We start from the raw sequence: 283,119 nt of genomic DNA, 5'->3' as shown, positions 1-283,119 counted from the left end.
TTTTATTGCTAATGTAATGTGTTTAAAAAGTCCCAATACCCCTGCTTCCATGCATCGTCTAGCTTTCATCGACTGATTGTAATATTCATTTATTGAATGGGCTGCCACAACTGATTAAATTTGTTTACTCAAATATGCAAATTTACCTTGGTTACCTTGGTTACTCAGTGAATTGGCAGTGACTGAGTGGAGGTTTGTATGATGTTTTATAATGATTTTTAAATTCTTCTGCTCTCACAAGAAACACACTTTTTTAATGAATTGCTTTCTCAGTTTTTGTAAAAATTAAAATGCTAATTTTTTTTACTGTTGAAACTATTTATTTTTTTGTCTGACATGCTGTTAATTTTATCCTCCTCATTATTAGTAGATGGCTTTATAGTTAGCACTGTAGGTCTAGGTAATATGGTCCACTGCATGTGAGATTTACAACACGCCCGGGACTGGTGCTGTGTTTTGGTCCTACCAGTAGGGGTCTCAGGTGCTCAGTTTCACATGGAGGAGCTCAGGGCCAGAGGGGAGAAAAGGCTGTGTGTGTCAGAAGATCCTTAAAAGACTTCATTCACCCATGGGCCAGCTGCACTCTGTCCCTATACTCCACCCCAATGAATAAACTGTAACTCCTGTAATTTTACAGTCTTGTTACTCAAAGGAAACTTGTGTGCTTTAGGCTGACCCTACATACGTGTCCAGACTAGGTTGAACGAGGTGAAAACACTTAATTTTCCATTACCTGTGAACTGTGAATAACTTCTCTGAGTAAACGTACTGAATGCAGACATTTTACTCACCACCGCTGGGCTGGACTTTATCAAGAACACACAATGAATTATGAGTGATGTATGGAATGTTTTATTTGGCAATTTGTCATGTTTCTCCTTTTTGGTAATACATTTATTCTAACAAAAAACAAGCAGTGTTATGTCATCTGTTTCTATGCCGACGTAATCTGAAAAGATAACCGTTTCCATGGCAACATCTGTTTCACTTCATAGCCACTGCTGCTTTAATGGCTTTGTTTTCCTTCACTGAGATATGTGCAGAGTCATAATCAATGTGAAGGTGAACTCCGTAACCTTTTTTTTTTTTGCAACAGAAAGATCAATGTCCTATGCTCTTGTTGACTGAACTGGACTTCTAATATCGTCACAGTATCGTCCTCTATTGTGTGTTAGCAGTTCACTGATGATAGCATTAATGATGAAAACAAGATTACAGATTACAAAAGAGCTCCCCCATTGTTGGGGAAGAGAGGCACAGCCTCTCACTGATACTAGAGCAGACCCAACAGCCGTGTGTTTCATTAGAAAAACATTCATAAGGCACTTGATATAACTGGCAATAACCGATAAACCTGACGGGAAAAACACAAGACAGCTCTGAGGCCCTGTGAGAACAGAGAATGACAGTAAACGCTGTAAACTACTCCAGCTTTTTGCTGGTGTCACAGTACTGTGCCCTGCACAGCTCACACTGAGACAAAACATGAAAGTAAACCACCACACAAAGATTTTTTAGCTGTTTCAAACTGACAATTTGATGTCTACACTCGTACAGATAATGATCCACTATTAAACATCTTTGACTGGATGGTTCTTTAAAGAACCCAACCTTGTAAATGAAACACATGAGAATAACAATGTTCACAGAGCCTCCACATGGTGGAAAGGGTTTGTCTAGAACTGTATGTCACAGCCCAGGAACCTTAAGATAGTAACCCAGCTTTTGCGAGAAATACACTGAACAATGGAGCGCAGTTTACTCAATCCATATGTTCACATAATTTCCACATGAAATATAGAGGATGGAAAAAGTTGGTATAATAATAAATATATTATAAATACAGATTTAAGAAATATAAATAAAATATAGTCGATTTCTGTATGTTCACAAATATAATGTAGAAATTATGTAAACATTTGAATCAGGTAAATTCAATACATACATTTCTAATGCTTTATGTGATTTTCATGTCTGCACTAAAATTGATGGGAACACCAAGCAAAATTGTTAAATATGATGTTTTGAAATGTCAGTGAATACACCCAGTTTCACAATAATAATAAGTATCTTTCGTTATTTGTATAGCTACTTAAAAATAAATTAGTTGTATGTAAACCTCTGCTTTTTATGGTGATGAACAGGTCTATGTTAACATTATCTGAAAATAATACTTGGTTTAATTTTGCTTTTCTTGTATGTTGTAAGTGCTTTGAAATATTTGCAACCTGCATATCACTGTGTTAAAAATTAAAAAATAAAATAAATCAAAATAACCAAGAACCCCATTCCAGTGTCCCACTCAGAAGAAGGATTGCACACATTTGAGCCACAACAAGATGTTCTTAGTTGTTCCACAAACTCCAGACAGTCTGGATGAAAGATCCTCTTCTGGAAAGGTTTGTAAACCTCAGCAGATATTTTAAAGACAACTTGAAGAATACCTGAAGAGGTCTGGAATACACCTGTAAATCCAAGTCTCTGAAATCTTGTGAAATGTTTAGATAATCCTACCACATTAACTCATAATAATATTCCTTACATAAAGGAAGGGAATGCTTGTGTGAGGTGAAAACAAAAAAGCTCAAAACAATATATTAGAATGTGGGTAGTGACAATATATACAGGGTTGGGAGATCTGTAATACAAAAATTATACTTAAATCTGGGCCTCAGAAAATAACGTCTTTAAAAATCTTTTATTTATTTCTTCCTGTTTCATTAGAGGTGCTTGTCCAATGACGTTCTCCTGGCCGGCTGATCCTGGATAGACCTCTTTAGTAAATTGTTCTTGAATTCTGAGATAAGGGAAATAAATATATATATATATATTACATTTAAAATGTAACTGCGTACAGGGCAACACATATACACGGGTGTATCAATTTTTGTTGTTTTGTGAGTGAGAGCAACAAAAATGAACCATACTTACGGGCTACACATTCCACTTGTGGTTTCTGCCAGTGTCCATCTGCCATACAACGGATCACAGGTGGGTGGCGCTGTCTGAAGCCATCATTGCACTGATACCTGATCACAGAGTTGACCTGATAGTGCTCCTTCTTATTCCCAAACATCTTGGCATTCTTCACTTCAGGAGGCTGGCCACATGTGACTAAAGTGGAATCAGATTTGTGAATGAAGGGTTTAACTAGAATCAACAAAAGGCTCATGTTCAGAGGTAGACAGAGCAGTCTAAACCTATAATGAAACTGGAGTATTTGTGCATCAATACTATAATGACTGACAATATCAGACCTTATTTAACTGCAAACTACAGCAGCTAAAAAGTATATCTCCCACAAATGTATCTAGTGCAAGTGTGTTAGGCGCAAGGCAGGAATACACCCTGAAGTCCTTCACGGGGCAACACACACACATTCACTCACACACTCACATTTGAGTCGCCAATCCACCTACCAACGTCTGTTTTTGGACTGTGGGAGGAAACCGGAGCACCCGGAGGAAACCCACACAGACACAGGGAGAACACCACACTCCTCACAGACAGTCACCCGAAGGAAACCCACGTGAACACAGGGAGAACACACCACACACCACATAGACAGTCACCCGGAGGAAACCCACGTGAACACAGGGAGAACACACCACACTCCTCACAGACAGTCACCCGGAGGAAACCCACGCAAACACAGGGAGAACACACCACACTCCTCACAGACAGTTACCCGGAGCGGGAATCGAACCCACAACCTCCAGGCCCCTGGAGCTGTGTGAATGCGACACTACCTGCTGCCCCACCGTGCCGCCCTGAAAATGCTCATGTAAGTAGAAATTAAATACTCAATATGTTTGTAGCTCATGTTATTCATATACAGCTCATACCTGGGCCTGTTTTGCATGTGAATGGCAGATGATAGTTGCATGGCACATCGTTCCATTGCCCGTTTTCATGCCAGATCATGACCACGCAGTCTTCTCCCGAGTTGAAATAATTATCTGGCTGATTAGGCCTCCAGTTTTCATATTGCTGAGAAAGAAAGTTTCAAAACAGTCAAGCATTATATCTCAGCCAAACCAGGCTGTTTATAGCATCAAAGTCTCAGCAGGGTAAAATGAGGGGGCGACTGAACGCACTCACCAGCGGGGTTCCATCTGACCACTGGAAGTCATTCTGTAATGTCTTATCGTTTAGTCCAATCCACTGGTAGTCCTGTGCATGGGCTAGTTGGGAAAGTCAGACAGTGGATATAAGAAACGCACAACATGCATCATCACGGTATGTAATATTTCTGTCATTTGAGAACTTGAAACAATTGACACACTCAAAAAATACCATTATATACTCTTACATCCTGTTTCACAAACTCCAGTAAAGAAGTTAAACAAAGCTTATTACATTCTCTTTGCAATAAAAAATGCAGTTCGTCAAAAGTGTTTAAGTAAAGATGATATCCAATGATTATATACAATCCTTTCTGTAAATTACTCACTGTTGACAAAAAACTGTTCCTCTCTATTGATGATGCTGACCAGGTGAGCTCCAAGGCTTCGACAGTGATGCTCCGCCTCCTCCCATGTCTCTCTCTGAGAGAAGTGCAGGTAACAATTTCCCTGAAACTTAATCCAGCCTTCTGGGCAATTTTCTATATCTGCAGCAACACATGAGATTGTGGGAGTCATGCTTTATTCCAGATTCGTAGCATGGAACCTGTTTTAGGAAAAACTAGTGTAACACTTAGAGAAAGCTGTTATATTTCACACAGTACAGGGTGAAAAACTCTGTATACTTACACCATTTGTTCAGCCAAAAATAACCCACACAAAAAAATGTTATTTCTAACAAAATATTAAATTGTCACAGAAAAAAACCCATTATATGAAGGCAGAGATGTCCAGCTTTAGCCCTACAAAGCCATACATAATCTGTACATTTATCACATCATATACACTTCAAAAATAATTCAATGGGATCATATGGGGAGTGATGCACTAATTATTTAATAGGACTAAAGATCAGTAATTTAATGACAGTTTATTTTACATTCTGGTAAACCTGGTAGAACTCCGCCTTAATCAAGCAGTTTGATAATTTCCTTGCTCCAACACACATGATTCCACTCAGCAGTTACCGCATTTAGTAGTAGGCTTGTTTGAGAAGGGACAAGACCAAACTGTGCTGGACTCCAGCCCCCAAGACCAGGATTAGACAACCCTCTATGTAGTCTTGTACGCAGTGGATGAGGAATCTATGAATACACCTTCAGTAGACAAGGGTGCTTTTTTCCACAGCTCACAACTTTGGCTGAAAGTCAGCTCACCATTCACCTCTGCATGACGTCAAGAACAAACATCTCCAAGAACATAAGAAGGACCGAAAGGGTCTGCTGCTATTTCTAGATCCTGTTCAAATGGAATTTATGAAAAGAACAGTCTCAGTATGGAGACTCTTTCTCTACCGGGGTGAGTGAGTAACCGCAATGTTTCCTTTGCCTTCTCATACTAACCTGTGTGCAATGGTTTTTATTTGTTCCTTTACTGCACCTTCTCCCCTACCACACCTTTTCTCCAGCCACTCATCATTTGAAAACATGACTGGCTACTTTAACACACTTCCATGAGCATGTTCCAACAAACCAAAGCCACTAAAAAGCCAGTACTGTTTCGAGCACGGATGCTGTGTGTAATGGCATTGGTTTGGTTGAGAGATTGTTAGTAGAATTAGCTGAAGCGGACCTCATACCGATCTCACAGCGATCCCCTCCATAGCTGGGCAGGCATAAGCATTTGAAAGTGTCCTCTACTTCCACACACGTGGCTCCATTGGCACAAGGATTTGAATGGCACACATCAACCTCTGCAAATAAAGTTTCTGGCAGTTAAGACTGATGACTACAAAGAGGCCCTGTAAGTGGGTCACACTTTGGAATCATAAATCATGAGCAATCATGATTTATGAAAATCATGGACCAATGCAACATGTTGACTGAATCCATTGTGATTCAAATTAAATCCAATACGCTTTGAGGAAAACAACATTTCCCTCAGTCCTTAGATGATGAATATATTTCACAATGTTTCAATGGTGGTTCAAAGTGAATGACATAAATACATGGATCACAACTAGTTGCATCAGTTTAAGGTTAGGATTCATAACAAGAAGAGGCAGATCAAAGGGCAGGGACCAAATGTTAGTGGTCATGCAGCAGGCTGGAAATGGTCCAGATTAAAGGAATGGCGCAAAGTTAAATTTACAAAAAATCAAATTTACACAATTCCTCTTATACACTAGATGTTAACTGTCATCCAAATCTGTTATTTAATTAAATTCTCAATTTCTCTGAAAATACTTAAAGCACATCCAGGTCTTCAGAGATTGCACAGACATGTTAGCCTTGTTTAGGGCAAAGGAAAACTTACTATAAGCCAAAACTCATCTTTGTATCTGAATGCTGTGGGCAGTCAATTTATATAAACATTTTTGTACTTAATCCAACTCCTATGTAGTTCAGAGTTCAAAACCACATTTACCTGGATGTGTTTTGAGCAGGCTGAGAACAGTTTTGGACGTGTATTTGCGGAAAAGCCTTTTTAATTATTGACATTTAGCATTTGTTAGCAAAGTTAGCCTTTTAGCAGAAGCAGGATTTGGACTCCAACCATGTTGATCAGCTACATCTGGTCTGAGGGTAAATTTGTGTGAATTTGATTTTTACTACAGATGTTTACTATTTACAGCACTGGATAATAACAACATATGTGGGTAATGGAAGAAACTAACTGGAAAGTCCTGTAAATGTAAGAATCAGGTAACCACACACACATGCCAAACAACCTGAAGAGCAGATGCTTCTGTGAAAACAACAATCAGGCACAAGCAAACAGACCAACAAACAAAACACACAGTTAAAGAGAACAGTGACAGACAGATAGGAGTGTACAATTAATGACAAGGAAAATAAAAGTCAAAATTATTGCAGAATACGAAAATTATATTTGAAGTTTTGCAGATTTGAAAAGACACAATGGGCCAGAAATGCAGAGTATCTCACGCAATCTTCTCAGAATGACAAAACACATTAAAAGAATGGGAAATTTGGTTATTTTGATACAAAGCCAATATAATTTACTCACCAAACTGACACACTTCTCCAATTAGTCCAGGAGGGCAGTGACATATGCTGGCCCCATCCTGCACAGAGCATGACCCACGGCCACAGGGGTTTGGGTTACATGGGTCCACAGCGACTAGAATACAAACACACAGACAAGAGGAACTATAAAGATTCAAATAATCAGTAAAATTGGCTTTGTGTCTGGGGTTTAGAAACTATCTTTACTGTGTATTGCATAAATGATCTACATTAGCATAGCTAACTTGAACTCCTTGTCAGGGAGATAGCTGTAAGGGTCTCCTAGACTACAAAACCTCTATCTAGTTCCTATAGTGTAGTATACTACTTTATATACTCTGGTATGATGCTAATTCTTATAGTCATAAGCATTTAAAAACAATTTCTGATTATACAAGCTACAATGAAGTAGGCAGTTTGGCAAGATGGTGACTGTCAACTTTAATATAGCAATGTCTATGGAACAAAATGCAATCTAGCTGTGCCCCTAAGCTCTAAATAGAACCCCTTTAAGTTAATTTCTGGCTATGCCACTGCTCACCATTTTCCATGGCAGGCACGTCCATGCTAGCAGGGGCTTTTAGAAGGTAAGAAGGTTCTGTAGTGGCAGATGGAACAGGTGCAGGTGTTGTAGATAGAGATTTCAAGATCAATTCACTAGGTTCTGACAGAACCTCCTGCGGTCCTGCAGTGTCACTAAGCAGCCCAGATGGCACCTGACTTAATGGCATGCCTGTGGGAATTTCATTTGAAAGCACCTCTGATGGTTCCCAAATGGCAGAAGCTGAAGCATGGTGAATTCTACTTTCAACTGCAGTGTGGTGGTCTCCACTGCCTGATGATCCACTAACATTTTCACTCCCACTGATCTCTTCAGGCCCTTTCCCGAGCTCCTGGCTTTGGGTGGGTTTGACTGAAAGCTCCACAATGCTAGCATCAGTAAATAACAATGGTATATCCCCACTGGCTGATGCTCCTGATATGTCTCCAGAGCTTCCAGAGAGAAATCCGCTGCCCTCACCTGATCCATATACTAAAATCCCAGATGCCTCTTGTTCCCCACTTGGTTGGTCTGTGAGGTCTGTGAAACCTGACCCCAAGAACGTCACCCTGGGCAACCCAGAGCCAATCCCAGAGCCACTCCCAGAGCCACTGAGGTCACCACTAATGTCTCCACTCATCCCAGAGAGAGAGCCACTCAGTCCAGACCCTGATAGATCACCAGATGCACTAAAATCCACCTGTGCTCCCCCAAGCTCCTGAGCTGTAATGGTACGAGAAGTGAAGCCCTCCACCCACTCGCCACTAATCATGACGATCCCACTGCCACTGCCGCTAAGCACAGAGAAACCACTGTAGTCTCCTGAAGGATACAAGCCTGATGAAAAGCCACTGAATCCAGAGATCTCCTCACTGGAGCCCAGCCCTGAAGAGATGCCAGAACTTTCTCCACTCTCATCACTTTCTCCTGAGCTGCTGAATGAGTCTGATGTAGACCCAATCTCATCGGATCCACTTCCTGATCCAGACTCTGCAATGCTTATGAAGGCTGATCCCTGGCCTGAGAAAAAAGTGAAGAAATCTGCACTACCTTCTCCAGCTTCCTGAAGTGTTCCAGAAGCTGATCCAGCCCCAGACAATAAGGGCTCGCTCCCTGAAAAGGTGACAAGGATATCTGGGCCATCACCACTGAGGCCTGATCCAGAGATATCTTCAATAAGCCCAGATCCTCCTTCTACAACTGATGCCCCACTAGGATCCTCCCCACTTCCACTAGGCTGTTCTCCACTTCCACTAGGTAGTTCCCCAGTTCCACTAGGCAGTTCCCCACTTCCACTAGGCAGTTCCCCACTTCCACTAGGCAGTTCCCCACTTGCACTAGGCAGTTCCCCACTTGCACTAGGTAGGTCCCCACTTGCACTAGGCAGGTCCCCACTTGCACTAGGCAGTTCCCCACTTCCACTGGGCCGCTCTCCACTTCCAATTGTCTGTGCCCCACTTCCGCTGGGCTGTTCTCCACTTCCACTTGGCTGTTCTCCACTTCCATCTGGCTGTTGTCCACTTCCACTAGGTGATGCTAGATCTCCAGAGCCAGAACCAGAAGGCTCCCCTGAAACGGGAGGAGAAATGGAGGTGCTCACTGTGTAGATGGAAAGAAAGACAGTATTAGTAAAATGGACATTAATCATATGGGGGAAATTTAATTCAGTAGAGATTTGTTTTAATCTCTGCCTTCAATATATATAACATTGTCCAAGAAAGGGTTATTCTGTAAAATATAAAAGACCTTACCAGCACTATGAACGCCGTGTATGGATGTCAGGTTTAGTACTTCCTCTTCTACTATTGTCATATTCATCCCTGTCTCATTAAGATATAACTGGGGTTCAGCTGAAACACATTTGAATTCAGTGGACATTTAGTGCACTGTACCAACCGTCACCGGATGTGCATGATATTTTTGCATTTTCTGTATTTAACTACTGATACGTACCTTTAAAGCAATAAGCATCAAATTTGGAGTGCACATCAGGACTGCCTGTCCGGTTGGGGAAGGCATAGACTGTGTGGACGCCAAGTTTTCCTCCTCCACACTGGGGCCGGGGGTTATTAATGGGATAGCGAACACTGCGGTCAACGAGCCAACCCGCACGGCACTTATCAAAGCCCTGCTTCCAGGCCGCATGCAGATCGGCTGTGGAGGCCAGAGAAGAATTCTGACCCTGGCAGTGAGCCACTGCTTCTTCGTAAGTGAATCCCTGAAATGAACTCGCATGGAAAACCTCCCCTGGAACAAATGATAAGTGTGGGTGTTTCTTTGAATTATACATTTGTGTTGAAACAGAAAAGATATTCTTCATGCTTTTCATAGTGATAATCTTTATATTTTTTCTTATAACTCTTTTTATTTTTTCTTGTTACTCTTTGAAGTTTTAAATTCATTCCTGAATGTAAGTCACTGTACCTCTTGGTTTGTCCATGTAACAGTACACATCATAGCGCTCATCGGCAGGCCGCAGTCCATAGGACCTCACACCGGGCAAATCTTCCAAATCACCATTGCATTGGTCACGAGGGGATACAATAGGATACCTTTATTTCAACCAACAAAAAATATTAAACTTAATAGCAGTCTTTTTAGAAAATAAATGACAAGCAACACATGTTTTCGATCCTCTATAATACGAAGAAATCTTATAAGACGTTTGGAACTACAGAAATATTACCTGACAGTCTGGTCAAGCAACCAGCCTGCGTCACACTGGTGATATCCAGCTTCATACGCTGCATACAGTTGCTGTGGACTAGCAATTACTGCCCCTATGTTCTGGCAGGCCTGCTGAGCCTCAACAAATGTCAGAGTGTAGCGACTAGAGCCTGTTCTGTAGTGAAACACAACCCCTGGAAAAGGCAGAGTAATGAAGCATGTTTCATACTGTTAATAAAAAGTACACACAAAAGAAGCTAACATTTTTCTCAAATGATAACAAAATCAAAGCAATATAAAATAGGTTTGTAATTAGGCATACCAGTACCTAGTACATAGCCGATACCTACCAGTGAGAGACATTACTGCGTCTGTTACATTCTTATAGGGGATTTCCAGTCCAAGTTCAGGTCGAGAGGTCACCCTCTGTATGAGGTCAGTGTCCTCTGTAGCACTTGGAGGAGGAGACAAGGGCAGCAGGGTGACATTCTGCTCTGTATGTGTAAAGACAGCCGTGGTGGTGAGAGGTTTGTGGGTCACAATCTCTCCTCTCAGTTCACTCTCAGTGGAAGAAGGCTTGAGGAACTCCTGGGGGCGGTCTGTTACCATGCCCACGCTCTCTGCCCTACTACCTGCCTCTGTGGTTGTCCATATACCGGTGATTATTTCAGGTTCACCAGAGCTTTCTTCATCCTCTTCTAAATCAAAAAGGGCACGCTTGTCAGTAAATCAAGTCCAGTAAATTGGACTTTAAATATTAACCCTGTAAAAAAGTATCTATATTCTATATATGTTATCATTTTACTGTTCAGTTTAAATGATATCATGCAGTTCTTTATAAAAAGACTGCTCACACAGCAATAACATTTGACATTTGGACAAAGCTAACATAGTACACACCTGTGTAACAGATTGCATCATATCGTGACTCTGGTACAGGGTACCCTGTCTGATTGATGAAGCGGTAAACAGTGCGTACACCCAGCAGTCCTCCTCCACACTGGGACCGAGCAGTGTTGATCGGATAGCGAACACTCTGGTCTGCCAGCCAGCCTGCATTACATTCATCCATACCAGCTTTCCAGGCCACATACAGCTGACCAGTGGTGGCTAATTTAGCACCCAGTTTGGCACATTGGGCCTCAGCTTCAGCAAAGGTGAATTTCTCAGGTGACTTAGAATAGAACACTCTCCCTGTAAAAGAACATGGGAATAAGTAGGTGTCTAAATATTTAATGTAAATTCCATAATTTTATAGAAGTCACATACCCGTCATCTTTTCAGCAAAGCAGTAGACATCATAAGTCTCATTTACATCTCTAATCCCATATGTTCTGACCCCTGGAAATTCATACTTGTCACCATAGCAAGCCTCCCGGGGATCATGGATGGGATACCTTGGAACAGCAAATTAAAACAAGACAGCAGGTCACAGTTTAAACAAACCAAAAACAAAGCATCAAAAGTAAATATTCATTATTGAATAAGCATTGGGCAGCAAGGTGGCGCAGCAGGTAGGTGTCGCAGTCACACAGCTCCAGGGGGCTGGAGGTTGTGGGTTAGATTCCCGCTCCGGGTGACTGTCTGTGAGGAGTGTGGTGTGTTCTCCCTGTGTCCGCGTGGGTTTCCTCCGGGTGACTGTCTGTGAGGAGTTGGTGTGTTCTCTCTTTGTCTGTGTGAGTTTCCTCCGGGTGACTGTCTGTGAGGAGTGTGGTGTGTTCTCCCTGTGTCTGTGTGGGTTTCCTCCGGGTGACTGTCTGTGAGGAGTGTGGTGTGTTCTCCCTGTGTCTGTGTGGGTTTCCTCCGGGTGCTCGGGTTTCCTCCCACAGTCCAAAAACACACGTTGGTAGGTGGATTGACGACGCAAAAGTGTCCATAGGTGTGAGTGTGTGTGTGTGTGTGTCGCCCTGTGAAGGACTGGCGCCCCCTCCAGGGTGTATTCCAGCCTTGCGCCCAATGATTCCAGGTAGGCTCTGGACCCACCGCGACCCTGAACTGGATAAGCGCTTACAGATAATGAATGAATGAATGAATGAATAAGCATTGTCTGCTGTGCTATTTTTTGTGTAATACCATGCAGCATAGTTGGATGGCACCGTATACCAACCACTACCCAAAACTCTACATCACTGGACCACCCTGCATAGTCACCCTGAACAGCACAAAAGTACTGCCTAAAGTTTATATATTTTTAATTTATTTTACCTGACAGTCTGGTCAGAAAGCCAGCCAGCATCACACTGGTGATAGCCCTCATCATAAGCTGCCTGCAGCTGCTCTGGAGTGGCAATCACAGCACTGTTCTGAATACAGGCTGCCTTTGCCTTCTCAAATGTCAGGGTGTAGCGGCTACCGATGGCACGATAGTGGAACACAATACCTGAATAAAGAGATCAAATAGTTACAATCACTATACAAAAATTAATTGCGGAACATGAACGTAACAGATATTAGTCTGAAAATAGATAGAAAATACAAAATGAGTGACATTGGCATTACCTTGCACCTGGACTTCAATGTCATCACTGTTGTCTTCGATTCCGTGCATGACCTCACAGCGGTACACCCCAGAGTCATTAGACAGGAGTTCTGTGATTTTAATAGAGGCATCCGTAGGTGTCATGGGGTAGCCCACCATGGTCACCCTGTCCAAGTACTTATCATTCAGCATCACTACACCCTCAGAGGCCACCAGAATATCTGTGGTCTTCTCTTTTGTGATGAGACTCCATTTGATGCGATGAGAGAGAGGAGCTATGGTGGGTGCTCCCGGGTCATGGACTGTGTTATCCTGGAAGTAGCAGGGCAGAATCAGCGTGTCCCCCAATAGAGAGTGGAGAGGACGCTCTGTGGGAATGCTGACGCTCAGAATGCTTTCAGGTTCTGAGGTATAGATCGAAATAATGACTGTTAATACCAATCAATGTAATTAGAAATAAGGGAGAGCAACACAATACAATATTGTTAGTGTGATAAATTATAACATGTTTCTGAGTATATCATGTGCGCTGTACAAGTGCATGTATAAAGGTTTATTCAAAATGTAACATAAAGGCTTAGATTTAGAAATTGTGCAAAACAATGATAGCAATGGATCAACGTTAGTGTTTTAGGGCACAAATGAGTTACTAAACCGATTCATGTGCATGTCTTTTTATTTATCTGATAAAACAACATGAATGCAGGCGGCACAGTGGCACAGCAGGTAGGTGTCGCAGTCACACAGCTCCAGGGGCCTGGAAGTTGTGGGTTCAATTCCCGCTCCGGGTGACTGTCTGTGAGGAGTGTGGTGTGTTCTCTCTGTGTTTGCGTGGGTTTCCTCCGGGTGACTGTCTGTGAGGATTGTGGTGTGTTCTCCCTGTGTCTGCGTGGGTTTACTTCGGGTGGCTGTCTGTGAGGAGTGTGGTGTGTTCTCCCTGTGTCTGCGTGGGTTTCCTCCGGGTGACTGTCTGTGAGGATTGTGATGTGTTCTCCCTGTGTCTGCGTGGGTTTCCTCCGGGTGACTGTCTGTGAGGAGTGTGGTGTGTTCTCCCTGTGTCTGCGTGGGTTTCCTCCTGGTGACTGTCTGTGAGGAGTGTGGTGTGTTCTCCCTGTGTCTGCGTGGGTTTCCTCCGGGTGACTGTCTGTGAGGAGTGTGGTGTGTTCTCCCTGTGTCTGCGTGGGTTTCCTCCGGGTGACTGTCTGTGAGGAGTGTGGTGTGTTCTCCGTGTCTGCGTGGGTTTCCTTCGGGTGACTGTCTGTGAGGAGTGTGGTGTGTTCTCCCTGTGTCTGCGTGGGTTTCCTCTGGGTGACTGTCTGTGAGGAGTGTGGTGTGTTCTCCCTGTGTCTGCGTGGGTTTCCTCCGGATGCTCCGGTTTCCTCCCACAGTCCAAAAACACACTTTGGTACGTGGATTGGTGACTCAAAAGTGTCCATAGGTGTGAGTGTGTGAGTGAATGTGTGTGTGTCTGTGTTGCCCCCTACAGGGTGTATTCCTGCCTTGCGCCCAATGATTCCGGGTAGGCTCCGGACCCACCGCGACCCTGAACTGGATAAGCGCTTACAGATAATGAATGAATGAAGAACATGAATGCTAAAAATCAGAATACAATGATGAAAACTGCTTACCTGTGTATACATAGTCCTCTAAAGACCATAAAGCCAAGGTTACCCGGAGGCACAGACACAGTAACAGCAGTGACATCATGGCTTACCTAGAAAGAACATGTAGCAATTAAACTAAAGTTATCAGAAACTTTTAAATAATCAGCAAATGTACTGCAATAACCTAATATATTTAAACATTACTAAACAAATGCTTAAAGTTAGAGCACTTATATGTACTGACAATGGAATGACTGTTACAAAAGTACAATCAGAAAACCTCTATACATCTCATATGTTTGCAACATAAATAATATCAGACCAGCCTGTCTCAAGAGCTTGAAAAAGCAAGCCCAGAACAAGCAGCCTTTGTGTGTGGAGCTCATACCTCCACGAGAACCAGACCACAATGTAATTTCCACAGAAAAAGCACAGGAAACATACTTCTCTCCACACCATCACATTCCCATCAGGCAGTTTGGGAATTATTGTCTCATTAATTATCAGAAGCCAGCCAGGGATGAATAAAGAAAAGCCTACTGTTTCTGCATCTCAAAGGTTGGTTGGAAAAATTGCCTCAAATATTGGACACACAAGGAAAGCCTCAGTTTGAGGCTCAGTGTAACTGACTGTAGGCCAGCGTTGGCCAGCAATAAGAGCGAGAGTGTATTTATTTGACTTGCTTCGGAGCATTTAGTAACTCTTCCTGCACTAATCTTACTCTTACTCTTGACTTAAAATCCAAGAGTGCTTATTCATAGCTGTGTAAACCCACAGTTTTAAGGAATGCTTTTTTCTTGCTCTCGCTACCTCAGTCACTCTTGTCCCACTTCTCACTAAGCAAGCATAAGATTTTATTTAAGACCATTACAAATAAATTAATTATGTGAACCATTTGACCCGATACCAAGAACCAGATTCATTTTTATACAGAACCATGTAGACCATATACAGCATATGAAAACAGCCTATCATTCTGAAAACTCTTTTTTTGTGGCAGACTGTAATTAATCTAAGCTGTTTGGAAATGACTGATAAAGCAGTATCAGTGGCAATGCTCAGTAATATCTGGCAGAATGCCTTCTGTCCTTTTATGTGCTTTTTTAATACAAGTTCGGCTGGCTCAATATATATTGTTTGGTTTGTATTCCAATGACATTCAGACCGTTTTACCATGACAGTTTCAACCTCTTATCCTTTGACACTTGTTAACATTTGTTAATTGTTACTTCTGCCTTTTTCTAATTGGCTGCCCAGTAGCGTGCCTTATTTAAAAGTGTCTGTGATGCAACACTCTTTATAACTTTAGAGTGAATGGGCACAATGCAATAAATAAGATGCTATAAATACATTCAAACTGGGCTTTTTAACCAATATTTCTGACAAGAACTAGAAAAATTCCAGAGAAATATAAAGAAGAATAAATATAAATGAGAAATCAACGATTAGAAATGACTATTATGTTTGTAATTTTTACAAAGTAAAAAATAAATAAATAAACAAATAAAAAAAAGAAGAAGAAGAAGATCAGTGACAGCACGGATGGAAACAATCAGAGGAATCTTTCACAAACATTTAAAAAGCCTGAATATAAACATTCTGGAGAAACCCTGTCCATATGGTCCAACATGATGGGATAATGATGATGATGATAATAATAATAATGATAATAATAATAATAATAATAATAATAAGAAGAAGAAGAATACATTAAACCAAAGACAGTGACAGGATTATTAAGATTGCCCACCTTAACTTGACAGCCAATACTTCTCAGGCCATCACTTGGCTTTACTTGGCAATGAATTTGTAAGGTCCTCCAACAGAAGATCAGTTATTTTCCAGCCCACAGACAGACTGTCATGACCTTCCATTTCTCATCCTCGTGTAAAATTCCTTACCTTCTAACATTGCAGAAGCTCTTAATATTTCAAAAGTTTAAAGAGCTAATATCACATATTTCCTTGTTTTCCATTATCATGTCCTCTAATAGCATTTGTGTGGCGTATGTATCCAAAACATAGGCAAATAATTAACAGTCTTTTACTTCCTTATATATATAAATTGCTTATTTCCTGAATGGCTGCCATGTATTGTGTAGGACTTCGATATTTAACGAGGCATCCTTCAAACAACTAGTTATGTGTAGGACATTAACTATTTGAGTGCATGTATAGAATTTGTGTATGTGTTTATGTGTGTGTGTGTGTGTGTGTGTGTGTGTGTGTGTGTGTGTGTCCAGCTGTGGCTGAAGTGGGAGGGTCTGGACCCCAGATATATATATATAGCTTCAGCAGTCAGCTTTCAAACCCTACTGAAGATCAGCCCAAGACATGAAAAATTAAATATTGTAGTGAGTAAACTACAAAAATCCCCTCCATTCTCTGTATAATATTGTGCAACGTCTAATCATAAACCACACTTTTAAATGGCTATGATAGTGCCGTTTAAAATTCAATTTATTCAATTTGGCAAGAAATTTTAAATATTTAAATCATTTGAATTGAATTTACTTTAATTTAAATTATTATCACGGCCAATGAACTTGCACAGAAAACTGCAAATGACTTTATAATCAAAAATTTTGTAGTTTTAACGTTTTAGTATAAAGTAAAAAAAATATCCATGATATATTACAATTATTATGCATTCTAAATGTTCTGTAATGAAGTCTGAGGAAATTTTTCGTTATTTACCTTCACAGAAAAAAAGATACATTAGAGGTACCTTATTAGTCACTAAAGGTACAAACAGTGTAAATGTGAAGCAAACTACCTGAGGTGTTTTATGTGTTTTTCACCTTCATAAGCTTATTCTATACATACATATTCTATATTATGAGGACGGTTTACAGCAGCATCATACAACTTAATACACCACAGAGCAAACCCTGCATTACTATGAAGTCAATTTCTGAGGAAAAGTGTGAGATTACGTCTTACCTGTCTGATGGAAGGATCTCTCCAGACTGAGCCCTGAAACTGTAATCCACACACACCCTGAGGGAAAAAACCCCAGTCACCCTCTCCTCAGCTCAGCTCAGCTCACACTCTCAGGTGGGAGAGCAGAAAGAACCCACTTAACACAGAGGACACGTTTAAACTACCACTGCTGATGGAGAGAGGGAGAGAGAGAGAGAGAGAGAGAGAGAGAGAGAGAGAGAGAGAGAGAGAGAGAGAGAGAGAAAGAGAAGAGTGGTTAGACTGAGTAGGAGGAAAATAGCATAACTTTATTTTGGCTTCTAGTCTGTTTAATTAAATGATGTAATGGTGCTCTGCAGCACATGCGCACAGAGGGTTTAATTGATAAAGTATAATTTGTCATGAGTAAGGGTAACATTTGAATTCTAGTTATAACTATTTATAATATATAGCTATTTATAATATAATATAAACATAATATGAAAACTGTTGCATTTTTTCTTACTGATTACAAATAGCTTTCCTTTTTTTTTTATTAAAAATGTTTTATATGGAATGGTCCGTACATTTCCTATCTAAGTGAAGCTCATTTTTAATTCAATAATTTTGTCACCAAAACCAATGCAGTTACATATGGCTGCCTGTTCACGCCAATGCTGTGTAGCACCGTCCCTTTTACACTGAAGTTATGTGGAGTGATTCCATACCATTTTATACTGTAGCTGTCTGAAAGCTGGGGAAGTGCATTTCATTTTTAAATTTGGTTATTTTCACAGCACTAAAAAATTAAAATAAAACCTGTTTTCCTGGGATATTCCTATCTTAACTCCTGCATTTTCTTATTTTGAAAAACATGTTGTGCAAGAACATAGTGGCCATTAAGTCATCTACTGCTCTAATGCCAAATACAGAGAATGGAGGCTTCTTTTAAAAAGCAACATTTATTTTAGCACTTAATCACATAAATTGGTACAAAACAACACCTAAGAGGGCAGCAGCCGGCTAAAATAAAGGCCTTCATTCAGCAGCTTGGCCAACCCCTGTGCTTCTCCACAAACATCCAGCAGCAAAGGAAATAGCAGCACAGGCAATTAAAAAGTGCACTTTGTCTGAGCAGTGTAAAATAACATAAAGTATGCTTATTTTCATTTCCCCTCAAGATTTTTACTCGGATAATTTTGTAAGGACTTCCATTCATAGCCTGCATCTAGTTCACTATATACTTTCAACTCTACACTCAGATCTGCTAAGCCTTTACATTATGACATTTCCAATCAGAACACATTCATTTAATTTGTTCTAATTACATCAGGACCCCTTGAAACTATTTTCGTTTAAATTGACTGAATGAGCCAATAGGAGTTTTGATGTTAAGGGCGTGACTGTATGATGCAAACCTAAGGAAAATCTATATCCTGACCTGCCCTATGGACTCGTCATCGTATTCCACCACCTCGTAAATGCTCTTCGATTCTATTGGTGCTTTACCTCCCCACACTTCTGGGGGTTAGGCACTAATAGCACTGATGTAGTAGAGGAAAAATGTGCTGTTTGAGTTCAAACCCTGGAACGGTTTAAAGTGGGAGGGGCTCATTCTGGCACAGATCTAAACTGAAAACCGTAACTGAACTGCTTGGAACAAACTTCAAACAGGTCCCCACAGTTTCATTGTATGACTGCTTTGTCCTCCATTCTTTAACCGTCTCTAACTTTCTCTAAACTCAATGGTCATGGCATGTAGTTGTATATAGGAATATCTAGATGTGTATCTGTCCCCTAGATGTGTATGGTAATCCCATGCAGAGGAGTATAGTGTAAACTCTGTACGGAACTATTTTGTTTACCACAGGCCACAATGGCAACAGCTTTTGAAAATCTCATTCATTTCTGCCATTCATAAAGGTGCCTAGACCTGGAGTACCTAATATAAACATGATGCAGATTATAGGGTGTCATAAAATGGCGGATAACAGATGTAGTGTCATGTGATGAAAGAATTTATTGATGTGTCCCATTGCCATTGTTTTTCATTGGCTCACTGGAAAGATCTTCATCAAGGGTGAGTGAAAATCAATAGTTTTCAGCAACTACAAACTCATCTAAGAGATTTTCCATGACAAACTTTAAACCTTAAACTAATAGGGAATGCATATTAATCTAAATATTTGCATTGGGACCCCTAACAAGATCACCATCAGTTACCTTCATTAGTGATTGACATCAATGACTCGTGGTTTCAAATGAAGCCTTTAGGGACCAGCGGGCATTTCGATCTTCTCAAGGGCTCTTTTCATTAAAAGGCCAAATGCTTGAAAGGCATCAGCCATTCTCCTTTCTGGCAGTTGTGCTTCTATAGAAGCGGAGAAGACCCAAAGCTCAGGGGAAATGAGAGAGCTTCTTCACAAACCTGTGTGAGGACGCAACGTTTCTTCAGCAAGATGTCATTCCAGCTTCTTTTCTGTTATCTGCCCATCCTGGCACCCTAGTGTGTGCTCTGCTGCCTGGCAGGTGGTTGAGGAGAAATGAAAGACATAGATTGTATTATATTATTAATATTTCTTTATTTATTATTGTTATTTTTTATTTTATTTGTTGTTTTGTGTGTTAAAAGCTAGTTGCGTTAACTGTATTATATGAATGTTTCATAACAAATGAAATAAAAGTTGGCTGTGAAAATCCACTTGAATTAAGAAGAGGCAGAAAAAGGACAGCGACGATTTTTAAAATCCAGCACGTTTTGCCCATTAGCTGCATGCCTTTCTGACCTTTTCTTTACATGGACATGATGTGTTTTCCATTTCCATTTTACCCCCTGGAAGAGTTCAGAGAAGCATGGAGGAAGTAGAATCAGCAAGCAATTGTGCCACTCGGATTGAATTTCCCAGCTTTTCACGAGAACTATAAGCTGCAGAGAGCTGTTTTGTGCTCAGTGCCTCCCTTCTGTCAAAAAATGGTCTTTCTTTTACAGGGACCTGCTGTTAAAACTTCACGTGGTGTTTTTGGAGAGAGACGAACCTATTTATTTTACTTCCTGCTGGAAGTGAACAGGGCATTGTATGCTATGGGTTACTGGAGCTACATGTAAGTCCCAGAGCAGAGGACAGAGACGCCAGTCCAATATCAATAGCCCCCATTTACATAGACACATTTACCCTACTATGCCCCTGACTGTGCCTGTTAATGCTGACTCTCTTGCATCATAACCACTCAAACTTTGGGCTGTGTTGTTAAGTTATACCAATGTTTGGCAAGTTCGTGTAATTCAGCTGACATCACTTGAAAGAATAGGTGCATCCAGTTCCTGTTTAGTCTCATTCCTTTGGAACAGGATTTACAAATATTAATGTGCACAGCAATTAATTCATGATTCATCTCTAAGACTTAAACTACATATGCAGATCCCTGTATATAACATGTATCACATAGTAATGATATGTAGCTTTCAGAACTATTTGTATAAATACAGTTGTATAAAAAGTGCATTTGTTCATAACTGATGAACCATGATAGGCGCATTCATTTACCTATTTATGTAAGTCCTCAATATAACTTCTATATTGAACAAATATTTCTTCTCCAAATCTTCTTAGCCAAAGTAAACATGGATTCCTAAAATTTCTCAGAAACGGATTCTTCTCCTCCACCTCTAACCATTCCTCTCGGCCGAGTTACGAGGGCGCCGTGTCATAGGCCGATTTAAACGTGTGTAAGATTAATTTCTCCACAGTTCACACATACTGCAGGAGAGTCGCACCACTCATGGTTTCTATGAGTGCATACGTGTGTTCTGGAGTGTGCGAATGTTTGGAGAAGAGAGCTGCAGAACACTGTTTCCTTATCCTAAGAAACAGTGCTGGCTTTCTTCTGATCCGGGCTCAACAGCTGATTAAAGCCTGCATCCACATCTGAGGTCATTGCTATTACCGTGTTTCACATACCTGCATACGTGTTTGGACGCCCTTCACAGGTCACAGTGTTTGGAAGTGGGGCGGTGGGCCCTAAAAACCTCAATGAACTCGGCTGAGATACTCAAGTACAGTTTCTCCTTGTGCTCTGACCACTACCTGGGGGGTCATTGTGCGTAATCACATGATATGCCAGCTGTCATTACACCCCCTGAGTGAATATGATGAATGACCTCCCAAGACAAGTGTACAGTTTCAGCAGGGATAGGTGATTATGAGATGTCTTAGTGGTCCCCACTTATGGGACCCCAACTGACATCTCCTTGGGAAAACTACAGAGGAAATTTCCATTGAGACATACGTCAGGTTATAAAAGGTGATTATGTGTGCTATATACATGTAAAAGTCACACATACTGTCCATTTACTGTACGTAAGTTCCAAAAATCACCCATTCTAAATTATCATATTTCTGTGATGGTTTAGTGCTTTTTCACGTGTTTAGCTCAAACCCTTCATGCTGAAGTTTTAGAGACAGCTTTTTCGATTTTAAATATGAATTTTATTGCAAAATAAACTTCTCTACATGGACTTCTAAGAGCTAAAACAAATTTAAGACAGATGTAGAATACGAAACCTTTTCTGGAATAGACTAACCAATACAATGTTGCTTTGTTCAGTTAGAGACAGAAATGAGATTTACCAGCCTTCCTCCGCAGACATGGCAGCAGAGATCTCCTAGAACATGTTACATTCAACCAGGTCTAATGCCAGATACTGCCACTGATAAGAAAATCAAGGCTATACAAGCAAAATCCAGCCCACTACCAGAATATCAAGGGGCAAATCAACCTCGGGTAGTGTCTGGCTGAGTGGACATAGGCAGTGTTCATAATGGCCCTGTTGTCCTAGCCTGACCCACTCTGCAACGTACGAGTAACACCCTTCACTAAATAGAAAACACATGTGAAAGGTGGGCTCCTCAGGGCCTATGAACAGGGGTGCTTTTGTAAGTTAAAGCCAACAGTTGCTCGATAAGTAAGGTAGATGATGGACTGTGAACTGTGCTGCTATGATACCTTATCCTTTCCTCTGCATAGGCTACTGTATCTCTCACAGCTACTGGAAATATCTGACAGACTGCAAGCCCCAGTTAAGAAAAGAGGCATTTGTATCCTGTTAAAGAATTATCTACAGAGTGTGGAGCAATAGTTTAGACATAATTTCAATTACATATGCTTGATTTTTGTTCTATAAATAAGAAAAATTTTTTTCTTTCTTTTTGTGAAGATCATCCAGATGCATCAGAACTACTGACAACAACAGGCCTTCAGACAATTTAGCAATTTAGCTAATAGCTTGTTATTTATTAGTTTGTTATTTAACTGTGTTGATATTTCAGTAGAATTTCCACATATGCTAAAATACTCATTCATTCATTGTCTGAAATCTCTTATCCGTTTCAGGTTTGCTGTGTGACCAGAGCCTACGTGGAATCACTGGGTGCAAGGTGGGAGCTCACCCTGGAGGGGGCGCCAGTCCTTCGCAGACTGACACACACTCACACACATTCACTCACACTCACACCTATGGACACTTTTGAGCAGACAATCCACCTACCAACATGTGTTTTTGGACCGTGGGCGGAAACCGGAGCACCTGGAGGAAACCCACGCGGACACAGGGAGAACACAATAAACCCCTCACAAACAGTCACCCGGAGGTTCCTGGAGCTGTGTGACTGCGCCACCTACCTGCTGCGCCAAAAACAAAATGCATATGGAAAAAACTAATAATAAATATAGGCATCTTTACAGAGAATAAGACAGAGCTGTTCTATGAATACATCCATGTATCTACTGATATTCTTTTTTTTCTGTAGCGCACATATATCACGATTTGAGTTTTGAGGTTTAGCCACAAAGCAATGCTGGAAGTTCGTTAAGGGGAAATGTCTATGTGCTTATTTATTTGAAGGCACTTATGTCTGAGCAAGGGGGCTGTGATCTGTGCGTTTGAGTGGCCTCAATGAGGAGCTTTGTTAGTGCAAATTGTTGACCTTGCTATTTAAAAAATGCTCTATTCATAAGTGTAATAGAGGCCCACTGTGACTCCACCTCTCTACATTTCAACTGTGTGAGCAGAGAGCAGATTCTGTGACAGAGAGACCAGCTCAAGTATGACATAAAAAAAAAAACAGGGAAGCCTCAGTTGAAACATGGTAAAAGCTGACATCAGTTTCATAATTTTGGCCATGATGGTTAACTCACACCCAGCCTCAATAATACACACAGTGCTGCACAGGTCCGGGAACATTCCTCTGCAGCAGTTTAACTAAATATAAAATTATGGTTTAGCCAAAAATTAAATATAATTTTCCCTTTAATACCCTGGGGAAAAAATTGAAAAATTGTAGGTTTGATTCACTTCTTTTATTATTCACTGAAGCTGTGAGGCTAATGTATTAAACTAGGGTGACCAGATCTGAGATGGTGAAAAAGAGGACACGGAGGGGGGGCTGCCGTTGTGTGCTTTGTGTGAACCTATGCGTGCTTTTAGGTCCTTTACACCTTTATTTGCTACACAAAACATGGGAATTTCTTTTTTAATTCATCCGAGAACTTACATTTACGTTTCGGCATAGCTGCTCGAGATGAGGGTGGGTACATGAGCTTTGCCTAACGTAAACAAGGACTACTGACGTGCAGACTGACCAATTAAATGTTTACAGAGAAGGTTATCGACCAATAACGGTAGCTCTACAGTCAGACCGTTCAATCAGAAGATTTTAGGCTACTTCACCACGCCCCCTTCTCACTCAAGCGAACCAATCGGAGTAGAGGAGGGCGGGACTAGTTTGTGAACGAAACTTCTCGAAGTTCTATGTAAGCTCTAGAAAAACAAAATGGACGGACGTTTGTGAAATTCTGCCCGGACATTTTTTAAGTGTGAAAAAGAGGACATGTCCGGGTAAAAGAGGACGTCTAGTCACCCTAATAAAATATTTTAAATGTGTCTGCACATGTTTTACAGACATTTCCTTTTTTTTCATAAGTTGCAGATTGTCATACTATCTCAAATTTCTTCTTTTCAAATATGGAACTGATTAATCATGCCATTCTCTTTCATAATAATTACATTATGATTTTTCATTTATTATCTGTAACCCTTATCCAGTTCAGGGTCCAGAGCTTACCTGGAATCATTGTGCGCAAGGCAGGAACACACCCTGGAGGGAGCGCCAGTCCTTCACAGGCAACACACACAAACACATATTCGGACACTTTTGAGTCGCCAATCCACCTACCAACGTGTGTTTTTGGATTGTGGGAGGAAACCACGCTACGCCACCGATTATTCGGTGATTCATGCCATTTATTTATCTATAAAACTTGAATGTCAGTTTGGGAAATAAAGCTTATATTCTTGACTAAAGTCTAAGGACACCATCTGCCCTCTAGTGTATAAAGGTATTTCTATTAGAAACCACAACTTCTGCTCTTTCTGGCCTGGGGCCATTTTCGGTTGCCCAGGTTTTTTTTTTCGTCTCCACCACGTGACACAGAGCTGGGTTGCCATATGCCTCCAATCATAGATATAAAGCATGTATTGATACTATAATGGAGTCATTTCACAGTCATGTTGTCTTTTATTTGTGGTGAAAGGGAAATGTCATTCAAACACAATATACAAGTAAATCAAAAGATAGATTTAAAGGATATTAGTGCAATTCAAAATGTATTTTATGCATTAACATAAGCATTAATTACACATCTTCTACAGATCACAAACTAATGCACATTTCAATTCACAATTACAATCACAAAATCATGATTTGAAAGTACTAACCTGAAGTCTTTTCCGAGTCTTTGTAATGGTTATTCCTGAAGTTTTGGCCTAAAATTCCCTCATATTCTGATGATGATGCCAGTACCACAGTTGTGTCTGCTGTATAACATAATAATAATAATAATAATAATAATGATATACATAAATACAAAATAGGGCGGCACGGTGGCGCAGCAGGTAGTGTCACACAGCTCCAGGTGCCTGGAGGTTGTGGGTTCGATTCCAGCTCCGGGTGACTGTCTGTGAGGAGTTGGTGTGTTCTCCCTGTGTCCGCGTGGGTTTCCTCCGGGTGCTCCGGTTTCCTCCCACAGTCCAAAAACACACGTTGCAGGTGGATTGGCGACTCGAAAGTGTCCGTAGGTGTGAGTGAATGTGTGTGTGTGTGTGTTGCCCTGTGAAGGACTGGCGCCCCCTCCAGGGTGTATTCCCGTCTTGCGCCCGATGATTCCAGGTAGGCTCTGGACCCACCGTGACCCTAAATTGGATAAGCGGTTACAGATAATGGATGGATAAATACAAAATAATAACAATTAAGTCTGAGTCATTATTGTGAGATTTAGTCATAAAATTTGAGAAAATGATTTATTTAAGAATACTATCTCTCTTTCTCTAAGGCTAAGCTTTAACCAGGTGTGTATGGGGTAACTGCCTCAGCACAGCAAATTTCTTTGATGAGGTACAGATTAAGCAAAGCCATTAAGGAGCTGCTGCCTTTACAAAACACAATTTTGAATATCCATCTTCAGTTGACAAAAAGAAAACCGAGTTGTGAACAATTCATTCTATACAGGTATCTGTAAAGTATACAGTCATAACGTCAGGAAAGAACATAAACATCAATTCAGTCTGAGCTCAACCCTACAGTGTTTAATGTATGAAAATTAAAGCAGGTTTACTTTACATTCATTAATAATCAGGTTTCCTCATTATTTCAGCTAGTGCATCAGTGGCTTTTCAGTTAGCTTAATTAAACATTGTAACAGCCATTCAGTTAATGTTTTTTCTTTATGTAAAAGACACTCAATGTGAGGAAACTCACTACACCTTCTCCCCACATACACCATGTGCATTAGGGTTGCCAACTTTCTGAAATCCAAATAAGGACGCAGAGGCCAGGTGACCAGTATGCACTTGTAAATCCTTTTTGACTGTAAAAAATTTTTTGTTGTCAGACATTTATTAAGCCAACTGCCATCAGGACTGTCCGTGCCTAGCAGTAGCCTCTGTGAACAATGACAAGCAGTATCTGTCCAAGTATTTTGCAAATACTATAAAATTCCCTTGTCTGGGGGAATCCCGACAATCTGGCAACCCGTTAGTGACGTTGGGATAGCGGAAGAGGCTACGGCTACGTTCACCAACGCAGAACTAGCGAGGTAAGCTACCGAACGTTTTAGAGTACTGCAGTAAAATTAAATTATTTACAGAGGAGATAATGAGCTAGAAAACATGTAGAGTTATTAGCATTTACAGTGTTGACACAAATAGCTCCACATACTTAGATAGGCGCTTCGGGATATTGCAGTTTTTGACTGCTCTTGACCTGAGGTAAAGCTAACTCAGCTAGCTAATAATAATTTTGTGTTCTGCTGCCGTAAGCCACTCTTTGGCTGTTTTAGCAAAGAAGTGAAAAGAAACAAAACTGGAGAGTAGCCATTGTACGTTTTTCGTTGCTAAGAACCTGTGGTTATGAAACTAAAATATATTTAAAAAGCCTAGAAGATAACTTTTTGTCCGCTGCCGGCCCCGCCCAGGAGGTATTAGCTAGTTTGTATGTGACTGTATGTACAACTTTGTAGAGGAATACATTCATTTTTTAGTGAAGTACGATATGGCAAAATAAGACATATCGCGATACTTTAAGACATTTTCAAGATACGCAATGTGTTTCACGGTATTTTGAAAAGTAGTGCACCCACGACTAATTTTAGGTGGTGCTCCCATATTTCATTACATTTAACAGCATGGTTATGTAGTTTTCTTATTGTAAAAACAGTAAAATTGCCCAGATGAGCACTGCTGTGCAACAGGTCCTTTTTATATAAAATCGTTTATTCATTCATTTTTATATTTTTGAAACCCAGTAGAACACGTTGTATTTATATTGGTCATTGAGCTAATATCTTGTATCACATTGCATTGATTATAAGTACAATATAGATTAATATTTATGGGACTATCCAATAAAAGTCACCTCTTTCTTTTTATGTCTTTCATTTCTTCTTTCGCAACTACAGATGGCGTGTAGTGACACACAAAAGTCAAGTTTTGATGATTCATATTATGATCCCCCGTGTGAGACCAGCTGTGCGGCTCTGATAGATAAAGAGAGGGAGTCTTACCTGAGCCCCACTGAGAACCCCTCCACCCTCAGTGTATCGTCATGCCTCCAGCCAGACCAGCAGGGCTATGATGTTGATTTTGATCCCCCACTGGAGAGCAAATATGAATGTCCCATCTGCTTGATGGGCCTGAGGTCAGCTGTGCAGACACCTTGTGGCCATCGATTCTGCAATAGCTGTATTAAGAAGTCCATCAGGTAAGCAACAGTGTAATGCACAGTAAACACACAGTCTTGGAATATTTCTGCTCAGTTCTGCTAAGGTCACAGTAAGAGGTGTGTATTTTACAGCCATTGTCTTTTCATATTTCATAAGTACTTAGCTTAAATTTAGGTCAGTTTAATCTGACGATGAATTTTGTTATTGTATACCATTGTGTAGTAAGATTCTGAAGTCCCTGTATCTTAAGTTTTAATGTCTTTCAAAAAGGTGAAATAGGGCCAAGCACATTTCTGTTCTTTATCTTTCTTGTTAGGGACACGGGACAGAAATGTCCAGTTGACAATGAGGTGTTGACAGAGGATCAGCTTTTTCCAGATAATTTTGCCAAGCGAGAAATCCTCTCTCTCACTGTCCGCTGCCGTAATGTTGGCTGTAATGAGAAAATGGAACTCAGGCATTTGGAGGTAAACGCTACTCATAGCAGTATACTCATCCTAACTGTTCCCAGAACTACTGATGTAATTTGTTCCGCATTAATGCCTAAATATATTCTTCATGAATAGATTCCACTGGTTACGAAGAAGTGAAACCTTTAGTGTCACTGCTGAAAAAAATAAAAAATAAATAGCTTATAGGCAACCACTAAAGTTTGTGCAACCTAGTTTGTGGCCTTACATTGTGCTGATTGTGGGTTGTGTATGTATTTGCTTCCTGCAGAACCACATGCCCCACTGCAAGTTTGCGACAGTGCCTTGCCCTCAGTGCCAGGAATCTGTATGGAAGAGTGAGCTGGAAGAGCACATTAACCAGGAGTGTTTACAGCGTCTGGTCACTTGCAGTGACTGTGCAGCCAGCATTGTCTATGCTGAAAAACAGGTGAAGAGGAATGTTAGGTTGTTTCGAATTGATCTATGGATGCTGAATTGTTTTGGGCGGGATTGCTACACTTTGGGTATTTAAACCAAGTGTATATTGCTTTGTTCTATTCATAATATTTTAAGTTCCAGGGATTATTTTTGTCTCTTTCTCCAGTTTCATGAGCAGATGTGTCCCTTTGCGAACATTGTGTGTGAATACTGTAACATGGAGCTCATTCGGGATCAGGTAGGCAAAATGTGTTTGAATTGTAAGCATGACATATTAACATATTCTACTTACTAAGCTAACCTATTTCTGTTTTTGCTTGGTTCAGTTGGCATCCCACTGTGACACGGATTGTCTGAAAGCACCTGTCGCCTGCACTTTCAGCTTGTTTGGTTGCAGAGAGAAGGTAAACCCAGATTGCACTGGGTGCAAGGTGGGAACGTACCCTGGAGGGGGCACCAGTCCTTCACAGGGTGGCGCACACTCACACATTCACTCACACCTATGGACTCTCTTTGAGTTGCCAATCCACCTACCAACGTGTCTTTTTGGACTGTGGGAGGAAACCGTAGCCCCTGGAAGAAACCCACATGGACACAGGGCCACACCAAACTCAGACAGTGACCGGTAGTAGTGCTTGAACCCACAGCTCCAGGTCCCTGGAGCTGTGTGGCAGCAACACTACCTTTTGCACCACTGTGCCGCCCTGATTCAATAACTTATATCTCAAAATTTCTGTATACTTTTCTAAGAGCCATTTGTTGTTTTTGCCTTGCCTTTATCCAGATGATGAGGAATGACCTGGCCCTTCACATGCAGGAATTTACACAGATGCACATGCGCAACATAGCAGAGTTTCTTCGTAACCAGACCATCAATGGCTTCATGCATTCATCTTCTGCATCAGCATCTCCTGTCAGAGAGGAACATGGTGCATCGGCTAGGCCAGCTGAGCAATGTCAGTGCAGCCAGGAGCTGCTTCAGCTGCGTGAGACCGTGCGGGAGCTAGAAAGTCGGCTGGTTCTTCAGGACCACCAGCTTCGGGAGCTGAGCATCAGAAATGAAACTCAGACCACTCAGATGACAGATTTGCGCAAGAAACTGGTTTCTCTGGAGGAATCCACACGTGAACTCGAGGCCCAGCAGTACCAGGGTGTTTATGTGTGGCGACTGGAGGGATTCTCAGCCCACCTTCGCAACCAAGAAGCAGGCCAACCTGTGGTTCTCCACAGCCCACCCTTCTACACTGGCCGGCCGGGCTATAAACTTTGCCTGCGACTGCACCTTCAGACCCCCAGTGCTCCACGCTGCTCCAACTACATCTCTCTGTTTGTACACACCATGCAGGGGGAGTTTGACAGCCAACTCTCCTGGCCACTGCAAGGCACCATCCGACTTGCCGTTTTGGACCAGACTGATGGGCAGCACCACGTGGAGGTGATGGAGACCAAGCCGGAACTTCAGGCCTTTCAGAGGCCCACAGTCCAGCGCAACCCCAAAGGCTTTGGCTATGTGACATTCATGCCTCTGCAATCTTTGCGACAAAGAGGCTTTGTGAGAGACGATTTGCTGCTGGTACGCTGCGAGGTCACTCCACGTTTTGACCTTAGTCTGAGGAGAGAGGGAGTGCAGCCCAGAGGCCCAGAACCATCACTTTGAGCCTAGTTGAGTCTCCCATATTTCACTTTGACCTTAGTTCTCATAGACACATCCTTTTACACAAAAATCATTGGATATTAAAGTTTTGGATTATTGTAAAGATGCCTAGAAGCCTTGTGACAAAAGATGTAAAATCATTTTACATTTCTGCACTGTTCGGTGCACCCTTTTATTACAATACTTTTTGTTCTGTACTAATACACAACTGGTAGGAGCTTTATCTGAGTGTGGGATTCCAGAAATAGGAACTGTGATATATATTTCATGGACTTAGTAATGCATAAACCAGTGCTAATACACTGATCAACCCATTTTCAAGTATGTAAAATCAATATTTTCTAAACAAATATCTGCCAAAACCAACAATAATACACAGGTACTGATATTCCCAATAATAATAATATGATTTCAGTGTCATGGCTATAATATTAAAGGGGACATATTATAATGGCAATCACTTTCTTTTGGGGGATCTTGAGCTCCTGTCAACCCAGAAAATGAAATAAACAACCAAGCTCAGTTTTTTTTGTGATGTAACTTAGGTCTGATAAAACAAGTCATTCTGGTTTTGTGTGCGTTTCAGAATTCTCTCACCTCGGTGTCTGGGTCTTTCCCATCACTGTGCTGGACATGCGTTTATGTGAGAGTGCAAATATGAGGTTAAACATAGCAAAACAAAATGAGTACTGAATAAATGTGTTGATAACCATTACAAAAAAGATAACAAAGTTAAAATAACTAAAACCTAGTGTTTCTGCCCCTCATGTCTCACTCTTGGGTGCCATGAGTAAACAGAAGCACTTTCTTAAAAGGGGCTGAAGCTGTTTCTGAACATGTTAGAGGGTAAGAAAAATGACAGGTTTGATCCTTGTAGTATTTTTGACCAAAGCATGTCCTAGAATTTTTAATATGTCCCCTTTAAGTTGACAGCGTGGTAAATTTGTTTTATCGCTTGACAGAGTTCAAGTTGCCTTTTGGACAAATTAACATCAACCTGGTGTCCTGAACATGACATGAGTTTAGCATTTAGGCATTGTGTTTTCGTTGAATGTGAACGGAGCCATGCGTTTAGTTTTAAGGTTGCTCTCAAAGATCAGTGCTTAATATATCACAAGTACCACAGGTCATAGACTGAGCCAAGAGCTTAAAAGCGCTCCCATTTCCTGCAATGAGTACCAGGAATCTCCCATTGTTTTTACCTTATAAATTTCTTTGTCTGTAATCTGAGAAGTCTTAGGTAAGTGTTACAGTGAAACAAAAATATTTACACAAATTTCCCCTAAAACTGTTCAGTTCTAGTAATTCAAAGTGACGTGACACCATTTTACTTTTGAAATTAAAAGAATAGTTAAGAGTAGTTCTTATTAAAGCTTTACAGATGTCAAAACTGCATGTTTATTACCTTCAATGAAACGATTTGTTACAAAAAGGTTTTCTTTTAAGCCCATTATTTAAAGTAACTGAGGTACCTCTCAGAAAATCAACACTAGGGTCTGTGGCTGAACCAACACATTTGTACTTAAACATCTTTTAAAGTTATGTCTTATGTTCTTTCTTAGTCAGAAGGGACATATAAACATAGCTGGAGCTTGGGCTACATGGACAAATGCTTGTAGATATATAAAATCAGTGTACACGTGCTGAGATGGCACCACGAAGATTAAATACAAGACCGTAGTGACATATACGAATTATGCATTTTGGGTTCTTGCATTCTTTTGCAGCATATATATAACGAGTGGATATTTTAATATATGAAAAAAGTTTATGAAATTAAAAAGTTTTATTTTAATGTGCTATTTTTTTGAATGGCAAATCCTTTTATCGCTTTACTTTCTGGTTTAATCATGAGTGTGGCTATATTTCAAAAGCTTTGGCTCTCAAAATGTGTGGCTGCTTTAAGAAAGATGTTCCTGTTGTGTTCCCCCCTGATTTCATCAATGGTCCCACAGCTTTCTGCAAACCCAGACTGCATCCTAGCAGTAACAGAGAGAAGTGGCACGTTGGACGTGTTTGAAAGGCCATTGACCACAGTGTGGCATCGTAGGCTGGCCCCTCGATCCAGATACACCTCTCCTTCCTGCTCCATTAAAGGTGACAAATGAGAGACCTCTGAAATGTGCTGTGTAATTCTTATCTCTGGTTGGATGAGGTGAATGTGTTCTCCAGTATCGTCTTCATGGCCTGCAGGAGTGTGAGAGTAAGTGGTAAAACGTGTTACTAGTTTATTTACCTATTTATTTATATAAAGAGGAACACTTGCTCCTTGCAGCTATAAGTACTGTCATTCTTGGTAACAATAAATGAAAGTGATAATATGGAAAATACATATAATTACTAAGATTTAAAAATAAAATTGTACTCCTACTGTATTACGAATTGTGAGGCTTTGGGGTGTATTTACCCAAAATGCACTTGTTAGGATGCATCCCATTAATTACCAGGAGATACCAGGGAAGCTACATAAACTAAAAACTGAGCTGTGGGTGGAAATATCTGCAGTACAATGTTCTAAACCATACACAAATCCAGACAAAAGTGGCCAGTGGTTAATGCCAAACAATCACCATCCCATATTCCTGAACTAATCACTCTTGAATAACTAATAAACTGGCAGCTATAAGTATGCAAATAACACACTTTACTTTTATGTTTACAGTTCCATAGGTAGGGAGAAACCACCATGTCCAACATCTTCTCAAGTCGACTATATTCCACTGATAGGCCTCTAGGGTCATGGACTCCCTAAAGGTGCACACACACAAAGAAAGAAAGAAATCAAATAAGTGGCATTAACTCTATATGCATATGGGCCAAAAATGGGTCTCACTTGCAGGATCAACAGCATTTGTGTGATGCATGTTGGAATTAATGACAAGTTGGCTGGCAGCAGATCCTCTAGTGGAAGCCTCATCAGAACCAAATCCCGAAAGGCCAAGAGGGCCATCTGTCTCACTGTCAGCTCCTGACCCTGAGAAGAGCCAGGATGACAGATTAAGAGGTGGGCTATACTGTTTTTAGCCAGTAATCATTAGACTGATTTTAATAGTCTGATATCATTTTTTTGTACATGTTTTTATTTATATTTTAAGATTTTTAAAAATTTTTAGTTAATGTATATAGATACATACAATATTTTACAATTTATTTTTGAAAATAAATTTTGGTTTAGATTATGTAAATTACTGCTGAATATAAAATTATACCTGAATCATGAATTTTCACAGTTGATCAATTATGAAATATTAAAAGGTATGTGTATTCTACTGTACCACATTCACTTCCAATTTTCCCTTTTATTTGTAATATTCCACATATATTCATCAGTAATTTACATAATCTAAACCAAAATTTATTTTCAACCATGATTCCACCTTTATTCAGACTTTTAAAAAGGAAGCTATGAGGTATAAAAGTCAACATTTAATGCATTTATTACATTTTACTGCTAAACGATTCTACATGTTTAATGGCTCATGTTTTTGAATAGCATAACTGTAATATTCACTTTAAATATTAACTAGGGTGACCAGACGTCCTCTTTTACCCGGACATGTCCTCTTTTTCACACTTAAAAAAATGTCCGGCCGGAATTTCACAAACGTCCGTCCATTTTGTTTTTCTAGAGCTTACATAGAATTTCGAGAAGTTTCGTTCACAAACTAGTCCCGCCCTCCCCTACTCTGTTTGGTTCGCTTGAGTGAGAAGGGGGCGTGGGGAAGTAGCCTAAAATCTTCTGATCGGACGGTCTGACTGTAGCGCTACCGTTATTGGTCGATAACCTTATCTGTAAACATTTAATTGGTCAGTCTGCACGTCAGTAGTCCTTGTTTACGTCAGTCAAAGCTCATGTACCCACCCTCATCTCGAGCAGCTATGCCGAAATGTAAATGTAAGTTCTCGGATGAATTAAAAAAGAAATTCCCATGTGTAGCAAATAAATTCTCATAGTATGTATTTTTTCTATTGATTTGTAATATACTGTACTCACCTGCAATGGGTAAAAAATAGCCTGCAATGTAGGTAAAATCTCAGAGAAATATCGCAGCCAAACCTCAGCCAAGACATAGAGCTGACTTTCTCCTACAAAGAAATAACATGTATTAGCATATACATGTTAGCATATGTAATTCTCAGGGGCCAGTACAGTACAGTGAATCTCTCTGTGAGAGCTCAGTTTTTACCTTCATACAGCTGCACCTCCTCCAAAATAAACCTAAGACCTTTATTCAGAAGCTGGTTCTATAACAAAATAAGAAACCCAAGAATCAACTGAACAGGAAATTCTCCTTAAAACCAGTGTCAAACACTTTTTAACAGGTCATAAAGAGATAGAACGTTTGTGCTGAAAGAAGTGAACACATTTGGAAAAACAATTTTTAGTGTGGAACCACAAACCAGGCAGTTTTTAGTCTAGTCTCATCTGTTTTAGCAGCAGAGAACTGGCACCAAGGCCTTAAAAAAGGGAGAATACCTGGAAATATTCTTTGATGAAAGGGCCCATTTCTGTTTTGAGAAGCCATCTGTCAAGGCAAGCATTATCTGTTAGTGATCGTCAGTTTCTAAGTGTTACAAAAGTTTCCGGTATATTTATTTACTTGCCCATATACATTTCATCTGATCCATAAAGCAGGATTATATTAAATTTGTCAAATATCTACCTATTTTTATTTGGGATAGAAACAATATTGATCAGAATACGGTTAGAATTATACATTCATTTATTCATTATCTGTAAGCGCTTATCCAATTCAGGGTCGCGGTGGGTCCAGAGCCTACCTGGAATCATTGGGCGCAAGGCGGGAATACACCCTGGAGGGGACGCCAGTCCTTCACAGGGCAACACACACACATTAATTCACACCTACGGACACTTTTGAGTCACCAATCCACCTACCAACGTGTGTTTTTGGACTGTAGGAGGAAACCGGAGCACCCGGAGGAAACCCACGCAGACACAGGGAGAACACACCAACTCCTCACAGACAGTCACCCGGAGTGGGAATTGAACTACCTGCTGTGCCACCGTGCCGCCCAGAATTATTCATTCTTTTTTTTTTTTTTTTACACAGATGCATCTCTTAAATCAGTAGAAAATGTTTAAAAGTCTACATTTTAATTACTCACTGAAATTATAAAATATATTAATAACATCAAAATACAAAATTATTAATGGAATATGCAATAATTCTAAGGGTTAATGCAAGGCTGATGTTGCATGTGTACCTGATGCTTTCATTTAAAGAATAGAGTTCATTCATCTGCAGCCCCTCTCCTTGGAACACCTTGATAACTGCTGAGTAGACGCTACGTTGTAAAATAAAAAATGACTTTTAATTAATTTACAGGTCGTTTAAAGAAATATCGAAATAATCTGCCTATGAGCTTAAATTCTAACTGTGGTTCAAACATTTTTAAACGTTACATTTAATCATCGAATCCAATAAAAACCCCCCAGCCATTGTTTGTGAGTTTGTCAGCATTTGTGAGTGAAACACTAATTCATATTTAAAAAGGCTCATAAATGTGTTTTACATGTGTTTACCCTAAACTACATCTCTGCGTGAAACACATTGTGGGTGCTTGATGATTGTAGCATTAGTGCTGTATGATAATAAGTTGTGTTCTGTGCCTGTTCATGTCGCTGACGGTAGAGCCCTGCAGTGTGCTGGAGCCGGTCTTCAGCTGAGGGAGCAGAGGCAGAGGCATGGAGCTCAGACTGTGGACCCTCCGATGACCAGAACTGCTCATCCTCACTCCAGATGATCCTTAATGCACAGTTATGGAGCCTGCACAGACTGCTGAGGTTACATAGAGAAGTTCCAACAGTGCAAAGTTGGTATGTGAGAAAGTTTGATTTGGACCACCATTACTTCAGAGAACACGGTTCTATTTTACACCTTTAACCCGCACTTGACGTCTGCAGTGTTAATCTGCAGTTACCAGAGCATCATGCATTTCTGTAGTTCATACAAACGTTGGACGCAGCTGGATTGAATATGAGTCAAAATATACTATATACTGTATATAGTGTCAAAAACTAAGGCATTTTGCCGCTCAATGCATCTAAGCGCATGTGCAAGTGACAATTTTTCAACCTGTTTCCCAAGTAGATTTGTGTGTGTGTGTGTGTGTGTGTGTATTTACTTATTAACTAAACAAACAACAGCACTCAGCAAAGAACATGTTTAAGAGAGACAGGGACATCTCAAGGTGATTCAGTAATGAGGGAACATAGGGTAAAGCCTACCAGGTATGAAATATTTACACATAACAAGTGACATTAAAATACCACATCATTGAAACAATGTACATTGATACTATTGTCCAATTTGGTAAAATGGAGAACAAATTTCTGTTAAAGGCATTATTGAATTCATGTGTAAATGATGCTTGAAGTAAAATGTTTATTCAAATGTCCTGACACTCATTATAAAAGACTGTAGAAACGTACTCATTTATTCATCTATTTAATTTTTATAGTCTACATTTTCAGTATAAAATGTTAATAATATAACAATATAAAATGTTATAATAGGAATTATTCAAATATTAATATTACTCTGCTTATAGAATCAGATTAAGTAAAAATAAGCTACAATCCAGTGATATTGCATTAGGAAAAGAGGTTAAACATGAATAAGTATGTGTCCATTTTAGGTATTTCATTTAAATACGCAGAATAAAAAAGTTTGCACAGGAACATGAGCACTTACCAAAGTTGTTACATGCTCTCCTTCCAATGCTATCAATCAAAGGCTTTAATTCAGAATGATCTTAACTGAGAATTGGTGCTGTGTTGATCTTTCTCAAATTGTTGTGAGCAAACCCAAGTCCCTTTCTCTAACAGTGATCCCCCCCCCCTCTGTTTTTCTCACTTCCCTCAGTTACTGATTTATTAACTTAGAGCACACTGTATTGGTCATTCCTTGATAATGAGTAATCAGTGCCTACAAGTCTGGGTGTGGATGGCCAAACTAAGAGCAGCAAATTACCCTCAAATTTCAAATCCTGTTCGGAGGTGAGGATAAATCAGAAAAATACACTTTTCAAAATCACTTGTGTCATTTACAGAGCTTGAAACAGGGAAGTTTAGAGGAGGAAGTGCAAGTCATGCTGAGTTTTGGAAAAAGAAACGTCACAATGCATGTTACTTAATCTAACCCCAATGAGGATGTTTTAAGAACCCAAACAAACAAACAAACAAACAAAAAAACATTATTAATCTATTAATTTATTGATAAAGTAGACAATAAAGCATAAGGGAAAAAACACAGAAACACAGTAGATCTACAGTGTAAAACACAGCAAATATTTAAATATGTGATACAGATAAAGTAAAAAATAAATAGGTATGAGAAGTGTTTTTAAATGGCTTTCATCTTGAGATTTTGGACGAATGGCGTTTCCCTATTACAGTATAATGTATCTGTATATAGTGTAATAACAGTAACAAACCTTGTATCTGTTCTGTCTGTACATGCAAAAAATTATATTTAGGCAACTGAAAAAACATCTTTAAAGTAGACTTTATACATTTCAGTAAGGGGTTGTATAGATTAGATTCTATCCTGAGGCATTTAAACCTAATTTTATCTGGAGTATTTTGTGGAGTATCGTATCATAATTGGCGCAGCAGGTAGTGACGCAGTCACACAGCTCCAGGGGCCTGGAGGTTGTGGGTTCGATTCCCACTCCGGGTGACTGTTTGTGAGGAGTTGGTGTGTTCTCCCTGTGTCCGTGTGGGTTTCCTCCGGGTGACTGTCTGTGAGGAGTGTGGTGTGTTCTCCCTGTGTCTGTGTTGGTTTCCTCTGGGTGAGTTTTCGTGAGGAGTGTGGTGTGTTCTCCCCATGTCTGCAAGGTTTTCTTCCTGGTGACTGTCTGTGAGGAGTGTGGTGTGTTCTCCCTGTGTCTGCTTGGGTTTCCTCCGGGTGACTGTCTGTGAGGAGTGTGGTGTGTTCTCCCTGTGTCTGTGTTGGTTTCCTCTGGGTGAGTTTCCGTGAGGAGTGTGGTGTGTTCTCCCCATGTCTGCAAGGTTTTCTTCCTGGTGACTGTCTGTGAGGAGTGTGGTGTGTTCTCCCTGTGTCTGCTTGGGTTTCCTCCGGGTGCTCCGGTTTCCTCATACAGTCCAAAAACACACGTTGGTAGGTGGATTGGCGACTCAAAAGTGTCAGTAGGTGTGAGTGAGAGAGTGTGAGTGAATGTGTGTGTATTGCCCTGTGAAGGACTGGCGCCCCCTCCAGGGTGTATTCCCGCCTTGCGCCCAATGATTCCAGGTAGGCTCTGGACCCACCGCGACCCTGAACTGGATAAGGGTTACAGATAATGAATGAATGAATATTACCTCAGTTGCCTACATTTCAGATGCTTGTAATTGCCAATATATCATTCTTTGCATTTTTGTGTGCTGATACTGTACATACTGTAAAGTATGTTTAAAAAAGCACTAAAAATATATATATTTCTTATAGCTAGTGTTCCCTTCATATTCAAAATGAGAGCAGTGCAGAGAATGTGCTGTCCTTTTCACTCATCGATGTAAGGCAGTTTCTTATTGGCTCCATAACCTGGATGTCCTTCTTCCTCTTCTTTCTTTGGTGTGCTTGGCTGAGAAAAACACACACTGCTGCCGCTGTTGCACTTAGTTCCTGTAATACACACAGACGCTGCACTGTTAACCTTGAACAAGTATCATAGTGAATCAGGAGGATACAGTGTTGTGGAATACAGAAATGAAGACTTACGTGGAGCTATGGGAGCATCTCTGTCACACTTTAAAGTGCTCTTGTCAAAGCACTCAGCAATCCAGGACAACACTTCTGCACAGTACTTAACCTGAAGGACAAGGACATGACGTATTACTTTCATGTAGTGGAGGCCTACATACATTTATGTAAATTCACGTTAAAAGGGATATTAGTGTATTTCTTCCAGCATCTTAAAAACAAAATACCAAAATATATTACCTCAGCCTCCATAACTGACAAACGCTTTTCTTGCTCTTTAAATCCACCCACAATTTTCATCAAGCTCTGCACCCTGGTATATGAAGGTTATACAGTCAGATAAATATTAGTGAATGCAGGGTAGGTATAATTAGGCCTGGCTCTGCCAATTAAATGACGTAATGCCACTTTTTTTAATGTAAACACCTCGTGTCTTTTAGTGAAAATTATTGTGATGTTTTTTTTTTACTGCCTAGAGGTACTAAATCAGAGAATAGCTCACTTAGAGGATGTGCTCTTGAGTCTCTCCTCACTGCTCTCCAAGCGATGTCTCTCCAGTCTGGCCAGATAGTTCTCCTTCTGGACAGTCTCCCAAGTCATTAGCTTCTGGTCCAAGCCGGCTGGCAGCTCTCTCTCTGACCATTAAACATATCATCAAGTTTGATTTGACTGTAAAATTCTCTCCATTATATTTGCATTTTAATTAAGTGGTGAGTAGCCAGTAGAGAGTTTTCCAAATATAAATATTCAGCATAAAACTGCTGTGATAAATGGCCATCATCATGTAAATTTGTCCAAAATATACATATATTTATATATTTATTGTTAGATTTTAATATTTTGTTGTCAGACTGGAGTGAATTCATTGTCTGTAACCACTTACCCAGGGGTAAGGGGGTGCCAGTCTTTTACAGGGCAACACCTACACACACACATTCACACCTGTGGACAGTTTTGAGTATCTACCAACATGTGCTTTTGGACCATGGGAAGAAACGCAACACCTTATTTTATTATAATATATTTACAATATCTATTTATCTATCTGTAGCTATACTTATATAGTGCCTTTCTAGAAACCCAAGGATGCTTTACATCCACACTGCTCAGAACACTTAAGCCACACACACACTGGCGAGAAGCAGCAGCCAAACACGCACAGTGTACTCTCAACCAGGAAAGACCGTCCACCTGGAGGACTACATCAGGCACTAGGATTTCACCCAGGACAGAGCGCCAATCCATATCTGGGCACACATACATTCACTCACACACTCAGACATTCATTCACATACACAATCATTCACTCTCACTCTCACACCCGGACATTTATTAGAGAAGCCAATTCACCTACCCTCCATGTGTTTTTGGACTGTGGGAGGAAACCGGAGACCCCGGAGGAAACCCATGCAGACACAGGGAGAACACACCACACTCCTCACAGACAGTCACCCGGAGGAAACCCATGCAGACACAGAGAGAACATGGAAACTCCACCCAGATGGGACTTGAACCCAAGCGCAACCCTTGATCCCAGCGCTGAGAGGCGAACGTGCTAACCACTAAGCCACCGTGCCGCCCCAATACAATTAGTAATAAGTAATAAGCAGACACAGGGAGAACACACCAAACTCCTCACAGTCACCTGGAGTGGGACTCGAACCCACAGCCCCAGGACCCTTGGAGCTGTGTAACAGCAACGCTACATGTTGTGTCACTGTGCCGCCCAAAAAGTGAATCAACTGTGTTCATATCTTGGGACATGACTTAATGTATGCATTTAGAGTTTAAGCTATAGCTATGTATAATTTCATAGAGATTAATATAGAACTACGTCATATCCAAAATCTATACTAAGTCAAACTATAAAACAAATGATCTCAAATGAAGTTAAAGTGTGGGTTGAATGTGACTGACCCAGGTGCTCTATCTTGGACTCTCCCTTCTTGAAGAGGCTGAGGAAGAGTTGAGAGAGGTGGCTGATGATGATGAAGGGAGGGGCCAGGGCAGGACGGCTGTGGTACTCCACTATCAGATTGTAGCGTTGAAACTTCCAGAATATATCCGTGTTCCCTTGCACCACCTGGAATGTGTAGCTGTCGAAGGGATAAAAACGTGATAAAGGCTGAAAAAATAAAATAATAAAACGAATCCTAACTTTTGTGCAGACCACACTTTCAAAGGCTAAATTAACAAAATAAGCAGTGTTTGTATAAAAATGTGCTTAAGTATTTTTCTGTTTACACTCATTTACACTTACACAAATTGTGTAATTACACAAAAAAAGGTGTGAGAGGGAAACAAATGTATGGTAAAATTGTGTAATGCTGCACTAAAATAAATTGGATTAACTGGCAACAGGTGAGTGTCATGACTGGGGTTAAGAAGAGCACCACAGAGAGGCTAAGTATTTTAGAAATAAAAGATGGGGAGGGGTTCACCACACTGTGAAATCTGCACCTGCAAATATTTAAACATTTCAAGAATCACGTTTCTTAACCTAAAATATCAAAAAACCTAGGAATTTCATCTTCCACAAAACATAAAGCATTGTTAGATACAGAGAATACAGAGAAGTATCTGTGCATGGGACAAAGTCCACAAATGCTAATTGAAACTCCAAAAGAAATCCAGAAATAAAGTCACCTTCTCTGGGCCTAAGCCCAATAAAATGGACTGAGGAAGTGGAAAAATGTCTTCCATTAAAGCATCCATATGCGGGTACATTGATGCACAGGGCATGGGTGAAGGCACCATTAACAATAAAAGTTTTATAGCAACATCCTTCCTTCCAGACATTGTCTTTATTCAGGGAAGGCCTTGATTATTTTAGCAAGGCAATGCCAATCCACATTCTGCATGGAGCACTGTCCCATAGTAAAAGAGAAGTGCTAACTAGTTCAGACCATTTTAAAACATTTGGCACATTATAAAATGAACACAACAACTGTTGATCAGCTTTGATTTCGTACTAATTTACATTGTATTTCTATATCTGTTCATTTGAATTAGAAACCCCCTCTGACCTGAACATGGCAATGAGCAGGTTGAGCAGCAGGACATTAGTGACCAGTAAATAGATGACCAGTAGCAGGATGACAAGCCAGTTAGCGTAGATGTTGGGGCAGGGGGGCAGAGTGCCTGAAATGATTTCATGGAGCTCCATTGTGCAGTTATCAGCCTGCATTTTAGCAGCTGTGGAAACACATGGAAAGCAAAGACAACACGATGAATCTGCTCTGAACTGCTCTCCATCTAGTGGTGATTTTTCATATAACAGCTTTATTAAATGTACAATAAACATTCGTTTAAATCAAATTTCAGCTAGGTTTCCAACATTTAAAAATGTTTTTTTTATCTATTTCTTAGTCATTGTCATAATAGTTTACCATCTATCTCCTCCAGTGGGATCTGTCCGAATATATGCAGGTAAGGTCGGTAGAGCACTCTCCGGAAGACCCAGTCCAGACGTGGGTCATTGGGATGAAGCAGAGCCTGAGTTGCCACTCCATACGCAATCAGCCAGACACTCAGGAAAAACAGGAAGAAGAACACGTCCTTCATCTGAGAACCACACAAAAATGACACAGGTCAGGCTCGGATACTTAAACAGCAGACAACTATTACCAAATCTACGCCTTTAATATGTTCACCCTCCTAAACTGCAGGCTTGTTATTCTGTTTATATTCACACTAACTATGAATTACTATTATTACTCAGTAAATATACTATAATAATATAAAATCTGCATTAAAACTTGTTTAAACTGCTGTATACAGTTAAAACAGGATATGAACCTACTCTAATCACATGAAAACAAAGCGCTATGAGGGTGGGACTGATATCCTCATACTGGCCCTTGTCATTTAAGGGGTTCCGTTAAGTTCAATGTGGTTTAAACCGTTCAATTCACCATTCTCTCCACGATGATTATTTTGGGCCCAAGTTGTTTGTGGATGGCAAAGATGTGGATGAGCCTCAAGGTGAAAACCATGAAGTCCAGAGCCAGCACTGTACGTCCAGCTTCATATGTGCTGTTCTTCATCCTACACAAACGATAGAGGGAGGTTGAGCTCAAGGGGAGGTTTACATATAGTGAAAGACCTTTAAATCTAACCTCAGTACAACTGCTCACCTGCATGAGACCCCAACAACAAAGAGAGAGATGGCCACCATGTCACACTTGTTCCAGTTGTCCTCCACATAGAGCTTAAACTTCTTCAGAATGTTCATGTCTTCATCCGTGAAGAAGCTCTGAGACACATGGAGCAGGACATAATTTAATTTGGCCAGACATTTCATTCTTCAGCTGAATATGGGTCTTTACCGGAAAAAAACTAAAAGGAATAATGTGATTTAGTTCCATTGTTTTCCATTTGAATTCAACTCACACTCAAGCCAATCGCACAAATGAAATTCTAAATGTGGCTGCAAACTTGAATGTGTTACAAGAACATTACAAGTGTGCCCTTAAAGTCCAAACCCTTCTTCACACCTGTCTTATCTCCTCCAACACCAGTGTGAAGACCCAGAAGTACAGAATTAGCTCCGCCAGAGAAGGACCGCTGGGTGGAGGAGGTTGGAAGTCCAGTAGGAGGACATATGTGAAGAGAACCAGGAAGGCAAAGTACATGATGACATTTCCCAAGAACACAGTGACTGGAGCGCTCCAGAAGCGTTTCCATCGCCGCAGGAGGAAGTGACTCCAGGCTTGACCACAGCTCTGTTCAGCAGGGCCACCAGCTGCCTCTGTGTCACTTAAAATGACACAACAGAGCAGAGAAAGCCAGTTAGTTAAACACATTTCAGTTAATAACACTGATCCTACCCGAGATCGTTTCATACTATGCACATTACTCAGAGAAAATGAATCAACATCTGGAATTAGAGCTTCCTGTTTTGTAACGTTACATTATTTATTACTATTTAAAAGAAGATCCAACTGATGTTGTCATTGCATTCGCCTTAAACAGAAATGATAAAATCAGTTTAAATGCCCACTGCTGAAGAAGTTTAAGAGACTTACGCTGGGTCCTCATCACTAAGTAGTAGGGCTTTCTCTGTGTCTAAACTGTCCAACTCTGCAAATTGTTCCCCTCCTCCATGGCTCTGGGGAACCTCATCACTACACAACACACGTATATCATCAATCAATGCTATTCAAATCAATCCTCCAACAATTCAATCAAAAATAATCTTTGCAGAATCTGTAAAACACAAAGTGTTAAGGTTTCATAGGCGCTTGTACTTGAACTTGATCAGATTGGTCCATATTAAAGGTGGAAAGAAGAAAGATGGGACCAGTCTAGAAATGGCTGTATCTGTGGTCATGGCTCCCCACCAGATTTTAGTCAACAGAGCCTGGCCAAAAACACAGCAGATCAGCATTAATACAAATAAATACAGACAGAAACCACATATTTCATCACTGAAAATAAACGAATAAAGGGTGAGCTGTTACCTGGACTCCATCATGGGCGAAAAAACACTTGGCATCTGCCTCTGTTGCCAGGTTCAAGACAGTAGATCTGGTCCAGCAATGGGTTTTCCTCACCAGCAGGGCATAGGCTCTGTCCTCACTGTTAGAGTAGCACTCACCAAATAGATCTAAATCCATCACAAGCAGAACAATGCTGTCACATTTATTATTACTCAAAATTGTATATTTTCCAGCTGTTTTTTGTTGCTATAAATGACACCTCAGAACAGATTAAGTAATAGCATTTACAATTAATGAATTATATTAATAGAACATATTTAATATGGGTTTTTAAACCACTGATCTGGAGTAACCTGTTGATTCTCACCCAGAGCAAACTGCTCATATTTGGCTTCTTTCATGGATCGGGCAGACTCCGCCTCAGACTCTAAATGAGCCATCTCCTTCAGAATCTTACAGCCAGCAAGAGCTGCAGCCACAGCCTCAGGGCCCTATGACACACACACACACACACACACACACAAACACAGAGCCAAAATACACACTGGGGTAAGGCTTGAAATAGTCCTTACCGTTTGATGCACTATACACATCACAGAACAGTTATTGGATCTTGAAACAATAAGCATATAGTACAACATATGATTAAAACAGATGCAAACTGTAACCCCTCAGAGACTGGATGTTTACTACATTTTGAGTCTAACAGAAAGAGGGAAAAGAGAGAGAGAGCAAGTTATCCTTCATCCTTCAGCAGTACAATCGTCACTAATAGCCCTGGAGCCATAAATGCATGAAAGCCTCAGGCAGTCTCTTAACCTATTTGCTTCGGAAAACAAAGTGACAGACAAGATGGACCTTCAAAGTATAAAATCATAACGATGCAAATAGAGTTGGTCTATGAAAATGAGCTTGTCACTCCAAAGGCCTGCGGGCCCTCACCATGGCCCAGAAGTAGTTTGCCATTTTCTGTCTGTTCTGCAGGACGGCCCAGAGAAAGAGGTCTCTCCATGGGTTCTCACAGAGCTGATCCAGGTCTGGCAGGTCCTTCTGGTTGTGGAAGCGCCGACCCTTGCAGACCTTTTCCTTAGAGGAATACAAGCAATGCCATGGAGTTAGAGACCCTGAAACCCTAAGGGCTGCTTGCATACCAAAGTTTTAGTTTAAAAAACATACCGCTGGATGTTTCAGATAGAAGCCTTTGCAGGAGTCATGTAGAAAGTCCTTCAGGACCTTGGAGACTTCGTGAAGAGTGAAGTGAGGCCGTCTGTCTCCTGGTTCCATGTAGGGTGGTCCAGGGGTGCGAGCTGAAGCCAGCAGCAGCTGTTTCTCCTGGTGTTTCTTCAGCAGCAAGTCAAAAAGAAGACTCTTCTCAGACACAGAGCAGTACAGCTCCTGAAGACGGCCATAGGTTAGGAACTCACCCAGATTCACACCATTGTCCACAAACAGACGCACAAAATCTGGCTTGTCGTTGACCAGAGCATCCATCATGACCTCCTCAAGGTCTTGTGCCTAAGAGAAAAATATATTTATCAACTGATACGAACATGAAATAAAACACTAAATAACTCTGAAATAACAATAAACATATAACAGACCAAATATCCTTTTGTTACTAAAATCTATAAAAGATTATTTATTTTAAAACATGATTGTCTTACACTCCACTCCACATCGCCATTGAAGATCTCACTCTTTGCAATGTCCACTCTGTTCCAGGCCACAGCCAGTTTGAGCTCATCCAGGAAGTCCTGAGCTACCTGACTCTGACTTTTACAGGCTGAAAATCGAAGAAAGGAATGAAATGTTGAATACATTAATAAGGTGAGAAATCTGAGGCCTGCTGAATAATGATGTTATGTACTGTTGTTAGACCTATAACACATTTCACACTTCAATATTTATATACTGTTGTATATAAATAGGACTGATTAATGTTAGGAACCAGGAATAATTGGGTGCAAGGTAGGAACATACACACACAGGGAGAACACACCACACTCCTCACAGACAGTCACCCGGAGGAAACCCATGCAGACACAGGGAGAACACACCCCACTCCTCACAGACAGTCACCCGGAGGAAACCCACACAGACACAGGGAGAACACACCACACTCCTCACAGACAGTCACCCAGAGGAAACCCACACAGACACAGGGGGAACACACTACACTCCTCACAGACAGTCACCCGGAGGAAACCCACACAGACACGGAGAACAAACCAAACTCCTCACAGACAGTCACACAGAGGAAACCCACACAGACACAGAGAGAACACAGCACACTCCTCACAGACAGTCACCCGGGGGAAACTCACACAGACACAGAGAGAACACACCACACTCCTCACAGACAGTCACCCGGAGCGGGACTTGAACCCACAACCTCCAGGTCCCTGGAGCTGTGTGACTGCGACACCTACCTGCTGCACCACCATGCCCCCCTGATTAATGTTTATGGCTTCAATTTCAAAATAAATGTGAAATATTTACAAGTTTTTGTACATTGTCAGTAGCTGTAGCATTATACTTACCTTTAACTAGTGCTTTGAGTATAACAGTGTCTAGCTCAGAAGTCTCCTGCTGTGGGTCATGTACTGTCAACAGGTGACCGTTATCCAGAATCCTCTGAATCTAGGGGAAAAAAGTGAGAAATTCTCCACAAATGTAAGTCTTATTGTACATGTGCTACATAACATAAATCATGTGAAGAGTCAAAATAAAAGGCCATTCTTTGCCTATACTCCTCACCACTTTGACCCAGGACGTAATGTCAGTGCTGTGGAGACCACTGAAGGTGCCCACCAGCAACTTCTGAACCATCTCTGCCTCCCAGCATCCTCTGTAGATCAGCGTAACTAAAATATCTGCCACTCCTCCTGAGCCGGCCAAGATCAGCCATGGAGTTGCATTCTGAATGGTCTTATACATCCTCTACGTGGAGTTCAGAAATAGCAGCAAACACAATGAGCAGTAGTAAATGTATTAATAATTTACATGGTATTAAACATGTGCTTAAAAATAAAGCCACTTTGATTTTGCTTGACTTGCTTGTACATCTTAACTTGGTCTCAAACTTACATTTAAAAAACCTTGCAAAATCAGGGGTGTTTAACCTTTAACCCTGTCATCTCACTTCTTAAAAATGGCTCTGCTCAGGTATCAATTGAAAAGTTGATGACACAAACCAAAAGTGGACCTTGAATATAAGCTTAAATATAAAATTTCAGTGGTTTAGTGTTTGATTATATGTGAAAATGATATGCTAGTTGAAACCTTTAGTATCTTAGGCTCCCCGTGGACAAGCAGACACAGGACTGGGATTTCAAAGCTGCCAGGCCCTAAGAGAATATACAACAAGGAACGAAATGAACTTTAAATGGATCTACACTGTGAATAAGATGAAATGAATGAAAACTTAAGTGGTTCTGACCTCCGTAGCCAGTGCGCTGGAGGGAAATGTGCTTGAGCAGTTTGACTTTCATGTCACTGGTGGTCCCAGGTCTCTGGGGATCTTCCTCCATGAGGATGAAATGTGAATGGTTGCTGTCCAGAGAGTACACAGAGCCGTGAGGGAAGTCCTCTGTGGGGTATGCTGCGGGCTGATCAGGCTGTAAATATATAGCATAATATTAAACCTAAACTTTATATATTATATTATGCAGTAAAAATGGCTGCAATTATCATTAGCATGAGGACTTTTATTTTGCCTGTGGACTACATAAAATAAATAACATTAATAACAACCTGGTCAAAGACACTGGCACATTAATTAATACCTCTATACCTGTTATTATACAATTTATGTATAATTATTTAATCCCATAAACATATTATATCACTGCAACCCTGAACTGGATAAGCTGGATAAATACACTGCCTGGCCAAAAAAAAAACTGGATTTAGCTAAGCAAAGTGGAGAGACACATCCTGTGTTCATGGAAAAAATAATATGTGAAAAAGTTGTGGAAAAGTTAATATGTTTCAGAAGGGTCAGTCTACTGGCATGAATCAAGCAGAGAAAACATCTAAGGAGATATGTTTATTAGCAAAAGTAAGAGCATTTCCACACCCACAATGCCAAGGGAACTCAAGAGATTGGGCCTAAACAGCCGTGTATCCTTAAGAAAACCACTGTCAGCGAGGGTAACCAGCCAAAACACCTTCAGTTAGCTAGGGAGCATAAAGATTGGACTCTGTAGCAATGGAAGAAGGTCATGTGGTCTGATGAGTCCAGATTCACCCTGTTCCAGAGGGATGGGTGCATCAGAGTTAAAAGTGAGGCAGCTGAAGTGATGCACCCGTCATGCCTAAGGCCTACTGTACAATCCTGTGGGGGAAGTGCTATAATCTGGGGTTGCTGCAGTTGGTCAGGTCTAGGTTCAGCAACATTATCTGCCCAATGAATGAGGTCAGCTGACTACCTGAATATACTGAACGACCATGTTATTCCATCAATGGGTTTTTGGAAGATGACAATGCCTGGATTCATTGGGCTCAAATTGTGAAAGAGTGGTTCAGGGACCTTGAGACATTATTTTCACACATGGACTGGCCACAGCAGATTCCAGACCTGAACCCCACTAAGATCTTTTGGATGAGCTGGAGAAGACCTTGCACAGTGGTCCAAATCTCCCATCATCAATACAAGATCTTGGGGAAAAATATATCAACTCTGGACAGAAATAAAAGTTGTGACATTGCAGAAGATTGTGAAAGCTATGCCACAGTGAATGAGTGTCGTAATAAAAGCTAAATGCGATAAAATATTAGCGTGTGACCATTTTTTTTTTTGGCCAGGCGGTGTATTTTTTAACTAATGAAGAAATGTTGTCTTGTGATGGTGTGGGTCATGACCTTTGTGGAGAGCAGCAGGTCCCTGTTGTGGATCATACTCCAGGGTGCTATTCCAATGGCCACAACATGGACCTTGGAGGAGGTGCTTGCCAGAGAGTGGTCCCTCACAGCCTGGCCGAGATGTTTAGTGATACCAAATCGTAGACCACTGGTCAGTATCCAGGCTCCTGAGGACATTATTAAAGTAAGAACTATTTTCTTGCTGTAGACATATTCATTGCTGAATGTATCTACAGTGCTGTATCTAGAACGCTGACAGAGCATTGTAATTATATTCAATAAATACACAAGTATAATTAATCATTAACATTTTGGTACTAGTTACTGATTGAGAAGTGATGATATTATTTTGTGAGGTGAAAAGACTGAATTTTTTAAATAAGAAAAAGTTTTTCTTTAACATTGACAAAAAAAATGTTTCATAGTGCCCCATTCATTTTGGACTTACTCATGTGCACCCTTTAGTATCTAATTCTCTCTAGGAATTGTTTGGCCACTTGATAAATCATTCATCCATTCATTCATTGGCTGTAAACACTTATCCAGTTCAGGGTCGCGGTGTGTCTGGAGCCTACCCAGAATCATTGGGCGCAAGACAGGAATACACCCTGGAGGGGGCGCCAGTCCTTCACAGGGCGACACACACTCACACTTATGGATACGTTTGAGTTGCCAATCCACCTATCAACGTGTGTTTTTGGACTGTGGGAGGAAACCGGAGCACCCGGAGGAAACCCACACAGACACAGGGAGAACACACCAAACTCCTCACAGACAGTCACCCGGAGGAAACCCACACAGACACAGGGAGAACACACCACACTCCTCACAGACAGTCACCCGGAGGAAACCCACACAGACACAGAGAGAACACACCACACTCCTCACAGACAGTCACCCGAAGGAAACCCACTCAGACACAGGGAGAACACACCAAACTCCTCACAGACAGTCATCTGGAGAGGGACTCGAACCCTCAACCTACAGGTCCCTGGAGCTGTGTGACTGCGACACTGCCTGCTGCACCACGTGCCGCCCCTTGATAAATCATTAATCTGTTAATTCTCTATTAAGCGTCAGGGTTTTTCTGAATGAGTAAGTGCCCTCACCTGTAGTTTGTGTAGCTTTCACTAAACCTTTCCTCACGGTGTCTCTGAGCCAGGGCTTCATCTGTGCCAGTTCATCTCCACCTACTAATGCCACCACCAGGTGAGGAGGAGCCAGACCCCATTGCTCCGTCAGCAGCTCATAGATCACAACTGGGTCAACTGAACTGGACACCCTAGCAAACTGGAACACAAGAAAACCCCAAACTTTTGCCCTAGTGTTATCATTATATATATATATATATATCGTTTTATGACTATCTTTATATAGACAAAACACCTGGTGACACTGGATATATCTGCAATAGTATACCTTGCCCCGGGTTCTGCTGGATCCAATGAAGTCAATATCCCCCAGCTGGCCTGCTGTCCAGTGTGGTTTATCATGGCCTTCACTAACAGACTGATCCACAGTTCCAAGAGCTAATGCTTCATCCTCCATTGTGTAGCACTGACACCCGACAAGAGAACTGCATATAAAACACAAATACACGCACACAAACACACACACACCACTACATTAGGTACTGGAACATTGCTGTGAGGACTGTTGCATGTTGGATGATTAGTTCTGGGTTCTCACCCTTGCTCTTGAGACTCCAGCACTGCTTTGCCACATTTCACACACCTCCTGCTCTGATGTATTGCTACCTATTTACACACACATGCACACACACATGTGCATACACAAACATATACACACACAAACACACACACACATAGACACATACAGTTTATCTTAGTTCATATAAACAGTGTCAGTCAATTCAGGAGGGAATAGTCCAGCCTCTTTATGTAAAGCAGTTTGAATTTCCATTTTCTTTCTTTGTACATGCAAACACTGCCTTTTCACCACAGCCACGGGACACTTGTCTCAGCACATGTGTGTTTCCACGTTAAAAACTCACAAGTCTCATAAGGAGATTAGTATGAAATAAATGGGAAAGTCTGAACTGAACACACAGATTATGGATCTATCTTTCACACTCACACCAGTGGTTAAACAGTCAGAATGATTATTGATATAAACTAGGTCCAGTTCAAATGATTTGAATATGCAAATATAAATACAAATGATACGTATCTTTTTGGCATTGTGAATTATTGCACAGTAAAATGAAAGACAAGCACTTAAACAAATGACCATTATGGGGCTATTCACCACTGTTTATCTGTTACTACAGTAGATACACGTACAATACCATCCTGTGCAGCTCTGTGCAAAAGCCAATGTTTCAGTGACATTTACTGTCAATTTCCAATCAACGTGGCCATAAAAACAACCGCACCAAAGCCTCAGCATCTGGTTTTTAAGCCTTGCTCTCATGTTTTCACACAGATACATTTGCACCCCTCCAAAGTACTTTGGAGTTGGCTGTATATATTTCTTCTTACAGTAAAAGTAACTCTACCCACTTTCAGTGATACAGATGTCTGTGTACATAAGGAAGGCCTGAAACACATGTAGACCTTTTCATTCTAGCATATCTTTCTTGGCTGTTTGAAGTCCCATTTTACTCTGAATTGTCTTTCAAATTTATCTTGGGATTTGTATTAAATTTGTATCTGGGAAATGGAACATTTGTGTTAAGATTTGATTAGATTTGATGTAACTTGTGGCTTTTAACCTTTAGTAAGGCCCATGCAAATTATATGCAGGTTTTAGTGTGTGTGTGTGTGTGCGTGTGTGTGTGTGTGTGTGTGTAAAAGGAGGAGGATGCCATGATCTGACTAGAGAAAGTGAGATGTGCGCATGGGTGAGTAAGAGAGAGAGAGAGAGAGAGAGAGAGAGAGAGAGAGAGAGGGAGGGAGGGAGAGAGAGCAAGAGAGAGAGAGAGAGAGAGAGAGAGAGAGAGAGAGAGAGAGAGAGAGAGAGAGACTTCATACACCTTATAGCATCATTTGCATTAAAGAAGGTAGATAGGAATTACGTTAGAGAGCACAGACTATCTGTATAGTGTCTGGCTGTATTCTAACTGCAGTTTAAGGTCATGAAATACCCAAATATATACATATTGTTCATAATAATACTTCAGGTGACATTACACTATACAATAGAACCATAGACATAAAACTATGTAGCAATTCAATGTTCTGAAAATGTAAAAAAATCACAGGCTGATTTCACAACATTAAAAAACACTGAACTGTTTAAAGTATAAGATCAGAACAAGTGAGAAATGTATCGAACTGCAGCACAGTTTACAGACAGCTACCCCATCATGCTCTAGCTTAATTAAATTATTGCATGTGTTTCTGCAAAGTTTCAGTACTGTAACCTTACCAGAGGAGTGTCCTGAAGTCCATGCATGTTACTGACCCCTCGTCCTGTCTGTCCTGCTCCTGCTGTGTCTCAGCACAGACCTCAACTCTCCACTGGTCAGATATACACTCAGAGCAGGAAATGAAGCTCAGGTGTTTTCAGGTGTGCTTTTAGTAAAGTCGCCACTCACCAACGTCCAACCTCTCCCTCTCTCTCTCTCTCACACACACACACACACACACACACACAGTAGCTGCAGCTAGAAAACTTACATGTTCATGGGACTCTTATTATGCATAAATATATATATAATATTCAGAAATCCAGAGTTAAATGAAGGGAATTGATCTGTTTAAAGTAATATGTGTCCTATATATTTCTGGCTGGAGTTAATAGCTCTCTGTATGTAATGGACTGTATGTAATGTGTCAAATGGACTTCTGTTTGTATCTGTTGTGTGTGACTGATTAATTTAACTCATCTGTTCTCGGTCAACAAGCATCCTTTAAAGCCAATGTAGAATTTTAAATGTAAAGATTTAAAAAATGCTAGATTAAGGTCTAACACACTGTGATTTAGAGGCGCTTTTGTAGAAACTGGGCTGAGTTACTGACCTTATTTATCCACAAACATCTCCTGTATTGACACCTGCTCTTCAAACAGGTCTGGATTCAAAAATAATTCAGGTTAATTTTAGATTCATTTACATTCATTAGCATGATATTTGATTAAAGCAGAAGAAAATACGGAATGTATGAATGAATTAATTAATTGATTTTAATATAATTATTGTGAAAGCAAATATATTTATCTGTAATTATTTAGCTTCAGGTCCAGACTCAGACAAAGCCTACAAAGAATTAAATGTTTTCCAAAAAGTTTGAAATAGTGAGGGTTTATTGGTGAAGGACTAAATTCTTTCAAATGAATGAATGAAAAGTCTTTGCTTTCATCGAATCGCTGTCAAACTGCTTGTATTAACAGGGCAATATTCATTCATTCATTGTCTGTAAGCGCTTATCCAGTTCAGGCTGGAATACACCCTGGAGGGGGCGCCAGTCCTTCACAGGGCAACACACACACACACACTCGCACACTGACTCACACACTCACACCTATGGACACTTTTGAATCACCAATCCACCTACCAATCTGTTTTTTGTGGGAGGAAACCGGAGCACCCGGAGGAAACCCACGCAGACACGGAGAACACACCACACTCCTCACAGACAGTCACCCGGAGGAAACCCACGCAGACACGGAGAACACACCACACTCCTCACAGACAGTCACCCGGAGGAAACCCACGCAGACACAGGGAGAACACACCACACTCCTCACAGACAGTCACCCGGAGGAAACCCAGTCAGACACAGGGAGAACACACCACACTCCTCACAGACAGTCACCTGGAGGAAACCCACGCAGACACACGGAGAACACACCACACTCCTCACAGACAGTTACCCGGAGGAAACCCACGCAGACACAGGGAGAACACACCACACTCCTCACAGACAGTCACCTGGAGGAAACCCACACAGACACAGGGAGAACACACCACACTCCTCACAGACAGTCACCTGGAGAAACCCACACAGACACAGGGAGAACACACCACACTCCTCACAGACAGTCACCCGGAGGAAACCCACACAGACACAGGGAGAACACACCACACTCCTCACAGACAGTCACCTGGAGGAAACCCACACAGACACACGGAGAACACACCACACTCCTCACAGACAGTTACCCGGAGGAAACCCACGCAGACACAGGGAGAACACACCACACTCCTCACAGACAGTCACCTGGAGGAAACCCACACAGACACAGGGAGAACACACCACACTCCTCACAGACAGTCACCTGGAGAAACCCACACAGACACAGGGAGAACACACCACACTCCTCACAGACAGTCACCTGGAGGAAACCCACGCAGACACACGGAGAACACACCACACTCCTCACAGACAGTCACCCGGAGGAAACCCACGCAGACACACGGAGAACACACCACACTCCTCACAGACAGTTACCCGGAGGAAACCCACGCAGACACAGGGAGAACACACCACACTCCTCACAGACAGTCACCTGGAGGAAACCCACACAGACACAGGGAGAACACACCACACTCCTCACAGACAGTCACCTGGAGAAACCCACACAGACACAGGGAGAACACACCACACTCCTCACAGACAGTCACCTGGAGTAAACCCACACAGACACAGGGAGAACACACCACACTCCTCACAGACAGTCACCCGGAGGAAACCCACGCAGACACAGGGAGAACACACCACTCTCCTCACAGACAGTCACCCGGAGGAAACCCACACAGACACAGGGAGAACACCACCATGCCGCCCAACAGGGCAATAATTTGTCATTAAAAAATTATTATTGATGTGTACAATGTGAAGGTCAAATGATTTGAATATGCAAATACAAATATAAATGCAAATGATGCATATCTTTTTTTCCATTGTGAATTATTGCACAGTAAAATAAGGGGCCAGCATTTTAACAAAAGACCATTATGGGGACATTCACCATTGTTTATCTTATTGTTTTTCCTCTCAGTTTTCAGTCAACATGACCTTAAATACAAATGAACTGAAGCCTCAACATCTGAATCTAACATCAGCAGTGTCAGTACTGAGTGTGTTCAGCCTCTGTCTTTATAACTTCCATTTTATCTGAGTAATTCTAGACACTGTAAGTGATGTAGAGGTCTGGGCTCCAGGGCAGTCAGCTATTTAGTCTGAAAATACCAACATAACATTAGCTTCTATTTGTATATGTTCTTCTTTTGTGTACATTTATTTTTTTTTCCATAAGGGTTTCCTGACAGCTCCACATCTTTCCAGAAACCAAAGTGTTCATTTATATTTACAATGGAACAATGGACTGAAATGCTTGCAGATATTTTTTGGTCAAGCAAGGCTGCACATGAGTCCCATTGTTCCCAAAAGCCCTCCTCTCAGGGCAGTGGAGGTCACAGTTTGACTAGAGAATACAGGATGGGTGTGTGTGTGTGTATATATATGTATGTGTGTTTGCATTTCTAATAGAGGGACTTACACCTTACAGCATGCAAATATACCTCTGTGTTAAAGATGGCCGATAGGAGTTATTGTATATTTCTTTAAAGAAGCAGAGAATAACAATAAATAAATGAATAACACTGTGATTATTATTGATTTGTACTAATTGATCTGTATTTATTTAGCATCTGGTCCAGACCCAGTCAAAGTGTGAATAGTTAATGCATACTTTCTTCAAAACGTTTGGGAAAGGATCATTTTTGGAGAGGCTGGTAAATACTTTCTGGATTTCATTAATTAATTAATAAAAGAACGAACAAAGGAACGAACGAATTAATTAATGATGTCCTTGATCTCACTGAATCAGTGTCAAACTGCCTGATCCAACAGGTCAATAATTTGCTTTATAATTTGGCATTTGAAAATAAAATAAATACATCACCTCTTGATTATTGAGTTAAAAAATATGTTAAATCTTAAAAAGCTTGTCGTGTTTAATGTCAACGCAATGGATGAGTGAGTGGGTGTATAACAAAATATATTTATTATATATGATGTAATAAAAGCTATAAAATCAAAGTATACAGCTTTGCAGTTACAAGACGAGGCCACGAGAGGGCGGTGCAGGACAAAACAATACCACGAGCACCGTGTGAAAGGGGAAATGCTGTCGTTCTGACCGTGGGGAGAAAGAGTGAATATCAGAAACACTTTCCACTAAATAATAAACATTACATGCACATTCCAGAATAAAGTATAATAACAATAATAATAATAATAAAAGTATTACTATTGTTACATTTATGTATTTATAATAAAAGCCACCAGTGCTATTGCCTCAGACACGTGTTCATCATGGATTTATTAATGTAGAAGTTGTTCTCTGTGTACATCATAACATTATTAAATGTGTAGGATTTTGTGTAAGGTTTAGGGTAAAGTTTAGAGTGAGGTTTAGGGTTAAGGTAAGGTTCAGAGTCAGATGTAGGACTGAGATTAACTGTGGGGTTAGTTTCAGGCTAAAAGTAGTTATGGCAAATGTTACAGTACGGCTCCAGTGAATGTATGTGTCTCTAGGTAATGTCCTCTAAAACCATGGAAACTATACTGTATGTGTGTTTGTGTGTGTGTTTGCAGAGGTGGGGAAAAGAGAGAGAGAGAGAGAGAGAGGGTGTGGGTGTGAATGTCTGAAGTACTCAGCCTGTTGTTAATGGTGATGTGATCATTTTGGAAAATGATTTAATTGGCTTAGTAGAGGATAAAAAGAAACTTTTATTGTTTCTCCAGAATCTTAGGTGTGACTATTCTCCCCAAGAAGTCTGTTGTGCCCAAAATCTGTTTATATCAAGGGAACAAACAAGACCGCAGTGTGTTTCAAAACCTTTAAATATTATATACATCTGGGGAAATATAAATTACTATATATTTTTTGTTGTTGTTGAGAGCTGTATTAATGTAATTGAAAGCTCTGTTATTTGTTGAGAGGTGTATTATTTTCACTGAAAGCTCTGTTATTGTTGAAAGGTGTATTATTGTAATTAAAAGCTCTGTTATTGTTGAGATTTATATAATTGTTGAGAGTTAGACTATTGTGCATTAAACCACAATAATACAGGGCTGAAATAGAAACAATAGGTTTGTTAAAGTAAACGTAGTGTGACCTTACGGTGAATCTCTCACAGATGTTTAACTCTTTAAAGCCCATAACTGCCAGACAGTGGATTGCTCCGAGCGTGTGTCCAGTTCACTGCAATAAAGTGATCAACTCTGTTTTTGCTTCGTGGTGGTCGCCTGCCAGACCCCTGCTGAGGCCTTTTCTGCGGCGCTGCTCCGAATCCAGACTCCTCTGCTGGTGAAGACCTTCAGCTAGTTAGCATAGCTAGCCTCTTACAGGCCTAGTAGCAGAACATGTAGCATACCACCCCCATGTAGCTGAGAAAGGTGTAGAAAATGAATAAATAAATACTCGTACGTTTCTAATTTATTAAACGACAGCACTTCTAAAGTCTATTCAAAGTAAATAGTTTTATAAAGAAGGAGAATATTGTTAAAAATGTAAATCTTTACTGAAGTTTAAGTGTTCGTTGAGTTTTTGCTGAATTTGACGAAAGCATTTCAGCCGTTAGCTTCACACAGTGAGTACGTGTCAAAGAATATTTATTTAATTTTTATTTAATTACAGTATAATTAATATATAATAAACAATTTCATTCTTTTAAAAATAAACCTATTTAATTCTCAGTTGAATTTAGAAATGTTTTGGTTTAATAAAAGTCTTTTAAATTGATTTTTTCCCCCCATAATTATTGAGGTACTCATTTTCCTTGATATAATTAAGTTAATAAAAGATATATATCAGAAGATTGTAGAGAATATTCAGGGGTTTTAATTGATTTTAGAGAAATATTATTTTATAAAGTATTCAGGAAAAAAAAGACATTTTCATTTGAAATGTTTGCAGATCGTACAGTATTTATATATGACTTCGTTCTTTGTTTTGCAGAACTTTCAGACGTTGTATAAGCCACGGACGTCTGGTTCTTATCAGCAGCACTGTGAGTAATTCGGTGTACACTGATGATCCGGTTTAACGCTCTCGGTTGGCACAGCGCTGCGAGTAGTAAACGTCTATTGGAGCGCATTCACCGGTTCATTAGGCTCCTGCGGCCAATAGCAGCGCGGGGGGTGGGGAGCTCTCACTGTCCAATCACGAGCCGCTTCTGTGCCTACGTAAGCGAACAGCTGCCCGAAAGCGACAGAGTCCGAGTATAAAAAGGACCACAAAGACACTGCGGCGCATACACAACAAATCCCCCACCGGCGTCCCGCACTGTGTCTTTACGTGTCATGGCTAACGTGGATGTACAGAGCGTTCTGGAGAGGCACGCGGCGCGAAGGACCTTCCCGCTTCTCGCGAGGACCAAGGTGTGTCGGAACTTATTCGGACCGATGGACCACGACGAGCTGCAGCGCGAGATGACGCAGAAACTGCGGGAGATCTCCGAGGCGGAGCGCACCCGCTGGAACTTCAACTTTGAGCAGGATTCGCCGCTGCCGGGGAATTACGCGTGGGAAGAGGTGTGCGCGCGCAGCGTGCCGGCCTTCTACAGAGACAGCAGGGCGCCCGAGCGGGAGGAGGTTAACGAGGGGAACGGCGCGGAGCGGGAACCTGAGAGCAAAACCGCGGAACACGAGCGCGAAAGCGATCGCAAAAACGCAGGGGAGGCGCGCGTAGAGCTGAACCAGGAGAACCAATCCGGAGCTCTGAACGGGACACCAGCGTGCACGCGCAAACAAAAGAGGAGGAGGACGGTCCCGGAGTATAATAGCACTCATATTACAGGTAAACACATCTAAATAAATAAATAAATAAAGGGTTTCAGTGATAACATTAATATCGTTACTAAGATTGCGACTGCTATTATTTTAAATAGGAACATTGGCAGTAGTAGTTACGTTGTTGTTATCATTGTTAATAGTAGTAACATTGTTATTAACACAAATCTCCCTCGTGTTTCCAGACTTCTTCCCGAGGAGGAAGAGACCCGCGGAGGTGAAGCAGCCTGAGAACGCATTGTCTGTGGAAATCACTCCGCGGAAGAGAATCAGATGGTGAGGAGCTCAGTGACTTTTCAACTGGAACTACATGACATACCCCTGTTATCTATAAACCGCTCTCTAATGTAATGTCTGGGCTCTGTTTTTATGGAAGTGCCTTCATTCCAGCGCCCTTTATTTCAGCCTGTCGCGAGCCTGTTTACGTGCACGCGCTTGTTGTAGCTTCTAATTTGTTTTTCATTTGGATAAAGCTGAACGTTCCCGGCATTAACCTCGGCTCTGTGCTTTTTTATTCTCAGATGTGTGTGAAGAGCGGCTCCTGTGTTCATCCGCTGAGCGGAGGGAGACACAGCGAAGATCAAACTATCAACGGCCTTCTGACTGCTGTCCTTTTGTCCTTTTGGATTAGTCACTATTTTTATATTTTTATACTCCACTCTCTCTCTCACTCTCTCTCTATCTCTCTCTCTCTCTCTCTCTGATGCATGTAGCAATACTGGCTCTGCCAAAATGGACTCTGTTGCAGTGTTACAACTTCAGTGCAATTCCATGTTGTTGTTGTTGTTGTTGTGATTTTGAGCGGTAGAATAGACGTAGCAGCAGTTCTACTTTTGAAAATTATTCTAATTTATGCTAATGTTTTGTTGTTTTGTTATTATTTATGATCCGTTTGTTCACTTTTTATTTTATTTTATTTTATTTTATTTACAGCCATTGTTTATTTACTGCAATATCGTTGAAAATTTGTGTTATGATTTATTTAATTTTTCTGGGTGGTGTCGTGCAGATGAATGTGTCTGAGCCGATTGTTTTAATATATAAATATATATTGGAGGAGCTTTGTTTTAAAATGCAGAGAAATAAATTATATTTTTGTTAAGATTGTCTTTGTTTTGAAGTGTTTTTTTCTGGGGGGGGGGGGGGTTCTCGCGGTGGGGATTAAAGGTTTTTTTTTGTTGTGGCACTAAATAGTTTGATGCCGTGTGTGGTGTAGTTTGGGCGGCTTTGTTTTGTTTTTATACTTTTTATTCTAGAGAACACACTTCTGTACGTTTTACTGCACGGTTGGTGTTTGCTGAATGTTTGTCCGAAACGTGGGGCAGACGTTGCTCGTTGGTTTTTATAGTTTCCCAGTGTTTTCCACTCAGTAAACAAACAGAAACCCTCTAACAGAGCTCTAAGTATAAAACGTCATATTTAATGGACGTTCAAACCGATTTAGACAACGAAAATCAACGGAACACCGGCAAAATGTGTGATCTGAGCAGGATGCGAGTGTGTGTTGGCGAAGAGGAGTTCTGCTCGTGCTCAGCTGTTGTGATAGGGAGGAGGGCAGCTGCGCTGTGGTCAGGATTTAAAGGGTCTTTTCTCTCAATAATGAAGGAGGCAGGTGCCCTCGGAGCCCCGCTTTGTCCCCGTAAGACCTTCATTCTCATCCCCCTCTCAGAGAGTCCGCTAATGAAACACTTACTAAAGGCATAGGGACAAAACACACACACACACACACACTCGTGCTACACGGCAGCCACCTGCCTCCCCTCCCCCCACGCCCATACACACACACACACACACTTTCTTTCTTCCTCACACACACTCCCACAAACAAAAATACCCCTATCAACACCCACACACACAACCCCCCAAACACACACAAAACACTCAGTGTCCCATACACAGAAATAATTTAATCAACACACACACACACACCTATTTCACATGAAAGTCTGTTCAAATAGTTTCGTTGGTTTCCGAAACGAAAACACAGCAGCGCGATTTTTAATTGTTTTTTTATTTTATTTTAAATAAAATGATATATTTATTTTAATTAAACCTACTATTCACGCCCCAAACTAATCCTTAAAACTTAAACACACGGCCCCCAGTGAAAAAGCAGAACATTTTACACAGGCTGCATTTTATGTTCAAATAAACAACGGAACGGTGCCTTAAAAAAGCAGAAGTGTGTTCATGTGGTCACTGATTGTCTCAAGAGTAGCCCATTGGTGTACAATCAATAAATCAACAAGTTTTATATATACACATCGTTTCTATGGTATTTCTTCTTGTCAAATAGTTGCTCCCAAACAATACCACAATGGATCGTGCGAGATCACTGAGCACAGACGTAAAAAAACGCTCTAAAATACGAAACAAAATAATAAAAACTATTAAGTTTGGCAAAAACACTCAAGCGTGATATACTCCACAGATACATTTTAGTAAGGTTTTGTTTCTCCTCCGTGAATCAAACTAGGTTTCGATCACTTGTGCCTGAAGCGTACAATTTTGTATTGTATTTTATAGATGAAAAAAAACAAACAAAAAAAACGCGTCTTTTACGGCGATAAGATAAAACAATAAAACACTTTACAAAACAATATTTGTAGAAACACATACTTTCAAGTGTTTATAAGTTAGAAGCTAATGCCTGCTTTATAACCCGTGTTTAATTTTGATTATTACAAAGTTACAAGCTTCAGAATTGAATATTGAATTAAAAATTTAATACACATTCCTACTTTACGTAGTGTTCTTATTCTAAACAAAGATTTATGATGCGTTTCTTTTTCCTTCGTCTTTCTCTTTTGTTTTTCAGATGATGATAGTGTTTCAGTGTTTTTTGGAGTAAACGGGACGTTAGTGATTTGTCAGATAACTGAAAATAAGAGTCAAACCCCACTGCTTTGCAGCTCTTTAATATTAACGTCTGTGGGCGGAGACTCTGGTGCGCTAAAGGCGTTTTTTTTTTTTGCATTTCTTTGACCATCTGGCACCAAAAACAAGGCGCAGCGGAACAAAGGAGGCCAAAAGCGAAGCGAGTGCCATCATTCACCTGCAAATGAGCTCGTGGCTCTTAATGCACGCTCCTACTGCTCCCATTAACGCTCCCCACTGCTTCTCCCACTTCTGCCATTGAAGCTTCTTCTAATGCTGATGTTCCTGGAGCTCCAGAAATTCTTCTTTAGCTTCGAGTCGCGTGCTGGAGAAACCAAAGATCTGCCCCCAAATGACATGCCCTTTAAAAAATCTGCATCCAAAAACGCAGTCTTGTGTTTTGAGGCGTCTGGAAACCCTCCAGAGTTTAGAGAGAAAACACTGTCAACGGGGGGAATGTCTTAAGTGTGAAACGTAGCGCACTGTTACGTCATAAACAGTTATGAACAGTTGTTCATACTCCCATCAGCATCAGTCCCAAGCATCTTTTTATAAAACCTGACTGGGCGCTTTGATTTTTGAAAAGTGCAGATATAACAACAACAACAACAATACTATTTTTAATGTTATTTGTAATAATAATGATGATGATGATGATGATGATGATGAACATGGCCTACACATGATTTAATGTGAAGAGTTTAGTTTTAAATCCTTTATCTCACTGAAAATTCAACACAACTATCTTTTGGACTGCAAGCCCCCAGGGCTTTTAGTGGGACTTCATTATTTGATCTTTTACACTAAAATCATTGTGTCCAGATTGTTAGGATTGTTAGTATGCTTTGCTATTATCTGTGTGGAGCAGATGGATGATTTCCCCAGGCTCTTGGGACCACCAATTTGACCAGCAGAAATCCCAAAGAGCCATAATTGTTCAACCCCTAAGCAATCTGTGTGTCCCTCAATGAAGTCAGCCCTCATTTGTACATTTCACCCTTTTTTTTCAGATTTCAAAAGACACTATAAAAATGACTGTGGTCATTTTCTTACACAGAGACAGTTTGAGATTTTACTCCACCACAGTTGAGTTTCTAATGGCACTATTAAATAATCTGGTCAGGGATTTCCATTCAGGGTTTAACCTCTTTGCCACTTTTATTTTTATCCACGGAAATCACTTTCTCCGCACTGTTAACCTGATTAAGGCTCGACCATTCTGCCAAATCACCGCCGAGCCATCAACCCATCCATCTTCTCAGTATTTCTGCCTTCTTCCATTTTTAGTTTTTTGTTCCCCTCCCCTCTCTGAATCATTTGGCCCATAAAACTAACCGAGGCACTGGCAAGCTGTGTCTTCAAGGCTGGATACACCTCTATGGGTTCACTAGCTTGGATTAATGGCATTTGGTCCCAAAGTTTGCTCAGCAGTCTCAGAGAAAGTGGCAGCAGTGCGTCCTTTTAAACGCATAACAAAGGCCCATCATTTATGTGGCGGCATATGGCCCAGACCCCCACTGTAGCAAGCCGGCTCTCTATGGTGCCTGCCAAGACTGCTGTCTTGAAGTCGGCACTGTTGACATAGTTGTCTTGACATGGGGTAGCAAACTGCAAAGGACAGCTAACACCACCACTACACCTCGCTCTTGTCACTCATCCCCTCTGCTCCATTTTCAAGGGTTTAAATCCTTCTGTGTTAGGGTCTATTAGGCCTACACGACGGATAAACTCAACAGAGCTTTTGTAAAACAGCTATAGCTGGTCTTCTTCTTGACGGGATAAATGTATACATCTTTAGTGGGTGAGTCAACCTTTAAAAGCAGTTAGCAGATTTATAACGCCTTGATTTGGACAACTCTTAGGACACAGTGCGAGGAAGAAACGTCAGACTTTAGCCGGAATCAGGAACTAGTTACGTGGGAGTTTTTTAATGATGTAATTGTTGGTTTCTACAGAACAGTAGTTCATCTTTTGTGATATGATTCTCTGTTAAAACTAAACAAAATAAGAAGGACTAGAACCAGAAGCGAGGTTTCTTTAGAAAAGGCAGTGAATGTAGATGCAGAACTATGACAACAAAAAAAAAAAAAACGCCTAAATACAGAAATAAAAGGAAAACTGTGGGTGTAAATTACATTAAAGGATCTTTACAATGGTTGTATACAATGGGAAAATGGTTTCAAAGAAAGTGGTTTCAGATTCCAGCTCATATATACCTCACTCTTCTTATATGCAGCTGTGAAAAAAATCTCTTTAGAAAATAGTTTTACAAACTCTACTTTGTATCTCTAAATGGTGACTTTAAATGTAATATATCCATCATCCAATTTTATTAAAATGTGTATTTGTAAACAACAAAATGTACGATTTATAAAAAACACTCTTTTCAAATGGTCTACTACATTGTTCACAGTTTCCTATCCAGTAGAAAAGAATGAAATCTGTGTATTCTTGTGTTCTGCTTGTATTCTCTAAATTTTTGCTAATTTCAGGTCGTCTTCTATAACAACAGCAGTCCACATGATCTACAGTGAAAGAAAGAAGCAGGAGAACAGGCATGTTCCTTCACAAGAGAGGGTCATGGAGTGCACATCGAGTCATCCCCATGGCAACCAGCCCCCTAACCCAAAAGACCAAAGGTATTGTATTAAGGTCATAGGTCACAGTGCTACCCATATGGTCGTGTGCTGCATAAGTCATTGATCTGTCAGGGCGCACTAAAGGAATTCAAGCATCACTGACAGACTTTTTGAAAAAGACTACAACTATTCCTGAATGCCATAAATGCCTCCACACCACAACCTCTGCCACCAAACCACCAAAGGCCTGTGGTCAGGAAAAAGAGCGGGAAACCCTGGACATCTGTCTAGGATCTGAATGGAGATGAGGTTTGAGCTGATAATACAAGCCCAATAAAAACTAACACAAACAAAGGTATTGTGTCGGGTAATATTTATTAATGAGAACAAAAGCCCTCATTGAGGATTAAACCATGAAAAAAAGTATAAAAATCAGAGGCATAAGATGGTCCGAAGCGCTGATTCAGTAGAGCAGATTCAAGAACAAACAAGCAATGACATCTGGCTCATATTAATCTAATTTAAAAAATCTCTAGCTTCAGAACAGTAAGGAATAAGAGAGAATCAGAACATGTATGCATCTGTGAATCAATGTATACATGTCTTAATAAATAAATGTGCTTTAAAATGTACAAAGTTCCCAACTATTTCACTGAACTGATCAATTACTGATGATTCTGTACGGCTGTGAATAGCGTGTAAGTGATTTAAAAAACCTCTATAAAATTACTTATAAAATAAAGATTAAAAAAAAGGCTTTTTCTGAAATGTGCGACATTAAAAGAGAGTTTGATTAGTTCTGGATTACAAACGTGACAACAACGGACCCCCAGGTACTGGATGGAGCTCCATAACAACAACAACAAAAACAACAAAAAAGAAAGAACACAGTTCCACTGCCCCACAGCATAATGGCAGCGGGATTTACGCACCTCTAGCTGACACTTGGCATTGAGCATTTTGACCTTAGCTTCTTGTGCAGCTGTTTCAGAGCATCCCATCTAGCTTTTAAACTTTTATGGAGATAACAGAAACTGTTTGTGCAAAACTGAACATCTGTTTCCACTAGGCTCGGGCGATTATGTATATTTTCACAAGTGATTATCATCTGCAGAATTACTGCGATAAACAATATTGTCCTGACTTCTGAGCACTAGACAGCCTTATGCTGCCGCTCGTTATAGTGTCAGAGTTTGATTCAGGTTGATGGAAAAATCAATGCCAACAATGAAAACACACTGCTGGTGTCAAATTCACTTTGCTATTTTTACAGCAGCTTAAAATATGCCCGAGTTTCAACATAGAAACCTGCAGCATTTCTGAAGCAAGGTTAAAACTGAGGGCATTCATCCTTTCCTTTTGTTTCAACACAATGAATAATGTTCAGTGGTGATTATCAAACACCAGATCAGTGTAATCATGCTTCGACACGTATGTGATCAAATGTAGTTTATGTAGACGTCAGCTGAGATTTTAAGTTACTGGTTTGTACGTATACGTAGAGGCCAACTGCTGGTTTAACTGGTGTTTACGTGCAATATCTTTTTACTAGGTGTCATGGAAATGTCGAAATTCCCAGTCAATTTTCCCGGTAAATGGTTTGTTTGGCTGAACACGGCTAAAATACATACACACATACACACCATTATGTCCTAAAGACACAATGATTTTTTTGGCCAGTAAAAGGTTGACCATAAAATAGAATTAATGAATAATTATTTATAAAACATCCCCAATTCTCAACATTTTTAAAGACATCCATTAATATTGTATATCAGCCAAAGGCTACTGTCCACAATGTGCTCACTGGAGCTACCCATATAACTAAAGCATTGACTTTATAGGAGTATTATGATTGGTCCCACTGAATGGGGTCACTAATTCATCTAAACGTATCTGATCAAACACCCTCACCTTAAAACACTTAAAAACAAATTGTAAATAAGATTTCGTCTAGTCCAAATCCGACTTTACATCTTCAAGACACATGTAAGTGAAGACCAGGCACATTGTGGTGTGGTAAAGGCCGCTTCAGGTCAGGAGCTTTCCTCCACGGTAGATGGACAGGTTGGGGTGGAGAGCTGGTCGTAGCTGGGCAGGCTGTCGGACCCAGGCAGTGTATTTCCAGGCCTTGCTGCTTCATTCCCTTCACTCTCTCTCATCAGCAGGGTCAAGGATTCTAAAATGCTTTTCAGAGTCTTGTCCATGTGTGTCATCTGAGTGAGGGACAGAACAGTGCATTATTCGGAGTCCATGGAAAAGTTATACAGCACTTTCTTTCTCACCGTTTACCACCACAAAAAACTATAGTACACTTGTTTAATTTATTTAATTTCCAGCCAAAACTTGTAATGGCTAAGAAGCCATTACTGAGAAAAGGGAATGGGTAAAAAAGAAGAGAACCGACAGTGAGTGGCTGCACCAGAGCTCAGACCTCAACATCACTGAATGACTGGAATGACAAGGCCTTTCAAACTAAGATCAAACAAGAACAATCAAAGCTCTCCTTTTTATTAACCACATGCCGTTAAACCCAGCTGATGAATTAGTGTGTGATGAATGGTTGCAACATTCTTCAAGAATATTAATAACATTATCAAAAGGCTGTTCTGATTATACACATTAACTGAAGTCGATCTGAATGCAAAACACAGTCTGTGTTATCAGCTTTTTAAACGAGCTATTTCGGGACTTCCAGTAAATGATTTTGTTGACATTCCAAGCTGAGACAATACTGTAGTTAAACAAAACCAGACATTTAATTCTTTTAGGAATTTCTAACATGATTAAAGCCACAAACGTAGCTTCTATCAAACGCATGAACACATACCTGGCACAAGCTGTTTATGAGTAAGATGTATTACATATGAGTACAGTTGTTTCTTATCCGCCGTTTAAATGATCAAATCCAGGCACGAGGCTGCCATATGTTTATAATATATGTTTAGATGCATATGGAGACACAGTGCTCTGGGGTTAAAGGTCCAATCCATGTTAAGTGGTGTTTGGAGCCAACTCTGTCTACACTCCATTACAAATCAACAGACGAGCTGTCTCCGAGTAACAGCATCGTTTATAGCGAGATAGCGTTAACACACACACTCACAAACACACACCCGAACACACATGGCCATACAGCGCATGGCATGAGGCTCAGCATGTAAACACACACAGGCTCTCCCACGTAGACGCACATATACAAATATACACCCTGCTGACCGCAGAGAGACAAGAGACAGCTCAAATGAAGTGGAAAGAGACACGGAGCTGTCTGCCATGACTGGGAACATCTGAAAGCGCTTATTCTGGATAACTGACATGTTTCAATGTAACGACATTGCATGCTAATACTGTAGCTTGTACTGTGGTCACCAAAGTTTCATGCAAAGCTGCTTAGACCAGAAAGTTAAAGAACTGTTTCCTTTGTACACAGACCAATGCACCTAATTCAGTTGTGTTGAGGAGGGAATAGAAAAACAGGTGAAAAGAAATCCCACTCATAACTGGACTTTCTGAAAGGATGTGACGTTACTGTGAAGCCTCTACTGAGAAGAGGATATATACAGATGTAAAAAATGTAACCACATTCTAAGACTGAGCTTTGAAGGTTTTAAAAAGTCCTGTGATCATAAACACATCAGTAAAACGAAATCTTACGTAATCTACTTGTACCTACTCCGTGTGATGCACATGTATCAAAATCTCACATTTTTGGCTTACTATTAAATACATATTTCAAATTAAATACATCTGTCTCACGAATATTCCCACAGGACACCGCAGTTGGAGTCACGGTGGGTGGCAGAGAAGAATAAAGTGAACAGGTCAGCGAGAAGCTCCAGGCGCTTGTTTGCTCCAGCTATTTGTTCCTGTTTATCTCAGACACTGTCTGCTTCCTGTTTACCACAGAATTATGGGAAGAAGCACAGCAGCTCATGGGGCAGGGCATCCTGTCATCTCTGGATGCTGTCATCACTTTCTCCCTTGCAAATAAAACTGTTCCACTAGCCAAAGAGGACACAGAAAAGACAAACGGACTCTTGTTTTTTGCAGCCTTTAGAGTTTTCACAAGGGAAAAAAACAAAAACGTATTTAAAATAAAATTACATGGAAGTCTTAACAACAAAATGATATCATTGCGATCTAAAATTGTAATTTTAAAGCAGAAAACGCAATATTCTTAAATTTAAACGTTAATGTAAAGGTGTATATATTTAAGATGTACGTACTCTAGTTATTTTATGTCCTACAACATTAAAACTTAAATAATTGTTGCAGGAAATTCTTCTGTTACTCCTCTGCCTCTGGCATGACATATACACTACCTGATTATTTGGGAGGTTCTTTTAAGAAAATGTTTGTTGCTTTGATCCCATAATAATCTGCATTGAACCGGTTAGACTGTGATAGATTTACCTAGTAACATAGCTACACTGAGACACTGAGAGAGAGACGGAGAGTGAGAGACGGCAAGAAAGAGAAGGGGCGGAGGGAGAGAGGGAGGGAGCGTGTAAGCGTGTGTGTGTTCCCCAGAGTTCATGTCTGGGATGAAAAAGTGTTTGTAAAGGGATTTAGAGCCAGAGTGGCAAATGAACAGGAGCAGAGTGAGTGTTTGTAAAGCTCCTGAGTCGCTGTCTGTCAGTCAGACTAAGAGCCTTCTCATTACACACACACACACACACACACTTAGAGACTAAATTCACTTATCAGCAGACATCACTCAGAGAAATACTTTTGGGAAAAAGTTAAAAAGTGACATTTCTCACTGAGCTGCTGAGTGAACAATGAGATCTCTATCTGTGGCTTTTTCAACCAAAAATTATCCATCAATCCATAACCTCACTAGGAATATTTGAGACTGGGAATTATGTAGTGGGCAAAAGTCACAGACACTTCATACAGTGAATTATCTTAGCGGTAAACCTGTTTAAGCATGTGCTAATTGGTTCTTTTTAATACAACAACACAGAAGTACATTAAAAACAGTAGTAAGTATATCTTATCTTCCCCAAAAAAGTTTATATCTTTTGGAAAACACACAATGAAACATATGGAAACACATATGGACACACCAAACGTTTTCAAATCAAAGATACTGCTCAGATCACTACATTTTTTATCATTTTCTCAAGTGCCTACAACCTCTGGCCAGTCCCGTCCTAATGCTGGCTCTGTGAATCCTCATCATACAGTGTACACCTCGTAATACTGTCTGAGGTCATTCAGAAAGAGGCAGCTGAGGAATTCAGAGTATCTGGAATTAAGAGTCTCCAACAAATCATTTTTTTTCCCGCTCTGAAGCACAACAAATGCTAAAAATCTCATTCATGCTAAGTTTAGCTCAACACAAATATGAAAAACATTACCTTCTCCTCCAGCCTGTTGAGTCTGGAGCCAATAGTATTTGAACCCTTGTCCTTGGCACGGTCTGTTGAAAACATCACCAAAATAATGAGGACACGACAACAACAATGCAAACAAAATTCTACAAAATACCAACCAGACGTGTGTAGAGAAAAATGATTAATTTAAAGAGATAAATGACAAAGTAAATGGTAGACTGTTTACTGAACCTGAACTTGTCTGGAACAGAGTAATTTTTCCCAAGGACTGATCCAGTCTATAAATCCCAGACATAAAGAATGTGAGATATATTCATCCCTCATTATATGAACAAACAAAAACACATTTTATGATGTAAAATAATATTAATTTACACCTTATGACATTTGTTTAAATAAATAAACATTGATACGTTGAGATGCAAAGGAATGTTTAATAGTCCTTTAAAATGTGTCTAATAATGAGGTAAGTGTGAGTCCAAAGGTGCATAGAAACTCAACCAAATTACACTTAAATGAATAACAAGTTTAAACAAATAAATCATAATCAGATATATCATTAAATTATTTGAAGTAATAATAACTTCAAACAAACTAGCACTAAACTCAACTGTTACACCTTTAAAGGGGAAAGTACATTAGACAGAATACATTCTGACCTCCTTTGAAGCTCTTTGATACGGACCATGAGATTGAGATGGCCTTGAGAATACTGCTCAATCACATCCCTCACATCATAGGGTTTTCGTGCTTGCTGCAAATTACACAGACACACACACAGCGCTGTTTCTGCTTGTTTGGATAGTGACAGACACTACTGCTTGACATGGGCACAGCTTTGACAAAGAAGTCTGAGAGAATGCTGTGAATTCATTGCTGAAGAATTTAAAATAATGAATATCTTGTGAAACATTCACAAAGCCACAAATTCATCAGCACCAGCCCTAGATCAAAGGTTAGCTGAGTGCTAAGATCTCCTAGGGCTTTGAAGTAAAGAAGTCACTTCGGCCGACGCCAAACCTTCATACTGATCAAGCGCTGGTTCCTCACTTTTGAACCTGATTAGACCTGGGCTCTGTCAATCTTAGCTGTTTGGCTTCATTTGAAGTCACTGAGTAATGTGTGTAGAATGAGGGAAGTCACATGTTTGTTATGAGCTTTTGAGTCGCTTAAGCAAGAAAAAAAATGCAAACATTCACACGTCCGTGATGGGAAGTAGCCGATTCAAATGAGAGCAAATCTGTTCGAGGAAGAGCAAACATCAGCAAGAGTTTGGACACAGAGGAACTGGCCGACAGTCCCACACACAGTCACTGGGGGAGGGGGGGGAGGAGGGGATTTCAAAGATACGCAAGTGTGGTAAGCAAAGGCAACTAAAGGGGCACTAACAGGGAGGAAGTACAATGGGAGAAAAACAACAGAAAACTGTGACCAGTGTCGAGTGTCTAATGCAAGAAGAGGGGGACGGTGTGTATAATAGTGGGGCTGGGTGATGTAATCAGATATCACTAACGGCTCACAAGTAACTTGATGCTCGCACTTGAAAGTCAATACTCACTTTTGCTGAGAACAAGAATGGGTGGAGGGCGGGGTGCAAATTTTACGTAATTGTTAACATTTTGAAAAAAAAACAAAAACAAACCAAAAACTTATTTTTCTTCAATATCCGTCTGTAATGATCATGACAACTTAGTGGACAGGTGATCTGCACCTAAAACTGTGTTTTCAAAAACTTTCAAAAGTTAAAAAAGGTCTACAAGCTTGTATTAGTATTTAATCAAACAGAAAAAACTGTAAAAAACAGTAAAAAGCAGTAAAAAAAAAAGATCTCTCAGTTGTAACACTGCAAAATAATGATATTAAAATTTTAATTGGAATTTACGGAATGTCACTTACCTGAAACTTCTTCTTAGCCACGAAGTAGCGCATTCTCTGGATCACTCGGATGGCAGCACGGTGAGAATCCCGCAACCTGGGTGTTTATAGATAAAGTTACCGAAGCGGTCATGATTGAAATGTAAATGAAAGGCAGAAAGATGTATGACACTGAGAAAGCATTCATAAAGTATCTATTTAAAGCATGGGAGAGTGTTTCCTAAAGCATAAAAAATGAAAAGAATAGGAAATGACACCCATTCCAGTTATTTTCATGGGTCGCAGGGTGTGTCTGAATACATGCCTGGCCAATGTATATATTATGTCATTACAGCTCCCAGTAAAGGAAAATAAAGCTGCCTGCAGGATCGTCAAGTCAATAGTTTCAAAACACTGAGTGCACTTCAGACGCAAGCATTTGCAAATCAATCCTATCATTGGGAAGGGCCCTCAGGTGAGGCTTGAAGCTGACTCTGCAGATGGCATGGACCAAGGCAAAGAGATACAGGAAGGGGTATTAACCAGGACATGGAGTGTAGAGAGTCTTTGTTAAAGACTGTGTGAAAGAACACATTTTATTTTCATTCATTTCCATGTCTTAGAAAAACCACAGAACAGTTGATAGCATCAGATCCAACAAAATGCTCCCAAATTTGCCTTTTAGAAAAGATCTGCGTTTAATTTTCTCTTTAAAGTATGAATTACAGTCTGTAACTGCGTAAATAAAAAGTGTACTTGCTGTATATGGCCGGAGGAACTGACCATATGGACAATGCATGTAGAAACAAGGAGGTCACTTTAATTTCATGGCATCAGATCATTTGAACCCAGCAGCTGTCTTTGACATTAGGTAAAAAATTTCATGAATTGACCAATAGAATTGCTCCAAACTGACTTGGAATGAAATAATTTTACATTGACGTCTGCTGTAAAGTCACTAAGACAACACTGATACGAGACACTATTATTCATTCATTCATTCATTATCTGTAAGCGCTTATCCAATTCAGGGTCGCGGTGGGTCCAGAGCCTACCTGGAATCATTGGGCGCAAGGCAGGAATACACCCTGGAGGGGGCGCCAGTCCTTCACAGGGCAACACAGACACACACTCATATTCACTCACACCTACGGACACTTTTGAGTCGCCAATCCACCTACCAACGTGTGTTTTTGGACTGTGGGAGGAAACTGGAGCACCCGGAGGAAACCCACGCGGACACAGGGAGAACACACCACACTCCTCACAGACAGTCACCCGGAGGAAACCCACGCAGACACAGGAAGAACACACCACACTCCTCACAGACAGTCACCCAGAGGAAACCCACGCAGACACAGGAAGAACACACCACACTCCTCACAGACAGTCACCCGGAGGAAACCCACGCAGACACAGGAAGAACACACCACACTCCTCACAGACAGTCACCCAGGGCCGGAATAGAACCCACAACCTCCAGGTTCCTGGAGCTGTGCGACTCTTTTCCATAAATGCCATACAGACTCTAACTACCAAACTACCTGTTGCGCCACCGTGCCGCCCACCCTATTATTTTATTATATAATATTTCATAGCCATTTTTAGAAATGCCTGTAAGCCATGTCAGTCTTTTCATTAAATATGTGGCATAGATATTGGACACATGCAGGGGCTTTATTTTAGAAACTGCTGGGGATTTTTATGCATAATACTCTCTACAGCAGGAGTCATCCATCATATCCAAAATGGCGCAAGTTTTCATTCCAACTAAACACGAGCACACCCAGTATAACAGTTTGGAAACAGACTAGTTGATTAAACAAGTAGAATCAGGTGTACTCCTGCCTAATTGGAATGAAAGCCTGCAGCCACACCGGCCCTTTGTGGATAAGACTGGTGACCCCTGCTCTAGAGTATGGTGCCAACAGGGTGGCAGTTCAGTTGGTAGAAATACCTTGTTGATGACCGAGGTTAGAAGAGAATGTCTAGACTTGTCCGAACTGACAGGAAAGCCACAGAAACACAAATAACCACTCCCTACAACACTTATGATCAGAAAACCATCTCTGAATATATAGCCTGTTTAACCTTAAGGTGGATGGGCTACAACAGTGGAAGACCACATGAAGTTTCATCCCTGTCAAACAAAAAGAATTACCTGTGTCAACAGTGGGCATAGGTTCACTAAAACCGGACAGTTAGAGCTCCTGTGAGGTGGTTTGATTACTGCTGATATTGTAGCCATCTGAGTCCAAGAGTGCAAAAATGGCTTCACATTCCCCTTCATCACAGTGTGCACAGTACTAGCTGGTGTAGGCGTCTATCAGCTGATGTGCTGATGTGCAGATCTAGGTGGCATTCTCCTCTGGGTTGGAGGCACAGTGTGTCTGGAGGACTCCTAGCTAACGGTGGAATGTTTGCGGAGAATATTTGCTAAAAATTTGGGGTCTAAAAACAAAACGTTCCTATTTTAACAGCTTACGATCGGAAAAGTGTCACATAGGCGAATCTCTGCTGCCACATCGTGAAACAAAGATCTGGCACAATCAACAGAAATCCATAGACTCCACTTGCCTTGTGTTGACAAGCAGGTGGTGGTGTTATCGTGTGGGAAAATTTTTTCTTGGCACAAATCGAACCTCCTGAAACCGCCCAAGCACCACTTGAATGCCTCTGCCCATTGAACTATTATTGTTGACCATGTGCATCCCTTTATTTACTGGTCTTTTAATGGCTACATCCAGCATGATAATGCACCTTGTCACAAATCAAAGTTCAACTTCAACTTGTTTCAGAAACAAAACAATGCCTTCAGTATATAAAACATATGGGACATATGTAAGACCCCCACATTCAGACACCACTAATAAACAAAAGTGTGTGTCTGAGGGGACATTTCCTTCTTATTATACACAAAAGAATCACTTAGTGTAATTGGAAATTAGCATTTTGTTTCTTTATTGTGTGGAATGTATGTATGTATGTGTCAATCCATGTGACTTAGTCTTCATGTAGTATGTATCTGTGCTGTATTCCCATAATAATGCTACCATCTGGTGTGTGTCACACAAACTCCAGTCACAAGAGCCCCTCAAAGAAAGGCATTAGCATTAGACAGCCTGCAGGCTACCAGGCCTGGTTGAGTTCATGGACATGGCTGCCTGAGGGAGTCTAGACCTTCCTTGGCAAGGAAATGGAGGATGATACATATATGCATGGCTCCAGGCAACTGCCAATATACGGCTCCCTAGTGAGCCATTTAGGAATTCAACCAGCATCCCTTCAGAAACATTTCCAGCATTAAGTGCTAATATTCCTTACTTATAGCTCCCATGATTCATGCTATTAAAGAAAACGGCTCTGTAAATTAAAATTAGCGCATAAAAACTAACTAGATATAAAAATTACTATGCAAAACCAAAGATAATGGGCTTTTTTAATATCAATCTTATTATGATTCACCAAAGCAGCTGAGAACAGGAAAAACCCCTGGATGATAAAGATGGATAACATACTGTCATAAAAGCGTGAACACATATTCAAAACGTCATCCTTGACCCATGTCTTACATTCCAGTGAAAGGTAAGACATTCATTACATGACTAAAGGAACTATCATTTGGCTATTTAGACTTCAGTGTGAGCCATAAAATGCTGCACCACAGCAGAAAAATACAAACCGTGGGACAAGGTTCTTACAGTGTTTCTCCCAGACTTTTTTTTTCCTGAAGTAAATCTATCCAGTAAAACTGACCTATCCTTGCTCTGGATGCTAATTTGTTCTTTCATAGCAACTTTAATGAGGTTGGACATATTTTTCAGTACATTTTTTGAGGCCAAACAATGTTTCATCTTGTAAAAGTAACTCTAAGCTAAAATTACCATATTTATCACTGCCATTTCCAATCCTTTTTTTAAAATTTACATTTTAAAATGGAAGCTCACATGAAAGGGTTTTTTTGCTAGCTTGTTCAACTTCATAATGTTTGCTATGAAAGTGTGAATGCAGTAGAATAGATTAGAAGGGTACTCCAGTGCAGGACCAAGACTGGGAAACACCGTCATGTGAAGACTCAAGTCCTTTAAGGAGTGGCTCTATAATCCAGGCACTGTGCCTAGGAGAGATAACTAAGAACACAGTGTTCTGGAATTAGACCATAACTAACAATCATTCCAGTGAACCAGTAGATTGTGGACAGTGTATATATGTGTGTGTGTGTGTGTGTGTGTGTGTGAGAGAGAGAGAGAGAGAGAGAGCGTGAGTGAGCGAAAGAGAGAGAGAGAGAGAGAGAGGGCTGGAACATGGGAACCAACCCATCTGTCCACGAGGCAGCGCCACTTCCTCTCCTCAGCCCTGGTTACCAGCATAGCAACGCTGGTCTCATGACCTCAACAGGGTCACCATCTGCCTCTGGTGCTGGCACAAAGCCTGGCTAATGGCAAACACTGGCAAAAACCTCGGCAAAGGGGAGAAAGGGTTCCCTTGGGACCAGTGGGGCAAGCAAGAGACACATACATAGAGACAGATAGAAAGTGAAAGAGAGAGAGAACAACAGAAAGGAGGAGACCAACAGAGGAAGGCGAATCTCTTGTCCATTCCCAATCCAATTTCACACTGGTTGATAGCAGCCAGATGTGAATAAAGTAGAACATCCACAATAAAAAGGGGAGTTTGTCTGAAAAAGAAGATAGAATCAAGTAGAAACTGAGATATTCTGATTTCCAATGTACTGCTGTAGACCACAGTACACAACAAAAGCATGGGCATCTTAGCATCAGTCAATCCATAACAGAGTGAGGGTTTTCACCAGTTTTACCCGTGCTTAAATACTTTCAGTTTAAGTCATCCCCATGCCCACACAGATGCTACACATACCAACTAAAAGCTAAACTACAATATGAGTAGATATATTACAACCTAGTGTAGCTCATGCTGCACCACAGAGAAACATAATGACTGCTTTGTTGTCCTTTTATTGTTGCACTTTGAAAGAGCTTAAGAAGCATGTGATTAAGAAAATGTACAGGTAGTCAGTGTTCGGTACAGGGATGGACAAGGTTTGGACTACTTTCCTTTCATTGGAAAACCATTTTCAAAATCTTGTGTTGTCCAGGATTATGCCTAATCTTTTCACCTCCAGGATTTATGTTTTTTATTTGATTTTATGTTGTTTATTTCACACATTTCTATAATGAAAGATGACAAATATTCACCTCACCTCAAATGATGTAGATTATTTGTACGGTATTACGCATCTGTGTACATCAGGGGATACGAACACAAGACTAAAAGTCAGGGCAACATCAAGTTTAGTGGTTGACAAAACGCAATACATCAAACCAAAACCATCCGTCTGTATTTTACCGATGACCAGAACAGTACGAAGGTCATAATGTGCGTGTATGTGCATGTAGACCCAAACGGATGTTGTGCTTGTGTCAATGACAGTGACAAGAACACCAAATAAAGATCAAAGTCTTGCAGCGTGGGACAGGAAACAGCCACGCCATAACTGACATCAACACGGTGCTCCAAAAATCCTGCCCACGCTCGCTTTAAATGAACTGAGCTCTGTCTCACAGGGCGTGTTCAACAAACAAGGCCCTGCTCTTTAATTACTGACCTCAGCTCAGGATGGGCTGGCCGTGGTGAATGGTCATCAACGGGGGGGAAAATAAATGATGGCTGATCCTGGAGCACTAGCTGCAGGCAACTCCTCTTAAGCACAGAGCACAAAGGCTTTGTTGGGTGCATCTCTAGGCTTTGATTGGAGCTAAACTGATAGTGACGCTATAGAGTTAAGCAGTGTGGTAAACAGTCCTAAAACTTCAGAGTGGAGTCATTAACAGGGAAATGGAGAAGTAAACAATGTGAGAGGACAGAGGAGGATTTTCTGCCTGGCTAACACAGACCAAAATGATAACTTCAGAACGATATGGACATTTAGAGACATCTTTGCTTTCTAAAATCATGAAGAGATTTCATTTTGAAATATTTTGAGAAGGCAAACTATGTATGAACATTTAAATGTTCATTAATCAGCGATAAATTAAACACCCAGTGTTTTTGAAGATTCAATGCCTACGTTCATCAATTATTTCAAATATTATCCTACATGCTCTTCTAATTTCTCGTCTACAGGTTTGAATGTGTTTTTAGGTTGCCTGAGGCCAGCACTGCAGGATCAGCTCAACTGGCTCAAACTGTAAAGAAGAGTATTGAATTGTGCTTTGCATCAATTTACAACACTTTCAAGTAACTGTGGCACCAAGCCCCTCCATCTGTTGCAATTAATCCCACCAATGGGGTTAACTGTAATGCTTGCACTCATGGCACTGTCCGCTAAATTGTTCCTGAATGGTATGGTCTGGAAACAAATATATATTCTATGAATTGAACTAGAGGGGTATTTAGGTTTTTTTTTAAGAACATTGAAATTGTTGCAAAGTGAGCAGAGGCCAAAACCATCAGCATTAACAGAGTTAGAATTGATAAAGGGAACATCAACGTTTGTGGTGAAACGCAGTTCTCTCTCGCCTTTAAGAATATACTTGTCACTGTTGGAACAAAACCTTGTATCTCCAGAATGTTGTTTTATAGGATGGTAAAACAGGATATTCAATAAAGCCTTGTGTCTTCAAAATGGGAACCATATTATGAAGCTTTGTTTTGGCCTTGTGTTAATGTAGGAACAGCAGTAGGATTTTTTTACAGTTCTGGATTACATTTTTTACAGCTGACATTTACTGTAAAAAAAACAACACTTTTTATAAAATTCAGATGTTGTTTCCTTTCCATCATGTGCTGATCTCAAGCCTGTTTGCGTGCTCGAAACTGGTCAAATGTGTTTTCGAAGCTCCAGTGTCAGTAAGTGTGTACATAAACAAACTGGATTAATCCGACATGCTAAACTCTCTCTCTCTCTGTTCATGGCTGAGGCATCTGAATTGTTTTAGACGACAGAGAGAAGTCTAAAAATTGAAAAGAATGAACCGAGATGAGGCCCTATTCCTGTTCCACAGGTGGGTAATATTGACTTATTTTTGCTGTTTCAGATCACTAGGGTGGAATTGTTTCAGACAGCTAACTGCAGACAGCTAGCCGCAGAAAGCTAACCGCAAAACCAAAAGTGCTACAAAATGAAACAACAAAAGTTATGAATGAGTTTCAGTGGTTATTTGAACAGTGAATAAAAATGTACATACAAGCCAAACTGCAGCCACATACAAACAACAGTGATTTTTTTCCCCCTCAGACACACTGTTCCACCTTAAAAGACGCTGACCTTCTGAATGTAAACGAACAGAGAGAACTGCATTTTCCCACAATTGTAGACATGCCCTTTAATGACAAACGGAGAGAACCGTGTACACAATAAGGCTAAAATTGCTAACATTATTGGCTCTTTAGTGAGCACCGAAATGGTTAAGTTTCATGAGCAAGTATTTCTTCAAGCATCGTTTTACTGACCTCTCCCCAGCGGGGCACAGCTAATCTCAATGTAATCAGGACTAGACAAACAGGAAGAAAAACAATCAGCTTCTGCAGTTTCTCTCTAATCTTATCATCAAGAGAGAGAAACCTTAAGCCAGTGCAAGTGCAGGGCAACTGAAACAAACAACACTCACTCATTTATTCACACACACACACACACACACACACACACACAAATACTCACATGCAAACACACAAGTTTTATATATATTTAATCCCATGAGCAGATACTTTTCACTTTAGTCACATACACTCAAACATGGTCTGCAGTGTGTAGCCTTGTCCTAGTGTTTTTTTCTTATGTCATCGTTTCGAAACTCAAAATACAGACTGAACGCAGACAAAAATCCCCATGACTAAACCGGTGAAAGATGACTAATAAAGCCTCTCCTGAATCTGAGTCTGTTACTATAGCAACCCTCTCTCTCTCTCTCACACACACACACACACACACACACAGCCCCACCCCACACCCAGCCGAGTCAGAGTGCACTCTTGTCCTCGTCTCTACAGAGTCAAAAGTTGAAGTTCTTTTGTGTGGCTGTGTTGCGCTATGGGCTCTGAGAGCACAGGGCTGGGCACTAAAAGGCTGGAGGGGCCCCGACTGTGGCTCTAAGAATAGCCCCCTGCAGAAGGAGGGGAACAACACACTGATTAGCCTCAGTCTGTAGGGAGACTTCTGCGCAATAAAAGCTCGCTAATCCAAACACCGGCCCTCTCCTCCACTTTCAGCTCAAATGCCTCAATGACGTTTTTATAAGTGGTCAGCGGTGATAAGCGCATGTGAGGCTCCAGTCACTGATAATCATTGACCAGGAGCAGGAAACTGGAGGATCGTCAGTCAGACTGTCAAGCTGGGTCAGTGGCACAGGACTGGGGAAGTCGCACTCACTCACACAAACACACTCAGTTGATTTTATACCACGTCAGAACACGGGGTCACGTGTAATAACCTAATTAAAATATATAACATCAATACAAGCAGGTTATATTTTAAACATTCTCATAGACTTCCCCATATTTAAGCTTCCCCAAGCTTAGTGGATCAGAACAATAGGCAACATTATTTTTTGCTTAGTTCTGTTTATTATGATCTCCTCTTTTATTTATCACTGAATTCTTAACTGTGACATGTGACTCAGGCCTCAATAATCAACAGGAAACATGTTTCAAGAGCACAGGTCAAGACCATATTGCTGATCCTGGCATTGTAATTTACTGCTTTTCTCCAGTTTCCTTTCCAAAGGTTAGGACATTTTTGCCTTGAAAAAACACACACATACACCCACACCACACCCACACAGTGAAAAAGGGGTCCCTGTGGCTTCAGTCAGGCAAACCTCTTTCATCCTCACCATCAAAGAACCAGTCTAGTATGCGGAGTATTAAATATCCTTATTAAGGTTGAGTCAGAGTGCTGCTGGGACCACGCAAGCCTTTCTGTCTTTGCCCCATGACTGAATGGTTTATGGTTCAAATCTGCTGCCTCCCGACGCTGAGGAGCAGACAAACAAGTGCCACTCAGCAAGTCCATACACATCCCCCTATTTACACGTCTCTGCCCAGGGTAGTCACTGAGGTTAAGCTTTGTGGTTTTCTTGCTGGTGTATACTAATATTATGTTCAGAGGATATCTACAGGCATATGTCGTTGGGTTGATATGTTCACCTCTTGTGCCTTGTATAGAACTGTTGGCAATATAAACATTGTGTGCTTATTTAAGTATGGCACACTATGTAGTGCAGTTTACAAGCTGCCAAAACAGATTCCTATATGTTGTACAACATTAATGTTTCCCATTATGATTATCCAAGTTATTTTCTATAGAAACTAATATCAACATTTTATTATCAAGTTGGGCGGCAGGGTGGTGCAGCAGGTAGTGTCGCAGTAACACAGCTCCAAGGGCCTGGAGGTTGTGGGTTTGATTCCCGCTCTGGGTGACTGTCTGTGAGGAGTTGGTGTGTTCTCCCCGTGTCTGCGTGGGTTTCCTCCGGGTGCTCCGGTGTCCTCCCACCGTCCAAAAACACACGTTGGTAGGTGGATTAGCGACTCAAAAGTGTTCGTAGGTGTGAGTGAATGTGTGTGTGTGTGTGTTGCCCTGTGAAGGACTGGCGCCCCCTCCAGGGTGTATTGCCACCTTGCGCCCAATAATTGCAGGTAGGCTCTGGACCCACCACGACCCTGAACTGGATAAGCGCTTACAGATAATGAATGAATGAATGAATAAATATTATCAAGTTGCAGAGAAAGGTCACCAGAAACTACTGTAAATAAGAGGCAGTACCTGTCTGTATGGTAAAACAGTGATGTTTGAAATAGTAAAAAAAGGATTTAACACCGACATGCCCAATGTGATCACACTTTGTGTGATGATGAAAAATAAAATGTATGATGTTGTTTATAATACTTTGCGATGCCTAATCAAGAAGTTTATGACAAATTACATAAACCCATAAAACTTTATATATTGTCACTGTCAAAAAAAAAAAAAAACTATGTTTAGTTTACTACATCACTTGAACACAGCAGTTGTCCTTCACATTGTGTGAAAATATCCTGACAAATCGACCAATAGAAATGCTCCAAAATTACCTGGAATAAAATCTTTTTTACTTTGATTTCCAGTGAAAGTTAAAACATTTTTTCCTTCACCTATAAAGTAACGATTTTGGTGATGCATGTCTTCCTTTGGACAGTGATGACATCTTACCATTTAAAATCACCTTTGTTGATCTTGGCGTGCATATCACAAAAAGCTCTGGAAATGTCTTTCAGACCAAATTTGCTCCTGATTTCACTGTTGATGATTTGGAACATTGCTCTCTGCTATCATCTTTCATTGCAGTAAAATTAACACTCTCCCTAAATTTTCACTTCTTCAATGTCTACAAGTATCACTTTAAAATACCCCTTGCTCTGTCCTCCATTACAGGACCCTTCTCCTCCTTCAAAAATACACGTGTCAAAGCAGAACTCAAGTTCAGGAATCACTATAAGCTAGTTTGTTTTTCTGCTCCTGTACCTTCCAACCTGGCTTTACCGCCTATTGTTGATAATAATTATCTATTATACACAAATAAGCTCTTTACAAACCACCTTATTACATGTCATTACAGCCTTATGGGAGGAGAAACTGAAACATCTGATGACCTCTTCTATTTGCGCTTGGCAAGGTCTTGAATTCAGAGCAAAAAAGATACAAGATTATTAAAAAAATACAAGATCAGAAGTCTAATTGTATGAAATGCAACCAGACTCATTCAAACCAGGCTGCTCTGGATCAAAGCTGTTTAAAACGCAAAAATAAACCCACACTAAAACTTCTGATGAATTCTGGGCAATGTGGACCCCTTTTTCTTTTGTTAAATGATTACATTTCCCTTCAATTCTCATGTGATTTGCATTTATATGCATTTATTCTACTCTGGAGATTGAAATAAAGACACTCGGCTGATGTTAGAAGCCTGAAAATGGACACATAGGTTTTAAAATGTATTCTATTGCTTAATCTATTTTTTTTTTAAATATTATTATTATGTTTTTTTTTTCCTGATTTACACCCTGTCCTGTTTATATATATATATTTTTTATTTTGACGTGTTGTTTCTACTAATTAGAATTATGTTCTCCCAGATTAGTTACTTCATGGCAAAAGGTAAGAAAGGGTGAGGTGTGCTTAAGACAAGCAGTCGCGAAGAGTGGATGACTGGATGAAAATGAAAGATTCTCTTTCCCTTGATAGAAAATAGGTTTGGTGAGTGTGAGGCCGTTTTTCAGGACGATACTATGTCTCAACACAGAACAAATAGTGGAAAGGGATATCAACACAAAGAGCAAAGAGTCAGATCTTAATCCCACTGAAAATGTATGATGGTAATTTTAAAAACGGGCCAATAACAAGGCTACAGTCATCAAATACGATCTGTCAAATGCTCCTGCTGCAGAAAATAGAAATCACCTTGAAAATGAATATTATTTTTCATTAGTCAATGCCTCAAGGAATGTATTAATTAAAATAGTTTCGTTTAAATTGAGGCATGTTTAATGAGTCCAGAAAATACAGCTATTAAACTAAACCTGCTTTGTGTCGTATCTGTGATTTGTTCATTTGCTACAAAGTAAATATTCTGAGTGAGCATTCTCAAAGTGTAGTGATTCCATTATTTTCGTCAGGTGTGGTATTCCCTTTCTCTGTGTCTTTTCCTGTACTTTTCTGCACCCCACCTCTCTCTTTTTCTCTACTCAGCTGACTCTCGCTCCATGTCCCTTGTTAGCTCTGACAAACTGTAACGAAACGCAATTACTGTTAAAGAGGGAAGAAAGGGTGGCCGTGACGGCCCAGATAAAGAGACTTGTGCTAGCAAGCCGCGCTGAAGAGGCATTAGTGAGCCAACAATCCTGTCCTATTCAGCATGCCTCACACACTCCTACACACTCTGTTAGACACACACACACACACACACCAACCTAAACAGTACACGGAGTCAGTTCTAACAGAAATCACTTACAAATTTCATCTTCTTTTTTGAGTCCTTCAAAAGGAAATATAGTTCTTTTATGTTTTCCAGTTTTATGTTTATTAATCATATCAGCAACAAATGTGGCTTTGAATTCACTTCATTCACACGGGTGCATTTGTTTTATATGAATATTATCCATTAATATCAGTGCAATTTCTGTTTTCTGTGTGCATTATCAACCTTTTATCAGCACATAAATATAAACATATTGGTCTGTCATTTCCAATTTAAATTAACTAAATATTCAACAGCATGGTTCATTAGAAACACACAGAATAATCAAGAATAATGATTAAAAAAACTGTTTAAATCAAACCGCTCCCTTCCTATGTTTCATAGAGAGTGTATTTGAAAACAAACTTGTGAAAACCGCTGTTTTGAATGCACTGGTTTTGTGATGTCATAAAAAAAGATTTCAAATAACCCCCATTCAACATTAAATAATTTTGTTGCTCACAAATTAGTTAACATCACCAGCCAATCAAAACAGAGCTCATTTACATGTAGCAATTTTAAGGGCACAACAACAAAACACCACACTTACATTAAACATGTGGGAATCAGGACAAGATGTTACAATGAATATGAACAAAAAAAAAATGTATAAAACAGAACTTTAAAAGCAGCCAAACACTGAGGTAGACCTTTAATAAAATGCGTAAAAAAATGTAACTAATATTTCAGTTACAATTTCTGAACAGCACAAGCCAGGCCCTAAGGTGATTGATCCTTACGATAAGAGTGTTTCTAACAAAGCTGCCACTGCAGACTTAGCTCAGGAGTTCAGTTCAACTGGAGCTGCTTGTCAATCAGGCTATTGTCCGGAGTGTGTGGAGCTGCAGACAATGGCTCTTTGTCTCTGGACTGGAGTGGACAACCGGGCCCTGCCTCGGCCACAAGAAGCCCTTCTCTGTTTGCTGAGAATAAATCAATCTTTTGAGCCTTTGGTAAACCACACACCCCACTGTCACAAGGCAAGAGCAGCAAATCTGAGCAGAAGCAGACGAACACATGCTCACTCATTCATTCACTCACTTGCTCACTCTCCCACTGACTTGTTCACTCTGTGTCTCGATCACTCATACACCTGCTTCTGCTGTGACACTGCTGTGACTCTGCTGCTTTTCCCTGTGGCTAGAAGCATGATTTTTTGGATGCACAAACAATACACAGCAGTTTACAGAATAAATAAAACACTACCACTTTACAATAAGGGTACATTTATTAATGGTATCTTTTAATTAAGCACTAAGTCAGTAATAAGCATTACTTTATTAATTTAAGTCAAAATTAATGATTAAATAATGATTTTTATGCTAGTTCTTATTTCTTTTCATTACTTAATGATTAATTGTGACATGACTTGGCTTTTTACTATTTTAAGTATCATTATTTATTAATGTACCCTTATTGTAAAATGTTACCTAATTTGTTTTTGCATATTATTCCTAAATCATTTACAGTGATATTCTATGTATTTTTCAATTGTTTAAGTTTTTATTGGCACAAGGAAAAGCTTGTATTGGGTGAGAAAAAAAGGTTTGATTTAAAAGAATTTAAGGCATTCTTCGCACCCTGTGATTTTTAAACTAATTTAAATGGTATTTCCATCCATAAATCCATAAAATTGGATTGAATCATTAAGAAAATGTGCACTTGCGTTTAATCTATAAACCTTTCTGATTCTGAAAAATCCTTAGTATTTCAGGTAATTTTAGGTGAACCTGAGTAAAAACTAAAAATAATTGAAACCATAAGAAGTGTTTTAGTCCAGACTTCTTTTAAATAGGGCCCAATCTGAACAAAGGTTATTTACATATATATTACTTAAAGGGCTCTAAACAAAATGTGAAAGTGTGAAGGATTGATAAAGTTTGTAAACTGTCTTTTAAATATAAATATCAACAACATTTTTATAAATAAAATAACACTAAACTCATGAGTCAGATAAACACAATGCTAGATATTATTGAGCTTATTTTAGAGTCTAGTGCATTGGGAAAGAGTGTGTACTCATCAAAGTGTTTCCTATCACCTGAAAGTGTGTGTGTGTGTGTGTATGTGTGCGCGTGTACATAAGAGTGTGTGCACACAGTCACAGAGGCGTAGTTAAGGCATTGTTCTCTCTCCCCACCCCCAATGCAGCCGAGCTGCTTCAGCTGCAGACATGGGGAGGGCTCCGGGCCTCTCCCTCCTCTTAAGTTAACAGGCCAAGGTCAGAGGTCAGTGAAGGAGAAAGGTTGTGAGCAACACGCCCTGAGAGTAGGGAAAGAAAAGGGAAGGAATACTGTGCTACAAAGAGATATGAAGACTTTTCACTTTTTGAGTTTTGACTTATCTGCTCTGTTGGAGACAAACCAACACACATCAGACCCAACGAGAGGGAGGGAGGGAGGGAGAGAGAGAGAGAGAGAGAGAGGAGACAAACCAACAGGGATCAGACCCACAGAGAGAGAGAGAGAGAGAGAGACCAACACACATCAGACCCACCGAGAGAGAGAGAGAGAGAGAGAGAGAGACAGACACAGAGAGGAGACAAACCAACAGGCATCAGACCCACAGAGAGAGAGAGAGAGAGAGAGAGAGAGAGAGAGAGAGAGAGAGAAACCAACAGGCATCAGACACACTGAATCACAGAGAGAGAGAGAGAGAGAGAGAGAGAGAGAGAGAGAGAGAGACACACACACAGAGGAGACAAACCAACAGGGATCAGACCCACAGAGAGAGAGAGAGAGAGCGAGAGAGAGAGAGAGAGACCAACACACATCAGACCCACCGAGAGAGAGAGAGAGAGAGACAGACACAGAGAGGAGACAAACCAACAGGCATCAGACCCACAGAGAGAGAGAGAGAGAGAGAGAGAGAGAGAGAGACAAACCAACAGGAATCAGACACACTGAATCACAGAGAGAGAGAGAGAGAGAGAGAGAGAGAGAGAGAGAGAGAGAGAGAGAGAGGGAGGTGACAGAGAGACAGAGAGTCAGAGAGAGTTAGCGAGGGAGAGAGAGAAAGAGAGAGAGGTGACAGAGAGATAGAGAGAGAGACAGACACAGAGAGAGAGAGAGAGAGAGAGAGAGAGACAGAGAGAGAAATAAATGAAAGCTAGGAAAGAAAAAAGAGAGAGAGCAAGACCAAAAAGAAAAGGAGAGAAAGCCAGCTGTTACCATTGCATCTCAGTGTGAGATGAGTGAAAGCTCATTAAACTTCAAAGATCAAACAGAGGCAGGCAGTGACAAGAGAGCCTTTGTGGAGGAGATGTAATATGTGTGCTGAAAAAGGAGAGGAGAGGAGAGGTGGAACAAATCAAGTCCCCAGCTGGGAGAAAAAATGTTATACAATCCATTTAAAATTAAAATAACAAAATAAATAAATGAATATAACATTGACAGAACAAACAGCACCAGGGCTGTGTAAGCAAAATTGTAATGCTTTTCTTCAGGCTCAAAACTACCGTTCCAGTCTCAAATATAGTGTATAAATGTTGTCCTTTACGTTAATATATTTCCAATGTCAGTTTGTTGGGGATTATATCATTACAATATACACATTTTAAAACAAACCCTGTACGTTATAATGCACTAATCCTGCTATCATAGTAACCACAAGCCTTTAATCATATTTCAGGCAGGAAAATTATACACAGGGCAATCCAGTACACTTCTACACAATATATTATATTGTGTCATTATATCTCTTATATGCAAATTCTTATAACCTGCAGGTTTTAGAGTGACATAAAAAACTACACTGCTATGCTGACAGTGGTATCTCTGCTAGACCATGTTTTTTTAAGGTTAGTCACATGACCATCAGAAACAGAAGAATGAAGCAATGCAAAACCTTTGATTGTGAATCATGGGTCATGAGATGCCTTCACATTAAACCGCAGATAATAGAAACATTGCTTTGCCATTTAACCTAGAGCAGAGGGAACAATGCCAGGGCCGGTTAAAAAAAAGAAAAAGCTTCATTTCATCAGTCACTGACAGCAACACACTCAGTCAAAGGAAACATCTCCACTGCCCTCTAGTGGTCGATACTGTTTAATGCCCTAGAAAACAACAAAATGAGCCACAATGGACAAAAATGACTGGAGTCTACTGGAGTCAACAAGAGTGACAAACTGACCAAGTCCCTCAGCATTGACATTATCCTTGTCTCTGTTGGAGGTATATGATACACAGCCTCAGCTTGTGGAAAACAAACAACAAGCAGAGTGTAGAATCTGGCCTTTTCCACATGCTACACGGCTAATGGGGCGAAGAGATACAACTAATAGGCCACTTACAGGCAATCCACACCCAGGAGCTCTCTCCATGGGAATCGCAGGGCAACCGACTCCGGAAATCTGCCCCATTTCCAACAGCTTTGCTACCAAAAGCTACAAATAGTGATTTTTAAGAAGTTATAGGGTGGCCTGGTCAAGTACAACGTGTAGAGAACTGGGAGAAAGTGCCAGAGTAGTAATTGTTTGAGTAAAGAATCAGATGACTGATGCGATTAGCAGAATGCACTCATATAGCCTCAGATTTAATGAGGTACTAACTGCAGATAATCAGGTTCCGATGTGTTGATGATAACACTTTGCTATTTTAATCACACAGTGGCACATAAGAAAAGACACTGTATAACGGTCCAAAAGTCTGACTCCACAGTGAATTGGGACTGGGATTTTTTCATTTAATTTAACATTTCATGTTAAAACTTTATCTTAACTGGAATTGTGTGAAGCTGCTTTGTGACAACATCAGTTGTAAAAAGCACTATACAAATAAATATGGTATGATCTGATATGAATATATAGAACTACGAAAAAATTTAAATGAATAACAAGGAGATGCTGCACCTTTTTCAGGCCATTGCTTAAATTTAATCAAATCTGTGACATTGATCATGTTGAAAGGTTTTTTTGTTTTGTCCTAATAAGTCTCTTCCATTTAACTGACAATTATGACCTCACTTCAGTTACTATTGTATTTAATTGACTCATCAGAGACTTCTACAAAAATTATAGGGTAATTACCAAAAGGGAATAAATTAAAATAGTAATTAAATTCTGAAACGCTATAAACTGGGCAGCAGGTAGTGTCACAGTCACACTGTGGGTTCAAGTCCCGCACCGGGTGACTGTCTGTGAGGAGTTTGGTGTGTTCTCCCTGTGTCTGCGTGGGTTTCCTCCGGGTGCTCCGGTTTCTTCCCATGGTGGATTAGTAGGTGGATTGGTGACTCAAATATGTCCGTAGGTGTGAGTGTGCGAGTGAATTTGTGAGTGTGTGTCACCCTGCGAAGGATTGGCTCCTACTTTAGGGTGTGTTCCTGCCTTGCGCCCAATGATTCCAGGTAGGCTCCGGACACACCGTGACATAAACGCTTACAGACAATGAATGAATGAACTCTATGTAAATTCTAAAAATTACATTTGATATAAATAACTACTTATTAGTAACAACAGCTTTTTTGCAGATAATCAGGTACTCACGGCTGATGATAAAACAAGGCTTATAAGTATAAATCTTAAGCACATAGTAATGTTAAATAATGAAGACATAACATGAAACTGACTGTGCCAGTGCCACTCATTTATGAATACAACTTTATCTATTTCCAGTATAATACACGTGGTGGTCAAACACGCTGAACAGAAATGTTCATTCTGGGACATGGTCAATGTGGAAAAAGTCAGTAGTGAAGTTGTTTTTGTGATCTACTCACTGTGACACATGAGTGACCGGTAGGAGAAGACTGTCTCTCTCTACCTCCAACTCCAGATCATCTGCAAAGCTACTGTTCCTCTGCAGAGGGGGAGGGGACTGGACATCCAAAAGCCCTGGGCTTTTCTTCACTACACACACATACACAAACACACACACATGCTCACAGTAAAACACACATATATTCATAGTAAAGCACAAACACACCTTCAAACACAAAAGAGACAGCTGGGGGTGACATGCGATTTGTATTTATTGTCACTGTCATCAAAACCTCCACCAAACTATTGTTCAACTTTTCAAGATGGACACAAAGTGTCATTGTGAGACTCACTATGAGTGAGTGATGCGTGAGTGAGTGAGTTAAAGCCATGAGGCATTTCACATCTTACCATGTGAGCTAAACAAATGAGTTAGTAGAAATAAACCAGCATTACCTTGGATAAAACCACTCTTACGTAAATAAAATTACCGCATTATCATCCCTAGTGCATGTTTTTGGTTTTCTATAAAGTTACCACTACAATACAAGGTTTTGTTATGACAGAGACATTATGGAAATGAGCAAAGGAAATGTTCAACCATGCTTTACACACAACAATATAGATATTCCTAAGTTAACACAAGAAAGAACCATTTTTTAGCACAAAAAGAAATTGGAGGAGTGTGTCACAGCTAAGTATTTCCTCCCTCTCCCGGTACAAACTGTTATTGTAATGCTCTTTAAGTCAGGATTAAGCAGGTCTAATATCTATGTTCAAGTTACCTGGAAGAGGGGAGAACTGGAAGGAGGTTATAGAGGTCCAGGACTGTTGACGTTCTACAAGGGGAGGGAGTAATACACATTATCTCTTCTGTTTTCCCTAAACTTATTCACCACAACAATGCACAGATGCACAGCCTTCACCCTAGATGCAAATTTCAACCATTTTATCAGATCATGCTTGCAAACTGAGTAGAGCTGGAAATAATTAAAAGATAGAAATTCACCATTCACCAAAAACGAGAAGAGTGCACAGGGAAAGAGACCTTAGCAGTGGTATTACACTGCATGTATGTTTTACTATGAAAAGGCATGCAGCAGGACACTAACAGCAGCTCACCAAATCTTCTCAGAGAATTTGCTTCTGTCATGAGCAGAGACCAGAAATGGAGAAACAAGCCAGGAAACAAATCATTACACAGAAATCAGTATAACTCCCAGAGTGATTTTAAAAAGCAATTACGAATCAGAAAAAAATGACTGAGGCTCTAGAAGGAAAGTGTTATAATCTCTTTTGGTTTCAGTGAAGTATTGTTGGTACCTGACAGTTCAGTGCTGTACACTGTGTCCTGACTGGGGTCTCTCCCGTCATCAAAGTCATAAGTAATTGTTGGGATTGTGGGAGAACTTGGACCGTTATCTTTCTCACTGATCTTCATCTTTCTCCTCATCTTCACCTAAAATACATACATACATTCATACATAAACAAACAAACAAATAATATAACGATTAATGTCCAAGTGTCCTAGGCCTTTTACACCCATAATTTAAACTGCAGACATATTTATAGCACATTTACATTAAAATACACATGTTAACATTTAAGGTGCTGTAGCCCCACACTTCAGGACAGTTTGACAACCACTGCAGCTGCAGAAATTAATGCAGAACTTTAAAAATAAAACTTTAAAAAAAGCACAATGAAGACCTTTGTGTTTATAATGTTTTTATTTTATTGAATAATAAAAAAAATATTGGCAAGATTTTGGGCGGCACGGTGGTGCAGCAGGTTAGTGTCGCAATTACACAGCTCCAGGGACCTGGAGGTTGTGGGTTCGATTCCCGCTCCGGGTGACTGTCTGTGAGGAGTGTGGTGTGTTCTCCCTGTGTCCGCATGAGTTTCCTCCGGGTGCTCCGGTTTCCTTGCATAGTCCAAAAACACACGTTGGTAGGTGGACTGGCGACTCAAAAGTATCTGTAGGTGTGAGTGAATGTGTGTGTGTGTTGCCCTGTGAAGGACTGGCGCCCCCTCCAGGGTGTATTCCTGCCTTGCGCCCAATGATTCCAGGTAGGCTCTGGACCCACCGCGACCCTGAACTGGATAAGGGTTACAGATAATGAATGAATGAATGGAAATTTTAATGATATCAGTAAATACCATGTTTTCTTCACAGCAGAACAAAATGTACTTACACTTTTCTTGGCCTTAGGACTGGAAACTGCAGGGCTAGATGTCACTGGCCTTTTTCGCACAAACAGCTTATATGTGGAAGAGTCTGGGTTCTCTACGGCAAAGCACCTCCATGACGACTGATTCGCATGGAGAAATACAATGCAAGATAAATAAAAGCAGAATTTGCATAATATCACAGACACACAGACATATGCATGCAAACGCACACACACACACACACACACACACACACACATATATATATATATATATATATATATAAACGATGCAAAGTTCAAACTGACTTGTATAAGACAAGCAGCGGCAGGGATTTGCCTGTTGAAGTGTTTCTGTCTCTGCTTCTGCTGCACTTTTAGGGCAAAGCCTGAACCCAAGATGCCCTGAAGGAAAAGTTTGTGTTTATAATTTTTCAGGACATTTTGTAAGGACATTACTATTTGATTTAGGTTCTAAAATAAAGAGTCTATAACTTACAGCAGGCAGGGCAAAAAAGGAGATAGCAAAGACAGAGAAACAGGAGCCAATAGTCTTCCCTATCCAGGTTTGTGGTACTTTATCCCCGTAACCAATAGTGGTAACTGTTACCTAAAGCATGGAAAGAAAAAATGTGGACAGTTTTGACAGTAACATCCCCATCCTCACCAGAAACGTTCAAGCAAAATGAACTTGGACTTTATTTTTCCTGCAAAGGTCCCCCTAGAGACTCATTAAATCCAAATTTAACAAGATATGTCTAAACTACAAATGGTGCTTACCACTCCCCACCACAGAGCATCAGCATAACTAGCAAACTCTGTGACTCCGTCGCTGTCAACAGCATCTTTCTCTGCCAGGTACACAAAGTAGGAGGAGAAGATGAGGCCCAAGAATCCAATGTAGAGAGTGGTGATCAGCTCCTGGAAGTATGCACTCTTTATCCATATATATCTCAAAAGACACTGTTATATAGGTTTCATAGCATGTGTATATATAAAAAGACATCTTCTGTAAACAACTGATTAGCTAAATTCTTGCCTGTCTGTGGATGAAGACCACTGAGCCCAGCAGCCGCCAGGTTCCTCCTTGCCGATCCACATGCAGCATTCGCAGAATCTGAAGGAAGCGGATTCCTCTGGGTCAAAACAAGGATAAATGCAAACGTATCAGTTTAAAGAAGAAGCACACTAATAATAATAATGAAAAAATAATGCTCTTGAACAGAAGTGAATCCTAATTACCTGACAGCAGATGTAGCAAAGACTTGCCCATTAGAGCCTACTGAAAGAACAATAACTGAGGCCACCACCACAATTAAGTCTGCGGGTACAAACACAAAGAAATGACTGCGGGGAATGTAATCAGTGACAGCTAAACAAAACAGGAAAAGTCGTTACGTTACTATGGCAAATTCACATGCACAGGGACAATCACATGCAGGGCCTTTATATTTTCACTCTAAAAACAATAGTACATAACTTACACAATAGATTCATAGTAACTACTGGATAACGATTCTCTAGATTTATAACTGACTAACAAGCATTCTGTTTGAGGGTTTGAAAGATGTGAACTCACTGAACTTACCTATAATAGAGATGGGCTTTCTAGCAAAGCGAAGTCTTCCCAGTATGCCCACATATTTGCTACGGCATCCTGCTGACCACAGCCTCACCACATACTCCACTCCAAAAAACACCACTAGCACTATTTCCTGGCAGAGACAGAGAGAGAGAGAGAGAGACAGGTTTCCATCTCTACTCAGCTCAAACAAACACGGTTTTCATTGTCATGGACAATGGGTATCACTTATGGTGTTCATTTAAGGTGCATTGGATTATGGTAAAATGCAGTCACTCTTTTCAGTAACCATGGTCGCCTGCTGCAAATAAAGGTAAACAGTGCTGTTTTATTGCATGACAATACAGACTGTTTTTCACAGCAGGCATAGTTTGTGGTTTTCTATAAAAGGGATTAAAATCTGGAAAATATACATACAGTCGCATGCAAAAAGTCTTTTCGCCCCTGGGGGTATAAATAAATGTTTTGTTGATTTTCTAAGTGAACTTATCTTAACGTGTTCTTACAAAGAACACACAAACCAGTGTTGTCTAACGGTTACATATAAGTATAACTCTCTGGGAATAGAAAAAATTCAATTTACCATATGACTTAGGATATTAAAAATATTTTTATATATTTTAAATGATATTGAAATTAACTGTACTGTAAAACATAGTGTGTAACCTAATAAGGGCAGGCTGAATTTAATAGAGCCATTATGCCACGCAGGAAGCTTTGACAGGCGTCATGTGGCTGCACAGGGAGGCTCGTTCATGGTCACGGCCAACAACAGCAGTTGCCCTTGTCTTGCTCTTTAACAGAGTAACACAAAGGGAGGCTCAGGCTTTGCCCAATTCAGCCCTATTGAGAGCCGCTAGGAACCAGACAAGTATGAGTTATGAGGCTGGCTGTGGAACCCTGTGTCCTGTGAGCAGTCTGGAGAGTTGGGCAGCCTGGGAAAAGGGCAGATCCTGGCACTGGGCAGAGGGGCAACTTGTCCAAATCCCACTTTAGAACTGAATAAAACAACAGGATCAGGCCAGGCCTGCTGCATTTAGGCAGGGGGTGAGGGTAAAACAAGACTCATAGGTATAAGGCAAGGTTAACCAAGAGGCAAATTGGGATAGGACTGAGCCAGGAAAGAATTCCCATTCCAAGACAGTAAGAGCAACCTATTTTTAGGGCTGAAAAATACACAACTGCACTATACAAAAACAAGGACATATGGTGTCATTAATAAGAAATCACAAATAGCATTCCTTGTGGAACAGTTCCTAATGTAAGTAAAGCATACGAGTGCGTAACAAGCCATTTCCATGAGCTGCTTCCTATCATAAATAATACAAACACAATAGTGTATATAAATCTGACCCTAATGATTAACAAATCAGAGTTCAAGAGTTATTTTTGTTAGTGTGACACAATCTACTTCAGTACCTCGTGCATGCACTTCATGTAGTGTGTACCTCAACGCTACATACTTACTATATACAGTCTATATGTTTTTTTTTACCATAACAAGTTAACTACCATTCTATGCACAATCTGTCCTCCTTAACTGATTAAAGGGGCAGTTATGGCAGTAGTTTAATACTCATGTTACCACTGAATAACACAGAAAATAAGTTTGTAATGTGATATGCTTTTCAATATACTGAATATTTTGCCAATATGTTGCTAACATGCTCATTGGAGCCATGATGTAGTGTGAGAACAGACTTATTGTTTTTCTCATCACTCCAGACAATTTCCAACACAATTATGTACAAATATTTATTTATATCATACAGTGCTTTTTTATATAAAACATTATTCATCCCATTGGATGGTTACCCATTTTATTGCTTTTATAAATGATAAAATAATCCACAGATTTTGGCTTTGTTTTGTTAAAAGATGTCAATGTGAAAACTATAAAATAAGGTACATTAAATATGATGTAAAATAACATGCCACATAGGCCACTATCACAGGCATTGAGCGGATATGTCTCAAACAGACTTGCACATCTGGCCACTGCAATTGTACTGCATTCTTCTCTCCTTTACTTTGTAGACATCTGTTCTCACTTTGACATCAAAGTTTTTATTTTTTATTTTTTGGTAAATACTTGTCTAAAAACAAATTATATTGAGCATATCTCCAGAGTTGGTGTGTTCGCCGTTGTCTGTGTGGATTGCTTCCAGGTGCTGTGGTTTTCTCCCATAGTAGAAAAAGTGTTAATAGGCTTGACTGTGTGAAAGAATGTGTAAATGTGTGCTGCCCTGTAGTGGGCTGGCACCCCGTCCTAGGCATGTCCCCGCCTTGGGCTTCATGATTCTGTAGTCACCGCAACTCTGAACAATGAATGAATGAATGAATTAATTAATAAATGAATATTATATGCACTGTATGTTTTTATTAATTGAAGAAAAGTAATGTGCCAGCACTTGGTGAATTTCTTTCTCTGTTAATGACCATTCTGCTAACTGAAAAAAGAAAATCACATTAATTTTTCACTGACGTCCATGACACCACTCATTCATGAGGTCAAATCCATCCATAAGAAGACTGCACAATTAAAAGCAAATTAGTTTTCCACATTATTCTATTCTTGAAATGGACAGAGGTGCTCTTCTTCAGATAAAAAATGATGTGCAAACAACTGTCAAAGAACAAATTATTAAAGTGTACCTATTTAGTGGTGAGACATCTTGGCCCTTCCCTTTTGTTCCAGAGCTCAGTATCTAATTAAATCTAGGCTAGTGACCACACTGACCAGCTGTCATGTAAAAGGTCTGGGTGGACGACCAGTGGGCGCCAGGGGCCATGAGAGAAGCTCATGGGGAGACGGAGGAAATGAGACCCCAGATGCAATGCCTCTCTCTGTTACCATGGCAACGGGATTTCCCATCCAAAATGCAGCTGGAATGTGATCACCAAGGCGAGCAAAAGAAGGGTCACCGCGGCAACACTCGGAGGCTGGTAAAGGCCAGCTGAACTGTCGGCAGCATCTCGTAAAGATACATTAATGTATTCATTAAAAGAAAAAAAACTTCTATTATAAAGCTAACAAAATGTGTGTTTTATTAAAATTGACAAGTTTTACTTAAGTCTGACTCGGTCAAAAAGGACTAAAGCCCATTCTCCTCCTGTCTTAACAGCCTAGGGCAGAACAGTCAGTTAGAAAGCCTGCTCCTTTAAAAGATAATGAGCCACTTCTCACCCCAACAGTAAGCGAGCAGCAGGAGGGAAGTTGAAAACAGAAGCTTGTATTTTTCCCTGCTCTCACTGACTTTATGTGGTTTTATGTGGTTAAACCTGATCTTTCTGGTGCTGAATGTGTCGATACTCCAGCAAGGTCAGGTTAAATACCCCTTCTCATATCAGAAGGGAAGACAAATGTGGAAGGCTTGTTGAATCAAATTTGTTTATGATTTAAGCAGCCCACCAAAAATGACTGGGCTGTCTTATATCAAAGTTTGTGGGTTGGGGAAGGCACACCAGATATGCAAATGTATATGAGTACATTTACGAAAATCTACAATTCATTTATTCATTCATTATCTGTAACCACTTATCCAGTTCAGGGTCATAGCCCACCTGGAATCATTGTGCCCTGGAGGGGACGCCAGTCCTTCAAAGTGCAACACACACACACGCATTCACTCACACCTACTGACACTTTTGAGTCGCCAATCCACCTACCAACGTGTGTTTTTGGACTGTGGGAGGAAACCGGAGCACCCAGGGGAAACCCACGCAGACACAGGGAGAACACACCACACTCCTCACAGACAGTCACCCGGAGCGGGAATCGAACCCCCAACCTCCAGATCCCTGGAGCTGTGTGACTGCGACACTACCTGCTGCGCCACCGTGCCGCCCCAAAATCTACAATTATAAGCAAAAAAATATAATGAAAACATTAAAGTGCATAATTTATAGAAGCTGTAGTGAAAAAAACAAAAATGTTTAGCGTGATTCAAAATTGTTAATCTATGACAAGTGTGTGCTTGTGTGGAGGAAAAACTGTTAAAAGAAAGAAAACTCTTTACCATTTTACAGATAACAATCATGTTTTTGTTCAACGTTTTCTAAAAATAAACCTCAACTAACTTTACAAAATGTCAAAGAAATCATGTGCTGAAACAACTGTGGTGACAAATGTTAGTGGTTCACAATTTTCAAAACATACATTCAGAGATAAAATGACTACAAACAACTAAACTGCAAAACTCCAGAATAAAAGGAACTGTAGAGTAAAACTCTTATCAGTGTAAGATTTTCTCGTCACAATGGCAAACAAAAGCATAGGTCACTGACGGGAGGGGGTGGTGAGGGCTGGGTAAAGTGCCTTATCGGTGAGGTGAAATATGGTGGGGTGTTTAAGGTGATTCCTAACACTCTTGGTAACCCAGGCTTAAGAACATTCAAAACCTCCAGGGGTTAGGAAGTCCTTTCACCTCCTAATAGTTAACATGCCTTAGTCATGTAAACAGCCACTCCTTATGCCTAATTGGTGTTTTGTTCATGGGAGGACATCTTCTGGAAAAGCAAAGGCTGCTGGATAATGTTTAGCCTTCCTTCCTTTGAAGAGGTCAGTTGTATTTCTTCAGCACTTTTTTTTAAAGCAAGGAGTAAAACATTAGTGTAGAGGAGCTGAAGACTTTAACTTAGGCTTTTTGTTTATTCGTGGATGGAAGCCTTTCATCATTATTGAGGTCTTTAAATGTTTTTGGGAGGGCTCCTTGAACACAAAGCTAATGGTGACATGGCCATCTGCTTGCTGACGTATTTAAGGGTTTTTCATTGTTAAGATTCCCTTCCACTGTGAGGAGGCTAGCACCTCATCGCAAGAACCACTGGTGTTAAAGTAACTGAATGTAGTGTGATGATGTCTTGTTGCACCTTGTTAGGATGACACTTATCTGACTTCTCTCTGGGAGAGAAGGTGTTCACACGTGAGGGTTCACGTCTCTGTGGCACGTGTGAAACTGATAGGTGTTGCGCCTGCAGCCGTGTGGGATGTCCTGTGCGACTTCCTGCACCTCACGCCTTTATCCCAGATGAGCTGAGACCTCTCTTCCCCACTATAACTGCTCCATAATGGAGTCACACATGCACTTTATTCAATTGGAGGAACAGAAATGGCTTCAGTGAATGTGGTGGCAAAGCAAGCTGTGCATTACAAATGTTCAGTAGCACTGCTAACAAGAGAACAATACCATGCTATGATGGATTCACAGGGATAGTCAACAGCGCTGCATATCTGCATTTGTAGAATTAGTCCAATATACAGATTGCCACTAATAAAAAGTGTTAAGGAGCTACTGCTAGGACGTTTGTGTGATTGTGCAGTGAAGCAATGACTTAAAACATTGTCACTGTCCAAAAAACAAAAAATCTTTATTATAGAGACTTTAAGGAAAAAGACAAATACCTTCTTAAATTTTCCTTTCAGATAATATTAAGGTATCTGAGTATTTCTGTAGGACTCTTCCTACTGTTAAGGCCTTATTTAGGCATCGTTTGCATTAATTAATTTTGAGTTATTCATGATGTTTATTAGAATTTGATAAAAGCTACCATACAGACAACTTTACATTGATGTGACTGCTTCACATTGAACTGTAAACTAGTAGTAGAACTGCAGTTAATGTAGAATATGCCGGTATTTTACCTCATATTTCACATGTTTGTAACATGAAAGGGTTAAATTCAGTTATTAACTGATTAAACACAATTTAAACACATGCTTGAAACTTGCAAAACCATTCTGATCTCATCGTACAGGGCAGAGAATAGTTTGAATGACTCGACCTGCTGCAATATAGCAGTAAAGTGCATGGTTTGTGCCTTTGTTCACCCCAACAGCTGTGAGGCGAATACAGCAGGCCAGACCTCATTAAAGCAGGGCGTGTTTTGGTGGGGGTTGGGGAGATGAAAGGAGGGGTCCAGGTCTGCAAATCTACTTCCTGTGAAAAATTACCTCACGCATGATGTGTGTTCTCATGTACACTGAGTAATGAATGTTGTTAAATGTTCTCTTTGACGTTTGATGGCTGACTATTTCACACACAGAGACTGGAACACCTGTTACTAGCTTGCCCAAGTTCGGGCCTCTCCAACAACAAGGATTGCTCTAGCTAATCCATGGGGCTCTCGGCCTGCATCAAGCTTTGGAGGCCAAAGCCTTAACCTGTGATGCGAGGCGTTGCCTAATGAACGCAGCGCATAGTTTTAATCCCATTATCCAGTGGCTGTACCGACCTTTGACCTCCAGCGTCCAGTCACCATGGTATAATCTCAGTCCCTTGCTTTTCCCTTTTCCCTGCCTGCCTGGCCTGATTGATTCTCTCTTTCCCCCTTTTGTCTCTGTCCCTCGATCTGTAAATGGGAAGCTTAATATAAAAACAACAGACCTGTAATTCTGAGGCCAATTGCCACTGAAGTTAGCATATGGCACTGGACCATTCAAGCAAGCAGGTCACAGTCTTGCCTGAAGAATTGATTATTGATGTATCTGATATGGCCTCTCAAAAAAGGGCAGGGCTCATGACTTACATACTCCCTAATTACCAAAAAGGCTGTGATTGGAACATTGATCAGATTCAAAGCACTCGTTACATTAATTAAGCTGACCAAGCAATCAATTGTCTGAGGAATGACTGATCAAGAGAGGCAAGCTGCATGAGAGACTTACAACAAACAAACACCTGGAAGCTGGTCAATATACTGCAATATAATCTCCCGCTGACCATATGCTCTGAATATGACTTTCAGTTACTTATTTTGAAAGTCTGTTCATTTAGATACAAACCGTCAGATTATAACCGTGTTTTTCTGAATGTATAAAAAGCATGCCAAACTATAGAAAGTACCATTTGTTTCATTCTCAATCATCTCAGTCATTGATACATATCACCCAAAGCTCTGGATCACTTGAAATCAGTGTTAGGAAGTGTTGTGCAATGATGCCACCTGCTGGACAGGAAAACAATATTACTTCCGGTTTCTTAAAGTGCCATTGTTCTTTTTAAAACTCATACCCAAATACACACTACCACCACCACTACTACAAATACTCATAATAATAATAATAATAATATTATTATAAACTCACCACCCAGAAAAGCGTTTCTTGGGCCAGCTCCTGATATTCATGAATAGTAGACAATACACTGAGTATCAGACAAGACAGTACAATCAGAAATCTGTAAAAGAAATCAGACATAAGATATTAATGTCAGTAATGAGAAACACAGCGAGCACTGTTTGTTTTGCAGTCAACCAAACTGACTTAGCTTTTAAAATTTTGTTACTCATTACCACCATCTGCTGGGGTGAATACCCACTGTTAGCTCCCTGACAGATCTTCAATTAACCACTAAATGAAAAACTGTAAAATCATCAAATGTCTTACCAACAGAGTCTTATGTGGGAATAGAAAGTCCAGTGTACTGTATGTAGGACTTAAAATTACTCACTTAGGAATCAGCACACAGCAGATATATTCACATTAAAAGTTGCTGACAGACTAATTCTTCTGATTAATTACATACTATTTCACATAATAGCAAAATTCTTAATGTAATCTTTCTCATATTATTTGTGAATCCATTATTTGTGAACCATGGATTATCAAATAAATGTAAGCAATATGTAACTGAAACAGTTATTTAACAAAACCTTTTTTTTCTCTTCATTTGAGCAGGGACATCAGGGCCTGAGAAAAGCTATTAATAAAAGGACAAAGGCTACAGATACAAGATAATTGAAATAGTGCTCAATGAGGAAATAGCCCATTTTTAGAGATTTTTTATTGTGTTAAGTTATTAGCTCAAGAAATGCAGAAGAGTTTAGAGAATAATTATTCATTCATTCATTCATTCATTGTCTGTAACTGCTTATCTAGTTCAGGGTCACGGTGGGTCTGGAGCCTACCTAGAGCGGAAGGGGGGAACACACCCTGAAGGTGTGCCAGTCCTTTGCAGGGCATCTATGGACACTTTGAGTAGCTAATTGACCCACCATCGACTGTGCAAGGAAACCGGGGCACCCGGAGGAAACCCACACAGACACGAGGAGAACACACCACACTCCTCACAGACAGTCACCCGAAGGAAACCCACGCAGACACAGGGAGAACACACCACACTCCTCACAGACAGTCACCCGAAGGAAACCCACGCAGACACAGGGAGAACACACCACACTCCTCACAGACTGTCACCCGGAGGAAACCCACGCAGACACAGGCAGAACACACCACACTCCTCACAGACAGTCACCCGAAGGAAACCCACGCAGACACAGGGAGAACACACCACACTCCTCACAGACAGTCACCTGGAGGAAACCCATGCAGACACAGGGAGAACACACCACACTCCTCACAGTCACCTGGAGGAAACCCACACAGACACAGGGAGAACACACCACACTCCTTACAGACAGTCACCTGGAGGAAACCCATGCAGACACAGGGAGAAGACACCACACTCTTCACAGACAGTCACCCGGAGGAAACCCACACGGACACAAGGAGAACACACCACACTCCTCACAGACAGTCACCCGGAGCGGGACTCAAACCCACAACCCCCAGGACCCTGGAGCTGTGTGACAACAACACTGCCTGCTGCACCACTCTGCTGTTGGAAGATAATTAAACAAACTCAAATAAAAATTCTATTATATAAATATCCTTAAAGAGCAAAGACATCATATAGATCTTTTCCATCTTGGTTTTGAAATCCTCAGTCTAAACCAGAGCTCTGACTAAAGCTGCTTTATATTTGAAGGCATGAAGGCAAACCATTCACTAAATAGGAACTGCAGCATTTACAGATCCCAAATCCATATTCACTTGAACTGGCAGCAGCAAATAAGTTCAAACAACTCCGTGCTTTTTCAGACAATTCTAAAAAAGTGGAAGCTGCCATTGCTTAAGATTGTAGATGCAGATGAAACTGTCTCAGTGGATTTGTTGAAGTTTGCTCTACATTCTGAGCACACTTTACCCCCCCTGGAGCTTTGTGCTGGAGCTACAGTGGTAAACATGACTGAATTTATTACCTCTGAGACATATATTAAATTCACTGCAGTCACTTTCACCGTTACTAACATTGTGCTTGGAAATATTTAAATTGAGAAATGGAGGCTCTAGGTCTATGTTTATTATGGAGTTCAATGAATGAGAAGAAACACACTCACGGAACAACTGTATTGTGTGCATTCTAAGAGTCACCCTACAACAACATGATTTATCCATGCAGTCTATATGAAGAGGGGAGTATGGAGTACCATAATCTATTATAAGATGCATAACAGTTCAATTAAATACTCCACGTTGTTTCACAGTAAGACTTATAGGCCCTCATTCCCCTCCTATTGAGAAAATGTATGCATAGAGAGACATTATGAAATGAGATATTAAATAATATAATGTACGTTGGTGTCAAAAAATTAGTTCTTATGCAGTAGCATTTATTTTATTTTTATTTTCATTCTTTCGTTACCTGTAAGCGCTTATCCAGTTCAGGGTCGCGGTGGGTCCAGAGCCTACCTCACAGGGCAACACACACACACACACTTTTGAGTCACCTACCAATGTGTGTTTTTGGACTGTGGGAGGAAACCGGAGCACCCGGAGGAAACCCGCGTGGACACGGGGAGAACACACCAACTCCTCACAGACAGTCACCCGAAGGAAACCCACGCAGTCACAGGGAGAACACACCACACTCCTCACAGACAGTCACCCGAAGGAAACCCACGCAGTCACAGGGAGAACACACCACACTCCTCACAGACAGTCACCCGGAGGAAACCCACGCGGACACAGAGAGAACACACCACACTCCTCATAGACAGTCACCCGGAGGAAACCCACGCAGACACAGGGAGAACACACCACACTCCTCACAGACAGTCACCCTGAGGAAACCCACGCGGACACAGGGAGAACACACCACACTCCTTACAGACATTCACCCGGAGGAAACCCACGCGGACACAGGGAGAACACACCACACTCCTTAAAGACAGTCACCCGGAGGAAACCCACGCAGACACAGGGAGAACACACCACACTCCTCACAGACAGTCACCCAGAGCGAGAATCGAACCCACAACCTCCAGGCCCCTGGAGCTGTGTGACTGCGACACTAACCTGCTGCATAACCGTGCCGCCCTTATTTTTATTTATTTATTTATTTTTATTTTTTTAATGTAATGCTCATGGAGGTATAGAACTCTGAATTTTCTCCTGCAGGGCAACCTTATGAATACAAATATGTCTGTTATTCACAGAACAAAGAGGGCCAGTGCCCTGGTGTGTGTGTGTGCGCGCATAAACTGTCATAATTCTACACAAAAGTCAATGACTTTGGAGCTTATCTACTGGGCTAAGAGTAAAGTCCAGGTCTACTTGAAAACACTGAGTCTGAGGTCACACACATCATTGTGGTGCTCTCCTACAAGGTCACTTCCACTGCAGCGCAACTGGACCAACAAAAGTCTGCCGTAATTCCTCAATACTTAAGATAAAACTGTTTTCTTTTTAAGAGATAAGGGTGTTTTCCCTTATGCTATTCATCTGACAGCGACACAGACTGTGCAAACCTCACAAGGTTCTGTTCTGCAAATAGCTGTGCAGTAAAAGAGAAACCTAGACACATTGAAGAATATACAGTGCTGTGCAGAAGTCTTAGGCACCTATGATAATTATATATATTTATAATAATGCCTTCTCAGTAAGTGTGGTGCTTGTATAAAGTTACATATAATTACAGTAAAAAAAATAAAAATAATGTAAAACAAATACAAAATATAAGAATTTATTTTCTTTAAAAAAGTAGGTGAGAGGGTGGCACGATGGCGCAGCAGGTAGTGTCACAGTCACACAACTCCAGGGATCTGGAGGTTGTGGGTTCGATTCCCGCTCCAGGTGACTGTCCGTGAGGAGTTTGGTGTGTTCTCCCTGTGTCTGCGTGGGTTTCCTCCGGGTGACTGTCTGTGAGGAGTTTGGTGTGTTCTCCCTGTGTCTGCGTGGGTTTCCTCCCGGTGCTCCGGTTTCCTCCTACAGTCCAAAAAAAACACGTTGGTAGGTGGATTGGCGACTCAAAAGTGTCCATAGGTGTGAGTGTGTGTGTGTTGCCCTGTGAAGGACTGGCGTCCCCTCCAGGGTGTATTCCCGCCTTGCGCCCAATGATTCCAGGTAGGCTCTGGACCCACCGCGACCCTGAACTGGATAAGCGGTTACAGATAATGGATGGATGGATGGATAGTAGGTGAGAGTGAGTTTGAAGAACAATGTTTTGTTCAGATTCTCCTTGATTTGCATGAATTTGTTAAATCAACAGCACACATTTAAAATCATTATTTATTAACCACTAAAACTAGGTATTGGATGATAACCTCAAATAATATGGAGTCCACGAGGAGAGATGTGGAAAAAGTTAAACAACAGATTCACACACAGAATATCACACTGGAATAATGTTATTAAGTTTTATTCTAATGTTGGGCATTATTTGTTGTTGTTTTTTGGTTTAATTGTTTTTAGCAAATAGACATTTACTGCTCAGATAAATAGCTTTTTAAATCCCAATCTCTGGTGACTAAAACCTTTGCGCAGTACTGTATATTACATGAACACTGAATGCAAACAATACTCCTGGAGAACGTGAAGAATTATAGGGAACTGGCTTGTACACATCACAATCATGAAACTATGCTTAGTTTCTTTAATAATTATCTGTAAAATAAATCACATGCCACAATTATTCAAAAAAACTGAACTGATGTCCTTCTAAAGCTTGACCATTTGACATTAGCTTTACAGCTAACATCATGTATTTACAAGAAAATGACAGGAGGCAAAACAAACAAACAAAACAGGCAGCATACAGTACACAGCTGTTGATATGAGAAAGAAAGGCCAGCTGTCACCTAACAGTACAGACACACAGGGAGGGACTAAAGGTTTAAAGAAATACAGCCTGTGGCTATGGAGGGTATTATGGCTGGCTGTCACAACCTGCATCTTCATGGGAGTCATTATAACTAGCGTTGCCACTGAGGACCATGGACCTGGGCCTGTGGGGCCTTCAGCAGAGCAGAGCTGCAGCAGTAGTACTGTTGAGTATAAACCTACTCAACCAAAAGCACAATCTGTTTTATGGGAGAAAAACAGTCCTGTAAAGAGATACAAAACAAAGAATTGGAGCATTTTATTACGTGTAAATTGAGAGGTAAAATATTGTTGGTACACCAGGTATTCATACACACCCAGCTTTTTATTCCTTGATGTGTGAGTACAGAGAAATCAAAACATAATGAGGATTACAATAATGTGTTAGAGTAATTGGCCAGGATGATATAATCAGATACACAAGATGCCAAACAGCCTTGAGGCCCAGTAGACGCTAACAAACGCACGCATTTGCAGTAGTCCTTAGAAGTCACTAGTGATAACGAAGACAAGCTGCAGTTCTACGGCATTCACATTAAAGAATTTCTCTTAGGCAAAGTGGGTTCTAAATGTTGAACCATTAATGTATTTGTATGCTGAATAGGAAATACATTGTTAGAAATCGTATGTGAAATGTTATACATACAGTAGTGTAGTGCTGGGCGATGTGAGCGCAACCATCCATCCATCCATTCATTATCTGTAAGCGCTTATCCAGTTCAGGGTCGCGGTGGGTCCAGAGCCTACCTGGAATCATTGGGCGCAAGGCGGGAATACACCCTGGAGGGGGCGCCAGTCCTTCACAGGGCAACACACACATTCACTCACATCTACAGACACTTTTGAGTCACCAACAATCCACCTACCAACGTGTGTTTTTGGACTGTGGGAGGAAACCGGAGCACCCGGAGGAAACCAACTCCGACACAGGGAGAACACACCAAACTCCTCACAGACAGTCACCCGGAGCGCGACTCAAACCCACAGCCTCCAGGTTCCAGTCAAAACACAGCACGTCCAAACCACAAATGCAGTGTTTTTCTTTGGTACGACCTGGCTCGAGTCGCTTGATCGGCCTCTGCGTTTAGGTTGTTTCCATGTGGCAGAATCATGTGACTACAGCTTGGTAGCGTGTGGACATAAAAGAATAAAAATAATCGACATAGATTAGACAAGATTATGTCGATTAGAAGTTCTGAATTTCGATGAATTTTCGATCAACTGCCCAGCCCTACAGTAGTGCATTATGGGAAAGCTCTTTTGTATTTATCATCCGTTATACCATGTTTTTGTCATGGACAGAAAAAGGCAATGTTACACAGACTAAACTTGTTATATTACATAAAAACTAATTACCGTATCATTTGTAATAATGTGTGTCTCATAAGAGTGTTTACCCTTCTTAACGTGTGACGTTTTACATGGTAGAACACGTACAATAATAGAAATAAGCACTGGCTGCACATTTCAGCTTTGAAATCGCAGTGTTTCAAAGACAGATGGGTTTCCTATGTCATAAACCTGAGGAAAAAATATTAACAACCTTCAGGGTGAGGCTTTTGAGCTACAGGTAAGGGTCAGAGGGATAAGTGAAGATAAAGGCAAGGACTATTTGAATAATCATAGATCGTTGTGTACTTAATGAAGGCAAAGGTGTAGAGTTACATCTAAGTCCCCTTTAAGGTGTTCCCCTTTAAATTTTCCTCTTGGAAACATCAGCGATAAACATAATTTGGATGAACAGATATTTGTGGTTTAATCAAGGACCAGGAAAATGAATTGTACATTGTTTTCCCAGCTTTCACGACACTGCAGTCATTGCATGTTAATAATACGGACTATTGTCTTCTCCCTGTTCTTCACTCTCATGTCTTATCTTGGATCCACTCATCTGTCTCTCTCGCCTTTGGTCCCTCTTGGTGCTCAGTACAAGCCTCACATGACAAGAGGAGACATTCCATTCTGTCTTGTATCACACACTTTTATACAGATGACAATAAAGAATGCAGTAGGAACAATAATTAGATTTATCCACACTTAAAGGTCAGCCGTGTGCACATACGCACACATGCACACAACTGTGAGAGCGTGCACTAAGGCACAGTCGTGCACACGAATACACAAACACACAAACAGAAAGTGGTCATGCTTTAATGATAAGTGCCTTTCATCCCCCCTACAGCCCTGGCTTTGCTGCCTTTGGAGCAGTGATAAGCAAGTGCACATTCTTGGCTAGACTTGCCTTGCCTGCCTCCCACTCATACACCCTCACACATGAGAAAAGGCTAGAGGAATGGCTCACTCTAAAATCTAATTTACACATTTTTCTTTAAACTAAACATTGCCAATCAGTCAAGTGACATTTGGTGTTGGAAGTTTGCTTAGGTTTTGCAGTGGAGCTACAATTCTAGGATCATTTCAAATCCAAGAATTCTGTACGGGCAACAGACAAAGTTTACTTAGTTAGAAAATCTTCGCTCCATCCCTTGTGTTCCATACTTAGTAAGCTCTCTTACGTTCTTCTTTAGACATATTAAAAATGTGTATTCAATATCTTCGCCCCCTACTGCACTAAAATGCTTAAAGGAGAACTGTTGCATTCTCTAAAAACAAAGCTGTTTTTGAAAATGTTCGGTTATTTGTGAAGCAAATCTATCTATATTTGAAATTTCAGGCATTAACAGATCTAATTTCTATCTGTATCTCTCTCTCTCTCTTTATCTCTCTCTCTCTCCTTTCTTTCTTTTTCTCTCTCTCTCCCTCTCTCTCCTTTCTCTCTCTCTCTCTCTCTCTCTCTCTCCCTGTGTCTCTCTCTCCTTTCTTTCTTTTTCTCTCTCTTTCCTTTCTCTCTCTCTCTCTCTCTCTCTCCCTTTCTCTGTCTCTCTCTCCTTTCTCCCTCTCTCTCCTTTCTCTCTCTCTCTCTCTCTCTCCTTTCTCTCCCTCTCCTTTCTTTCTCTCTCTCTCTCCCTCTCTCTCCTTTCTCCCTTTCTGTCTCTCTCTCTCCCTCTCTCTCCTTTCTTTCTCTCTCTCTCTCTCTCTCTCTCTCTCTCTCTCTCTCTCCTTTCTCTCTCTCTCTCGCCTTTCTTTCTCTCTCTCACTCTCTCTCGCCTTTCTTTCTCTCTCTCTCTCTCTCTCTCTCTCTCCTTTCTTTCTCTCTCTCTCTCTCTCTCTCCTCCAAGTCCTATTTTTTTTATTCCTCTACTAAAGCAAATATGACACAATGTAACTTTTGAAACATGACTTGAATTTTTTTTAACGTTTACAGGGCAAAGCATTTGGGACCTTGGAGAGGGCTCTTAATCCATCGATCGTCAAGGAATGTAACACAGAACCCTCCCTAGAGCACTGGAGATGAAAAACGCACTTTAAAAGCAATCATGTAACAGTCCAGCCACCCACCAGATATAAGTAAAGCCTACAAACACACACACACACACTGCAGACAGGTACACTGACACACACACTTTCCAAACACACGCTGTCTTCTCCTGACAACAGTGAGTCGCAGGGTCAGCAAGGCCCTGCAGAGTCGGTGGGCTCCAGTGGGCAGCCCCCTGCAGCCAAGTTTAGCTAGCCATTATCACATCCTCTCCTGCTGGAGATAGAAAACATGACAGGCAGCTGGTGCCTTCATTCTGAGCATTCCTCTACACATCCAGTCCTCAAACAAGCTTGCTCCTGAAAGCTGAAAACAAGCCTCTTCACACTCTGAGACAGTGTGCTCTGCAACCTTCCACACTGCCACCTGCGAGTCGACACTAATCTGACAGAAGAGTTCTTGGAGAGTTTCACTTGTTTCACTGCTTCAACAGACAGTGCTTGGGAAGTTTATTTTAACACATTTCACAATTAAACTGTGAATTAATGACCCCTTTTGCTTTTCCACATATTGAACTGACACAGACAGACGGGAGCACCACAGGCGGTCAAAGGGTCAAAGGTTTTCACATATTCGTATTCAACATCTACATTTATTATGATAAAGTATAGTATAGTTATATATTTTATGAAGATTTCACAGATGTTTTAAATACATCTTTAACCTTAAAGAGGGAGTTCACCTCATTCCACATCCGAGCACAATTTTTACGATAATTCCCTGAAAACATCATTTTAAAGGCTTTAAAAAGACAACAGCTTTGTGATTGTCAGTGTATTCCCACAGTGATAACGGCACAGGAGGAACACGGAGCGAAGAAGCACTTACGGAAAATGATCTGGGAATTTAACGTGAGGTTTTTTAATGCTCATTAATTATTTTAACCAATTTAGCAACAACTTCCTCTGACATTTCACTCATTTTTACAGAGCCTAGAGATGTATTAAAGTTATATCTAATGATGTAAACACAGCTTCGCTACTGTTCAGCTCAGGGAGATTACATTTTAGTTGCTGAAATCCTCCTCTTATTCTTTGTCTCTCACTCGTGCGCACACACACACACACACACAAACAAACACACAGCTGTTTTGTCTTCTACCTTGCTTAATCACTTCATGTTTGAGCCACAAGCTGCACTGTAGCATCATTAAAGCTTGTGTGTGTGTGATACAAAAGCCCGGCCTGAAACCTCTACTCAGCAAATTAACAGTTTATAATTTAAAAACTCATTAAAACTATACTGATATGTTATAATACAGTACAAAAATAACTGGGTCCACTTGCCAGGTCGTCATGTATATTATACTACACTCTCCCTCCCCAAAATGTGAGGAAGTACAAGCATTTTTACTTTTTTTTGTGTGTGATTCAATTTTTCAATGGAAAAATGCAAATATTTATATATTTTTCTTTTATTAATTCATTGACAGCCCTTATATGAATACATTCAAATGATTCAGGAGTGCAAAGACAGTTATAATTAGATGCTTCCCAGTAAAAAATTAGCCGTTGATTCGACGTTGAAATGACGTAATGACTGCCGTCTAATCAACGTTCTCTTAAGGTTGAAAATGAACGTTGAAAAGACGTCCAAACACAGACATTGAAAAGACGACTATTAGACGTATTTTGGACGTCCATTGACGTTATTAATTGGTCCCGAAATAAATTGCTTGTATAAAACGCGTTTTGGACGTCCACTGATGTTATCGATTGGTCACCACTTAACTAACTTATTAAGATGGATTTTGGACGTTTGGACGTTTAAAATATCTCCTTGACGTACAGACTACTTTTAGACCTATTTTGAACGTCCAGGGACGCTCCTTGTTTACTGGGTTTAGCCTTCCGTAAGTGCTTTTCATGAATAAGAAAGTCAAAATAGTAGTTATGGCATACAAATATATCCTGTATGCCAAAGCTGAAGAAAATACTCACACTGTGAAGTGATAAACGAAGCATTTCCAGCCCGAAGGTCTTTCCAGAAAGTTATAAACTCGTCCCTGGAAGTAAGCCCGAGTGAGGACGGGTCTCGTGGTGCTGTACACAGACATGCGGTGTCCGTACCCACCGTACAGGTGCGAGCCCCGGCGTGTAGTCACGGTGGCCGCAATGAAACCCTCCGGAGAAAGCCGCGTACGGTCCACCACCGGAGCCGGGTTTCGGGATACAGCGGCGCTTTTCTTTCTGCTCGACGTCCCGGATGGAACATCTGGAATATCTGTCATCTCCAGACCTGCCGAGGTTGTGTCTTGAGTTTCCCCACCCGCACACACTCGCACACTCCGTGTGTTTGTCGCATTTTGAGCTGGAGTTGTCATAGTTTAACTTCGAGTTCCGTTCACCTTCTCATCAGAGAGTGAAACCGTTAGAAGGCAAACTTCCCTGAGTTTCAGCGCCTTCAGCGCTTCAGTTCGGTTAAACCGCGAGTTTTAGTCTAGTGGTCATTTTCAAAACTAAAGGTAGGCTGTAGACTGGACCCTGGAGCCAAAGTGTACACTTCATGTCAGTCTGAGGTTAATCGGTGTTTACTTTATAACAGCTGACAGCCGCTAGCCTTGTTCAAATCTCACTGACGACCGCTGCTGCCCCTCCCCCCCACCACCACCTGTATTCAGTAGCCCCGCCCCCTGCGCTAGGATTGGTTAATAGAAGCTAGTTACGAATTACCTTACAAAATGTTACAAATGCGTATGCAAAGTAAAAATCATTTAAAACACAGTGTCCTGTTAAATCAACTATTTAGCACTAATTATTATTATCATTATTATTATTTGCAAATTGGGATCGATACAGCGTTATCTAATTTAGTGATTGGTGTTTTAATACATTTATTTTAAATAAATAAATAGAATTTGCTTTAACACACTCCAGGACAAAACACTTAAAATCAAGTTTGTCTAACGTTTCATTAACTTCCAATTTGTTAAATCTATCAAATAAAGACGTCCAATCTATGTATGAATGTAAACAAATATTACCATAATACCCCATTTAACCTGTGGTGGCAAACCATCTGAATAAAATGACATTAATTAATTCATTCATTGTCTGTAATCCTTATCCAGTTCAGGGTCGCGGTGGGTCCAGAGCCTACCTGGGTTCATTGGGCACAAGGCGGGAATACACCCTGGAGGGGGCGCCAGTCCTTCACAGGGCAACACACACATTCACTCATACACTCACGGACACTTTTGAGTCGCCAATTCACCTACCAACGCGTGTTTTTGGACTGTGTGAAATCGGAGCACCTGGAGGAAACCCACACGGACACAGGGAGAACACACCACACTCCTCACAGACAGTCACCCGGAGGAAACCCATGTGGACACAGAGAGAACACACCAAACTCCTCACAGACAGTCACCCAGAGGAAACCCACGCAGACACAGAGAGAACACACCACACTCCTCACAGACAGTCACCCGGAGGAAACCCACGCAGACACAGAGAGAACACACCACACTCCTCACAGACAGTCACCCGGAGGAAACCCACGCAGACACAGGGAGAACACACCACACTCCTCACAGACAGTCACCCGGAGGAAACCCACGCAGACACAGGGAGAACACACCACACTCCTCACAGTCATCTGGAGGAACATATAATTATGACATTTCAGCATAAAGCATTAACACATCCTCTACAATATACACACCTATACATGGAATTCCCACATAAATGTATTGTTTGTTCAGTTATTTAACCTAATATTTACATAAAACATATTTTAATACGCCAAAAGTGTCCATTGCCACATTTTATGATGTATGATGTAATGACTAATAAAATGAAAATCCATTAACAAACTCAGAAGCATGCTGTCAGTACAGGAAATAAGGTTTCACCTTTGTCATCAAAAAATATTTTGACCAAGGGGTAGCCCGGACTGTCTGTGGAGGATTTCATACCTCCATCTAAACATGCTTCTACAGCAAACAGGGATGAAACACTCCTTATAACTTCAGTGCGAATAGGTGCAGCTAAAATGCTGTAGGCTGTATCAGCAGAGTGTACTGAATGAGATGCATTACTTGTTGCCGTTATAAAGCCATGGAGATAAGTGTCATTGCAGCATTCCACTTATCACAATTTATTTCCCTGAATGAAAAAGTAACCTCCTTGTGAATGACCTTGACTTCTCACTGCCTCGTCTTTAGGCATTAGGGAAAGCATTGATTCGCTGAGCAATGAGTTTTTTTTTTTACCAAAGTCATGTGCCACCCTAGTGGTGACAGATTCTGTTGTCGGGCAGATATTACGATAGGCCTGAGAGAGAGAGAGAGAGAGAGAGAGAGGGAGAGAGAGATCGAGATCATATGAACTGAGACGACATATTCAACCCAGACTTCATTAAGTCCATGAAGGTCAACTAATGTTCTGTTTCCGTCATCATTTCATGCTGCAGTTTATTTATTTATATACTTATTTATATGTTTATTTATTTTCACCCCACGTACTGCATTCATCGCAGTTTGAGTGTTCTTTAAGCAGTCATAAATCATTGCTACAGGACCATTTTCCAACATGTTTTCTAATCCTAGGCCTTAAAAGGCAGTTGTATATAAACGTCTTGATATCACAAAATTAAAATTAGGATGCTTTCCAATTGTTTCCATATAGACTGTATGGCCCTTTAAAATATAATATGTGTTACTGAAGCATTTTTAATTCACCCCGCTCTTTGTATTTGTAACAGTTGTTATGTAAAATTAGTATGTCCTTGAACAAAAAACAGTCTGTGAAAAATATGTCCTTGTCTTACTTGTAACATTTTAAAATTCCTTGAGTTGTTATTTCTTTGGGCGGCACGGTGTCGCAGTCACACAGCTCCAGGGGCCTGGAGGTTGTGGGTTCGATTCCCGCTCCGGGTGACTGTCTGTGAGGAGTGTGGTGTGTTCTCCCTGTGTTCGTGTGGGTTTCCTCCGGGTGCTCCGGTTTCCTCCCACAGTCCAAAAGCACACGTTGGTAGGTGGATTGGCGACTCAAAAGTGTCCGAATGTGTGTGTGTGTGTGTGTTGCCCTGTAAAGGACTGTCGCCCCCTCCAGGGTGTACTGGACCACCGCGACCCTGAATTGGATAAGCGCTTACAGACAATGAATGAATGAATGAATGTTATTTCTTTGATAAAAAACACCAGAATTTCAAGCATGTCACTTTTTCACATCTGTGTTTTGTATATGTTCAGAAAGCATTTGAAAGCCCTCTTTCACTCTGATTAATGCAATCTATCCATACGTGGTTTCTTCTCTGTAGTGTACAGTTGTTACTATTCCATATCACGTTATGTCATACAGCAAATACACAGTCTACCACAAAATCTGTTGTATATTCAATGTAACACAATTCAGTACATGTGGTATTTTAGCTACATGTAAATTCATTGTGAATGCATTAACAATAGCGCATCAGCACAAACATTTATAAATAAACACATTTTCAGTGTTTAACTGTGATCTCCCAGCAGATGACCAGACAGCAGCATAGTTAGTCCTAATATAACACACTGAGCACAGGGAAACTCACTGAAAAATGATATATTAGATATATACACTATGCACATTAGAATCTGGAGGGTCATGGAACTAAAATGACCACAGCATGGCAAACACATGTAAAAGTGAAAAAGTTTCAAAACAGACTTCTCCCTGTGGAATCCATATGTCCCATAAATTGAAACTAAGCTGCAAAAACACTGCTCTCTGGAGCCTTTCTAAACCTGATGCTGGCCATAAACTTCATGATTTTAGATTCACATAACTCCTACAGAACATCCCATTTCATTGCATGGATTTCTGCAGAAATGCTACAAGCTCTGCAAGCACAACAGCGTTTCTGTGTCCACGGTAGGTGCACCTTAAAGTAGCAGAATTCATTAATAATTATATTATTCATTCATATATAATTATAAGGGGTGTCTATAAATGATTAGAAATACAGCATATTTCAAGCATATTTCTAGACAGAGTTGTTTGCAGCTGTTGAGTAATGGATTCATTCTTGCATAATAAAACACAAAGGCAAATATGTGTGATTGAACAAGGTTGGTAGAGGATTGTACATATCCTCTGGCAGATTACTTTGCTGGGATTTTATGAATACACTATGAGCTACAGTGCTTTTAGAGTAAAGACTGGGGCATGCACAAGGCTGAGACCTACATCATTTTTGGAGGCCTGTTAAAAACATGGGTGCGCACACAGAGAATACACAAAAGTGCGAGATGTGAGGTAGGGGGCACATGCATTTTGCATTTAGACAAAAATGGATTGAGGTGTTCAGATTCCTTTGTGTACCAGTCAGCTGCTAAGAGATGCATTATGCATGAAAGGAGGGAACACATCCAGCAGACACACATTTCTGGTGCCCTCAAAACACATCTGAATGATGAATGATGCACATGTAAGTTTTATTACACCGATAAACTTTTAAATCCACAGTCTTGTTGCATTCTAAGACTTTGAATTGTAACTATAAGTAGTACTGTTCAAACAGAGTTATTCTTAATTAGCAAGATCATGTCATAGGTCTTTGGACTTGATGGCAGATCATAGTGCACATGTGCAAAATCTCTACTCAAAATGTTTCTGAAGGCAGCGCTGCCTTTGAGGCAGAATGAATGTTACCCGTCAACAGGCAGGAATGAATGTGGTTGGTTATTATGTATTGGGAGATTTTCAAATAACACAAATAACATGCCAAAAACCAGTAAAGCTCCATCTAGACCCATGTGTTTGCTGGCAATGACTGTCAGAAATGTCTTTGGAGGAATAAATATATAATATACATTTGTTTTGTTACTGTAGACTTAGCTCTGGTTCATTTCCAACAAAATTAGTTGGAGGTGCTGCACAAATATATATTATAAATATTTTTTAATGGAGGATAATGTAGCTCATTGCCTCACAAGAACTTGCAGAATGTAAAAATAAAGTATTTTCCTGCACATTTGAGCTATGATTGCTGCCTCTGAGGGGGCAAAAGTATGTTATACACTATTGCGCTGCTTCTTCTGAGCATATATATCAGGTGTGGAAAATGTATTTCTTTAGAATCTGCCTCAAAGGCAGCTAAATTGTATTGTATACCATTTTACAGCTACCTCTGAGGCAGCATTCATCACACAATTGTTCAGAATCCGCCTCAAAGGTAGTATTTTGCAGCTTTCACAGAGACACTAAGTTACATTATCCTCCATTCAAGCAAAACAAAACACTGAAATATTGCATCAAGTTATGAAACCGAATGTTACATGTACAGTAACAATAAATACAAATATATTGCACGTTTATGTTTTCCAAAGTCATTTCTGATAGTCAGAGCAGGCAAACCACAAGGGTCTAGATGAAGCTTTACTGGTTTATGGCACAGTATTTGAAAATCTCCACCTAATTTGTGCTAACCAATCATATTTACTAAATTCAGACCACATTTCCTCTGCCTCAGGAACCATTTTGAGTCACATTTTAGTGATTTTGTACACAAGCAATCCTAGTCAATGAGATATCTACAACCCTCATTTCCAAGTGATTGTCTTAAGTGATTGTTTTAAATTTAAATAAAACAAGAAGCGATATGTAAATTATTCATTCATTCATTCATTCATTCATTCATTCATTATCTATAACCCTTATCCAATTCAGGGTCACGGTGGGTCCAGAGCCTACATGGAATCATTTGGCGCAAGGCGGGAATACACCCTGGAGGGGGCGCCAGTCCTTCACAGGGCAACACAGACACACAGACACATTCACTCACACACTCACTGACACTTTTGAGTCACCAATCCACTTACCAATGTGTGTTTTTGGACTGTGGGAGGAAACCGGAGCACCCAGAGGAAACCCACGCGGACACGGGGAGAACACACCACGCTCCTCACAGACAGTCACCCGGAGGAAACCCACACGGACACGGGGAGAACACACCACGCTCCTCACAGACAGTCACCCGGAGCGGGAATCGAACCCAATATGTAAATTAATTCTGACAAATATTTAATTGATAGCACTGCAAAGATTAAAAAATTTTTTTTCTCCCTGTGTCTGCGTGGGTTTCCTCCGGGTGACTGTCTGTGAGGAGTTTGGTGTGTTCTCCCTGTGTCTGCGTGGGTTTCCTCCGGGTGACTGTCTGTGAGGAGTGTGGTGTGTTCTCCCTGTGTCTGCGTGGGTTTCCTCCGGGTGACTGTCTGTGAGGAGTTTGGTGTGTTCTCCCTGTGTCTGCGTGGGTTTCCTCTGGGTGCTCCGGTTTCCTCCCACAGTCCAAAAACACACATTGGTAGGTGGATTGGTGACTCAAAAGTGTGAGTGAATGTGTGTGTGTGTCTGTGTTGCCCTATAAAGGACTGGCGCCCCCTCCAGGGTGTGTTCCTGCCTTGCGCCCAATGATTCCAGGTAGGCTCTGGAACCTCCGCGACCCTGAAATGGATAAGGGCTTACAGATACTGAATGAATGAACTTAAAATAGTTATACAATCATGTTTGGTTATAAAAGGATCATTCACAAGAGGCAGGCCCTTGATGAATAAAGATGTGCCAGGGCCTGCCCATGTGTTAGCAGTTTATGTTCCTCAATGAGCAAGTAAAATGGATTTAAATTATTCACCCTCTAGTGCATAATATCATCAGTAGATAGAATCTGGATAAATCTTTGTGCAGGGCAGACTGCAGTGCATTAAATACAGCATGTCTCTATGATGAATAACACTTCATGAACTTGGGCAAATGTTGACAAACCATGGTCAATAAACACAGTTCATTATCGCATCAGCAAATTCAAGTTAAGACTAGGGCATGCATAGCAGAAACTGCATATGCCTCCGTGTCTAGATAAGCAGCCAGCTTCTTGATTTGTTCATTCATTCATTCATTATCTGTAAGCGCTTATCCAGTTCAGGGTCATAGTGGGTCCAGAGCCTACCTGGAATCATTGGGTGCAAGGCGGGAATACAGCCTGGAGGGGGCGCCAGTCCTTCACAGGGAAACACACACACACACACACATTCACTCACACCTACGGACACTTGAGTCGCTAATCCACCTACCAGCATGTGTTTTTGGACAGTGGGAGGAAACCGGAGCACCCGGAGAAAACCCACGCGGACACAGAGAGAACACACCACACTCCTCACAGACAGTCACCCAGAGGAAACCCACGCAGACACAGGGAGAACACACCACACTCCTCACAGACAGTCACCCGGAGGAAACCCACACAGACAAGGGGAGAACACACCACACTCCTCACAGACAGCCACCCGGAGGAAACCCACGCAGACACAGGGAGAACACACCACACTCCTCACAGACAGTCAGACAGGGAATCGAACCCACAACCTCCATGCCCCTGGAGCTGTGTGACTGCGACACTACCTGCTGCGCCACCATGCTGCCCTTCTTGATTTGTACTCATCTGAAATAGACTGATGTACAGTGGAGATAACTTTCATGTGGTTTAAGGAAATAATGGACATTATGTATTTTTGAGCCAAAAAACAGAAAGATCATTAAGATAGTTACTAGCTTAAAGTTTGGCCGACTACATTACAAGTAGACTAGTCCATAATTCGTCCAGTAATTTGAATTGTAGTTCAGTGTGATTCATCATAACATACTGCAACAAACCTGAGAACATTTGGTTAACTAACATGTTAAAGGATTTGTATCATATTAAATGATTAATAAATCAGCAGGTATTTTAAGCTATAATCGGGGTGGTTTCCCATATAGGGTTTTAGTCCAGTCCTGGACTATATCACTCTTTCAGTGGATAATCATGCATAAAATATATTGTGTAGTCCAGGACTAGGCTTATTCCCTGTCTGAAACAACTCTATTATGCCTTTTGATTGCATAAGTAGGCTCTGCTGTTTTTGCTGTTAGTTGGTGTCTGGCAGAGACAGAATACAGATTTATATTTAATGTATTCTCTTTTTTAGAAATCAAGAACAAAGTGTGTGTGTATATACATACATTTCCCAGCTGAAAATAAATTGGAAATTGCTGCACTTAATAATAAACTAAATAAACTATTTGTTTGATTCAATTTAATTGTTAAATTTAAAAAAGATCCAATGCTTATTTAAAGGTGATTTTATATATACTTTCAATTAAACACAGTACAGAGTTGAGGATTTCATTTACTGAAATTGTGCATCCTTTACCAGCAGTAGGTGAGTGTGTGCAGGCTGAGTGGCTGTTTGGTGTGTTTTTGCGGATGTAAGAATGGTTGCTGCAAATCAGTTTTCTCCTTGAAAGATAATAAAATAGACAGAAGTCTAATTAGAGTCTGTATGGCATTTATGGAAAAGAGTCACACAGCTCCAGGGACCTGGAGGTTGTGGGTTCGATTCCTGCTCCGGGTGACTGTCTGTGAGGAGTGTGGTGTGTTCTCCCCGTGTCTGCGTGGGTTTCCTCCGGGTGCTCCGGTTTCCTCCCACAGTCCAAAAACACACGTTGGTAGGTGGATTGACGACTCAAAAGTGTCCGTAGGTGTGAATGTGTGAGTGAATGTGTGAGTGTGTGTTGCCCTGTGAAAGACTGGCGCCCCCTCCAGGGTGTATTCCCGCCTTGCGCCCAGTGATTCCAGGTAGGCTCTGGACCCACCGCGAAGTGGATAAGCGCTTACAGATAATGGATGGATGGATGGAAAAGTGCTAAACAAAAGAGGAGCAATTCTTAGGAGAGTACTGGCAGGTTACACACTTGCATTTGGTGTAATGTATAAAGTAATGTAGGACGTTTGTGATGTAAGTCACTTCTGCAAGGCCTCTATAGACCTGTATATTTTGAAGCTAATTTCAGCTCTGGTCTCGGACCATTTACTGTTTTCCTTCACTGAACTGGAGATAATCAGAATTCATTTCTGTAGGCTTAAAATAGCATAAGTGAGACAGGTGACATAGCTAGATGAGTCAGTGCTTATGTAAAGTGTCTCTAGGTTAAATCCTGTTAGTTTGAGTACTCTTTTATGGCCTAGATTGGCTGCTGTGTCTTACATTGTACAGCAGAGAGCAGCATTACAGCAAATTATCCCTGACCTCTCTTCCCTCTCAGGACAAAAGGGGGCAAAAGGGGTAAAAGCATCTTTTACCTCATCTAAACTTTAGTGTGACTGAGAAACCACCATTCAGATCGCAGATCACTTCATTGGATTTACAGCTGTGATAGCTGAATTCGTGCTACCAAACGTCAGCCAAAGTGGATTTGAAATGCTCTGTGAAATCAGAGTACATTTTCAGACCATAACTTACAACTGCTCTATTACTGCTCTGCTTTATTAATGTATAAATATTTTATAAGCGGTGAAAAATGCATTGTTACAATTAAATATTTTATCATCTAAAAGAGAATGCCCAGTTGTGCCCTCATAAAATTCAGTGTTAGTAGTGTTGGAGAATATTCAAAGAATGTTCACTCATGTTTACAGTTATGTACCTGGTGTTTCATGGAGGCTTGGAGGGCTTAAGGTAGGTGAAATTATTCTATTATACATAACCAGAAATGTGGCACAGCGCTGACTTAAATCAATTAGGTTCAGCATCACAGACCTCATCTGGCAACACTTCTAAGGCAGGATCATTACACTGCAGCAAATTGTTTTAATGACCTTCCTACATTTCACAAATACTTCCCCTGAATAAGATACTCTTGCTTTTCAGTGCTTTAGCTGTTTAAAAAAGAAAGAAATTACATTTTTCCTTCTTTTTTAGTCAGCACTTTCTACTCTCACTTGTTTTGACCCTGAAGACCAAAGAGGAATAACCCTAGCCATACAGAAAGCGATGCAATTCCCAATGGACATCAAGTGTGATTCCAGCAACAGCTTGTAGTCTTTAATTAGACCCATCTGCTACCACTCTCTTACATGAAAGGAATTAGTAACTTCTCAACTAGGCTTGTAACTGACGCATAATCAGACAATGCTTACATGTGAGGAACACATCTCTGGTCTCAGTAGACATGGGAGGACATCTGTGTCAGCCCAGTTCCATGGCTTGTTTGTTTCTGCTTGGTGCTTGGTGCAGATGCAGGATTTTTCTCCCTGTAGTATAAAGAAAAGGCAGAGGTACATTGCAGGTTCTCACAGAAATTGCACCATCTCTCGTCTAATAGAGTTGACTTCATGCAAGACCAAACACCCACTTGGTTATGAAACTAAACATTGAATTCAGCGGGCCTGATACATAGAGTGCTCTTAGAGAAGACGCTGCTACCAGCAACCTTGAGATCTGAGGTGAACCCTTCAGGAGGGTGTAGGTGAATATTTTGCTGATTGAAATTATATCTCTGAAGCGATGGTTTTGGAAGGTAATAATGGGGAGAAATAAAAGTAATAAAACATGTAAATAATTTACCTTCACTGTCTCAAAAGAAGTTACATTCCTCTAAGACTAAAAATCCGAACTGGAACTGACTGAGAGATTCTGAATAGCCTCAAAGCACCCAGTGGAGTATAATGAATATGCAGTACAGACGTTAAAGGACATTGAAAATTAACATGGTTGGACAGTGATACACAAGTCTGTTAATCAAACTAACTTAAATGAAACAATTCTAGGACTATCACCTGCTCAGTTTGCAATAGTGGAAACAGCCTGTGTACTTAATATATTAGATATTTTCCAGTGGGTTATTTTCAACAGGCGCTGGCTAATATTCAAAACAAAAATGATATGAAAAGTAATACTAGATTATTGAGGCTATGAAGTATCGAAAAAGCAACAAAAGCTTGCCAGGTGATTAGCAAGAATGCATGTAACAAACATGAAAATATTTTATACATCAAAGTAAAATTCATTCATTATCTGTAACCCTTATCCAGTTCAGGGTCACAGTGAGTCCAGAGCCTACCTGGAATCATTGGGCACAAGGCAGGAATACACCCTGGAGGGGGCGCCAGTCCTTCACAGGGCAACACACACACACTCATACAATCACTCACACCTATGTACACTTTTGAGTCGCCAATCCACCTACCAATGTGTGTTTTTGGACTGTGGGAGGAAACCGGAGCACCTGGAGGAAACCCACGCGGACACAGGGAGAACACACCACACTCCTCACAGACAGTCACCCGGAGCGGGAATCGAACCCACAACCTTCAGGTCCCTGGAGCTGTGTGACTGCGACACCTACCTGCTGCACCACTGTGCCGCCTCAAAGTAAAATACAAAATCTAAATATAACATCACATGTAGGTAAATCAATATTACATGCTTTGTATGAAACAGGATCTTGTCCCTCTCTCTCTCTCTCTGTCTCTCTCTCTCTATCTCTCTTTCATGTATCTGCCTGTCATGATATCACAGTTAGCAGTACAGTACGATAAAGAGTTTTTTTTTAGATTATTTCCTTCTTTTTTCAAAGATTTACTCTCAAATAAATTGTGGCTGAATCGCAAATGGCACCTCATTATTTTATGACCTCGATAGTAACCTTAAGGGATTAATGGAGCTGCGTTCAAGTCTAACAAAAATATCAAGCTAAGAATGCTGGAATATCTGACTAGATTTTCTTGAAAAAGAACAAAATACTTAAAACATGTATTTGTTTTTGGAACTTAATTAATCAACAGCATCTAATCTAATCTAAATCTATGAAATGATAGTTTTAATGATTTTCTTGCATTTGAAACAACAAGGAAAGAAAGGGATGACATTTTAATAAAACACTTAAAGTTACATTTTAATTAGCACAATAAATCACTAAAGAATAACTATCCAAGTAATATATAGTGTGTAATATATATAGTTTTTAAAATATATAGATCCATTTCTAAAAGCTTTGTACAGATAAATTTTATTAAACAATGTATAGAATTTAGTGAACATAGAAAGCCCAAAGCACACCATAAAATAATCCCAAAGGTGTTACTTAAATTTTATACATTATATGTTTATTGATAGTAGTTGTTTGAATAAGAAAAAAACGTATCATTTTTGGAGCATTAAAAATCATAATGAATTTTGTAAAATGTTTGTTTACAATATTTCAATTCATTTTCAGTTTTAGTTTGACAAAAAAATGTCTTTTCATTAACTGACATTTGCTCTGAAATGTTCTCTTTTTAAAAAATGAAAAATGAAAGTAAACTCTAAAATTTTAGTAATTATAACTAACTTTCATTTTAACAAAATTATGATTTTTTCTTTGAAAATTCATTCATTCATTTTCTGTAAGCGCTTATCCAGTTCAGGGTCACAGAGCCCACCTGGAATCATTGGGCGCAAGGCGGGAATACACCCTGGAGGGGGCGCCAGTCCTTCACAGGGCAACACAGACACATTCACTCACACATTCACACCTACGGACACTTTTGAGTGTGTTTTTGGACTGTGGGAGGAAACCGGAGCACCCGGAGGATACCCATGAGGAGAACACACCAACTCCTCACAGACAGTCACCCGGAGTGGGAATCGAACCCACAACCTCCAGGACCCTGGAGCTGTGTGAGTGCGACACTAACCTGCTGCGCCACCGTGCCGCCCAATAACTTCTACGAACACACCCACAAATTGACTACGCACACCAGGCCAGAGAGTGACCTCTTCTTTTAAAATGAAAAGGTTTATTTACAATGCACCATCATGAGATGTAATATTTGCACCTGTATTTTATCCTTGTCTTTCCTCCTTATTGGAACAGAAAAAAGAGACTGGAAAGAAAACATAAGGTAAATAAATAAATTAAACGTGTTTCCAGTGTGAATAGTTGTAGCCTGACAATAGCAGACCACAGTAGTGGATAAATTAAGGAATACATTCAGTCTGTTGAACAAATAAAGAATATGATCCAATACCTAGGTGTATCAAAGACCACTATAAACCAAGGAATGTGGCCTCAGGCTTTGCCACAAGATGCTACTGGTAATCCTCAATAACAGCAAAGGCCAGTTCACAACATAAGTTCATAAAAACACCCAGAGATCAGGGAGTAAAGCCTATGATCATACAATACAAAAATGGGAAGTGTGACAAATAGCCAAAATAAAATGGCCTCAGAGGGTTTATATCAAGATGCTGCTGGTAATCTCCAATAACAGAAAGTTACACAGAGTCCATAAAAACATCCACAGAGTTCTGGATGAAAGGCTTATGAACATATGAGACAAAAATGAGAAAGTGGGGGAAAATCAAAAGAAATGTCAAAATCCAAAGCAAATCTGTGAAAGTATTGCTCACTCATATGTCTTTACTGATGATGTAACTGACAATGGCAGATAAGGGTGAGTGTTGAAGTGTACAGAAATTCTCAGATCTAAGCAAAAGCTTGACAGCTTTCTGGACAGAGATTCACTTTGCAGTGGTGTGATGACACAATACATACAACTCAAGCTACTATGGAGTTTTATTAGGGTCAAAATGTGAAATTTTTTAACACCATTTAACCATCTGAACCCCTCTGATAATGAATGAAGCATGGAGATTGAAAAAATCCATGAGAGGTTACATGTAATTAAAAAAAAACATTTAGGTCTGAACATGACAGCCATATACTGTTTTCCCCTTTATTTAACTTTGGTATATGGACATTTATTCTGGAAATATGTAAATTAAATGATTCTGAATGGCTGTTCAATACCAAAAGCAAATATTGCATATGTAATAGAAAATTAAGTTAGGTTAGTTTATATTACATTAGATTAGATTAGATTAGATTAGATTAGATTAGATTAGAATACATTTATGGGTCTTTTCCACTTCATGGAACCTACACAACTTGACTCGACTCGACTTGGCTTGGCTCTTTTATTGTTCCACTTGCCAAATCTGGTACCTGGTCCCTGGGACCAGATACTTTTTCAGTCCCTGCTCGGTGACATGTAAACCATACAGAACACTGACTGGCCAGAAAGACCTGTCAATCCCCAAAAAAAGCCATATCATAAAGGGTGACCAGACGTCCTCTTTTACCCGGACATGTCCTCTTTTTTAGACTTAAAAAAATGTCTGGGCGGAATTTCACAAACGTCCGGGATTTTGTTTTTCTAGAGCTTACATAGGCTTTTGAGAAGCATTTCGATCACAAACTAGTCCCGCCCTCCCCTACTCCGATTGGTTCGCTTGAGTGAGAAGGGGGCGTGGTGAAGTAGCCTAAAATCTTCTGATTGGACGGTCTGACTGTAGAGCTACCGTTATTGGTCGATAACCTTCTCTGTAAACATTTAATTAGTCAGTCTGCACGTCAGCAGTCCTTGTTTACGTCAGGCAAAGCTCATGTACCCACCGTCATCTCGAGCAGCTATGCCGAAATGTAAATGTAAGTTCTCGGATGAATTAAATAAGAAGTTCCCATGTTTTCCCATGTGTAGCAAATAAAGGTGTAAAGGACCTAAGGAGTAAAGGACCTAGAACTCATCATCACCCCAACCCCCCACCCCTCATATTGAATTATGAATTCATATTATCATATGAATATAAAATTTCCCATTTCCGATCCCTAGAAATGGTTCAGTTAGAGATATACAGCATGTACTTTTTGTTTCTTTAATTAAGCCTGATATCTCAAATCTGTTAGCATTATCATACACTGTAAACAACGGACATTACTAAGTGTATACTACATTTGAAATGTTTGTGTCATGATTAGGAATTTTATTTTATTATATTAAAACACTAAAAATTTAGACTATACTGTATGAAGTCTGATTATATTGAATGAAACTTGAGAATAGTGAATTAAGTCTGAGAATATGGAATGAAATCTGTCATCATTAAGGCATTGCACCATCTTGTGTGCATTTTGATATCGATGCAGGCAGAGTTTCAGTATGAGTGAGTCAGTGAGAAACCTGGTTCAAGCAATTCTTAGTAACGAGGAGATAATTAATATGCTGGCATACACATGTACGGGCCAAATTAGTACTCGTAACCGTACTCAGTACAGTTCTACTGAGGAAGAAATTCACTCATTTTTCACCTTGAAAGGCTGCATGCATTGAACTTTGCCAGCCAGACAATTCCAGTTTACCAGTCAAACATTAATACAGAAAAGACCATGCCTTCCACTTGACAGCAGCACCTCACAACAGTCCCTCCCTATGATCTACAGTTATTTCAGTCAGCATCTCCAAAGAGAGTCAATATTTCCTTTTGTAAAAGATTATGCATAATGTCTTTTGGCAACGTTTTGCTGAATATTTTACTTATAACCACTAAGAATGTCACAATAATGAAACTCTGATCCTCATGGTGAGACAATAGTGACTCCTAAATGTTTCTGCCATTGGGATTATGACAAGCTGTGGCAAAAGAATTTCTATGTATAATGTATATACCTATGTATATATAATGTATAATGTAAATGTAACGGTGTATAAACACAGTGATGCATTTTGAATGGGTTTTGTCACAATCTTTCTATGTCTTGTTTCTGTTCTGAAATCTTTGAGTTCACTGTGAAATCTGCAGTCAGGTAAAACTGAGAGAGCCACTAAGCCTCAGGCTCTGAACTCCCCACTGCTTTCCCTCACACACTGAAGCAGGTTAATCCCCAGTGTTTGCATCTGACTACAGCTGTGTTTTTGTATGTGTGTGTGTGTGTGTGTATGTGTGTGTGTGTGTGTATGAGTGTGTGTGTGTGTTTGTTCATATTTACTGCTGGTAGAATGTGAAGTACAATGAACAGCAGAGGTACTGCACTGATTTTTTAGACCAGTTATGCTCAAGCTTTTTATTTCTTAGAAAATTAAGTCTTTTATTGATTGATTGATTGATTGATTGATTGGTTGCTGACGAATAGACATTGAAGAATCTTTGATCCACATGAGCAGTTATTTTGTCCTAAGAGGAAGGGGGGCTTTATTCTCAAGGGAATTCAATGGTGTTTCTCTCTTTTCTACACTCCAGGAACCATTGATCAATGCAATTCATGTGGAATTCTGTGAGTGGCTGGTTGTGGGTAGAAGCCTGGCCCTGAGGCGGTCCGTGAGGCTGTACAAAACCTTGAACAGACTCTGATTGAAAGAAGAGGATTCTGTGCCAACTTCAGGAATACTAATGCACTTCACGCTTTTTTACACCTGCGATAACTCAGAAGAAAGACACTCTTCACTTAGTACTTGCTTTGCTCTCTCCTAGAAGAGTGTAAGTGTTTTCACCTCACCTCACTGTCACTCAAATTGTGGAAGCAGTATACGTAGAGACTAATGGCTCACAAACACCCGCTAGACACAGGGTCACAGAAGTGTGCAGGAAAACATGCCACTGAACGTGTCGCTGAGTGAAAAGGCATCGCATCAACGCAGTTGGCAAGAAAAAAGTTAAATAATTTAATATGAATTTATCATTTATGTACATATTCGAAATATGTGAAAAACAATGACAGTGACAATGTGCTTATTTAAGGCTTATTCAGACATTTTCCACTAAGCAGTGTGAGCACTTTGATCAAACTCATCCAAATAAATTCTCTTGCAACAGAAAAGAAGTAGCCCTTTCATGTAAATTAGATAAATTATACAGCAATTCCATTAATTTGTTTGAGCTAATCAACACCACTGAGATCACAAAGTGGAGGCGGTATGAGAATGAAGAGAACTATATAATTGATAATATTTTAATAAACCATAAAGTACATGCTTGTTGATCATTCATGGGATTAAAATCTAAATCAGAGCCACATTAATCTATTTGTGTACCATGCCACTGTGGTCTTTTAACATGTCCCCTGTTAAAATTATATTATAATTAAACCTCAATATGGGCGGCACGGTGGTGCAGCAGTGAGTGTCGCAGTCACACAGCTCCATGGACCTGGAGGTTGTGGGTTTGATTCCCGCTCCGGGTGACTGTCTGTGAGGAGTGTGGTGTGTTCTCCCTGTGTCTGCATGGGTTTCCTCCGGGTGACTGTCTGTGAGGAGTTGGTGTGTTCTCCCTGTGTCTGCGTGGGTTTCCTCCGGGTGACTGTCTGTGAGGAGTGTGGTGTGTTCTCCCTGTGTCTGCGTGGGTTTCCTCCGGGTGACTGTCTGTGAGGAGTTGGTGTGTTCTTCCTGTGTCTGCGTGGGTTTCCTCCGGGTGACTGTCTGTGAGGAGTGTGGTGTGTTCTCCCTGTGTCTGCGTGGGTTTCCTCCGGGTGACTGTCTGTGAGGAGTTGGTGTGTTCTCCCTGTGTCTGCGTGGGTTTCCTCCTGGTGCTCCCGTTTCCACCCACAGTCCAAAAACACACATTGGTAGGTGGATTGGCGACTCAAAAGTGTGAGTGAATGTGTGAGTGTGTGTGTGCTGCTCCAGGGTGTATTCCTGCCTTGCGTCCAATGATTCCAGGTAGGCTCTGGATCCACCGCGACCCTGAACTGGATAAGGGTTACAGATAATGAATGAATGAATGAATAAACCTCAATACTTTTGGGCCGTTTTAGTTGATTCTTATATCTTTTTGTAGAATCTAATAGCATTAGATTCCTTAAAATCATCTGTTCTTTACTTTAAAAAAAAAACAAAATTTCAGTTTTAAGAATACCTGAATTGTTTTTTTATTTATTTTTACACATACATTCTGGCCCATATTCTGGAGGATACTAAAGAAATTAAATATCACAGACTCTAATGTTTTGCTTATAGCCATATTTAGGATGATGTAATGGCTTGAATATGGTGTGAAACCTGTGAAAACTATTATTTCCTTTGTATCTCTCATTACAGTGAAAACAGTTTGTATCTTTAAAAGTATGTACATTGGCTTAACCTTGATGAAATATTAATACAAAATAACAAACAAAAATAAACATATCAGAGTAACCAAGTTTCATCATGATGTTGTAAACAAAACCACCCCATTCTCCCATGCTGTCGTCTTTAGGTCCCAGAGTAATCTACCTCTTTTGCATGATTAAACTACCTGCATATTTTGAGTCTGATCGATGCTAATTTCCCCCTCATGCCTCAGCCACTGCTGTGCTGCCTTTTCTTTCAATTTCATGGGTTTACAGGTGAAGGCTCTGGGTGCCACTACCTCTAAAAGTAGAATTTAAATTTCAAGCCACATTAAGCCTCCCACATCGCTCTGAGCAAAGAGAATTGTCTTTGGCCCGTCTCGTCTCCCCCAGACTGTCTGGCCATGTTATTCTAGTTCATGTCAGTCCTTGGCTCCTAAAACCTATATCATTTCATGCCACTCAAAAAGTGCAGCCTACTCAGAAAAACTGAACTATGATCCCAGGGTGAGTGCCATGAAGTTTCCTCTCCCCTTTTTCACCATGACATGACAATGTCATATCAGCTTTGGCACTGTGGAAATTGCCATAGGCTGACAGAATTCGCAATGTGTCCACTCCCATTTCTCATGACTCCACTTGTTTTGCTTTGTGCTGAAGACAAGTTCATCTGCTCCTCTTCCTCCTATTTTCAAAACAGATCATTCATTAAGACTATACAGCTGGATGTGTTGTGTGCCTAGCTTTGTGTTTTCTCAGAACAGTGTATTCTCAGTGTAGTGCTTTAATCCTTACACAGTAAAAGTGCCGTTCACTTCCATAAGTGCTACAATAACGAAACCCTGCTTTTTAATACAATGTTGTCACTGAAGGTCATTGTCTGTGCTGATGGATACTGTTTATCAAAGAAAATTGAAAGGTGCTAAAGCTCATTGATCATTCAAAAAGAGGCACCCACAGTGGCATTCTGGTTTAAAATGTACAAGGGCTCTGCTGAACAAGCTTTGTCTGTTCAATCATTAGCATTAGTCAGGCCTCTCTGCTTTTCATTAGGTTCAAAAATGGCTCCAAATCTTTTTGAAACAATGATCAGAGTGTATCAGAGCATTGCTGCTAAAGCTCCAATATATAAGTATTAAACATTCTGTGTGTTCTTATGTATTAATGTATGTATTAATATTCCCAGCAAGTCCTCCTTAATTCAGTTATATGTGCAACCTGGGGCTAATTGTTCAATCCAAAGAGGATACTTTGTTTTAACGACTCCTTCCTTTTTCCTGATGACAAAAACAAATTTACTTTATTAAATGCTGGGGTTTGCACTGGCAGCTAATGGATGTATAAAAGATCTGTGCTGAATTTTCCAAGAGCTTCACAGTACAATGTTCATCATAAACTAAGTATATAATTTTCCACTTGGCTTCAAAATTGTTTGCTTTTAAATGCATTTAAAGTAATGTGCAAAAGTTAGAGACCAGATCACCATTTATTTATTACATTTTTTATTACATTACATGTCAAAACAGACTATTACTCATTTTTCAGGATCAAGGATTAAAGGTAAAATAAATAGATTTCTTCAATTTGGACACTAAAAAAATGTTTCAAGTCTTATTCAAGTGATGTGTATTTCTGACAGATTCTGAATTAGAAATAGCTCACATTAGGAATATTAAGCCTTGTGTAAAAGACTTCCAAAAGTAGTTATCATTATTTTGTCATTATCCAAATGCTTCCGCGTGTGAATCATATTCTGTGTATCACTCCACCCACTCCACTCAACTCCACTTCAGAATAAATAGCATAATGAGTTCTGTGGGCTAAAGGCTGACAATGACCTTGTTGAGGCTGCATATATTTGTTTAGTATGTTACACTGTAAATTGTATTCAGCTTTTTGTTGAAATATTTATATATTCATTGCACTATGAAAACCTGCGGTAACAAGAAAACACAGTATCCTGGCGAGTGAAATCATCCTAACCTTGGCCTTACTCAAATAAATAATAGTCTTCTTTATGGGATTACGATAAGAACACTTTATTACACTTACAGTTTTGTGGAAAAGTCAGAGGCTGCCCTCCATTTATTTCCAAAACTGTCATAAGTGGAGATAAGTGTAGTCACTTGCTGTTAGTTATCTGATGGGTTTTTCTAGGTCATGCTTAGTTCCCAGTAGTCTAGTTTTCTCTACTACTATAATATGTTTTAACTTATTTTTTACACTTGTTTTCCTTTGGATTTCTTTTATGTAAGATGGCAGACAATCAGGATTCCTAAGGCAGGAAACATTAACAACAAATGAAAGATGAAGAAAAATACAAGTATTGTCTAGGCTTCAGGTGGTTCCACTTGATGAATACTTTTTTTTTTTTTTTTTTGAAGACCTACATCTGAATGTGAAGTCATGAGCTATCACCAATCATTAGGGTCGTTTTTATGGGGTTTGTGGTGGTGTTTTGATTTGTAAATTAGGTTACACTGCCTGTGTTTATGCATTAACCTCCTGTGCCAGCATAAAGACCCCTGAGACCACTGCGTTCCATGACAGAGGCCTGAGTTGTGAGCAGCTCCTTGATCTGCCAGAGACTGGCGTCTTCAGCAGAGTAGCGCTGGAGTCAGTGCAGTTCATGCGCTGATCCCATTAGCTTAGCAGCGTGGAATAAAAGCGTCTCAGAGGGAGAGAGTGACTCACCAGCACTTCCCTCCTTCTCCTCAGCCTGTGCTCTGTGATGTCACAACCTGACGGAAATGTCTTCCACTTCATGGCTCAAGGGAAAGATATTTGACTCGGCTGGTCTGTGTGTACTTGTATTTTTGTGTATGAGTGTAGAACAATCATTGCAACACACTGTAACAAGTGAAGCATCTGTTAACTCCACTGCCACAGATGTGTACAAGACAAAATATAAGATTACAATCCCACAGGCTCCAATCAGCTTTTTAACATTCAGAGTAGGTTTCTAGAACATGGACATGTCAAACTTATTGTTAAAATTTACAGTGCAATTTAATTCATTACATTTCAAGTTATTAAGTACAAACTTAGAGTTCCAAGACTAATTAAAAGAGATACAATAAACATGACCTAAGCCAATGGACTATCCTCTTAAGAGCCCAACCCTCAGCATCACTAATGAAGTTTTTCCACTGTGTGGAATCAGCTCACTTTTAGCATGTCGGTTTTCCATTAGCACAGTTCCCCTGCAAAATGGAGCTGCTGACGTAACAAAACCCCATCTCCAATCGGACCACAGGCAAACCACAACAATGCTGACAGTAAAGTTAAGCGTTGTTTACTTGTCTTGTATCTGCATGTTGTTTTTGTTTTTTGGACCAATACCAGTTTTCACAGATCAATTTTCCTTGTTGCACGTTCAGTTTTCACTGGAGATTTTCCTTTGCCATCGGCTCAAGGAGAGTTTAAACTTCTTTAAAACACCTTGAGGTAATGTTACAAGATGCCATTGTGAGTCGGATAAAAATAAATGTAAAAGCTGCTGTAACTTCAGGGATTTTACAAGAGGTGGATTTGTGCTGGAGCTCTACATTTTGTGGTGATTGACAGGTCTCTCTGGCCAATCAGTGCTTGGCAGGGTTTACACGTAACTATTTGGAACCTACTCAACTCTGTTGGAACCATAACCAAGTTGGGACTGAAAAATACCTGGTTCTAGGGTCCAGGTACCAGATTTGGCAAGTGGAATAAAGAAAAGAGCCGAGCCAAGTCGAGGCATGTTGTGTACAGTGGTTGGACAATGAAACTGAAATACCTGTCATTGTAGTGTGGGAGGTTTCATGACTAAATTGGAGCAGCCTGGTGGCCAATCTTCATTAATTGCACATTGCACCAGTAAGACCATGTGCATCCAATGGTACAAACATTGTGTCCTGAAGGCGGTGCCGTGTATCAGGACGACAACGCACCAATACACACAGCAAGACTGGTGAAAGATTGGTTTGATGAACATGAAAGTGAAGTTGAACATCTCCCATGGCCTGCACAGTCACCAGATCTAAATATTATTGAGCCACTTTGGGGTGTTTTGGAGGAGCGAGTTAGGAAATGCTTTCCTCCACCAGCATCACGTAGTGACCTGGCCACTATCTGACCACTGTGCAGGACTTGTATATGTCATTCCCAAGACGAATTGACGCTGCATTGGCCGCAAAAGGAGGCCCTACACCACACTAATAAATTATTGTGGTCTAAAACCAGGTGTTTCAGTGCCAATCTAATCTAATAATCTTATATAAACTAACCTAATTACATTTTATATTCAAAAAATGATTGACAGAACCAAATATGCCTATACTACTTGTCATACTTTGCGATAACTGTAGTGCTTTGAATTCCAAAAACAAGCAGCTGCTTTTAAAGGTGTACAGTAACTGGTCTGTATCAGAGGAGTAAATGCATTAAGAGAGTCTGAACACACTCATTTCCCTGTGACCTTTCTTTCCAGTGACTTTCATCTCAAGGCACACATCCATTTCTCATCCCTGCCCATAGAGCCACATGAATGATGAACACTACCACCTACTCTACTGATGCAGGACAGTCATGCACCCCATTCCCCTTTGTGAAAACAGTCATAACATTCACAGCATGTGGTCTAAGCTACCAGGTACAGTGTAATTAAACAATGCTTAAAGTCCAGCCTCAATTCAGCTTCTGAACCTTAGCAGTGATGATATCAACAACCAAGAATGGGATTTTTATAAGGTATTACATATATTCATTTATAGGAGAAAATATCTATGAAAAAGATCACCTAAGTTCATTCTTTCATTCATTATCCAGTTCAGGGTCACGGTGTGTCCGCAGCCTGCCTGGGATAATTGGACACAGGGTGGGAACACACCCTGGAGGGGGCACCAGTTCTTCACAGGGTGACACATACTCACACCTACGGACACTTTTGAGTCACCAACCCACCTACCAACATGTGTTTTTGGACTGTGGGAGGAAACCGAAGCCCCCGGAGGAAACCTTCGCAGACACAGGGAAAACACACCAACTCATCACAGACAGTCACCCGGAGGAAACCTACGCAGACACAGGGAGAACACACCAAACTACTCACAGACAGTCACCTGGAGCGGGACTCGAGCTCCAGGTCCCTGAAGCTGTGTGACAGTGACACTACCTGCTGCCCATCACCTAAGTTTTAGGGCATTAGGCCCCTGTTTTATATGTTTTATTACTTGGGATTGATGTTTGATTATGGTGCTATAAACATAATAAATGTCTGTGATTTTATTTAAAGGCTCCTTACGTCAGTATAATGTCATTTGATAATACGGACCACACCCGTGAATGCTGAACTGGGGAGGCAAACTCAGATTAATATTTAAACCATAAATATATGAAAATCATCCCAATTAAATAAGATGTTTTCCTTTCCGATTGGTGACATAGTATCTGCCCTTTATATTGTGTCAAAATAGAAAGATGAATAAGTATGTAAAAATAAAATATATAAAAATTATTTAGATATAATATTTTTTAAATATAATCTTTATACAGTAACTTACACTGAACATTAAGGACATATTCACCTTCTCTTGTACAGTCACATTTTGTACAGTAGCTGGAATTCATCAAATGAATAAATGCATTAGGAGTGTCTGAAGAAGTTGGTCCAGGTCCCCCCCCCCACCCCTCCTCCTCCCAGCTCAATCCACCCAGTGGCAGCATCTGCTGCCTGGACAAGGCAGAGAGAGGCTGGTCCCAGCTCAGCCAGAGGATCCTCATTACCGACACCATGGGGCCGCCATGCCTTGCGGCTCTGCCAGTCTTGCAAGTCTCTCTCTTTCTCTCTCTCTCTCTCTCTCTCTCTCTCTCTCTCTCTCTTTCTCTCTCACCTCCCCCACGCCAGCCTCTCAGCGGATACCATGTCATCTGTGATGCACTGCTCAGCTTCTTTGCTCCAGGCCAGTGCTGAGGAAACAATGGCCATTCCTGACAGTCAAGGCAAGGCCCTCAAAATGGCTGTTAGTTCGTGAGCATAAACAAGGCCCCCTCAAAACAGGGTAGCTGTAATTACGTTTGTCATGTCTCTGCGCACCGTTAAAAACCTCAAGTAGGGAGAGCCGCTCCCTCCGGCTGACCCCTGACAAACCCAGTTTTTCCTAAGCAAAGAGTAATGTTGCAAGACAGTCGATTCCCGTATCCCTGAGCTTATATTTTCCCCATGGAGTGATGCACGTTAACGGGATACATGTACTTTGTGGAGAGAGTTTACAAGCTCTAAGAGATTGGCTATTTATTTCTCTTACAAATGTGGTGCCCAGATAAGCGAACATATATCTCAGATAGATGGTTTAATAATAGATTAAGTCATTCAAAATTTAACATCTCAAACTGGGCTAGAATTCTTCTGCCACTGTCTTCTTGCTTGGGTCTCTGGAGTGATGCCACACTTCTAGTTGCCTTTCTAATAACTGCCAGTTTTTTTTCAAAGGAATATTGCTGCATCAGTATGAAATTCAGTAAACGACTAGCAATACTGTTAGAGTACTGAATAATACAAAAGGTCCTGTAACAGCTATGCAGAATTAACTTACTGACTGGATGATTCAGCACAATGTTTCCCTGGAAACAAAAGCACTTTGGAGATGTCAGTAAATGACATACAATTAATTTCTTTTACCGTTCCTAACCATTCATTCACTGCAGAGATGTTAATCAGTTTGAAACAATGAAACAGTATTATGTGCCTCAGGTGTAACCCTATGGTCAGCTATGTGTGACTATCTACAGTTTTGATTTTACCATTTCAACATTTCTTTTCACCCTGATTCTCAGTGTGTGGAAAGAATATCTGCCGCCCGAAGGATACATGCATGTCAGCCTCCCACTGAAAAGCAGAGTTTAACCTTGTCAAGTTAGAGTAGCTTCTTTAGTGTGCCAAGTACTTACTTCTTCCAAAACCTTCCCTTCATCACTGACATCTGGAGGGAGCACAGACTCCCATGCTTCTGAGGAGTTGCAACGGTTGCATTTTGGCCTACTCCTGTCAATTCCTCTGTTTTAACACCTAGGGAGACTGGCCATCCCTAATTATCCATTTCATTAATCTTTTGGCTTATACATTACTGAGCTACTGCAAATCCCTCTGTGCCACAAGGTTCTTACAACTGCCAAATCAGGAGAATTCAGACGAGTTTAAAGGAGTAAAAGAAAAGATAAGTAGCAAATAATGTTCTTGCAAGTCATTGTTTATCTTTTTTATGTTTGTTTGATGTGGTTGGTACTTGCATGATGAGAAGAATAGATTGCATTGTATTGCATTGTAGTCCCTGAAGGAGCCATTTTATGTATGTACGTAGATATATCCAGTGGCATTAAAAAGACCTGCATACTTTACGGCTCAAAAGGCTGCAGATTTTAAGGCTCTCTTTCTGTCATGTCATTTATCTATCTATTTCTCTATCTATTTTTTCTACATAAAGATAATTACTCTAGATATTATGGGATGCCTACTTGTCTCCTGTGAGTTTGCTTTCATTGCTGCTTTCCATATGTTGCAGCGTTTCATTACTAGCTAAAGCTACCCTCCTGTCACCCACTGGAATGTGACAGTATTAATAGTCAGTAAGAATAGAGCATGCTATTTTTACTATGCATTTTATAATACAGACATTTATTTCACTGCTGAAAACACATAGAGAACACATAGCCCTCCTGTCCATCACAATGCCTTTGGACATTCTTATGTGCTGCTCTGCAAGCTTATGAAATGCTTTTCTGCAGTGTGCCAGGTTTTATTGGAAATTTAGATTGTGCTGCATTACATAGTAGTGTTGCTGTCACACAGCTCCAGGTTCCTAGGGTTGTGGGTTTGAGCCCCGCTCCGGGTGACTATCAGTGAGGAGTTTGGTGTGTTCTCTCTGAGTAAGTGTGGGTTTCCTCCAGGTGCTCCAGTTTCCTCCCACTGTCCAAAAACACAACTGGTAGGTGGATCAGCTCAAAAGTGTCCATATGTGTGAGCATGTGAATGTGAATGTGTGAGTGTGCATTGCCCTGCAAAAGAGTGCCCCCCCCCCAGGGTGTGTTCCTGCTTTGCGTCCAGTTATTCCAGGTAAGCTCTGGACCCATCGCAACCCTGAATTGGATAAGCGGTTACAGATAACGAATGAATGAATGTATATATGTATATGTATTTTTTTTTATGCATTTACTGAGTAGGTAATGCAGTTTCTGGGAAATGAATCATCAGATATCATCTCAATAGTAAATGCAAATATCTCTTGAATAATATTTAATAAAATATTAACAAGAAGAAAAAACTCAATCAGTGTCCTTACTGCAGAAAGCCCAATGCATTATTTTCAATTGATTTAATTTATTATGCAGCAGTGAATTAATCAGAACTAGAAAGAATGAATGCGGAAAAATGTGGTTTGTGTTTGTAAATGTGTTTGTATGCGTACAGAAGGAGGATTGGCAGGACAATGCTTTGTAGCATTGTATATGATACATCTTGAGATTATGTGGATTTAACTGTCTTTGTTAACCAAAAATGGAAGGGAAACTGTAATAGAACTAAGTGTAAAACCAGATGTTTTAAAAAAAACATATAGATGAAATTGAGCTCCTAAGAAACATGCATGACCTGTGAAACCATTCATTCATTCATTATCTGTAAGCGCCAGTCCTTCACAGGGCAACACACACACACACACTCACTTTTTTTTGAGTCACCAATCCACCTGCAACGTGTGTTTTTGGACTGTGGGAGGAAACCGGAGCACCCGGAGGAAACCCACGCGGACACGGGGAGAACACACCACACTCCTCACAGACAGTCACCTGGAGCGGGAATCGAACCCACAACCTCCAGGCCCCTGGAGCTGTGTGACTGCGACACTACCTGCTGCGCCACCGTGCCACCCCCTGTGAAACATATTTAGAACCCAAAATAAAAAAAAGGCTTTATCTTGTGTGCACTGGCTTATAAATCACATTGTGACAGAGGGCATGGTAGCATGCACAAAACCCAAATAAACATACTGATCTATTTTACTGCCCACCATGCTCATGCATGCAACCTCATGCAGAGAGGACAAACTAAGCCCTGAACGTATGGCCACTGACATGTTACATAAGGTTAATGTATTTTGTGGTGCATCATTGCAAGGGCTTTTTGGATTACCTTATTAAATGAAAGCCTCCCTTGTTGGAGGCAGAAGAGAGAGCTAGGCGATAGGAGCTGACTTGAGCGAGCATGTTGATTGGCTGTCATTACTTCACAGTGTCTGCAATCTCTGCATCTGGGAGCTTTCAGTAAGATGTGGCTGCGTAATGGGAAAGCGGAATGACAGGCCCGACAAAATTGGGACAACATGAGTAGAAACAAGCCAGTGCACAATGCCTTGAAATCACAGGGGACAGGGGAAGGTTGAATGGAATCCTAAATAGGGATAGATGGATGTCCCTACAGAATGCACAGAGAGTTGTGTGCTTGTGTGGTAAAGACACAGCCAGGGGAGGACAACCAGTCTCGTTATTTTTTTTCTTCGTCGTCCTCCTTCTTTTTGGTGAGGGGGTGAGGTGGTGTGGCAGATGGTTGATTCACTTAAATCCTACACATTGGTTTTCACACAATGTGAGGGTGGCTTGAACTTGTCACTGCAGCAGAGCAGCCCACGGAGGGAAAGAGAGGAAAATCAATATTTGCTTGCAGCATCCAACACATTTTCAATCCAACTCTGAAGTTCACCCCCCCCCCCAAAAAAAAAAAGAAAAAAAAAAAAGGTGGAAGATGTCTTTGTCATGTCATGTAATACTCTGACAGAAGACTTGAAATCTTTAATCTCACACTACTGTACTGCAGATTTTCCTAAAAGTACATGTACAAGGACGACAGCATCTTGTTTTGTCATTTTTGGGGTACTGTATTCGAAGTGCTCTGTAGTAAAAGGACACTTACTCGGCCGATTGCAATTATTTCAGCAGTTGACTGCAGTTATTTCTTACAGTTAAGCTTCATAATCATATGTTTTACAAAATATGGGTTGCTTGACCACAAACAGAATAAGATCTCTGACCTCCGCCATCATCCCTGTGCTCCAACTTGGGTCTTTGATAACTTCCTTCACTTCCTAACTCTGCCCATACACTTTGAAATTATAAGGAGTGTTTTACATCTTACTTCTCTTTGAAGGAGACCGAATACTCTGCAGCCAGCCAGAGCTGATGTGATGTACAATAGGCACAGTAGCAAGAGCAGCCTGTTTCATTCTGAAGGATATAGAGGTTGGAAAGCAGACCCATTTAAATGAATTATGACTGTTTATGTGCACAAACCCACACAGACCTTAAAAGTGTTTCCTAGGAAAAATAAATAAATAAAAAATCAACTGTAGGATATGACCTTTTTAAACCATGACTATGACCACAAGGAACTTGTACTCCCTCCAAGTCTTAAAGCCCTGAGGTAATAATTTACATTGAAGGGACGTCTATTACCGTTCGCACTGCCACAAGAAGCATTTCATAGATTGGAAATGCTGAAATATACTTTGGAGATTGTTTTAACCTCCAGTGACGCCACCTTGGCAGGCCACATGTGGATCTGTTGTAGCTGGCATGACACTTTAATCAGTTCAAGGAGGCTGCTGTGGGACGCTGGATCACAGATTTATATATTGTATGAAATGATGTTGTTTGCTATGCAATGTGGTATCTAGCTTTTTATAAAAGCTTATCATGTGACAGCCAGCATCTGAGCAGCCTTGTTATAGGAATAGAGCAAAGACAGCAGCAGCCACTGGCATGGCTGCTCAATAAGGAGGAGGGGAAAAAGCCATGCCTTGGGGAAGCTGATTGTGATGGAGCATTTTGTGATTTTGTGAAGCTGTCTGAAATTGCATGATAAAACAACCTCCGCACAAAATGCACAGCTGACCTTTTATTCATTCACTGTGGTGATTTACAGAACCTTTTGAAATGCTGTGACGTACCTGTGTTGACCAAAAGGACTGTTTTTAAAACTTTTTCTGGATTCATTCCCATTGTTGTGATAATTGTTTGCTTGAAGGCTGATCGGAGACAACAGCTTCGGTGTGTCCCAGGGCTACAGCGAGATAACCAGTGTTGCTCCATTTTCAACATTCAAGAGGAGGAATAAAAACAACAGCAGTAAAAGGTTAATGTATTCCAATTTCTTTCAACGTGCAAATGACTACCTTTTGGAGAGAGAGAGAGAGAGAGAGAGAGAGAGAGCGTGAGAGAGAGAGAGAGAGAGAGCGTGAGAGAGAGAGAGAGAGAGAGAGAGTGTGAGAGAGAGAGCGTGAGAGAGAGAGAGAGAGTGAGAGAGACAGAGAGACAGAGAGAGAGAAAGAGCGAGAGAGAGAGAGAGAGAGCGTGAGAGAGAGAGAGAGAGAGAGAGAGCGTGAGAGAGAGAGAGAGAGAGAGAGCGTGAGAGAGAGAGAGAGAGAGAGCGTGAGAGAGAGAGAGAGAGACAGAGAGAGAGAAAGAGCGAGAGAGAGAGAGAGAGAAAGAGCGAGAGAGAGAGAGAGCTCAGTCTGTTTTGTTGGTAAATATATTCATATACCATATATGTCAAATCCACATTACTCTGAATCAAACTGTCAGAATCCAAAGTAGAAACACTTAAAATTAATGGACACTTCATACACATCAGATTGGTATTATGTGGGAAAATGTGTCACATTTGTTAGAAAAGGTTTGTTTAATGCTTTTCCATATAAATGCTGCCATTATCTCAAGGTAGTAATGATCCAGGGCATGGAGAGTGGCGGTAGTTAGCACACAGCCGCTGCCTCTGGGATTTAAAATGAACAAGATTCAATGCTTAGCGGCGTCAACACTTGCATCATGTGCAAGCCTCATTTTCAAGGGTACCGTATACACACACAGTAACTGAAAATGCCTAAAATATTTGTTACATCTTTCCCTCTTTCCTGTTGGAGAGATTTTTAACCATTGGCTTTCATTTCACTTTGTATTTTGCATCTGCCTACAATTCAAGCATGGTCAGTGACAGCCTTCAACACCTCCACCACTAAATCTTCAGGGTGTCTTCACACACAACAGTCTTAACTGAGGCTATATTTACTAACATACTTTGTGGTATCCCGCTATCCATTAGTACAATAAATACAATTTAAATGTAAAATACATGCAAATAAACAAACAATTCTTGTGCTCCAATAATACAACATGTATTATGCACAATATACCGTTTAAATATCACAACTCAGTTACTGCACAGTATGCTTAGTGTGTATATACACCCTTTTATTCCTTTGATATGCTATATGACCACATTCCTATTGAAAAAACCAATATATTGATCCAAAATGGCGGAATTCAAGATGGCGGACTTGTTACAGACATAGCCTGAAAAATAGGCCCCACTCACCCTGGGGTATTCAGATAAAAGGGTGTCCTATGACTTTTGAATCCCCCTGTATGAATCTCATTTCATCAAGACAGCCTACAGTAGAACTTGCCTTTTGAAAGCTGTATTTGAAGATGGCTCCAAGTCTCAAAGTGAGGAATAACATGTAGCTCATGAGCAGCTGGACTTCAGATATAAGCTATGGATAGTGGCACAGGGTAATTACATTAACAAACATTCATGATTTGCACCTTTTTAAAGGCATTATCCTTGACATTGCTGATTTTTATATACATGTCAGCTCATTCCCTTTCCCCTTGCTATTCACTGACTGGAGCCTGTATGTTTTTCCTATGGTAACAATTCAATGTTTTACTAAACAGCATGGGCGAACATGTCTAGAAAAGGTAACCTGGTTCTTGATTGCATGATAATCACTGCGATATGACAGATTATCAGTGTGAATATGAATTCTCAGGAAGAGACTGGGGATAATCATATTAGCAGGGTGACATTTAGCAATCCACGAGCTGCAGGCTGCCGGTGACCTTTAACAGAGCATATGGTTTGATGCTGAATACCTGTAGTGAATTGTGGAGTGCATCTCTTTTATTGTATGCTCTCTGGCCCACAGGTGGCCTATAAAACACCACTGGGCTTTCAATTTGCCACTGGTGAAGTGAGATTTTACTTGCTTTCGCATACTTGGTTGTTGTTTAGAAACAAAACCTAGTATAGTATATATAGTGCTCTGTGTATAATTATTATCATGTCCTGGAATCCTCTAGAGTATTAAGGAGACAGCTGACCATGCAGATCCTGCATATTGCAGAAATTAGATGAGTGTGAGAGATTGTTTATCACAGATTTCACTCTCTCCCAAGCATACTATAAATTAGGTCAACTCAGCTATCAATAAATGAATGATAGACAGTTTATATCTTTCCTGGAATAACTGCATTTATACCTAAATACATGCTGTACATTCCTGCAAATTACCCCCACATCTGGTTCAATGGGTTCTCCCCCATAATTTTACTTGGCACAAAACAGCACAATTACATATTCTAATTAGCAGATTATAGGTTAATATCTGATTTACTTTGTGCTGTCTTATTACCTTATATTTGACTCTACTTCACACTGCTGTAACGGATTGTTGTACTTCTCACACTGACCTGTGGTCTTGCTATTTATTATTATCATTCATTAGCAAGTTTGCTAAGGACAGCATTAAAATTTGCCAGCTGGGAACATGCAGTGAAATCTTGGCTTTCAAGTCTTTAGCACTTCTAATGTACCTGATATGACCTTACAGACAGGTGGTGTTAAATGTCACCTTAGATGCAGGTGATAAATGGAGAAAATTTTAGGCACTTTGTTGCTACGTTAGCATAAATTCTCACCTTACTTACAATGAACTAACTCACTTAAGCTACGTGTTTCTAGGGTGTGAAGGCCCTGTATTAGGTTCGGCAACCTTGCAAACAATTTGTCCACTTAATAGGTATACTACACAGGACCACATCCAATCAGATATTATCTGAGCAGTGGATCATTCTCTGCTGTAACTGTATATTTATTAATTATCTTTACCTATTCATCCCATTGTAAACAGCATCTTTAGTTTATTGAAAAGCACTTCATTCATTTTCTGTAACTGCTTATCCAGTTCAGGGTCGCAGTGGGTCCGGAGCCTACCCAGAATCACTGGGCACAAGGCAAGAACACACCCTGGAGGGGGCGCTAGTCCTTCACAGGGTGACACACACTCACACATTCACTCACACACACTACACCTATGGACACTTTTGAGTCCCTTACAGAGAGTCCCAAGTATTAGAACCCATTTAAAGACCTTACTGTCAGAAACCTCTGAGGCCTTTTGGAAGTCAGCGACCCCCCAGGTACTGGAATTCATCTCTGCTTATTAGACAATCTATCATACACATATCTACATTTTCATGCATAGTTGGAATTAGTCCTCTCATTGATGGTAAAATTCTGACAACAGGACCAATGTTGGTTGGATAGTTTTGTTTAAAAATCTCACATAGATAAATGGATAAATACTTTATTGACCCCAGAGGGAAATTCAGTGTATATTCAATACACTGTTAGCAGTGACTCACAAATTATCAAGCCACTAAAACATTATTAGCATTATATTGCTGAAGCTTACCCTCCATCCATGTAATCCAGTCACTAGTTCTATGTTCAGTCTTTTATAGGGTTAAAATGTGCAGTAACATATGGGCTATATTCAGTATGTGCAAACCAACAAAGTGCATTTACAGTGTTTCTGATAAAGTGACCAGGAACAAGCTCATAAACCAGCAACTAAGGAGGGATAATAACTGCATCAAAGGAGGGGTTATAACTCTTCTGGTTGTGTGGCAGGGCTTCTGATATTTTGTGATTAAATGTAATCCAGCTAAGTGCAGCCATATGCTACTAATAAAATGACCACATATTGCAAGTACAAGGCTCTGGCAACTCTGTGTATATGCATCAAAGGAGAGATTATAACTCTTCAGATTATATGGCAAGACTTCTGGTATTTTTGTGAGTCTAATCAGGGTCAGGTTGGCATCACAGGGCTGAGGCTCTGGGAGCAGTAAGGCACAGCTGGCAGGCCTTCTCTGAGTGGAAAAGCACATGAATTACTTGATTAGTTACTGCAGATGACCACATGGGAACAGTTTCATTAACTCAAATTTTTCCTCCTCTCCCAGCGCAGTAAAATATTACTTCAGCAAGTCGATGGTTGACGATGTCTCTGCAGGCCTCCTTGCAGACCAATAATCTAATATGTGAGTACAGTAAATGTGCTCCCCTCTATTTTTGGTCAGCAATACAGGCTGCTGCCCACTTCTGTTATAATTGCTTTGGAATGAAAGGTTGAAAGCAGCAGAAACTACTAACATTTACAGTTAGATGCTTTTAAGAAGTTAATAATATAATTTGAATGTTTCTGATTGGCTTTCCATTTTAATCATTTCATAACAATTGCTATGGTAATGCTATGATCTGTTAGCACACCCTATAAGATGTTATCATAGTATGCTAACTATAAGCTAATAGAAAATAAGCATATAAACATTTACTATATTATCAATAATGTTTTTATTCTTGTAATAGGAAAAAATGACATATTTCTTTTTAGTCTGTAACAGATATTTTTTTTACAAAACCTACAAAATTGGAGGGATAACTTACCTTTGAATGGAACAGAACAGAGACACACGTATGTTTATAAAAGTAAGGGTTCCATTTTTCCTGTGTTCTGTTTCCTTTTGTTTTAGTCTGTTTCTCTTGTCTCTGCTCTCTATGTGCTTCCTTGTTTGTTTTACATTCTACACAAGCCTGGTAGCCACACCCCTGTCATGTGTCTGAATCATACCCAGGTGTTTTGTGTTCCCTAATGATTTATATTCCTGTTTCCTTGTCAGAGCTTTGAGGTTGTGTGCTTCCTAGTTTTAGCTGCCGCCCTCACAATGCCATTTTCACTATTCCAAAGATTCTGTATGTTTAACAGGGCAATGTTTATTGAATTTTGTTTCCTCCCCCAAGAATCTTTAAAGATGCCTTATTGTGGAATCAAGATTTGTGAGGTGTATGTCTTGCTGCACATTCACTTTGAGTCTGTGAGGGGATTTCTGCAACTTCAGCTACTGAAATCTTTATTGCAACGCACTTGAACTTTGCATGCTCTAGGCATGCCTTTTTTCCTGCCTCCTGTGAAAATTAACATTCTGTCTTCATGGTGTGGAGCTGTTATGGGGAAGGGACTGGCTGGGGAGTGTGTTCAGACGCCTGGGAGGCTTTAATGAGTTTTGTCCCTGCTACTTGGTTCAGCTCATCATTCTGATGCTGTGTGTCTTCTGCTCTCAGCAGAGGCCAATCTGGCGGGCAATTACTTGGCCTCGCAGCAAGCCTAGTTTCCTGACTCACCGCCACTAAATTGATTAGGAGACTGAGAAGGAAGTTTGATCAGAAGGTAATTGAAAATGAATGATCAAACATCATTATCGAGTGTCACAGCGGTGCTGAGAGGTTATGTAAGGGCTCAGAAGTGGAGGATTCATTGAAGCGACATCCCAATCCTGACTGGTTGCACTTGGCTGGCTTGTGGTTATGTTTGTTTGCATCTGGGCCCTTGGTTTTAGGACAAGAACGTTTTTATGACTCCTTTTTGTTAAAGTGACATCAGACTCTCTGTGAACATAATAAAATGGCCTAAATGATTCTACTAGGTGTGTCACTTGTACAAATTGAGTGAGTTGCTCTGTGGTGGCTTTTGTAAGATGAGCATCATTGTAATGTGAGAGTAATTTAGTGCCTTTGCATTCACACTGCACTGCACACAGTTCACTATTAACCTTTGTATTCTAGTATCATTTTCAATAAGGGAAAATACAAAGACCTCTCTTAACCACTTATGAACACTTAGAGCCCATTGCACTGTTATACTCCTATGTTGTACCCAAAATAATTTATGATTTAAACAATATCCGTATTGGTTTTGGTGCTATACAAAATGAACCAATTAAACATATGTTTAAAATTTTGGAAATTCTTCCATTTAATTTTTTACCTTTCTTACAATTGTATTAATTCATCTAATCTCCTTAAATTTATCTAATTAATTAATTCATTGATTGTCTGTAACCGCTTATCCAGTTCAGGGTCACGGTGAGTCCGGGGCCTACCCGTAATCATTGGGAGCCATTGGAAACACACCCTGGAGGGGGCGCCAGTCCTTCACAGGGCAACACACCTACACTTACAAACACTTTAGTCTCCAATACACTTACCAACATGTGATTGTGGAGTGTGGGAGGACAGTGGAGCAGCCAGAGGAAACCCACACAGACATGCAGACAACTCACCAAACTCTTCACAGTCAGTCACCTGGAGTGTGGCTTGAATCCACAATCTCCAAGATCCTGGAGCTGTGTAACTGTGACACTACCTGCTGCGCCACCGTGCCACCCTAAAATGATCTCAGAAACACCAATAATGTAATGAATGTTCTTACTGTAATGGAAGTATAGTCAACGGCAATTAAATATTACTGCATTACCCCTTTGTTAAGGGTCTTTGTTAAGGGCCCCTTGAAGAACCCTGAAGGGTGTCGTGGCCCCATTTGTCACATGGTGGATGACTGGAGAAGCATATACAGCCTGATATCATATCCAAAGACAAGGTCTTCTATACTGTGGAGGTATTACATAAAAATGTGGTGTACAATAATGGAAAAACAAATATGGATGACTACCATATGTCCTATAGTTAAATTGTACAGGGGATTAGGATGTTGCAGAATATAAAGCACAGTTTTTCATAATTTGCTTTGTATTTGGCACTGCAGTGTGGTAGTGAAAGAGAATAACACCCTGCAATAAGCTGAAAGAACGAAGTGAGTATGTTTTAATGTTAAAGAGCTTCCATGTTTGTAACGAAAAAACTCTAGGCTATATATCTCGTTGGTGGCATGTTGTTGTTGGTTCCAGGCATTCATCTTGAAGACTGGGTGTGTTTGGAATAATTTACTGTGACAGCAAGTCTCCTTACGAACCTCCAAATGGATGTATAGGAGTTGTTTTTGCTTTCTACCACTGTCTCACAAATTCCAGAATGTGTCTGTTCCAAAAGTGCAGAGCCGCCAGTTTAGTTGCACATGTTTTATGAATATGTATGGCATGAGGATTCAGTTGCTAAAAAGCATAATATTATTTGAAATACATGAAATATAGAATATGGTACTGTTATGTTCCTCAACTGAAAGTACTGGACATGTACCCTTGAGGGTACCACCACAGTGACAGTTTTTCTAACAGTGTAAAGCAGAAATATGACGAACTCCAGTGTAACATACTGGATAAGAGTGTGGATTAAACACACAAAATAGTCTGAGTTATGAATGGGACTAAGCCAATGAAAGATCACGAACTCTTCATGAAGTAATGCTTTAAATCATCTGTAATATAGTGATGAAAACAAGACTCAAAGAACCTTGATTTAGGCAGAGCAAGTGATTTGCTGATGAAAGAAGCAGAAGATGTGATATTCACGAAGAAGAAACTGTAAATGATGTGGTTAGATAGATTTAGAAAAAATGAATTTCAGTCCTCAATGTGCCTTTCACAGGATGAGGTGCTGAGAAATCTTTCTGGGTAATGTGAAAAATATAAAAAAAGAACCTGAGTAATGTTGGAGAGGAGACAAAGACTAAATGAAGAGATTTTTTTTTCTAGAAAATGATAGAGCATATTTTTGCTAATGGATTATATTTATACAAAGACAGAGCAATAATGTGCTGTCCATTTTGCAGTAAGCAGGCCTTCCCATCTGTTCCTGCCTACTTTGTTCTCACACTTCATTGTATGTTTTCAAAAATACATATGGCGCTGGTAATAAAATCTTTGTTCAATCGCACAGTAACTTTTAAATTGTTTTAACATGAATGTGTATTCATGATATTTTGATTCATTTCAGTTAGTCCATTCAACAATTTACGAGTACATGTTTTAAAAAAGTAACAATGTTGTGATACTCGAGTGACAGTATGTTTTTATAAGCCCTCGTGGACTTGGAAAGCTCCAAATATTCTCTTTCTGAGCAGTCATAAATTGTTACAGTTTCGCCACCAAATGCTGCAGTCTCATGCTATATGGCCTACCTGAAAGAAAACATCTCTCAGATGTAGGCCTAGAGTGACGCAGGGTTCCATGAAAAATGCAGGAATACAGTTTATTAATAATGCAAGGATGATTCACCATCAATTATATATCACAGTGTTTTCTCTCTATGTTTTCGTTTTTCTGAGAGCTTTAAAGAATCAATTTGAATCTTCAGCATCACATTGTAAACAAAGTGACATTTTTGCCCATACACCAAATAGGCAAGAAATTACTGTATGGCAGCCTAAATGCCCAAAGACCCCCTTCCATACTGGGTCTGAATACAGAGAACTTATTGCGCACTGTTACAATGTTTCCTCGCTGTGTCACTGAAAGCCACATTGAAATTTTCAACACAATTTTCCAAGGTCAGTCCTTGTCAAGTCTCTTAGTCTCTCTTGACAAATCATGTCATAGTCTCCAGAGACTGCAATCTATTCTCTAATCCCACCGCCATCCTCCCAGCCTCCCTGCTCTCGGTCAGAATGTAAACAAGCTCTCCACAGTGGATGCACCCTTGGGTGTTTCAGAGATACAAATTGAGAAAAGGATTTCACACACACAGCAAACACTAGCAGTTTGTATTCCTATCTTTGTGGGCCTTCCCATTGTCTTTTATACTGCTGTAGATAATTTAGAATTATGGCAAATCTTTCGTCCTTATTTTAGAGTTATAATTAGCATTAGATTTAGAAATGACATATTGTTTAATCCGACCAATGTAATAATTTAAACTGAATGGATACTTCTTCACTATTCCAAAGTTCAGTCTTAGAAGTTGTATTCAAAATTACATAAACAATGGGTGGCCTCTGATTTTACACTATATTTTAAAGGCAATTTAACTTCATCCAACATAACCATTACTTTACCCAACAAAAGAAAATGCAAGACTTTTGGTACATCAGAATACTATCATTTGTGGCCTTTGTCTAATGTCTCCTGTATATGAATATTCCTGTGTATAACAGTACTTTTCCAAACCTGAGAATTGTCTTACCCTTAACTGGAAGCAAGTGTTCTAAAAATGGGAGATTTTTTTTTCTGTTAGGATGCAAAACAAATCCACAGCAACATTAAACCAGTCTTGTTTCCTGCTCATCCTATCAGACCCACTGCTGCTTTTTAATGCTCCAGTTTCATCCATGGCATACTGTGAGTGACACATTTTGTAAAACAGCCCCAAGAGGCCTTTTAAGGTAGTTAATCTCCAAAATGCCTTGTTTGTAGTGTGCTCAAGTCCAGCATTCAAATTTGTTAAAACCCCTTGCATGCTTAAAGGCATGTAGGTCAATAAACACATGCTCTATATCCTTCAGAAATCCCGAGGGACTGGAAGCAGATAGCGCTAAACGTAGCACACAGCAATTTGGAGAGAAAACAATCCTGAGATGAATCCCAAAACAGAGGATAGTCTGGCTTTTTTTTGACATTAAAATTAAGCACATAGGCTGTGTATTGATTATTCAGACTCTGAGAAGAGTGTCCATTGATCACTGTAATATGGGGATGAATTCTCCTCTCACATTTATAAGCTTTAGTCTGCAGGGTTGTATTAAGTTTTTTTATTTGTTGTTTTTTGTCTTTTTCTTAAATTGATTAAATCAACCCTTGTGCTTGTTCTCTCGCTCAGTTTTTATATATATATTTTTTTATTATGTGCTGAGTGGCTGAGTGAGCACAGACTGACGCTTGATGCTTGGCTTCCTTACACATTAAAGTGCACCACTCCACTTAGCACTTCTTTTTGCTCAGTATTAAAGTGGCGCATACTGCTCGGCCAACTGCTTGTGACTCACAGAATTGGAGAGCGGCAGGAAGGCTGCTGATCTTACACAACTCGTGATTCTTGCTGAAAACACGCTTCCTCCAAGCCTCCCCTGCATCTGATGCACTAAGCGAGGCGACAGGCTGTCAGCAGAGCCAGGCCACTGTCTACTCTCCACAGTACCACATCCATTCAACCCACTACAGTTATGCACATTCTAGCCTTATTTAGCCCAATTTCACAGCACAATGGGGATTTGTGCCCATGCGAGAGACACTGAAAAAGCAGCTTGCTGTTGCTCAACATTGGCTAATTACTCAAGTTAGAGAAGCTGAAATCTACGTTTAATATGTTATTTGTCATCTTACGCAATGTTCTGCAGCACAACATTATGTCCCCCTGGATTCACAATTTTAACTATATTTTTTATGTCGTCATTCATCAGTGTTTTCTCACGAATAAAACCCAAAACGCATTACTCTCTGTGGAGACTGGCTGCTAGCCTAGTCACTGAGCTAAAAGTTAACATAAATACGGGTATGTACGTAAAGGATCTGCTGGACACAGAGAGCATGGACATATGTAAATGTGTTGGGTTTGGGGCCATCACAAAGACAGTCCATTTAAAGTCTTTTTCAGTGCAGTTTATGTATATAGATGGGATATGTGACATTTTGTGAATGGGACATTTCTAAACTTTAATAACGATTACATATTACTTCAGTGTCTCATATTTAAAAGAAATGAGGAAACGTTAAAATATTTAAAACCACCAAAAAAGGACATAACATGACTTTCTTCGTAGATCAGTCTGGATACAACAAACCTCAGGGAAAGTAAAACAGCCTGAGACAGGCATTGTTCCATTTATTATTATTCCCTATATTGGTATGTGTGGAAACTAGCAGAGGTGGAAAGTAACCAATTACATTTACTGGCGTTACTGTAATTGTGTAGTTTTTGTGTGTGTGTGTAGTTTTTGTGTGTGTGTGTGTGTGTGTGTGTGTGTGTGTGTAATTTTTAAGTTGTTTTTAAAATCTGTAACTTTTACTTAATTACATTTTGCATTAAGTATTTTACGTCACTACATTTTAAATCACATCCATTACTGAGTAAGAATTGAAATATAAAAATGCAAGAAAAAAAAATTGTGCACCAGAAACTATCGGAGTGAATGATGGGCTGGAGAGCAATCTATCACTAAAATCACAAGAAATATCGAGATGGACAAGTGCCTCACTGGTGCAGACCCAGCTGAAGGCGAAACCCAGTTGAATCCTAAGTTCCTCTGGACAGAATTCGCCCCTGGTCATATTTATGGGACCACGTCGGCTTCAACTGCAAGTTTAAAATGCAGTGTAAGCTGTGTTTGCCAAGAGAGAATAAGCAGCTTATAAAATCCCAACATCAAGCCTGCACATGTAGAGCATGTACAAGTCGGTTAAATAATAGTTGTACCATTGCATTGGTAGTTAAAGAGAAATGTTCCTATTTTAGTAAGAGGCTCAAATCAGCAAAAAATACATAAGTGTGTGTTGGTTGGCTATTATTGAACTTTTACCTTTATTGGTCTTGGTGTTATGACTCGATCTACACCAATAAATTAATTTATTTATCTCCCATTCTTATGTATTCCATGTGTGCATTAACATACTTCACTGAACCTTTTTGCACATTTCTCTATTTGAGGTACTATAGCTGTGTATTTAAAACCACCTGGCTGCTATGACACCTACATTTTTCTCAAGGGATTCATAAAATTAACAAAACCTAGCTAGCAACCTGCTGGTAAAGTGTTATTAAAGTAATATAAATATATATTTCAGTGGTTTAGAAGTGGGTATGTATGAAGTACATATGATAATTTGATGTATTACCCATAGTAGACAGTGCTCAGCAGTCTTCCAGTTTGCAGGAGCAGAATGGAAGAAGACTGAACTGGAAGAAAACTAAACTCTCTACATATGCACTTCAAAACAACAGAAATATCCCTTTAATATGAATATAATGTTGAATAGACATGTATAAATGTCAGTAGACATTACAACTATTTTAACTGTCATGTTCATGTCTTCAGCATCACCATGAGCAGTTTATTTAATTTGTAAAAATATTTCAGTAATTAGAACCACCTGCTTTTAAATTTATATCCCCATTGTCCATTTTGCACTACACAGGAAAGACCCCCCCCCCCCACACACACTGTAAAAAAGTAACTAAGTAACTTTTGCTCTGAGTAAATTTCAAATGCACTACTTTTAATTTAGCATATTTTTATACCAGTCATTTTACTACTTTTAATTTAGCATATTTTTATACCAGTCATTTTACATGTACTTGAGTAAAATTTCATCAAAGTAACAGTACTTTTACTTGAGTAGAATATTTAAGTACTCTTTCCGCCTCTGAAAACTAGCTAATCATTCATTTATGTTCAGAGTTAAGAAAGAAAAATTAGTAAGCTGGGAGAAAATGTTGGATTTCTTTAAGGTTCAAAGTCTGTTTGTGCTTCTGGGCTAATCCTACCACATTAAGTACAATCAGCTTCAGCCTTATCACATAAAATCATGTAAATAACTGAAAACAACAATTAACAATTATAACTTAAACACTCTGAGTCATCACTCATTTTTAAGCTACTATAAAACGGGGTTCAGTTCGTTTATGTTACATTGGTTTCTATTCATTAGTTAATTCAGAAATATATATTCTACCACGTATTAGTCATACAGTTCTATTCAGTTCTGTAATAGTAATTTATTCGTTACTGCTTTAATAATGCAGCCACGTTTGTGTCTCTCGCCAACTCTTGTCATTGGGATCACTGTCCGACTGTGAGGAAAGAGGCCAAATTAGTGTTTACTGTTGTTCTGTACGATGCTTCCTGGGAGACTTTTGTGCTGCTGTAGTAAAATAAATTAGAGCAATGAAATGTTTTATTTTGTGAGAAGGGTGAAAAATGCATAATTATACTTAGCTATTAAAATATATTTGAAAGTTTTGTACTTTATTATTGATAAAATGAATACATGTATTTTAATCAATTACATAAGCAAGAGAAAATGTTTTTTTTTTACCCATGACACAGTACTTTTAATCCTTGACCTTGACATGTTCACAGAGGCCACATTTATTTCTTTGCAATTTTTTGGGTTGAAGCATTGGAGTTTATGGTGTAGTTTTATTTAATATATGTGTTTAATGGGGGCCAAATAAGGAGCATAACACATTTTGTTGTATTTAAAAAGTTGCTGTATTGATGACAGCATGCAGCCATTTACTCTATACCATGGTCGTATAGGCTGCTGAAAATTGCTGGAGCTCTGTCTTTTATGTGTTTCATGTGGAATGAAATGTAAGAAGAAGTGAGAGCTTAGAAGCTTTGAATTTGTTCTGTATCACAAGAGCACAAGTCAACTTCTGTTATTTTTTTATTTAGATTTTTACCACCCTTTCTTTTTGGGACAGTTTCTATAATGCATCTGACCTGATCATTACACAAAGTTTAAGATTATTTTTGAGCGATTTAGAGAGCAAAACAAAAAACACTTACTAAAAATTGCCCAAAGGAATAAACTGTTGCCCATTCTCCATTCTTCTGTCAGCTTCCTAAATATTCATGAAGAGCTGCTGACTTTGTAATGCCCCCAACTCACTGTTCATAAGCAAAATTTACCTAGCTTTTGTGATTCCACTGGTTTATACCCCTTAGAGACTGAAATTATGCATTTAAGGTAATCCTTTTCCACAGAGGCAGACTTACAGGGTCTGAACCTGTACTGTAATCCAAGATTGATCCAACATTTTATATTCATAATGATTATCATTATGCTATGTTCTACTCACTCAAATCAAAATGAGCATTTGCACAAGAAAGACCTTTTCAGCAAATGTCGAATGACAACAATAGAGAATTAGTTCTTGAGGATTTCAGGGGCTTTCCAATAATCTTCTCCGTTATCTCAAGCACTTTCATAGGCTCGAGTCTGAAAGTAATATGAAAGAAATGAAAATGGACACAGAAGTAAAAAAAGGTTATCATTTTAATGGTTTACAGTCTGCCATTGTTCCAGAGGCAACACTGCTATTTCGTCAAGGGTTGATGAACACATTTACCTTCAAAGAAATCCCTGCCTTATGAATGTTAATGATGGATTACGGTATGGTAAATTAAACCATGATAAGATGTGATGCAAAAGAGAAATTTAATAAAAATGTAAACGTTCCCTCAGCAGATGAAAACTGCTGAGACGTCTCGTGAGGCTCCTGCCAGATATTTTAGTGTAAATACCATGACAGATTGGCTTCAACACACATTCAGAAACACCAAATGGCTTCAACTTTAAAGCTACATTTGGCTTATATATATACTAGGCTTATATCCGGCATCAAAACTGAAAGAGTACCATCCATTTAAGGACACCATTAAGGATTAACACTTGACTTTTACAATATGGATGATTGTCAAGCATAATCATTATTTCATAAAAAAAAATCTCTTATAAAGAGTTGGCAATTTTGTAAGACAGGTGTACAATTTACATATATCTGACCCATTTAAGCACGCCACAGTAACTTCAAGATGCTCAACAACCCATGAACATGATTTCTTAACCCTCATTTTATCAATGGTATTGCCCTATGTACACAGAAAGAATTATGTACAGGAAAAATATGACAAAAGGTTAAAGACAAGGACAAGTATGGATTTAAAACTGGCCTTCTGTTTTCTGGCTGTAAAATAATCTGCATCAGACAGACTCAATCTTCTAGGTTAGCAAAACAAAAACAGAATTTTAGGTCCCTTGAAATTCGTTCAGACTTTGCTTTGAAGAAGCAATCCCTGTAGGACTGAGCTGTGTAGTGATTGGCAAAAAAAAAAATTGGAAAAGGCTTTACTTTAGACATTGATTCTTCCATCAATTCCGTAAGGGAAACAAACAAACTTCTCCTTCCCTCCTCCAAGAAAGTCTCTTGCCAGAGATTTTTTTTTTACTTCAGTTCACTGCAGCTAGCCTTTACTCAAAACTTTTACATCATTTTCATTCTGATCTTATGGGATTCCTCAGTTGGAGTTGCCTCCCCATCTACTTTACGTGGCACATACTCAATCTCAATGTTTGGCTTGGCATTACCTTTCCCTCGGCTCCAGAGGAAGAGGAGAACAAGACAGAACAGCACCACTCCAAGGAAAGAGATAAATCCCATAGTTGTAGCAATGATGAGTGTCTTCATATCAAATGGGAATGGGACTGATCTACCAGTCCCATTGGCACCACTGTCATTGGGCTGATTGGAGATGAAGGCAAATGTCTTATTAGGCTGATGGGGCCAGTTAGGGGAATAACTATGGACATGTAAATGTGCAAGCCTGGAGTCATTACCTGCTGCATTGCTGGCTATACATGTATATGTGCCATTGTCTTGTATCTGAGCATATCGTACTTCAAGGGTGCCGTCCAGTGACACAGAGAGACGTCCAACACTTTTGGTGGTGATGATTTGCTTCCGTGGAGATTGCCACATGATCACAGGCACCGGGTCCCCATCTGCTTGGCATGCAAAATGAACTGTAGTCCCTTCATCTACAGGTCTCCGTAGTTCACTGCGATCCCGGATCTGAGATTTCTGGCAAGTGAAAGAATTTTCAGGAGGACTGTCTGGGAAGCTTTTAAACTCCTTCCCCTCCACAACCTTGGGCGTGGCACAAGATGGCTGCTGCTTGTTGAAATTGAGCCTGAAGCGCCTTCGAAAGACCCACCACAGACGGCAGTCACACGCCAAGGGGTTGTCAAAGAGGCCCAGGGTCTCCAGGTTGCCGACGGAGTGAAAGACAGACTCCTCTAAAGTGCTCAGGCTATTGCTGGATACATTGAGAACTTTAAGGTAGTTTAGTCCTCTGAAAGAATAAGGCTCAATGGCAGCCAGTCGACCACCCACCAAGTCGAACACCTGGAGCCTCATCAAATTGTGCATTTTGTTGCCCTCCACAACCTCAATGGGATTGAAGGAAAGGTTTAGAGAGCGAAGGTACACAAGGTGCTGGATGGCCATGTACGGGACGGCAGTGAGATTGCAGTTTGTGATACTCAGCGTGGTAATGTTGAGCCCGTGAAGAGACTTGGCGGTCAAGGTTTCCAGAAGAGACCAATTTGCTATCTCTAGCACTTTCAGGCGGTAGAGTCTCCGAAAGGAATAGTCCCTAATGATGTTAACTTTGAAATTCCACAGCTTGAGTATCAGCAGATTATGAATATGGCTGAAGGCCTCTGTGGGCACAGAGGTCAGGTTGCACCTCTCCATGGTGAGCTGCTCTAAACTATTGAGGCCGTGAAAGGCTCTATGAGAGATGAATACCAGGTCATTATCTCCTACCTCCAGTTCCTTTAGGTTGTAAAGGTCCTGGAACATGTAGTCCAGCAGGATGACTATTTTATTCTCACTGATATCCAGTCTTGTGAGGTTGCTCAAACCAGTGAACATGCCCAACTGAATGAGCTTCAGCTTGTTGTTGCGCAGTCCCAACGTTCGTAGGCCTAAGAGATTGCTAAATGCCCCGGGCTCAATGACAGAGATTACATTCTCGTTGAGCTGCAACTCTTCCAGGTGAGGATAGTTGATGAACTCCTCAGGGTTGATGGCTTTCAAACGGTTCTTGCTCAGGTCCAACAGTCGTGTTTCTATGGGTATTCCCTCGGGAAGGGCGATCAGTTTCCTGCGGTGGCACACGACAGAGCGCTCCTGAGCACTGCAGTCACAGCGGGAGGGGCATCCTGTGGCCGAGCCTGAGAGCACCGTGCCCAGCATCAAGATGAGAATGGGCTGCCAGCATGCTACTAGGTAGCTGTGCCCACTCGCCTCACCTGCCACCATCCTGCTGCTTACCTGCTGAAACAAAAGCCAGAGGTACTTTGTCAAACTCACTGAAGCAATGACTCAAAAGACACTTATATCTTTACCCACAGTCCCCCATACCAGACAGAGCAGAGTTAGAAATGAAAAGTAAAGCTAAAAAGTTTATCTAATTATAGTTGAGGCAAAACTGCTGATGATCATATAGATGTTCTGTACTCATGCAGATTGTGCTGCATAAAGAAAAGACATTTGATTAATGATCTCATGGAATTAAAAAAAGAAGACTATTTTATGAAGAAAGAGGAAAGAAATAAACTAATTTCTAAACTTTTTAACTTCCTGCTCTAACCATTTTTAAAATGATGAGTATGAATACCACAGTTTAGTAATACTATGGTATTCGTACTCATTCACATATGAATGATTGAATTAATATATTGTATTTATTGTTAAGAAATTCCCCTCAAAATGTGTGTGCTGATTCTCGAAGATCAAAGCTTTCTTATGGTAATGGAGCCCTATCACATATGGCAGGGTTGTTAGGAGTCCCATTTTATTTACATATTTTTAATTATATTGTGATTTCTATTTTTGTTAGCGTCACGAACAGTCAGACGAGGAGTAGGCAACAGGATGGCAAGGTAAATCAGACACTAGAGAACGCTTTGTATGCAGGGAAATAACTCGGCAATACTTGGGAGGGACTGGGAAAATAACTGAGGTTTATATAAAAGGGGACAAACAGGTGTGCATTATTAGAATTCAGGTGAATGGGAAACTTCATGTGTGGAGTCATGTGATCTTCTGGGGTATTCTGGGATATGGAGTCCTGAGAAGCGGGCGTGACAGTTAGCTGTGTAATTCTTTACATATTCTTTCTTATGCAAGTGGATTATCTTATAGCCACTCTCATAAATTAAATAAATGAAGGTTTTTAAATGTTTCTCTTTGTTGTAGGAACAGATGTGAAAATTAGATTCTCATTTCCCGTTATTACAACATTTGTGCTGTAATGATTTGAAATTATTTTACCTAGCTGCATCAAACACAAAGTGGCTGAGAATTCCATCTTCTGCTCACACTGTCGACAGCTTTAGTGTAAATATTAGTCTACGTGGACCTAATATTGCTCATAGTCATAGCTCATTGTTCTGCCTTTTTTTCCAATACACAAATAAAAGCCCTAGCGGATCGTTCTACCCACACTGGTTCCATCATTATTTTTTGCCTCCAACTGCTGGTGCATACATTCAATATCTGTCAATGCAACCTTGAAATTAAACTGCACACGAAAGCGCAGTGGAGGAAAATACAGTGTAGAGGCTGGGGGGTTATTAAACCCTGCCTTACTTGGACTCAGGGGTGTTTTAATGTAGAAAAGCCTTCAAGCTCTACTTCCCAAAATCGATCATGCAGTTCCATTCTTACTTCATACATGTCTAAAGTAAGGGCTTTTATAAAAAAAGCTTTATGAAACATTTACATAAACTGAGATGCATATCTGGAACATATTGTGTCTAATGTAGAGGCACTGCACACATTTATTGCTACTAATGTGATTTGTGTAACACAGCTTTTGAAGTTCACGCTCTATTTGTGCCATCAGAACACAGACAAGTTGTGTGGATAATTAAAGGGGGGAATGGGTTTTTTCCATAATTAAATGAATAAAATTTAGACAAAGTCGTTCAGTATGGTGTAAAATGAAATGCTATGTAACCAAATCAGAATTCGTTTAGCGGTAGACAGGAGCCAGTTTTAAGTCTCTAAAAGCTACTTCACACATAGATACAAATACAATGCATGATGCATGAGACCTTGTTCTATAATAGTTTTGGCTTAAAACATTTATTAAAAGGCGTTCATGGGGAAGGAATCCATGCACAGGGTTGTAATGCAAAATAGTCCCAAAGAAAATGTAGTTTTTCAGATTTATTACTATACTGCAACTCTCACAATTTCAGTTTATAAACTCAGAGGACATCTAAAGCTTCACTGATTGTGAATTGTAAATAAAATGGCTATATTTGTGTGGCACACCTCACTCCTGGTCCCTGTCACCACCGCTGTTGAGAAGTTGTAAGGTTCTCTAAGGTATATTCATTCATTCATTCATTATCTGTAACCGTTTATCCAGTTCAGGGTCGGAGTGGGTCCAGAGCCTACCCAGAATCACTGGGCGCAACGAAGGAACACGTTGGGGCGGCAGTCCTTCACAGGGCGACACACAAACACACAGACATACACACACTTTTGAGTCTCCAGTCCACCTACCAACGTGTGTTTTTGGACTGTGTGAGGAAACCGGAGCACCCGGAGGAAACCCACACAGGCACAGGAAGAACACACCAAACTCCTCACAGACAGTCACCCAAGCCGGACTAGAGCCTACAACCTCCAGGTCCCTGTGACTGTGTGACTGCGACACTGCGACATGTTTTTTGAACGGAATAGATGGGATAGATGGTCACTCACAGAAATCTAGTTTGTTATCGTCGTTATGTTGGATTATCACTGATGAAATATTAATATTACCTTGACTCCACTCGTTTATTTGTCATAAAGCTTCAATCTGCTTGTGAATGCAGTGAGTTAGACCGAGTTTGTGTGTGTGGTTAAATCTGTCAGTGAAAGTTATCCTCGCCAAATTAAAATTGAACCAGTACCCACACGCTTCAGTCTGCCAAGGGTAGTGTGGCAGCATAAAGCCATTGCAGAGCTGTTTAACAACATGCGGATGTTGAATGCAGTGTTTAGCACATAAACAGAAGATATAGCTGTGATATCATTCTGGACGACATTTATGAGTAGACTAATGATATAAACCAAAACCCGTATGGTTTGACTCGTGTAAGAGCTGTAGTTTAGGCATTGAGATATCTGTAAAGCCATTGCAAATTAGTTCAGTAGCTGAGCACTGATAGGCAGTATGTGAAATGTGAATGCTTGCCACACGTTTCAAGGGTGTGATTATTTCAAAACAGTTTCAAAACTAGGGTAAACAAATATAGGAATTGCGAGCTGATACGACTATCCAGTATTTCCCTTTACAATTGTGGCATTTGTAAATATAATGAAATGCATTTGACAAGTTGACATTATATTCTATAGGGTTTTAAACTGTTACCAACTGACCCAATCCAGTCTGTGTAATTAGGGCTGTGTGTGATCAAGACTTTTAAATACATAAATTCTAGATACAAATATAAATCATATTAAACCTAAAAATAGCAAAGCATTTTTATAATACTGACTGAAACTTGTACATTATTGCTTTTGTACAGCATCTGTAATGTCTATTATTATATATCTAGACAGAATTTGGGGGTTGAGGATCTAAGGCTCTGTTATTCCATATTTTCAGAAAAACTCAGAGTCGACATGTGTCGTAATCATATCTCAACACCTCATACTGTGAAGCAGCTGGAGCAGAACTATTTTGATCCGCTGCAATTGCTGTAAGAAAGCAAGAAAAAGGTGAGGCCTATATATACAACCATCTGCCTAATGAAGTATCGCTGCACAAATACTCCATCCGCAAGCATTTTCAGGTGAGTACGAGCTGCTCCAGCTCCTGTGTGAAATCCAGTGAGGAGCTCTGATAATATCTAATGTGTATTTGTACTCCTGAGTTAGGTCAAAAGCCCTGTCGTAGTCCAGTGGAGAGGACCGGACAGAAGTCTATCGGCGGAGAGTGATCTGCATTCATGGCACGGTCAGCCAGGGAGCGTCAGGCCTGCATGTGAGAATTACAACATCGATTAAGCGACTAAAATAGCAGAGATGGTTGGGGAGGGTGAAGGTCATGACGTAAACGGATCCACCATAAACACAGCCCCTTTATCATAGTGTATTTATTGCTGATATTACTTGGCTCTGTACATCCTATGCTACACTCTCAAGCATTACATAAACAACTAAGGTATTCGTTTTGTAATTATAATGTAATTCAAATGTGACTGAACTTTAATTATCGGTTTATTCTCAGGGCTCTGGTAAGGCTCAAGAAATCCAGCAAAAAATGCTGGATCATATAGTAAAGTGAAACCCAAATATTACAGGTGTAACAAATCTAACCTGAACTAGCACATGTCCATTGTGTTACTGTACTATTCCAAAGGCAGAGAGCAACCTTCATTTCACTTAATTAAGTCAAGACTGACATTAATTACATGTTAATTTTATTACCGGAAATACTTACAAAAATATTTGATAAACATTACTGTGTAGAATTGTTAGGTGCATGAAAATGGCATTTAAAGGGCTGCTTAACAAAGCAGTAAGAGTTTACTTGTTCAAAAACAAACAATAAATATTACAATAAAAACAAACGTCACTACTGCGGTAAGTGATATTCTGTGTGTATGTGTTGGTTTAACCTTTCCAAATTGCTCCTCATGGCAGTTCAGTATTATGTAAGGGTATCATCCATTATCTAATTTTACTGGTAATAAATAATGTTAAACCAAGTGTGCATTTGATTTGTCTGTGAGGAGTGTGGTGTGTTCTCCCTGTGTCTGTGTGGGTTTCCTCTGGGTGACTGTCTGTGAGGAGTGTGGTGTGTTCTCCCTGTGTCTCTGTGGGTTTCCTCCGGGTGACTGTCTGTGAGGAGTGTGGTGTGTTCTCCCTGTGTCTTTGTGGGTTTCCTCCGGGTGCTCCGGTTTCCTCCCACAGTTCAAAAACACGCGTTGGTAGGTGGATTGGAAACTTAAAAGTGTGTGTATGTGTGTGTATTGCCCTTTGAAGGACTGGCACCTCCTCCAAGGTGTGTTCCTGCCTTGAGCCCAATGATTCAGGATAGGCTCTGAACCCACTTAGACCCTGAACTGGATAAGTGGTTGCAGACAATAAATGAATTAATGCAAATTCTGACACTAAACTTTGGAATTTTTGGACTGGCAGGACAACCATATGATGCTTTATGTCATATTTATGTAGAAACAAAGAAACCCCAGATTTCAGACATCACTGTAAATGTTGGAAGGATGTTTAGCAATTTAGTAATTAAGGAACAGGAACATAATAGAATATCACTTCAAAATGATGGCAGGTAACATTTCAGCACAGATACAAATACTCTGATAAAAAATATCTGGTACACCCAAAGACAACGCCTCCACTTCAGTGTATTGTGACCGCCTCCTAACATTCCTGCTGAAAAAACACAAATCACAGCTTTGGAAAATGTAGATCTTTACCTCTGGTTTGAAGCTAATTGTAGAATTTGTGTTGTTTTTCTCAGCATTCAGCATTTTCAGCATCTCTCTCTCTCTCTCTCTCTCTCTCTCTCTCTCTCACACACACACACACACACACACAAACACACACACAAAACATACCCACAAACAGCAATTAATCCTAATAAAGCTCTATAATTGATCGATATAATTTTTTTCGGTGAAACAGTCCAGATGTTAGCAAGAGTAAAAGCATTAATGCTCATTTGACCTTGGTGGTCAGCTGTGGCATGATGAAAGACCATTACTCAAAGAGTTGGATTTATTATCCAATTAAAAGATTAAATCATTGCTCAGGAAGCTCTCATTCTGTAAACATACAAATCAAAGTCTGTCAGCTGACCATGAATTACGCATGACGAGAGACTAAAAACTGCAGCACCTCGGCCGGAATATTGCAACTGTGCAATTCTCAGTGCATTCATTCAACCAGTCAATAACTCGCAGTGTCGTAGAACATATTTGTAAAATCTCTGCTACTGAGTTTGCTGAATACTTGAAGTGCAAACACATCGGGATAAAAGGGAATTTTTTACATGGGAATGTATCGCTCAGGCTTGACTGACTCAGCCACTTATAGCTTTGCTGTTTATGAAAAAGTCTCGGAGTGCATGGAAAAAGAGCAGCATGTTGCACTTATTGTATTGATTACAATGGCAAAGAAAATGTGGCACATTATGTGGATTTAAAAGCAGCTATTTCTCATTTTTAGAGTTTCTGTTATAATATCACTTCACATTTATGGCTGCAAATGTACATTGTTGCTGAATAACAACATGCAGCCAACAGTTTGTTAAAGAGGGATATGTGATCAGTTTTTCAAAAGTGCACTGGCTCAGATTTCTTTAAAGCGGTGGTGAAAGGAACAAGAGTGGATCATGTGAAATATAGGCATTTTATTTAATATTCAAAATGACCAAACAACCAGTGTGAACCTACCTATATGTTTGTACATCTAAAGCCTATAATAATAATAATAATAATAAAGGATGTAACTTGACTGGTGTACCCAAACCTTTGGCAATGACATTTCATGATCGTCCTACCATAAATGGTTTTAGGTTCATCACAGATTTTGACTTTGTTTACATTTGAATTTAGATTTTAAGGAAGCTCCCTGGATTCCCTTTGAAAGCCTTTATAAGAAGTCACTTTAACCCAGCAACTAAAACGAACAGTATGTCCTTTGTTAGTGAGCTCAGCTGGACAGGAGATTCCATAGTGCTGTTTACCTCCTGTGAGGAGCTTAAAACAATTTTAAGCATCCCCAGAGCATATGCCATGATACAAACAAATTTTCAAGTTTGGCATGTTGCAATGTCCTGTTGAGAGGTTTTATTAATAGTAAATGAAACTAAACACCCTGTAGCAGGTTGTAGACATTACACCATTTCAGGGGTCAGTGTGGAGTGTTAAAACGTAACAACAACAAAACAAGGCCTACATTTCACCTTTTTTTAACGTAACACAATTTCTGTGTGAAGCATTAACACAGCTTCAGAAAAGCTTCACCACCTTGGCTTTGTTCTGAACCGGTAACTTTCCTCACAGCCGTACAGGAGTAATAGCTTTCCTTCTCTATTGCTTTTCCCTGCACAGTAAGAGGTCATATCCATTCAAGCCTGTGTGGTAGCTTGAGGCAAGGAAACCAAGTGACCATCACAGGGTTATTTTAACATAGAAAAGCCTCCAGTATTCATTGTCAGATGGGATGCCCTATTTTTCCACGTGTTCTATAATTTAACTATTTGTGAGGTGTTGTAGAAATAAAGGCCTGCGTAAAAGTCAGGGACCACTCTTCCTTTGTTCAATCCCCAGCATAAACTGTCATTAAACAAGATGTATCTGGGAAGGTTATACTTCATATTTAACAGAAATAAAAGGCCTGATTGAACATCAAACTTTGTTTAAAGCTTTCATCTTTGAGATACAGGATTAAATCACAGAGTCTGAAAAGCATCTGCCCATGCTTTCAACACTTTGTGACTGAACTGTGTCCCCAGTTGTTAAGAAGCTGGTACTGAGAAAAGATGTCAAAAAAAAAAAGGTATAAAATCAATCAAGATGCTGTTTTCAAAGTAGTGAAACGACCTGAAATCAAGTCTTTGAAAAAGAATGAAAGCAGGCCATGATTGGATATATAAAACATTAAATACTCATTTAACCTTTGACACTTGTGATTTTCTGCTGGTTACTTGACAAAAATGTATAAACATTAAATGTGGCCTCTTAATTTGGCACAGTTATTATTATACATTATACTGAATCCTTCAATGTTCATGTTTGTGTCTGAACTGCCATAGTCAGCACCAGGAAAACAAATACATTCCTGAAAAACAGAAAAAAAATGATTCAGCCAGTATCTTTAAGTGGTTTGATTGTCTACAGTAGTCTTTATTAAACATTCGTTTCCCTTTCACCAAATGTATTTTTGTTTTTTCTAGTGGAAATTTAAACAACTAAACAAACATAAGTTAACTACAGTATATTAATTTACCATGAAACATCACAAGCAGATGTGAAACATCACAAGCAGTATCACTGTCACACAGCTTCAGGGACCTGGAGGTTGTGGATTCGAGTCCCGCTCCGGGTGACTGTCTGTGAGGAGTTGGTGTGTTCTCCCTGTGTCTGCGTGGGTTTCCTCCGGGTGCTCTGGTTTCCTCCCACAGTCCAAATACACATGTTGGTAGGTGGATTGGTGACTCAAAAGTGTCCATAGGTGTGTGTGTGTGACTGAATGTGTGTATGTGTTGCCCTGTGAAGGACTGGCGCCCCCTCCAGGGTGTGTTCCTGCCTTGCGCCCAGTGATACCGTGTAGGCTCCGGACCCACCGCGACCCTGAACTAGATAAGTGGTTGCAGACAATGTATGAATGAAAAATATTTCCTGTGTTTCTTTACTCTTTATTTTCCTCATTATTTTCAAGATAATGCAAGAGAATTGACCCAAAGTGGAGATTGAACCTACAATCCCAGGATCCTGGAGTTGGGTGACAATGACACAACCTGTTTCATCACCATGCCGCCCCATTCAATCATTTAATATTCAGCTCTCAACAAAAATATTCACTTCCGTATGAGACTTATAATACAAAGCTTAATGTACAAACAATGATAAGACATAAGCATTGCTAAAGTTAGGGCTCGTAAAATACATGTGTAGCCAACTTTAATGAAACAAAATGCAGTTGGCTAAATTTACACACACTGTGTTTATGGTGATTTATTTCCACATTACCATGCGTGACCAATGCCTGCTGACCTGTCAAGGTCAATCAGAAATGACCAGCCACATTGACACCTGCTCATTAGCTTGATGTTAATGTGTGAGACTTTATGATCTCACTCTTCAATTATATAATGCTTGCGATAGTGAGTGAGTGAATGAGAGAGATAGATAGGTAGAGATAGAGAAGGATAAAAGAGGGAGAGAGAGTGAGACAGAGAGAGAGAGAGAGATGCTTCTCTTTTTCAAGGCGTCTGCTAGTGATGTGCCTTCGCCTGTTTAATGGAGAAATAGATTTCTTTTAGATTAGCGTGTTTTCTCAATGCTCAGGAAGTTCATAGGTGTGGTTCTTAGGAGATTTGTCCTCTTCCTCTCTATTTGTCACATCCAGGGCCATCAGTCAACCCAGAGGGAGAAATCAATTACACCTTCAACAGAGGAAAACTGCTTTATTTATCCATTTAAGGCCAAGAGTGTGCACACCATAATAGCGTCAATGAATAATGGGTTAAGCCAGCAAAGCTCTTCAAGTATGATCGTTTAACTTTGTCAACAAAAGAACATTTCTATGGGATTGTTTGTATCGTGATAAATTGGGCGAATAAATCTGTACACACTCGCCTTCCTCAAAGCCGACACCACGGAAGGCATGTATAGGCTAGAGCATTTTATATTACCAAGCAGATGTAAAACTGTAATACAAAGTTGAAGGCCTGTTTCTCCTCCCTCACTCAACGATCTGTCCCCCATTTCTTCCTAGTGATAACCTTGGAAGGGGGAAAAAATATCACTGAGGACCATTTCTTCAGCCTCCTCAGTTTCCCTTCCCTGCTCACAATTTTTTTTCCTCTTGACCTTGCCAATGAAGTCCTGCTGGACTAAGCAAGACAAATAAGCAAAGCAGAAAACTGACCCACATGCATATTCTGCCCACTGAGAGTTAGAAATATCACTTAATATAACATCATATGGCATAAATAGCAGAGCAGGCCAGATAAGTGTAGTCCTTTTATTTTAAAAAACTTCACAACAGAGCTGGCACCAGCTTGACAACCAGTGTTTCAACTCTCAGTTGATACACACACAGTCCCAATAGCATGGAAAACTTCACATATAAAACCACTGCCTAAGATTCAATGTCCAAAAGAATACAACGATTTTAGACCCACAGCTTTAACGTCTGTGATCATAAAGGCCCTAGAGAGACTTTTGCTCCAACATCTGCAAACTACTTGTACTAATGAGAAATTAGATCCATTTCAGTTTGCATATAAAGTAGGGTGAAGCACGGAAGACGCTGTTGCTACATTAGTTCATATTACTACTAAACATCTAGATAAACCTCATACTTATGTGGGAGCACTCTTTCTAGATTATTCATCAGCCTTTAACACAATCCAATCCAATATTCTACTTTTTAAAGTGTCTCGTCTGAGAGCGAACCCTTATTAGATTCACTGGTACACTTCTTTTCTTACAAATAAAGTGAGCAAGACTCTTTCTCCTGCCAAAACGAGGACAAGTGTCCAGGGGGGGGGGGTGGGTGGATGACTACTGACCTGCAGACTGACCAATTAAATGTTTACAGAGAAGGTTATCGACCAATAACGGTAGCTCTACAGTCAGACCGTCCAATCAGAAGATTTTAGGCGACTTCACCACGCCCCCTTCTCACTCAAGCGAATCAATTGGAATAGAGGAGGGCGGGACTAGTTTGTGAATGAAACGCTTCTCGAAATTCTATGTAAGCTCTAGAAAAACAAAATCCCGGATGTTTGTGAAATTCCGCCCGGACATTTTTTTTTAAGTCTAAAAAAGAGGACATGTCCGGGTAAAAGAGGATGTCTGGTCACCCTAGCAAACACTATTAAATGACATGGACAGCACCAGCAGGGAGTTAACAAGGTGTTTACGTGGAGCAAAAACAATGCTCTAGACATTGGCACAAAGAAAACAGAAGAAACTCTGTTTGGCCCAAAATCGATAGTCGCAAATCCCTCCATTACCAATAATGAAATAATTAAACAGGTGCTGTGTTATAAATATCTTGGCGTAAAGATTGATGCCACTCTATCATGGAGACATCATACTGACTACATCTGTAAAAATATTAAAAAGAGAATTTATTTTCTTCGTCGTCTCCGATCTTTTGGAGCTACTCAGCAGATACTCCTACTGTTTTATACTGCTGTTATTTTGAGTGTAATGCTGTGTGCTACAGCTGTTTATCTACATCTGTAAGGTCCGGATTGAATCACTTGATCAGAATCTGTTTAAAGATTGTGGGTCAGCCTCTAGAAACCCTGTATGAGGTCGCTTGTTATAACAACACAATGCGGCTGGCAAAAAAAAACATCTTTTCTGACACTAATCATGTTTTGAATAGTGAATATGTACTTCTTCCATCTGGACGACGATACAGTGTTCCACTGTTTAATAAGGTTAGACTGGATCATTCTTTTGTACATCAGTCAATTCTTAAACTGAATAAAGAGCTTAATTCACATCTATGAAAGCTGTTTCAATGCGAGTATTTATTTATTTTTTTTTGTAATGTTAATGTACTGTGTCTCAATAGAGCTACTGTTTCTATGCAAGACAATAAAGTGTCTATCTATCTATCTATCTATCTATCTATCTATCTATCTATCTATCTATAAGAAACATATGGATATGCTATTTTTGCACATTATCCATATCAGTTTAAATCTGTATCTAATAAAAAGTGTCCCAGCAGCCGTTGTCTGAAAGAAGATGTTGGGGTAAAATAATGACTCTCTTTTTAATGCTCTAATGTTTGGCTAGTCCTGTTAAAACCGACATGGTTCACACAGACAAGCAATTAGTAATGGAGGTCACTGTGACCCCAGGAGATAAGTGGCCTGCAGTTGGTTAACATACAGTACACAGTAATAAAGCTATTAGGCCTGCTGACCACAATATTGAGATATGTGTGAAATAAGGTTTACTCTAGTACATAATTAGGATTTTGTACTGCATGTTGGATGCATAGAGCTAGTTTCCTGGATTAAACCCAGCCTGGGACTAAACTGCAATGCTAACGATTTCACCACTGAACATGCCACTTAGACTTTTGGCATATGCTGTGTTCAGGTGCTCATTTGAAAGTTGCGCATACCAGATGGTTAACTAATAATTACAACTTCACTCCATGTGGCTGGTTGAAAGATATGCTCTACACAGAGAGAACATACCCTGTATTTTCATTGCCTTATTAAAAAAAAAAAAAACACCAACACATTGATCACATTAAAATGTGGCAGGTCTACTTTTTCACACTCACCATCACGTTGGCAGTTTTTCAGCAGAGGGAAAGGTGAAAGGTTTCACCAGATGACACATCTGGCAAACTCATGCATCATCTAGACAGCAGTGTCCAATCTTATCCGCAAAGGGCCAGAGTGGCTGCAGTTTTTCAAACAAGCAGAGGCACACCTGATTCCACTTGTTTAATCAGTTGGCCTCAGTCTTCAAACAATTGATCATGTGCTCTCCTGCTCTGTTCGAATGAAAACCTGCAGCCACACCAGTCCTTTGTGGATAGGACTGGACACAACAGATCTACAGCTCCCGGTCTTTCTTTTGGAAGGGAAGGGATGTAATGAAATATGTTTTCATGGCTGATTTACTCAAATGTTTGACTCCAATTTGTCCTGAACCTACAGAGTTTTAAAGACCTTTAATAATATTCTACACAGCCTCGGATTTATGCAATTACAAAGACACTGCATGGATAACATAAGCCTTGCCCTTTCACCACCCACTTGTCTCTAATATACTACACACTCAGAAGCCTGGTTAAATTCATTGACAAAAAATGATAAAGATATAATTAATGAAACTAAAGCACATACCAGCTTTAAATTTCAACACATTTTTGTTATTTCATTCATTCATTATCTGTAAGCACTTATCCAGTTCAGGGTCGCGGTGGGTCCAGAGCCTACCTGGAATCATTAGGCACTAGGTGGGAATACACCCTGGAGGGGGCGCCAGTCCTTCACAGGGCAACACAGACACACACATTCACTCACACCTACGGACACTTTTTGATTCTCCAATCCACCTACCAACGTGTGTTTTTTGGACTGTGGGAGGAAACCGGAGCACCCGGAGGAAACCCACGCGGACACAGGGAGAACACACCACACTCCTCACAGACAGTCACCCGGAGGAAACCCACGCGGACACAGGGAGAACACACCAACTCCAGGTCCCTGGAGCTGTGTGAATGCGACACTACCTGCTGCACCACCATGCCGCCTTTTGTTAATTCAGTTGTTTTTATTTTTTAGTCATTTTGAAATCCTTATACCTGTACATCTCTGCTGTTTGAGTGATTTCCTAGTTTTAACACCTTTCAAATATATAATTAAGCATCTAGGAAACTGGTCCATAGTGTCAAGATGAATATAACTGAATTATATATGTTTTTTTAAATTATGCGGCTATCAAACTGACAGATCCAATCTAATAAGCAGTGCAATATTTGTTTCAATGATTTGATCAGTGGGAAAACCAAATGAAACCAGAATGGGTTAAAAACCTAATGTTCCTAATGTTCTAATGTTAACCTACTGTAAACCAGTAGCCTGAAAAATTAAATGACTGTAATTTCCTCTGTCCAATTTGGGGTAAATTTCAGCTTTGGGTTTATATCTTGGGGGGGTTACTAAAATAATGGTTAATCACTGTTAGAAAATAAATGACTCAGCATTAGCCACAGTCTATGGATGCTCATAATGTAATGGCACTCTCATAGAAAACGGCCGCATGTAGGAAGAACAGAGGACATCGAATATATTATGTTGAGTAGTTAATAGTCTCTTTCTGCCCAAAGGGAAGTATATCTTATTCCTTCCATTAAACATATTCATAACATTCTCCCATCCCTCTCTTAGCCCTCTCTCTCTCTCTATCTCTCTCTCTCCCTTTATCAGTTCTGAACACATTGCAGAAGACTAATAGGAAGTGCATTCGGTGGTCAAATTTTATACCTTCACAATGCCTAAATATTTGCAGTGCCCACTTAACTGATGATAAAGGCTTGTCTGTCAGTGACTGACATGCATTACAATGCTACTTAGATGGCACCAACCACCTCATTCGGTGTTTCATACAGAATCTCTAATGGCAAGGCTACTGTGTACAAGAAGCAGAAACTAAATTAAAAGTACAGTCAATAAGGCTGACTACAAAAAAGAAGCAATATTAATAATAATATTTATGAGTTATTTCGTATTGCTTTAACATATTTACTAATGGGCAATTCACATGAGATGCAGAATCAAATTGTTGTTTTTGTATTTTTTTATTTTTTATTTTATTTATTTGGTCCCACTATAAAAGTTATGCTACACTGAGTGGGTCCCTCACATGGTGACAGTCATGTTTAAAATATGTTGGATATAAAATCTGAAAAAAATCAATGTGGCTACGTATTACTATAATGGCTGTTTTTAACATGAAAACAATGAAAAGAGGAATTGACTGATTGCTCCTTTAAAAAAAGCATTTTAGAGTAAATATATAAAATACCATCCTAGCTACTTATAACACCAGTTAATACTTGTATTCCAGAAATGTGATTATGTTCATTGCAGGGATTTATGTGGTGGGAGACATTTCAAAGTCAAGCGATAAACTCGCTCTCGTTAAGGATGGCAAATCCAGGGACTACCATCCATTACGACATAAGACGATGTCTTTATCTGTATTTACAACAGCAGTTCATCAGGGAGGACCCAAGCCAGATCAATAATCAGCTTCTCAGCCCTAAGCATTCATCTTCCTCCCAACTCACACCAACAAACCCGTGTACCCAATCAGTCCTGGTCCGGATAGCACTGATTTTGGCTTTCAGAGAACACATTTTCCTCCAACAGTGTGCTTCCATTTGACTTCCAATTCCTTTAGCCTTTTGATCTTATTTTTTGACTACAGTAATATTTAGATCAAAGCCCAAGGTTTTGAGAGCTGAGGGAAGTTCACTAAAAGGAAAACCAAATACCAGTAGCTCTCCTCTAAGACACGTAGAAACAAAAATCTCAGAATACAAATTATACAGTTCAACAATAAAGATGAAGAAAGGCAATATATTTCAAAAGTCTAGAACTGCCAGAATGTTACAGCATGGATATAAATTATGTGCGATATAAAACACACACCTGTTTAATGCTACTTCCACAGATATATATTTTTTTAATTCCTGCACATTTCGTTAATGTCAAATACACTTTTCTACAGAAACTTTCTGAAGAAACCGAATATTTCTGTACTGTCAGAATTCTTCACAATGGTGGCAATAGGAACCAGACGTCTGAAGTGTTTTATGGCTCTAAAAGCTCCTTCACAGAAAGCTATTACATGAAGTGGTTAAGAATATACTGCCTGGTGCCTCAGACAGTGAATTACAATAGTTTTGAGATATAATATTGGCTTAACATATTATTTTTCATATCAAAAGCCATTCATGGCAAAGGAGTACATAAAGGGTCTCTAAAGGCGAAACAGTACCCCAAGAAAACATTTTTTTACACCTCTGTATTACTATTATTAACACTACATGTAAAAATGGGCAGCCGCGCCAAAAGGGAGGGACACTAGCACCCTCTAGCACCGAGGGACACACCCTCTTGCACCCAGTGGCTCCAGGGTAGGTTCTGGGTAAGTGGTCACTGAAAATGAATGAATGAATGTATGAAAAGTTTGAAGATATGTAGAATCACTGGTTATTTTAGATGAGTAAAATTAGCAGGTTCTTTGTTGTACACATCCTGACCTCTTGTTCCATAAGATGCACTCTTAAACAAATGTTCCTGAACAGAACCTTTTCTGTTATACAATGGGTCTTTAAGTTAACTAAAAGGTTCTTCATCTCCGTTTGAAAAAACATCAATTTAAAGGTTCTTTAGGGAGCCTTTAATGATCCTTATATACCATCAGTCAGAAACAGTGGTTCTTATCATGGTCTACGGGGCTCACAGGCAGTCCACATTCTAGCTCAAGCCTCCCAAACTCCCAGCAGGGATAAAGCTAAAAATCCAGACCTTGTGGGGCCTGGTTTTAGAGCCACTGCTCCAGAGAACCATAATTTTTTAGAGTGTGGTTACAAATATCTATTACTTTGAATTGGCTTATTTACTGTGACAGGCTAGAGATTCAAATAAGCATTTTTCAGAAAGATAAAACAAGAAACAAGCCTCATACACTAGGCCTTCACTTTGTTAGCGAGCTACATCCTTTACACGTTGTTGTCTTCAAGCACACGAGGCTCTGTAGCTGCATTAAAAGTGTTATTGGGCGTCTCAGCCCGTGGACCTGCTGAATTAGCATCTGCTGCTGCAGCTTGTCAAATTTCCTGTCATGGTGCAGAATCTAATTGGAAGCAGTTCCACACCAGTCCGTCTCTCTGTTGCCTGACAATGGTTAATAATAATTCCATAAAATGTTCCTCTTTCCTCATTAAAGCTCTTGAGATTCACTTGAAATTCACCGCTAGCAGCAGGGCCTAAGCCGGTAATTACTCCAACCTCTTTCCCTCCTTTACACACAGGCCTCTTTGTTTTGGGTTTAATTGAAAAAAAAAGAGGGAGAGCAGGAATGGGGAGTGAATATAGGACGGGCGTAATCCCAAAAGCAATCTAACTCTCGCCAAGCTACTTGGAGTTCTTTATCAATAGTTCCATTTGAAAGGGGCTTATCTCCTGAAATTAGCCACAAGATAATCACTTTCAAGCTTCCTGAATTATGCTGCAATTGTTCCTTTGGCCAGGCTCTCCAGTTCAGCCTAATAATTTTATTACGTGGACCGATACGATCAATGATCTTGTCCTCTCCGCTTTCAAAAAGGAACAAACGGGGCCCATCAACGGCGACCGAGGCGAGATATGATCGGGTCAGATCTGGTGCTAACCGCTCTATGATAACATACTACTAGACCCTGGGAACGGATATGTAACCCTGCATATGGATTTTTATGGGCATGGCTGCTTCAGAAGAGCAACCAAGGGTAAGAGATGGGGACCAAGGGCCTTATCTGTCCTCCAGGTCTCAGTTTTTCTCTTCGTTTTTAAAGCTGTCATGATTAAATTTTAATGGCACAGTCTGCAGCATTGTAGAGACTGTAGTGTGACCTTCTGAATACATGTGTGTGAGGCTGGACTGAGGACGTGGTGTCTGATATGGCACTCAGAAACCTCTTGCTGCAGCCCCCCTCGCCTGTGCTTGGGCCATTTTAATAGTGCCTCATTTCGTGTGACAGAAATGAGCCATTATGTTGATAGGCCCTGATTCTCGAATCATGCTACAATGAGGACAAATGCACCCCCAATCTGTCCACACTCGTCCCATTTCCTCTCTCACCAAGAACCTAGAAACGTTTGTAGAGAGAATGAGAGAGGGATGGGGGCGTGAGAGAGAGAGAGAGAGAGAGAGAGAGAGAGAGAGAGAGAGAAAGGGAGGGAGGGGCAGGGGCTGATTGGCAAGAATCTAAATTATAATCATTGGGGACTTCTTTTTTTTCCCCTGTGGGGCAACATTATTTACAAACACTGAGCAGCCATTTGGGTGGAAAACTCTTAAAAAAAAAACATCTGGGCATAGAGAAATCATTTTGAAATTAGTTCATATATATTTTATGAGACTGTAGAAACATTATATAACACATCGGCCAGTATCTAGACATTTGACTTGTTATAAGTATGTTTCAAATCAAAATAGTCCCTGTTTAAAAACATTAAACACTCTGGAATAATGAGATATATCAGCTATACTGACCCTGTCTGGCGACAATTACACAAAATGCCAGTGTCATAAGCCTTATGAATGTTAGAGTAGAGTACAAGCGGGAAAGCACAGAGCTCTCATGTCTTATCTTGCCTTATATTTGATATCCTTATCAAACTGCAGCAATATCATAATGGACATTATCACCAGTAGAGATTTTACTTGCTGGCTGAATCACTGTTAGCATAATCACTACATTATTGAAAACATATTTCAGCCGATTGATTTGTCCCTAATTGTATCTTTATTGACTGTGAGGACTGTTAGTCCAGTGTAAATGACTCCAGTCTATCTGCTCTTGTTCCTCTCCAGAGCATGGCAGGGACACTGTTGCTGTGCAGTTGTTTCCTTGTGCAGTGTTCCTGCTCAATACATGCTTATATGCATATTTGCATATATTATGTGGCAATGCACGCCAATCTGCTGAGAGAAAGCCAGGAAGAGGTTCGGCTCCATGCTCAGTGCCTTGCTCGATGCCTCCTTGAGGAACACAGCAGTGGGTAATATGCCACCCACTCTTTACACATTCTTATATTGCCTTAAACAGCTGTCACCATTATAGGTAATGAGCTGAAGACAGGGGAACATTCTGCCCTCCTCTTTATGGCTGTTTAGGAAGGTATATTGCTCAGAGTATGATATGGGAATAAGATAAACAAGCAATGCTTTTATGTAAATTACCATTTATGTTTCGATGAGTATGTGTAGTTAATGAAATGTGGCAGTTTTAATGGAAATACGATTGAAGACATAGCGGAAGCATGAATTTTTGATGTCCAAAGGATTCCTCCATTAATTCATTTTTGGTGGCCTGCCAAGATTAAGGAATAAAGTGCATCTCACCAAAAGAGGAGCCTGCTTTGCTTGCAGACTTGGTCAGTTAGTGAGAGAGGGTGAGAGAGAGAGAGAGAGAGAGAGAGAGAGAGAGAGAGAGAGAGAGAGAGAGAGAGAGAGAGAGGGAGAGAGAGAGAGAGAGAGAAAGAGAGAGAGAGCTGTCCAATAAAGGCAATAATCCAATTGATCCTAAAATCCAATATTCATCATTACATAAGCCTTTATTCCTGTTAATGATATAAGGAATTAAGGCTCACAGTATTAATTGCCATTGCATCCTCTTCCAGTTTATGTATATCCTGAAATGACTATCCTTCACTCTGCAGCCTTAAATACAACAAACACAAGCATGAACATTCACAAATGCAAACACGCCTGCATGCACAACAATATCTTTATAGCCTTTTGGAAAAATAGATCAAGAAAGAGGCCAAATTCATGGATATCATTGGATAGGAAAGCTAAGAACAAGTGAAAACAAAATGTATGCATGCTTGTGCTTATATTGTGCTTGTATCCATATGATTATTATGATCTCCTCCCTGACAACATAATCCATGCTGATCTCCAAATCCAAGATACAGTATCAAATCAAATTCAGCAGCATTATTCAGCATGTTCTGGTTGGAATATGCACCAGCTCCTTCTCCTCTCTCTCTCTCTCTCTCTCTCTCTCTCTCTCTCTCTCTCTCTCTCTCTCTCACACACACACACACACACACACACACACACATACACAGAGTGATTATCACCCATACATATTTACATACATTTCTCCCAGACATTAATTCAACGAGTCTCAGAAAAAAAGAAAGAAGAGAAGTCATCCTTACATACTCCCCCTTGCATTTATTGAGCGTAAAGTGCTCTTACCAGAAACGTCATGCAGAGGAGTCTAATTTTGGCAGCTCCATTCCGCTGCTGGGGCGCTGCTTAGATCCAAATGGGGCCGGAGTGGCAGGGAGGCCTTTGTAGGAGAAAAAAAAATAAAACAATTCCTGAAAGCGAGGGACCAGCTTCAGAACGTAGGTGGAGGAGGAGGACAAGAGCTGCAGTCCCTGGCACAAAAGCACAGACCCTGCCCCGGATGCAGGCATCCATGTAAACAGGAGCAGAGCGACTCGCAGTGCCTCAGATACATGCTGCACCCAGCGGAGCGAGCGAGCGAGTGAGAAGAGAGGAAGATGGAGAGGGAGGGCTGCTGTGCAAGGTGGAGGGAGGAGCCGTGGCGCATCGAGATCGAGAGATGGAGAGAGGGAGGGATAGAGGGAGAGGGTGGGAGCGTGCTCAAGATTGCCAGGCTGACAAGAGAGGGAGACGACATAGAGATGGAGGGGGAGAGAGAGAGAGAGAGAGAGAGAGAGAGAGAGAGAGAGAGAGAGAGAGAGAGAAAGAGAGAGACTGAACAATGCTCAAAACAGGGCCAATGTGACTAATGAAATTCAATTCTGCCGTTTGTCAGAGAGACTGCAGTGGAGAAGAGAGAAGTGAGGAGGGGGGTGGAGAGGTGTGGGGGGAGTTGTGAGGTGGTGGGGGGTGGTTACAGAGTGAGACAGGCAGAGAAATGGCATGCCACAACCATGGGGTCAAAGGCAGTCTTAAATGTACCTCTGTAAAAAACTGCAAAGCCTTTTCGCTGCTGCTCTGTCAGTGCTGTCAGTGTGAAGTGATTAATGCCAGGCTTTTATGCAGAAACACAAGCAGCACTCGTCATAAAGCGTGCCTGAGCCGCGATGTGACAAACGGATGACTCAGGGAGGTAAACAGGCAGGGGGACGATAAACAACAGCCAGCTGAGAGACAGAGAGAGACAGAGAGACAGAGTGGGTAGGACAATAAAGGGAGTGACCCCAAAAGAAGGCAGAGAGATGGATGATCAGAAATATGGAGAGAAAGGGGCAGGGAAAGACCCGGACTAGAAAAAGAGTAAATATCAGAGAGAGAAAAGTTGAAAAGACACACCCACAAACACACCCACAAACACACACACACACACACACACACAGAAAGAGCGAGAGAGAGAGAGAGAGAGAGAGAATGAGAGAGAGAAATGAGTAGAGATTAAATGAGAAAAGAAAAGAAGAGAATGAAAAAGAGATATGAAAAGAAAGATTCAGCAGAGAGATAGAGAGATAGTGCAGGTAAAGAGTAGGGAAAATAATGAAAATAGAGTGATCAAAGAGGCGGAAAGACAGAGAGAGGGTAAGGAGAAAGAGAAAAAGAAATGAGAGCATGAGCAGTGAACGTGAGAGAAAAGGAGGGATCATCAGAGGTTGGCGATCAGAGTGAAGACTGCCAAAAAAGAGGAGAAAAGAGATGAAGAGATGTGAGCACAGGGAGAAGGAATGATGAGATAGCACGTATGGATAAGATGCATGGTCAGAGATATAAAATGAAGGGAAAATAAAGAAGAGAGAGAATGGACCAAGATGAGGAAGATTAGAGAAGGAGAGAGACATGATGAATGAAAGAGAGAGATAGACAGAGAGAGAGAGAGAAGAGAAGGGTGACAAAGGGGAAAAAAAGGATGATTAGAGAAGGAGAAAAGGAGGGATGATCAAAGAAAAAGAGAGCGAGTAAAAGAAAGGGATGATCAGTGAGAAAAGAAAAGAAGGCAGATGATAGAAAGGCAGGATGAAAGACCAAGAGGAGAAGAGAGAATACTAAGTGAAAAGATTTTAAAAAGTTAGAGTGAGGGAGGGAGGAAAAGACAGTAAGGAAAAAGAATGAGCATAAAAAATACATGGAGAGAGGAGGGTGATCTGTAAAGTTGAAAGGCAGAGGAAAAAATGGAAAGTGGTTAAAATACAGAAGGATATAATAAATAAGTGTGTGTAGAGTGGGACGATGTCACAGCAGGTAGTGTCGCTGTCACATGGCTCCCGGATCCTGGGGTTGTGTGTTCATGACTGTCTCCAGTTGACTTTCTGTGAGGAGTTTGGTGTGTTGTCCCTGTCTGGGTTTTCTCCGTGTACTCCAGTTTCCTCCTCCTCAATTGACTACTCAAAAAGTGTCCATAGGTGTGAATGTGTGAGTGTGTGTTGCCCTGCAATGAACTGGCGCCCCCTCCAGGGCGTGTTTCCGCCTTGGACCCAGTGTTTCTGGGTAGGCACTGTGTAAAGTGGAGGAAGTCTGCTGTAGCTGCTACATTGAAAGGTCAGTCCATGAACACTCGCCTTGTGGGAAAATAATCAGGTGTAAATCCCTGTAAGTCCCCACACCATTATTTCTAAACAGTAAGAGGAAAGCATTGGAGCCCCAGGTGAAGGATGAGTAAGATTACTGTGGGGGCATAATCGAATGCAGATGGGTGGGGGCAGGAGGGAAAAGGCTGTGTTGAGCAGGAAGTTTAGGAGCTGCTTAGCAGCAAAGGCTACAGGGGAGCTATGTGATTTCTCACTGCAGACAGAGAGAGAGAGAGAGAGAGAGAGAGAGAGAGAGAGAGAGAGAGAGAGAGAGAGAGAGAGAGAGAGAGAGAGAGAGAGAGAGAGAGAGAGCAATGCACATCTTGTGAGGGATTTATCTCCATACAGTTAAAGCAGATGAAGTCTCAGTGTGGGAGACGAAGTAACGTGCATGTGTGTGATCCATCTCGAATCTGTCCTCGTCATTTTGTTAACACTCTAATCTTCTCCTGGCACACCAGCACTTTCCGGCACAGCAGAGACCTGACATGTGGTTTATGGTGACATTCAAGGTTGTTTCTACACATTATAGAGCCATACCTATAGTATTAGCGTACCTAAGGTAGCAATATTTAGATTGATATGTTAGGAAGTGAACATATGTTATCTCCCTAACAGTGTGCTTTGTTGTCACAGAGTGACACATATCTCCAGCAAAGATGCCACAAAGTAAAAAAATATTCTGAGCATGCCTTCGGAAGAGCATAACAATCCTTTAAAAGCTCATTAATGCTTCCTCAATGGGAAGGTAACAGGGCAGTCAGGCTGGGGAGTTTGGGGCAAAGACTTATTCTGAGTTGGTTGGGGTTTACTGGAGTATATCAACTATTTATTGAGATTAATTTAAACATTTAGAAGAATATGTATCTAATCATAGTTTGTTCCATAGCCCATACCCACTTCTTACACAATAATGCTTGCAATGATGTGATTAGTCCTTAGTCTTATATCTTGTAAACATGTCTCATTATTTGCAAAGAGTTTGTTTTGTTTATATGGTAAAAAATATTCAGGGCTTCCTGTATGGAGCTCTGGCATTCTGTCCTCCTTCGGAAAGGTTCCTCGGAGCTCTACAAAGTTCCACAACAACAAAGCAAAACAACAACGTAAATATTTAAAGATTTGTGGAATTTGGGGTTTGAGATTTGTCAGCTTTGCAATGGCAAATTGCCTCAAGCACATGGCCAGAGGTTTGCAGGCTCAAGGCTTTAGAGGACCCTGAAGGAAATAAGAATAAATGGCAGAGCTTCAGATATCCCTGTAGATCTATTTGGTCATGTAGGTCATGTAGCATTTATGTGTCAAATTATGGCATAAACGTTCTTAGTTTTGGGCTTACAGTGTAAGTTCTTTGGTGTTAAGCAAGGGTGTAAATTGATAAGGAATAATAACAAAACAGGACAGGCATAGTGACATGCTACGACAGCTACAAATCTACTATTGGCAATTGACACAACAACACATTCTGCTGTGTATCATAGTATTGGGGAGATTATCACCACCTGAAAGTAATAAATTAAATAAACGGTATTCTCAATATTGTTGGCATCAATTGCAGGTGTTCCTGAAGACAGATTCTTTGACTCTGTTCAAGGAAAAATCCACATTGTGTTCATATGGCTCTCATTCACTGGCATGGTCTAATTCAACCTAATAATGTAAAATAAAGAAAAAGGACTATGCTTTAGCTTCTGTGGTTTACAAAAAAGCATTGTTTTAAAAAAAATCTGTTCTGGAAATCTATCCACCTTGTGAATAAGTAATCAGTTCTTTGCGGTCTGAAGGTCCATATAACAACACAGCAATGACAACACCTCTAATATTTAAAGATTTCTGGAATCTGTAGATTGGGGTGTGCTGTGTGTGCAAAGTATGGGGCACACGTTTTCAGGATCTTACCTTTAGAAGACACCTCATAAAATAAGAATTCTGAACTGTCAGAGCATTAGCTATTCATTCTGTTCTGTTTGGAACTATGATAAGTTCTTCTTTTTCATTAAGTTGGACTGAATTAGTCCAGGCATGCATGTAATAAGTTTGGCTGTAGTTAGCTGTAGCTGTAGCAAGGTTATGCTAATGTATACAGTTTGGAAAATATCAATCAACTGCCATATTCAAATTTTCATTTTCATGCAGGTTGTACTGGGGATGTTATTCAAGTTTTAAAAAAAGGCTATAAATTTATTTCCAGTAATGCTACAAAATGAGAAATTCCAACTGTGACAAACACAGCACAAATTCTAATAAACGATAAAAGATCCATGATATGCCCCAATATATATATTTCTGTGTATACTATTAACTTTATTATAGGAATAACAAAATGATCATGTTATAATATTCTTGTGAAAATGTCTGTTAAAAGGGACAGGGCATTCTGAGGCAATGTGAGGAACTTCAGAGTAGCCAGTTAGCATAGGCTATCTGCTAATGTTATTTGCTAGCCATGGGTAACTGTGTTCTTCTAGCTCTATTCAATCAAGGAAACTTCCATCCTGTGTTTGTCTACACTCTTGCCCTTATTCATTTGGACTATTTATCTGATTTGACCTAGCAAGGCAAGGTCCATATACAGTGAAATATAGAGAAAACTGACCTTGCTCTTGGCATTCTGAGGAGCTCTCGGGACTCTTTTTTATGTGAGGTTTGTTACTGAATGGTTGAGGGGGAAAGTTATATTCGCCCAGACATTTTTATGGGCTGTGGATGCATCAGCAGGCACCTTAAGCAGTGTCCAGGCTAATCGCAGCCTCATTGATGCATCTCAAATAGCCTTGCCGTGCAAGGTCTCACACATACTGCATCTTTCCACTTTTTTGGAGACTTTTTTTCACCACACCTTGAAGATATTTACCGTAGTATGCAAAAATCAGCTGAGTTACTTTAAACTTTGCAGGGCTTGCTGGGGTCTTCCTTTACACCATTAATTATAGTAGTTATTCATTATAGTACAGTTACGTAATTAAATAACTAAATGTCCGCCTTAAAAGCATGTTTTTTAAATGTGATACAGGATCAGTGTCCCAGAGTATTTCTTCACCGCACCAATGTGTGACTGTTACAGATGTGCTTCAAAGGCAAGGATTCTTTCCTCACCACTCTCTCAATTGTCTCCTCAACCTCTCGGGTACAGACGCCCAGCCGCAGGTGGCAAATGACTACATCAAAGTGCTGCTTTAATCAAACTTAGCTTTTTGATCCTGCCATTTATTTTAATGAGTCTGGCTAGGAGAAAAGGAAATCAATTTCTTCTCTCTTTTCTTGATGCCTTTCGAGTGTTGGATTGAAGTTGTTTATAAAGTCCGCTGCTGTGACAACGGGGCGAAAACATTTGTGAGTGTGTGCTACACATGATGTTCATTTGCTGTTGTAATTGCACTATGACTTTCGTTTGGGGTAATTAATTGAAGTTATGTAATAACATAATTTTAGGAGTAGGACCACGCCCAAACCCCGCAAATTCACGTAATTTCCGTGTCAGACAAACTCGCTTGACTATGTCAGCTCGCTCCTCTGCGTTGGGTCATTCCTGCTTGACCCCATATCCAGAGCCGTGTTCGGCCATTATCAAACCCATCGAGCCTCCTGTTTTAAAAAACTTGCTCCCACCTCCACCCCGTCTCTACCCTTTTCTCATATACATTTATCCAATGGTGGGGGGGGTCCGGCTTCATACGCATTCATAATCCGCCCTGAACTCCTCCCCAAAGACTTCTGAGTTCACCTCCCCATTTCAGCCTCTAAGGGCGTGGTCCGTACCAGCAACATTTCAGATATATGTCATTTGGAGTCTGCACTGTACAAATACAGTCTACAGTGGAAGTAGATGACATATGTTATGACATAGGCTAATGTGCGCACTTGCAGGTCAGAATTATGGGGCAAAGGTCAACTTATTGTAAAAATTAAATTATTTGGTAGGTGGACATTCTTTAGGGATACTTAGGGGTACAGACATTGCTCAGACACATTTTAAGGAAGCTGGATAAATTTGTAACAGAAGCAATACTATATCCTACAGTAAAATGTTTACATGAATGAATACACACTTACACACTGGTGCTAAACTTTCACTTGTCATTCTGCTCACTACTATTTTGAGAAGAATAACTGGATGCTCTTGGTTTATCAGAAGTTTAAACACATGTTTTCACTAGAAATGGTTTTAATAAATATTATAAAAATTCAGAAAACTATGAATAATTAATGCAAAGCACAGCCCCCCCCCCCCCCCCCCCAATTATGAGGTGCTTTGGTCAGAGAAACACTGATACTTAATATATGTTTAATGAAGGTTTATTTCCTATCACATCTATTTTATTACATCCCAAATCTCACAGAACTGTCAGAAATGTCACACAAACCAGAGCATGATTAGCTAATTAGCACCTAGTTAGTGCTTAACAAACTCAAGTGTGGATGTTTACTTTTTAAAGTCCTTGCCAGGGTATATTCTGAAATTAAACCCAATACTTTGTGTCAAATGTTTTGAGTTAAAAAAAAAAACGGTGAATCTTAAGGAAATCAAGTCCACAGATAGTTTGCTGGAAAGTTATACATATAGGTCCAACAAATCTGTGTTCTCCTAAAACTCTTCTATGCGTCTTTTTGCGAAACACTTTCAATAAAAAAAAAAAAAGATTTTCGTGCACAGCCTGCTATTTCTCTGTAAAAATTTCTCGGAGCTGTAGAAGACTGACAGCACTCTCATTAAAATTCATATTGCCCATTGTTCTCCCACATTTTCACACATTTTGAAGTGCCTCTTTTTCTGACAATACCTCACTCTCTGTATCAGTGACTTCAGTGATGACACATATTATACTGGAATACAACCTAAAGCAAGAGAGAGAACGAGTGGCAGTTAAAACCACAACAAAATAAAGGAAAAATTAGGATCCCTTACAACATTTCTTCTAAAACTGCAAAACCCAGCCTGATGATAAAGAGAGGCTTTGTTCATTTAAATATGTCTTCATTAGCTGATTGGATAATTTAATACAGGGTGAGGTTTCACAGGGGCTTGGCTGCTTTTGGAAACGCATGGAATTGGCAGGTCTGCCGAGTCTCTCTCCCAACTTCACAAACCCATGAATTATTAAACAACACCTGCAGCAAATCCTGATCTTTTGTCCAACTTAAATAAATAAAATAATGGCTGAGTTATTCAAGCTTTATTTAACACCCGGCTGTAATGAAGTTGTGCACAGTGCTGGTTCATCCTCGCCAGACGTCTCATCCCTCCGGACAAACACTACAACAGTTGTTGTACCGGACTGAGATTTAAGCCCCTTTCCAGCGTATGTCTAACAGTTTGCAGGGAGCTGGTTATTTTACAATAATGTGGCTTATTTTGGCTCATCACATGAATTTTATTTGGCACTTCTTCTTGGCATTTCTTATAAACATAGGCTTTTTTTTTGGTCAGAGAATATTTCCTTTATAAATATTAAAGGGACCATTGAAGACCTTTAAGGACCTTTGGCTTCCATAAGGACACATCAGAAAACATATGTATTTCATGAAAACTGAAATAAAGCAACATAGACATCAATAATGACAATGTCACAGATACTTGTGGAAAGATCCATTGGTCAATGCTAATTATTATTATTTGTTTAGTTTTGTTTTTATTAATTTCAATGGAAGGTGTATGAATTAATATCTAGGCTTATGTCAGCCTTATGAATGTGACCCTACAGCAATACTCTCTTCTACAGCTTTTCTTAAGGACCTACTATCCATCCATCCATTATCTGTAACCGCTTGTCCAGTTCAGGGTTGCGGTGGGTCCAGAGCCTACCTGGAATCATTGGGCGCAAGGCGGGAATACACCCTGGAGGGGGCGCCAGTCCTTCACAGGGCAACACAGACAGACACACATTTACTCACACACTCACACCTACGGACACTTTCGAGTCGCCAATAGGACCTACTACTGAATCACTAATGTAAGCAGCACTCTTAAGCATATGAGTGTAGGAAAACAGTTTCAAGTTTGTGTGGTGGAAGCCCCGAGAATATGATGTTCTTTCTTTCTGTGCTTCCACACCCAGAGGCCGCAAACTGTAGTAAAACTGTGTAAATGATAATACTATTAATACAGCGATATCTACATGGTAATGTCAAAGCAAACACCACAAATCATCACAAAATAATTGCTTTTGTTTACTGTACATCACAACGAGCCTGACAGAAAGTGTTCCTTCTGCTTCGCAGCGTGTTAGTCAGAAAGTGCATTCAATCTATCAGGAATTCAATCCACACTTCATCATGCAGACAAACTGCTCAGGGACAAAACCAGTGAAATGGAGGTGCAGAAATCATCAGAACCATGACAGGCTGCCATTAGCCTGGACGACTCTGTCTGTTCAGTCATTATGAGTCAGGTTCGCCGCCAGCCACCTTTTGTTCCCAAGCCGCACTGCTCCACTGCTTCAAAGGACGATGAATGACCTCATTACACGCAGCCTGCAATATCTGTATCACCAAACAAAGGTTGCCTCGCACATCCAAGTCTCTTACAGCTCAGGTAATTTATGGATGAAATAGACAAGTGGGGCCTGCGACTACCTTACTAAAAAATCCCCATTGGTTGCGTCAAATATAGGGCGAAGTATTTCTGTTAAATGTTGATCTAGGGCCCTCAAAATTTGCATCCAAACAAAAATGTCTTATTAGACACCACAGTCCAATTCTGGCCTCATTTTTGAGATTCAGGTGACCTCAAAATCTGCTTTCAACAGATGAAGCTTCAGTCTCCATTAAGTGGACCAAAAAAACACAAGTAACTTTCACACACAAATATATTATGCTTTAACATAAAATGATATGAAATAGAAAAAATGTAAATGGCTCGACTTATAGATTGTTACTGTCCAGTTATTCGGAATTTTTAGTTTACCACATCATTAGAACAAAGAAATAAACTTCTATTGAAAGTTTAGAGGGCATTTTCCTTCTCCTGTAAACTTCCTAACATGTTTTTCATCGGACAGTGATGATATCTTCTTGAATGACACATTTCACATGTAGTATTTTGTTTATTCATTCATTCATTCATTCATTATCTGTAACCGCTTATTCATTTCAGGGTCGAGGTGGGTCCGGAGCCTACCTGGAATCATTGGGCGCAAGGCGGGAATACACCCTGGAGGGGGCACCAGTCCTTCACAGGGCAACACACACACATTCACTCACACCTACGGACACTTTTGAGTCACTGTGGGAGGAAACCCACGCGGACACAGGGAGAACACACCACACTCCTCACTGACAGTCACCCGGAGCAGGAATCGAACCCACAACCTCCAGGTCCCTGGAGCTGTGTGACTGCGGCACTACCTGCTGCGCCACCGTGCCGCCCATTTTGTTTATTTATATTGTTTATTTTTGTTACATTTCTGTACGTTTATGTCACATTTGGTGAGCGTATGAGACTGATATGCTTAAGGCTAATGTGAATTACCTCTGTTGAGCATGGCTGCTCAGTTTAATGCCTTATTCATAAAGCAGTTTTGCCTGAAGCATTCTTATAAAAGCATGAATGGCTGGTTATGTAAATGTGATGTATTTTGTGACATCACAAAAGCAATCATCATTTAAAGTAATGGTTTACATTACACGTAAGGACTGTGTGTACATAAACAATGTTCCCAATGTTTACAAACAACACAAAACGTATATTTCAAATAAAAATAATAAGAAAATCGATTCTCCCCATGACACATGCCCTTTAAGTCTAAAGACATTTTACCAGATGTCATTGCTGTCCAAGAACGTCATACTAGTGACCATCTATTGGGGTGTAAATGTCTCGACTTGCACCAAGAAGAAGGTACCTTGCCTGAGGCACGAAAGTTTGAAAGCAACTTTAAGGCTGACTAATTGGCATCCTTAAGCCCAGAGAGTCTAAAAAATCTGTGTGAGGTTTCGAGGCCATGTGAAAGAAGTGAAGACTTACAGCAGCAGATTTCACATTACACCATAGGTACTACATTAAAGCTATAGATGACCAGGTTCATGGAGATCCAGAGACTAGCTAATTTTAGTGTGTACTGTATGCTGGCTGAAAAACAGAAGGTTATGTTATATTTACACTATATGCCCAAGTTTTTGCAGTAATTAGAATATTATTTACACATTTTCTATAATAAAATGATTACATGGGATACTTTGGAGCAGCTACATTTGAGGTTATTTTGACAATATGCACAACGACAAGCCAGGAGTATAGAGTCCAAAGACAATGAACTTAGGAACAGTGAAACAGTTTTCATGGCTGAATGCTATCAAATGCTCACACAAATATTCAAACTTCTGATTACCCAGGAGATTAGAGCCTGTTACTGCAGGAAAGAAGGGATAAATTCCCTATAAATATCCTTAATTTTAGTAGAAATGTTTGATGAGCAAATCCAAGCTTTTTTAATGTGATACAATAGTAAGTGTGAATTTAAATTTGAAGTAGAATTAGAATTAGAAGTACAAAATAAATAAATATATATATATATTTTTTTTTTAATGAACTAATGAATCAGCCTTTTATTAACCTAGGGACCTATAATACTTTCCAAGTTCATGTTGCACTTCAGGGGTTAAAATCCAGAGCTAGATACATAACCCACAATTATTAAATACTATAACTAATTAAAATGATTCTATGTCCTGTGGAGATGGTAAGAGATAGAACAGAGTTTCACAGAGGAGATCATTATTGGCCATTCATGGCAGGCTTGGAGGCGAATAATTTAATATGGTATTATTAGGTCTTTTTCATAAGGAAATATCACTAAAGGAAGAGAAATTCATAAAAGGAGCAGAGCAGAAATACGGGGCAACTAAAGTCAGAACACGACTAAAGGATTTAAGAAAGACTTCATAAGGAACACAGACAAACAGTGCTAGTGCTTTGTGCTCCCACAGCACACAATTCAACTCATGAACTAATTAGCATGCTCCTTGTGGGATAAGTTGCACGTATAGAGTGAAAAACACAAGCATGGGGTCTCCAGGAATGGGATTGTGATCCTCGGAGCTACACTGTGAGATTATATTTATGGTTTTAGATCACGGTAAGTCATACTGTCTTAAGCCATATCAGTAAATCTTCATTCATTCATTCATTCATTATCTGTAAGCGCTTATCCAGTTCAGGGTCAAGGTGGGTTCAGAGCCTACCTGGAATCAATGGGCGCAAGGCTGGAATAGACCCTGGAGGGGGTGCCAGTCCTTCACAGGGCAACACACACACACACATTCACTCACACCTACGGACACCTTTGAGTCGCCAATCCACCTACCAACGTGTGATTTTGGACTGTGGGAGGAAACCGGAGCACCCGGAGGAAACCCACACGGACACAGGGAGAACACACCAACTCCTCACAGACAGTCACCCAGAGCAGGTATCGAACCCACAACCTCCAGGCCCCTGGAGCTGTGTGACTGCGACACTACCTGCTGCACGACCGTGCCGCCCCATCAGTAAATCTGTACAATCATAATAAAGATGTTGATGTGGTTTGAGTTCCTTGAGAGAAATTGTCCAGTTGTAGAGTACTTTGTGAAACAGAAACTTCAATTGTTATTAGCAGTGTTAGCCTGATATTTTGATCGGTTAAACCAGTGGTTCCCAAAGTTGGGGGCAGGCTCTTTAAGGGAAGTGCAGAGCTATTGCAGGGAGGACGCAGCAAGGCAAATTAATGAAGCACTACGAAGCAATATGTTTTGAAGAAGGGAGCTCAAAAGTATTCTTATCTACAAAGAGGTAAGCACTACAGAAAACGTTTGGGAAGCACTGGGCTAAGCTAAAGATACAAATTTCAACACCAAATCTTTCTTTAGCTGACAACCTAGCTGACAACCATTTATGGCATTATCAGAATCAGAATCAGAATCAGAATCAGAATCAGAATCTCTTTATTTCGCCAGGTATGTTAAACATACTAGGAATTTGTCTTGGTGACAGCAACACATGTATGACATGTAACACGTACACAGACTGTTAACAAAACTTTAAAAGAGGTACAATAAACAATAAATAGACTAAAAAAATACAGTTAAGTACTAGAAAAAAAGAGCGTTAAGACATAAATTAGACAACATAAAATATAAAATCTATACTGTACAGATATGCGTATGAATATAAATGTTTCCAGATATTCCTAAAGTAGGTTATATTATATATTGTTGTAGAAGTTACAGAAATAGAACTTCTGTACAGCTGTGCAAAATAGCATAGTGCAAGTGAGTAAAGTGCCTGTTCAGTGCAGTTATTATAAGGCTAGTGCATCTTCAGACTAAGTAAAAACAGCTTGGACTTTTATGATTGTTTATGCTGATTAAGGCTGGCCTAGTTCTGGTTTAGCTTATAACCTAGCATCGCCGTTCCGATTGACCAACATACCAGCAGCCATAACAACTCATGCTGGTTCTGTAAGCCAACAGTTATTATTGATCATTTTTTTAGAGCAGAGGCACAACTGGTTTATATTGTTCACAAATGTGTGGCCTGAATAGCCACGGCCTCTCTGGTGAAAATGATGTAACATGTCCTCAGCACAAACCATGTAAGAACATGAAAGCCATAATACTGCAGAACAAGCTTCAAAAGCAAAGGACTAATATGTGTGGTGCCGAAGCAGCCGCTCACCCGTGCCCTCCTCCAGAACAGTGTGGACTGCCAGCAGAGGTGAAGAACAGGATGAGAGGAACCATAGTGAGCTTAACAAGTCCCATCCCTCGCAGAAACCCTGAAGCGAGAGATATCGCTATAAGACACATCACTGGAAAGGACATAGTCAAATTTAGGTTTTTGTTGGGCTGTGCTGTATTCCTAGATCACGTTTCCCTGAACATGCGTCTGTGATTCATCTTTGGGACAGGTTTATGGAGGATATAGGGAAATAGTCACACACAGGCACGGGCACATAAACCCTTAGTGGTGCTCAAGCACCTGCCCTTGGATGAGAAAAGTACCCTTCTGCTGGAACCTTTTTTGTTTATTCATCAATATTTAAAGATAAAAGTTACCCCCTCTCTCATAAATTCCAACAAAAAGTGTTTTGATATCTGACGGGCATTTATTTGAGTTCTTGTGAGAATTCTGCCCCGATCTGAAAACATTACATGGGTATTGGCCCCACATTTCCTTTAGAAAACAAAAGGTTTGGGGGGGTTACTTTTATGAATACTGCGAGGAGTTGGTGTGTTCTCCCTGTGTCTGCGTGGGTTTCCTCTGGGTGCTCCGGTTTCCTCCCACAGTCCAAAAGCACATGTTGGTAGGTGGATTGGCGACTCAAAAGTGTCCGTAGGTGTGAGTATGTGTGTTTGTGTGTCACCCTGTGAAGGACTGGCGCCCCCTCCAGGTTATATTCCCACCTTGCGCCCAATGATTCCAGGTAGGCTCTGGACCCACTGCGACCCTGAACTGGATAAGCGCTTACAGATAATGATTTTGCCGATTGGGTTCCCATTTTTTGGCTTGAGCACTTGCCCCCAAAGTGTCTGTGCACGTGCCTGGTCACAGATGATATAGGCCTAAAAGTGCTATTAGGCCCTAGCAGTGTGTCTACGTAGCAAGCCAAAGCTCTTAACAGACTTTCACAGTGTCTAATTGCTGTGCCTTCTGACTCTCCCTGTCTAACTCACTATCTAATCATATGATTTTGATTTGATCTGATGAATCATGTCCTGATCTAATGTATTTTTCTTGCTTTGCTGAGCTTAGGGCTCATAACAATGATGTCTTTTGCTGCAGCGTTCTTGTTCCTTCTCCACACACACCCCCTACACCCAACACTCAATTATCATTAAGATGAAGAAGCGTGTGAAATGCCCTAAGGAATCATTCAGCTGTGCTTTAGTTCTGAGAAATCCCTGAATTAAAATTCCGGGGTATTTTGTCTGGGCACCCAACCGTGTCGACTCATATATGTCTGAAAGGGAGATAGAACATGTCTCACAGAAGATGTTAAATGCATACTAAAAATCCATAAGCATTACACTGGAATCATTCTTCTTCTTATGTGTAGGCGACTTGTAGACAAAGCAGGTGGCTGAGGAATCAAACATGGATCCATTCTGAATGATGCTCCAAACAGATATACAGTATTAATATTAATAAGAAATCCGATCAAGTGTTTGGAAGAAAGAAGGCACCAATCTCAGAGCTGTCAAAGGAGACTTGGCATTGGTATACATCTCACTTACATCTGGCGCTTTTACAGGAAGAGCCACACTGGAGAATATATGGAGTCAGACCTGATACAGTGGGCCATTTGTCAATGAGTTCTGTGATGATCGCAGAGATCCAATTACCCAGGATGATAATGGGAGCATCATGCTAGACCTGGGTTCCTAACATAACATTGGAAAGTCTCTGTTTCATATTTAGCTCGGTCCTTTTAGCCAGCTCTCACTTTACTTCTCAAGGTAAAGTGACCTAAAAAAACAAACAAAAAGACGTCCAACAATAAAGGACGCCTTGTGTATATTTTATACAGTTATTGAACACAAATGGGGCATGGCTAAATTTCACAGTCATGCTAAGGGTGTGAAAATGAATCATTTTCTAATATAATTTACAAATACACAGTAAAATCTGAACATGTCGGCCACTTTGGTATAAAGCCCAAAGCGCATCTCCCAGAATGCACCATTGTTTACAGTAATTGCCGGATGGTGGTAGATGGTAAACCATACGTTCTGAAAGGTACAGCATTTGCAAATGTTTACAGTTTACATCATCCATCACCAGAAAATAGACGACAAAAGAAAAGGAAGTCAGCAGTCTAAGCCGGATTCGTTTCATAATTGTTCCCCTCTCAACCTGCTAACAACAACCTGTCTGAAAATGAGCATTTATCACCCGCCTCCCAATTCATCACATTGTCCACCTCTTCACTGGTCCAGCAGAGTGGTGTCACCTCACTCGGCCTTGGACAAGTTCACAGGCTGATGTCTGGGGAGATCCACTTGCAAAGTGGTCAAAGTACAGGGAGGAAAACAAGTGTCTCTCTCGACGGGAGCAAAAGTCACATTGCAAAAAGAGAACACTCGTCCACCCCTGAGCTTCAGGCCAAGCCACACAAACAGGCAAGTGATCTGAGGACTTTCTTGGCCAGAATACTGCCAGTACCCATGTTATTTTTCTCTGCTAGTTTTTCTGCTCTAATCTCACCTGGATGTACTGCTGTTATTTTTTATTTTTTTATTTTTTTTGAAATAATGGATTTCTGATGTCACTTCTTTTCAGTTCTTCTAATTATTCTCACTCTTTCCCTTTTAGAGTATTAAGTGAATCCTTTTGATGCTGTCATTTGTGCTTTGAAATTTTAATGTCAGAATTCAGAGTCCTCAAGTGTTTTTCTCCTTAAACTACACTTCAAAGCGCTTGAATTGAGCTGAATGTGAATGGAGGATCAATGTGACTGTCAGCATTTAAAGGTCACTGGCACAAAAGAGGACCGGTTTGACCTCTGCTGCTCCGGGGTGCAGTGTTAAAAAGACATGCAGCAGGCAATTCAAATTTGCATGAAACGCCCCCACAGGTTTTAAAGGAGACAAAATAACAATTAAACAGAGTAAAAGGCCATGGTTTTTCTTGTCTCTGAGTGCATCGTCACAGACCGCCTTAGTCTTACAGCAGTGGAATAAACCATCTGAATAAATATGATGTGGTAGGTCCTTTCCTGTTTGTGTATTGGGTTAAAATCATATATCTGCAAAGAACATGTATACAAAAATGGTGCAGTGGTCTATGCAGAGGAATCCCGTTTTTCTGAGGACCAAACACTGATTCATTTTATAGGCTTTATCACAGCAAAAAAAAAAAAAAAAAAACATTAATGTATAAGTCCAAGGCCATCCTTCATTAAATTCACTTTCCACTCTAAACAACCATTCAATAAAAGTTCATTTTTCAGTGCCAATAAATATTAACGGAAATATTTTCATGCCCAGGTGAATGTTGTCTTTAACATGGGTTTAAAAAAAATCTGCAAGACATTTCTCCACAAACCTGCAAAGTTTAATCATAGAGACTGGTTGTCTTTATTTACGATCCTGTGTCCTGGGCTATGGGTGGCCAGTTAATTAGTTCTGAGAATACCATGAGGTTCTAATAGCTAAACATTCTTTTAGAACCATATCATTGACTTTGTTGTTGAAGCCTTTTTATCCATATATTTGACTAATTTTATTAAATTAAATTTGAGAGATTTTCCCCTTCAAATTAGTGAAGTAGGGCAGCACGGTGGCGCAGCAGGGAGTATCGCAGTAACACAGTTCCAGGAACCTGGAAGTTGTGGGTTTGATTCCCGCTCCGTGTGACTGTCTGTGAGGAGTGTGGTGTGTTCTCCCTGTGTCTGCGTGGGTTTCCTCTGGGTGACTGTCTATGAGGAGTGTGGTGTGTTCTCCCTGTGTCTGCGTGGGTATCCTCCGGGTGACTGTCTGTGAGGAGAGTGGTGTGTTCTCCCTGTGTCTGCGTAGGTTTCCTCCGGGTGACTGTCTGTGAGGAGTGTGGTGTGTTCTCCCTGTGTCTGCGTGGGTTTCCTCCGGGTGACTGTCTGTGAGGAGTGTGGTGTGTTCTCCCTGTGTCTGCGTGGGTTTCCTCCGGGTGACTGTCTATGAGGAGTGTGGTGTGTTCTCCCTGTGTCTGCGTGGGTATCCTCCGTGTGACTGTCTGTGAGGAGTGTGGTGTGTTCTCCCTGTGTCTGCGTGGGTTTCCTCCGGGTGACTGTCTGTGAGGAGTTGGTGTGTTCTCCCTATGTCCGCGTGGGTTTCCTCCGGGTGCTCCGGTTTCCTCCCACAGTCCAAGAACACACGTTGGTAGGTGGATTGGTGACTCAAAAGTGTCCGTAGGTGTGAGTGTGTGAGTGAGTGTGTGTGTTGCCCTGTGAAGGACTGGCGCCCCCTACAGGGTGTATGCCTGCCTTGCGCCCAATGATTCCAGGTAGGCTCTGGATCCACCGCGACCCTGAACTGGATAAGCTTACAGATAATGAATGAATGAATGAATTAGTGAAGTTTCCAAAACTACTTCCTTATGCAAGCACAATTATACCTCCTCCTGAAAATGAATAGCATGCACTTGACTCTTTTGATTGGAAATTAAAATAAACATGGGGTTAGGGTTAGAGGTATCTGACCACTACTTAGTACAGTTTGTACTGCTGTGTTCTACAAGAAACTTAAAATTGTTTTAAATAATTGGTTGCAAAACACCTTTGACACACACCAAAACACCAGCAACAAAAAACATAAGCAGCATACAGAAGCACATAAGCTGAGAAGAAATCGAAACACAGAAAATGGGACTGGATCAGGCACACAATGAAAAGTCAATATGAAACACCAGCAGACATGCTCTTAGTCCGTTCCCACAGGGAAAGAGGAAACGCAGAACACCAAGAAAACAGCAGATGAACATCAGAGAAGGTCAAATCGAGCAAAACTCGACCATCATGGAAGGAAATGCAGAACGGCACCAAGCCCACTGGAGACAGTTTGTGGATGACCAAAGACCAAGTGTGTTTAATCTAGAATATCAAGCATGAACAAAGGTAGACAGCATAATTTATGAGGAGTGAGTTTGATAATTGGCAACCGCAGCCTGTAAGAGTCAAATCTTCCCTCTATGAATAGGTAACAATAGCGAATAGACAAAACTGGCCTTAAGGAGAATTACAAATGACATAACATCAGAAACATCAAAAAGCAAATCAAATAAGACTGCCTTTCCTATTCTTTGTAATTTTAACCTCTGTCTTATTAGCATACATGAGGATTGAGCAGGATGGTCCTGCCCCTAATGCTTTTCTTGAAAGTAAAATTTTCAAAAGGGGAAAAATGAATAATCTTCTTACCAGTATCTTTCATTGTTAAATAAAACATAGTGGCTAAAATGCAGTAAAGAGATTAGAGAAAATAGAATAGCATATTATTTATTCATTCATTCATTATCTGTAAGCGCTTATCCAGTTCAGGGTCGCGGTGAGTCCAGAGCCTACCTGGAATTACTGAGCGCAAGGCGGGAATAAACCCTGTAGGGGGCGCCAGTCCTTCACAGGGCAACACAGACACACACACACATACATTCACTCACACCTACGGACACATTTGAGTCGCCAATCCACCTACCAACGTGTGTTTTTGGACTGTGGGAGGAAACCGGAGCACCCGGAGGAAACCCACGCGGACACAGGAAGAACACACCACACTCCTCACAGACAGTCACCTGGAGGAAACCCACGCGGACACAGGGAGATCACACCACACTCCTCACAGACAGTCACCCGGAGGAAATCCACGCAGACACAGGGAGAACACACCACACTCCTCACAGACAGTCACCCAGAGGAAACCCACGCAGACACAGGGAGATCACACCACACTCCTCACAGACAGTCACCCAGAGGAAACCCACGCAGACACAGGAAGAACACACCACACTCCTCACAGACAGTCACCTGGAGGAAACCCACGCGGACACAGGGAGATCACACCACACTCCTCACAGACAGTCACCTGGAGGAAACCCACACAGACACAGGAAGAACACACCACACTCCTCACAGACAGTCACCTGGAGGAAACCCACGCGGACACAGGGAGATCACACCACACTCCTCACAGACAGTCACCCGGAGGAAATCCACGCAGACACAGGGAGAACACACCAACTCCTCACAGACAGTCACCCGGAGGAAACCCACACAGACACAGGGAGATCACACCACACTCCTCACAGACAGTCACCCGGAGGAAATCCACGCAGACACAGGGAGAACACACCCCACTCCTCACAGACAGTCACCCGGAGGAAATCCACGCAGACACAGGGAGAACACACCAACTCCTCACAGACAGTCACCCAGAGGAAACCCACGCAGACACAGGGAGAACACACCACACTCCTCACAGACAGTCACCCAGAGGAAAGGGAACAACCAGTTGGCATGTTACCCCTCCACACACAGAGACAAGACTGGGGGCTGGCAAGTTCTATGTTTCAGCTGGAGCTTTTTTTAACTGTTTGTGCAGCAGAACTGTAACTATTTTGTTTAAGTTACAAAACATTATAAAAGCCCAAAATATAATAATAAGTCGACACTGATACCCATTGAAAACTTAACCTTTCTTGGTATAAGTGCAACATTTTTACACATGAATTGTAGTTCTCTTGTAAACTGTAATATTTCAGAGGTTTACGTTTGTTAGAAAACGTGGCCAGAAACTTCAGATTCGATCTCCTTCAAATTACCCTCTGCAGCCAGATCTGGGGAAGTCAAGAGACAGCAGACACCAGTGCAGTGAATCGAGAGTTCCACTTTATTAAAGACAGCACAGATATGTCCAATATCTACTATCGAAATCTTCAGGATGACGGGGAAAGTGTGAGGGCATGGACTGATAAGGGTGCGGCATGTTCTACTGTCTAATCTAGGGGTCTACGAAGAAAAGAGTGAAGCGTGGTTAATAAAGAGTAGGATGCTCTCAGCATGACTGAGCTATGAGCTGCTCCTGTGCGCAGAGAGAGATTGAGAGTTAGAAAAAAGAGAAATGGAGGGGTCAAGTGCGCAAGAAGAAGGAGCAGACGACCTCAGGGGAGCAGATTGTGGGCAAATAGATATATAATTGGCTGATAAGCAGAGACGTCGCATTGGATGCCAGAGGACAGAGAGGCTCCAGACTCTAACAATGTGTGCGTCTCAGATTATCTGATAAACTGCCAGATTTCACCTGGAAAAGAAAAAAAACATATTTAGAACAGCCTGATATTTAATTACTGCACAGATAATTAAATAAATAAGTTGGGGAAACACCTGCTTACAGTGACCTTATTGTATTAGTTCACTGAAAGGAATCGTGTAAAATCGTGTATATTCATTTGAATTTCACATCTGTTAATGCCATTTGGCCAAAGATTAAGGTCTTCACCACTGTCTCAGTGTTTACAGAGAAAGAAACGAGGGGGGTCTGCATTTTGTCTCCATCTGCTGGTGACTATAACACTGCAGAACTAAACCTGGTCCCCACTGAGCATTTACATTTCAAATAGTCGACCTGCAGAAATGTAACTAAATAAACATAATACAATGTAATTGAGTACACATAAAAACATTTTTAAAACCTTCGTATGGACATGTTTTAAAGCACATTCAGTGTGTGGAGTAAAATGGCAATATAAACAGTATACAGAGATTTATAAATGCAGTTAACAGCTGGACATTGACGAGGTGGTGGTGTGTTGTGCTGGTACAACTGGATCAGAAAGAGCAGTGTTTCTGGAGTTTTTAAACATATACTGTCTACTCTATTAAACACAGCTGAATCTTTGACAATGTGGTAGATGTGAAGACAGATGTGAAGACAGCAGCTAGACCGTTGCTGTACTTTTTGTGTTAATCATCAGTGGTCACGTGATGCTTACCATTCTCAGTTCTTATTGAGGCTTTCAAACATTGCAACAGCACTACGGTGTGTGATTCACTCATACAAGTTCAGCAACACTAACACAACCACGACGTCCGTGCCAGTGCAATGCTGCATGATCTACCACCCAGATAAAACCTGCTCTGTGGTGGCTTTGTGTGGGTCCTGACTATTGAAGAGCAGGGTGAAAAGGTGCAAAACAAGAAAGCAGAGCAACACTTAAATTATACTCTGCAAATGTAGAATTTCAAAGCGCACCTATAAAACGTGGAGCTGATAAAATAAAAAAGTCTAGACGCCTCGACGAGTTCTAAAATATCATAGATAGATAAATAGATATATACTAACTCTGTGTGTGTGTGTGTGTCTGTCTCTGTGTTTGTTGGGGTATATAGCTGCGATACGCCTAAATTTCAAGTCAAACTTTAGGTAATTTGATATTCATTTGCCTAATGACCAATCAGGTTTCGATGTTTTCCATACAACCATTCGTGTTGGTAGATGGGCGTGGTATCTAGATACGCCTCCTCCCACTAGGCCGAGGCTCCTTCAGTTTGACCACGCCTCTTCCGTGTGACCACGCCTCCCACTGTAGAGCCGCTCCGGGCTTGTTTTCCGATGTTAGCCGATTAGCAGGTTAGTAAATGAACTGTGGCGCGGTCAAATTGCAATTATTTTCTCGTTAACGTTTTGCGTTGAAGCCGCCCGGCGCTGTCAGACACCCGGGGAGGGTCGCTGGTCTCGCCGACTGTTTTTGTGAATAAAACTGGAGCGGTTAAGGTCGGACTCCTGCGAGGTGAGTTTCGCTAACTAGCATTTGCTAATTCATCTGAGTCCTTTAAGGTTGGCTTTGAAATTGTAACGTTATATAATTCAATAAATGTGTGCGAGAGTGTTGGGAAATGCGCGTTTTGTTTAAAATATCAGTATACGTGTAAATACAAGTAAATATGTACCAATAGCAGGCTGTGGGGCTAAAGTGCGCTAGCTTTAACATTCCGTCAGATGCTAACTGCTGCTGAAATATCAAAAATACCCCAGAAAAAAAACAAAACCTAGTTTGTTTCTTTAGAGAAGAAACAAGATACAGTCTTTAGATAAGCGCTTTGCGCTGTACAGTGCTTTAAAACTTGTTGCTGACATTTACCATCCTCTTCTTCAGCTTCTTGTGCGGATTTTCCGTTCCACCTTAAACGAGGCGCCAGAATGAACTGTAAACGTTAGCTGCTGCTGCAGCATTTAAGGTAGGACGGAAAATATTGGTTTAAAGAAGACCCATTCCAGCCTCGTGCTGATTCAGTCGTAGAAATACCCAGAGTGTTTAGAAAATGTGAAACAAATAACAATTATTGTGTTAATAACAACCATTTATGGAGCGGTTACCATCGACGAGCTCTTTTAAATGGTTCCGTTTAATTACATAAGACTTCGGTGCTTTGGCTGACGTTGTTTCACCGCAAAACAGAGATCTGTTTAAAAAATAAACCACAAAACAGTGCTCCTGGAACTAAAGCACAGGTTTATACAGCTTTGTTTTAGCTGTCGTTATTGGTTTAATTTATAATAAGTAATTCTGAAGCACTTCTGTTAAAGTAACAATCTGACAGCTGGCTACGGTTATCTTTACTCTGGTGAACTGTTGTTGTTGTTGTTAAGCTAAGCTACACTACTTCATGGAGTTTCTACGAGATCTTTCAGCTGAGAGTAGCTTTCTTCTCTTTAACTCTGTTTAAACCATCTATGTATGTCGGGATTACTTATCTGTAGCTTAGTGATATGTCTGCTCTGCAGAATTCAGAGCCAAATGGGTTTAACCTTATTCACTGCAGCTGTAGTCTACAGAAGCATGGCATGTATATTACATCACAATTTCAAAGGTGTAGGTTTAGTTCATTTTTGGGAAGCACTGCTGTGTACACCATCATATGTATAAACTCTCCCAGTGGTTCACAGTTAGCTATGCGTATGGGTCCTATCCAATATTTCACTTGTTTACAGTGCAAAGCTCAAGATGAGCTGCTTCGCATAGAAAATAAGTAAATAAATAAATAAATAAATTAATTAAATAAAAACATATGTTCAACATCCCCCAATGTGCACCACACAACTTTGTTAAGGGTATATTTCACTGACTGTCTTTACATCACAGTACTTTAGAAATCAGTTTATGTATCATAAAATATAAACCTTCATATGTGTGGGTGGTTTAATTGGATTTTTTTAAATTTTAAATAAATACAACTGAATGCACATTTTGGCTAGAGAAGGAATACATGCTTTACAGACATACTAACTGACTTACCTTCCTGTTCTGGCTGCACTCTCTCATCCTCTAGATTGGAATACAAAACAAGTTACTGGGGAGTCTGCTAAACCTTAAAAATAAACTAGCTAGATGTCATGAACAAATCAGACTACTGGTTAAACTACTAGCTTAATCTTTCATTTTTAATCCATAAATTAGCAACAGCTTGTACTCCATAACCAGCCAGCAATGGCTCACATTATTAGCCTGGTAAGTTTACTTCAAATGTGAATGTTTGAAAGGTGGAGCTAATCTTCTAAAGGGACTTTAAAAAAACTTCTGACGACACATACTGCATTCCCCTTGCATCAGTCATGTTCAGGAAAACCCAAGTATGTAGCTGTATTTCTTAATGGTATCAAAAATTTAGTCAAAATTACCCTCTTCTTTTTTTAACAACCAGAACATAACACATTGTACAGATGAAAAGCTAAACTGCAAGGACTCTGTGAGTGGGAATTATCTGGGGACATATTTTTCCCATCTGAACTGTGAATGGGAAACATTGCCCTGACCCTTAATGTAAGCATGTGTGCAATACTGAAAGGCTTTTTTTCACCAAAGACTATACATATCCCTGTATCTTTATCTATAGCTTTAATCACATAGTTCTCAAAATCTAGTGAATAGACTCATGATTATCTCAAATTAGCAAAAAAAAAGTGTTAGGATCTTTAGCAATCAAAACTTTTTCTTGAGGTATCACAAAGCATAAATTGGGTGTGATCTCGCATAACAAATTTTAGTAATCCATGCATGTGTGCACCTCACAGGTGTGTGTGGTCTGAGTGTACAATCTTTTTAGCACTTATGCAGCTCGTATGCTCTTCATTTCATGCCGTGTGTTTTGACTCAGTATAACTGAACTGAACAAGCACTTTATTAGAAAAACATGACTGTGTGAGGTTTTTATTTACTGGGTGTTTTTGCTTAGCATCAGTAGCTGTTTTGCATCCCAGCAGGTTTTAATCTGAGGGGCAATATTGATGAATAGTGAAAAGCTGGTGATGCTGTAAGTAGTTGGACCCCAGTTTTGCTGGGATAACACTCCTCAGGCTGCCAGCTTTGTTTGAAACTAACTGTGTGTTGAGAGTGTGAAAAGCCATGAGATTTAATTTCCCAGAGGAAGAACTGCCAAAGGAAAATAACATATTCATGGCGTCCATAAGTTAAGTGTTTAAGTTGGATGGTCTCAGATGAGAGAATTTATTTGATTTGACAACATTTGTGTTTAAAATAGATCCTGAGAGGCACAGCTAACTGGCTAACTATAAGGATAGTGTCAGTGTTTGACATTGGCTGTTGTTTTTATGATACCAGAAAATTTATGGGCACAGTTGGGGAAAGAACAGTTTGCCTTAGCATTGTACTCACAAAAAAAGTAGCTCAATTTATTTTAGGTGTTTTTTTTTTTCTTAAATAAAGAGAGAATTGACAACTGTCACAATATTGATAACAACATTAATAAATACACAAAAAGTGTCATTCTAGCTTACACTTGAATTTGTTGAATTGAAATGACATGGGTTTTTAAATAATAACCTATGAAGTGGGCATTTAGCATTTAATGTTGCTCATTATGTTAGGTTGCATTCTGTAGTGCACTCTGTCTGTTTTATCTCATTATGGTACGCAGAATGTATTAGGCAAATTTATAATATATTACACAATCATTATTCTTCCCTATAACACACAAAATCTTGTCTGGTAGCCACAGAGACCAACCTAGAGATTAATAAACTTATCTGTGTGCTAGCAGTCATACGGATATATCCTCATTTGGCTGTCAAACTTTTTCTTTGTAAAATGGATAATTAATCTAGCTGGGGATTAATCATGTAGTTTGCGTCTTATGGTTCAGATTTTCAAAAAGAGTTTTGTGAGGTTAAATTTTAGTGACATTTCTCTGCACCGTGTGTCTGTTTTGTGTTAATGCACTTGTAGTAGAGCAGCATTTTAATTTAGATTGAACTGTTATGGGCTGTTGTGACAGACATTTTCGCTACAAAGTAAGTTTATTATCTGTATTGTTTACAATGTATTCTTGAACATCTGGTAATATACCCATTTTCTGTATTTCTCTACCGACCTGTTGGTTCAATGATTTTGATATTTAATTTGCCCCTCTGTTTTTTTTTGTTTTGTTTTTTTGTTGTAGATTCCATTCACTTGTAGATTATGAATTCATAATGAAGCGGCGCGTGGAGGATCAGGATACAGCATTTGGGTCACAGCGACGGCTTCCTGGAGGTGCAGAAGGCTTTCAGCACCGTGTACTTACCTCTGCATCTGCGGTCTTCGAGGCTGCATCGGACAATATGCAGCCCTCTAGTGGGGTACAGTACTCTCAGGTCCCGCAGACCTATCAGGTATGTTAAGATTCTTGTGGCTAGACTTGGTTAGATGGCTCTCGGTTCTTGATCTGCCAAAGTTTTATTTCAGAAGAAATAGCATTAGACACGGGCTGACTTTCAATAATGGGGCATGCTTTGATATTCTAGAAGCATGGTTCTTGTGGTTTCTTTGAAATAACACTAGTGCATTTTAGTGAAATAAATAGCTGTTTCACCAGACGTTTTTGCAGAGTTTTTCTGGTTCCATGGTCCCAGTACACAGACAGCTGTGTTGAGCTACTTGTCTGAGCACCTTCTGGGCTCACTATAACGGTTGCAGTGCTATATTTTCATACTTAGTGTTGTTGGTTAAAGATCCAAGGGTCTACCACCTCAAATGAAAATAAGTAAATCTGGGGAAGATTAAAGATATAATATCCAATGCTCTTTCCTTACCTGCAAAAGTTTTGTGAAAACCTAACATTTACCATTTCCAAACAGTTATTGAATCTATTAGCGAAGAAAAACCTTGATTATTGTTTTATTTTGTTTGTTGTTTTGTTTTATAAAAGAGCTTCAATTTCATATTCATCATTCACACATTAATACAGTGTTGACTTTAGCCAAGAACTGCTCAGATGAGCAAAAGCGAGTGACACAAGTGACATCTGCATTTAACACATCTGTGACAGTGAACATGCAAATTCACACTAATGATTGGAGCAGTGGGGAACATTTAGGGGTTAGGTGTCTTGCTCAAGGGCACTTAAGCAACTTCCTGCCAGTCATGGGGATCGAACCGGCAACCTTACAGTACCAAGGCCGGTCCTCTGACCATTAGGTCACAGCTGCCTCAAACTGACTTTTGTCTCGTACTTCCCATTCAGGTGCCCTTGGCTCAGAGCTCTGGGGGACATGGACATACCAGCAGTCCTGCAGTACACAGTGGTGCTCATCACCATAACCCTGTGGTCCAACCACCGGGAGCCTCCATAGGCCAGGGCCACTCTCACACTTCCCCAGCCTCTGCTCCAACATCAGGCCAGCAGCAGCAATTCCAGAGGCTTAAGGTAGGACCCCTGTCCCCATTTGGCCTCTCTGTAATTTGACTTAAATGCAGAAGTGGATTAAAAATAGTGTAATGCACATAGATATATTTTTTTTGTAATTTTTGCAGTAGATGTTACATCACTCTGTTTGTATGTTGGCAGGTTGAAGATGCCCTGTCCTACCTTGATCAAGTGAAGCTACAGTTTGGAAATCAGCCTCAAGTGTACAATGATTTTCTGGATATTATGAAAGAATTTAAGTCTCAAAGGTAGGCATGACTTGGGTATTTGATTGACTAATTAGAGTTGGCAGAGTATAGAAGCATATGGTAAAGACAAATGACTAATTTGTAGAGTAGTAATTACTCAGATAAAATAGCTTTACACAAAACACCTTGATGAGAAGTACCGAAGTAACACATGCTTATAAACTGAGAAGCCTATAGAGCTCCAGTAAAACCTCCAGCCTCTACTCATTATAGGGCATTAGGGAGAGGGTATAAGACTCAATTCTAAAACAATTTGTTATAGAATCAAAGTCTGTAGTGTGTGGCCAATTGCAAAGTAGTACATATACTCTTAACACACAGAATGTAATGAAATGAAAAATATAAACACAATAAGTAAATAATTAAAGATAAGATGTAACATTTAAAAAAAATTAACACTGTCTTTACAAATAAGCAAGAGCATTGCATTTTTCTTTTAAAAGAACAATCCAAATTATACTTGGATGTAGCCAGTTCTTAACCATGTAATTATGTTTTATATATTAAACTATGCAATTTTTTTCATTGTTCATTGGTGATTAACATGTATTAACTGTGTGTTTCCAGCATTGACACACCAGGCGTGATTAACAGGGTCTCGCAGTTATTTAAGGGTCACCCAGACCTCATCATGGGCTTCAACACTTTCCTGCCTCCTGGTTACAAGATAGAAGTTCAGACCAATGACCTGGTCAACGTAACAACCCCGGGCCAGATCCACCACATCACGCCACATGGTATTTCAGTACAGAATATTCCCCTTACACCTCAGCACCAGAACCAGCCACCAGCTCCCACCAGCACTGCTACTCTTACCATACCCAGCCAGCCTACACCTGCCAAGGTCACAAAGGTAGGATTAAAGTGTGTCTCTAATTTATATGCATATCATTCAGAAGTAAATGTACTGTTTGGTGTCTTGTATCCCTTTTAGTTATAAATGTTTTGTGTTTTAATCTCCAAGAGTGAACGTTATATGATGTAGTTGTAGTTATGTCTTAATAACATATCTGTAAAATAAATTTTGAAAATGAGTAAATGTTGAACCTGGTTTATTATTTTCATTTTGGATGCATTGGTAGTATATTAAAACCCTACATTTCCTCTCAGTGAAATGTGCTGAAGCATGGTGTCTGGCCTTGCACAGGGATGCTGTAAAAATAAAAAAGTGCTGCTTTACATATGTGATACTGTACGTTATGGTTATACATAGCAGCCATTTTCAGTTCCTGCTTATTTTGAGGGTTGTGTGTCTTAGGTCTTGTCCCCAGAAAACTAAACACACAGTCAACAGAATCCAAATGGACTTAACAAGTGAAAAACATGTTTTTAAATTTTATGTCACTGGCAAGTTTCAGGGATGTCCTGATTTTGGAATGAGGTTATATGCTTTAGATGATCAGTGTTTGCTCTTTCCATCACTCTGGAGTCTGTCTATATATAAGGCTTTGTCTCAGATTTTACAGATGTTTTGTGCACTGTAACTTGGCATTTCTTATGTCGTGACATACTGCATTTTTGCTTCACACACTTCTGAGGTAATCTTGGTTGTTATTAAGGTAATATCTTGCCATATGGTATTATTTCGTACCAACAACTATGAAGCAGAAAATATTCATATAGAATATTTGTGTGTTTTTTTGCAGCCAATACAGTCTCCAGCACTAACCCCAACGAGCCAGCCCAATCCGTCCATCCCATCCTATGCATCTCCCCGCTCTCCTTCAGTACAGCCTCACACTCCGGTGAGCAGCACACCTGCCAGTGCTCCCCCACTGCAAAACAACCAGCCTGTGGAATTCAACCATGCAATCAACTATGTGAACAAGATCAAGAACCGCTTTCAGGGTCAACCGGATATCTATAAAGCCTTCCTGGAAATTCTGCACACATACCAGGTAGGAAACAGTAATGGTAAAGCTGACAAAGAGTACTTTTGTAGAGTTGTGCCACTATTTATGGCAGACTGCTTCAGAATGTGCTAAGAAATAAACATGCTGCTTCTTTGATCGGCAGTTAAATGATTTTTTTGAAGGAAGCAGTGCCAAAGGTTGTAATTGAGAGAAATGTTGTTTGTGTAGAAAGAGCAGCGAAATGCTAAGGAAGCTGGAGGAAATTATACGCCTGCTCTCACAGAGCAGGAGGTGTATGCTCAAGTGGCCAGGCTTTTCAAAAATCAGGAAGATCTTCTCTCTGAATTTGGCCAGTTCCTGCCAGATGCCAATAGTTCTGTGGTAAGTCAAAGAGTTTCGTTTTCATCTCTTATGCAAACCCATGTTTGGGAAGTTTTAACATCATGAAAGAACACACAGGCCTGATATTTTCCTGCAATATGGGTTTTACTAAATCTTGGAGACTTTATTAAGAATGTAGTGTGCGAGGCAAGTTTATATTTCAATGAACTTGCTTTCTCTACAGTTATTGAGTAAAGCAACAGCTGAAAAGGCTGAGGCCGTTCGTATGGATCCTGGTGGCATGCTGAAGAGGCCTCAGCTCAACAACAAGCAGAGGTTTAACCAAAATGGCTGCCAGATCCGCAGGCACTCTGGCCTTGGTTCTACACCACCCGTAAAGGTAAATACTATAATAAGCCTTTTAAGAAGTATACAACTAAACACAGTTTGTAGGTTGTATATTTGAGGATGTTTTGATGTTGTTATATTACCCGTTTTTGTTATTATTAACAGAAGAAACCAAAGTTTATGGTGAAAGAACATCCAGCTGCTGAAGGCAGCAAATTTGGGATTGGCACTGAGTCTTTGTTTTTTGAAAAGGTAAATATATAGACATGCACATATACACATGTTGTCAGATGTTTACATTTAATCATATCTGATGCGCATATCAAAATATTATTGGTTTTCGGTGATTTCTGAAAACTGTTGTTTGTCTATGAATGATTATTACTTGAATTTATTACTTTATTATATTGCTTTATAAAAACTTGGTATCTCTTCAAAACGACAGAGTAAAATTATACATACAGGGTCATAACGATATATACACCCACCTAAATTATAAACTGAATTGTGCTGAAAATTTTTCCAAGTTAGGTGACATGGCCTGTTAACTACCACTTACTGGACATGACTGACTACAGCTGAAAGCTGAAATCATTGGATCAGCCAACAAACATTACAACAGGAAAGTTCTAAGAGGTCAAGCGGGGTCATAGCTTTACACAAGTTCATTTTCAAGAGACTTATACCAAAATAATCAGTCCAATTCTTTGTAAGAACACGTTATTTTGAGCTGTGGTCACTGCCAAAATCAAAGAGGAAGCTGGGAGGAAGGTCCAGATGGTCAAATGCAATCTAAGAACCGCAAAGATAAAGATCCGCCATGAATTGGGATCTGCAAGAACAGCAGTGTCACTGTGCACAGATCAGTAAATTTTACATTACTATGAGTTGGGTCTTGTGAATCCAACTCGACAATTGTTAACTTCTAGTTTGTGGCTGATCGATGAGGGAAAATGCCTTCTGGAGGAGCATTTCATAATGAAATAAGAAAAGGTTGGAATATATTGGAGTATGTTTGGAGGAGAAAAAGATCTGGCGTTTGTCCCCAACAAAACTGAAATGTTGGCAGTAGCATCATATTTTGGGTTTGTTTTGCTGCTACTGGAACTGCTGCATCATACAAAGTAAATGGAACCAGCAACATTTAATCAGATAATAGCTGTGCTGTATGTATGCATTTTTTTTTAGCCTGGGACATTTTTCAGGAAACCCACAGCAGATTATAAATGTGTACACCCAAGTTCAGGGTTTTTTTTTTGCAGTAGAGATGAATAGTGTTAAATAAATCTGCCACAGTCGCAGAAATATCAGTGTATGTTAAATACGACACATGTACGTACCTTTCTGTGCACTTTGAATGATCTGTTTCTTGAATTTAAAAGCAGTTTTTTAAATGTTAATAGACTGAGAACGTCCTATGTTATATATTCATAGATTCATGGTAAATGCTTATTTTCTTCAGGTAAGGAAAGCACTGCGGAGTGCTGAAGCATATGACAATTTCCTACGCTGTTTGGTGATCTTCAATCAAGAAGTCATCTCGAAAGCAGAACTAGTCCAACTGGTGCTACCTTTTTTGGGGTGAGTCTACGTCAGCTATAAATACTGTCATGGTGAACATACGCCAAGTTAGAAAATACATGTTTTTTAAAAAAAAAAAAAAAACGTTTTCATGATGTTTCTCACAGGAAATTCCCAGAGCTGTTCACCTGGTTTAAGAACTTCCTGGGCTATAAAGAGTGTGCCCATATTGAAAGCTTTCCCAAAGAGAGGGCCACAGAAGGGATTGCCATGGAGATTGACTATTCGTCATGTAAGAGGCTGGGTTTCAGTTACAGAGCTTTGCCCAAGAGCTTCCAGCAGCCTAAATGCACTGGGAGAACTCCACTCTGTAAGGAGGTGAGGACATTAAAAAGGGTTTATATTAATTATGGGTTCTCCCCACTAATACATTGTGTGTGTGTGTGTATACTTTAACAAGACATGTTCATCTATGTTCCTCTCTTTAATGAGATGATTTCAGAAGAAATCATGCTAGGTGGTTTTTAAATATTGGCTTTAAGTCTTGTTTAATATGCAGAGAAGTTTTAATTGATTTAAAAGAGTAAAAAATGTTTTTAACAATTTCAGGTTCTTAACGACACATGGGTGTCATTCCCATCCTGGTCTGAGGACTCTACTTTTGTCAGCTCCAAAAAGACTCAGTATGAAGAGCACATATACAGATGTGAAGATGAGCGCTTTGAGGTAAGAAGGGTCTTCAACTACAATAACTGGTAGATTCTTTTGTTATGTTCCATGCGTGTAATGATCTGCAAATTTTGACGAAATGGAACATATTGTCAACAAAAGATATAATACATTATTGTTACAGATATACAAACGTTTACAAAAGAGGGCTATTTAGATAGTCGGCCTTCAAGTCTAACCAAACATAAGTGTATTTAGAATGTATTCAATTCACAGAACATACTGTCTTGCCAACTCCTTATCAGACCCACAAAATACTAACATGTATATGATGTACTTTCTATAAATTATGCATTTTACCTCAAAATCAGTGGATTGATAATTTATATAAATTTTTTTTTTTTTGCAGCTGGACGTGGTGCTGGAGACAAACCTGGCCACAATCCGTGTTCTAGAAACTGTCCAGAAAAGACTCTCACGGATGTCAGCAGAAGAACAGGCCAAGTTTAGATTGGACAATACAATTGGAGGCTCCTCTGAGGTCATTCATCGTAAAGCTATTCAGAGGATATATGGGGACAAGGCTGCAGACATCATTGATGGTCTCAAGAGGAACCCTGCGGTGTCTGTACCAATAGTACTGAAACGGCAAGTACCCTCAAATCTAATACATTTATTCCTAACCAAAACATCTGGCACACTGAACTGTTTCATAAGCTCCCGAAAGATATTAAGCGAATCTTTTTAGATATGGCTTTCTTCTGTGTTGATATTTTTGTGTGTTCTGACACACTATTTATGTTTTTAGATTGAAAATGAAAGAGGAAGAGTGGCGTGAGGCGCAAAGAGGTTTCAACAAGATCTGGAGGGAGCAGAATGAGAAGTATTACCTAAAGTCTTTGGACCACCAGGGCATTAATTTCAAACAGAATGACACGAAAGTGTTCCGCTCCAAGACACTGCTCAATGAAATAGAGGCTCAGTATGATGAGGTAATAGAAATTCTGTCACGTGTATTTAAGTATTTGTTTTTCAAAGCTTATGTATGCATTACTGTTTATAAAGTTTTATTATAATAAATAAGCATATTTGTCTGTTAATGTCACTTAAATGAAATGCTGAGCCAGTTTTTGTTTAAAGACAATTGTTGGAAGTCAACACTCGTCTTCTGAGGCCCATTCATACTCCCTTTACATGTGTAAGCGAATACGTCCATTTTAAATGCTGTAACAGTCACTGCGTACATAATTCTGACTCTTTACGCTGGCGTGGATGCTAAGAAATACATCCACTAGAGGGCAGTTCAGAGGCAAAAGTTTCTGACAACAACAACATACATGATGGTGATGGTGAAAGATGTGGTGATAATGTAATCTTACTTACTACAAAAAAGATGAAAGAGCCAGCAGTGTAAAACAGCGGTTATCTGAGAGGCTATTAAATACTTTGCAGCATGTGGATGAAGGACTCCTTTCACGTCTTTGGCCAGTGGTCATGTTTCACTTGAGCTATTGGCTGCGCTGCCCCCACCGTATCCTCTGGTACTGCTCCATTCCATCAGTATTAGTTGGCTTTTAGAGAATATGCACAAATGTGGATGAAATGAGTCAGGAAACTGAGAAACGGTATCAATATTTTATGTTGAGCATAAATTTGCCTATTGTAGTTTAACAGTCATCAACAATATGCCAGGCCAGAGTAGTAATAAAGTAATAACAGTGAATGTTCTGAACAGTATTACACTGAATTGAGTGTTCTTTGTACATTTGTTTTCAAGGCATATGGTTGTGATTGGTTTGTGTTGTATTTATCATTTATAAGTAGTTAGTTTCTGTCAGATTAATCTCTGATTATTGTTTTTTTTTTCCTTACTGGCCCAAACAATAAGGTCTCAAAGACCTGCTTTTATTAGGATGTAAAGAATAAAATAGAAATGAGATCACAATTGCAAACATCAAGCATGGGGAGCTTTTTTGGGTTGTACTCATTAGTACAACAGCAAAGCTGATTTCAGTTTATATAAAAACTGTTTTTTTTTTTTTTTTTTAATGACAAATATTTCAAATTAAATACTTCGACATTGGGCTTAGGACGGCAGGACACCGGATTATAACACAGTTAGATAGCTGCCTGTATCAGTGTGTTTAGACAGAGATATTTAATTCAAATAAATTAATTTGAGCGTCCAGCTTATTTAATGATTGGAATAACCCGCTTCAACAAATAATTTGAAAGAGATGCTGCCATATCATTATGTAGGTAATATAAATAGAAAGAAACACTTAGAATTGAGTGTTAAATTACAAGAAGACAATTACAAAATATTGGCAGGCATTATTTTTTCTTTAATGGATAAGGTTGGATGTTTGGTGGGCAGTTTTTGTGCTTCTTCTCTTAGGTACTTTTTAATGTTATCTTACGATTAACCTCTTCACAATTTCCTCTAGCGCCAGGAGCAGGCATCGGAAGATAGTGCCTCCCCTCCGTCTGGCCCTCACATGACTCTTACATATGAAGACGGTCAGATCTTGGAAGATGCCGCCTCTCTGATCATCCACCACGTTAAGAGACAGTCCAGCATCCACAAAGACGACAAGTACAAGATCAAACAAGTCATCTATCACTTCATTCCCGATATGCTGTTCGCTAGGCGAGGCGAACTGTCTGACGTCGAGGAAGAGGAAGAAGAAGAAGAGGAGCATGAGCCAGATGAAGATGTGTCAAAGAAGCACAATGGGACCACGCCAGCCAAATCCAAGCTAATGTTTAGCCACACAACCCCAGCACAGCAAAAGCTGAGTGCCTGTGATGAGGCCTATAACCTCTTCTACGTCAACAACAACTGGTATGTCTTCTTTCGTCTACACCACATTTTGTGCTCAAGGTTGCTGCGCATCTATGGGCAAGCAGAGAAACAGATAGAGGAGGAAGCCAGAGAGAGGGAGTGGGAACGCAATGTGCTGGGGCTGAAGAGAGAGAAGAACGATAGCCCAGCCGTCCAGTTGCGCCTGAGAGAACCGAGTAAGTACAGCCTCTATAAAAACATCACTGTAAGCAGATGGCCATCTTGAAGAATTTATTGCAAAAAAAGTGGTTAAATAGTTATATTAACAATTAACAATTAAGAATTAAGTAAATTGGATTCAAAGCCTGGGTATGAAGTTAATGGATATCAACAAATATTTGACTATTTTGGATAGGAATTAAACAATTTAATCTCACTGGAAAATAAGTGTCTATTTTCAGAATGGTTTCAAGTGTTATAAAATATTTTTATTGCTCTTTTGCAGTGGATATCGATGTTGAAGACTACTACTCTGCCTTTCTGGAGATGGTGCGGAATCTTCTGGATGGGAACATGGAAACATCTCAGTATGAGGATCAGCTGAGGGAAATGTTCACCATCCATGCCTACATCGCCTTCACCATGGACAAGCTCATCCAGAGCATTGTCCGGCAGGTCAGATGGACTCAGATTCTGAGTACGATATAAATGAGCTTTTGAAAAAATGATTTTATTAAAATCGGTAAAAACGGAGAAGGTATTTTTCATTTCTCATGCATTTTATTCCTCCGAACATTGCATTGGAGGAACACAGAGTACTTTAAATTTCCTCTATTATGCATGCTTTTCTGCTCTCACTTTATCTTTGTCTTTTTTTCTTCTTCTCATTCCTCCTGTAGCTCCAGCATATAGTGAGTGATGAGCTCTGTGTTCAGGTGACAGAACTTTACCTCAGTGAATGCACTAATAAAGCCACTGGCGGAACAACATCCACTCAGGCATCCAGGGCCAGTGCTGAGGTAGCCTACCAGCGGAAAGCAGAGCAGCTGATGTCAGATGAAAACTGTTTCAAGGTATTACATCCTCCAGATGACAGGATTTCAGTCTGTTACTGACAGGCAATGGCTAATAAGATTTGTTCCGCTCAACCAATGACTGTAGAAAGGTGGACGTCTAGCCTTTTCTTTACATTCTCTAGGAATTCCTAAATATACATTTACAGCATTAAGAAGGCTCTCTATTATACAGAGCAACTGACAAAAAGGGGTTTATGTTCATTCAGAGTTTGTATTCTAGCTAGTACAAATAGATTATACTTTTAGATAGATTAGAAAGTCTGAAATACACTTGAGCCAAGACACAGGGCCTAAAGGGGCCGGTGCTGACTTCTAGAAAGAAAAATTAAATCAAATACAGGGTACATGCAAGTACAGTGCATTTCAACCAATACATATTGCTTATATGTACACATTACTTAAGTAGTTTAAGAAGAGAAGTGTCACACCATCTTTTAATGATGTAGCAGATTTTTATTTTTCCTAAAAAATCATTTTTTAAAACAAGCCATCAGAGGCACTAGACCTGTTCACGCTTGACTTTTGAGACCTTGTGCTGTCCATGTTTTTTACAGTCACTGCACTCACCTGTCAAATTACAACTGAAGCTTGTAAAGAAGGTGCCTGGTATAATGAGCTTAATGTGTGGTTTAAATGGCTGTGGAGAAAAATGTTTTTGCTGAAGAGTTTTCAGTCATTGTTTCAATTAAATTTGACCATACTTCCTGCCTTCCAGTTTAATTAACTAAAGCACCACATACACAAGCTAAAGATGCTGCTTTAGCAGTAATGGCTGCATATCTGTTAATTGAGTGTGTGTGTGTGTGTGTGTGTGTGTGTGTGTGTGTGTGTGTGTGTGTGTGTGTGTGTGTGTTTGTGTGTCCTCACTCAACAGTTACTGTTCCAAAAGAGCAAAGGGAGTGTGCAGCTGGCAGTGGAGCTGCTGGACACAGAGGAAGAAAACTCAGATGAGCCTGTGGAGGCTGAGGTATGTAACACCTCCTCTCTGTGTTACTTACCAACATATAGGGTGTGTCTCAAAACCTTGTGAGCTGTCTAACTAGAGAGTCTGCACGACTCCGACACACAGGCTGTCCCAATTCTTAGACATCTCATTTTGCTGTCTAATAAGATATCTTAATTTTAAGGCAGCATCGACCCCTTCCATAGCCACGAAGACAATTCCAGGATGCAACACAAGAACAACTCTCATCAATTTCGCTCCTCTCCCAGAGCAAAAATAATTAAAATCGTGATTAAAAACAGGAAGATTAGACTCCACCGCACTGAAACTGAGGTGATGCTAGAAACTAAGGTAAACACCGGTTGCTTGCGGGGGGCGGGAACAAGCCGCGACGCAATCACTCTCTAACTTGAGCGTCTCAATAATCTGCCCTATGAGGACAGACGACATCGTCTTAAACAGCTGTCTATGCAATCAGCATTTTATTACACATATTAATACAGATACTAACATATACTACTGATAAAGTTTCCAGTAATATTAGCAGTACTGGGTTTTTTTTTTACTTTTTATTACCTTAAAAACTGTAATTATGAATGGAGCTGTAATAAAAATAAGTGACAAAAGTATATTAATGAGAATAACCTTATAATGAATTGCAGATTACTGTTGTGTTTTTTGTTTTGTTTTGTTTTGTTTTTTCCCCTCTGCATTCTGATCAGTTTTATTCTACTTGGCATTACTTAAGATCATTGCAGAGCTAGAGTGCAATAATTATAGTATGGAATAAAAGTTAAAATGAATAATAAATTTAATAAATTCGATTGGCTTTAAGAGTAAGGAACTGAGCAGTAAAAATAAAATCTTCTGATCTCTGTCCCACAGCGCTGGTCAGACTATGTGGAGCGGTACCTGAATACGGACTCTGCGTCTCCAGAACTGAGGGAGCATCTCTCCCAGAAGCCCGTGTTCCTGCCCAGGTGAGGTTCGGCCCTGCCCCATCTCCTGAGCCTTGAGTCTGCCATGGCTCTCTTACCAAAGCCCTGTTGTTGGGCTAAATATCTTCAGCCTGATAGATAGATGACGAAAAACATCAACCATCATTTTGGGACTGTAGGCCCACTAGTTCTTGCGAGAGGAACTTCAGGGTACAGTACGGTGCCAAAGTGTTTCCCAGTGAAGCGTTTGACTCATCACAGATTTGCTGGTATTATTAGGTTTAGTGTAACTGAACAGGTGCAATGCAGTGAAATGCAGCAGTTGTGTCTGCTGTAGCCGAATATTTGGGTGTCTTAATCTTGAACTGCCATTCTTTGTAATCACTTCACTGTGTTTCCACTCAAAAAAGGACAAGCCCTTTCTCTACTCGTGATTGCACTTTACTGAAGATTTATTTAAGAACCATGGGAGTTGTTAGGCTGTTTATTTTTGCTCAGGGGATGCAACAGAACATATAAGGTTGGTGTTTACTTTATTTATTATCTGTATTGTAAGCACAACACATTGTGTTTCAAGGAGTGCTATTTATTTAATACATTTTGGTCAATCATACTGAAACATTTCAGTTTTTTTAGATGGAAAAAAAATATATATATATTCAGTTGTGACACTCTGTTACAATTGTGATGGAAATAACTTGCTAATAGGAAGTAAGTGCGTATGATTTTAATCTTTTGTATTTCAAATGTAAGTGTGGAAAATATTTTATATCCCCAATCTTAACAGGTACTTGTCGGATAATCATGTTCCTTTGAAATGAATGAGACGATATGCATTGAGATTATATAAATGGGCTCATTCTGAAAATAGCAGTTTCCCCTGATCCATAGATCCTTTTCAGTGGATTTTCCAGAACCTTTTTAAGTGGAAAAGGCTTACAGATTGAAACCCTATAATTAGAATATCATTTATTCAGTATAAAAAGAACCTGTATTTTTGCCCAATCACACTCAGCCGTGCCCTGTTATGTTCATGTAATGATTTTTCCCAATAATTATTCTGTATTTGAAGCGATCAATTTTCTTGACATGTTTCCTGTAAATGATTTTATGGTCTTTAAAATTTGAGTGTTAGCCTTTCCTCCATTGACACTGTGTATTACATATGTCAGAGATACACTGTGCTCCCAGTTCTGTTTGTTCTTTATACCTTGGCTTATCAAAGTTTTCAGAGTGTTGCAATGGATCGAAATCTAACTCGCCTTGGTCTGTGACACCCACACAACTGTATTTCAGATGGGGGGAGGCTTGTCAATAAAATGCTGGTCTGAATTGTATCCTAAAATGTGCGTGTATTTCTTTCCTAAAGTTCTAGCACTTGCACCTGCATGGGAGGATGTTTGTGGCTTGTTATCATACTTTATTTTTGTGCTTTGATTTTGCATGTCCCAATATGTGCAGTGCTGGAAAACCTTTTATATGAATCATAAACAACCTAGCAGCTATTTCTTTTGACTGACGTGTTTGTGGTAGTGGTTGATTGCCAGTGTTATGCTTTTTTGTTCTGTGCATCTCATCACGGGTGTGCGATTGGGCAGTCCAGGCTATTAACCCAAATTTCATATTTCTGTTGCTTCACAGTTTGCCTTAAGAAAAAAAATAATGCAACAATGAAATAAAAGAGGTTTTTTCGTGCATGGTCATAATGGTGTTTGAACTGTTAATGCTTACATCAAAGTACCAACCCATATCCTGGCTTTTTAACTGTCATTTCTTATTTTTACTGAGAATTGGCTAGTGCATCTCAATTTCTGTAAAGTGGAGCTCTGAATACAAAATATTGATTCATGGTTTCAGTCCCCGCTCTCATCTGTAACCTGTGTGGTAAGTACATTTCTAATTTTAGTCCTTTATTGAAGCGGGGAAATTTTTTTCTTTTATTTGCATTTATTTGTTTAATCTATATATAGTTTCCTTTTTTCAAAATCTGGATTTCATATACTTGATCAAAACATGGTTTGCCAAGGATATGCGCCTATTAAGGGAATCTATGACTCAGAGGTGCACTGTAGACAGTTGCCTATTTACACTATCCTGTGCTTTCTGATTGGGTTTTTTCCTTTCTGATCACTCTGAGATGCTAAGCCTTGGTATGTGGGTTAGATGATGTTCTGGAATACATACCGCAAGTGGAGGTTTTTTCAGATAGCATTATACATTAATGCAGTGCTCCATTCTGTTTGTAAGGAACCTTCGACGGATCCGAAAGTGCCAGCGAGGGCAGGACATACAGATGAGAGAGGCAAAGGAAACTGCTAAAAAATCCACAGACGCTGCAGAGGACCCCAAGATCGAATGCATGTTCAAGCTCAACTCCTACAAGATGGTCTATGTTATCAAATCAGAGGATTACATGTACAGACGCACAGCACTGTCAAGAGCCCATCAGGTATGCAAATGTTCTGAGATGCAATCTTTGTGCACCAAATGGTCATATTTATTTGCATTATAATGTTGATGCAGTTGGGATGTTGAAGTCCCTAAAGTCCAAATAAGGAGGAGGGTGTCATAAAGTGATACGTTATGCTATAATGCTGAATAATGAGTTAGTGTTTCATTCATTCATTCATCATATCTGTAACTGCTTATCCAGTTCAGGGTCGCGGTGGGTCCAGAGCCTACCTGGAATCATTGGGCGCAAGGCAGGAATACACCTTGGAGGGGGCGCCAGTCCTTCACAGGGCAACACAGACATACACACATTCACTCACACACTCACAGCTACGGACTCTTTTGATTCGCCAGTCCACCTACCAACGTGTGTTTTTGGACTGTGGGAGGAAACCGGAGAACCCGGAGGAAACCCACTCAGACACAGAGAGAACACACCACACTCCTCACAGACAGTCACCCGGAGGAAACCCACGCAGCCACAGAGAGAACACACCACACTCCTCACAGACAGTCACCCGGAGGAAACCCACGCAGACACAGGGAGAACACACCACACTCCTCACAGACAGTCACCTGGAGGAAACCCACGCAGACACAGGGAGAACACACCACACTCCTCACAGACAGTCACTCAGAGCGGGAATCGAACCCACAACCTCCAGGCCCCTGGAGCTGTGTGACTGCGACACCTACCTGCTGCACCACTGTGCCGCTGAGTTAGAGTTTCAATTTAACTTTAAATATCATTATACTGTCTCAAACATTCTGGGTTTTTTTTTAATCACAGAAATCCTTACACACTTATCTGACAGTAATCACTGTGCCATAACTGGCCTTCTGTAATTGGCTAAGGCTGTTGATCCATCAGCTATGATAGTCCTTATGGAGCAAAGATATTGTTATTGCTATCGACTGCGGCATGTGGTATAATGTAGAATTAAATATCTTGACAGCTTGATTAGTGCACAAATCTGATATTAGCTTGAAGACAGTGTATGATAACAACTAACATGTTTATCCTTCTCTCCAGTCCCACCAGCAAGTCTGTACTCGTCTTCATCAGCGTTTCCAGACATGGCTGGACTCTTGGAAGAAGGTCAACGTGACCACTGACATGGCCACAGATAATCAGAAGTGGCTGATGGGGGAAAGCCAGGATGGGCTGCGGCCCTGTAAGACAAGCTGCGAGCCCAGCATCCTACACTGTCAGAGTGTCAACAGATACAGGGTCCTGTACAGCGCCACTGCATAACACTGCACTTTCTGGGGTTGGCACTGTTGCTTTTTAAACTTTTTAAGAATTAAACATGATACCTGACTGAAGCAGCACTGAATTTAAATGCTGGTTGCCATGGCGCTCCTTGCTCTTATTCATTTTTTATCTTTTTTAAACTTTTAGATGAGAACTTTTTTCCTTTTTCCTTGAGCTTATTGCCGATTCGGCATGCCTTCCTGACCTTCAATCACGACGGAGAAAAGACTCCAGGGTTTTATTATATAATTTTATTATTTTGGGTTCTTAATCGCACAGAAGTCCCTTGTTTAACTCTCCAGACAATGATCAGTGTGGAACTACTCATAAAGATGTATGCTGAATATCACAGGTCAGTGTCTAATGTTTCTTTTTTATTATTATTTACAAGATTTTGTTTTCTTTGTTGTTGTTGTTCTTGTAGATGATTAGCAATATGCCTTTTGTTGATGTTGTTAATATTATTATGACTGTTTGATTCAGTGTTAACCCCATCCATACAAACACTATCAAGAAAGAACCACAGAAACAGCACACAGAAAGCACTGATGATGACAGATAGTGGGGTTAGAGTCTAGGGATCGGAGCCTGGCACGATGCTGTGAATTTATACAGGCTCTGTAGGTCCATGCCAGAGTTTTTTTTTCGCTGTTAAATATTTATAAAGCCCATGGGAATAGTAATTATGCATTAATGGTCATCTCCAATACCAGCTACAACACGGAAACAAAAGGACAAAGAGCAGCCACAGAATCTCAAATCGTGTAAATAAGCTGTATATAAACCAGACTGTTTATATTCTGAACACATTCAAAACTTGTTCACCTTTTAGACTTTTATCCTAGCAGAGGTGACTAATGCTGGTCTGTATATTATAACCAATCACCTTTTTTTACCAAAGGGAGTTATTGTTATAACTTTTGTTTTGATCCTATCTCAAGATCTTTGTGTTTGTGAGTTGTCTGGGACTTTAAAGAATGTTCTGTATGTAGAATGTCTTTTCATGACTTAATGGAAGAATTTTTACTCGACCTTATATTGAAAACGTGTGACACTGCCCGTGCTCCTGTATTATCTAGAGCTTAGAAACAGTTCAGTGTTATTGTCTTGTTTTGGTTCCCACCTAGTCCTGATATGAAACAAGTTGTGACATTCGTTAGGGCACTTTTGTTTGTGCACCAAGCTTTGATTAAAATATGTAAACGCATATTCAAAAAAAGACAATGACGGCATGTTTCTATGTTCTCGTATACAGCCTTTTTGTATTATTCATCATTGTTTTAAAGATTGAAATAAAGCAAATTGTAGTAGATTAATCTGATCACTTTTACTCCGTCGAATCCACAGTAAATCTTCGTTTTTATAACACTGGAGAACACTGAAGCAGCTTCATGCTGCTAAGCACGATCCATCTTGGATTGCTTATCTGAGCCATTGTAGCTCCTGCTGCCAGTACAGCAGCTTATCAGGGTGCATCCTGTTCCTGCTGGATTTGTTCAAAAGCTACACAAATTGGATGAAAATTCAAGTGTGAAACCTTTTTTAAAGCTGTTTGACTCCAATAAGAGCAGATGACATCCTTGTGTTTGCCAGAACACGTATGCAATTTGTTAGCAGTAGTTGGGTACAAATGACAGCAGAGGGAGCAGTTCATGTACAGGAACATACTCATGATCTGCAGTGTGTCTTGTAAAGTGTTGCAGTGTTTCATTGTTTGCCTAACTCTTTACCCGAAGACCTCACTAGAGACATTGTCACATAACCTACCCCCAGCTGCCAGTAAGGTAGTAGTTAGGTAATGTCCCTGGTTTTATAATCACCATTTTATTTAGCACTTAAAAGATAAGACTCTTATTTTGTAAATTTCTTTGAAAGTATAATGACTCGCCTGCCTCTAAAATGTCCTCTGATTTTTGATTACAACACACTGAATTAGCAATAAGACCCTCATTTATAACGTTAAATAGCCTACAATGTGATGATTTCCTTTTTCCCTTAACCTTTAATTTAATCAGAACACCGAATACAACTGGTGTAGTGCCATTGGAAAAACACAGGAGTCTGTATCTCCCCATCTTTGTGCTCCATGTTCATAAAAGAAATGACCAAAGCTTAGTTAGATACGTAGAGGCCCGTTTTAAGGGGAAGTGTTTAGAATGCCGTTTGCTAAAAGACCCAGAGTCCCAGACTGATGTTCTGTCTCACTAGTGGGAGATGTTATGGCCTGTTACACAGCCAGAAGCCCACAGATCTCAGCCCTGTCCAGTGTTGCCCTTACTTTAATGAAACAACAGAAAGAGGCCATTCGGACCCTCTGTGGGCCAGCCCCTCAGCGCTGAAAAATGAATGCTGTCAGGGAAAGGGGTGGTTTCTCACAAGGGAAATGTGGAAACTTCAGGCCTTTCTGTTCGGTTTCCCTGAGCAACACCACATTCACTGCTACGTACTTTACATGTTAGTAGGTAAATAAAACAGGTGTTTGTGCTTAATAGTTTAATCTCTGTACTGACGTTTTTACACTCTTTTACAGAGCAGCGTAGAGAGCACAGAAGTAGGCAAATCCGGTGTTAGGAGTCGTTTATTGGTACAACATGGCGTTCCTGTCTGAGGTGGGAATCAAACCCCAGTTTGCGGTGTGGAACACTAAATGTTGTTATTTAATCCTCCTTTGGACGGCTTCATTGAAACGAACAGCCCTAGATTTGGTTCCAAGCAGATGTTTTAAGGCTTGTAAGCATTTGTGTGTTTACGCTTAAATGTAGTGCCGCAGCCCCAAACCAATTTCAGTTGGGACCAGCCTCAGATTTAACTTGCACTCTCTGTGTGCGATGTAATTGTCACCATGACAACAAACCGAGAGAGAGCAGCCAACAGCTGTTTCACTGTTTGTTCACAGAATTCCTAATTTCCAAATGATTAGTAAATCTCCGTTTTAAACCATGGATATTTTAAAGACACCCTCCTCTGAAAATCATACTTTAACCTTGTTAGTCATTAGTGTGGTGTTGTTTATAGGAGAAAAAATGAGCAGTCAACAACACGGCTGAGAAATTATGGATTCGTAAGCCAGAGTTTCTTACATCACAAACCTAAAGAAGCAATCCCATTGTCTTGCATGGCAGGGCATTCAAGCTGCAGGTGAGTGATGGAGGGGTGTCTGGAGATAGAGGCAAGTACTGATTGCATATTCATAGATCGGCGTGTGCTGAATGAAGGCCATGTGTGGAGTTACACTAGGGGATTTTCCTCCTTGAGAACTTCTACATCTGTGATTCTGATGAGCACAGGGAGGAGTTTTAAGGGTTTAAGCAGTGGCTGGAGGGGATCTTGAATTATTCCCCTTAACTATAACTTAATTATTCAATACCTCATCGTGTTGGCAATAAAGCATAATAAAGTCATCACAAAGTTTTCCAATTGAAATTATATTCTTCATTTCTACGTCTTTTAGAGAAATGTGGTTATAACTATAACAACCGGCTTTCACAATATTACCACAGCGTGAATATTCCGTATGATTCTGAGCCTGTAATTTACATCTATTCAGCAACTGAGCTGATGACACATAATTACAGCTGTGAAAGAAAAGAGCCACACATTGGTGAGATACGTCTATAGAGATTTTAATCACTACTGGTAAGTACAAAGCAGTTAAACATGAAATATGATGAATGTAAACATGGAATGAGAAATATGATGAATATACACTATATGTCCATTAGTTTGTAGATTTAGAGAATTTTATGGAGTCACTTCTTCTATAGAAATGCAACGACTAATAGAAAATGCTGGGGCATTTGCCCATGAATGTAAAGACACCATGCCCAATGCAAAGTGTCGGCAAGAAGGGTGTAAAGCCCCCTGTACTGGTGGGTGTTTCCAGGAATGATCCACTGGAATGAGTTGTGATCCATACCTGATCTGATAGTTTTCAGACTATTTTTGCTCTATGTGATCAAGACATATCATCCATCTCTATGTCCCTGTAACTGTAAGAAAATCACCCCAGATGTAACTACTAACTCCTATGAAAAGCCCTGTAATGTAAAGTGTAAATGAAGTGTTGGCTCGTTCCTCCATCTGTTCCAGGTGGAGCTCATTCTCGTACATAGATCCTCGTACACACCACGTCATCAGCCCCGAAAATCTGAAGAATGAAAACACAGGGAGTGAAATGTTTATTTAATGCTATGGAGCATTTGTCTTCTTTCATATGACCCCTCCCTCTCTGATTCTTGAGGGGATATCTGAATGCTTCATTGGAATAAAGCTCATGGCATGTTCCTTCTGGGTGTGTAGGGATACTCAGATTTAATGGTACAATACACAAATAACATTTTGGCATCACAGTAGTGCTTCAGGCGCACAGAACCAGGGTCTTGGGGTCCTAAGTTGGATCGGGTCACTGTCTGGGACGAGTTTGGTGGGTTCTCCCTTTGCTTGGCTGTGTGAAGTTCTCCATAGGTGTGAGTCTGAGTGACTAGGTGAGTGTGTGATGGTCTGACACCCAAAATGCATTCTGGGGCTTGACTTTAAGGGGAATATACTGGTGTGGGGCATGTGGGTGCAGTGTAAGGAGAGTCCCCAGACAGGTTTTTTTTAGAAGATCACATTCTCTGCGAGAATATATTGTGCCTTTTTTAAAAACGCGGTCCAGATAGAAACAATCCTTATCATTTTAAAATGAATAGGCAGATGTGGAACTATCCTTGGAGATGTCCCAAATAACAAAATGTATATAGACTGAACAAATATGTAAGGATGGGGGAATTAATTTTACATTTTTGAGCATTGTCCACTGAAAAATTTCCACACAAAATAACATCATTAGTCGTCTTTGGGAAGTGATGACATAAACATCTATAAAATATTTTGTTGAGGTTTGATGCTGCACTCCACCTCACAGTGCTATGTTTAATCCTCTATTCTACTCTGAACGGAGAGTACAACCATCTGAGAGATGAGCTGTCAGTCACGTCGGTGTGAGAGGAGAGGAAGACTGGGCTGGGTTGACAGCTCGTTGCTGGCCTGCCATATTTATTGGGGTTTGAAAAGCCTAGCAGGACAAAAACAGGACGGCTGTCAGCGCCAAACGCCATCTGTGTCCCAGAGCAGGATGAGAAGGCCGGCCCACCTCATGCTTTCTTTAAAGAATGGGTGTTAGGACAGGCCATCTGCCCAGTGCAGCGGTGTCCTGGGACACATTAGTGAGAACAGTGTCAAGGCCCTCCACCACGCAGGCATTCCCCCACGTAACATGATCAATGAGCCCCATTAGTGCAGCTAGGGCTGGGTCACTGCAAGGAGCTTTAAGTGCCAGCTTTATGGGAAAACACTAACCCCAATGAGAACACACACACACACAGATGAGACAACTAAGTGCCAAACTAGTACAGCCTAACAGCTGTAGAGTTTAGTATTTGTCATACATTTATTATAAATCTCTCCAGCATTAGGCTTTGAAACCTTTAGGTGATGGAGCTTCCTCAGTTTTTGCCCTTGCTAAAGCTGCTAAATGTCATCAAATCCTCACCGAAATGTGCCAACATGTAGTGTAAAGCCTTGTGGGTGTAGCAATACCCTAGTCCAAACACTTTCCATTAGAAGACAAAAGTTTGACATGACTGCTCAGCAAATATCAATAAATCTTCTCCTGAAAAGACGATAAAACAATGGAGGAGGAAGCAAAGGAAAGCAACGTGTGATCCCTCATTCATCCTGTCGTTGGATGCTTCATTTCTCCCGTCAGCTTTGATGTTGGCCATGTGCATCACAGTGTGACTAGCAGAAGCACGCCACTGACCCAGAGCTGAGCTCCAATATATCTTCACGCTGATGGCTGACTGAGTACAGTATCTGCAGTTTTTCCTGGGACAGGTCAAAACATGTCTTTGTTTCTTAATTTTCACTCTGCAGTGCATCACATACATGAGATCATCCGAGAGGCAGTAGCTGAGTTCCGTTTGCTGTGATTTGTTGTATTTTCTTAATAAAAAAAGTCAATTAATTCCAGGTGGTTTTACATTTTCTGAATTACTCTTTAAACTAAACCCTCTCTGATTGCGTCTCCGATCTGTCTCGCCGTGACAGTCATTATATACAGCACCAAGCCAATATAAACATGCAATAAGAGCCACAAGGCTGTAGTAAATCTCATCAATGTCTTAATAATTCTCAAGCTTTTACTATTGTATAGTTAATACATTTTTTGTAAATTACATACAGCAAAAGTAGTAGTAGTTGTGCATGAAATGTGCAGAAAGATGATCCTGCATTCTTTGGAGGGTGTGTATTTCTGTTCATTTAGACAATTTAGAAACACACTATGACATGTGAACAGTGCGCCTCTGATTTTTCCATTATACTCAAGTGTCCATGCTGAGCCTTGCAAAAAAAAGCTCCTGTTAAGATGATTACAGATACCTCACTGAGAGAGGAACACATTTGATGTCCCTAAGGGACTTGCAAAGGCAGTAAAATAAAAAGTCCTCCTCTCCAGTAAAGCTCTCCTTTAAGATATTAGTCCCGTTTACTGTTGTCCATCTGGTCTATAAAACCAAACGAGCCAGATGTTTATCCATGCCACATTCTTACAATTCACTCAGAAAAAAAGTAATGAACGGGAGAAATCAGAGAAGTGTTTCTGATGGGTGTAGATTCACAGAGCTGCATGGAATGTGCTTTAACCATTACCTTATGTTTGAGCAAAAGCTGGAAGGGCACAGCTCTGTCTGCCTCGAAAAACCAAACACGACTGAGGAATAGATGCTTTGGGACTTGTGAATTGAACAGTATACGATGCCTTGAGCATGTCTTTAGCATGCTAGTTTAGTTCTTTGTGAATCTTACAGTATATTAAAGTGTTTTTGGTTCTGATAAACAAAGCGTATAGTTGACTAGAGGAAATTAATTGCCTTCACGTGCCTATGCGTTGCTATTATGGTCCAAAAGTATAATAAATCACCTCCTGATGAAATGATGAGATATAAATCAAGTTTTTATATATTGTGTCAGTGACTAAAGATGATTTACTAGTCCGGAACCAACCTTCCACAGGACTGAAATATGAAAAATACATTAGACAACTGTAGAAGGACTTTCACCAGCTTTAGCTTTGAGTTTAAGGGCATGGCACTTTCATGAACGGATACAGGGCTGAGAAAGGGACTGAGGAACTAGGAAAAGATAAGATAGTGTTGGGGTGAGACTTTATCATGGGAAATATGTAGAAGGTAGAGGTATGAAATTTGCAAGCCAAGAGACTAGAAGAAGGAGGACTTCGTGTTTGCTAATTAGCTTCAGATTCTAGATAGCACTTCATGCTAAAGCTTTTGACTGGAATGTTATTGGAATGTTCCTCACCAGGATCAGCTCGTCTCCCCTCAACTCCCGACTCCAGTACGTCTTTGGGCCATTTCCATCCACCAGCGTCTGCTTGCAGAACATCTTATTCTCGGTCTCCCATGTGGCCAGACTCTGTGAGCAACATCTTGTTAGCGATACTAAACACAAATGAAGATCCTTGCTGCTGGACTGAATATCTATAGGGAAACTAACTGCTAGGGACTGACCAGTTGGACTGTTGACTCTTCTGATTATTTTTTAACCTAGATAAATTAAACTGAAAGAGTTTAACATACTCCTGCTTTTGAAATGAGGCCTGTTGCAGTTAGACCAGTTAGGGAATGTATAGAAATTAACGTTAAAGCTTCAGTGACAACATCTGACTGTTTATTGAGCGATAAAGAAGGTTACAAAATGGACATTGGAAAATGAATTATAACTTTAGCGAAATAAAATGAAGGACAATGTAGGTCCCGCCCCTTAGAGATCATGATACCAGTGTATTAATAATATTTACACAGGCATTCCATCAGCACATCAAAGATTTAAAGGCCATTGATGTTAAAGTGTGATTCATAAGAGCACTGAGGAGTTGACCCGGCTACATCACCACAGAGTGGCTATGAGTCACTGCCATATTTCACCATTCTTTAACGCTCCAAAGTGGCCCCTGAGAGACTCTCCTGGGGCTTCTGAACTTTCCACAGGCTGTGGACCCATCGCTGGATCACTTACAAAATCCAGAGCAACTGCTTATCTACCAGTAACAACATACAGCACATTGATCATAAAATGCTAATAACTTTTAGCTTCCTTCTGAAGCATTTAAATGGAAGCAGTTTTCTCATTGTAAAAACAGTTGAGTATTCTCAGCCATGACTGGCGGTGTTTTTATGCAGCCATAAAAAAAGAGTGGTCATAGAGGTGAGGCAGTTAAACTGCCTGCCACCAGTCTGACCTCCTTATAAAGATTTAGTCTGTGACCACCCTGTTTTTTTCATAGTCACCTCCTGGATGATGAGGGCTGTTTATAACACAATGTACCGTTTGTATCAGTCCTTCGAAGCAAGTCGAAGCAAGAACTCACAATAAAATTTATAAAAAAAAGTCTGAAAATGCATACACAATGAACATAATATAAAATAAATAGCATAAATGACACCATTTTGTGAGCACTTTATTGGTTGAACAACCAATAATCGGTATGTCTAGGCAATCTGTTAAATATACGCAAAAAAACGGTATTTTCAGAGGCTTCTAAAATGTATTTAAATCTAGTAGATAACGAGTGGGGTGGGGTGGGTAGGTGGTGGTGGGGGTAGTTATGCTGCCTATAGGCCTAGGTTCCAAAATCAAACCTGGCATAGGCCTGACTCCACTGCCTTTACCACAGAGCAAGCTCCCACAGAACAACCACTGGTCTCAGTGTCGAGGTTCTGGAGTTTACTAAAAGGTTATGGGATGATGATCTCATCTGGTTATGATCTAAGAAGTTTTTTTTTACATCAGTAGAGACTGGTCATCATGAATAATCAAAGTAATTTCCTTCAACATTCATAGTCATGTGCTGCACATGAAGGAATCCTAGTGTTGCGCGATTACCTTGCATTTTCGCCCATCTACAGTCTCCTCGTTGAATTCCTGTCCGATCTGAAAGTTGATCTCTGTGGTCCTGACGGTTGTGGAGGTTTTTATGTAGAACTGCTGTCCGTTCTGACGAATCTCCACGAGAGGCTTTGAGGCCGCGGCACAGGCTACTTTCCTGAGCATAGCATTCACCCCTATGGAATATATGGAATTGCAGACCATGAATGAATCTCATTCCTTTGTAGAAGATTATATTTATGCATCAAGGTATTTTCCAGAAACGGCTATGTTCTTTGTGCAGTGTTTCATCTCTCATTTCCATGTAGGCATAATTTCCTCGGAGATGGATACAGTTACATGATTTGTTTAGTCTCTGGCATGAGAGGACATGGCTGAATGGTGTTTGTGTTGCTTTTGTGTATTCACCGAGAGGGAAAAACGAGAACTACGTGATGTGATTGACTGGCACTTATTTTCTCAGTCATGTGTCAGGTCAAGTGATCTTTCCTACATGCCCTCGGTATGTAATTTTCTGCAGAAAAAGTCATCAGGCTACCGCAAAGTAGATTGTTATCAGCAGATGTTGCCAATATGGGGATGCAATGACAAGGTGTTGACTAGAAGGAATGTCTCAGCTCTTGGCTTTGTGTTCTCATCGCACTGCGCTGGATCCCTACATGGACTGATTACCCACTGGCCCTTAGAACAGAGGACTGGTTTAAACAAGTGGGTGACTAAATGTCTGGCTTACTTCCTGAACATAATCATTAAGGGGTCTTTCACATTTGGGTTCCTTCTTCATAATCTGCATCTCTGTAAAGACTGGAAAGAGGTGAGAGCTATTGTCTACAGCTGCAGTTTCCAAGTTTGTAAATCAGCTACAGATCTTTCGTGTGCAGTAAGTGTCCGTATTCGTCAAGGTACAATGATTATGATCTTTAAAATATATTGGAAAACAGGATCTTATACATTTCTAAGGATAGAGAGACACCATTTAGTTTTTTGAAGAGACGAAGATATCAAGAACTTTAAAGAACTTTGTGAAAACCTCAAAGTTCACATTCACACTGGTCATTACAGCATAAGATCCAATTTACAGCATGAATAAGGCTCAAAGCTCTTTTCAAACATGTTTTTGAAGCTTAAAATAGTACATTTTGTAAAAATCTCTTCATAACCTTTACACAATGTAGGTTCCTATAGCAATCAATACCATATTTATAAGCCAAGAACCACTTATAATAAAGGATTCTATATTTCCAAGTGTGGAACCCATCTGTATCTTATCAAAGAAACATTAAAACGTTGTCTACATTAAAATATCACAATCCAAATGTCACTGGTTTAATGAAGCCACAAAACACAAAAACGTTTTTAAAAAATTATCTGATGCTAACCAAAGAAAATAAGCCAAAACTCAAAGACTTTATGCTTTACAGCACGTATTTGTTCTGCCTCTAGCCAAAAGTCCCAAGAACTTTCTCCACTGGAAATTTGAATAAGAATGAAACACGCTGCCAAAGAAACAAAGGAGCAGAAAAAGCAGAGCAGCAGCCTGAGAATAATAGTGATTTACTCTTCACACCAGTTAAACCATGAATATGCCGCTGAAAACCCAAGAAGGCAGGGGATGTCAGAGGCTAGACATTGAGGAAACAAATGACTGCATGTGATCACGGTGTGTTCCTAATGCACAAAAGACTTGTAAATGCAAGGAAAATTATGAGCAAAGCACTCACCAAGGGCTTTGAGAAGCTCTTCAAAATTTTCACTGCTTTTCATCTTCCAGATCCCTGCAAAGTTGGGCATCTTTTTTTTTCTCAGGTTAATTGCCAGGAAAAATAAAGTAAAATGGTGAAATGATTCAGGAATCAGTTTCTGAACTTTTTTTTTTCTTTCTGGAAATCACAATCTGCCACCGCTTCCTTCTGGTCTTTGACTTGCTTCTTATTGTAGCCCTCTCATCCACCACCAGCCTCTCTCTCAGTGTGCTGAGCTCTTCTGGACCACTGCTGATAGTGAAGCTTGTGTGACGTGCCTCAGATGTCCCTCCCTCTCCCTTTCTCCTGGACAGATACGCACTGACTCACAGGAGCAAAGCCAGTTAATACTTTAACATCTCTTGTTCATCTGCAATGACTTTATGGGCCACAAGAATATTACTCATAGGACTAGATTAAAGAAATATGAAGCTGTGATACAGCAAGACTAGTCTAAATCCATGTCCTGAACACAGGCCGCATATGGAACCGGTTTATTAGGAATCTGGATCCAAACCGCCTCTGTTATTTAATATTCAGTCAATTCTTTAAAGGAATTTATTAAATATTTCTGAAGGGATTGAACATAAGATAATCCACTCACACTGAGAAGGGAAAGAAGAGTCCATGACTATAGTTAAAAAGAGAATGTGACTCCTAAGACCTGTAGAAATGACATCAGATGAATAATATTTAATGGTTTTGATAAGAGAATAAATCTGGAAAAAATTGCCCAAGCTGCTAATGAACTCAACACTGTGGGTCTGATTGGAGGTGGATTCACAGCTCAGAAAAAGAAATGGACCCCTGGAATACATAATATCAATTTTAAAAACGATGTGTAATGCCACTCCTCATTGTTTTTCCTTCAGTAGTCAGTAGCAGAAGGAGCAGTTTTCCGACTGAACATAAACACTTGGCTTAAACTAGGTTATGAAATCTGGGTTCTGTGCTTTTTTTTCCCCCTTGTCTAGGCCTAAGCTTATTTTGTGATCTCATCGTGTTGGGAAATGTCCCTGTGCCATTCTAGACATGTTCTTAATACGATCCTCATGACAAACAATTTATCCTGGTCCTGGGTCACACCTCCCAAGCACAGAGGGAAAGGTGCCTCAAGTAAAGGAACTGAAAATAGAGAGTGAGAAAGCGAGAGAGAGAGAGAGAGAAACAGAGAGAGACAGAGAGAAAGAGAGACAGAGAGAAAGACAGAGAGAGAGAGAGAGAGAGAGAAACAGAGAGAGAGACAGAGAGAAAGAGAGAGAAAGAAAGAGAGAGAGACAGAGAGAGAGACAGAGAGAGTGAGAGAGACAGAGAGAGAGAGAGAGAGAGAGTGAGTGTGTGAGAGAGAGACAGAGAGCGAGAGAGAGAGAGAGAGAGAGAGAGAGAGAGAGAGTGTGTGAGAGAGAGACAGAGAGCGAGAGAGAGAGAGAGAGAGAGAGAGAGAGAGAGGGGCCCACCCTCTTCTCATGTCTGATTTCTTTTCTGACAGTGCTTCATTTATCTCTTTGACAAAGTGCCTTCTGGACAGCACTTGATAATTAATGTAGAGCCAGGCCAGAGAGCACTTTGTCTTTCCCCCAGGAAGTGTTCGAGAAAAGGAAAGCACCCATCCACCTCCCTGCACACCCTCATCACACACTGTTTGCCCCATCAATCAATGGGCTTGATTTGGGCCTTCAGTTGCTGCTCGTCTCTTTGTTTTCTCCTTTTTGTTTTAAACAGTGAGGTCACTGTGCTCTGAGTGTGGCCTTCAACAGATTCACTACGTTTGCAAATTCATTATGAAAAATTCTGCTCAACAGTTTCCTGAAGTAGAGCATCATAAGCTGGATTTCAAAATAAGTGTCTTTGCCTTTCTGGAGGAGATATAATTGCTTTATTCTATCTTTATTTCAGAGCTCCTTAGAGCTCTGAAATAATATTTGAGGAGAACACACCACACTCCTCACAGAGTCACCCGGAGGAAACCCACGCAGACACAGGGAGAACACACCACACTCCTCACAGAGTCACCCGGAGGAAACCCACGCAGACACAGGTAGAACACACCACACTCCTCACAGACAGTGACCCGGAGGAAACCCACGCAGACACAGGGAGAACACACCACACTCCTCACAGAGTCACCCGGAGGAAACCCACGCAGACACAGGTAGAACACACCACACTCCTCACAGACAGTGACCCGGAGGAAACCCACGCAGACACAGGGAGAGCACACCACACTCCTCACAAACAGTCACCCGGAGCAGGAATCGAACCCACAACCTCCAGGTCCCTGGAGATGTGTGACTGCGACACTAACCTGCTGCTGTGTAGTTTATCGTAAACAATATATTTCCATTTACTCTACACATCATATTTCAATAATATTTGGCGTGTTGAGTACTTTAACACATGGAAGTCTTAACATTCTATAAAGTTTAAAAGCTGGGTAAAAAAAACAGCTCTTTTGAGTCATTCTGTCTTTGCCTTTCTGGAGGAGATATAATTGCTTTATTCTATCTTTATTTCAGAGCTCCTTAGAAAAAAAAGAGACTGAATAAATAAATAGTATAATCACATGGTCCTTTACAAAAAATTACACTTTGGTGATTTTTCAAGTAAAAATAATTGAATCCATCCTCCAAATATAACGTAGGCAAAGCACTTTTATCAATTTGTGGAGCACAGCTGCTAAATTCAACAAAAATAAAGTACAAAATAAACAATGCAATGAAATCTGTGCATGCCTTGATTTACATTCTTTACCCAATGAGTTAACATCCAAGAACAAACAGTAATGGACTTGTTAATGTAGAACCTGGAGTGCTCTAGCTTTCGCAATTGGCTGTAGATTATAAGAACACTGCATTTCTGGAACCTTTTAGTCCTTTTATATCTGGCAGGTCCCAGCTGGACCTTGCATACGAAATCTTCAGATTAAATCACAACCCTCTCATTGACTCAGGCTTCACTAATGGGGGGCATCCATCACCTGTGAGGCACCAAAGAAAGATGTGACCTTCTGCTTCCAAACCTTATCTCCTAATATCACACTTATTTAGCTCCCATGCTCTTCAGGGCATCTGTTTTTGCCATTGTGCTTATTTAGTCATTAATAATGCGTTCGTTGCTGTATGCTGGACTCCCAGTGGGAGAGCCTGAGCCTCGGGCCTTTCACAGCACAGATGCCCCAACTGCAGATTGATTTGATGGTCAGGAGTATCTTAAAGCTTCATCATTAGTCTTTGCTGACCTTAGGTTGATCACTGACTGACCCTTCAGGCCTCTCAGCAATCCATTAGTACAGTCCTAATATATTCTACACTGTAAATACAAATGTTTAAAATTTGATAAAGCTGAAACATATCAGAGTTACACCCGCAGGCTGAACGTGATAATGATCCCATTTAACCATTACGTCATGTACCTAATCTTATTAAGCCCAAGTCATTTTACTATTCAACTAAAGGGAGACCCACATAAACCATTTCACTATTTTATCCATTGAGAAAACTCTGAATTAGTCCTTTTCTCCACAACGCAACCATGTGACATAAAGGATGCATGAATTTTTTCTAGTTTATTAATTCATTCATTATCTGTAAGCTTATCCAGTTCAGGGTCGCGGTGGGTCCAGAGACTACCTGGAATCATTGGGCGCAAGGCGAGAATACACCCTGAAGGGGACGCCAGTCCTTCACAGGGCAACACACACATTCACTCACACACTCATACCTACGGACACTTTTGAGTCGCTAATCCACCTACCAATGTGTGTTTTTGGACTGTGGGAGGAAACCGGAGCACCCGGAGGAAACCCACGCAGACACAGGGAGAACACACCACACTCCTCACAGAGTCACCCGGAGGAAACCCACGCAGACACAGGGAGAACACACCACACTCCTCACCGACAGTCACCCGGAGGAAACCCACGCAGACACAGGGAGAGCACACCACACTCCTCACAGACAGTCACCCGGAGCAGGAATCGAACCCACAACCTCCAGGTCCCTGGAGATGTGTGACTGCGACACTAACCTGCTGCTGTGTAGTTTATCGTAAACAATATATTTCCATTTACTCTACACATCATATTTCAATAATATTTGGCGTGTTGAGTACTTTAACGCATGGAAGTCTTAACATTCTATAAAGTTTAAAAGCTGGGTAAAAAAAACAGCTCTTTTGAGCCATTCTTTAGGTTCACAATATTCTAACATTTCCACATTTTAGTAGTTTTGTCCAATTACAGCCTCAGTGCTCCTTTTGTGTTGCTGTTGTAACCCTGCACTTTCCTTTGGGATTAATAATGTTTCAATCTCTCTTTGATATGAGGTACCAAGGAAGAACATTTCCCTGCAGGCACTAGAGCAGCGAGGGACAGTCTCTGCGAGAATCTGCATTAAATCTGGGCATTCCATTCAGCTCTAAGACAATTTCATAAAACACCACCACAGGAGTCTGTGCAGTCAATGAAAGGCTAAATCCTGCAGTTCATTGCCCGTATGAACCCAGACACTGAGCCCAACTGGGCGCACTTTAAAGAAAAGAATGACCTCATCACGTTGAGAGAATGGATTTGCATTGAAAGAAAAAAAAACTGTATACGGGCATTCCTGAGATGGCATGCCTTATTTTCATCAACACTAATGACTGTTTTGTTGACAGTAAAGTATGAAGTAAAACAGTCATTTTAAATGAAGGCCCAAAGAAAATTAAATTGTTACTTAATAACTTAAATGATATGTTATTACTGACAGAATGTATTAAAGGGGGCGGCACGGTGGTGCAGCAGGTAGCTGTCGTAGTCACACAGCTCCAGGTACCTGTTTGTGAGGAGTGTGGTGTGTTCTCCCTGTGTCTGTGTGGGTTTCCTCCACACACATTGGTAGGTGGATTGGCAACTCAAAAGTGTCTGTAGGTGTGAGTGAATGTGTTGCCCTGTGAAAGACTAGCGCCCCCTCCAGGGTGTATTCCCACCTTGCGCCCAATGATTCCAGGTAGGCTCTAGACCCACCGAGACCCTGAACTGGATAAGTTGAAGTTGGATTCATGAATGAATGAATTAAAAGAGGAATTCCACCGATTGAGTAAGATGCCAAAAAATGTCACAAAGTGTCATTTACAGTGGTTGGTTGTGAAATACCCCTTTTCTGGAGAAAATGATAAAGTCGCATGTGTTCACAGTTGTGGTTGAAACAGATGTCTAAATCACGAATGCTTTAAAAAAATATGTTAAATTAAATTATGCTTTAGACATTCTTATACATTTTTAATATTAGAGACTGTTATTTTGATATATACATTCCCCAGAGAGTAAATGCAGGGTGTTGAGAAATAAGTGCAATATTCTTTAAATCAGTCCAGTAATTAATGTAAGTTTTGTTTCAATATGTGGTGTATCTGCCCTCTAGTGGATCTACTAAAAATTACAATAACATTTCACATCTGTAACACTTACTGATTATGTCCTTGAGAAACTGAACTCTATGAAGTGTCTTTTTTAAATAAATAAATAAATAAATAAAGTTTGTTCCCTATGAAGGACTGGCGCCCCCTCCAGGGTGTGTTCCCGCCTTGCACCCAATGATTCCAGGTAGACTCTGGACACACCGCGACCCTGAACTGGATAAGGGTTACAGATAATGAATGAATGGTCTGTTTGGAAGAAAGGACAGCCTTAAAAAGAACACAATACCATCACAATTCAAATCATTTCTTTGTTATATTCAAGGACAGAGACATTTTCACAGGTGATCAATTGCATTCAGACAGTCATCATCTCATACAAATCCATTTACCTGATAAACTAACATTACATATTTTCCCCCACACATTCTGTGCAACACTTCCTTTCATTCCTTGAAATATATTTCACTGTGCTTTGGCAACATCACTCCCATCAGAATCCAGGAGAACAAAGCGAGGTTTAAATTAAATGAACTTAAAAATGACACTGTCCACATAATTAGAAATGACAACTGCAGAGAAAATTCAGGGAGCGCAACATCCAGTGCACCACAGAACACAAAGTGGCAGAGACAGGTACCTTGAGCAACCATCTATAAAATACACATCCTGTATATAAACCCCACCTCAGGAACCAAGAGAATTATTTAGTATTTGAAAAAGTGAAGTACAACCCAGGCGGTAACAAAAAATAAATTAAAGTCTTAAAATATACAATAAAATGTCCCTCTTTCTCATCAAACACTTTGTAAGTTCCACACAAACCTGAGCAGTTCCCACCCCCCTCTCCCACTTAAAACCAATAAAAATATTCCATTATTGCGATGTGAGATTTAACCATAAAATATTAACTACACGTCAAATATAAAATGCCTCAAAGACAAAAATACGATGCCACAAGGCAGTAAGGTAAAGAAGGCAAAGTCTGAAATGGATGAGATGCACAAAGGAAGTCACAGAGGAGATGGTTGAGACACAACATCTCTACCAGTGCCTGGAATCCACCAGCTCTGGACGAAGGCTCAGTTTTTTCAGTGTTTCATAACCAACAACCATGACTATTGCTGTAGGGGTGGAGGATATGATGCGGGCAGAAAGGCCCTTGGTCATCCCCCAGCATCCCTCTTCTCTGATCAGCTGTTTGAAGGTTTCAATGACTGAACTCCTGCCTTCAACCTGTAGAACACAAAGTCGATCAAACATACATACAGCAACAAACATAAAAGCAATTGAAGAACTACATCTCATACTGATAAATTCTGACAATACACTGAAGCAGACATCAAATGTATCAACAGGGAGCCCCTTCTCCGTTGGCAAGGCTTTAGAATAGAAAGGGTCTGATGGCATGCAGTCATGAGTTAATGTTTGACAATTACTTCAGGATCTCCAAACGTATTGGGTGGACCTCCATCGCTTGAGAAAACACATGGTATTGTTCTGCTGCATGGTACATACACTACTCGACTCTATTGCTTTTTGGTACCTGGTTTGTCTTCCACTACCACAGCTCCTGCCCATGCATGTAACTGCTGACATTACAAAACATCATCTCTATGAAGACCAATGGGCTTTAGAAACCACAGCAGTGTAGGTAAGGTTAAGCATAATTAACTTATGAATTCACGCGTTATGGGCGGCACGGTGGAGCAGCAGGTAGGTGTCGCAGTCACACAGCTCCAGGGGCCTGGAGGTTGTGGGTTCGATTCCTGCTCCGGGTGACTGTCTGTGAGGAGTGTGGTGTGTTCTCCCTGTGTCCGCGTGGGTTTCCTCCGGGTGACTGTCTGTGAGGAGTGTGGTGTGTTCTCCCTGTGTCCGTGTGGGTTTCCTCCGGGTGACTGTCTGTGAGGAGTGTGGTGTGTTCTCCCTGTGTCCGCGTGGGTTTCCTCCGGGTGACTGTCTGTGAGGAGTGTGGCGTGTTCTCCCTGTGTCTGTGTGGGTTTCCTCCGGGTGACTGTCTGTGAGGAGTGTGGCGTGTTCTCCCTGTGTCTGTGTGGGTTTCCTCCGGGTGACTGTCTGTGAGGAGTGTGGCGTGTTCTCCCTGTGTCTGTGTGGGTTTCCTCCGGGTGACTGTCTGTGAGGAGTGTGGCGTGTTCTCCCTGTGTCTGCGTGGGTTTCCTCCGGGTGACTGTCTGTGAGGAGTGTGGCGTGTTCTCCCTGTGTCTGCGTGGGTTTCCTCCGGGTGACTGTCTGTGAGGAGTGTGGCGTGTTCTCCCTGTGTCTGCGTGGGTTTCCTCCGGGTGACTGTCTGTGAGGAGTGTGGCGTGTTCTCCCTGTGTCTGCGTGGGTTTCCTCCGGGTGACTGTCTGTGAGGAGTGTGGCGTGTTCTCCCTGTGTCTGCGTGGGTTTCCTCCGGGTGACTGTCTGTGAGGAGTGTGGCGTGTTCTCCCTGTGTCTGCGTGGGTTTCCTCCGGGTGACTGTCTGTGAGGAGTGTGGCGTGTTCTCCCTGTGTCTGCGTGGGTTTCCTCCGGGTGACTGTCTGTGAGGAGTGTGGCGTGTTCTCCCTGTGTCTGCGTGGGTTTCCTCCGGGTGACTGTCTGTGAGGAGTGTGGCGTGTTCTCCCTGTGTCTGCGTGGGTTTCCTCCGGGTGACTGTCTGTGAGGAGTGTGGCGTGTTCTCCCTGTGTCTGCGTGGGTTTCCTCCGGGTGACTGTCTGTGAGGAGTGTGGCGTGTTCTCCCTGTGTCTGCGTGGGTTTCCTCCGGGTGACTGTCTGTGAGGAGTGTGGCGTGTTCTCCCTGTGTCTGCGTGGGTTTCCTCCGGGTGACTGTCTGTGAGGAGTGTGGCGTGTTCTCCCTGTGTCTGCGTGGGTTTCCTCCGGGTGACTGTCTGTGAGGAGTGTGGCGTGTTCTCCCTGTGTCTGCGTGGGTTTCCTCCGGGTGACTGTCTGTGAGGAGTGTGGCGTGTTCTCCCTGTGTCTGCGTGGGTTTCCTCCGGGTGACTGTCTGTGAGGAGTGTGGCGTGTTCTCCCTGTGTCTGCGTGGGTTTCCTCCGGGTGACTGTCTGTGAGGAGTGTGGCGTGTTCTCCCTGTGTCTGCGTGGGTTTCCTCCGGGTGACTGTCTGTGAGGAGTGTGGCGTGTTCTCCCTGTGTCTGCGTGGGTTTCCTCCGGGTGACTGTCTGTGAGGAGTGTGGCGTGTTCTCCCTGTGTCTGCGTGGGTTTCCTCCGGGTGACTGTCTGTGAGGAGTGTGGCGTGTTCTCCCTGTGTCTGCGTGGGTTTCCTCCGGGTGACTGTCTGTGAGGAGTGTGGCGTGTTCTCCCTGTGTCTGCGTGGGTTTCCTCCGGGTGACTGTCTGTGAGGAGTGTGGCGTGTTCTCCCTGTGTCTGCGTGGGTTTCCTCCGGGTGACTGTCTGTGAGGAGTGTGGCGTGTTCTCCCTGTGTCTGCGTGGGTTTCCTCCGGGTGACTGTCTGTGAGGAGTGTGGCGTGTTCTCCCTGTGTCTGCGTGGGTTTCCTCCGGGTGACTGTCTGTGAGGAGTGTGGCGTGTTCTCCCTGTGTCTGCGTGGGTTTCCTCCGGGTGACTGTCTGTGAGGAGTGTGGCGTGTTCTCCCTGTGTCTGCGTGGGTTTCCTCCGGGTGACTGTCTGTGAGGAGTGTGGCGTGTTCTCCCTGTGTCTGCGTGGGTTTCCTCCGGGTGACTGTCTGTGAGGAGTGTGGCGTGTTCTCCCTGTGTCTGCGTGGGTTTCCTCCGGGTGACTGTCTGTGAGGAGTGTGGCGTGTTCTCCCTGTGTCTGCGTGGGTTTCCTCCGGGTGACTGTCTGTGAGGAGTGTGGCGTGTTCTCCCTGTGTCTGCGTGGGTTTCCTCCGGGTGACTGTCTGTGAGGAGTGTGGCGTGTTCTCCCTGTGTCTGTGTGGGTTTCCTCCGGGTGACTGTCTGTGAGGAGTGTGGCGTGTTCTCCCTGTGTCTGTGTGGGTTTCCTCCGGGTGACTGTCTGTGAGGAGTGTGGCGTGTTCTCCCTGTGTCTGTGTGGGTTTCCTCCGGGTGACTGTCTGTGAGGAGTGTGGCGTGTTCTCCCTGTGTCTGTGTGGGTTTCCTCCGGGTGACTGTCTGTGAGGAGTGTGGCGTGTTCTCTCTGTGTCTGTGTGGGTTTCCTCCGGGTGACTGTCTGTGAGGAGTGTGGCGTGTTCTCCCTGTGTCTGTGTGGGTTTCCTCCGGGTGACTGTCTGTGAGGAGTGTGGCGTGTTCTCCCTGTGGGTTTCCTCCGGGTGACTGTCTGTGAGGAGTGTGGCGTGTTCTCCCTGTGGGTTTCCTCCGGGTGACTGTCTGTGAGGAGTGTGGCGTGTTCTCCCTGTGGGTTTCCTCCGGGTGACTGTCTGTGAGGAGTGTGGCGTGTTCTCCCTGTGGGTTTCCTCCGGGTGACTGTCTGTGAGGAGTGTGGCGTGTTCTCCCTGTGGGTTTCCTCCGGGTGACTGTCTGTGAGGAGTGTGGCGTGTTCTCCCTGTGTCTGTGTGTGTTTCCTCCGGGTGACTGTCTGTGAGGAGTGTGGCGTGTTTTCCCTGTGTCTGTGTGTGTTTCCTCCGGGTGACTGTCTTTGAGGAGTTTGGTGTGTTCTCCCTGTGTCTGTGTGGGTTTCCTCCGGGTGACTGTCTGTGAGGTGTTTGGTGTGTTTTCCCTGTGTCTGTGTGGGTTTCCTCCGGGTGACTGTCTGTGAGGAGTTTGGTGTGTTCTCCCTGTGTTCGCGTGTGTTTCCTCTGGGTGACTGTCTGTGAGGAGTGTGGTGTGTTCTCCCTGTGTCTGTGTGGGTTTCCTCCGGGTGAGTGTCTGTGAGGAGTGTGGTGTGTTCTCCCTGTGTCTGTGTGGGTTTCCTCCGGGTGACTGTCTGTGAGGAGTGTGGTGTGTTCTCCCTGTGTCTGTGTGGGTTTCCTCCGGGTGACTGTCTGTGAGGAGTGTGGTGTGTTCTCCCTGTGTCTGTGTGGGTTTCCTCCGGGTGACTGTCTGTGAGGAGTGTGGTGTATTCCCGCCTTGTGCCCAATGATTCCAGGTAGGCTCTGGACCCACCGCGACCCTGAACTGGATAAGGGTTACAGATAATGAATGAATGAATGAAATGAATGCAAAAAATAAGTCAAGACAAGGTGTTATAGACCTAAAATGCGCAAGACACAGAGTTGGTATCCCAGATAAGGATTACGCTTAGTCCTGGACTAAATCCTCCTTTCAATGGAAAGAAATCACAATTTAAATAATGCTGTGTAGTCGAGGACTGTGCTTAATCCCTGTCTGGGAAACCACCCCACAATGGTACACTTAAACAACTGCATTATATGTAATTTACCTGAACCCTGGCTCTAACTACATCCATTGGATTGGTGACAGTGGAGGCAGTAGCAGCTGCCAGAGGTCCAGCCATGGCTTGGAGAATTAAATGTGGGCAGTCATTCGGTGCCATTTTGGACAGCTGCTCTGTGGAGAAGTATAAGATACAAGATAAGTGTTTGATGACAAATTGAAAGCTTACACAAGTAATTTCTTCAATCGCTCATTTGCATGATGCATTAAATGATGATTAGCCAAACAAACAGGGCAGTTCTTACCTGCATAAAAGTGGTAAAAAGGCCACCAGACTGCACTGTTGGGTATGTATGTAAGAAGAGATGCCACATACCCTCGGTAAAACCCACGGAAGCCGTCTGCAGCAAATATTTGAGCTATAATGTCTCTGGTCTGGCCAAAAGTGACTTTGTGCTTTGCTCCCGACGGTGCTTTGGGTTTGACTTTAAAGCGTGTGAGATGTTCCCCTTGGCCCTGCATCATGAGTTGCTGGGAGATCACATCTATTGGTACGGTGATGCTCTGAGCAACTAATGACGCTGATCCTCCTGCCACTAGCGACTTAAGAGTGTTATCCTTGGAATAGTTAGAGACATATTTCCTCACCAGCTCGTAAGTTGTGATGTACGCCTGCCCGGATATGAGGGTGAACGTGTTGACCATGAAACCTCTGTAAAGGCCCCTCAAACCCTCAGCTCGCAGGATTTTTCGGAAGGCGTCATAGGTCCCAGTATAGAGAGATTTCCCTTTCTGTACCTGCAGTCTGGTGCGGATGAGCATGGCTGGGTAGACGGTGGCACGGATGGTCATGGTCATAAAAACTCCAAAGGAGTAGAACTTGCGTTTGTCCAGGTCCTCCCATTCTATGATCTGGATGTTGCGCTTCTGCTGCATGGCTCCTTCCTGAAGTGCCCAGCATCAGCCTCAGGCTCAGGCTGTTAACCTGAGACACAGTCACATGGGAGATAACACATTTTCATTCATTACAACAGACACTTTTACAGCAATTTTGTTCTCAGTAACTTACATTTCGGCACCAATTCTACCAATGAAATGCCAGGCAAGAAGAAACACTATCCCACCATTAACACACACACACATTTGTGTGTCACTCTTCTGTTCTAAAGCTGTGCATTAATGATTAACTTTTAGTACCACGGCAAAAATGGACTGTTAACCTTTGTTCGTTTGTTGTTAATGACCGGGGGTCTAAGCTGGACAAGTAGCTAATGATAATACAATGATTGTACAATGAAATGTGTCTTCCTTGTTTAGCCATTTGTGGCAGTGAACACAAACATACACTCATGCACTGGGGGCTGTGAACACACACCCAGAGCGGCGAGGAGTGTTTGGGGGTTCAGTGCCGTGCTCAAGGGCACTTCAGCCATGGATGTTCCTGCTGGTCCTGGGGATCGAACCGGCAACCTTCTGGTTTTCCTCAATTCACACCTGAGCTTTGTGGTTTTCATAAGTGCACATTAATACGTTGTATTTCCGAACAGAAGGCAGACAGTGTGCATATATGTATCAGACATATAGTAGTTGTAGATGTTGTAGGTATTTTACCTTTCACACCTGAGCCACCAGTGCATTGAACTGTGGGATATAAGACTGACCCAATAGCTTTGAGGCTGCTGTATCGACAGGGTGCGTTTAATTGTTTTATTACGGGCACACAGTATAAGTGTGTTTTGACACAACCATGGCACACACCTGGGGGTTGTCAGACAAAGCTGGATTTATGAGTTAGCTAGCTGGATAACTTAGGCTTAGCCCAGAGTTGGGGACTGTCCAATAGAAATGTCCCTTGGCTCTTTGCCATATCTGGCTCAACTCTGGCTCAACTGAGACAACCTGCTTTGTGAAACACCCTTTAGACACATCGCACAAGTGTGAACTGCTTTTGTGACGTCAGCCTAAAGGCAAAACACAGCGTAGCCAATCAGCACCGATTTAATTTACATATATATCCGTTTTAAAAGGACACAGAACATGTATATGGCCGGTACAAATGTAAGGGAAAAAGGCTTGGCTAAATGGTCATATTAGATTAACCTTCACTACTGGACTAGCCTTCACAAATGAACCGACCTTACTGGAATGTCATGAGTGGATATTAAATGAAAAAAGAAAAATATTAAATATATGTCTTTTAAAGATACGGTTTTTGACATTTTTAATTCTGGGTTAACACTGTATTTGACATATTGGGTAAGATAACTTAGCTGTGCTAGCAAACACCTGGAAAAAAACCCACTCAAACGTTGCATTCTCGTCTTTTGTCTCACATAGTAACAAATGTTGTGTTCTGTTCTGTTTTAAGCACTAACTCTTTAAGTTGTTTTAGTATTATTCGGTATAATTTAAAAATACTGAGGTGGTTTTTTTCTTAGAAGTTAGCTAACGTCAAATCAACACGAACAAATTATACACCAACCAACAGAGGGAAAAACCTACCGTGCAGAAAAATGTCTGTATTATTCAAATCTCATCATAGGCTTGTGTTTTTCCATTACAAGTCCTATATTTTTTAGCAAGATACCACTAGGTTACGAGCTGAATTTGTCCTCAGAAAAAAACATGTCACACTCAAGTCACAGGCGATGGCTTCTTCTTGTTCTTTAGCTCCTGGGCTGCTCTTTTTTCCTCAGAGGTACATTAGCGCCCTCTTCGTTTTCTCTCAGCAGCATGTTTTTTTGTTTTTTTTTTAAGCTGTCCGGTCTAACACCGCCAAGAAACCGAACCGAAGGTGAGGCCAAGGTGACGGAGAGTGAAAAAGTTGTGTCCGCTAGTGAATTGACGACAAGGGCCCGGCTGGACCCAGACTTCATACAGATTAGTTAGTTATTAATTATTAATCTTATCACAGTTATTATTAGTGTAGTTATTTTCTGCCAGTAAGAATAGAATAAAATGTTTGTTTATGAGTATGTGTGTGTACATGTGTTCTAATATTAGCCCAAGTGTTGCATAAATTTGCAGTAAAGGCTACTTTTTCATGGAACATGGTGTCACCCTCAGATAGGGTAACCAGATCTGAGACGGTGAAAAAGAGGACATGAATGAAAAGGGGGGTGGGTGAGCTCTCGCCCCTCACTGCCGTTGTATGTTTAGCTGAACCTATGTGTGCTTTTAGGTCCTTTACACCTTTATTTGCTACACAAAACATGGGAATTTCTTTTTTAATTCATCCGAGAACTTTTATATTTACATTTCGGCATAGCTGCTCGAGGTGAGGGTGGGTCCATGAGCTTTGCCTGAAGTACACAAGGACTACTGACGTGACGTGCAGACTGACCGATTAAATGTTTACAGAGAAGGTTATCGACCAATAACGGTAGCTCTACAGTCAGACCGTCCAATCAGAAGATTTTAGGCTACTTCCCCACGCCCCCTTCTCACTCAAGCGAACCAAACGGAGTAGGGGAGGGCGGGACTAGTTTGTGAACGAAACTTCTCGAAGTTCTATGTAAGCTCTAGAAAAACAAAATGGACGGACGTTTGTGAAATTACGCCCGGACATTTTTTTAAGTCTTAAAAAATGGACATGTCCGGGTAAAAGAGGACGTCTGGTCACCCTACTAGAACTTGAAATATACATTTGAAATATCTAAAACGTAGCAGGCCTCTGTATAAACAAACTTGTAAAATGTGTGAAAATGGACAGCAGATGGGGCTGTTCTGTAAAACATGATTCAGCAGACACAGAGCCTCATTCTTCCTTTGCTGCCAAAAGTGCTCTTCTGAAGTCCCCACTCAGGTTCAGAGGTCATAAATATGTGACAAAACTGGAAGCAATGGAAAAAAAAAGTTTTTTCTTACTGTTGATTTTCTAAAGTGAAAGTGAGCATGATTCCAGCACAGTTTGATGGATTTTGTTTTTGCACACTCACTCTTTTAAAATAAAGGTGCCACAAAGTGTTCTTTGAGCATTGCCACAGAAGAACCATTTTGGTTCCATAAAGAACCATTTTTTTGCTGTTACATAGGAATAAAGAACCTTGAGATCAAGAGATGAATTCTGAAACCCTTTAAAAGTTCTTCACCTTCACACACCTATAAAAACAATTAGTTATATGTTTTTTGATTGAACCAAAGTTGTTTCTTGTGTAGCATCACCCAAAATACTTTATAGAGTGCATATTAAACCTGATAATCCCCAGTTAAATCTCAATTGTACAATCCAGAATTTAGACTCCCTCATTTATATATAATACTGAGCATCCTACGTAAATAATATACTGCATCCAGACCTCCAGCTACTGGTTGAATGCCTCTTTCATTCTCCCTGTTTAACCGATTGAACTGAATATAGGGCGGCTCAGTGGAGCAACAGGTAGTGTCGCAGTCACACAGCTCCAAGGACCTGGAGGTTGTGGGTTCAAATCCCATTCCGGGTGACTGTGAGTAGTTGGTGTGTTCTCCCAGTGTCTGCGTGGGTTTCCTCTGGGTGCTCCAGTTTCCTCCCACAGTCCAAAAACACACGTTGGTAGGTGGATTGGCGACTCAAAAGTGTTCAAATGTGTGTGTGTGTTGCCCTGTGAAGGACTGGCGCTCCCTCCAGGGTGTATTCCCACCTTGCGCCCAGTGATTCCAGGTAGGCTCTGGACCTACCGTGACCCTGAATTGGATAAGCGCTTACAGATAATGGATGGATGAACTGAATATAGCATATTTAACCTTGCTGTATATCTAAGACAAAAACTTGACAATCCTTTCATTCTTTTTCTGTAGGTGTTTCATTGTGTTCAGGGTCAGAATGGATCCAGAGCCTGCACAGAGTCAACAGGCATGAGGTAAGCACGCACCTTATAAATGGTGCCAGTCCATCGAAGGGTATCCTACCCTCACAGCTTTAATAATGTTTGATCATTACGGAAATTTGGGAAATCCACCAATTTTTCTAAATGTCAGCATCATTTTCTGTGTGGCTTTCAACACCAGGTTACAGTCACTACCATTGTACACTTTTCTGACTCAGTGTTTTTAATCATAAAAATATGAAAGAATGTGTTTATATTGCACCGAGTGGTTATATGCTGAAATTTATTTTTAAAAAATCACTGGAGTTCCCCTCTAAGGCCATTGCAACAGGCCTCTAATGGCAACTGACCATTTGTTACAGCTATATACAGCATAAAGCATCTCAGATGGAGCAATCAGATTAGAGTCAGCTGTGACCATCTGTAAAACCACACATGAAACTTGTTCATCTGAACAGACCTCCTCCGACATACAACAACAGCAAGGCCATGCTAATTTATGCTGTTTATTGGTCAAGAAAACAATGGTAATAAATCAATGTGTTTGTAGCCTTTATTTCAAAAGTATTTTATGGCGTTAAATTTGCCATAGTCTTCTATATTTATTCTTTAATGTTAGATATTGTTTTAATGCAAATTAAATGTTTTCAGTGATGAAAATAACATACATAGGGAAGTGCATGGGGAATTCCTTTTGAAACTATATATATTAACATTTTAAAGAGTAGCTATTGTAGCATAGCAGCAGCTGTTTGTGAAGAAACAGAACATATCTTTCTGCTCTTCCTCTAGACTTAGAGGCCTGGTCATGATGAGGTCAGCTTTATATTTTGTTTAAACATTTACAATCTTAAACTGCAATTCTTTATAAATCAAATCCCAGAAAATGCATCCACTTTCCAAGAGAAATTCTTCAGCAAGCAGAGAGTGAATTATGTTATCAGGCTGCTGTTGCTCATTGTTTGAAGTTTGTGTGAGGAGGCAGAAGGGGGGAGAATGGTTTTGGCAGTGAATTCTCTAGGAGAACGCAGCTAAAAACAGGCCCCCATTGATCTTTTTTATTTACACCTAAAACAATCGAAAAGGAATTTAGTCACTGTGTCCACTTTACACGATCAGCTTGTGCTGCTTTATGCGTTGGTATTCAGGCATTCATTCAATTTCAAAATGTTTAATAACTTAATGTTTAATAACTTAATATAGTGTAAAATAAATCAGTTTTAATTAGTGCACTTACTTTTTATACAGAAACCAAGCTCTGGAATACTCCAAAAATATTTATATTCTCAAAGCTTAAAAGTAACATCCTCTAGGCTTACTTTTCATATATAATTCAATTACTGTCTGTAATTATGAGTGTTTTTGTTTATTGTTGCCTTTATTTGTATTATTATTAATATTAATAAAGAAAAGCTGTATGAGAAGGCAGCTCTAGCAGTTGGACATTTAGTACGTTGGAGTAGAGAAGAGAAGCCGGTCTGGTATGTTCTCTCTCTCTCTCTCTCTCTCTCTCTCTCTCTCTCTCTCTCTCTCTCTCTCTCTCAGAGCAGAAGAATAAGCATGGAGGAGTGGTGGTCCGTTCTGAGGCATGCATTTGATAGCAGTGCTGTCTAATCGTCTTCAGGATAAACATGGCAGGGGAAGGTAGTGGAATGCCAGAGCTGTGGGGGCGGCAGGAGGTCAGAGAAAGGCCAAGGCAGGTGGTCTGCATCAGCCCTTTGGATGACAGCCTCCCAGCACCCTCCAAACACAAGCAGACGCTGTAGGATGGATTACTTTATTAAGGAAGCTGGAGAGGGACTCTATTCAAATGACTCCTTTTATGCGATAATTTGTCTGGGGTTATTGTGGAAAATTTTCTAAAATATATAATTAACTACCAGTATATTTGTGTAATGAAATCTGACATTTATAAAAAAGAAATTGTGTTCAACTGTTTGCTGTACCTCTCTAGCAGATGCCTGGTACTGAGCATGATGATACATGATGTATGCTGTTGTAGCTTGTATCTATTTTCACTTTCTACTTATTTAAAAGTACTTATATAACTACTTATATACGTTTGGACATGTTCTGTTAAATCTTAATAGGAAAATTCTTCTGATATATATATATATATATATATATATCCAGCCATAGCTCACTCTCACTCTTTCTGCTACTAACACATACTTGCCCTTCTGTCTCTGAGCTTCAAATAAATCTCAGCATGTGAACACAACTCAACTTTGAGAGAAATCAGAGCTCACATATTTGACTCTTTTTTACTCTGCCATGTTTAACCACTGCCTGGTTGATTGTCTTTTCAAATAAATATGACACTTTCAAAATACAGATGTCAATAAAAACCGTTTGGAGTGACATATTAGAACCACTCATAGTTCCCAAAAGATTGTTTTAAGTACATGAGATGAGTGAGTGTTCAGAACCATGTTAAAGGTGACATAACCTCCATTTTAAGGGCCTTCTGCTTGCTCACCTGGGGCTTTCGGATTCACATTATCTCTTATAAAAAAGAAAGCTATGCAAATATAGGTATATTTTATTTATAATAAAATGTAGACAGAATGTTTATGATGTAGATATAATAGGGTGACCAGTTTTGAGATGGTGAAACGACTACTGGGGGGGGGGGGGGACTACTGACGTGCAGACTGACCAATTAAATGTTTACAGAGAAGGTTATCGACCAATAACGGTAGCGCTACAGTCAGACCGTCCAATCCGAAGATTTTAGGCTACTTCACCACGCCCCCTTCTCACTCAACTGAACCAATCGGAGTAGGGGAGGGCGGGACTAGTTTGTGAACGAAGCGCTTCTCGAAGTTCTATGTAAGCGGTAGAAAAACAAATCCCGGACCTTTGTGAAATTCTGCCCGGACATTTTTTAAGTCTAAAAAAGAGGACATGTCCGTGTAAAAGAGGACGTCTGGTCACCCTAAGATATAATATAAAGTACTGTAGATCAAAATAGTACTCACTATTTGCTTAAAGGTATTTTTAATTGTTGTATTCAAAATTTCAGGAGTTTTGGAAAGAAAAGAATCATTTGATTTAATAATGCAATTACATATATTTTTGTCTGGTTAATCTGCCATCATGTCTCCATTAATGTTGTTAAAGCTCTCAGTCATCTGAATCCTCTAGGGCTTTTAGTAATTATTCTGAACTAGACTAATTTAATATCACTGGCCAAAATCTCTTCATTTTTGACATGTTTTATATGAAAATAATGGCTTTAGTTAACGTTGTATCTAAATGTCATGATTTATAGACAAATGGAAACATTCTAGAATCACTTTGAATTATTAATTTTACATTAACTTATACATTAGCTTATGTAAAGCTATTATTTGTATACGTGAGTTGTTGTTTTTTTTTTTGGTTTTTTTTTTTTGAGAAAGTACAGAAAAAAGTCTGAATCCTTACTGTTTTTACTATATCTTTAAAAATCTTTTCTCCAAGCTCTTGATTAGCAATTAAGAACTTTTATTTTGAAGTGTACAGAAGCCCTGGTCAGGAGGGCAGATGTAATGTAACACTAATGAACACTGCACATGAATCTGAGCATGTACCCTGTCTGAGAAAGGCACATGTTGACTTATGCTAAGAGAGGAGTCGGATAACGGTGGGTTATTAGTTCATTTTACATTCTCAGCAGAAGGCTTGTTGTGTTTTGGAGGCCTCCCTGGGGACCATGACTCCCACAGTTCTGATGAGCAACACTCCAGCCATGTGCAGGATTTATGCCAGAGATCCTTTTCCTCACATCTGACTCTCTTCTTGATTTTCATGATCTGAAGTCATAGTTTGGCCACAAAATGTTACATTTACACTCTTTTTTCCTGTTAACCCCAACGTACAAAAATCCTGAAGGGAGAATTCATTCATTTTACGATCAAAAAGAAACAATATTTTTAAACTTTTATCTTTACCATAAGGTGCAATCCACACAAGACAAAGCTTCAGATTGCATTTTAGTGTCTAAACCAGTTTATTTTCCATAGAGAGCGTAAAAAGGTACACTAGGTGTCCGTATATTGAGTGTATGACATTGTAAAAGTCTTTGCATTCTTTAGATAAAAAAATTAGAGGTGCATCTATCATGAATATAACAGATTCCTCTTTCTTTACAGTAACACCTGTATTTTTTCAGCACCAGGGCATCATCTGCTTTTATCATTGTGACCTTCACTTACAAAGTGAAGTGGAAACATATAGATGTTGAATTATTTCATAGTTGGATATCACGGCACTTGTGGCTCTGTAGACCCCAGTGGGCATGTTGTCAGACGTGTCTACTGACACAGCTGCTGTGTGCTCTGGCTCTTATCATTCTAATGTCAATGAGTCTTTTGTTTCTTGAATGTTGCGTTCACCACTGAATGAGTAAAAAGAGCTACAGCCATGTAAACACCAGAAGACATGTGAAGAGCAGTTATGATCAGCATGTTTTCATTTGTTTACTTTCTTTTTTGAGACAAGAATGGGGCAGGTATTGATTTCCGAACATGTATTTAATTATTTAACGGTTTGTTTAATTGAACTTATTGCAGCTTTTGTTGGTTTCTTTTAAGGAACTCTACAGTTAAACGTCCACGTTGGTTGCATTCTCTGCTTCTCAAGATCCCAGTACTCCTGAACTATGGGATAGCTAGTCCACTGTACTCAGAACAACAGCAGAATCCTTCTTTTTGCACATTTTTGACTCTCATTTCACAGCAAGACACACTAACTGACCTTGCTGAGCTCTGATTTATGATTTTTCCCCCCTCTTTTAATAAGGATGGTCACCATGTCTGCAAGATGCTACACAGATGTTATATAGAAGTGTTAGTACATCTTCGTCTAGATATGTAAGTTTAGAGCCATGCCATTGCTTTCCACTTAGATTTTAGTTACACCCACCATCCCAGCTGGCCTACCCCTTTATTAAAAGAGAGAGGAGAGAGCCACAGCATGTGGTCTCTGAATTATGCAAACTGCAGCATACTCTTAAGAGCCCAGAAAGCCTGGTGTGCAACTATAGAACGAAACCGGGTCCGACAGTACTACTCAAGGGGGAGGGTCTGTATGAAATATTCATTTTTCTTAGTGGTTGAGGCAAACCTTGCTTGAGGTGATGGACAACAGGTCAGTGCCCTGACCTGCTAGTCCTCGTGCAGGCTGGAACTCTTTATCATGTTCCTCCTTCAATACTGGACGTTTATGTAAAAAGAAAAACATTTGGAGCAGCTCCACTGTGAAAGAATCACAGAATGAGTTACAATTCAGTTAAAATACAATTGGCCTGACCTGAGAACGAATGAACTTACTGAAAGACTGACGTTTCATCGAGAGCTCATACAAAAAGATTAATATAAATTAGAAATCCATGCATTGTTATTTAGTTGAAGGTACTATTAGAAACCTTTTGTTTGGTAAGTATCTTCACATTTTACAAAAAATGTTAAGCCGTTTTTGTAGTGTCTTAGAAATGCTGTTTCTCGTTGCTCAATGCAGAGTTACAATTTCACAGTTAACAGAATGAACAAAGTTACTGAGGAAAATTAGAGGGACAATTATTATTATTTTTTTTTTTATTTCATTGAATTAATTTTAATTAATCTGTCTGCGCGGGTTTCCTCCTGACTGTCTGTGAGGAGTGTGGTGTGTTCTCCCTGTATCCGCGTGGGTTTCCTCCGGGTGACTGTCTGTGAGGAGTGTGGTGTGTTTTCCCTGTGTCCGCGTGGGTTTCCTCCGGGTGACTGTCTGTGAGGAGTGTTGTGTGTTTTCCCTGTGTCCGCGTGGGTTTCCTCCGGGTGACTGTCTGTGAGGAGTGTGGTGTGTTCTCCCTGTGTCTGCATGGGTTTCCTCCGGGTGACTGTCTGTAAGGAGTGTTGTGTGTTTTCCCTGTGTCTGTGTGGGTTTCCTCCGGGTGACTGTCTGTGAGGAGTGTGGTGTGTTCTCTCTGTGTCTGTGTGGGTTTCCTCCGGGTGACTGTCTGTGAGGAGTGTGGTGTGTTCTCTCTGTGTCTGTGTGGGTTTCCTCCGGGTGACTGTCTGTGAGGAGAGTTATAAAAAGAGTTATTCTACAGACTTACTATAAAGAATGTTTTAGTGCTCTCAATTTTAAAGAATGTGCTTTTAAAGGTGTGCTCTTATCATCAGTGTGAAGTTCTGTGCCCCAGTTAAATTCAGTAATGTAGATGCTCCAGGCTTTGGCAGCCCCATGCATCATTGAGTCAATCTCAAAAGTTCTGTTCAATATTTGATGAGATTACTTCTTCTTCACTGACATTGTTCTGTTTTGCAGGTCCTGCTTTGCACGTCTGGTGTAGTGGGGTGGCAGCAATCTAGAATAACAGTCACTCTCTGTTCTAGGACAAAAGTAGGTTTCAGTCTTAAATATAGGTTTCAGACTTAAAAATTAGGCTTCTGCAAGGGTTCTTTATTAAAGGCAATGGTTCGATACAGAAACCTGAACATTTGAAGAACGTTTTGCATGATTAAAGGTTCTTTGCATCATGAAAGGGTTCTTCAGATTGATGGAGAATGAGTTATGGCTGGTTCTATATAGCACCTTTTAGAAAATGGTTCCTCTGTTGTAACAAACTTGACGTTGTTACAATAAAAGAACCCTTTTTGGTGCCATATAGAAGCCTTTTCTAAAAGGTGTTATATAGAACCATCTAGAGCACATTTTTCTTAATCTAAAGAACCCTTTCATGATGCAAAGAACCCTTTAATCAGGCAAAATGTTCTTCTTGATTCTATATAAAACCATTTTATTTACCAAAGAACCCTTATAGAACCAGCTGATGAAGGAGTTGGGCCTTCATACTGACTCTTGTAAGACTCAAATGCTCAGGATCTAGATATATGTGTAGACACCACTTCTAATGAGTTTATTCAGATACTTCAAGGTAAAACCAATATCCAACATGTTCAGTGATGCACACAAGGCTTATACAACCTCCATAGTAAAGCATAACACAAAATAGGACGTTCTGGAACAGTGTCACCATGCCCAGTGCCAAGTGTGAGCTGGAGGATTATAAATCCCCACCTGCATTGTGCTGTGGATCAGAACTGCATTTTCTGGAGTGATGGGGAACCATCCAATACCTTTAGGAGGAGCTTTATAAATGCCATTAAAAACGTACTGCAGTTTCGTAGCATCTAGAATAGAGGCTCTTATTGCATTGGAGGAGAGGACAAACTACCTTGAGATGTTTGAAATTATTGCTAAGAAGCAAGAAAGCTCATGACTTTAGGCTTTTACTTGGAGTTTTTTATGATATAAAAATCATGTACAACAAAAATCATATACAACAAAGATATCACAGGCCCACATTCGGGTTTAAGAAGGTGCCTATACATTTGTCCACTGTCTGAAATTATTTCTTCTATGCAGATGGAAACCCAACTAATCATGATTTTCCATCTCTCAGCGTGGCCCAGCATCAATATTAGAATAACTGCTTTGAGAAGCCAGATGTATTAGTGTCATTCATTGTGACCACTTTGGCCTCACCACAGGAAATCATTCAAAATCTGTACGTTCTACAGAAAGAGGTATTTTAATTTATAATCAACGAGATGGTAGCTTAAAAGTTTCACATAATTAGGCAACAGTGGCATAATCGACTGTTTTAAGCAAAGTCACAACAAGTTCTTTTTTATAGCTTCGTTTGTTATTACTGACCCCGTCGCTCTGGGAATGTGTTGCCCTTTTCTTTAGTAACATAACCTTTTATTTCCATTCTTCACATCTAAACAGGAAACTGGGGCTCAGTAGAGAAAATATGAGGGAGGATGTGAAAACAAATTAACTCTCAAATGGAGAATACTGAGACGTAGGCCTTTAAACCAAGACTAAGCCATGTTTTGGGAAAGATGTTGCCGTACGTGGTTTCCTTAGCAGGAATTACTAAGTGATACACATCACTTCTGTCTTAAAAACATCACACTGCCCTTTTAGCTCTGGTTTGTCTGTACTTTATCAGAAAGAGGAGGAAGGAAGACATTATTATTACAACATGATCTAGTCTCTTCTGCATCTTTTTTAACAGATTCCCATGAAATTTAAGAGAAAAAAGGCAGGTATTGTTCCAAACACTGCGTATCATATTTCAGTTTCTGTTTGTTTTATTGGGCTACAAATCAACAATAAGCACAGTCTAATTCTGGCACTGGTCTTATTTTTATTGGTCAAGGGGGAGAAATGTGTCCCTGAGAGTGTAGCAGTGAACTCCAGTGACCCGTCAGAGGTGTTTGTGTGGCCTCACTCATGAATGACAGGCTAACGGTAGGCGAGGCTAATCCAAACAAGGATCTCAATCCAGATCTCAGCTGTACATCATGTGTTGTAGCGTATGAGTGAAGGATTGGAGGAGTGCACATTTGTGTGTACTGGTCATTTGGTGTAAGCCGTAATAGCACAACAGCACTTTGCAAAATAGTAGCCAGTTCTTGAAGACCTGTGTGTGTGACCATGAAACAGTCATACACACATTCCAAACTGTTCTTAGGAGTGATGCCATTGAAGAACTCTTTTGGTTCCTTAAAAACTATTTGTAAAGGGTCTAAAGAAGTTCAAAATGTTTACAAATAATCTTTAAATAATGGTATATTTCCATACCAGTGTATGTTTTCCCATAAAGCCCTGTATATCCAGACAATCATTAAATTTCTAAAGCAGCATCAGATAACATAACCCCTCCTTGCTGGTTTGGCTTTAAAAACTTCACATAATGTGATAATCCCATAATAAGTGAAGTTTTTTCCTAGAATGAGGTATTTAAATGCAGTGAATGAAATGAAGTGTAAGATATGAAACAGCTACATTTAAAAATAAAAACATAACCTCCAAAATGTATTTTTCCTTTGAACAACTTTCACAATATACAACCACAGTAACGGAGGCTGCGGAGATGTGCTTCTTGATGTAGACTGAAGATGGGAAAAGTTGCGGTGGATGGTGGATGTGCACTGAGGCACAGAGGACACTAGGAACACAAGCTAAGTGCTCTGGAGCTCTGTGATGGTGATGTGATGGGATGGGTTCAGTGAGGCGGAGAGTGGAGGAGTGCAGAGCGAGGTGGCTTTTGGGACAATGGGCCTGCTCTTCTCGTATAAAACATGAAGGCCTCATCACAGGGTTCTGGCCTCACTCTGTGGCCTTTGTGTGTAGGGGATTCAGCACCGGCAACAAGGAGACAACAGGAAACGAAAGTTCTTCCAACAGCGTACAGTGTACACTGTAAATACTTCGACTGATGATGAAGGACGCAGCTGAATTGTGGTGCCTCTTTGGTAAACCTGAATTCAAATGAGCGTGTTAGTAATTGGCTGTAAATGACTGGTTGTCAAAGGTTTGCTTTGTACAAGATAAACACTAATGAAGCTAGGAGCTATTCTGAGTTCAGGACTGAAAAGGCATTAGTTATTAGACTTAATGACTTAAGAATGAATGATTGTGAATACAATCTTATAAATAAATGGTCTAAACCTAAGAAATTAAATGAGAAAGTTTATAAAATAACTGGCTTTTGTCAGCTGTTACACCTCATACAGTGTCACTTTGCTATCCTAGTGTTCTACAAATCCCAGTCCCTTTCTCTCTGCCAGGTCAACTCCACTCACTCAATCAGTTCTCATGTCATTTTCAAGAACTCAACACTGATAATGCTATCTATAAACTCATGATTATCTTTGGCTTTAGGTGGTACCGTTTATTTTTAAACCTTGCACAAGTAGTAAAGAATCTAAAGCATTTTCCTTTAATGAATGTGCATGAAAACACATGTATAAACTGAGGAGGGCACTGGCTAGTCTAGCACCTGTATAGGCGAAATAAATGGCAAAAGCTAAACAGTTATTATCTAGAAATAGGAAATAACTGTTTAGAGAAGAGGGGATGTGTTGCAACCCCAAATTCCCCTCTAATCATTACATGATGTAAACTTATTTAAAGCCCTTTTTTAGTGATCATGTAATTAAGTTAAAACCATTTTAATATTTAAAACCATAGAATAGAATATTTTAATTTTACTCTATTCATTATTGATAAACAAATGCCACCAATCTCATTTTAAGCTTGTTTCCAAGAACCAGAGCTCCCATGAAAAACGTGATCATGAATACCACCTTCTGGATACACCCACGTGCACTGAAACTTAAATTTAACTAAAATTAATTTAGAAAAGAACAACATTAAGCCAAATACCATAGAAAGACCAATGCCCTGAACTATTTCAGCCCAAACTCTGATTGTGTTACCACACAATGTCAGGAAACAGTGTGCCTTTCATTGCACAGTCATTCTGACTAAACCAAAATAAGGCACATCCCTGTGAAGCAGGGCAGAACTACCAAAAATTTAGCTTGAAGTGTAGTTCATCATCTAAACTCTAGCTCAAAACTACTTTAAACATTACAGCCTTTTGTTTATTATTTGGTTTACAATAATGAGGGCCCATTTTTATTCTATTTTTATTCAATTTCTAAGAGAGATTTTGTACATTTTGCACCTTAAATTTTACCAAATGTGTGTGCATTGGAACTGAGTGATGTTATTAAACCTTTGACCACATTCAGTAATACAGCAAATGCTAATTACAGCTGTACTGCAATTAAATAATACAAAAACAAGTTAATTCCCAAGCTATATCAATGTCACAGACGAATTTCTGTCTCGCTCATTTGGTGTGAGGTGCTCAGTCTTTTTTAACTTAATGTTGATGGACGCAAACAGAAATGATGCAGGATCCCCAATTTTTGCAAAAAGTCACAACCTGTGACACAGACTATGACTTTAACTATTTATTTATTTATTTATTTATTCATACTTTTTCAGTCTGCTAATGTATGTGCTAATGTATATAATAATTTTCCACACCACTCATTAGCAAGCTAAGGCAACATTAAATCTATTTGTTTTTGTGTAGTTTTTTGACGAAGTAATTTTTGTGTAGTAATTTTTGACGAAATCACTGAGAGAGTACACAGTAAATGCCCAATTAATTATACTTTTGTCTGTACTTCTTAGTGGACAGTGTTTCTTTCTCATTGTGTTTCTTGTTAATCCCCCTAACATCACTGTGACCAATCAAAGTGGACGATGAAATTGGATCCTGCACTCTGATTGGCGGATGGCGCTGTGACGCGATGACAGTGATAAAGGGGCGTGTTCTTGTCACCAGCTGCAGCCTTTCTGAGGCCTGATTACTAGAGTGAACTCTTGTTTAGTCTGATGACCTGATTGGAGCGGAGTGTAGTGATGGCACGGCTTCCCCTTTATGTTCCATTTCTCTATTAAAGCTTGAAAGTTTAAAACAGAGTAGATGTGAGGAAAAGTGGGAACTCCACCATTTACACTGTCTCATCTTCACAGTACACTGGTTTCCCTCCACACACCCACCACCTTCTCCACCACCACCACCTCCTCCTTCTCCAACACCAGGAGCACCTTCCAACACAGGCTTCACCTCTCACCGCTTCTTCATTCCTTCACCTGCCGCTCCTCCAGGGCTTCGTTGAACTGTTGTGGATCCGAGCACTCTTCCACCGTCCTCACCCGGGCACAGAGCTCTCAACAGGCGGCACTTATTTGGACTTCAACGGAAACAGGAGAGTTTTTCTTGCTTTTTTTGGTTCTTTTTTTCGGGCTTTACTTTCACCATGAGTGTCAAGTCTGACTCGGAGCCAAACAACAACGTCTCCCTTGAAGAGGAGGTGAGTTATCTCGGGTTTAAGTGAACGTTAATCCCCAAATATATTTGCCGTTTTTATTATATATCTATATATATATATATTTATCCTCACACACGCAAAGGCTACAGCATCTTTTACCTAATCTTTTCCTGTGTTAAGTGTTTTATTTTTATTTTTCCTCGCAGAAACTGAGCGGCTTTTTAAAATTTATTTTTTTGTAAAGTTAAATTTTCACAATATTCCGCTGCACTTATTTAAAAGTAAATTCAGCTGGTGTTCACACCTGAGGCATCGAAGTATTTAATTTAGCTTTGTGTTAAGAAGAGAACTTAATAAAGAGGCTGCTTCAGATGTGTGTGAGGGGTATTTTTAATTTTATTTATTTTTTAGTTTAAAGGGGATGTGTGGGTAAAACTGGTGTTTGAAATTTCTGGTGAGGTTCCACAAATATTAAGGACGTTTTTTAAGTGTAAAACTGCTGAGTGAAATAACCACATTATTTAAAAATATTATTGCCACCTGTCAGAATAAGAACTCTTAATGTCCAAAATGTCTCTTTAACACCCCCCCCCCCCCTTTCCATTTCAGAACAACTTTGAAACACCAGCTGCTTACATTTATGTGAAAACAACCCCTTTATCCGTCACCATCCATTTTGGAAATACATATTTTAATATGTTCAGAGCCACTAATTGAAAAGTAACCATTTACTCGTTAAGCTGTTTTTGTTAATGTTGCTAGCTACATGTTTCATATTTCTTGGGTTTTTTTTTTTTTTTCAACTTTTGTTTTCATATTAAATATTTAAATGAAATTTGGTGTTCCAATATTTAAATATATATTTAAGTAGCCAATGTATCCATAGACCATACACTTAACTTAAATTCTGAAACAATAGTCTACAACTGCTACTTCCACCAGGATTTGCCTTGATTTGGACATCTCTAATGTGTTTTAAAACAATTGCAAACTTGTCAGAACAGGGTTTAAGGTCCAGGAGAGGTGTGGTGGAGCTGTGTCCACTTCTAGAGCTTTGCTGTGTCCTGCTCTGTGGAGCAGAGGAAGGAAATGCTGTCCTGCTGAGCGCTGTTGTCTGTTGCTGTTCCACTCGCAGTCCATTGTAGCTCAGAGCCTCCCACTAAGCTCAAACAAGTGGATGTTTGCACATTTTTGTTTATTTCTTTGACCAGTGGAATGAAGCGGCCTCTCCTTTGCAGCCTGTGAAGCAGACGTAGGCCTCCGTCTTGTGGCTTTTATTTTTTATTTATTTATTTTTAAACTAAAGAGCGATAGGAAAACTGCGTTCCCATTTTAAAGAAAGCATGCTAGAGGTTCAGTGGATATGATATGGTTTTAAGAGGGTTCCCAGAAAAGCTGTAAAGGTACCCAGCAGTCCACTTAACACAAATTCTATAGTGCGTTTAAAACAAACTTGTTTATAGTAAGCTTACTGGCAGGAGCAGACTAAATTAGCCCGTTTATAGAGCTGACAAATTACCTTTCATGGTAAAATACTAATATAAAGTGATAATATTTACTTAACCCAGAACCTTTATATAGTAAATCAGAAGCGAACCAATACCTACGTTCTGTGCACAACACAGCTTCAACTTATTGTTAAGTAAATATTGGAGATTTGTGTGTGGTAAAAAAACAGAAATGACAAGTCATTTGAATTGTTGGTTGTTTTAAATAATAGCTTACCTCTCCACCTTTGAGTAACAATGTCATTTATAGATGTCCCACCGTTTCTCCGTAGGTTAGAACGCTGTTTGTCAGTGGCCTGCCGACAGATATCAAGCCCAGGGAGCTTTATCTGTTGTTTAGACCATTTAAGGTAAGACGTTTGAAGATGACGTGTTCTACCCATTTATTTCCCAATAACTACAGGACTGATACTTGCAGTGGCTTTGTCATTTGTTATTGAGTTGCGTTCGCTAATGTGCTGAGAATTAATTGACACGGCAAGGCCGGAATACATGAGTTCATTTCTTTATCCTGTGAGTAGTGCATCCACATTTGTCTTGAACCATTAAGTTAAATTTCACAATGCCTGGAAGTAACTTTTATATTGTAATAAATGTAGTAATTTGTAGGAATCTTTTAAAAGTTACTATTTAACCCCCCCCTTTTTTCTATGGGAATGCCAGAGGGATTTTTTTTTTTCTTCTCCCCCCCCAAATCTGAAAGCATGTGACTTCATGGCCCCTAATTGGATTTCTTTTTTTCTTTTCAGGGCTATGAAGGTTCACTGATTAAGTTAACATCAAAGCAGGTGAGATCGTGGTATATATCTTAGCTGACGGATGCTACAATGTAAATTTATGGTATATGATCAATGCTGAAAAGAATATTATGGTCATTTATTTTTTTTGTATACATCCCTCCAAGATATTGGGGTAGTATTTTGATGTTAACTATCCCTCTAGCCTCAAAGTAAAATCATAAAGCCAAATTTTGCCTTTCACTGTTCCTTCTCTTCCAGCCTGTCGGTTTTGTGACCTTTGACAGTCGGTCTGGTGCTGAAGCGGCGAAAAATGCATTAAATGTAAGCGTCTAGCCATCTGTAACAAATGGCCTGAATTATTGATGACCTGTCAAATGATGCACAGTAGGGATTGAGATTTATTTTTTTAAATATATACATTGTTTTAATTGGAGTGTCCATGTTAAGCCAATGGTTTAAATACTGCAACCCTTGATGCTCTGTTCTGTTTAGCAAATTTAACATGGAGTATATGGTCAGATGTTGTTCCTCTTATGTTGTGTGACTACTTCATAATCAGTGGACCAATAGAAATAGTGCAAGTTAATTTAAGGGAGAGTCTTTTGATAAAATTGTACACTCATTGTATTCTCATTCAACTAATTCTGCCAGAGATTCACTGGCTGTGAGTCATCTTGGCCCAATGCTGAACACACATTTTGCTATAGAAAAACTAGTAGGTTTTACCAACAGGAAGTGTCTAAGGGTGTAATGATTTTGTCATTTTTATCACTTCACCACCGCCAAGCCCGTCTCAATTGCCCTAATTCATAGATTTATAAAATTATGGATCGGCAACTTGACTGGTTTTATATTAATTACATCAGTGTTCATCTCTTGGGCGTGCTGTAAGCATTCTTTAAATGAGAACTAACTGGGCACTTAATTATTTACTGCAATACAGTATTTTAAATAAAACTGTATTAATCTTGTATCAAAGAATCCAATTAAATTTCTGCAGTTTTGCCCACTCCTGTCAGAGTAAAGTAAATGTTGGAGGGGCATGAGGCACATGTTTACACTAAAACGACATTGACTCTGCCGTAATTTTATTATTTCTTTTTCTAATCTAATACTGACCTCAGAATTAAAATGTATGAGATGATTATCACTACACCCCTAGTACATGATAGTAATGTGTTTAGACCACTGCAAGCTTTACTGTGACGTCACGTAGGCTTATTCACCTGCATGTGGGCACCAGCTTAGTGCACACACTTGCACATTTCTTCCAGACTATCAGGCACAGCCCACTCCTATTACTGTATCCCCCCACCTTGTGTCTCCAGGGGGTTCGATTTGACCCTGAAAACCCGCAGACCCTCCGGTTAGAGTTTGCTAAAGCCAACACGAAGATGGCAAAGAGTAAGCTGATGGGCACTCCGAACCCCACAAATATCCACCCAGCTCTAGGAGCACACTTCATAGCACGGGACCCATGTAAGTGTACGGCCACATTGTAGCTTTCACTCTGCAGAGATGGACACTCTTTTTAGGCATGTGTAGAACTGTCGCTCATAGCAAAAGAACAGACTAATTCACTTCCACATGCATGCGTTACTGGAACAAAATGCGGCTTCAATTTTTTATTTATTTTTTTAATAAATTCTACACACATTCAAAATTCAACATTTCCACTCCACGTTAAGCTTTTTCTGCCGTTTTGAGAATCAACTTGTAGTATTTCTGACTCCACTCTTTCTTTACTGTTGCCTAACTAACTTGCTCCTAGCATTTGTGGTTGATATGACCCTAGCTGTAATAAAGCTGTTGTCCAGCCCAATAGGCCCTTGTGGGTATATGTTTGATTTGATTTGCTTCCTCAGATGACCTGACAGGGGCAGCACTGATACCTGCCTCCCCTGAGGCCTGGTCTCCTTACCCCCTGTACACAGCAGAGCTGAGCCCTGGGTTGCCCCACACTGCCTTCACTTACCCTGCAGCAGCAGCTGCTGCAGCAGCGCTCCATGCCCAGGTGAGATTTACACAAACACTTTAGTTAATCAGAGAACAGGCCAAGGTCAGGTGGATTTGCTGAAAAATCTGAGCCAGTTTTTTTTCTAAATTAATATAACTTTCAAATAGTGAATGAACCAATGGTAATGATTCCCCACATTGTAACGTTTCAGTCCTTGGATCCCACTGCATTTTCCTCTCAGGGATTGATCTTTCTAATTCTTCTCCTGCTAATGAATCAAAGCCTCGCTCTATACCATATTGTTTTTGTTGCTATGCAGAGGCCTGCTGGCTGTTACACCTTCACTGCCTTCACTAAGAGCTCTATAGTGGTGCATTAAACTCTCAGCGGTACCCTTCTGGTTCTCACCTTGGTCCAGTGCTGGACGTGTTGGTCCACTGGGTGTTGAGGCTCAGTTTGAGTGTGACTTGATGCTTTCAGAGAAAAGGGTTCTCAGGTCAATATGCACTCATACAAGAGCTGAACTTAGCATGCGTCAGTGTGTTGCTAGGGCATGGTGTGCTGTGTGGAAATGGCCAGTGGACAGTTTATCTTCTGTTAAATGTCTGTCTTGGCGTTCAAGCCAAATTTGGTTTTCAGTTAATTCAAAAATGGCTTGTGATTATGTTGCTTTAACTGGTGTGTGTGGGAGGGGGGTGTTATTTCACCAAGCAGCATTTCTCAGTTAGCTAGATAACTTAAACTCAAAGTGAGAACTGTTTAATAGGTATCTCCATCAGCTCTTTTCCTATTGGATGGGCTTGACTTCTGGCTAAAATTATTTAGCTAAACAAGTCCTGCTTTGTGGAATATCTACTGTTAATGGCTGGACGGTTTGGTGGGGCTTTCCTATTGAAATATAAAGCATTCTCTTAAACAGAATGATGTAATCGACTGTGGCTTCACAATTCCCAAGCCATTTTGTACTAGATGCATTTTGGTTAGTGTTGTTTTGTCAAACTCTGAACAATCTTTTTCTCTAATGGCATGGAGAGGGGATTTATTTATTTGATTTATTTTTTTAATTCAGCCAGCTTTAAAGAATTTCTCAATGTTAATGCACAATATGCACCCTATCGTTTGGGTTAATCTGAAATTGAAGTTTGAATCAGCATAAGCACTGCTGCTTTAGACAAATATTTTAAAATGTAAATTCTGTCATTACTAGAATTTTTAAACACTGAGATGCTTTCCTAGACTGGGATTAGTCCTAGACTACGTCTTTCAATTAAAACCAGAATTCAAAATGGGGTGTACTCCGGGACTAGGCCTGATCCCTCTCTGGGAAACCAACCCTACATCCTCTATGTCCAGGGGCATGCAGTAAAAAGGGCAGAGTTTTTTTTTTTTTTTTTTTCAGATTAAAGCATATTTGTAAGTTAAAAACTAAAATATTGTTGTTGCACACCCCTTGGTGTACATATGAATATATAGATTATAAAACTAGCTTGACAATGAATAGCCTGTTTTTAAATAATAAACCAGGTAGTTATTGGAAGCAGAGTCCCATCATAAATACATTTTATCTTCTGTTTAGATGCGTTGGTATCCATCTACTTCTGAGTCATCCCAGCCTGGATGGAAATCAAGGCAGTTCTGTTAAACGCAATGTATGTCCTCCACACTTATTCATTTTGCTTGTTATTATTTTTTAAGGAAAAATTAAGCACACTTCTTTCTTGCTTTCCCTGCAGATCTGAAAGACGGTGTCCACTTCAGATGAAGGGAACCCACTACAAGTTAATCCAGTCCCACTAATTTTGGAGTTCAGAAACATGGATGTCTACTAGTTTTGGAAAAGTTTGAAGCAAGGTGCTGAACAATGCTGAAATATATCTTGTCAGTTGTGTGCTAAATGGATGGCTCTGCTACAGCCACAGAAGGACTTGCGTTAGAGTTCTTTTATGGAATATTTTTGAAAGAGGAATTTATATAATTAAGTTTGAAATGGAGGTTGCTTTTTTGTTTGTTTGTTTTTTTTTCTCCCTCTTTTCCTCTCCCCCATTTAATTTGTCTGAGTTTACAAGGTCTGAGCCAATAAGCTGATACACATCATAATATGTTTTGGCATGAACTAGAAGTGCTCTTCTGTGCGCCCTTGTAATGTGTGTATTCCTCCTTGACTGGGTATCATTTTGTCTTTAGTAGCTTGGTCTGTTAATGTGTAGTAGTGACTGACTCTGTTTTGAGGCATTAGGTGAGTACCCAACACCTTGTGCAAACCTGGAAAATGACTCCTCACCCACCCTCTTTGTTTTGTTTTTGTTTTGTTAATATAACCCCCCCCAATAATTGTGTTCCTGTGTGACGCTTGGCCTCGCCAAAGCAGAAGACAATCCATGTAGTAGTACATATAGGCCATATGGGGAGAAATGTATTTGTGCAATTAAATAAATGCTCTGTATAATTTATTAACTTTTTTTTGTTATTTTCAGATTTTTTTTGATGCTGGGACCTGTATAGCAGTGGCAGATGAACTGTATGTTTTTTATTGTCATACAGACATGAGCCTAACGTGGTAGATTTGACTGTTAACATTAGATTGCCATTAAGGTTGTAAGCTGAATAACGTGTTTAAAAACAATGCATGAAGGGGTTTTAATGTGGATTATATTAATGGTTAATACTGACATTAGAAATTTATTTGTAAAGTGTTTGTGTTTAAAAAAAAAAAAGGACAAAAAAAGATACAGTATTAAAAACATGTTAATGCATTTGTCTGGCATTTCTTTCTTATTGTGTCTGACGCTTAAACCTCTGAGTGTTAACATTGGAACATTAATTTCAACTATGGATGCTAAGCTGCAAAGACAACCTGTTTTCACGGTTGAGGTCACAAAAACCAATGCACATGTCCACCTTGGCAGCCTACGGAGCTTTAGCCCACTCATTCACAAGGACATTTATATTTAACTGGTTTTTCAAAGTGATCTGAGACAAACAGGATATGGGTCATTGGCAACAGTTAATTTTAATAGTTTGAATAAAACAATTAGCTACAAACCTACACTGAGTTTATATTGTATAACCCTAAGGCAGTTAAAAGCTCTTGGGCCATCAACGCCTTCAACTTTCCCAGTTTTGTGGTCCTCTTCTGCTCCAAGGTTGGGTATTTTGACTTAGAGTCTGATTTTGCCCAAGAACATGAGAAGCAGACAATGTTGAGATGGTGACCCTGGGGTGGATTAAGCATGGAATTTGGGGAAAGCACTGAAGAATCCTGCAAAAGTTTAGTAAGAAGAGTAAAATCCCCTGTTAGGTTTCACTTGTACAGAAACAGAGAAGAGTATGCCCTCTAGTGAACTTTGAGGAGAAAAACAGCTCTAAAAATGAGGGTTACACTGATGGGCCTTTGCATGTAACCTGTAAAAATGATTAGAGCTATTTAAATGCATCTTAATTTCTCACTCAACCACAACAGAACTCATACTCACTGTAAGGGAAGGTATTTTTGGACCACCAAGGTGGGCGTCCATGCCACAGCTCCAAAGTCCCACAAACGGGTTCAGGTCACACTGAGGTGTTTGGTTCGGCTGCTCTGGTTTCGTCCCAGCCTCCCATAGTACAAAAACACATGACGTATTAACAGTGTAAAACTGTTCATAGGTGGGAGTATGCAATGGACTGATGCCCTGTCCATTGTGTTCCTTCCTTGTGACCTTGGATTCCAGGTAGGTTCCAGACACACCATGACCCACAACAGGGTAAAGCAGTTACAGAAGATGAATGAATGACTGCGTTACAAGGTGCAGAAATGTGTGTGTGGTTTGACTGAGTTCATTGCTAGTAATGGATTTTATACATAGCTATGTGGCTAATTGATTATTGCTATTTAACATTGTATACAGTGATTTGTGATACATGAGTCTCAAGAATGTAAACATATAATCTTAGCCTTGGTTTACGTGGACTAGGAAATCACAACCAACTGAGTGCAGTGAATCTCAACATTATTTAAAAACAGAATATTATCTACTGTCATTTAAAACCAACAATACATTAAACTGAAAGAATGACATAGTCTAGGACCGGGATTCAAGACCCAGACAGTGTCCTGGTCTTAATCTGGACTCAAACGTTGTGTCCCAGTCTCAGCTTGGACTAGGCTCTAATGGATCTGACCACAGCACTGATACAATATATTTTGAAATTAACTTCTTCATATGGGAATAAGTGCCCTGTGAAGGACTGGCGCCCCCTCCAGGGTGTATTCCTGCCTTGCGCCCAATGATTCCAGGTAGGCTCTGGACCCACCGCGACCCTGAATTGGATAAGGGTTACAGATAATGAATGAATGAATGAATATGGGAATAAGGGAATGTGACAATTCATTTTTGAACATTAATGGACATTGAAGTGTCGATAAACGCCTCTGAAGCAGAGTTCTCCCTCCACGAGCTCCTTCTTCTCAGTTAAATTGGCAGCGGGCTGTGATTGGTCAGGTCGCAGCGATTGTAGCAGATGTCCTGAATGATAGTTAATGCTCGGTCAAAGGGCTTAAGTAGAACTGAGGGGGGAGAGTTTGGTGGTGTTTTAGATCATTCTGTTAAGAATTCTACCATGGCGTTTTCTCTGGTGAGTTTTTTCCCCCCCTCCTCGCTCTGTATTGTTTTGTCTACGGCTTCCCATTCCAGAACGGCACCGTCTTTTTGTCTGTGACACTGGTTGTGTTCCTGGCGCCATGTTAAATGCCAGTAAAGGTGTAGTTCTCCGTTTCTTAAAATGATACCGTCGTAAATATCCCCTGTAACTCAGGAAAGGCCTACATTTATGGTCAAATTTGGGCCTACCCTTGTCGTGCTTTAACAGTAGGAAAAAGTCCTAGAGCGCAGTAGGTTCTTTTTCAAACGCGCTGTTTTTTTTCCTCTCATTATCTTTGTGACTAATTTTCTTGTGTCTCTAGTTCTGTTTTTCTCTGTCCCTTTTCTATCCAGCGTTACACTGGTGTAGAGCTTCAATGGGCGCATTTACATTCAGTGTTCAGGCCTCAGTTCTAAAAACATGCTTCTACAGGTCTCTGCCAAATTAGGCTCCGTGTTTGGTCATGGCACAGTTTGGGTTTAAAAAAAAACTTTCCATTAGAAGTGTTCTCAACCATGCTCCTGTGTTCTTTCAGAGGGACAATCCTAGAGCCCTTAATCGTTGGGATTCAGACACTCCTGCCCTGTCCACATGCAGCAATGCAGACATCTTCCGCAGAATGAACACCATGCTGGGCAACTCTCTGGACCTCACTGGGGTCTGCACCACTCCAAGTGCCAAGACAAAGCGAGACTCGTTAATAGGTAGATTTCCCAATGTCTGAGTCAGTGACTGTTATAACCAAATGGAGCGTGAAGATGTGTTCAGTCTTGTCTTAGTGTGGGTGTCTCTCTGGTCTGCTTAAACATAATTTTATTAAAAGGGCACTTGAATTAAAAGCCTCTCAGGTGAAACATGACCATTTTTCTTTGAGAATCTGTATATTGAAATGAAGGTTAAAAACATTTGTTGTAGACCTATGTAACAGGTTTACGTGGCCATTGTGAAGTATGACGTGTTAATAGCATTTGCACAAATGGCAAGAGTTCGGATTTAGTTTGGACTACTTGTTTGGGAAGCCCCATAACTGTAAATTTGTGGCTCTAGTTTGCTTTAGATTGAAGGTAGTGTTGTCATAATTTAAAGTGGTCTGTTTGCAGGTGGATGTAACTTTTAAATATTTCTTACCTCAATTTCACAAAAAGGAAATTGGTTATTGATTATAATGAGTTTAGTGATGTGTGGGGTTTTTTATTTGGTGTCATGCCAGCCGTTCGTAAGTGAAGTTTAATTCTTATGCATCCAACGTGCTGTGGTTCTGTTTGGGTAGCTCTTTCCCCTGCAGTCATGCTGCTTTCACAAGTGCTGCATTGGTCATGCGATGTCATGCAGCAGATACGTTGCCAGGGGGTGCTGAATCAGGCCTGGCTCAAGCAGCTGGATGACGTCCAGTTTATAGGAGCAGTGCAGACTGCCCCATCCTCTTTCCTCTGATCAGACATCCTCTGCTTGCTCCAGTCTTGTGACTTTTTTTTCCGGGGTTTTCTCTCCTTTCTCCAGCCTGCAGCTAGCTCCCTTCTCTCTCCCTCTGCTGCCTCTGTCAAGGACAACAGCCATAGCTTCAGTGGCCTTGAGGGGAGAAGGCTACTCTGCTTGTTTGCCTGCGGCAGAATTTGACAGGAATTCATTGGTGTGGCAGCAAAGCCGGAGCCGAAGGCTGATGTCATTAGCAGGGGGGTGCGAGGGCATCAGCGCCTGGGTCACATGCAGGGTGGGTCGTGTCTGCACAGGGGACTGCGTGGCATCTGAATTAGCTTCATGCAGTTTGAGCTTGCAGATTAATTTTGATAGCTTTGAGGGAATCAGTGTTTCACTTGGTCTAGAGGCTATGATTTAGCTGTGGATTTGTAATACCTTTGTGGCTGATGCAGTGTGTACAAATACTTTTATCTTTTAATTCTGGACTGTGTTGACAGAACGTCCCGACTCGGACCTGTCTGCAGTCCGGAGCAGGATGCTTTTTCCGAACGGTGGCCAGGACTCATCGAGGGGTCTGCCTGATGTCAATGAGCTGGGCCTGGGCCTGCAGTCCCTTAGCTTATCCGGCTGGGAGAGACCATGGAGCAGCCAGGACTCTGAGCTGTCAGCCACAAACAGCAATGCCTCTAGTAAGTGGTTTTCTTAAATACTTGTTTTCTTTGTTTATTAAAAGGCTTTTTTGACTGTGATGTGGTAAACATTTAGAGTGAAATACTTGCTGTTTTAGATCTCATTAATAATTCCAGGAATCCAATTAGATATCTTGCTTTCTTAGTCCTGTTTAATACCATCTTGAGCTGATGACTACATGCTTTCATGGCAGGCAGTTCAAAACATGCTGGGAAAGTGAGTCAGAGCTTGGTGTAGCTGCTGAGCAATAGATCTCATACTTGGACATAACCTGTCTATTTCTGTTAGTGTTAATGAACTTTTGCAGCCTTCAGACTGCTTTGAGTATGTGGGGAAGATGAAATAAGTTTGTTTTCAGCTCAAGTTTCAGTTCCATTTAAGAGTTGTTTTTCATTAATATGTCAAGTTCTTGATTTTGCTTTCTGTTCTGCAGTGCTGGGGATGCTGGGGAGCCCTCTAAGTCATCTGAACAAGCCTCAGGGCTTCAGCTCCAATGAGTCCAGTGGTAGGCCTTCAGATTTCCTGGAGAAGTTTCCAGCCTTGGCACGCCTGAACTCCCGCTCCTTGCTTGGCTCACACTCCAGCAGCCCCGTAGACTCGGAGACTAGTGGCTTTAGCTCTGGCTCAGATCAGCTTTCTGACCTGCTGGTGAGTAGGGATTCTATCCTTGAAACATTCTCACTTATTGTGCCACATGTGGAAACTGACGGTTCCACGTTGATCTGTAGATGCTCAGAGTGATTTCAGTCACCATTTTTCAGTATAATTACTGCAGACAAACACATACTCTAGACTTTAACGGACTCATTGGTGTAATTGACTGCAGTGTAGTATTTTTTAATTAGTCCTTTGTTTTCCTCTTTGCAGTCATCTCTTAGGATCTCCCCCTCAGTGCCCTTCCTCATGTCCAATTTGCCAAAAGATCCTCTGAAGCTTGGTTTGGGTTCCCGTATGGATCATGACCTCTCTCCCCTGACCCCTCCCCCCAGTGCCACCCCAAGTGGCGGCAGCAGCAGCCTGTCCCGCCGCTGGCCTGGAGCGTCTGTGTGGCCCAACTGGGACCTGCTGGAGACCCCTGATGGCCCTTTCAGTATTGAAAGGGAGGCACGTCTCCACAGACAAGCTGCGTGTATGTCTTACTACCTTTTTTTAGGGATTATAAACTAGAGTAAAGAGAAAATGTAGGTTATTGTTGGCCCTTTTCTACCAAAAGTCTGGTTCTTGAACCAGTTCTGTTCAAGGTTTTTGGAGCCTTGATGCTATCCTGTGAACTGGCCTGTTTACACCTGTTTTGATGGGGGACAGTGGTGATGCTTCATGACCTGGGGGTTGTTCAGTTCCTCCGTTGCTGTAGCTAAATTCAGTGTGATTGCTGCAGATAGTCACGTGTACTTGTCATGCTGATCACAGCCAAAAACCCCACACGTTTCATTTGTTATTTGCTTATATATTGAAGGATCACTGGAATAGGAACACCTCCCTTGTATCTACTCATTGTCCATTGTCTCAGCTCCACTGACCATACAGGAGCACTTTGTAGTTCTACAATTATAGACTGTAGTCCACCTGTTTCTCTACATACATATTCAGCGTTTCTCTCCCTGCCCATCAGTGGTCTGGACCCCAAGGAGCATTTATGATTGTGGGTGGCATATCACACTCAGCACTGTAGTGTCACTAATGAGATGTTGGTGTTACGCTGGTGCAAGTGGATCTCGTACAACAGGGCTGCTAGTTTTTTAAAGCCCTCAATGTCACTGCTGGAATGAATACTCCACCAGCCAAAAATATCTGGCCAACAGTCTGTCCCCTTACGGATTAGAGGATGACCAACACAAACTCTACAGTAACTGGTCAGCTTGTCTGTGACTCTGCATCCACAAGGTATAATTTCAATTTTCAAAACTCAAGTGGCGCTGAGAATAATCCACTATCGAAAACATACCTGCTCTGTGGGTGTCCTGACCATTGAAGAGCAGGTTGAAATGGGGATGAAGTATGCAGAGAAACAGGTGTACTACAGGCTAATCTTAGCACCAAGTGCCCTCTATGGTCAGTGGACTGATTAAATGCAGTGTGTAGATGCAAGGTGATTGTTCAGTGTAGTTCCCAGGTTTCTTTTGGTGTAAAAGGGCTCTTCAAGGTTTTCTGCCGTTTAGCGCATTCATGTTAGAGATGCAACGTATAGATTTAAGTGCTGCTTATCTCTTCACAACAGCCATTAATGAAGCTACTTTCACATGGAGTGGTCAGCTGCCTTCTAGAAACTACAAAAACCCTGTGTATTCCTGTAAGGTTTTCCTTGGAGGAGTTCCATGGGACATTACTGAAGGTACATGGCTTTTTGTTGACGTATGGGTAACATGGGGGTTTTTAATCATCAACTTTGTGGTTTTATTGACTTGTGTGTTTTATGCTTGACTCCTCTAGCTGGCCTGATAAACACATTTAACTGTTATGGCCCACTAAATGTGGAGTGGCCTGGTAAGGATGGCAAGCACCCTCGCTGCCCTCCTAAAGGTAATATGCCCAAAGGTAATGCAGTGGGTAGGTCTTTCAGTTTGTTCCAGCTCTATTGGTGGTTGGCATGAGGTTGGGTGAGAAGCACTGGGGTCCTCAGTTAGTACTGGAGCACGTTTCACTTGAATTAAGGTGATGGCAAGCTGAGGATTAGTGAATTATCACTGATGGGATCTTTTTGGTTGGTGGTGTGTTAAATTGAGTCTATAGTGCACTTAAAGTTAATGTTCACAATTTTAATAAACACTAAAATTGAGGATGTTTGTTTAATTTACTAGCTGTTCAGTCTGCTCACGTGCTGGAAGCTGGTCTGTTTACAAACCTGCAGGGCTTCTGAACGTAAACAAATCAGAGCAGCAGTTCCCCAGAATTGTAGATGTTGCCTTTAAGACTTTTACATGCCTTGACTAAGTCATAGCTCTGGAGATCTGACTCCAGAATATACAGCTTTTTGTTTACCCTGCGTCCTCTGACTGAGGCTCATCTCTTGTAGGCTATGTATACCTGGTGTTTGAATCTGAGAAGTCTGTCCGTGCACTGCTGCAGGCCTGCACTCAGGATCTACTCCATCCTGAGGGGTACAGTGAGTACTACTTCAAAATGTCCAGCAGGAGGATGCGCTGTAAGGATGTAAGCATTGCTGTAGCGCACAACTATTTCTGAAATATACTTGTTGATAATGCTGGCTTTTTCACCTTTTAACTTTAAAGGCTAAGCACTAGCTATATGAAAGTGTCAAACAAATACAGTGGAATTTGTGTTCCTAACTTGTGTTTATTGAGAGTCAGAAAACATGTTATTTCTTACTAATTCAAGGAATAAGGTTTAAAAACCGTTGTCCCCCCCCCAACTGTTTTCGGAAACTCTAATAGGCGTCTTGCCTGTGACGTAGATGGTGGACAACAACTCTAGAAGCTGCACTTAATTTAATGTAAAATGGCGAAAAGGTGTGGTGTTTTTGGCTGCAATAATTCAATGTACAGTGGGACATCTGTGCACAAATGGCCCAAAGATCCCAAAACATCCAGAGATGGACTAAATTTGTCAACTTTAAACGGGCACTTTGGAAAGTGCCATCCGCTCACTCCGTTATCTGTAGCTCATTTCACTGGCGCTTTTCCAACAATATGGGCATGTAAGGACACCAACGAAAGGTGTTGAAGAGCCTCTGTAACATGGAGGTAAACAGGGTAAGGACACTCACTTCGCCTGTTTTAGTTGGTGTTAGTTAACGTTAGCTTGACTCGCTAAACTCGGTGGCTCAGATTATACTCGGCTACGTAGCTGCATTACGGAGGTTTATAGTGTCGGATGAATTCGAGTTCGACTTCGATCACATTTACAAGAATAACGGTACCTCTACATTTGAGTTTAGCTTATTGCTAGGCTATTGTCATGAATAATGTTGGTTATTTAGCTAGATACTGTCATAAGTCAGTCATAACGGTGTTTTACCGCGGCGTTGTTCAGCTGTTGTCCACCAGTGACGTCACACGGTTGCGTTCAAGAATTTACGTAGCGAGCTCGGGTTTTTCCGTCAGTTTAATAAAATTCAGTTTTAAAGAATTTAGCATGCTTTTTCATTTTAATTCATACTTGTCATACTTATGTCAGTAACTAAAATGTGAAATATTCATGGAGGTCCATTAAGTTGTGCTTAGCCTTTAAGTTGTACTCATTTAGGTTTTGACCCTTTGTACTGGAAAAGGCTGAGCATTCCAGTGTGTTCAGTAGATTAAATGTCTCCCTTAATGTATCACGAGTCTCACGTTAAGCAGCTAACGACCTTTTTCCTTTTTTTTTATTTTTTATTTTTTTTATTAAAACTGGAATAATAGTAAAAGATTCAAATGTAGAATTAGAGGCTTATATTTTTATCTAGAAATTACTTATTGTATTGTTGTTTTCTGCCTGTGACATCTTACAGACAATGCAGAATGCTGCTGCTAGATTCTGATGTCTTTAAGCAGTCACAACTCCTTTGCTGTATTTGGCACCCTGAAGATTAGGGTTCATTTAAATTCACTTAGAGCTTTACATGATCAGGCACCTATGTATATAATGAATCTACACAAACACAAATGATGGTTCTACAAGTGGCATTTAGTGGAAAATAAGGTTCTATAGGGAGGATATGCTGTAGATTGACAAGCTCGACACTGTAACAAGAGGAACAGTTTTTGCCGCCATATAGAACCTTTTTTCTTAAACTGACTGCACAGAATCTATAGCACTTATGATGCAAAGAACCCTTTAACCATGCAAAATTTAAGTGTGTACCTCACCCTTGTCAGCACATTTGCTGAGCTTATTGATTATTCCACATTCTCACTTAGTGATGTGTGGGAGTTGAGTATTTGAAGTTCTTGCCCCTAAATTGTGGAGCTACCGTTTAATAATAAAGCAGCTAAACCCTTGTACGATTGCTTCTGCATGTCCGACAGGTACAAGTAATCCCTTGGGTCATCTCGGACAGTAACTATGTGCGCTGCCCCTCTCAGAGGCTGGACCCCAGTAATACAGTGTTTGTTGGAGCTCTGCATGGCATGCTGAATGCTGAGGCTTTGGCCAGTATCATGAATGACCTGTTTGGAGGAGTCATGTATGCAGGCATCGATACAGACAAGCACAAGTACCCGATTGGTAAGATAGCTACTTAATTCCTTCTTACTCTTCCCCTCTTGGCTCTTTATTCACTGTTTTTCTCTGTGCCAGGGTCTGGTCGTGTAACCTTTAACAACCAGCGCAGTTACCTAAAAGCTGTTAGTGCTGCATTTGTTGAAATCAAGACACCCAAATTTACAAAGAAGGTATGTATACGTCTGCCTCAGTATTCAAGAACTTCATTGTTTTTGGAATGTTTTTTTAAGTATATAATATTACGAGATGGACTTGGCCTTCCTACAGAGTGAGTACAGAGTTCAGTTTCCATGCAGAACAGATGTCCTTTAGAGCTAGGACTCTATTGGATTCAGATTTGTTTACCTTCTTGCAATTTTAAGACTAATCTATTGACATTAAGACTATTCAGATGTGTTATTCCCAGTGGAAGTCTGAGAGGAATACAGTATGCATTACACTCTGTAAAAGGCTTTTATGGGTAGTTTCATGCTAGCCACAGAGGAAGGGATATAAATCCTGTTTAGTTTGGGCTCTGGTGACCAATCAGCTTCGTTCTCCACTCAGGTTCAGATTGACCCGTATCTAGAGGATTCAATGTGCCAGGTGTGCAATCGCCAGCCTGGACCATTCTTCTGCCGAGACCAGGTAAGGTCCTTAAAGGTCATTAATGATTATAGGCAAGTTCAATAGTGTCCGGTTTTATTTTTGGACATCCGTTGGTTCACAAGTTTAATGGGAATCTTAAAGTATAGTCGACTTCAATGGATGAGTCTGAGCTAACACTCTGACCTTTGTGTCACATTCAGGCCTGCTTTAAGTACTACTGTCGCTCCTGCTGGCATTGGCAACACTCCATGGACATCCTGAGCAACCATCGCCCTCTGATGCGCAATCAGAAGAGCCGGGACTCCAGTTAAAGGCCTCATCTCGCACGGCAGCACCGTGCTTCAGCCTGAATCTCCTCCATGCCTCCTGGGGCACAGCTCCAGCGCCAGCCCAGATGAGGGCACCCACAGGAGCGCGGGTTTGCGGAAACACTGTAGAAAGTTCACTTTGGCACTTCTTTCTCTTTTTAGTTTTTGCTTGTTCACTTTGGCACTTTTCACAGTGAAATGATGGGTTTGCAGGGGCCCACACATTTGAAAATCCCCCTACATTTTTTTTGGGGGGGGTGAGAAATAAGGCCATGGTTTAGAAGGTTTCTTTTTCTTATTTTTTCCTTTTTCCCCCCTTAAGTTGCAGTTTTGGAACAGTCAAGTTCATGCAAGGTTTCATCTTTAACTGACCAGAAGCCATACAGTGCCTTTTTTGAATTGGTTTCCTCTCCTCTAGCTGCTTTTCCCATTGCAGTTAGCTGGGTTTTTTACTTTAGAAACACATCTACATAATGAAGCCATTTTCATCTTCCAGACATTTTACGCAGTTATTTTTTTACTGATTTTTACATAAAACGGTTTTAAGTCCATGACATGGGAAAAGTTGAACAGGAATCTACCTACTGGCTTTTTAATTTTTCTCAATTTTTTTTTTTTCCCTCCACAATTTTTCTGGAGAGTATCTCTCCCTTGTCCAGCTTTGTTCAATGGAACAAGGGGTTAGTGCAGAATGTTGCAATTAACAACCCAGATCACTTTTAATGCATGCCACCAAAAGGCATTGCTTTTACTGGGTTGCATAGTTTTCAAATCAAATTGTTAATCAGATACAAAGAATGGCCGTAGATTGCACATAGTTTTATTGTTGCACTTTTTAATTTGCACTTTGGAAAGGGGAAGGTTTTTAATCACTTACTTTGGACTTCAGCAGGTATTGCTATGGGCATGACCCCAGAAAACAGCTGCTTGTTGAATAAAAAAAAAACTGTAAACTTCATGTGAAATATACCTTAGAAGCCTTAGTGAGACCAAGTGCAGATGTCACTTTATTTCAAACAGCTCTTGGGCTTGGAAAGTCTTCATTAAAGACGGTCACTGCTCCATATTCTCCATGCTGAGCCTCTCAAGCCCAGCTGCTTTTGTCTTCTACCTCATTGTGATCTGCTGAGTTTGTGTACATAAAGATGTGAAGTTCAGTTTTTTTTGATTGTGCACAATAAAGGTGTTTAAGCATTAATTTCTTGTTTACGTTTTAGATTGGTCTTGGGTATGAACATGTGAAACACTGAAACCTCAATTTTTGGGAGGTCAAATTTTTGTAAACATTGTCCCAAAGTTATTTCAGAAAATTCTCATGTCCTGTCCACTAGGTGGCGACACTTCCTTTTGTATTAGTACTCGAGCTACATGTGGGTTCGACAGTATCAAAAGATCAATGGTTTCAGGGTCGTCCAGACCATAGAAGTCCTTGAAGGTCACTTCACTTTTGACCTTTTTGGCAGAACCAAGATTTCTCAAAAGACCCTGGAATACTTTGACACAGTGGTGTTTTTCTATTCAAGCTGGATAAGCATCTACATGTTAAGCTTTGAGTGTTGGCTATAGCAAGAGCTGTGCAAATTCGCTACCTTTTAGGGACTGGAGGGCTAGCTTTAAACCTCACTTGGCATAGATTTGGCATACAAGACTGACCTGATGCCCCCTGTAGTGGTCAAATATAAACAGTTCTATGACCAAAGGCCTGCCCTCAGTAACAGACAGCCTTGATGTTTTGACTGGTTTGAAGCCATTAAGCAGAGCTGGCATGAACAATGTATATATATATTTTTTTGTTTTGAGCATGTTTTCCTTTGTGATAGGTCTTCAGTTCTGCTCAAGCTGCTGTTAAAGCAGGGAAGTCTCCTGGAGTGTTTGGATTAAAGGCTGCAGAGCAGTTAGGCTGTTGCCGTTCTTGGCCTGTGTTTGGTGTTGTAAAATGGTGGTGTAAACTAAATTGATCCATCTCCAGCTGTAGCCTCCTGACAGGCTGTGCCCACATGGCTGAGGTGGATGGACGTTGGGGGATTTGGTGAGGTGTCAAATGCCTGAAGCACAAGTCAATGTTTTTTTTTTTTTTTTTGGAAGGGGCCTTTCCAATTCCAGCTCTGGCTTTAACACCTTTCACCACAGAGGAAATGGTCACTGCTAGCGTTACAGAACAGCAGTGTCCCATCAGAGGACCAGTGTAGCGTATAGAGAAAGGAGCTGAACTGTTTTGAATTACAACATGGACTGGTTCAGTGTGAATCACCAGTCGTGCGGAGGGTACTGTGTTCATTAAGGATTATGTAAGTGCCTTCATTCCTTTCTCATTTCTCGCTACACATCCCACCTCCGAGTCTAGAATCGCAGTTGTCCCACACAGTTGGAGCATCACTCCCTACATTAGTCATACGTGATGAATGCACTGATCATACCAAATCTGCATTGAAACTGTATCCTTGTCCTTTATTCTAAATCCTGTTGCTTTGGTACCCTCACTGTTTTTCTTGCTGTGACACACCATACATTTTCCTAAAGATAAGTATTTAAGAAACTTGTTTGCAGTGTAATTAATCAATACTTTAGTAACTAACTAAGTAAGCAACTCCACTAAAGAGTTTAACAAGGTATAAATATATGGATTTCCCTATATTTCTAGACATAACAATGTGCCCACTGAAATCTCTAGGGCTGTTCTTTAATTTGGTCCTCAGTAGGGGATCGTGTAGGTTTTTTAATGACTTCTAAATTCACTTGGGATGCAGACTGAGTGAAATTGGTCTAAATCACAGGTACGCAGTTCAGATGGACTCACTTGTAAAAAGTTGTGGCCAGAAATGTTAAGTAAAATAAGTGAACTGGAGTTGCTCTAGTTAAGTTCACATTACTTAAAACCACAAGGGGTTGTTTCTACTAATAATGAATTACTACAAATAAATATTATACATTTCTAATGTTATACCAACAATTCTACCACAGCTGTGCACAACCAACACCTTTATTTGGTTTTCAACCAACCACAAGCTGCACTTACAGCAGAAAAAGCAGTAGCTTGCTCTTAGAACTTTCAAAACCATGCCCAGGTAAGTATAACCTTACAGCTTTAAACTGAGTGCATAGAGGATGGTAACCTGGGGGGTGGGCAACCACACAATGATGGTGAGTGATGGGGAAAGCCACGCCCACATGCAAATAGATGGTGCCAGTAGCCTATGAGAAAGATGTGAGTTTTACTCACTTAGCTTTTTTCTTCTCCAGCTTCCAGCTTCATTTCGCTTTAAATGGCACAGCAGTTTACATCCACACCTCGGTAACTGCTTTATTATTTAAAGTGGAACAAAAATGTAAAATAGGCTGGTGTCAGTGCTTGAGTGATCCAACATTTGTGTCATTAAAGTTATGCTAACTTAATTTTGCAGTCATGGTGACCCTATGTTCCATTCACTTTTGTGTTTTTCCTGCTTCTCACACATCCTCCAGCTTCCAAAAGTTTAATTACGTAATGAGTTTTATTGCTAGCATGGACCATGCCTGGAGACGATTTGGTGATACTGTACCGGGGGTGGGGGGTGTATTTCTGGGTGACCCAGGAGATTGGTGCAGCTTAGATGCATGTGCCTAGAGCTATGGCTCCCTGTGGGCTTAAGTGGGTGAAGAGAAGAAGGGGGTTCAACATGGGGATGAAATGAGAGTGGAGAGGTCTAAATAGAGCGGTGAGATGTGGTCCTGCTACTTAAACTACGTCATGTTGTGACTTCACTATAGGATAAGTCAAAATGAGAAAACATAGTGAGAGGTAGTCAGGATTGGGATTTGTGCTCTTCTAGATGCACTACATATGAAAAAAATAGATGGCTAGCGGCCATGAACTGCTACGGCCTGGTGTGGAGAGTTTTCTTTCACGTAATAAATTTACAGGTCAGCCGTCCACTTTATCCCTCACTATTGCTCTAGACTAATGAGGATCCATTCAAACTGTGACAGAGCACATAATAACAGAAGCTTATATGAGTGGGTCTTGGCCCTCATTCCCTGCTTCCCCCTGGAGCAGGGAAAACCAACAAAATGCAGGATGATGATATTCCAGGACTAGGACTTGGAACCACAAATGGGCTTTTTTTTTTTTTTTTAAAGGAAAATTGTTTAAAGCCACATTCCCATAGTGCCTCTTCTGAATAATATCCTCTTTCTGATTCCTGGTCTGTGTCCACACACCATCCCCTTATGCTCTCTTTAAGGGCTCCTGTGTTGAATCCTAAAGAATGGAGAGTGTGTGAGATTCCCGGAGCAGCCTGGGGCTTGCCGTGTTCTTGTTGTAAAGAGGCACTGCAACCACTCAATGGAGTTTTCTTGAAAAGCACGAGTGCAATCGCCACCAGTGGAGTCTGTCTATCCCACGGTTATGTAGATACCTTCCATTTGGTCATCCCTTGCTATCCACTTATGTAACCGCCTGGTGTTGCTGTTTTTTTTGGTAATTGTGCTTCAATGTGCTCTGTTTTGTATCTTGAGTCATGCTGCTGTTCTGATGTAAAATGTAACATTCAATACCTTCATTCCACGAATTCCCAGTTGTGCTGTGTGTGTGTGTGTGTGTGTAAGCAAACTGTGCCCCTCAACATATAATATACTGAATCACCTGTGTTAGTACCATCTCAGGTTGTTTTAGGAGCCTGATGATTGCGGGATGTAACCATGTGGATGCAGATGAATGGATTGTGTGGTTTAATGATCAAATAAATGTGTATTTGTTAAACCACCTCAGCTCCTCTTCAGAAACAGTCCACGCGGTGTGTTTGAATTTGTGTGAAAGTAAAATAAAAGAAAAGGAAGTGAAGCTGAATTGTGAAAGTGCCTCCCCCTTCCACCCCTCCACCTCCTCATGTTTGTAAACTTTAGACTTTGTAGGAAATAGAGGGTTAAAGGGTTAAAGTTCAGCTCCTGCTCTTTGAGTAAGTTCCTCTGTGTAGAATAAAAGCCAGTCAAATGACCGTGGGAAAGAGGGTGGGCTCTAGGATGCATCAACACATGAAAAAAAACAAAAAAAAAAAAGTTACAGCACACACTCTGTGTGGATGAGTGACACTGTAGTTAACACACACACACACAAAATAAAGCTCCAATACAGTGTTTTCACAGGATGTGAAATTAGGGTAAGAAACACAGGGCGTGATATTTCATTGCTCATCCTAACATCTGATTTATGACTAGGGTTGTAGAGTTCGGGTCCAAGTCCCCGAGAGAGAAATGGCAGATTTGCTCTTTTAGATCCTGAGGACAAAGAGTCCACTTTAAGTGAATGCCCCTTTAAAGTCCAAGTCTGGCCTGCACCTGCCCCCGATGCTCTTTAGGGTCATTCCCAACGCTGTGCAAAAGGCCACTGGCCTCAGAACACAGATGGGACATGGGGATATGGGCATAAATAATCACAGAGGCTTGAAAGAAGTTATTACATACTATAATTCCTTACGGAAGGGCGGCACGGTGGCGCAGCAGGTTAGTGTCACAGTCACACAGCTCCAGGGACCTGGAGGTTGTGGGTTCGATTCTCGCTCCGGGTGACTGTCTGTGAGGAGTGTGGTGTGTTCTCCCCGTGTCCGCATGGGTTTCCTCTGGGTGCTCCGGTTTCCTCCCACAGTCCAAAAACACACGTTGGTAGGTGGATTGGCGACTCAAAAGTGTCCTGTGAAGGACTAGCGCCCCCTCCAGGGTGTGTTTCTGCCTTGCGCCCAATGATTCCAGGTAGCCTCTGGACCCACCGTGACCCTGAACTGGATAAGCGCTTACAGACAATGAATGAATGAATTCCTTATGGATTTTTTTGCGTGATATTTCAAATGATTCAATCAGTATTTTGACTCTCTCTCTCTCTCTGTCTCTCTCTCTCTCATTCTCTCTCTCTGTCTCTCTCTCTCTCTGTCTCTCTCTCTCTCTCTCTCTCTGTCTCTCTCTGTCTCAGTCTCTGTCTCTGTCTCTGTCTCTCTCTGTCTCAGTCTCTGTCTCAGTCTCTGTCCCTGTCTCTCTCTCTCTTTCTCTCTCTCAGATCATGATCATGTTTATTGGGTACAAACTGGACAACACTACAAACACCAGTGGACCTATAGGACCACCTTTTTTGTTCTACTGCACATTTCCTGTGCTTTGTTTCTATGCTGTGTTTCCAGATCCAGTTTCTGTAAAGGCCTCACTTGCTCAATGGCTCCGAACACACACACACACAGACAGGATCCTCCCCCCCCTCACTGTTCAGTGCAGTGTGCAGTGATATGGAGGCCTAATTGTATGTAGGAAATGTCTCTATCCTAAGGCTATTGGAGGGATTGATAGAATGTAGGAGAGAAACAAGACTGAAAGAGAAATAGAGAGAAGCAGTGGAGATGAGGACAAGCATGCTGATGATGGCCCCAACATTCCATCCAGTTGTCATGGAGACTGCACAGCCTCCTTGGCATGGTTGTTCTTTAGTGTGTGTGTGTTTGTGTGAGTGTATGTGTGTCTATCATGTTCATGGTTGTGTATTTGTACAGTGTGCAGAGAGGAAGAGAGAGAGAGAGAATTTCACCATGCTGTGGAATGGAGGAACTGTGTTCTATGAAGACACAGAGCTAATATGCCATGGTTTGGGACCCAGAACTAATCCTCAGACATCAGAACCTGACCTAACTCATATTCTTACTGGCAAATACCATCATATCCCCACAGACATGTTCCACCATCCAGTGTAAGGAGGACAGAGCCTACATTTGTTGCGTCGCTCTGAGCATGGCTACGTCAGCTGTGGTCAAAGAGCAACCACAGGAGAAACCTTTACCTTTTATAAAGAGCAGAAATAGTGAGCAGAGTGTGAGAAGAAATTAGCAAAACTGAACTGGATGGAGAGAGGGAGCAGTGACAGTGAGAGAAAGAGAGAGAGAGAGAGAGAGAGAGAGAGTTTAATAATGGGTGGAGGAAATCCTGGCTTTACCACAGAGTTTGCTCGGCCTCATCTCCTCCTTCCTGTCTAAGCGATCACTCTGTCATCTGTGGTGGTCTGCGGTTTGTCACGTCTCTATGATGGGGACAAGGAGGATAGGGTAATGTGTGTGTATGTGTGTGTGTGTGTGTGTGTGTGTTGTTTGAATGTGCATGATTGTTGCAGCACTCCAGCGCCAGCTGGAATGAACCCCCTCTGTGAGGAAACTTAACCACAGAGAATGCTGAAGAGGTTCAGTAAAGTCAAACCACCACAAAAACCACAGCTGACGAGGCTGACCTAAACACAGCGACACTGTATGCCCACTGACCACTATGCCAGCAACACAGAGAGCAAAGTGAGAAGCCCATTAAACCCGGAGAAACAGAGAAATATGACCAGGGCCCGGCACCATCCAGCCAAAACACCTCAGCAGCCACAGACCAGAGTCAAAACAAATGGCTCAATTTACACTTTAGGAGCATTCGGAAACAAAGGAGATGAGTGCGATGGCTGTTTAGGTGTCAGAACAGGCTTCAGTCTTGACAAGGGCATTCGGCCCCGTTTAAACATCACAACACAATCCTTACGTATGACTAATGTCTGACGCAGAGCAACAAGACCACCGATCCATCTGGTTAACATTTCCTGCGTCCAACGAAAATAGCAACAGAAATCAACAAAGACCAGGGTTTCCTCTCCAAAGCCAGAAGCAGTTCTGAAACCTCCTGGACGCTCTGTATCAGAGACTAGACGTTAAAAGGTTTCATCTGTTGCGATGACTTACCGAAGTGAGTAACTGTTACTCATCAGTAACGTGTTCTGGAATTATGACAAGACGAAAGTAGTCTCCTGGATGAGTAAAGCATGCACTTGAAAATAGTCACTTCTGAATATGACTAATAGAATGGGGAACTTATTGTTTGCCCTCTGTCCACACAGGAACTGATTCCTTGGACTCCTTGGTCACTGGGCGCATGTCAGTAACGCACCCTGGATACAAGACATCTTCCAGTCCATCATAGAGCATCACAAGCTCGCCCAGTCACTCACACACACCTAGGGACAAGTTCAAACAGCCGATTCGTCTAACTTTTCATGTTTTTAGATTGTGGGAGGAAAGAAACCCACGCAGACAGAGGGAGAACAGACCAAACCCATCGCAGACAGTGATGAAGGTGTGGATGGAACCTAGGACCCCAAGATTCTGGAGCTGTATATCAGTGAGACTCAACTTAGTTCAGTCTGGCTACACTAAGATGTCTGAGCGGATTGAACTTGCCCTCATGGTGAATTAACTCAAAATACATTATGGATAGGTTTGTCATTTTAATTGAGATTATTTGTTGTGCTTGATTTCTAAAGCATTATTTTGGAAGAGGGCGGTACGGTGGTGCAGCAGGTAGGTGTCGCAGTCACACAGCTCCAGGGACTGGGAGGTTGTGGGTTCGATTCCCACTCCGGGTGACTGTCTGTGAGGAGTTGGTGTGTTCTCTCTGTGTCCGCGTGGGTTTCCTCTGGGTGCTCCGGTTTCCTCCCACAGTCCAAAAACACACGTTGGTAGGTGGATTGGCGACTCAAAAGTGTCCTTAGGTGTGAGTGAGTGAGTGTGTGTGTGTTGCCCTGTGAAGGACTGGCGCCCCCTCCAGGGTGTATTCCCGCCTTGCGCCCAATGATTCCAGGTAGGCTCTGGACCCACCGCGACCCTAAACTGGATAAGGGTTACAGATAATGAATGAATGAATAATTTGAAAGACTTGTATTTGGGTAAAAAATAATAATCATACTATTTATCATGACCCATTAGACCTTTGGAGATGTTGTTACAAATCCTGAAGGCCAAGAAATGTTCACCTTTTTCTAAAGATTTTCTATCAGTCAAGTTCCCAAACATTTTACCAGACACAGCATCACACACCAAGTTTCTTTTTGCTTCCACATTAGTTCTCTGAACTTTTTCCTTGATTCTAATTAAAACTCTACCAGTAAATGAATTACTCAGTGTAAGATAACGTGGCCAAGATTGGCTTCTGTGTTTAAGTCTATTGTACTTATTTTGAACTGATAAGCTGAAGTGGACTTGAATGATCTGAAGTCTTCAGTTAATTTCATTAGAGTGAGCAGAGATGGTTCACTCTATCCGTCGACAACCTTTCTGTTATCTCTCTCTCGAATGTCAGCAATTCAGTTGTGAAATGTCACTAAATCTCTCTCTCTCTCTATATATATATATATATATATCTCCCTCTCTCTGTCTGTCTCTCTTTGTCTCTCTCTCTCTCTCTCTCTCTCTCTCTCTCCCTCTCTGTCTCTCTCTGTCTGTCTCTCTCTCTCCCTCTCTCTCTCTGTCTCTCTTTGTCTCTCTGTCTGTCTCTCTCTCTCTCTGTCTCTTTCTCTGACTGTCTCTCTGTCTGTCACTCTCTCTCTCTCTCTCTCTCTCTCTTTCTCTCTCTCCCCTTTCTCTCTCTCTCTCTCCCTTTCTCTCTCTCTCTCTCTCTCTCTCTCTCTCTCTCTCCCCTTTCTCTCTCTCTCTCTCTCTCTCGCTCTCTCTCTCTCTCTCTCTCCCTTTCTCTCTCTCTCTCTCTCTCTCTCTCTCTCCCCCTGTTAGAAACACGACAAATCTCTGAAACTTTTAGAACTTTTGTGGAATATAGGAGTATCTTGGATGCCTGGAAATAACTTTTCTATTTTTGTGTTTGTTAAAGGTCAACAAACACACGTGCCACTGTTGTCATGAAGTGACCTCTATTACATCACACAACTTCTGTTCATCCATGAGGAGGATCACAATGGCTAATGAAAACCTCCCCCAGTGGAGAGAGAGAGAGAGTAAGAGTGTGACTCTCATTCATTTTATGTGTACATACACTTAGCGTATACATAAAGACTACTGGTCTAATCCCAACTCTTATCAGAACCCTTATCTTAACCCTTACTTAATTATTATATTATGGAGACCAGCTTGTGATAGAGAAGTCCCCACAATGTGAGTACACACACACACACACACACACACAAAAGCCAGGCTCAGTAGATGACACTTTTCTCAGGTAGCTATATAAAGCGCTTGCAGGACAAGGTTATCCAAGGTTTCACTGTGAAACAAGAGATTTCAATTTTTTAATTAGAGCTTTAATTAGACCATGACACTCAGAAACTGAAAAGGCTGCCTTAGCAGACATGCAAGGATAGTAGACCTTATTTTAAGAGTGTTTAAACTGAAGAGAGATATTTTTTACTTACAATAGCAGTGCTGTGAAAAATCAGAGAACTTGTTTATTTCATTTCATTTCCAATCAAAAAGCCATTCGGTAATCGTTATTAATATTTTTATATTTATATTTATTTATATAACTTTCAAGAACAACTTTAGAGAAATCTCTTTATATCCAGGCTATAAAGGCTCAGAAGCCAGTCCTCTGGGTTATTACAGCACACACTGCAAGCACAGGCTGAAGTGGAGAGGAGAGAGAGCTCAGGAAATGGGTGGTGGAGAGATGAGTGAAATATTTTTCCTCCTTCCTCTCAGTTCCTTTGTTCACCTTAAGAGAGGAGCTCTTGAATCTGGAGGATGTTGGGATCTTGAACCCCCCTCAACTTTCTCTGTCCTTTCTTAATATCTTCCTGTTATTCTCTTAATTTTTATAAATTTAGTTTCGTATTCCTCACCTCCAGGCTTCTTGTACTGAGAGTTCACCCCTGAGCCCTAGAAGGTCTGCCTCTCTGTCAAGTTCAAGTTTCTGTATTGTCTTTTCACAATTTCTTATGCTCCTTTTCTGTTTTATTTCCTCTGCATGCTCTCTTTCTCTGTTCAGTTTTGTGTCGTGTGTGTGGGTGTCTGTGTGTGCGCTTTGATCTAAGGCTGTGAGCTCAACTTTAACTAGGCCACAACACACACTCCGCTGAGAGCTGTTGATTGTTCCGTTAATGCAGCTATCAGCAACCACACAAAGCAAGTATAATTCAGAAAAATATCAGTATTCTCACACTATATCAAAAAGATGAGATCAGCATTGAAAAATTACTTATCGTATTTACTTTGGATCAATGAATAAGAAATGTCCATCCATCCATTATCTGTAACTGCTTATCCAGTTCAGCGTCACGGTGGGTCCAGAGCCTACCAGGAATCATTGGGCGCAAGGCAGGAATACACACTGGAGGGGGCGCCAGTCCTTCACAGGGCAACACACACACACACACACACACATTCACTCACACCCTCACACCTACGGACACTTTTGAGTCACCAATCCACCTACCAACGTGTGTTTTTGGACTGTGGGAGGAAACCGGAGCACCCAGAGTAAACCCACGCAGACACAGGGAGAACACACCACACTCCTCACAGACAGTGACCCGGAGGAAACCCACGCAGACACAAAGAGAACACATCAACTCCTCACAGACAGTCACCCGGAGGAAACACACGCAGACACAGGGAGAACACCAACTCCTCACAGACAGTCACCCGGAGGAAACCCACGCAGACACAGGGAGAACACACAACACTCCTCACAGACAGTCACCCGGAGGACACCCACGCAGACACAGGGAGAACACACCACACTCCTCACAGACAGTCACCCGGAGGAAACCCACGCAGACACAGAGAACACACCACACTCCTCACAGACAGTCACCCGGAGGAAACCCACGCAGACACAGAGAACACACCACACTCCTCACAGACAGTCACTCAGAGCGGGAATCGAACCCACAACCTCCCGGTCCCTGGAGCTGTGTGACTGCGACACTACCTGCTACACCACCACCGTAAGAAATGTAAATGTTTTAAATTGAAAGAAAATAAGAAATGAAGGGGAAAAATAATAATGAGCAAATCAAATCAACTCAAATCACTTAATTTTAATACATTCTGCATAAGGACTCTGAGTCCTCTCAGATGTCTTCTCCTCTGTATTTGAAGTCAACTTGCAGTCTCTAGAGGATAGTTAACCCTTCACACATAAATCCCTGGACACACACAGTTCATAGGATGTGGCCATCAGCAGTTAGTCATTGTGACCAGTCACTGAACATGTTGGCAACAACATAAAATAACATATAAACCACTTATCAACACTGAGATACCATAGCAACTACCTAACAGTCTCCTAAAATGCTGTAATAACTATAATAAAAACCATAGGAATACTGGGTCACTGCATTATCTGCATATTCTTTTGTAGTTACATATTTATACTTATTCATCCTATTTTGTTTCTATGTCTGTGGCCATATGGAGAGGCCATTACACACTGACATATAATCACACTTGCAAGTGAGTATCATTATCAGTGTTACGGGTGTCAGTCTATTCAGAGGAATATTTAACCCTAATGCCACGTGAGCAACCAGCATGAGCACTTCACTAATTATTTCCTCAGCAACAGCACCAATGTGTGTTATATAAGTAACTCATATGAGTGTGTGTGTGTGTGTGTGTGTGTGTGTGTGTGTGTGTGTGTTTATTGTGCATGGTCTCGTGCAGGGAACCCCAGCCCATAATTTATTAAACAGAGAAAATTCTGATTAAATGTAAATAGACATGGACGGGTAAAACCTGTGAGGATTTGAAAGATCTGAGCTCTGTGTGTGTGTGTGTGTGTGTGTGTGTGTTTGGCTGGCTGGCTGTCGTCTGTCTAGGAGTTGAAAGGAGAAAGATGGAGGAAACAAAGATATATGAAACTGAATATATTGTAAAAAGTTATTAATCCATAGAGAACTACAGAAAGTGTAGAGAAATATAAAAATGAGAGCGACTGTGAGACTGTGTGTGTGCATGTGTGTGTGTGTGTGTGTGTGTGTGTGTGTGAGAGAGAGAGAGAGA

General features: G+C 40.7%; 12 protein-coding genes and 2 long non-coding RNA genes across 26 annotated transcripts; 7 read left to right on the top strand and 7 right to left on the bottom strand.

Annotated features, from left to right (window-relative positions):
• Positions 1-2,663: 2,663 nt before the first annotated feature.
• On the bottom strand, positions 2,664-17,445 carry LOC136678742 (aggrecan core protein-like). 2 transcript variants are annotated; one of them, XM_066656867.1, is made up of 19 exons: positions 17,327-17,445; positions 14,409-14,494; positions 12,801-13,184; positions 12,507-12,681; positions 11,571-11,698; positions 11,202-11,495; positions 10,652-10,999; positions 10,321-10,495; positions 10,059-10,186; positions 9,588-9,881; positions 9,386-9,484; positions 7,635-9,233; positions 7,095-7,208; positions 5,704-5,817; positions 4,454-4,612; positions 4,102-4,184; positions 3,846-3,990; positions 2,932-3,114; positions 2,664-2,797 (listed from the first exon to the last, which is right to left on the bottom strand). In XM_066656867.1, the coding sequence occupies exons 2-19, from the start codon at positions 14,485-14,487 to the stop codon at positions 2,721-2,723; spliced, it is 4,578 nt and encodes a 1,525-aa protein (XP_066512964.1). In that variant the 5' UTR covers positions 14,488-14,494; positions 17,327-17,445; the 3' UTR covers positions 2,664-2,720. The 2 variants fall into 2 exon arrangements, with proteins under 2 accessions (XP_066512964.1, XP_066512963.1); XM_066656866.1 differs by lacking the exons at positions 5,704-5,817; positions 12,507-12,681; positions 12,801-13,184; positions 14,409-14,494; positions 17,327-17,445 and having other exon boundaries at positions 11,571-11,666.
• An 8,924-nt stretch (positions 17,446-26,369) lies between these two features.
• On the top strand, positions 26,370-32,185 carry LOC136678304 (TNF receptor-associated factor 6-like). Of its 3 annotated transcripts, XM_066656313.1 has the most exons (8): positions 26,370-26,434; positions 27,296-27,597; positions 27,876-28,026; positions 28,280-28,438; positions 28,595-28,666; positions 28,755-28,832; positions 29,213-30,090; positions 32,038-32,174. In XM_066656313.1, exons 2-7 carry the CDS (start codon positions 27,296-27,298, stop codon positions 30,083-30,085), a joined length of 1,635 nt encoding a protein of 544 aa, XP_066512410.1. In that variant the 5' UTR covers positions 26,370-26,434; the 3' UTR covers positions 30,086-30,090; positions 32,038-32,174. The 3 variants fall into 3 exon arrangements, with proteins under 3 accessions (XP_066512410.1, XP_066512408.1, XP_066512409.1); XM_066656311.1 differs by having other exon boundaries at positions 29,213-32,185; XM_066656312.1 differs by lacking the exon at positions 26,370-26,434 and adding an exon at positions 26,474-26,606 and having other exon boundaries at positions 29,213-32,185.
• LOC136678458 (proline-rich protein 5-like) lies at positions 31,950-36,897 on the bottom strand. Its single transcript, XM_066656511.1, has 9 exons — positions 36,802-36,897; positions 35,718-35,874; positions 35,312-35,392; positions 34,560-34,608; positions 34,270-34,327; positions 34,077-34,168; positions 32,916-33,056; positions 32,731-32,830; positions 31,950-32,269 (listed from the first exon to the last, which is right to left on the bottom strand). The coding sequence occupies exons 2-9, from the start codon at positions 35,834-35,836 to the stop codon at positions 31,950-31,952; spliced, it is 960 nt and encodes a 319-aa protein (XP_066512608.1). The 5' UTR covers positions 35,837-35,874; positions 36,802-36,897.
• Positions 36,898-37,354: 457 nt separating this feature from the next.
• LOC136678077 (transient receptor potential cation channel subfamily M member 5-like) lies at positions 37,355-52,732 on the bottom strand. The gene is made up of 26 exons (XM_066655905.1): positions 52,506-52,732; positions 50,805-50,872; positions 50,535-50,691; positions 50,225-50,405; positions 49,116-49,282; positions 47,692-47,869; positions 47,535-47,599; positions 47,010-47,192; positions 46,793-46,892; positions 45,917-46,035; positions 45,429-45,767; positions 45,195-45,338; positions 44,620-44,743; positions 44,274-44,419; positions 44,061-44,173; positions 43,839-43,937; positions 43,308-43,569; positions 42,948-43,066; positions 42,726-42,858; positions 42,201-42,375; positions 41,838-42,006; positions 40,729-40,907; positions 39,314-39,446; positions 39,052-39,124; positions 38,830-38,920; positions 37,355-38,733 (listed from the first exon to the last, which is right to left on the bottom strand). The coding sequence occupies exons 1-26, from the start codon at positions 52,530-52,532 to the stop codon at positions 38,612-38,614; spliced, it is 3,666 nt and encodes a 1,221-aa protein (XP_066512002.1). The 5' UTR covers positions 52,533-52,732; the 3' UTR covers positions 37,355-38,611.
• A 4,499-nt stretch (positions 52,733-57,231) lies between these two features.
• LOC136679494 (cyclin-dependent kinase inhibitor 1-like) lies at positions 57,232-59,947 on the top strand. The gene is made up of 4 exons (XM_066658038.1): positions 57,232-57,395; positions 58,047-58,886; positions 59,065-59,155; positions 59,401-59,947. Coding segments are annotated over exons 2-4 (588 nt in total). The 5' UTR covers positions 57,232-57,395; positions 58,047-58,390; the 3' UTR covers positions 59,402-59,947.
• A 4,004-nt stretch (positions 59,948-63,951) lies between these two features.
• LOC136679515 (potassium voltage-gated channel subfamily KQT member 1-like) lies at positions 63,952-110,877 on the bottom strand. 2 transcript variants are annotated; one of them, XM_066658094.1, is made up of 18 exons: positions 110,258-110,877; positions 100,085-100,175; positions 93,004-93,130; positions 92,658-92,736; positions 92,455-92,551; positions 92,196-92,336; positions 91,915-92,025; positions 91,725-91,820; positions 91,440-91,556; positions 90,567-90,702; positions 90,366-90,389; positions 90,029-90,082; positions 89,264-89,393; positions 71,574-71,649; positions 70,337-70,431; positions 69,909-69,955; positions 69,702-69,763; positions 63,952-66,551 (listed from the first exon to the last, which is right to left on the bottom strand). In XM_066658094.1, the coding sequence occupies exons 1-18, from the start codon at positions 110,638-110,640 to the stop codon at positions 66,372-66,374; spliced, it is 2,046 nt and encodes a 681-aa protein (XP_066514191.1). In that variant the 5' UTR covers positions 110,641-110,877; the 3' UTR covers positions 63,952-66,371. The 2 variants fall into 2 exon arrangements, with proteins under 2 accessions (XP_066514191.1, XP_066514192.1); XM_066658095.1 differs by lacking the exon at positions 90,366-90,389 and having other exon boundaries at positions 63,953-66,551.
• A 41,966-nt stretch (positions 110,878-152,843) lies between these two features.
• LOC136679143 (leucine-rich repeat and immunoglobulin-like domain-containing nogo receptor-interacting protein 1-B) lies at positions 152,844-174,785 on the bottom strand. Of its 2 annotated transcripts, none has more exons than XM_066657468.1 (2): positions 174,638-174,785; positions 152,844-155,690 (listed from the first exon to the last, which is right to left on the bottom strand). In XM_066657468.1, the coding sequence occupies exons 1-2, from the start codon at positions 174,647-174,649 to the stop codon at positions 153,834-153,836; spliced, it is 1,869 nt and encodes a 622-aa protein (XP_066513565.1). In that variant the 5' UTR covers positions 174,650-174,785; the 3' UTR covers positions 152,844-153,833. The 2 variants fall into 2 exon arrangements, with proteins under 2 accessions (XP_066513565.1, XP_066513566.1); XM_066657469.1 differs by having other exon boundaries at positions 152,844-155,687.
• Positions 174,786-195,970: 21,185 nt separating this feature from the next.
• Positions 195,971-216,806, top strand: LOC136678250 (paired amphipathic helix protein Sin3a-like). 4 transcript variants are annotated; one of them, XM_066656229.1, is made up of 21 exons: positions 195,971-196,023; positions 199,851-200,061; positions 200,913-201,095; positions 201,237-201,343; positions 201,911-202,196; positions 202,990-203,241; positions 203,425-203,577; positions 203,762-203,917; positions 204,031-204,117; positions 205,328-205,446; positions 205,554-205,764; positions 205,996-206,112; positions 206,465-206,703; positions 206,864-207,047; positions 208,503-209,076; positions 209,346-209,515; positions 209,740-209,913; positions 210,791-210,883; positions 211,745-211,839; positions 214,045-214,246; positions 215,282-216,806. In XM_066656229.1, the coding sequence occupies exons 2-21, from the start codon at positions 199,882-199,884 to the stop codon at positions 215,501-215,503; spliced, it is 3,804 nt and encodes a 1,267-aa protein (XP_066512326.1). In that variant the 5' UTR covers positions 195,971-196,023; positions 199,851-199,881; the 3' UTR covers positions 215,504-216,806. The 4 variants fall into 4 exon arrangements, with proteins under 4 accessions (XP_066512326.1, XP_066512327.1, XP_066512324.1 ...); XM_066656230.1 differs by having other exon boundaries at positions 195,981-196,183; positions 204,034-204,117; XM_066656227.1 differs by having other exon boundaries at positions 195,981-196,183.
• A 2,336-nt stretch (positions 216,807-219,142) lies between these two features.
• LOC136679250 (cellular retinoic acid-binding protein 1) lies at positions 219,143-226,405 on the bottom strand. Its single transcript, XM_066657675.1, has 4 exons — positions 226,174-226,405; positions 224,450-224,628; positions 222,866-222,979; positions 219,143-219,650 (listed from the first exon to the last, which is right to left on the bottom strand). Exons 1-4 carry the CDS (start codon positions 226,241-226,243, stop codon positions 219,600-219,602), a joined length of 414 nt encoding a protein of 137 aa, XP_066513772.1. The 5' UTR covers positions 226,244-226,405; the 3' UTR covers positions 219,143-219,599.
• Positions 226,406-231,879: 5,474 nt separating this feature from the next.
• Positions 231,880-239,519, bottom strand: LOC136678920 (solute carrier family 25 member 44-like). 2 transcript variants are annotated; one of them, XM_066657112.1, is made up of 4 exons: positions 239,382-239,516; positions 237,185-237,864; positions 236,926-237,053; positions 231,880-232,827 (listed from the first exon to the last, which is right to left on the bottom strand). In XM_066657112.1, the coding sequence occupies exons 2-4, from the start codon at positions 237,813-237,815 to the stop codon at positions 232,636-232,638; spliced, it is 951 nt and encodes a 316-aa protein (XP_066513209.1). In that variant the 5' UTR covers positions 237,816-237,864; positions 239,382-239,516; the 3' UTR covers positions 231,880-232,635. The 2 variants fall into 2 exon arrangements, 1 of the variants encoding a protein (XP_066513209.1); XR_010796504.1 differs by having other exon boundaries at positions 232,690-232,827; positions 236,926-237,048; positions 239,382-239,519.
• Positions 239,520-239,580: 61 nt separating this feature from the next.
• Positions 239,581-243,792, top strand: LOC136678921 (uncharacterized). Its single transcript, XR_010796505.1, has 3 exons — positions 239,581-239,673; positions 241,659-241,720; positions 243,233-243,792. It is a non-coding gene; the product is annotated as an uncharacterized lncRNA (long non-coding RNA).
• A 1,428-nt stretch (positions 243,793-245,220) lies between these two features.
• On the top strand, positions 245,221-250,716 carry LOC136677859 (uncharacterized). Its single transcript, XR_010796439.1, has 3 exons — positions 245,221-245,315; positions 247,982-248,056; positions 250,585-250,716. It is a non-coding gene; the product is annotated as an uncharacterized lncRNA (long non-coding RNA).
• Positions 250,717-252,932: 2,216 nt separating this feature from the next.
• LOC136678590 (RNA-binding protein, mRNA-processing factor 2a-like) lies at positions 252,933-260,291 on the top strand. Of its 2 annotated transcripts, none has more exons than XM_066656633.1 (8): positions 252,933-253,404; positions 255,143-255,220; positions 255,620-255,658; positions 255,869-255,931; positions 256,939-257,089; positions 257,476-257,624; positions 259,144-259,216; positions 259,301-260,291. In XM_066656633.1, exons 1-7 carry the CDS (start codon positions 253,351-253,353, stop codon positions 259,207-259,209), a joined length of 600 nt encoding a protein of 199 aa, XP_066512730.1. In that variant the 5' UTR covers positions 252,933-253,350; the 3' UTR covers positions 259,210-259,216; positions 259,301-260,291. The 2 variants fall into 2 exon arrangements, with proteins under 2 accessions (XP_066512730.1, XP_066512729.1); XM_066656632.1 differs by having other exon boundaries at positions 256,885-257,089.
• Positions 260,292-262,055: 1,764 nt separating this feature from the next.
• On the top strand, positions 262,056-271,539 carry LOC136678589 (cytoplasmic polyadenylation element-binding protein 1-like). 3 transcript variants are annotated; one of them, XM_066656631.1, is made up of 12 exons: positions 262,056-262,181; positions 262,723-262,891; positions 264,104-264,295; positions 264,730-264,944; positions 265,164-265,425; positions 266,515-266,628; positions 266,727-266,816; positions 267,310-267,446; positions 269,261-269,459; positions 269,532-269,626; positions 270,003-270,083; positions 270,245-271,539. In XM_066656631.1, the coding sequence occupies exons 1-12, from the start codon at positions 262,077-262,079 to the stop codon at positions 270,353-270,355; spliced, it is 1,770 nt and encodes a 589-aa protein (XP_066512728.1). In that variant the 5' UTR covers positions 262,056-262,076; the 3' UTR covers positions 270,356-271,539. The 3 variants fall into 3 exon arrangements, with proteins under 3 accessions (XP_066512728.1, XP_066512727.1, XP_066512726.1); XM_066656630.1 differs by having other exon boundaries at positions 266,727-266,831; XM_066656629.1 differs by having other exon boundaries at positions 266,727-266,843.
• The last annotated feature ends 11,580 nt before the right edge of the window (positions 271,540-283,119 follow it).

The sequence above is a fragment of the Hoplias malabaricus genome, chromosome Y (genome assembly GCF_029633855.1).
Source record: "Hoplias malabaricus isolate fHopMal1 chromosome Y, fHopMal1.hap1, whole genome shotgun sequence".
Lineage (NCBI taxonomy): Eukaryota > Metazoa > Chordata > Actinopteri > Characiformes > Erythrinidae > Hoplias > Hoplias malabaricus.
Note: the sequence above shows the minus strand (reverse complement) of the source record. Positions and strands in the feature narration are given on the sequence as shown.

What these genes read in the sequence shown, in the direction of transcription:
- LOC136678742 (XM_066656867.1), bottom strand. Translation starts at nt 14,487, where the DNA reads ATGATGTCACTGCTGTTACTGTGTCTGTGCCTCCGGGTAACCTTGGCT. An exon ending in CGTGCCTGCCATGGAAAATG is followed by an intron (nt 7,209 to 7,634) that starts GTGAGCAGTGGC and finishes TTTGTATTCTAG; the next exon opens with TCGCTGTGGACCCATGTAAC. An exon ending in CACATGCAAAACAGGCCCAG is followed by an intron (nt 3,115 to 3,845) that starts GTATGAGCTGTA and finishes ATTCCACTTTAG; the next exon opens with TCACATGTGGCCAGCCTCCT.
- LOC136678304 (XM_066656311.1), top strand. Translation starts at nt 27,296, where the DNA reads ATGGCGTGTAGTGACACACAAAAGTCAAGTTTTGATGATTCATATTAT. An exon ending in TGTATTAAGAAGTCCATCAG is followed by an intron (nt 27,598 to 27,875) that starts GTAAGCAACAGT and finishes CTTTCTTGTTAG; the next exon opens with GGACACGGGACAGAAATGTC. An exon ending in TGTTTGGTTGCAGAGAGAAG is followed by an intron (nt 28,833 to 29,212) that starts GTAAACCCAGAT and finishes GCCTTTATCCAG; the next exon opens with ATGATGAGGAATGACCTGGC.
- LOC136678458 (XM_066656511.1), bottom strand. Translation starts at nt 35,836, where the DNA reads ATGAGCAGTTCTGGTCATCGGAGGGTCCACAGTCTGAGCTCCATGCCT. An exon ending in TCTTTAAATGAAAGCATCAG is followed by an intron (nt 34,609 to 35,311) that starts GTACACATGCAA and finishes TTGCCTTGACAG; the next exon opens with ATGGCTTCTCAAAACAGAAA. An exon ending in GGAGGTGCAGCTGTATGAAG is followed by an intron (nt 34,169 to 34,269) that starts GTAAAAACTGAG and finishes ATTTCTTTGTAG; the next exon opens with GAGAAAGTCAGCTCTATGTC.
- LOC136678077 (XM_066655905.1), bottom strand. Translation starts at nt 52,532, where the DNA reads ATGCATGGACTTCAGGACACTCCTCTG. An exon ending in GACTTCAGGACACTCCTCTG is followed by an intron (nt 50,873 to 52,505) that starts GTAAGGTTACAG and finishes GTGTGTAAATAG; the next exon opens with GTAGCAATACATCAGAGCAG. An exon ending in TAATCATCGTGGAGAGAATG is followed by an intron (nt 42,376 to 42,725) that starts GTGAATTGAACG and finishes TGTGGTTCTCAG; the next exon opens with ATGAAGGACGTGTTCTTCTT.
- LOC136679494 (XM_066658038.1), top strand. Translation starts at nt 58,391, where the DNA reads ATGGCTAACGTGGATGTACAGAGCGTTCTGGAGAGGCACGCGGCGCGA. An exon ending in TAATAGCACTCATATTACAG is followed by an intron (nt 58,887 to 59,064) that starts GTAAACACATCT and finishes TCGTGTTTCCAG; the next exon opens with ACTTCTTCCCGAGGAGGAAG.
- LOC136679515 (XM_066658094.1), bottom strand. Translation starts at nt 110,640, where the DNA reads ATGACAACTCCAGCTCAAAATGCGACAAACACACGGAGTGTGCGAGTG. An exon ending in CCGGTCACTCATGTGTCACA is followed by an intron (nt 71,650 to 89,263) that starts GTGAGTAGATCA and finishes ATAAACACCCAG; the next exon opens with GTTGCGGGATTCTCACCGTG. An exon ending in ATCAAAGAGCTTCAAAGGAG is followed by an intron (nt 69,956 to 70,336) that starts GTCAGAATGTAT and finishes TGGGATTTATAG; the next exon opens with ACTGGATCAGTCCTTGGGAA.
- LOC136678250 (XM_066656229.1), top strand. Translation starts at nt 199,882, where the DNA reads ATGAAGCGGCGCGTGGAGGATCAGGATACAGCATTTGGGTCACAGCGA. An exon ending in AGTCTTTGTTTTTTGAAAAG is followed by an intron (nt 204,118 to 205,327) that starts GTAAATATATAG and finishes TATTTTCTTCAG; the next exon opens with GTAAGGAAAGCACTGCGGAG. An exon ending in ATGAGCCTGTGGAGGCTGAG is followed by an intron (nt 210,884 to 211,744) that starts GTATGTAACACC and finishes TCTGTCCCACAG; the next exon opens with CGCTGGTCAGACTATGTGGA.
- LOC136679250 (XM_066657675.1), bottom strand. Translation starts at nt 226,243, where the DNA reads ATGCCCAACTTTGCAGGGATCTGGAAGATGAAAAGCAGTGAAAATTTT. An exon ending in TAGATGGGCGAAAATGCAAG is followed by an intron (nt 222,980 to 224,449) that starts GTAATCGCGCAA and finishes TGTTGCTCACAG; the next exon opens with AGTCTGGCCACATGGGAGAC. An exon ending in GGGGAGACGAGCTGATCCTG is followed by an intron (nt 219,651 to 222,865) that starts GTGAGGAACATT and finishes TTCATTCTTCAG; the next exon opens with ATTTTCGGGGCTGATGACGT.
- LOC136678920 (XM_066657112.1), bottom strand. Translation starts at nt 237,815, where the DNA reads ATGCAGCAGAAGCGCAACATCCAGATCATAGAATGGGAGGACCTGGAC. An exon ending in TTTTTACCACTTTTATGCAG is followed by an intron (nt 237,054 to 237,184) that starts GTAAGAACTGCC and finishes ACTTCTCCACAG; the next exon opens with AGCAGCTGTCCAAAATGGCA. An exon ending in TAGTTAGAGCCAGGGTTCAG is followed by an intron (nt 232,828 to 236,925) that starts GTAAATTACATA and finishes TGTGTTCTACAG; the next exon opens with GTTGAAGGCAGGAGTTCAGT.
- LOC136678590 (XM_066656632.1), top strand. Translation starts at nt 253,351, where the DNA reads ATGAGTGTCAAGTCTGACTCGGAGCCAAACAACAACGTCTCCCTTGAA. An exon ending in ACGTCTCCCTTGAAGAGGAG is followed by an intron (nt 253,405 to 255,142) that starts GTGAGTTATCTC and finishes GTTTCTCCGTAG; the next exon opens with GTTAGAACGCTGTTTGTCAG. An exon ending in CTTCATAGCACGGGACCCAT is followed by an intron (nt 257,090 to 257,475) that starts GTAAGTGTACGG and finishes TTGCTTCCTCAG; the next exon opens with ATGACCTGACAGGGGCAGCA.
- LOC136678589 (XM_066656629.1), top strand. Translation starts at nt 262,077, where the DNA reads ATGATAGTTAATGCTCGGTCAAAGGGCTTAAGTAGAACTGAGGGGGGA. An exon ending in CACAAACAGCAATGCCTCTA is followed by an intron (nt 264,296 to 264,729) that starts GTAAGTGGTTTT and finishes TCTGTTCTGCAG; the next exon opens with TGCTGGGGATGCTGGGGAGC. An exon ending in TCTCCACAGACAAGCTGCGT is followed by an intron (nt 265,426 to 266,514) that starts GTATGTCTTACT and finishes TCTTCACAACAG; the next exon opens with CCATTAATGAAGCTACTTTC.